Genomic DNA, 243853 nt, shown 5'->3' with positions numbered 1-243853 from the left:
ATTATTATAAATTAAAACAGCATACCTACATTAAATATTATTTATATCATATTGTTAAATTTTTAGTCAATACCGACTTGCGTTTTACCCAGTGACAGATTAAGAGTCAAAGACGTTGGGGGCAAAATTAATTTTCCAAATAATAGGTTATTGGTATTAAAAATAGTTGACGCCGTTCTTAACATAAAAATTATGACGCCGGTGCAGTTGCTCCATTTGCCCGCCGTTAGACACGGTTCTGGTCTTATCGTAGGATAGCGTAAATAGGTAATACCATAAAATTGATCTAAATGTTTTCTAAATTATTGTGTATTTAAAGTATAATAATATGCATAAAAGTAATATGTAATAAATGTAATTTTGTTTAAATTTGAACTTAAAATGTTATAATAAATTGTGTTTACTATACATTTTTTACATTTTTTGGTTTCAGTAAGAACTATTTATGAGGAGCTTTTTATTGTTTTTTTAAGTTTTTTGACTTAGCAAATATTTTTTTATCTACATTAATTTAAAAAAAGTTCAACTGTTTATAAATAGTAAAACAATCTTAAAATATTTTTAAAATTTTACTATGACGGCGACGTATATGAAGTGACAAGGTATATTTAGTGATCATTTAAAGTAACTATAGTAATTCGTTTTTTATTTACAAAAATACAATAAAACTGATTTTATCAAATCTAAATTTATGCACAATTTTTTTTTCAATTATTAAGATAACTACATGGAATTTTTACTTTTACCCTCCCCCTCTCATAAGTATAAACTATAGATTTGTGTCTCCAGGAAGAAAGGCACAAATCATTGTAAAGTCAATATTTTCATCAGTTTTATAGTTCCGCTCAAAATCTAAAATGTAGTTATTGTGTTGATACCTATCAGATCTCACCACCCATAACAAACTCTCTGTAAAACCCAAAAGCGCAAATAAATTTTGCATCAGTTTAAATTTAGTGCTCATTATATTTATTGATAAATTATATAGTATTTTTATATTTCAAAAACGTTTAATGTAGTAATTATTATTTTAATTATCGTAAAAAATTACGGTGACGGTTAATAATAATTTAAGATAACTAACAATACAAACATATTATATATATACTACTTATGTCTTATATACATTACTTATAAATTTATATCAAATGGTATTTGATAGCTCTAAAGATAACTCCAATATAAAAGCATAGAACTAATACATATTAAAAACATTTTCCAGATTAGACTACTTAAAAACTGTAGACTTCAAATTTCAAATTTAATTTTTAAGTACCTATTCATTTTAATTATACTAATTACTATTAATATGTATTTTTAATTTTAAATTGTTCAATTTATTTTAATACCACTGTAAAAGCTTAATTAATAATCATACGATTTTGATAAAATACACTTTATTTTTGTAAAATGTATTTGTGCTTATGGTTTGTTAAACAAATATATATTTTTTTTTGCTTATGGAATATTTATTATTGCGCTTTTGGGATACATTCGGGTTATATTTTGCGGTTATAGGCCACAGCCAAATTCTTGGGTTGTAAACAGTTAAATGTCATAAGATATTTATCAACACAGAATGAATAGTGCGTTGTGCAAAGCACGTACATTATATTGTTTGAATTGTAATTTTTTTTTTGCGTAGTAATCAATAACTTAATATTTGTAGCGTGGATCGTAAACAACCATCGAAGCGTATTAATTTTTTATACAATTAAACAATTTTTATTAGATGGTAGAAATTTTTTTTAATTTAAAATATAGCCCAATATTATACATTTTCGCACTTATTTGAAATAAATATTGACTCGCTTTTCCGTCTTATTCTTATCAAAATAGTTTTTAATATTTTAAATTGAAAAAATCGTCTCTAAATAAAACCAGATAATAATATTCTCTCGGGTTCGGAAGTATTTATTTTCTTCATTTATTCTGTACATTTTAATGTTATTTTTATTTTTTTTTTTTTAATCAAAGATAAGCCTTGAAAACTGAGTCATTGCTGATAGTCTTATACAATTTAAATTATATTCTGCATATCTAATATAATTATGGTTATTGGTTATAATTAATAATTATTGTTTATATACCATTTATCCGCATTTGTTACTGGACTTTGAATACACGGTTGAGTGGATACTGAATATTAACAATTAAATGTGTTTTAAGAACTTTCGATGCAAACCCATGTATTATTTTCTAGGAAAATGTTGTTATTACAAGTTCCAACTTCTAATTATTTGGACTGATGTTTTGATAAAGTAAATACCAAGGTTATCGTTATAAATTTATTAAATTGTTTACAATCTATACTCATTAAGCACAATATCATTGCAATATTGTATTTTTTATTTGTTAAGGTTTAATAATTTAATATTTATATATAAATTATTTGAGATTAAGTTATTAACTAGTTACATTTGTACAACTATTATAGGTGTAATTAATACTTCTATATACAATCTATGTTTGTCTCCATCATTAAATATATAGTTATATAGGTAATCGATAACTATGTTTTAACAGAATAGTGTTTTTAAAAATGTCATTGACAAAAGCTCATAGGAATACATAGGCATAATTATAAGTTAAATAAATTATATGTGATAATAATTGAAACTATTGCTTTAACAAATAACCTGTGTTATTATTTATAAAGGCTTGGAATGTTCCAGAACATTAATATATGTATATGTATTGTGAGTATATCGATATGAAAATGTTTGTAACTACTTAAGCATACTATTAAGTTATATGACTAAGTAAATTTTTGTTCAAACATATTGTAGAATTTTTAATATTATCTGAGTAAAACATATTTTTTATGGTGTATGTTGGTACACCGTACAGTTGGCTACAATACAACTAAAAATTATAAAAAATACAGAAATTTTTCTGTTTATTTTGATAAAATGTAACATAAAAATTATTTTCCATAATATGTTAAGATATTAGTTATTAGAATATCAATACATCATATACAATATACATAACTTAATATTTACTATTTAGAACACTTCTTTAATTATATATAATATCAAATATTATTAATTATTTGTAAATATGAATTTTTACAGTAGTATGTTTTAAAATGAAAATAACGTTATATTATACGTATGTGATTTCTTTAGTCTATTATCCTAATTTTATCAATGAATTTTGGACGCACTGAATAAGTTATTTTTATAAATGTATAATATATAAATAAACATTGCTTAGTTACATTAACCATACAACCTGTTAGAGTATTTTTATGTAAAATTATAATTTGTAGCTATAATATATACAGTTTTAGATTCTGAGCGGAAGGATGAATGTCGTATTGTTATCATAATTATGTGCAGTGTTATTTTTTTTTAAATTAAAATTGTTATTTTGTATTTTTATATCTGGTCAACACTTTTGGTGAAGAAAAATACTTCAATATTTAACTTTCTAGTAGAAAGTTTGATCCAGAGTTGACTTTGGATAGAGAAAAGTCTAAGACTCAAAAATAAAAGCTAACAATATTTTTCTTAATAATCGGAAAAAGTAACAAAAAACAGTATATATTTACCCAAGACCAGTTTTTAACTAAATTGATTTTGTTTTTAGTTGGAATATTTTCTGGACATAGTTTAATTTTAACTGTGTTTTGTTTCATTTTGAATAAATATAAAAACAAATAATTTTTTTAAATACATTGTGTATGAATAATAAATATTTGAAATATTCAAATTATACTTGAAATTTATGTTGATCGACTTTTGTATATACTTATATAAATGATGATCAGAGTTAAAAAGCTTGAAAATGTAATACAAATTAATTTTAAACAAATCATTGCTGTTACATTAAAAAGTGAATGTGCAGGATCCCTTAATAGCTGAGATATTTCGCACTAATTCTATTGTTAGACAGAATTATTAGAGTACCTATTCAAATTGTAAAACGTGTTCAGTGCGAAATTAATTTAAAGTATTAATTTCATAAAAAGTATTTTATTTGGTGAAATGGAAGAAATTACTATACACAGTGTTCACTAATTTAAAAACTGATTTTATGATAATTATATGCAAAATTAGAAAACTTATAAACTTTATTAAATGGTTTTTATTTTTTTAACACACAATTTACAGACGGGTGGCATCCACATTCTCTTAAATAATTACCTACTTTATACCTTCCATTATTCTTGCTTTCTGTTAAACTGTTAGAAGTATTACACATTACAGTATTACAGATTACACAATATACAGTTTTTAATTGGATGCTGTTTCAAAGGAAATGATTACTAAAAACTTTATTTAATTCCTTTTAAGCCATATATTCGTTTAAAAATACCTATTTATTTTAAAACATAAGTCAAACTCATTACAACATGGTAATAAATTATAATATAACTACGATAAATAGTTAATACCAACACTTATGGCTGGCTAATATATGGAGACACAAAATAATGAATTGGTATTTGCAATGAATATGAAACGAATGATTAGTAAGTATTAAAAAAATAAGTAGATGAAGAGAAAATTATACGGAAAGGATAGAATAGCGAGTATTACCTAATACCTATGATGATAATGAAATGAAAATCTTAGCCAATTTTGCACTTTTTCGATCATTTTAGGAGCAGTATACCAGTGGAATATAAATTTCAATATTTTTTTAAATCGTTGTGTAATCATTTAATTTGGTTAATATTTTATCCTTAATTACATTAATGTCATTAATTCAGATTTGGTTGATTAATTGTTTATAAGAAATAAAGTCTTTCATAGCTTATGTCTTTTATGATAATCATAAAACTTTTTTGAAGGTGAACACACAGATTAATAATAATGCTATAACTTATATAGTTTCAGTGTTATGGATTATATCAGAAGAATGCTGTATATTTTATAAAATTATATCAAATGCAATAATTTTGTATTCTAAAAATTGAGCATAGATTTAAATTATATTTAAATACATTTTAATTGTTAATAATAATGGTTATTATTAAAGAGTTTATGCAAAATTAACAATGTTTGGAATAATGACAAGTGATTAATACTGGTAAAAGCCAAAAGGTACAAATACCTTTAAATGTATGAAAATTAAACATTATTTTTAGTACCTGTATCTTGCGTATAACATATACTTTACTTTTTGAATGTTTCTTTATAGAAAAATTTATTTATGATCTGTCAACGGATATAATATGTGATTTATTGTACGTTGTACGTGAAACGTGCTTAGGGTCCGTTTTACGTCAAATATATACGTGTACGACGTACCTACGTAGGCATAGTTGAATATAAAGCTAAAGGGCCACTTAGCTTTTGTCATTATGAGAATAAAATTAACTGTATATAGGTCATAAAATATACACAATTAACTCAAATTGTTGGTATTTTTGTAATTGAAATTGAAATTATGTAGTTTTTAGTTGTTCAAAATATAATTTCATAAACCGATCTTGTTTAGATTAATTTTGAATAAAATATCGAGACTATTAATTATTAGATACCTGTTTTAAATATTTATGAGGTGTGCATAGGAAATACAATTTTATTGCTACCTCGTCATGTATTTAATATTTATATTATTTACTCAATGAACATTTTAACGAACTAAATAAATTGTATTATTATTATTATTTAAAGAAACATTCAGATTTCTACGACTATTGATAATGATCAAATACATATAGATTTACCATTTACGTGTAGATTACATAAAATGTACCGCTAACAAAATATATTTATGTCAGTGTATGCCTTCGTGATATAAACGTTCAATATCATTTAAGAAAAAGGTTGGATACAATAGTTTGTTTTGTAAATTAGCAGTCAAAAATTGACAAAATAAATCTGAAGTAAATGTTTATGTTATATTTTAGATTCTGAACGGAGTGATGAATGTATTGATTTTACAATGATGTGTGTTTTTTGTTTTTTATTTTTTTTTTATTTTTGTGTCTGTCATCACGTTTTGGAATAGTAATAATGCTTTGATTTTTGATTTCAGCCCCTCTTTGAATAAGAAAATTCATCTAGTTGGTACTTTGAGGGGGTCAAAAGTAAAAAATGTCCAGTAGTTTTCAAAAGCGTCGGGAAAAACGGAAATTTTTACGCATAACCACTTTTTAACAAAATTGAATTTTTGATTTTGCTGTAACTCAAAAACGAATCACTGTAAATACTTGAAATTTTCACCAAATGTTTATATTATGGTTATCTATTTACGATTAAATTTTCAAAATATTTTGACCTTTTTTAAGCTACTTATAGACAATTGAAATTTTTGACTTTTCTAAGTTTTTTTTCTTAAAATGCCGATAAAAAAAATTTGGCTATCCAAAAAATCTTTAAAATTTAATACAAGGTTTATTATTAGTCGTACTTATCGTAGTAAAAAAAAATCAAAAATCGTTGGTCACAATTGTCGTTTATAAGCATTTAAAGTTCAAATGTTTACAAAATATATCAAAATCGCGAAAATTTACTAGGAATTTTAAAGTTAAAAATTCATAAAATTTTTGTGATTTTTACTTAAGGCTCAAAAATCCAATACAAGGTTATCCATAAGTTTTCTTTCAAGTAACTGTAAAAAAAAATTCCAGCGCCAATATAGAAAACATTTTTTTTTTAAATTTAACACATCCATTATAGTGACCAGTGACCTATTCTCCATCTCTACTATACAGCAGAGCGATACCCACTCTTTTATGTTGACGTTGTTTAATTTTCAGTATTATCAGTAATAATATAAGTACATTATATTAATAATATAATAAATATAAAAAAAAAAATGAAATATTATTTTAGATCGTTTATAATATTATATATGAAATAATATTCGTGTTTCTGATGGTAATTTTGCAGTTAGTTGTAAATGTACAGAGATTTAATTAATCATAATTTATATAATGATTATAAATTATAATAGTTGGTTTATTTATACTTATGTTTGTAGCATAATACACTATCTACATTAGCACCTAAACTAGACACTAACTGTAGTATTATACAGTATACGGTACTGTATACATAAATAATTTATTTTGAATTTAATATTATGATAAATAGATTGTCGAAAAGTAGAACTATTTATTTTATTTTCTCATTTATGCTGTACTAATAGTGTTAAGTGAATGTATGTATATCATATTATAAATTTTATTCTGTTTTTTGATTTACCCATTATTTACTTTTAAAAAATTATCTTTTTTAAAAATTCAAAATTACAATAATATAAATCTTAAATTTAGTTGCATTCGATTAAAAAATTAAAATACAATCAATAAATTCATATCGTGTCGAAAAATGTAAATTTAAAGAATTTTTCGGAACAAAACTTACGAAACGACGAACACATATATTTGTACTGTTGTATAATAGTATTAAGTTACATACGTAGGTAATAATGACAATAATATCACGAGTAAATAATTGTAATACTTAATTTCTCTATTAAACAATGTATTATTGTAATGGTGTAATTAAAAATGTCGTGTATCAACATAGAATTATAATAACATTATTCTGATGTACATCTACAAAATATTTAAAAATAATTTCTTTTTACTACCCTTTTAAACGATCCCACGTGGTCACGTGAATGCGTATAATAGCATACTAGACACATTTTCGGTTTTCTATATAATAATATTATACCATAGCATCTGGCACAGTGTGGTACTGCAGTATAGACAGTATACTACACTATTATATATAATATAGTCGTTATGAATACACACATATACGTATTGATATTATAATGTTTACGTAGTTTTTGTCGATTTAAAATCAATTTTTCATCGTTGGCGTTTTTAGACGTCGTCGTATAGTGTCCCCGCTGTATATAACACTATGTTCATGCGTATATCGTAGCTCAGCGATGGTTTAAGATATATATAATTACGATATGATAATAATCATAATATTAAATATTAATTTATGTATTATAAAAGCGTATCATGGTGGCAAACGGCGAGGCGGCGGTGATAAAAAGAAATGAATAATATTCAAATTATTGTTTTTATTTAAAAAAAAAAAAAATAATAATAATAATAATTGTTGTGTTTACGTCCGGTTCGACGTGAAACAGTCGTCAAATGTGTGTTGTGTGCACACACATCATTTAATATAATAATAATAATAATAATAACAAATATATATATACACACACGGTCGTCACTGAACACCAAACCAATGGAAGGCCATCGAGGTGTGGCCACGCAGAGCTGTCAAAACGCCCAACCGTCGCCGCCGCCGCCAGTCTAGACTACGTACAGCTACGATTAAGTGAGTGTAGAACTGTAAAATATTATCGTTATACGCGTCAGCAACACGTGTGGTTTTCTATAAATGCTAGGTGAACTTTTTAATGTAGTACTAACCCTGCTCTTATCTTATGACTTTTGCTTCGAAAATAGAATTTGCCGGTGTTATTTAGCGTGCAGGTATATTAGAGGTTGTAGGGATGATGGGAAATAGTTACAAGTTACGTTAAGATTTTTTATCTGGTTACAAGGTACAAGAGCCACATACTTTTACAACAATATTATAAAATATTCTATAAAATAAAATAATTTACATGTAGCACCGTGGGCGCCCATTGGGGAAAGACGGCTCCCCCTCCGGAAAATAATATGAACTTATAATTTAATAAATACTACCATTATAGTGCTTGATAACCTAGATAGCATAAGACAAATTTTTTTTTTAATTCCATGAACTTGAACAAAAATAGTTTCATTCAAGATGTCATTTATATGTTTGGAATGAAACGAAGAAATTTCTTCCCGGACGATATGACAAGTAGGCGACGGATCGAGGCGTCGGCGGAAAAATTGAGGCTGGTGTTTGGCAGGATGGTGGAGACCTAACTCGGGCAGAAGGAGGTCGCAGAGCGCGCTAGGCAAACAACAGGAAGACTGGTAGATTGATTATGGTTTATTCTGTGGGCCGAAGGCCAGCTTTCCAGGGTGGTTAGAGGCCCCCATCTATGTATATATTTCTTTAATTGTTGGTGAATAAACGATACGGGACCGGGTGGCAGTATTTTGGTAAACAGTTCCCACCCGTTCTTTGTTTTTTTCGCCAAAAAGTTTATGAAACAGCAAAATGTATATCAGGGGTGGGCAACTGGCGGCCCGCGAACCTATTTTATCTGGGTCGCGCTATATTTTCAAATTACATCATACAATTTCAAAGTCATTCGTGTATACCAGTAGTTTTCAAACTTTTATTATACACGGCACACTGACCTTTTTTTAGATGAACAAAATTGTCTTGAATTAATTATAATTATATATACATTTAACAAGAAATGTGTGATTGATGGGCTAACAAATATTTTCGATTCTTGGACGAATAGTTGACACATACTCGCATTTCTTATATCACAATTCAATGCAATCAGTAATTTATGGAAAAACCGCGGCACACCCAGTTTGAAAACCATTGTTGTATACTCTATACTACGCCTGTGCTAAATTAAAATGCATATTTTGAATGACCTTTTTTTTGTTGCTCTATACACTCTGGCCCGCTAAATTTTAATTTTCTAAAAATCGGCCCTCTAATAACTTTTAGTTGCCCATCCCTGATGTATATGATCCAATGACCTCATTCAAATTTGAAATCAATCAGCAACGATTAAATTGATATTTTAAATTACCAATTTTCATATTTCATGTTTATAAACCGGCCATTAGGTAATCAATCCATATTTTATCTATACCTATAAACTATTCAATACTTAAAAACATAAATTATATTGATATTATCCAATTATTATTCAAATACAACTTAAGATAAATGTATCTTTCATTTAAAGTTACAATACAAATTGTAACGGTATACATTTTATGTTTACTTGTAAATTACTCAACTGATTCAAGTTACTAATGTTACACATTCGGTTACGTAACTTCGACAAAAGAATAACTGATTACGGTCAATTCCGATTGCTTTAAAGGTGTGATTATTAATTATTATTATTATTGTTATTATAGACAATGTCGTGAAAAAAAATTATGATTAACCAATAATAAATGTTTATAGGTCTAAAACTACATCTATAATTTAAATTTCATAAATAATTTTATGACCTATTTTAGAGTGTACACTTTAAACATTTATTATGTCTTTGAAAATATCATTTATTTTATATAATTTGATTGATGTCATAACTGCAAAACAATATTTTCGAAGAAATTGCATTTTTTTGTTGTTATTTGTAATAGAAACTTATACTTTTAATTTCATATTTTAAAGCAGAATATTTTTCAAAGTAGCTAACTCGATACATACATTTCGAACAAGTAGTTAATTAGTTGTAACTGTTATAAGTATTTAAAGCTTAGATGAGTGGAGTAGTCGAACAACATTTTTGCGGGGTAGGTACTCTACTCCAATCATATCAACTTTAAATACTTTTAATTAATTAACTACTCGCTATTTTGCAATGACATTAAATTATGTAAAATAATATTTTCAAAAAAGTTTTAATTACGAAAATAATGGGTTACACATTTGAATGGACCCCTTAAATGACAATAGAGTCGGGTCAATAATTATGTAATATTTATAAATTAAAAATGGATGATTAGATTTCATTGATTTCAATGATTGAATTATGATGTATTTATGATTAATTTAATTATGACTTGTTTTTTTCATGGTCAAATTTGACGTATTTTAACATACATTTTACATAATCTAATTATTGAAATTTATCAATTTTTAGTAATAAAATAATGTAAAATTCTTAAATTTTAATTATCTATTAGTAATAGAGTTTCTTTGCTAACGTTATACTGGTTACAGGTGCATTAAGAAAAATTATCAAACGTATACAAAATATTAAAAATTGTCATTTCTTTCTCGCAGCAGTTTAGTTATAAAAAAACTTTTAATTATTTATTAATATTAAGTTATTGTAAATTATATGATACATATTATGTTGTTGGAGAACATCGGCGTCTCGTGCTGAAAAAAAATTAATAGTCCATATAATATCAAGTAGGTATAGACTATAATATAGTATAAAAATAATAAATAATAATCTATTAATGTACTTTTTGCCGATCGAATATTATATAATAATATGACGCTAATCGAATATGATATACGCGCCGCACTGCCATGGATTTTGTATAATATACTTTTTTTAAGAATTATTGTTATATATATGTACGACCGATATGTCGTCGTCGTCATGATAATAATGTATAATATAAAACATCGTATAAGATAAATGTGTAGATGATATTTATATATATATATGTATATATATGTAGCTAGTTATATAGTATATACACTGCGGAGAGGATGCTGCGGGAGAAGACATCGATTTATTTTTTTTTACCACACGTCCGCACCCACCACCCGCCATTCGCATACCGAATGCCTTTGCCAGTCTGTGTGGGTCTTGACATTTTACCGTGACAGAGGGAGAAAAAAAATTGAAACAGCAGAAAAACATGAAGAGAAACGGGCCGCAGTGAGGGTTTTGATACTGCATATTGCATGAGCGATATAATGTTATGTTATATTGAATAAGTGTGTCTTTTATATAGGTATTATAAATTATTATATATGCCGCAAAAGGCGTATGATTTTCGGTCGATTTATTTCTATCACAATCAACATAATTATATAGATACACATAAAACAATTCCGGATATTCGATAGATTATACTTTTGCAACACTATATACGAAGAGATGGCAGCAGTACAAAAAGGCAGCGGTACCGTGGTTGTATTATACGCCATTTGTCAGTGGTTTTTTCTTTTTTTGCGTTATACTTAATATAACTCCGTACTTTAGCTCATTATATTACTATTATCGTGTAAAAGCGCCATGCACACACACATAGTTTGTATATTTTATATAAAAAACCGCATGGGGCAAAAAAATAACACTCGGTGAGAATTTGTTATCATCCAGATTGTTGTTTTTACCTCGGCGGGGTACGGTACATATTTTATATTTTATATGATAGCGAATAGCCAAACCGTGACGAGCTTATATAGAGAGCAATAAACGTGTTAAATTTTTTATGATTTATAGCTATTTTTAATGTATAAAAAACAAGTATGGAACTATATAATTGAGGATTCATAAACATGTTCACCCGTAAATTCATTCATTTAATAATGTATTTATTCAAATTCTGATTTTTGGAATTTTTAAGTATCTATATTTTTAAATTCTTATAGATTTTTTTTTATCGAGAGTGACTTTTTCAAAAGAGAATCATTTTTTCACACGAATTAAGTGTATATGATTATTATAGTAAATTATTAAACAGATAATTTTTTTTGTAAATTATGACTATAGTCATAATCATAGTTTATAGTAGGTATATATTATGACTTCTCAATAAAACTAAACAAGTAAACAAAATCATGTGTAAAATATTGAAAACCACATGGTTCATGAATATAATATAATGTAGACGTACCTACTTCCTAGTAGATATAATCAATAATATAATATTGATAAATAGTGTGTCTCATACTGATTCTCACCGCCAATAAATGTTTAATTAATATTGTTAAAATGTAATTTAGAAAACGATTATTGTATTATTTTTATTCAAGGCGCATCAGGATTATTATAATTTATTAATTTGGTTGTTTATTTGAAACCTAAAAATATTTTGCTTTGTACTTTTATAGTTTTATGTATCTTTGTGATTCAAAGTATAAAATGTACAGAAATAATTTATGTAAATACATTTAAATAAAGTTAAAATATTAATTTCTGTTAAGTATTTAAATTTGAAATCATAACTTTAAATGGAAGACTGGTAGAGACGAATATCAATAATATTAAGTGTTCTATAAAATATTGTAGACGGATGGCGGATAATATATATATAGTGTTAAGAAAAATACAGTTAAACACTATGAATGAATATAGTATAAATAATATATTCTTATTTTGATTACTGATGACTAGAATTAGTAAAAATATTATTATATTATTATTATTTTTTGATTTAATGTACACGAATATTTGATTTTTACTAACTTATGTACGTATTAGAAATATATGAGTGATGAATAAATTAATCGTTCATAGATACTACTATAGTGTCTATAGTTATTAGATATTAAAAGGAAATTTAATTGAATTTATGGTTTTTAATTAGAAACAAATGACTTCTTTAGTAAAACTCAGGTTACTACTATTTTCAAACTAGAAAAGAATATCCATTTGAAAAAATTTATTTTGTTCGTCTAGTTTGTATTGAAGAAAGCACTGAAATTCAATTAAGAAGGTTTTACTTTAAATTAATTTTTTTTTTTACTTCGAATATCTCTTATAGTTTTATCTGAGATTACTGCCGTAGTTTCGTAGGTAAACTAATTAAATTAAATATTATATTATTTCAAAGCAATGTTCGAAGTAAAATCGCTATTCTGAACCAAACCGGATATATGTAGTTGAGACCATATTGTAACAAACAATCCATTCAGTGGTGACAGCTGATATAAGCCTCCAACATCTGGTACGACGTTTTTTTAAAACCAAAATATTTTTTGTAAAAATTTAAAACTTAATCAGTATATCTCAGAAATATGATATTTCAATATTGGGGAATTTTAACCGGATAAGTTAATTTATTATTTAGTAGATACATTATACATAATATATTATGTATACAATTTATCAGAAATAAGCATATAAGTACTTTATTGAAATATTTCAAACTTTGCACATTTATTTATTTTTGTCAATAGATAAAAATTTATTATGTTAGTTGTTTATTTTTTTTTTTTTTTTAATTGAAAATGATTAGTTATGTTTCACTATAAAATACAGCCTTTATACAGACTTTCTAAAATATTTCTATAAAAACATACAATTTACGTTTATTGTATACTTTTACTATGTGGACATCGATTGCATAATCAAAATGTAATCATTGTAATTTCATTTCACTTGTCATTTAATATAGTTTTTAATGATAAATATAGTTATTAAATTTTATACCCGCATTGTGAATACGATTGGAATCAAAATTAATATCGAGAGTTTGTATCAAATGTACACTATTTTATCGCTATTGGATCTTATGACAATAATAAGATACCACGAAGAATATACAAAAAATAAAAACTTAATAATTTACATTTATAATGGTATTTGTTTTTATGTATTTTTTTCACTAGACGCACATGGATACAATTCTAAATCAATTTAAATACACTGTCCCTGAATTTGCTATGATAAGCACTTTTAATATTATTGTTACTACCTAAATATTTATATTATATAGTACCCTAATCGAGAATAATTCATTGAAATTTAACTTATTATAACATAATAACAATTTGGTTGAAGGTTAAAATTAATGTACGATAGTTAAATAAAATAAACAAACAAGCCTTATTACACTAAATATTTAGTATAAAATATATGACAAAATCAAAACCTTTATGTTCGCTGTACGTATTGTGAAATATTTTTAAAAAATTGGGTCAAATCCAATTTATGGCGTAGGGTTAGTTTTTATATTAATTTCTTTTTTATTGTGATTTCCATATTTTACCTTTATAATAAATAAGTTTACTTTTTTATAATATAATAATACACGTACATTTTAATAATTATTTTTCATTTTAGATGGTAGAAAGATAATATTTAAAAACCTTGTGTTTAGTTTTAAATTATCATATTTCATAATATTATAATGCATTATAAATATATTTTAAATTTAGGCATGTAAATAAATAATAATACGTGATAATACAAATTGTCCTAAATGTCTTAATTTATGTATTGAAAATATGTAGATAATATTTATTATAGGTATTATTATTGAATTATCATATATAAGTAATAAATATCTATTACAATAAACAATAGTAGGCTGTAAACTATACAAACACTTATAAAGTTTGTATTTTATTTATGTAAAAATATTCGATGTTTAAAAATTTAATCAGTCTTGATATTATATTAATATATAACTGTTAATATATTTAAATATATTTATTAAATAAATATTAATAGCATTTAATAATCAATGGTAAGATATTTTAATACATTATAATAAATTATTATAACCTTTTATTATTTCATTTTAATTTCGATATTCGTTCATTAAATAAATTATAATTTAAAAATAGTCCTTTAAAATCATTGGAGTATTTTATTTTTTATTTTAAAGACTAACTACAAGATTTTCGTAAGTTTGGAATAATAAATATGAATTTAATAGTTTTTTGTTTACGGAAGAATAATTTTTTGTTTAATTTTAATTTTGATTTAAAAAAAATTGACAAAAAACTTATTTCAGCATTAATTATAGTTTATATTTTAAACTGCCAGTGGAAAGTTTGGTTAATTAAGTGATTTCATATTTGTCGAGTGAAAATATTATAATATACATACAATGTTCATACTATACGCGTATAACCGCCGACTCCGATCGGGTTTAAATAAATCTATTTTCCTATTGTTTTATGTTTTGTTACAGTTGAAATATATAGTACAAACACAATTATAATGATTGATTTTATGATTTTACACTTTCTAATTCTTGATATATTTTCTATATAAGCACAGAAAATTGGAGATAAATTCAACGAATGCTTAAACCTTAAACCGACGTAAATATAATATTATTATATCAGATTGGTATTCGACATCATGTGCTTACATAAAAAATATAAACAGAATTAAGAAATCAAATCACGAAAATGTTTATTGTAATTGTGTTTATAAGTTGATATTTGATTTTTAGATTTGTTTTTTTTTTAAATATATTTCTAAATATTTTTATACGGCATTTTTCTACCATGCATAAGCCTTATACTTGATACCTTATATTTTTTTACCTTTAATTTATGATTTCTACTAATATTATATTATGCTTTATTAGTAATATTATCTGTAATCAATGGAAGCCATATAAATAATTCGATAAATATTTGATTCTCGTGAGCCAAAACTAAATTTATGTATGAACCATGACTATATAGAAACTAATAGGAAGTTGAAAAAATAAAATGTTAACAGCCTCCAAGTTTCAAGAAATCTATTGATATAACTTTTTTTGAAAACGGTCCAGTATAATTATTTAAGAGTATATAGAGGACAAACAGACAAACAGACAAACAGACATTTATTTATTTTATTTGTTTAGATTGATGATAATTTCAAAAGGAATGTTGTACTTCAAATAATTAGTTTGAGTAAGTATAACACTACGGGAAAGAAGTTAAATCAATTTTAAATAGTTATCGATTAAGGGTTTCAAATCATGAGTTTTGTTAAACAAACATACTAACATTAAGATTCAAGAATTTTAATTTACTTTTTAAATTTTAAAACGTGTTTGCTTAGTTATTTTTCTTCAAATTAAATGTCACATCATATACTATCTTTTAATCAATCAAGTAACCAAAAAATCATTAATAAATGAAAATATGTTGTAATAAAATACAAGGTATGATATTTTTACTAGATAGCTTTTTTTTTATTATTCATATTATAAAATGTATTGTAACTTTGTGTTCGATAAAAACCTATTTTTATCTATCTAAACCTAACTGTATTATGTATAAAGATTTATAAACATCCCGGTACATATTTTAGCTTATAATACATTAAATATTGTAATAATGTTTATTCGTGCAGTATAAAAGTTTGATATTTGTTTGAACTGTATTGTCATATTTAGTTATTACTGAATTATTGTAACTAGACAAATACGTTTTCGGTAAAGGTTGAAAAAAATACTTGATTATAATATATAATCGTGCATATTATGTTTATCACCAATTAAATCTATTTTAATGTATCACTGCGATAACAATATCGACTGTTATTAAAAATGTAAATTAAACTACAATCTAGAGTATTGTCAGTGTTTAGTAGTGTAACTTTTACTATTTTGTTTATGTCAGCAGTGGATGGTCGTTTAATCCTTATGCACACTTGCTACTTTGTGTTAGTTACTATTTTACTAATAATAATGTAGGTATACTTTAATTATATTATTCATAAATAAAATAATTAATGTGTGACCCTAAACACTGTATCATTGTCTGAAGAGGGTAGGTATACGAAAAATATAATTTGCATATAATGTATTATATTCGCATTGTTAATTTAGATGATCGTTAACTTCAAACATTTTGCATAAATGGGTATGTATAATACTAGTGGTATAATTTTGTAAAGTATAAATTTTTGAAAGTTAAATAGGTATATATAGTAGGAAATATTACCCGTTACTTAAGATATCTCTAATTATCATAATATTAGGCAACTGACCCATCATGGAATATATTTATGTATATACCGTCAAATCTGTTTAGTCATAACAAGTGAAATATTGAATCATACTCATTCATCTATGCAAATGACCACACAATATAATGGGGTTGTGCAAGGAGCAGCGAAGGTATAAAATCGAGATCGGTAAGACATATTAAGTTCCGTTAAAATAAAAATCATTTTTAAATTTAAATCAAAAAAAAATGTACATTGAATATAACCGAAGCAAGTCAAATTTTCGTATGCAATTTTGTTATTCTAAACGAAGCCGTCGGGTAAAATATTAAAAAAAAAAAAAAAAAAAAAAATTAATCAATTTAGTTTTAAAGTTCTATTTCTGTCATTTCTGATTTCTATTTGTAATTTTTACTTTGATTTTTCAGGAATTAAAATAAATATATATCAAATTAAGTGTTCCGTAAAAAAAGCAATGTACAATTAAGTGGGGGAAGGGGTCTGCGGGAGTTCTGTTACGCTCCGCCTGGTCTAGCGTAGTGGGAGAAAAGATCCACGATAAGATCTATACGAGACGAGCGGACAGGATCTTCGTCCAACAGTACACAGCCTCATCTAGCTTGTGTTAGTTCGACCGACTCAACGGATTATTTAATTATTTTCGATACTTCATTCGTCTATATTCGTGATATTTTGTGCATCCGACTAGCTTTTATATATATTTTATTATTATTATTTTTATATAACTATAATGAACTGTTTGGTAAAATCACCCGGTCCGTCCGGTAAACCAGTGGTCACTATTACGGCGAGTGCGGCAGCGAGCGTAACAGCCGCAGCCAAGGCGGCAATGAGCAATGCATTAAAAGACAACGAGCAAATAAACGACGCTGTTAGCAAAGTTTTGGGTGGGTACGATTGGACTCTAGTGCCGGTTCCTGCCAAGTAAGTTTTTTTGTCATTTAATCTCGATAGTCCAATGATAATACCATGTATTGTATATGTTGTCGTAAACGGTGTATTTACATCGAAAATACGGTTTATGGCCTTGCGAAACTTTTAAACTAAATATTCTTATTCCACGTGTATTGTAGTCGCAGTTAAATTGTTAATTATCTTGCTCGTGGTTAGTACGTATGTTCCTTCATAATTTATAAATAATATAATAGTAACGTTTCCGTTGAAATGAGTTCAGAAAACACGTATTATTTTAGGTACAATCTACCATCACACGTAGCATCGTGGTTTTATAAACTGTAAATTTTAATTTTTTTTAACTATGGAATTAACTAGCATTCGTAACGTATGTGAATTTAAAGAATGTTCCATAAATGTAGCGGGCTTAACACGATTGCGCACTTTTTACCTTTTTACTTGCAAATTAACAATACAATACAATAATTGTTATTGTTGTTTTTAAAAAAATTCTCAATTTTGTTCTATAAGTTATTAATTATAATTTCTTTAAAATGTACGTACACTGCTAATACTCAGTATATCATATTATATTGTATTATAATAATATGCATATTTTATACCTTTTATTATATAATTATATGCATTGAAGTATTAAACTATTTTTAATACCGTCTAATTGGCGTATAATTACCTATATTTAAATTATAGTTTAATTAATTTTTGCAATGCGGTAGAAATATAATAACCTATATGAGGGTACTACTTACTATTGGTGAAATATCCAAACTTAAATAATTTTAACCAACAAAAAAAATATTGTTGTGCACAATCGTGCTGTGTTTTTTAATAGGTATAAAGGTAAAACGTGCGTAATTGTAGTCACTGAAAATAAACAACAATCTACATATATATATATATTGGTTTTGTTAATAATCTAGATTATTGTAACTATAATATTAGGTTTTATTTCGTTTACTTATACAACCCTACACAATTAAAAAACACTTATGACAAATCATCTTCATCACAATAATATTATCTTGTATTTATTTAAATGCATTGTATTCTCTGTCAGCGTTTCCCAAATAGTGAGTCGCGATCCACTACCGGGCAACGAAAATATAATGCCGGGTCGCAGAATTTAATAGAATTCTCATATTGAATTTTATTATTTATCATTTAGTTTGATAATTTGATACAAATAGTAACTATATTATAATTATTACATCGTTGTTGCAAATCAACGCTTCAATTTTATTGTACAATTCTATGTGGACATTCAAATGTGTTTTATTTTGCCTTTTTTTACACAATGGTAAATGTAAAATATTTTGGTGGGTCACGAAGAGGAAAAATATTAATTACCGAGCCAGCCCAAACAAGAGTTTAGAAAACGCTGTCCTATGTAATATGAACTAAATATTTAGTATGTAATTGCATTCATAATTAATGATTGATTGGTCCTTAGTGAGTTTGACTAATTTATTTATATTAATTATATTTTAAAATAATTTATTATTTTAATGTTAACCATTTTATGAAGCTATTTAATTATTGTTTTGGTAAAATAATTATAATAATAATTGTTTAAATAAATTTAATAATTATTATTATTATACTAGAATTAATCATTTTGTATTAACTGTTAATTCTGTTATATTGGAAGGGAATGGGTTAAATGGTTAATCACAGTGAAAGGAATATAATTAGGAAACGGATATGTGTTCAACAATAATTTGGGATTGACTGAGATAACTTGGGAAATATATTTTCTTGAAAGCCGTGAAAGATAGTGTCAGCGCGTGAGTAGAAAAGTTGTTGTTGTCAAACTAACCTAACGACCTGACACGAAAATAGATCCATACCACTTATAAATCCATCCCTTGTCGAACACTTCTAACCCACCCCAGTAGTTTAAATAGATGATTCTCAATTTTTCTTCTCTTCGACTCATATGTTTACGTCAACATTTTTTAAAAATTATATCTTTTAAAAAATTACCTCTAGTTTGATTTTTATGTTATATTCACATATATATTTTTTCTATACCTACTTATAAATTATAATGCATTAAAGTATATTAAAATTCTTAATTTAATAGTAATAAAAATCATTACTATTATAATATATATTATAAGCCTATTAATCGCTATTTTTATTTAAGTAGAAAGTACCTTACTTGCTTGAGTTAATGGATATTAGAGGATTAAAAGGGTTCCCTAATCCCAGTTTCTCAGTAGATTGGTGGTACGTCGTAGTGTCATATAAGATTTTCATTAAATTTAAGCGCAAGTAATTTATACTTTATTACAAAATAGTCTAAGAGTTATCGAAAAGTTCATATTTCAACTTGCGATGACATTTTATACTCCGAGTGGTTAAAAAAGGGATCAAGGAGTGATACAATGGGCATTTTTCTTTTGAAATCACTTTTTTAGTCATTAAAAAATCCCAAAAAGTTTTATATAAAATCTCAATATATATTATATTGTACGCGTAGTTTTTTTTTAATTTCTTGCCGTTGAAGAAAATTGTAAAAAATATAATAAAACGTTGAATAAAATAAATGTAATCAAGCGCCCTTCCCTTAAAAAAAAGAAGACCTACCATTTTCACCTCCGAACTCTGTGCAGGATCGTTTGTGTTTAATACTATATTAATTTTTTGATGAAATTTAAAATAAAAACACTAATTTTTTAGTGCTGATATTTTAAATTGAAATATAAATCTACATAAATGATTCTGTTAATGTTCATAAAAAATAGAATATAGAAATGATTAATTGTTGATAATACTTTTATTATGATTTTGAATGGCTAGTACCTAGGTTGACTGTATATACATTTGACAGTATTCTATCAGTATTAGGTATAAGTAAAAAACTGAATTAAAACGGGTTTAAAATTGAGGAAAACAAAAATAATAATATTATCTAACTAAAAGATGTTTAAAGTATAATAGAATGTAACACTTCTTTTGTTATAAAATGGAAAATTATAATTTAAAACCTTAAAAAAAGTTATTATTATTTCAATTTTATTTAAAATAGCCTCGTAATAATAACTAAAACCACTAATCACAAGAACAATATTGTTTAATATATTTTTGATTAATTATAATACATTACAAAGTAATGCATCATCCTATTTTTTGTACACCGATTTATTTTCTATTTATTATGTACCTATCATGTATTCATTAATGTAATGTTGACGACAATTTAATAAATAATAATAGTATTTTTTTCAAATTTATGTATCTTTTACGGGAAAAATATTTATAATATTAATTTATTACAATTTTATCAATGTAATAATCGGAACATTTTTTTTTCAAAGATATCTGTTTACGGATACAGATATGTATTTAAAAATAAATAAATTATGCATATTTGCGATATGAAGACCTGCGTACACATAATATTTGATAAGTAAATATTATGCTCTAGATGAATTAATTAAGGAATGTTAACAGTTTCTGTCGACAACATTGGCGGTATTTTTTTTACGTCCATCCTACCGGAAGATAAGAGACGACCGGAAGTTCTTTAGTAAGACATTATACAACGTGGATGAAATCTAATTCGATAGGCTATTAGTTGTATATCTATGTGAAGTGTATGTTATAATAAAAATAATATCAGCATAACTATACTGATAGCGGTCTTTGTGATCCAACGCCTACGAGGTCCCAAACACAAATCTAAATCGAAAAAAAAAAAAATTATAAAAATATTTGTTAATTTTATCTGACGCCTAGTGTCATGTCATGATGATCAATATTCCAAACACTAGAATCAGCTAATTTTTGTTTAAACATCAAACACAAACCACGGTCGATCGTAAATAACCCTGTGGTAAAAAGGACGAAAGTGAATTTTCATTCAAACCACACGTGTCTGCCATTAAGTAAAAAAGGATGTACAATTGTTTTTTTTTAAATCGATAAAATATATTCTTTAAATAAACAAAGTTGTAGGGGTAATAAATACAATGTCTTAACAGTTTCAAAAAAATAAATTTAAGCAATCATTTTGGAGAAAATATACGAAAAATTATATTTTAGGTTTAGTCTAATATAATATTAAGTATTGTACCAAGTATTCAATAATAAAAAGTTAACTTTTTCTATTATTTTTTAACTACTCAATAAAAAAATATATGTATAATATTATACGTTTAGTTTCTTTTAAACATAATGCAAATAAGCAATTTGTGGAATTCTATTATAGTATTATGAAATAGTAATGTTACTTATATAGTATTATATGTTATCTATTATAGATATCAGGCTGAAATTAAAAACTCAAAAGAGTGTTTAAGGTATTCGTATTGAAAAATAAAGGGCAAGATGTCTCCGCAACGTAGTTTGTATTCATCTCATCTACACTGGCACGTGACAACTCATAACTATTCTTCGCATTTAAAATTTCATGATTACAAATACATTTAGCGTTTTATTAAGATAAACTTTAAATTTTAATACAAAAATTTATGAGAATAATAATATATTATAATGAATGCAATTTGAGGTATTACATTTACCTTAAGCTGAATAATATTAGATAAAAATCGTTCAATTAATACATATTTGAATAATTATGATAATTTAATTAAAATTTCAAATTATACTATCATGTACCTATTGTACCTATTATACTTATAGTAGGTATGTTATGTATAGGGATTTTAGTTGATTATATATTTCAAAATGAGTTCTTCAGAAAATTTTTAATTAACAGGTTAAACTAAAATGTTAAACATTCATTGATCTCAATAAATATCGAATGTGATATTAAATTAAAATTTGTCTCTTTATACTAAGCTGTCGACATTAAAGTTATAGAATATTCTTAAGCAAAACTATAGGGATAAAATGGGTAAAACAAAAGTAGTTTGTACGTATGTCTTTGAAACTTAGTGTCCAATTACCTAATTACCATATAGTTCCTAAAACATTTAATCGTGTTAATAATAGTATTTTAAGAAATATGTATTGTGATTTTGTTAAAATAAACTATAATGAAGCGTGAACTAATAAAACCACAATAGGTCGTAATTATAATATAATTATGTATTAAGCCCTCGCCGATCGCTGCTATAATTAATTTTATTGCATGTTTTGTGTAATTTATGAACGACACTTTTTTTACAGTTCGTAATTCCTTCGTTTACGAACCGTGGCAATCGCGTAGGTATACTTAATTATTGTAATGCTTATACAAATTACATACGTTTATATGTTTTGTCATATCTTTTCGGAAACATATGAGTTTTGGACATCTACCAATACGTATTTCGGTTGAAACTCGCAAGGGAAGATACTATCAGTCGCCTGTCTTCACTATTAATTTAACTAAACCGTTATAGCAGCTAACTTTGAGGTTTTTTATACGAAATTTATAATGCTGATATAAATAGTAAACGTTTTTATTTTGTACAATAAACTATACTAAACTAGAAACATGTAATTTGAGAATAGCATTTTAATTATAATATATATAATGCTTATAGCAGATACTCATATAGAACTCATATAGAAATATATTAATAATAATTAATATGTTTATATAAAATACGTCTGATGTAAAATTATGTTAGGTACCTCATCTATCTATTATGTTTATTTAAACTATACGTGTTTGACAATAAACACATCATATAAAAATCTATTTTTTTTTCAATACGAATTTTAATAACCTTACATTTTAGTTATTTGAAAATAGATATAAGTATTATTTTATTATCTTTGTTTTCGTATTTAATGATAGTATATATTATTATGTATTTTTATAATAATATACATTGATATTAATTTATAAAGTTTGTAAATCATTTTGTCGTTAAGGTACCTACTACCTGGTACTTAAGTTCATATTTTGGGTCATTATAATATTGTAATTATTTGTACAATTTACTAATGTACATCTTAATAAAAGATAAATTTTATTTTTTAGACCCCCTACAGAGAAGAAAAATTATCATGTAAAGAGACCAATGAATGCTTTTATGGTGTGGGCTCAAGCTGCGCGTCGTAAACTTGCTGATCAGTATCCACAGCTTCACAACGCCGAGCTCAGTAAAACGCTTGGACAACTGTGGAGGTAAACATTATACAATACATGACGTCTTTTCAGTATTCAATATGTAAAGATCCAATGATTTAATTTGATAATAGTATGTAATGTAGTGGTTAGCATATTATGGTTGAGTATAATACACTGTAAAATAATGAAATTATTCAAAAAATGTATCTACATAAAAAGAATGTTATAACACTTATAATTATTTTTTTTTGTTTCTAAAAACTAAATATCTGTTATTTTATGAATTAAGACATTTAAAACCATAAAATGTCATAAAAATTACATTTATTACCTATAGTGGTAGCAAAATATATGTTTTCCACAATTTGATAAGAAGATCGATATAGAATTTTTGTTAGTTGTGTATAGTTAATTTAATATATTAATTTTTATTTGTATTCATATACTATATTGTTTGATATATCAACGGTACGGTACATAATAAATCATGTTAAAATAAACAATTTTCAATTTTGGACTTGAAAACAGTGTAAAGGTTGTGTTCAGATACGTTATTGTTATAGTGTTTATAATATATTACTGTGTATAACTGTTTTGTTTCAGAAAATGGATAATAGGCATCTAATTAAATTTTAAAAGCCACAACAAATTTCAGCTTATAAATATTTTAATTCAAATTGTATAATTACATAGGATACCATAATATTACATAATACCTATAGTACCTGCTTATAAAGTATACAATATATGTAATATATCAGTTATATATTTTTGATAAATAACTTTCCTTTTAAAAATAATTGATTAAGTAAAAATTCTAATAAATAGGTAAATTATTATTTATATAGCTTTTACCTAACACGAATTACGTTTTTTTTACCATCCTATTTTATTGAAAACGTGGCTACGTCGTCACTCATCATACTTTAATAACGTAGATATTACGAAATATTCTATAGAATTTCATGTATTTGAAAAATGTCATTTAAAATTTTTTTAAACATAATAAATATAAAAATTTACATAATTTGAAGAAAGTTCAAATATATATTAATATTAATAAAATATATTTATATATACAAAGTGATTCAAAATTTATGTTAAAACTGTTTCATCATATAAATATTTAAAGTAGAGAAAATGTTTAATACAAAAGATTTTTTTATTTAGATTATTAAGAGATATCCTAAATTATATTTACATTTTATAATTTCATAGTTCTTATAATATTTTGGTGACCATTTTGGGGGTCAACTATATAAATGTTGTTGGAAACTTATACTTTTTTTTACAAACATAATGTGAAGACATTTTCTTGATAAATTTTGGTGATTTAACAACAATAATTAATGTAAAACTCTATGCTTTAGAGTGATTTAAAGTTTTTAGAAAATTACGTTTTGACCACATGTCACAAACTAGCTAATGTTGTGTGTGGTCAAAATGCAATTTAAAAAAAAACTTTAAATTACTTTCAAGCATAGAATTTCGCATTAATTAATATTGTTCAATTACAAACATTTATTAAAAAAATTCTTTAAATTGCGTTTACAAAAAAAGTAATAGGTTCCCACTTAGTCTTCTAAAATGTATAGGTAATGTTTGTGGTTTGTACCTATCCAAGATCAATAATAATAAACATAAAATATTTGTTTCATAGTTGATAGGTAGATAGATACCATAATAAAAATACAAAATTCTTTCATTGATTAGTTTTATATTTATATACCTATGGTTAAAATTTGAATCATGAAGTATTTTTACTTTTTTTATTTTTTGGTTTGGGCGGTATTAATTCAAAGAGGAGTTAAAACCTAAAATCAATGATTATATCTGAGTTCAGTTTAAAATGATGGTAAACACGCTTTACATATTAAAGTGCTGACAAATAATACTTCTATTAGTGAGCAATGCTAAGTGCTAAAAGTGATATTTTTAACCGATAAAATGCAAGTAAAGATAAATATAACAAATAAAATACCCTTTAATACATTGTATCTTCATTTTGTAACTAATAAATACAGCATAGATGTAGTATTATATACATATTAAATCTATATATAGCCATAATATTTCATATTATTGATTAAGCAAAATATATAATTAATATTTGTGTTGTGTAAGCATTTTATCTTATAAGATTCTGCTTATTCTTGTTTAAATATATATATATATATTTTCATTAAACATTATTTGTAATATATTGACTATTTGTCATGTTATTTTTTATTTATTTTATTTAGTATTAATGTTGATTTTATAACTTTAAGGAACAATTATTAAATTGTTGTTGCATAATTATACATATATTTGTATGACATTCATGATTAATAGGACTGTGAATCAAATGCACTAAAAAAGTGTTAAATATGCATGCATTTATGCATTACAAACAGGCAAAACATGCAATTTAAATTCAAAAAATTCCCTATAAAAATGTTGAAATGTAAAAATAATATCGAAAATTGATTTTAATAATAAAAAAAGTTCTTTATTTGTGTACTTAATCAAAGAAATATTTGATACATCATTCTTTAGATCTTTTGGGTTCTAGGTATTTAAACTATTAAATTTAAATTGCTCACTTTCAAAATAAGAACTGTATTGGATAATCAGCGATTTCTTTGTATTTCCGAACTTAAACAATCTTCTATATCGATGCAAATATATTTTTGTATACTAAAAATGAATTCAGACGTCATAGTGGTATAATTGAAGTATGCTAGTTACTACTTATTAATTACTCTAGTATATTTAAAATACTTATGTTTTCTTCTTCTCCTCTTAATATTTTTGATATATTATAAACAATTTGAACGCCTTCATTTAAAAAAAAAACTGTTTCTGGTTAATCATAGTTTCAGTTTGGCATTTCAAATCATTAACTAGGCTGAAATATCTTAAACAATTTGTATCGCTTCTAATATATGCTATGCCTTGATTTAAAGACAGGCTATCGCCAGAGGAAGACATTCAAAATTGGTTTTTATAAAATCTAAATTACTTTTATTCTACGAGGCTTTAAAATGTTACTGAGCACTCTTGATTGAACGAGCTTCATCTTAATCAAAACTTTCAACGATTTCTTTAACAATATGAAAGTTGTCACTATAATGTATAATACATTAAAGCAGAAGTCCACAATATAGGTTTATTAGAAAAATTATTTAGATCAAATATACCGAAAAAATAAAAATATTTTAAGAAAATAAGCATCAATACGAAGAAATCATAAAAATATGCGATCATATAATATGTCCTAGTCCGTAAATGCAAAATTATTGTTCGATGAGTTAGTTAGCATTTTTTAGATTCAATAATTTCATTTTTACAAATTATATTTCATTTTATATTTGATTCTTATACTAGATAGTTATTTAACATGTTAGAGAAATAAAACAATTTATTAATATATAGGTATACTTTAAATGTTTATAATATTTTAATAATCTTTGTTAACACTAAGCTTTTGGGTTTCAATAAATATTGGTTATTAATTATTTTTTTTTTATTTTAATAAAAATAACTTGGTTAAAATATTAACTAATGAGCAAGAATATATTTAATTATATACAGTAACCAGTAACTACTAACTCCCTTGTAAATATATTATACATTTATAACGTATATTTAAATATAATAAATAAAATATAACATTAGTGGTTTTAAAAAAAATATAAAATCCTTTAATTTTTCTTAAACTTAGGAAGTTATTAAAGATTACTTACTGTACTATGTATTACTTTTTCTAAATTTTTTCAATGATAATATAATAATTAAAAATATTAGTGACAATTTCATGTTATATAATAATACTCGTATAACATGTTTATAACCACATAATCTTGGTAAAAATAAAATAATGTTTAATATAATAATGTTAAAAAGTTAGTCCCATCGGTTTAGGAAAAAATCGTATATATTTATGAGATTAAAGTTTATGCACTAAATTCAGTTTAGCTGTTTTATTTAAGTGTGTACGAGTTTTTTATAACTTTTTATTTTTCAATTTTACAGTAAATACTTTTCAGAGGTTTTTTATTATGATGAATAATTCACATATTATGTAAAAATGGCTGTTGAGGGATAGGTATATTATGTAGATACACGCAAACGTGAAACGTGATGTAATAATGGCATATGCGCGTGGACAACTATATATTACTGTTTAAAGAAATTCACCTTTTTATTACAATACGTACTATAACTTTTCGTCATAATAATATCTCTGTTCTTCAATTTGTTTTTCTTTTTAACTCATCTACTTTGTAGTGGAGCGTAAAATATTAATATTAAAATGGGAAAGGTCATACTCCACAGAGAGACACTCCCGCATTTAATTAGTCTTTTTTAGAAATGGTAATATGACATAATACAGGGAGTGTCTAGGGACGGATATGCCAGCACACGAGCATCTGGGACAAATCGGACGTACGTTTAATTGTCCGTTTATTTTCAACCCTAAGCATGTTAACCCTTTGGGTACGTCAAATATTAAAAAAACATGAGGAATGCATTTTTCATCCCTTGGCTGGTTGACAACAGGTGCCTAAAACATAAGGATAAAACAATAAAAATAAAACGAATAGTTCCGGTATTCTATAATAATATTATATAATATTTGTGATTTTCGCACGTATTTTTTTTAAGGCGTTCATCAAAAATCACATAGAATAATAATATAATACGACATAGTATGTTAGTGAAGATATAATAATTTGAACTATGAAAAAGTCTTGTATATTCCGAGGAGAGGTCATATCTCATGTATTATGTACAAAGCTATACCGTAGTAAATTAAGAACGTTAAATTTATAATTTCCAAGGCCTAAAGTGTAATATTAACGGTTAGCATATCTAGTTTCGTACATTACAGAACCTAAATAGCAAATACATTACAACTTTATGAGATTATATGAGCTAAGCATTTAATTGTCTGTAACGATTAACGATGTATAACCATATTAAATTTAGTTTAGTATATTGAACGAAAGTATTTTAAAAAGTGTTTTGATAAACAAATGTTAATGCGCATTCGTAATATCTTATATTATACGAACTATTATATCCGACTATAGTGACTATTGTTTTTTTTAAAAATAATTTTTAGACTTTTGAGTGGAGACGATAAACAGCCGTTCATAGAAGAGGCTGAAAAACTGCGAGTGCTTCACAAGAACAGATATCCCGATTATAAATATCAACCACGTCGGCGCAATAAGGCGGCTAAAGGAATACCCAAAATACAGGACAAAACCAAACATGATAAATCTGAACCAATCGATTCTCAGTATCAACAGCATTTAAAACACGACATGTCAATGAACTGTAACAGGTAATAATAATTATTTAAAATTATCTTTGTGTATTATAAATTATTTATTTATATGAATGTACATTTATATTTTGTGTTTTTGCTGGTAATATTATAGACTATAATCTGTATATACATAGCAAACAATTTGGCCATAGTTTCATATTATTTTGTTTTCGTACGTACGTTAGTAAAACTTATAATTATTTATCAGATTGTATATGATAATCTCAATAATTTCATAATATTCAAAAAATATTAATATCAACTTTAATTATGTTACATTACTATGCGTGGAATTTAAAACGTTTACAGATAGATGCACACGTCATATTAAAGTATTAAACACACGATGATACATAACATTTTTGATGTATTAAAATATAAATAAAAAGTAGATAGATACAGATTTATAGGTGTTGCATTTAAATTAGTTTTAAGAAACCTAAATTCAGATAAACCAAAAATTTACATTTTGTATATTGAATTCCTTACTACATTATGTATAACATGTTTTAACTATATAAGCATACATTTTGATTAATTATCGATTAGGTTAAATATAGCTTCTGATTTGAATAATAAACATTTTCATTGTATGTGGATAGTTAGTTATAATTTATAATAACAATTATTATTTATGTTTATACTAGTTTATTTTATTTTTTAATAGCACCACTAGTACTCGCCCGATTAAACAAGAAATGATTCCTGCTAGCTCATCATCGACCAGTAGTAGTAGTCCATCCGGTTCACCACCAGAACCACTGACTCCTCCTACTACTCCAAACTATTACCCAGCCAAACCCAAAAATGGTTATTGCAATGCTACACACACTGTTTGTTATGGTAAGCATTGAACTACTTTAATACTATGCCATTCTATTTTAATTTAAAACACCTGGGAAATTGCTATGCACCTTATATGTATATTATACGAAAAACTATTCTGAGCGGAGACAATACGATATCCTTTAAGGATATTTTATAATTTATTAATATTAGGTACTCTATATGTATTACATTTTTCTTTAGTTTTACGATGGATTAGACTAATTTATGGAAAAATTTGAAAACATCTTCAGGGATTGTCGTATAAAAATTTAGAAAAATTGGTTAAGTAATTTCCTCGATTAGCGCTGGTAAACTAAAAACCACCTAGTACATTTTTTAATAGTATAGAACTATAGACTATAGATTATTATAAATATCATAAAAATCTATTTTGTCGATATTAATGTTGAGAAATAAACTCATTTTTCCATATTTTTTATTTTTTCCTATTTATTTCAAAAATAACATTAATAAAGTGTCTTGAAAAAACCCATATACATACATACATTGTGAAACCAATACTTTCATCGTCCTGCTCAGAGTCTTAAGACAATTTCATTTATTAATAATAATCAAAAAATACATAATAATTCCTATTCAAGGTGAATCGGGCGAATCTGCGATAGATTACAGCCTTGATTTTGGTCGTATGGACGATCTACCGGCGGTGGAGGCTATCGGAGCTGACATGGTGGACAGTTCGGAACTGGATCAGTACCTAACGATGGGTAACCAATACCCATCCATATCAAGCAGTTGTGTCGACCCTGCAGAACAATATTATTATCATGCCAGGTATCACGAAATGCAACCGAATACGGCCAAGCAACATTTTTCGGTACATCAAACGTCATACCAGCCGTCTTATCAGTACGTCGTCAACAACTATAATAACTAACTTATATATTTATAATATATATATATATAGACATATATATCATATTTTGTATTTATTATAATATGCCGGTACTATTTTATGTCTATTTTTTTCACATGTGAAATACTCAAAGAATACTTGTTAGATGTTAGGCGGTAAAAATTGTAAACGTTAAACATTATTACATTAAAATATAGTCACCACGGTGTATGGTATATATTATTTCCCCCCGTATTCACAATAACCGAATATTGGTATGACTGATATTATAGTAATGAGGAATTGAGGAATAATTTTTTAAACGTCTAAAAAAATAATAATATTAATCATTAAAACAATATTTTTATCTACTTGATAATATAATATATGAGTAAGTTGCGACTAAAACGTTTGTATTGAAACAGAATTTTAAATATTAATTAAATTATTTTTATATTTTATTTTCATAAATAATTAAATATTACCGATGTTCACACGGACAATTTCAATAATCTCATTAGTTCCAATAATGCGTCTCCTACGCATTAATTGTTTAGATAAGGGCGAAGTTTTGAAGTTATTCAAGGGCTGTGGGAGTTTTTATGTATGAGAAATTTTTTATATACAATGATCATTAATTACATTATACATGAGTTTCACTGTTGTCTAATGATAACATGCATTGACATATTATATTATTCATTGCTTGTAATAAGTGTTAATAATTTTTCACATTGATAAAATTGATTATTTTTGTATAATAGTATTTAGTTTGATTTTCATGGGAAATAAAAAAATAATACCAATTAATTTATCAAGTTTATTTTTAAACATTATACAATTAATTCATTCATTTACTGTATAACCAATATAACATTTAATATATAATACTATTATACTACGTATATATTATGAAAAATATTAATATATATTGTATTGTGCAGCGGTTCTCAATCTTTTATGTACCACCTACGTGTTTTGAAAATTTGCACGTACCACTAGATTACCATTAAGTATATAATGCTTAATAGATATTAATAATAATTCTAATTTTTTTCTTAAAGTCACGTATGATATCAGCTTTTCTGTGTAGTACGTACCACCGGTTGAGAAACGCTGGTATATATAAATATTATAGGCACGGTAAAAATTAACGATCAATACTAGGTCACTATACGTATATTATAAAACTTTAATAATAATAAATATAATACCTAACTTTATGTTTCAAATTCACTTGAGAAGAAAAATAATTTAAATCATATAATTAAGAACTGAAAGCTTATTGGGCGTGGTACCTAGTATTGTATTTGTGAAAATTATTATTATTCATTGTCTATGTTCAACTTAAATAAACGCGTCATACCTTAATTATATTTTAATGATTTTTATTTAAGAAATGCAGAATTTTGCGTCTTTAAGTAACTCACTTTAAGTAAACTCATTTCAAAATACAAACTCATCCCTTCCCCAATAAAGATAACAATTATTATATTATAAGGAGATAAACTAAACATAATTAATTAATTACAATCACTATTTTGAATTTCTATCAGACTAATAATCCAAAATTCTTTTAATATATACATTATATTCAAATAAATAGCATTTTTTTTACAATAATATTGTAAATATTGCGAAAATACAACCTTTATTTTTTTTTATTTGTTAAAAATTCATGATGTTTATTATGCATTTCTGTATACGGTCAATCTAAAATTCTAACTTGAGTTAGCATTTAAATTTACAATAAATATATATATATATATATTTAATGTATATTTTAATTTCATGTTTTAATTTAATAATCTTTTAAATACTTTAACTTATGATAGTTGTTTAATTATAATTTATATTGTGTTAAGTTAATATTTATTACTTAAGACATAGTTGGTTAGATTATTATTATTATTATTATTATTATTACATTTTTAATTTATTTAATACGCTTATAAAATAATATATATATATATATATATATATATATTATGTATTTAAATTTGTACTTTTTCAAAATTATATTTGAAATTTTTTTTTTTAAATTGTCCTTTTATAATTTATGTATTTTTAAGACTCAATAATTTTAAAAGTTTTAAGTTTACAAATGTTAACTTGGATTTTATTTTTTAGATATACATAACATTTAATAGATTAAAGATAACAGATACTTTTAGAACGAGACGTTTTACAAATAAGATAAAATATGAATAATATTTATTGGTTGAAATCCTTTAGTTTTCACAATTATAATTGTATTCATAGCTCTTATATTTTATACTTATTTAAATAAAGTGTAGATTTCTAATGAAATTATAATATTTTAATTCAATTATCGCTTTTATAATTTGTTTTCAATAATGTTACATTAATTAATTATATATTATGTATGTTACTATAAGATGTTTATAATTTAACCTATAATATTTAAATCATAAAATATTATACTTATTACTTCTTTATAGGTTATATAGGTTGTTTATGAATAATACAATATTAAAATGTATTGTTGACATTAAAATGTTCTTTTGTACTTTAATTGTATATAAGATTATTGTTGTTGTTTATTCTACATCTATAATGAGTAGAATTAGAATATTTGTATAATCATACAAGTTTTATAAAACTATACCTTTTATTACTTATATTCTACAAAAAAAAAATAATAATAATAATAATGTTCCCAGAAGAAAAAGATGAAAAAAAATAAAAATAATAACATTATTATAAGAATATATCTACAGGTTATTTTAATTACTATTATGTAATCAATTATAACAAGTTAATTTTTTTACTGAACAGTTTTTTTACGATAAACATTATATTTTAATTTGTAAAATATTCATTGATGTATACACAAGTTCCTAACACGAGCAACCCAGATAGGAATTTAGTATTAAGATTAAAAAACCATGATACATGATAGCAAATCATAATAAAAGAGGTGATTTATAATGTGTAGATATATTTTCACTTTATACAAGAATTTTGAAATTTTTCCCGAGTAATTCAGCTGATGATAATTTTGTGCGCGCGTTTAGGTGTGTAAGTATAATATTTTTATATTGAACGTATCCTTATATTATATATATTTGTGTGAATGTGTGTACGCCTACGTACGAATTATTTATACATTAACGAACATTGATCCCTTTAGAAAGGACTGCTTCTAGGTTCTACTGAAGTGTCCTTAGAGGATTTACCTATACGGCGGTTAACAGTGCATTCATACACACATCGTATAACGCAGGTATTTGCAAAATTTACGAACCATATATAATTTGATTAAGAGTTCATTACAAGGGATCATGACGTGTTTGATGGTTTACATAAATTAACATTGGACACAACTGTTAGCTAATTTAAACAAAACAATATGTATGCGCATATATAGACGACATATTATAAGTATAAGTTGGCCAATAAGCAAACGTGTATGTCAGAGTATGAGAACTAATACTGTGCATAGACCAAATTCTCATTAATTCATAATAAGAGGGTAAAATATAACTTTAAAGAATTCCAAACTATTTATATTATTATGTGAAAGAAAATAATTTTGTAATTTTAACATATTAGATTGAATAAAGTTACTTTTTATGTTGACTAAATCTTTTTTAATAGGCTTATATTTTAAAAAAAAAATTTAGTGTTGTTATGCACTCTAAATAGTATATTTGTGAACAAAACTGTAGTTATATAACTAGAATATACATTTGGAGGGAGGGCTAATCGATTAATTAAGGGGCTTTTTAGCTTCCCCCTCCCAAAAAAAAACATTGTTATGAATTTGTTTTTATTTTAAAATTATTATCAACCCGATTTTACAATAAAATTTCATAGAAATTTGATTATTATGTTATCAATGTACTGTTTGATACTTTTATGTATCGTTAAGAAATTATTATATCAATGATTTTTAATTCGATTTTTTAACATGTTTTTATTGCATAATATTAATTTATTATAATTGTATAATAATTTATTTTAGATGTCTCTGGAAAAAAAAAATATAAATGATACTCGTTAAATGCGACGATGACCCTTAAACACTTTTTATACCTTCAACCAAACGGCTGAATGGTATTTACGATATACCTATATATACTGGTATATCTATATATATTTATGTATACCGTAAATGTTATGTATTTTACGATTGACGATTATTTCTTAATCAATCATCGACGGAAGCCAATGCGCATTGTTGTATTTTTACGGCAGAACGAATTGGATTTTAGAAAAATTATTTTCGTCAAAACGAATATTGCTGGGAGCGTATATATATACTATATAGTCCCTCACTCCCCTACAGGCGTAGTCACCGTATTTTCCGAATGCGCTTGTGCGTGCGAGGGAACGGCGTCGGGAAAGAGGTCAACTCACCAGCGAAATCGTCTCGGTCGTTGGTATAATATGTTTTATACTGCGTACTATACTTACACTACGTACACGACTGGAATTTTATTCGTTTAGCCGTATATTATAATAAATAATAATGCTTGTATTCACGATATGAGCACTGGGCCGCATTTGGTGTGGGGGGGGGTGGTAGTTACAATTACCCTGAATGGCAGATTTAAGGGGCTGGTGGTATAAAAATGTTTTAAAAATTATTAAATTTCAATCCGATGACAATAATGAGTGCTATTGATAATTTTGTAGCTTGACAATCCCACGGCGTAAACATTAAACTAGAGAACACTATATATATTGTGCCGAAACGGCGCTACACAAATCAATTTTTTTTTTGTCAGAAAAATAATGAAATTATACAGAATAGATATAGTATATAATACTTTAAGACCTGAAAATGTTGTTATCGAATTAATTTTGCAGTTATTCTATAGAAATGTTCCACTATCTGAGGTAGCACGTAATTTATTTTTCGAAAAACGTCCTTACATATAGTTTTAAAGGTCAAACTTTAAGCTTTTCACTAAATCTGTCGCTAAATACTTCTCAATAATTAATTATAATATATAGAATTGTTATCGATAAACTTAATATATAATATGTAAAAGTGATTGCAAATATATGTAAATTTTATGCAAAAGAGAATCGTGGACGAAGGTGGGTAAAAAATTTCCCATGGGCGTAGAATTCACAAGTTCGGCTCTATAATCTGTATACCTTGTGTACCAATAATATATAGTATTAGTAAATTACTATACTTCATCGTGATCTATATAGGTGCTTGATTGTAGAACAGGCGTGAATCGTTATAGTTAAATCGGACGAGTAATATATTAAAATTTATAATGTATCTATTTATTATATTAAGTGGAATTCACAGGTCAGTTGTATGGAAGCGAATCCATAACGATTTTTGTTACTGCTGCGAGCGCATATAGGACATAGGTACGTGATATCGTACGCCCGAGTGGTCCATCAAAAACCCACAGTCTGTACAGAGTATATTATTATGAATTATAATTATCATCGCTGTGTTCATATGTAAACGTCATGCAGTGTAAAATAACATGAAACTGAATACTGATGCACTTATGTTTAGCGAGTAGGCTTATAGTAATAATATACGCCAGGGACTGTGAATTTAATGCACTACATAAAATACTGTTAAATATGCATGCACTTATATGCAGTATGCCAGTATATAAATATAATATGCTTAAAATCTCTAAATTATGCATTATAAAAATTCAGACATAAATTTATTTTTTTAAAGAATAAAATTAGAAAATATTACTAAAATAAAAATAAATGTTTGTCAAGATTACCATTTTTTTCTCGTATATTTATTTATTAACGTACACTTTCCATGATGTATTATTATTATTTTTGCACAAATGTATTATTTATAAAACACCTAAATGGCTAAATAGTAAATATATTTATTTTGTGTTTAAAGAAAATAATGAAAACCAGTAGGTGTATACGTATTTTTATTTTTAATTAGAATTGTATTGACATTGACAGCAGCATACTATGAATAATTGAAAATAACATAATAATATATTGATAAATATTTTTAGTGATTAAAGTTAAACTATTAATGGAATTGATATATAATGATTGAGTAGATTAACACTAGCTTTTTTTGCACAGTGGTATTAATTTCTCAATACATGTTATGCATAAAGTGTTCGTAAAGTGATTTTTTTCGATGCGTGGCGGTTTGATGCGAAAAAAATGTTAAGCTCCACATTATGCACGATAAAATTGTTTATATTATTCATAACCATCAGTCAGTTAACATAGCAATCAATACGTTCAACCTATCAGATTATAAAATGTACGAAATGCTAACTAAAATTATCGGTCGCTAAGAACGATTACTTGCTTAAAATTGTTCTATTATTTAGATGTTAATTAATAATTGAAGTCTACACCGTAAAATTTTTAAATCCTTGTACCATTTTATAAAATTTTATCAAAAAAAAAAAAAGATGAGTGAAAAAATTCAACTTAGTAAATTATGTAAATCGTTAAATGAAACTATTAAAACATATGATGTATTTTGTTCTTAAGTATAATGTCAAGAATGACATTCCTTGACATCTATACAATTATTATTATATAAATGTGATACCTATTCATCATAAAAATGCATTTAAATTTATCTGGTTTAGATATAATATAATTTAAACAATCTTAATATTCATGATAATGATAATTTATTTGCTATACCTATTTGTTTAATTATTTTCGTTTTCTACTTATATTAAATTAAGTATTATGTAATATATTTATAGAAAATTATAAAACCAAAATATTAGATATAATGTTTAAATGTAATAACCTTTTCAGAAAATGAATATATTTGTATATTATTCTATAAGTGTATTAAATTTATGAAAATATGCATACTTCTAATAAGAAACCTATTATATAATTTTTAACACGTAAATGAAGATATTTATATAATTTTTTTGTTATTTCATTGCAACAATAATAATTGTGTACTGATTTTTAAGAAATTGTTCTTGAATATATTTGGAATTGAATCGAACGTGTTAGTTTAAAATCATTATTCGCTTTTTATTTTAGATTTTTATGTTGACTCAATCGTAATTGAATTGTATTGTTCAAATATTATTTTATTAAATTTAATTTAGGAGAAAACGAAAATTATTTTTTAAAATTGATTCATATATCTGCGATAGAATTTATATTTCTGAATAAAAACGCATGAAAATTTAAAATAGGATTAATTTAATATTTTATGACATTATTATTTGAAAATATAAAAATGTTGTTATTTTTTCCATGACTGGGGCATAATTATTATTTAATTATGAACAAGTAAGTTATAGAATTTTGCTAAGTAATCCGATATTTTTGTTAATATTTATATTAATATTATTGATATAATCGTTTATAATTGGTTTTTAATATTTCTTGTGATTGTACTTTTTTCTTGTAATATCTTTAACTGATTATAAGTATACATATTAAGTGCCGTAATATAAATAAAATCTTATTATAGTTAATTATAAGTATTCTATTATAGTAGGAAAGAATAATTTTTTTAATATTTGCTTCAATATGGCTCAATTTGGTTTTGGTTCATATTATAAGATTTTTTAAATGTACAATGTAATATAATCAAAATAATTTTTCAACAGAAGCCTTACTTAATTTAATTTAATCTAACCAAAATGTTAAGCTAGAATTTATATCTTTTTTTAACTAATTTTTTAATATACAAAAATATTTATTTTTCTTTAGAAATATTATAACTTAATTGTATAAAAAACCAATAGATTATATATATTCATTTCAGTTTTATTTTAGGGCTGTTAAATGTAGCATATAAAGATATAACCGTTTGGGGCGCAATTCAGGTCTAGTATGTACGTATCTAGCTGATAGTAATCTGGGATGCAAGCAACCAATTCTGTTATAGTGTTTATGTTATTATTAGATACTTACTTTTATCTTTAGTTACGTTTTAATCTTTTTTTCTCATTTTTAGTTAGTATATCGTATATCGTATTTAATATTCATTATAGTGTTTTTCAGCTCTATTAGCGAGCGTATTAATGTAACAATTTTTTAGGCTCTTATAATTTCTTTTTATGATATTTGGGATTTATTATCAATTGTTTACCCCTATCAGTATTATCACTTCGCTGTGATTTACATAAATTATATCCTTATTCGTAATGTTTATTATATCGTTCATAATTATTGTAAAAAGTACAATAATAATAAATTATAAGTTGAGTTAATAAAAACAAATTACTAAATAAGAATTTACAGTAAAACTTTAGCTCTACTTTTAATTATTATTTAAATATTTAAATATTTGTAACATAATATAGATTCGTATTTTGTATTCATCAATATATAATTAAACTACAGTCGATATTCATAAATATTTTAATAATTAAATCTAATACAAATATAATATTACAAAAAATTAATTTAAAACCATAACTAATTTGTGAGGATTTATCAAAAAAAAATATATTATATACTACGTCGAGGGGCATGCAATTATTTTAACACGCTGGCTCATTAAATTTGTTTTAATAAAAACATAATTAAAAAATACTTAAATAATAATAAACGAATCTGGATTGTCTTAAATTGTATAAAAGGTATTCTATACGTACGTTTATTAATGGCTTGTATTAAAATCAATACTTTATGTTCTTTAAATTTCGCTTACATGAAAATTCTCAATAATGGTCTATTGAACATATACTATATAGGTAAAATAAACTGAAACAACAACGATACGTTTTAATCAACAATTAATGTATAATTTTTTTCTCAATCTTAAAAATATTCCTGACGATATATATTTAAAAGTAATGGAATTTTAAAATTATTTAAAAATAGATGACATGATTGAAAAAATCTATAAGCTCTACGCCATTCAGATAAAAAAAAAAAAACTATTAAAATGCTAACAATGTGCAAGGTGAGCATTTTTAAATTCCACAAACAGTAAATTATGACGATAACAGAACGGAATTCTTTAATAATATATAAACTTCAATTTTAATATTTAAAATATTGTCTACTCATTTGTATATATTTATATATATTTGTTATCAAATATTATTGAAATAATGGTACCTAAGTTCTTGTAGTTCAATGGATTATAAATATGTAATTAATGATTTAAAACTTATAGCATATCACGTCAGTATAAAGGGTAGTATAAAGGGGTTTGTAGTTTGTATTGATGAACGATAAATAATGAAAAATAAATCACATATTTGATTAAATGTATATTTTAATTTTACGACTTGTTTCTCTGTGATTAATATTAAGAGAAAATAAAATAAATTATAATTATCATTACATTTAAAAAATAATTTTAATTGTTGTAATTATAGATAGAAACCAATAGGTAGGTACAAATTAACAAATACTTTAAATTATAATTTGTACATGTTATTTTTAAAAATACCCATTTAAAAAAAAATCTAACATGATAATTTTTTGTACATTATACTCAGTAATTATTATTTATCGAAACTACATAAAAGGTAACCATAATATTGCATATATAATCTTAATTCATTATTATACAAAATATGTTTTCAACACTGAACTTCTCCCTTACCGCATTACCCACACACACATACACACACATACACACACACATACATACATACATACATACATACATACAAAACATACATACACCACCCGAAAACAATTCACGATGATTACGCCATTGGTTATGTTAACAACAGATGTACGGTGACAAATTTTGTCTTGTGCTGCACTGACGAGACATTATTGCAGTTCACTGCACTAATTCCCATTTAGTGTAGTGTGTAGACAAATTATAGCGGACGAACTACCCATACCTACAAACTGCAGTCAGATAAGTAAATCATAATAACTCTAGTGAGATTTTTTTTTCTATATCTACTATCAGGATTAACGATATTACTTTATTTAATTTATTAACTCTATATTGTTTACAATTATCTATAGTATTATAAGGAATAACATTCATAAAGGACGTAGTCATGTAGGCCTGATACTGAAATTATCGTATTTTGTTATTACTGTATTTAATTAATTAAATAATAACAATATCATGTTTATATAACTGTATATGAAAATATGATGAAGAAGACAATATCGTCTATTGAGTCCGATATGGTTTGAAAAATAAATACAAATTAAAAATATAAAAACAATTATTATATATAATAATATATAACCTATATAACCTATATATATATATATATATATGTCTTCCAAGACACGTAGCATCATAGATAACAAACAAAACATGCGTAGATAGGTATTCTTATTAGGGTCAGTTGTCGGTAACTATATTATGATGAACATTAAACAATGGCTATAATAATCGTTTTATATATACGTGTGCATTATGAATTCAAGCAATATTATATTTAGCTAAATCAATAACACGAACAAAAAGCAGATTTAAAATTAAACTATAAAATTATTCTTTAATTCTAAATGAATAAAATCATCAATAGTATATACATTTTGATAAATTTTATAAATATTTATCTACTCTGGTAAAGTAGTACAATAGTAATAGACAATAGTTTATAATCAACAATATAATGTACATAATATACATATTATACACATATAATATTTCTATAAAGAAAAATAAGCAATAATTTTCAAATAATTACATTTAGGCCATTTATTTACCATGCTGCGAGAACAAAGCCAAAGCAAGCAAAGAGTGTAAATTACTTTGAAACATATTAAATGAGAATATAATATTCCGCACAATGAAGTGAGTTCAAACAAAAGTAGAATGAAATAGTTTTACAATAAGTTAATGGAAAAAAAAAAAGACTGCGTATAGTATATAGTAATATTAGGCGCGAGCAGGCAACTACAGATATTGTTCAAATGAATTTCAAGGATAGTTCAATAATGGCAATTTTAGAATTCGAACGTGGGAAGAATAAAAGATTATATTATAGATAGTGACCAAAAAGGATTTTTGTTTTTCGAGCCTGCAACGAATATATATTAAGCTAAAAAGATAATCGGGAAAAAAATTGTCAAAGATTGTAAAGTGACCAATCGGTTGTAGAAGCCATTGAAAATAAACCATTATTTTCTTTTACGAATTTAAAATTTTTTTAATTTGCAATAAAATGAAAAATTATATAGTGTATCGTATAATAATGTATTATATTATGTTATTATTGTGTATCAAAATCACATGTAGTGTGAGATAGGGTTTAATTAGTTTCGTTTTGATCGTTTTCGTTACAGTTCTTCAATTCACAGCTTCGTATATTATAATTATTAGTTTGTTCGTACAGTTTTTGTTTTTGTTGTTGTTGTAGATTCGTGTAAGTATATCTATTGATTTTTATTCACAGTCGACTTCTGGTGGTTTATGGCTGTAACTTTTAAGTAATTATAGTATCGTGTAGTTGTGTATAAATTTATAATGTATATACATTATACATAGTGAACATTTTATGTTTAAATGATTTGAAATGTACTCGTATAATTATTATTCTTTAGTATATTTTAAATCATCATAAAACATATTGTTATTTGTTTAATCAACAAATCACTGTAAAATAGTACATTTAAGTTTTATAACAATGCACCTCGTCAATAAATATTAATATTTTTTTTTGTTTTGCGGGATTTTATGCACAATATTACCTAATAACGAGTTAAAAAATTAAACATTTAAAGTATTATTAAATATTTTAAGCTTAAAGGAGATAGTTTACAAATATTAACTTGTGATGATTATTAGTAATTTTAAATTAAAAGTATTTATACAAATCACCTCTATAATTACATACCTCGGATATAAAAAAAACATTAATTAATGTTTTTTATTTTTAGTTTAGGTAAGCCAAAAAACTTAAGTATAGATATAATTAAAAAAAATTTATTAAAGGGACACTAAAGGAACACGGTACGTCTGTAAGGTATTGATTGTGTTTTTGTGGACTTACACAATTGTTTATTTGTTTGTCTTTGTATTCATTATCTATATACATTATTAATCTTGTATTTATTTTTATTTTATTGAATTTTATAAGCCTCTTACTAAAGTCTGAAGAAAAAAAATCACTTAACTATTCAGTATTCCCGTTTATAATTTAAGTAAACATAGCAACTAATTTATAAAGTTCGTTACACTTAGGTCCTACATTAGAAATAATAATTAAGTACTATGCTTAGATTAATAAAAATTCAAATCAAATGACGTTATGTGGTTGTAGAAAATGAAAAAGAATACTATATAAGTACTGTTTTTATTCTAGGGGTGGATTCTTTTGAAAATAATATATTAGAAAGGTTTAAGTATAGACCGTAGGATATATATTATAAAAAGTTTTAAATGCCTCCTACCAACTGGAAATACTTCTAATCAAGCAGAAAAATCACGGTATTTAAAACTTTTAGAATTTTATAAAAATTATAAATCACAAAACGGCGTTAATGCTACAGACTCCAAGTTTGATTTGTGGTGTAAAATTTCCCATTGTCAAAATCATTCATTTCCACATAATATAAGTAATCAAATTATATATTAAATAATACATTTTCCTCACTATAGATACTTGACAATTAATTCATAATTTTCTAAACCTTAGAAGTCTTAAACGGCCTTAAACGTTATATATATTAAATCATCAATTCGAATTCGTCATTTAATTTACAGTAACATACAATATTAATACAATTACTTTATTATGTACACATACAGTACCTATTTAGAACGGATGTACATAAATTGCATATGTTAGTATTTTATGCGCGCGTGTGAGTGCATGCGTTTGTGTAAGTATATAGATTAACTCTGAAAAGGAATAGAATATATTTAAAATACAGGACGAAAACGTTTATTCGTATAGAAATGTAAACTCTCAATAGTAACCCTATAGTACCCTCGCGCGTTTGAGTTATACACACTATACATATTATATATTATACACATTACACACACGTTTATATATATACGCATGACCGATATTATGAACGAATTGAAGGATATTCGGAAAGACGTATGCCGCTAACCTCTCTAAACTCATATATATGTGTGTGTGTGTGTGCGTGTATATGCAGTATTATGTGTTCGGACGTTCCGATGAAAAATTTACATATTACGTATATTTTATTTATATAATATATATATATATCGGTCGTATACGTGGGCGGGCTTTAATTCGTTGTTACATATTAATACATTTTATTAGCTCACTCGATCGATATGTGATCGGGCATATAATACGGATACGAATACCTGCATACAAAATGAGAGAAAAAAAATTACAAACAGATCGCACAGGCTCTCCACGAACAAATCTATAAAACGTATAGGTATACACCGAAATCTTATGAGCAGCTGTGATCATTTTTCCTTCTGAACGATTCGTATTATTATTACGCACGTTCGCAAGCGCTGAGTAATATAATATTATTTATTTAAGTACGTTCATAGTGTAGATGTGTGGGTTAAAGATACAGAGTAATAATAATCCAGTAAAAATCCGACAAACTTTGATGTGGCTGACAAGACTATATATCGTACATTTACAAAACCACCAAAACTTCGGCTGATATTTGAAGTTATTTTTACACACACATACATATATGTATATATATATATATAAATATTAGTCTTTAAAAATGATTTTACAAAAACATAAATTATATGTATGTGATATTTAACATAATATTTATTATACTTGCACCATATTTTCAAATTGTCAAATTATAAGTGCTGATGAATTTGTATTAGTTATACTAAAACTTTCAAATCATCGTAACGTCCTTTATTATAGTCCCCATATTTTCCAAACTTGTATAACGGAACTATTATTCGTACACTACGTTAAATATCTTAAAAACTATCAGTTCAAATTTTGATTTTGATACTTCGTGATTTTCAGCAAAAATATCCACTAAATAATTTACAGTAAAAAAAAAGAGATTTCATTTTGAAATAAAAGCTTATATAGTATATCCAAAAGAAACTCCCGAAATAATACAAAAAAACCTTTAACATTTTAAAATGTTGAGTTTATAAGTATATTCAAAAACATCAAAAATCAAATTTTGAATAGTTGCACTATTAAAAAAATAAAAGAGGGTGAGGAATGAGCATACTTGGTGAGTTCGCGTTGTTTATGTATATAATTTCTATATGTTTATATTGTATAGACCCGTGCATTTTATTATTTTAACGTGACAATAGATACTTGTATAATATACAAACGTTTATTATAATACGTCAAAGAGAAAAAAAAATCCATTAACCGTACATTATTGTTTTTTACTGCATAGGGTTTTTTCTGTTATGAGTAAGCGTTTTATTTCGTTGATTTATATTTTAAAATACTGTTAAATATAACGTATATGTTCAAGAATAAAAAAGGCTGAAACCGTCTACTACGAATCGCAGCGGTTCATTATTTGGTGGTTTGTCGGGATATTACATTTGGGAGCATAGTAAATCGTAACATTCAAAAAACAATTTTAAGCGGAATCCGGTCAAAACTACGGGCCTGTTGACATTCATTCAAAAATTGTTGACGGACGGTATGTTTTCCATATTAATATTTTTCTATACGCATTGAGAAACTTAAAAGTTAACCCTTAAAAGTATATCGCTTGGACTCGATTTCGGAAGAGGTTATATGAAACTTTTCGAGCATTCTTTTCATTCGAAAAAAACAGTGATGGAAAAATATAATAAAAAGGATCCGCGATAAATGCGTATTACTCGCTTCACTCAATAATCTAAAACATATTCTGGGATACTAAGCTACCAGTTTAATAGTGATTAATTTATTGATTATATACATTTATAATAGCTAATCCAAATGTGGAAGGAAAGCAGACTTTGATGTGCTTTAAACATACAGTGAGAGATTATAATGATATGCGTAATATTATTATATAAACTGTACAGAGCAAAGATTGCCAAACGTTTGTCCAACATTAAAAAAAAAATCCCGACGACTACTATCGCCAATAGTTATACGTATTTTGATGGCTACTCAAATGAAAAAAATATACCGCAGTTGACCTTTATCAAAAAAAAAAAAACGTTTGATCTGATATACCGGAGTATTTTATATTCCTTATTAATTGAAAAATAAACGATCAGTTACTCTATGCACTATGCTTATATGCGGGGTTCGTTCTATAATTTATAGTAAGTACCTATATTTTTGAAATGATATTGACTAGAGGTACTCGTTGAAAAAAATTATCTTGCTGGATAACAACTGACGATAAAAAAGCAAGTCTGTTACCCTAAATTTTATCCTGTGATTTACCTTCGCCTGTCTTTAAGAAAATGTACGTTGCGTATACTTATTATACATTGCATTGTGTGAAGTCGAGAGATAATGATGATTGACGAAGTAGGTTTCACCGGGGCCATGCGATATGCATTTAGTAGTCTCGCTGTCCTAAAAAATTCCAGCTAACACTGACAACAATAGTCGTTTGTATTTTTATGATTCTTCAAAAGTAACATAATATTATATTCTCGGTGTAGATCATTATCAAAATAAATTTAGCCTCCCTCAATCTAGAGTGTAGTGTAATCGCACCTATTACTGCAGTTCGAGAAAAAAAATGATTAGCACTTGGGCGCGATGTATAATGTACACCTATATAATAAATCAGGTGTCGGGATGGTGTGCTATAATATTTATAGCATCTACAGGTGAAAAATATATAGACCGAATATTTTGGTTTTAAAAAAAAGAGTTCTACCGGATAGCAATTTACGGTGAAAAAGAAAGTCTGGCACCTATATAGCTCGTGTGATTTTCTTCTACCCTCTACTCCTCCTCCGAAAAAAAAAAGAAGAAAATGTTAATAATATTAATAAATTGATATGATATAGTGTAGGTATTTTGTGTGTGGGCGGTAGACGATGATGATGACGGTGATGATGATGATGATGATGATGATTCGACTGAGAAATATCTAGAGAGGTTTCAACGAGGCCGTGCGATGTAGGCGCGGCGGCGGTGGTGGCGTCGACGGTGGGTACACGCAGTGGCGGCGTCGGACGGGATCGAAAATACGGCGTCGGGCGCGCGCAAACGGTCGTCGTTTTTCCCAGGTCGCGCCGCGGAAAGTCCCCACGAGTCGACCGCCGCCACCGTGCCGGCAGCAGCAGCAGCAGCAGCAGCAGCAGCAGTGCCATTCGATCCGTGACCGTCACACGTGCGCCGCACCCGCCGTCATGTTCGGAATCAGTGCCCTAGGCCGGGGCCCGCATCGCGACCGTATGCACCGCCGCCACGGACTACGCGTCTCCGACCGCCGTCGTTAGCTGCGAAGGCAATCAGAGGGCGCATGGGACCTGCTGCACCGTTGCCGGCACTCCGCAGCGGTTACATTCGTTCGTCGGACATCTGCACCGGCTAGTGCAGCGTGTACGTATATTGTATTGCATTATTATCATAGTATATAATTGTTTACGAACACGCGCGACTATAAAATAAAATGATACATTATACGCGTTTTCTCGCACAAGATGATTTATCGTGACAAATTTGTTGTCGTAGCCGTGCCGCGATAACCTACATTTGTTCAGGGTCACGTTAATAACCAAAAGCATATTAAACATTTAAGTTTCGTGTCAAACTAACGTCCAACCCGGGCCCACGACGTGCGACTCACGTGGAGAGATGAAATCATCGCGGTATTTACTCGCGGAACGAGTTTGCACGGGGTACGACATTATCTCGTGCAGTATCCGATCACTGTGTAATACACTTAACACAATACCATATATTATTATAACGGTAATATACACGACGGCGTTTAAAGCTTTGGTTGAATTATAATATATACATTTCGGCGCAACGTCGCGAGCAGTATAAACGTGTTATGCGTGTATAATTGGTTCGTTATATTATATTATATTGGTATATCGTTTCATCCGGCAACATAATATCTATACATACATTATACAGGTAACGGCAATTACAGCGAACGTGCGTTTACGGGCGCGTGTGGTAATGCGGTATCAGTGGTATCACGTATAAAACCGAGCATCCCCGTCTCCCCCCCCGCCACCGTCCCCCGACATTGTATGGTATAGAGTGTACCACCGGGAAAACTCGGCATACGCGTGTTCGTTCACCGCAGTCGCACGGGGGTGTTATAATTATATTATCTCTGTACAGACGTATTACGTTATGGTTATGTGCTGGTGTGCGCTCGTAAGCCGATTTTTCTATATTTTCTATATTTTCCATTCTGTTACTATTAAATAGGATTAAACGAACCGACGACGGGAGGCTGTAAAATCGGACCTCCCTCGATCTCGATCGCGATTAGGGCAGCAGCGTGGCAGAGTGAATGCCACGCCGTTATCTGATTTGGCGGAAATCGGTCGGAGAGCACTCCCGCGGCCGCGACGACGGGCGCAATAATACAATATAATAATTACCGAAACATAATGCGATTTACTACGACGGCCGTCAGCGGTTTATTATTAAGCGCTCGCGGTCGTGTATGTTATTTCTATATAATAATATTGCACGTAGCGACGTATAAATAACAATATATACCATAAAATAACTAAAATATTGTACAGTATGATTGACGACCGCCGACCGGACATCGCCGTAATACACGTACATAGTCCGATTCGGTTAGATCCGCAGCATCCTATACCCGACGATTGCAGCTTGACAAAATATTTTATCACGTTTCAAACGACCCGGCGAACGCGAAAACACCACCGACGGACTCGTCGATGTGACTGCGTCACGTGTAACAATAATGCATACATTATTTCGCTTGTTATAAGTTATTGGAAATATTCGATATACTTTGTCACTAACGTTATTCTGTTATAATATTAATATATTATTGTTATGTTATGTAATACCTGTGGTGCCCTACACGTCTACACTCCTGCGCATCAGGGTAGCATAACGATATTTTATGTCATAATAATAAATAATAACAATGCTGTGCAACGTTTGCGCTTAAGTGTAACGATAATAATATTATACTATACGGCAACGAGCGCGCGGGCGGTCGGCGACGGGTCGGACGACGGCTGACGGAGGACGGTCGCGGCGGGCGCAGAGGGATGACGCGCGAACAGTCGGCAGATTTTCGTCGTCGCAAACACGCGGGTCCAGGTAGGTGCGGCGGGCGGCGGACAAGGGGATGGGGGTGTGGGGATTTTGTGTACATCGCACGGCGGCCGCGGGGCCTATGTATACGCGCGGAGCGACGGCGACGAGCCGAGCGCGCCCGCGGAATAAATGTGGGTCAAACGCTCGTGCGGGACGGGCGGCGTGAATTTACGCACACACAGTGTCGTGGACCGTCACTCTCTCTCGCCCGCAACACGAGCGCGCAAAAACACGAGCGCCCACACATTCCTATAACACACGCTGCGATAATGTTAATAATATACGCGCGCGCGCGCGTGTGCGTGTGTGCGTGTGTGTGTGTGTGTGAACGAACATGTGTCGCGTTCTCGTCTCGCCGAAATCGTCTTCTGCGGGCGGCGCGCGAATCGACGGAACAGCCGATTTACAATCGCTTTCCCCCCGCGATGTCATGTGCGGTACGGCGTCATCATCACCCGCGTCACACCCGCCGCCGCCGACTGCACCGGATCGCTATAAATTATACGCGCACAGCGACCCCGCGGGGCGCCGCATTGTCCGACGAGCTTTTATTATACAATACGTTAGGTACGAATACGATACGCATAGTGTACGCATACAGAGCGCGTTACCCCCGACGTCCGAGCGTGCACGACGACGATTCACCGACCGTATATACAGTTTCCTCAGACAATGGAGAATTTATTCGAATTCGGAGTTCCGGAATTTTTAAGCATATCGATGTAGGTGAGTGAGTACCAATAAGGACCCCTTTTTTCATTATTTTGTTCCATTTAAGAAGTGTCCTCGAACAGGTTAAACAAAATATTGTCATACAATGTTGATGGATTGACTCCTCTACAAGTAACTAAACTTTTCAAACCCATTATCCGTAGAATACAAAGTTAAATTGTAACTCAAAACGACTCGTTCGAATTTCTCTATAGATTCATAAACACATAGATGTATTTCGCAAAAATATCTATCTATAATTATAACGATTTACTGCGAGAGAAAAGCGGGATTCTCGTTGACAAAAAAAAAAAAAAAACTTGTTACCATTACCGGACACTGTTTAAACGATATGAAAAATGTAATTATTTTGAAAATATGATTCTTCGGTATTCAAATATCAAATACTTAAATATTCCAAAAATTATAATTTTAATAAATGCATTATTTAACGAAAAAATGGAGATGAGCATGCTTGGTGATTCGCTCTGTATAATATAATAATAATGAGTTATTATTATTGTATATACGCCAACGCACCACAATATAGCTTTCTATAGTATTATATTAAATATTAACGCGCGGAGTATCGCAACTGTGCGTACATGCGATACGTGTGTGTCACTGTTGGCATGATGAGGAAAAGTGATTCCGGGTGCGAGTTTCCCGGTGCAGAATTTCCCGCAGCGGTATTGTACTATTACAACGTCAATAAAAATTACAATAGTAATAATGACTACCTTTTGTCACGATGACAAATGCGTTTTTGACACCTGTACACTATGATATATAGGTAAGACTTGCGAGCATGCAACGTCTGGATGGAATACAAGAACCGACTTTTTTTTTTTTTATATAAAATTATAAAGGTTTTCGGAAGTGTACACAATATTTTTGTTTTGAATTTCGCTTGTGTATACTTTTAACGAAAAACCGTGAAGGAAATCGATCGCAGCAATTCGCGGTAAATCAATTGAACCAAAATATGCCAACCCGTTAAGAATTAATCGTTTTAATCGCGTGTCTCTGTGTTAAAACTTACAATTACTTGAAACAGCGGCAATCATTTTTCAAAACAGCAGTCTGAAAAAGATCCATTGAACGACACAGCGTATAACTGGATATATCATTTGTGCACCTCTAGTGTTTTACACGTGTATATTTCGTTCGAGCGTTTACCTATAGGCGAACGTTAATTTTTCCACCCTACCTAATTCTCCAGTCTCCACCACCGAGTACCTCTTACTGTAACATCCAAACAAATTAATGTTTTAATAATGTTTAATTAATTAATGTTCCTACGCTAATAGTTGTTGACACCACCTTTCAAGCTTATCCGTAATCATATACCTTTATTTTTTGCAGATAATTTTAGCATATCACCGAGTCGTCGTCGTCGTCGTCACTATCAGCACCTGCGACAGCGACAGTTATGACGACTTGCGCGGCGGCTATAATAAGTGGGCTGATGGTCGCGCTATTGATCAGCTGGACCGTCGTCAGGCCGACGCTGTCCTGCCGCATATCCGAATTCATGTGCAAGTCGACCGGCGGGTGCATTCAGTTGGATGAATACTGCGACGGCAAGTACGACTGTCCCGACAGGTCTGACGAACCGCCATCCTGTACTGGTAGGTACACGACCATACATCGTCGTTATAGTCTATACGAGTTAAGATACACGTGTATCTACACGAGATTTCGAAATTATTCTTAGCTTATCTTCCTGAATATGACCCTATCGGCTTTGAGAATAATTACAAAGAAGTGTCAAAATGTTTTTGTTTAACGTCTTTAAACACTTGAGTGACAATCACAATAATAATACTGCAGTTCTATAATGTATCAACTATCTTATTATTATATATTCACCTCTTTATACGCCTGGAATTTATAGCTGCGGGCCATCAAGAAGTTCTTACGACCTACAGCCTAACTTTACAATATCCTATTTAAGATCTGCAGCTATTATACGTATACACATATCCGATGCACTGCAATAACGACAACAAACACACATTAACGTGAGGTTTCGTGGGAAGTCGGAAGGCGCTGTATATATACAATGCCAAAAAGTTGAACAAACTACGGCACACAGAGACGTTATAATTGGGGCGGAATAGAATGGGAGGAGAAATCCAAAACGTATAATAATTATTAATTAGCATATATCTGCAAACTACGTGTAATATCCTATAATAATACTATATACAACATCATCGGACCGATGAAAGCACAGATAGGATTATGAGGAAGCAAAAGGATGAAGACGATATTATTATATTGTTGTATATAATTATACATAGGTATAGTAAAATGTGTTATATAATATCGAATTTATACAATTTATAGCCGTACGGCAGTAACTTCGTATATTTTTTCGCGTTACATTATAATGATCCGGAATTTAATAAGGTTTGATTAATTATTTATTATTATTTTGTGCAGACCCGCACCCCGTGGCGTATTATTATGCATTAATAATTATAACGTATTATATAAGTCCCTTAATAGCGGGTGCCGCTCCGTATAATACACGTACTTTTACACGAACGACTTCAGATCCGTGAAACACGACCCTCCTACAAAAATTCAAACTACATAGCAGGCAGAACATCACATAATATACGTATAATAATAATATAGGGGTGGGATGGGACTCCGTTCGGCCGCACGTATAAACGCATGTATAAACGCAAGGCTTGACGAAACGAATACGAGTACGTGCCGCTTTCGAAGGAGTAGGCCATAAAAATGTACGTTTTTCTATAGATTTTCATATTTTCCCTTCAAGTAAACATAAGTATTATCATATTTCAATACGCGCACACGTGACGATCATGCCGACGCGAAATAATTTACGAATGAAAAATAAAAGCTCGCACATGGTCGGTAGTCGGGTACACTTTGACAGAACCGTTTTTTTAAGAACAAAAAAAAAATTATTTCCTACCTTTATTTCAAATGCATATTATACTCTGCACATACGGAGACAATATACGTAATTGTATACGATGATCATCGCAATCCACCCATGAACAATTATACAGGTATAAGCGCGTAGCTAGAAAGGAACAAATTGCGTCGTTATTATTCTGGGGCCCTGCAGCGCGCCTGCCACGTGGGTACACGCATTTATATATATACATAAAGTTATTGTCTATGGCTTTCAATTGCGTAGTTGACTGAAAAAAAAATGTATATAACTAAATTAAAATTTATTTATCAAACTGCGCTACACCGTAACTGTTCACCGTTTGAAAATTCCGGGTTGAGTGAATTTTATAGTCGAACTTAATATGTAAATATTTAAATATCTTCATATATATGTATATACTCGACATTATAGTACCGATAACGATGTATAAAATATCTCGAGTGTTGATAAAAAGATACAATTAAATATTTGAATGTTAAAATCATTTTCTAAACCGCATAAATAAAACGCGTTTACGCGTATATATATATATATAAACACATGATTAATAAAAAAAATATATTACGCGTGGACGTGTAGTCATACGTATATTTTATGTATAAACCAGAATATATAAGCTATTAGATGTCAACACAACCCTCTGAGACGATTACTTCAATTCTTAATTCTTGTACGACGGGTCTGACATGCCGTATTAATATTTGAAAATCTACCCATCGGCGATAGGAGTTTTTTAAGGAAGGGTAAGTTAGGAACGAACTTTTAACCAGCCAATAAGAATAAATTGTGAATTGGAGTTTTTTTTTTGATAAAAAGTGCTCTCGAGATTACTGCAAAGGCTTTGTGGCTGAGTGCCTGAGTGTAAAGTTAACACCCATCAATCTTATTTTCTACGTCTACGCACTCCGTCTCCCATCCATCCCTTATATCCCTGCTGCAATAAGTACAATATACAACACAAACATATATATATATATATATATATAAACCGAACGCAGAAATGAACGCTCCAGTATACATAATATATAATAATATAGAATAATACGTATGCGACTGGCGCCCATCGCCCTAATTAGTCACTGTTGATTTCCCTCCCCCATCGTCATTAAAATGCACACTTTTTACACACACGAATAGGTATATTTTATAAAGCATATTCAGCATTCTAGCTCACTCACTGTGTTCCCTGCCGCTTTTTTTTTGTTCTGTTTATATTATTTCCACGCAACAAATATACGTCGGTTGAAATCAGATTTTTTTGGGTTTCTGACTAACTGTATATTTTTTCGTTTGTCTCGCCTAATTAACACTGAACATGTATATTGTATAATAATTGCTATAAAAAAGTATTTTACACGTGTATATACAAAAATGTTTTTTTAATTTTTAATGTTAAGCACACGTATTCTTGGTCAATTTTTAAAAATTGTCTTACATAATAATTTAAAGTATCTACACATATAAAGTCATATAAGGACACTACGTCACTACATCATAATATATGTTTGTAACAAAAAATGTATATCGTTTTTTGTCATTCGAGTGTTATTAACATAAATATTGTAATATATATTTTTTAAATACCATTATTATAATTATCATATTCTTGACTTATGCACGTCATCAAATTCTAATAAATGCTTTTAAATAACAACGACTAATATTTGTATAAGTTTAAGATTTGAATTTTGAACATCATCATTTTCAGGAAAATATTTATTCTATAAACTTGATAGTTATAAATTTATAATAAGAACAATGTTTGCATTCAAAAAATATAAAACTAAAAATCACACACAACACACAACTATAGACATATTTTATTATTTATTTATATAAGTTGTATGATCAATATTTAAGTCTTTTCATTACTTAATCTAAAAATTACAATAATTATATTATACAAATTTACTGAAAAAAACAAATCTTTCAAGTTAGAAAAAAAATTATGTACGCAATGTACAAATTATTTACAGTGTACTAGCTAATCATATTAAAAAGCTTCTATAACAGATCTTACGCGTTAGACAATTATTATTTCAAAAACCATTAATGTTTTTGAAATTTTTTTTTCTACATATGAAGTTATATTAAAATCTCATTTTTAAAACAAATCATTATCATTTTTTACTTTTTTGTAACTCCTTTTTAGTTAATTAATTAGTTTTAATTATTTAAAGTTTATATGAGTGGAATAATGGACCAACATTATAAGGAGTAAACCCTCTTGCCACTCTACGCGTCTAAACTTTAAAAATGTTTGAAAAATGAGTGTCTTATGTTAAAATAATTACCTGCTATGTATAAATATATAATATACACATTATCTAAAAATTCTAATAAAATCTAATGTACACTTTTCTGTATATTTTAGCGTGCAATAGGACTTATTATGGTGAAGTAGGAAAATCTTATAGACTGACTGTAAAGAAAATACAAAAGGAGAGACCATTCCTGTGTCACTTGAGTTTCACTGCAAGCGGACAAGAACATGGAGACTTTGTAGAAGTAAGTATTATACAATATAAGCACATTACTACTGCATATTATTATTATTATTATATTATACGAGTACGTATATATTATTATTCAAAAAACTACTTCATGACGTGGTCCTTTTTACTCGTTCATTAAACTTTTTTTCCCTCTTTAAATTATAACGCGTTTCAAGTCATTTTGATGTGGCTCAATATTACATAATAATAACGAAACTGCAAAATACATTTGTTTATGTAAAAATTGTTTACTAAAATTTTAATTTTATAATTACCTGTATCAAATGTTATATATTAGGTATTATTGGTTTTTTTTAGTCGAGTCTATAATATACTTATTAATAATAACTCTAGTTCTAAATTAGATATACATTTTTTCCTCTTTTTACACTTGTAATGCAATACAATGTTGTATTGCTAAACAAGTTTTATTTTAATATTATTTGTTTGATATTTTAAAAGCATATTTAATGTTTAGGTATAAGATATTTAAAAAAGTAAAAGTAAAAAACCTTGTGTATTTTAAAATATATATTAAGTATTTCAGTAATATTTTTAAGTCGTAGGAATCTTTTTATGACAGAATTTAATAACTTAATCATTTTTTTTTTTTTTTTGAACTTAATGGAGTACAACAATATTTTTTATAATTCAAAAGAGACAGTTATAAAACACGATTAGTTAAATTCATTCTTTGTTAAAATATCATCTAAATATTCTTATATAGACGTATAGTATTACTTTTTTGGATATCTTGAGCGACTATTTAAATGTTTTGAAATATATTTTATAACTTATCGAAACGTCCGCTGAACTAAACACCGTTAAAATAGACTGTAGAATATAAAGTGAAAGATATACAACTGTGGAAAATAAAAAGTAGCCCCATAATTTGTGCATTTTTTTCTCAGTAAATTGTTTTAATGCTAATTGTCTTGTCATGTTTAAAACATTATTGTATAGTAACTATAAAATAGAAATAAAAAGGACAAATATAAAATGTTTAAATGTAAGTAGTATAAAGTTTTTCATACAAGGGTTTTGGGTTTTTATACTCTGGTTTATACATACAATAAATTATTCATGAGAATTCTTTTCGCGGCGTAACTTTCATTGTCTGTGGAGAATATACGGCAGTTCTTTCTCGACAACGTATATCCGTTTGTTGTATACAAACAGGTCGGAATCGTAAAACGTGTGTATATGTGTGTAAATCATGTCATCTCAAAACTATTGCACTGTAGCCAAAGTTCTATGTGTAAATATATTTAGGCATTTTCAAAAATGGTTTAAGATTAACAGACGTACAATATAACAATATCTGGTAAATCATTAAAATATATTAAAATTCAATTAATTATAGCTACAGTGAACCATGTATGCAGTATTGTTTTAAAATGGCTCGTTTTTTATATTCACTATTGCTAAATTCCACGTAGATTGTGGGTAATTTACGCAACAAGAAATTAGTAATTACGTTTATAGTAGAAATAAAAAGCTAATATTAAATATAATTAATAGGGTCCTTTAATTTATTGGATTTATTTTAACAGGCCTGTAGTTCGTTATAAAACGAATATGATTGTCATATTTAGATATAACAGGTCTTAGACATTTTAAATGATATACTTCTTTTTCGCTATTATTTTATTTACACGTCCGATGGACGGTTTTGACTTTTTGAGATATATAACTAAATAGTTATATATTATTTGTAGATAGTAGTTACAAAATTTACAAGTGCAAAAACCAAACTACTAATTTTTAAGACAGTTTTAAAACCGATATAGATTTATGGTGTACAACTGTTAGGCGCGTCTAAAAAATTGTATCCAAATCAAATTCTAATTTACTAGAATATCATACTAGGTACGTAAAATTACAAACGCTACACTTTACATTTCTAATGAAACCCTTCGCAATGACTTGCATATTAAAACAATCGAAGAAGATTCTGCAGTATTTTACAAGTGATTTTTCTTACGTCTAGCAAACCATGAAAACCCACCCATCAGAAAATTAAATACCTTAAAGCTTCCTTGTTGGCGGCTAAAAAGGAAATTGTGACATTTTCCTTTAAGTCGTATTCGTTTTTCTTTTATTCTCTTTCTTCTTTCCTCCTATTCGCCTTTCAAGTTAAGCGTTACTATTGGATGACTTCTTAACCACGTAATCTAACTTATTTTTTTCATTCTTTTCACATATAGGTAGGTTATTGTGGTATTCTGTGTAAACTGTATATTATTTTCTCATTGCAACGATAAAAAAAAATAAAGCTAGTAGGCATGCGTATAGAACCAATTGATATTATATTTTGTTATATTTTCAATATAGGCAAGTACACTTATTAGTGACGATACTACATTTTATCGATGTATAATAATTAATAATTATTAATTGAACCTTTTACGTTAAAAATAACTGCGTCGGCTTGTTACGAGAAAGGGAGATCACACCGGTTTGAACAACAGCCCAAAAACTGAACAATACGTACCAGTCAGCACTAGTTACAACTAGATATATAATAATCTAAGACGTTTTCTGTTCACATTACACCGCGTACATAGAATAGAAAACAAAAGCCATGAAGGATTTTACGCAGCACCTGGGGACACGTCGGGGTAAATCGCTCGATAAAGTCACTATAATAATATGTAATACGAAACGCTCCCGCTTGTGTTTAAATTGGAAATATATATATATATATATGTATACATCTTGTCCTAATTGTTATGAAATCTTACCCGAAGGGAGTATAACAGCTGTATAATAAAAACTGTTTTTTTACACTTAAATCTTGTCTTTTGAGATACAATGAGATAAAAATTCAATATAAAATAATATGAGATTGGGGTTTTGTAAGAATATATCCATGTACAAAAACCGTGGTCTCGACGATATAAAAAAGGAGAAAAACGTTAAATTCTTATCTAAATCGAAAATTATCTTGTTCGATGCGCGTAAGACCACCGACGATAACGTCTAATATACGATGTAATGTCCGATCAAATGTAGATACATTATACAATATATACATATCACGTATAGCCATATTGGCTATAACTCAATAGCTGCAGTTTAGTGGTTGACAAGCTTGCACCCTGTTATGCATTCGATAATTTATCAGGTAGAAAAGTTCTCCGCGCGTTTCATGCGGCTCTTCTATAAATTTAAAATCAACCACAGATAGGGGTTTTATTTTTTTAGAGATAATTTATTATTTTTATCGTTTTATTGTTATTTTAATGTTATATACATCTATGTAGAGTATACTAAAATGCAATAAAAATCATTGTGAAATTAATTGCGAAGATTTTTAAACTTAAATTAATCGTTTTGAAAAAAGATTACTATTACAGATTTTAAAATACCTGTATTAATCTCAACAATATCACTCGATGTTCAAATTAATTATTTTATTAACCAGCTTTAATTTTCAAAAAGAAATATTTTTAGGATCTATTTATAGGCAGGTACATAGAATAAATTTGATTATTTGTTTTTGTTTACACTTATATGTATATTAAAATCCCAGTAATTTTTATTAAATAAACATAAATACTCGTATAATGTTTAGATAAAATTGTAATACTCAGTCTATATTTATAAAACAATTTTTATTAACTTGGACATTTTGAGTAGGTATACACAGATATTCGCACAAATTTACTTATATGTGTTGCTGTCGTCTGTCACCAACATATTTGATACGGCATGTCATGTGCATTTGTACATATTTTACTCATTATTTTAAACATTTTAATCATATATAGAAAAACTTTACATTGATAGTAAAATATTTATACAATCAATTGAATTCTCTACTCTAAATTTAAAAATTCAAAAACATCTCTTACACTCTAATGATTTTTTCGAATAATATATAAATTAAGGCTCGATGGGAGCGAATCAAGAACCTAGGGTTTTTTTTGAAAAAATCCAGTAAGACAAAATATTATATGACAACCGGCATCTAGTCCTTCTATACTTTTACATTTTATTATTTTATTATTTCATCGTAGTAAATAATGAAACAGACTATATTTACAACTACGGAATGAGTTGTGTTTGAGTAGTTTTAGACAACCATTTTGCATTGGGATTACGACTGGATTCTCGTGGGAATACAAGTTTTATACGTAAGTTTTAGTTATATCCATTGAAGCGGTAAAATTCATGTATTTCACTCCTATTTTGCTAGCCTCAAAATCAGCTGCTCCGCAGTACGATGTGGTCGACGTTAGATTAAACGTACATTCCGTTCCATATTCGCAAACGGCTTTCGGTAGTCAATATGATATATCAAAACTAACTATCTCAGTATTGAGAAAATTATCTATTTCAACTCAATTTAATTTTAAAAGCTACATTAAAATAAACAATGTTCCATAATGATTATGAAACCCTACATAATATTTGTTAAAGGCGTACTCTTATTTACACTATTGTTTAATATCGAATTGAGGCATATATCGTAGATTTTTAAGGTTTTTTCACACTAAAATACTAAATTACATTAACATTTCATAAACATTAGTTATAAGCATATGTCAAGTACCTTTGGGATTTTTTTCAGTAAATATAAAATATACAATATTTATTATTCTACGCATTAAGGGTACTTTACTGTGACAAATTAAAAATAAATTTACGATTAAAATGTAGATTATAATAAATAATAAAATCAGTCAATGTTTATATCACGTTTTGTTTGTTACATTTTATTGAAGCTGAAATTATGCTTATGCGGTTATAAAATTAAAAAAAACTAATTGAGAAAACCATAAATTTCTAGTTACATTAGCTGAACCAAACTTTTAACTTTATTAAAACCGTATTTAATGAAAACCAAAAGACATATTACAACCATAATTAGATTTAAAATTAGTGTATTTGTTATAATTAATGTGAAACTACACTATGTAACATTACTAACATTGTAACATGGTACCTATATAGGTGTATAAAAAGTTTATAAGGTTCTTGTAAACACCTAACGCCCACATTTAATTTATATTTTGAGAAATATTTTATGTTCTGAACTTTTTTAATACACGTTTATATTTTTAAATTAAAACTTTTTTTGGCTATACACTATTATATATTTATATTAATGAGACTTCAGTAGGCCAAAATCATTTTTTTTTTTAACTTTTACACCATTTATTTTATGATTAAGTTTTTTCTACAAATTTTGTTACACATTGCACCTACCAATTATGTTGTCAGATATTTAATCTTATTTCAATATGGCAAAGACACGGTCTCGCGCCTACATTTAATGTTTAACATCATACTGATAGAGTACAAAACATCACCTCGTGCCTATCTACTAATCGTAATTTTAAATGGTTTACGTATAATATACATATTTATATCAATATCACGCCCGTTTAAATATGTGATCTGCTTATAATGCACCTGTTATGTTTAACTGCGTTCAACCTTCGAGGCGTTAATAAAAGGGTTTAGTTTATATAAATATATAAGACCTTGGTCTGAACATTCTGAACGAGCGCCCCTTGCAATGGTTTTATGAATTATGATAGATTTGATTTTGAAAAAAAAAAAAAAAACATCTTTCAAAGCTGCTTTATTTTACGAGATGAATTATCCTGGCCCTAGATGAGTGAAGTAAGCAGAAAAGTGTCAATACAACGCAAGGTCTATATATACTTAGTTTCTTTTTTTATGTAGTCCGCTATAGTATTTTATATTAATTGAATTTCATACAAAATTCTAGACATATTTGGCAAAGAACATTGTAACAGAAACATAAGTGGTCTAAAAATAATATATAAACGGATACTGCGTACGTATTATTTAACTTTAAAATTGATTTTTAGTTGGTTTCACAATAATGTGTTTCATTTTTTTCCCTCGAAGCACTTCAAGTTAGTTTGAAAAACGAAATAAAACTCTATACGCAAGCAAACCAAGTTTCGATCAAAATGGCCTTTCTAACGCAATATAATAGTAGTTTTCAAATCTATTATACATGTACATACGAGTATATATTGACGTTTTGTATACAACAAATCGATCCTATCCGCGCTCTCGAAATCCGTCTAGAACAGGTGCCCATACCCGGGCGTTCAAAAAACAAAAAAACCGTATCGTCAAATACAGAATAGCAACCTCGAGATGAGGGAACGGAGTTTGAGTTATGGTTATTTGGCTTGAACATTTATATCGCACAAGTTAATTAACAATAATTTATTGCTAAACAAATTTAGTGACTACTAATACCAGTAATACCTACTAACGTACTATTATGATGAGTACCTATACAAACATGTTTATATTTAGGTATAATACTATGTACCTACCTAGGTATATAATTAAGACATATTGTTTATGTTTTAAAATCGTCTCAATAATCTTTCAGTATAAGATGCTATGCATGAGTATATAAGGCATTATAATTATTTAAATGAATTCAGTGTGTTCACTAGCTAACAACGTAGTATTAATATTTTTTAAAGTTACTTATACTTATTTCCAACATTGGTTTAGATTAAATACATTATGCGTCTTTTTAGATCAACATTTAAAAATTAGACAACTTGATCAAAATAATTTATAATTATTGAATATATTGTGTGTCCACTACCAATCAATGTGGTCTGATATAAAAAATTAAGCTATGGTAGTTATTTTGATAATTCGTTATTTAACAAGTTTTTTAAAAAAAAAAAAACCACATATATTATAAATACATTACTATAATCTCTGTATTTAGACGAAATAAAATTAAAAACATCAGTTCATAGGTGCAACGACTAAGAGAAAACGATAACCGTCTTGAAACCGCATACCTTCGTTTTAATATTCATTAATCGTAAACTGTAGTGGTAAAGATCATAGACAGAACAACGATAGACATCAAAATCGTTAAGCTAAAAATTAATAGTTATCAAACAATACATTGAACTTTAAAAGCTTTGATATGGAGAAAAATGTGGACTTGTTCGATTAAAAAGGAATTACTCATTTTGCTTTTTAATTACCGTCTGGGTCACGAATCAAGTGTAAACTTCAATTATTTTTTTAAATGATACCTAACTAAATGTTTCGTACAAAATGCATCGTGACGACATCCTGTACCACGGGTGAATTCTTTCTCGTGGCGCACCGTAGTGGCTTAAACAATATAATTACACGTATGTATCAAACGTATTTTAATTTTATCGAATGCGTGAGACATATAAATTCGTTAATTTGTATTTGAAACGAGGGAGTGGTGAGTGGCGCGGAGAGCGCGGACTGAAACACGGACGGCATCGGAGGTCGTCTCCGCCCGGTTTATAACGAAGCTCGCCCCATCGTAGTACCGTCTGGATGTAATGATATAATTACCGAATTCGATTATCTGTACAGAGATGTCAGTCTAGAGGCAATAGAACAATATATTATAGCCTATATTAGGACGGCACTGGACACGCACAAACATCGCCGTCGGAGTCCCGCGGACGACCGTAGACCAAACGTTGTCTGAACCTTGTCCGAGTAAAGCACTACTTCATTCGTAAGCAAGCGGTTGTAGGTACACCGAACAGCCCGACTACAGTACTGTTAGTATATGTATAACATACGCGAAATTGTTTATCGAACGTTTATAGTTAGTAGTATTGTTAAACCGCTGCAGCATATTATTATGTGTTTATATACGTATAACAATGTGTATTACAGTCGAGTAATTCAATACATAACCGTCACAGGGCATTTCGCCGCAGGACGCATTACGTTAAGATTTTCCCGGTTTTCGCGGTAACGCGGACGGAATATTTAGCCGATTATCGTTTGGAACAATCTTTATTGTACAGTCGTTTCCAAGCATTTTGCAGATGTCAGATGGTTATGACGTTTATGAGTTTATGTCGCTTATGACCTGATTCGTCGTTGCGACAACCATACACAAACTGAATAATTCAAAGAGGTATTCTTATTTTATTTTGTTTTATTTTTTTACCCGACTTAGACCAACTTTTTTGTTTTAAAGTTTAATGGCCTTATTATAGTGGACGCCTGCAAAAGCGGCAAGCTTTCAGCGTGGTGCATTTTTTATTAAAGGCAACATTTATTATTCATCGGGCCCCGTGATTATTTCGTCCTCGTGATCTCGATAAATATAATAGATGTATAAATATTAAATATACATTGTGACTGCTGACTATTGTAAATCATTTGATCTGACTCGTTGTTATTTTTATTTAACAATATTCCGAAATGCTGAACTACTGTAAATATTATACAAAATATAATATTTATATATGTACAATATTCCGAAATGTCGAATTACTGTAAACATATATTTAAATATTGGTAAAAAAATTGTTTTCCAGGAACGTCGAATTACATAAATAGCCTTAAGTCAAAGTAGTCAGACATCCGTGTCCCATTACAACAGTACCTATCGAATTATTTCAAAAATTGAATTAACCGCAACATAATACATAATATTATGCTGAATCAGGGGCGCCGGAACGACTTTTTTGCTGCGGGGGCAAAATATTTCAAGCTTTTTTCTGGAGGGCATAGGAGCAAAAATAGGGGTGTTTATTTTTTTGGTGCTTCATTTTCACCCCCTCCCCAATTTTTAAAACACCTATGCCGAGGAAATGTGTACATAGGTATAAAAATTATGGGCAAAACAAAATTTATTTTTCTGGAATGAGAAATAATAAATAATTATTAAAGTTAATATTATATATTTTTCCGCCAATTAATGTGATATTCAGTATTATAAATTACTGACAGATATAATACATTACTTGCTGAACAAAATTATAGAATACTGTTTAGGTATTGTGGGTTAAATGTAAATACAAAAAGGCCATGAAATCGTGGGGGCTCTGCCCCTACAGTATTTGATTTGTGGGGACAATTGCTCCCATTGCCCCCATTGTTCCGGCACCCCTGTGCTGAATGGATAATAAAACAATGTATTTTTCGATAACTATAACAGTAATTATACATATATCGGTACATATATATAATATATACCATATATATGGTATATATCGGCAGTATTCGATAATATAATAATTATTTTAAAATATAAACATATACTAGCTAAAAAACACATGCATGAATTAAAATAAAAAAGGCTCATGTATTTTTTTTTTTAATCTGATAAAATAAATAATATGCATTTGATAAGCTTTGATGTTTTTTTGATCACCACAACAATAATTTATCGGTTATGGACAATGGACTTATGGTCAAGTCTAAATGGTAATGCGGTATCCAATAATGTAAAAATATTACAACTTTCTACTATTTAAAAGCTTAAACTAAATTACGTACTGTGGTACAGATTAAAAATACGTGTATGAATTTAAATAAAAATTGTGAAATTATAAATGATACAAAACATGAAAAGAAATTTCCTGCAGGCGGTAGGGTTATAATATGTTATTCTATTTTTTAATTTACATTTATAACAAAAATAGTAATAGGTAGAAATAAGGTACCTTTATAACAATATAATAATACAATATATTATAATATTATTAACTGTTCTAAGTTTCCAACTCAAAATCGATTCGTATTCGAATTCTTTAAAATGTAATTTAAATACAATTTGGTTTTGATTTTCAAAATAATATCTTTTGGTGGTCTAAGGCTATATATATATATGCCTGTTAAATATAAAGGGCGGCACCGTTATCGGCCAAAATGAACCTTTTCCTTTTTGGCCAGTTCACTTTTCAGCCATTCTGGTAATGTTCGTTTTCGGCCAATACATTCGTTTGATCACCAATGAAATATTCATCACGTTTTTTTATATGTTAAACTACCAATTTATAAAACAATCATATGATATTAATAATTTACAATTTATATACATTTAAGAGTCAAGTAAAAAATTTAAAACAAAAGTTATATTATGATATTATAAATTTATACAAAAAACATAAAACTATATTTAATTATATCACATACGTTTAATAAATTCCATTTGTGTTATTTCTCCTCTCTCATATTTTGTTATATTGGTATGGTTTTTATCCTGACGAGTCCGAACTTTTTTATTTTTTGGGAATTTTGGAATATTCGCACTTCGTGTTTTTATATATGCTTCTGTTTGAATTTCATTTATTATGTTCAACCGATACATAATTGAATGAGACTCTGTAAAAACATTGGTTAAAATGAATGATTAGACTTTCGTGCATTTGTGGTTCTAGTTAAGTCAGAAGAGCCTGATGCTCAAATAATAGGAGGAAATATGCTTTCTTCGCTAACTTAAGTGTCTGTTAAATAATTACAGTATGATTTTGATTTATTTTCATCGGGACATATTGATATTAAATCTTCGACAAAACAATCTTCTACGTAGATATTCTATATACCTAATTATTAGTTATTACTTTTGTCGACCATAAGCGTATGTATGTTAGATTCTCCATAGTATTTTTATTTCAAATAAAAATAAAATATCTCTATAAATTTATGCTTTTTGTATAAATTGATATAATTATAATATAACTTTTGTTTTTATATCTTTATTTAATTCAATATATTAATTGGTAGTTGAACATAAAAAACGTGAAGAATATTTCATTGGTGACCAAAATAGTATACTGGCCAAAAACTGACTTTCCAGGATGGCCGAAAAATGTCCCGCCCGATATAAATACCCTTTTTGAATTGAATGATATCCTTTTAGTAGTCGGTTTGCAGGAAACTGCAATCGTTATCACATTAATCATTTAACGACGTAGCATCACGTTCCTGATTGACTTGAGGTAGTTGTGTGAAGATAGGTAGTTAAAAACAGAACACTTGTATTTCGAAGTACGAATAAATCACAGTAATTTATTAATATATGTAAACAATAAATCAAATAAATAGAGCTAACCGTTATGTAAAAGTTCCCAGTGCCGGAAATGACACCGGGTACTCACAGCGATTCGGCCGTGACGAAGTCCATGACAACTGAAATAGTCTTACAAAAAGAGTGAATAGCTAGTCCAGCACTGTGATTACTTTCCGCCTAATGCCCTAAATACCATAGATGATGCTCTACTCGTATTTATACGAGTTTTATCGATGACGTACGGTGGCGTGATGTTATTAATAATATGCCTACTATGGAAATAAAACGCAGTGTTCCGCTGTTAATGTAGAATGTACTATTCAGCGGAAATTAGAAAAACATGTTATGTTGTTTTTACCCTTTAACCTCCTCATTCCCGAAAATGCATATTCTACGACTATTCGCGAGTACCTACACCGTATGCTAATAATTATATAACTATATTCATCGTGCGTTGAAATAATGTATTAAGTATATTAACTGCATTTTAGGGTTGGATATAGGGTACTACATCCTTTTAATTTCACAAACCGTTTGCCACGTCTTCGACTATTTTAAGTACTCGTTACGATCGGGTAATGTTAATGGAATTTATTGGTAATAAACTAATAAGTAATAACAATTTAACGACCTGATTAATTTTACCGTGATCTGTGGACTACTGTTTTTTGAATAATTCAATATACGTACAAATATACAATGATATAATAATGGTAATTATTGGGGTGGATGCGCTGTGGCTGGTCGGCCTAGGGCTTTCGTCGGGCTGGCAGAGAATATTACAAAACAATAAATAAATAAAATAATAGCGATCGAAAACGCCGAGTCGATGGTAATGCGTACTGATGTCGATAACGGTGGCGGTTTACTGGAGTGATCGAAAATATGACTTCGGCGACGACTGGGAAACGGTGACAGGCTGACGGTGATAGGTCGACGGTAACAGTGCACGGCAGACAGAAAAAAAAAAATACAAAAGAAATAACGAAACGGATAAGATTTACGATATTGCGGTATGCGCCACGCCGTCGGCGAGAAGGAGACTGATCGGCAAGTGTCATGCGAGGCGAGGAATTCTCACTCAGTAAACACTTTGTTCTTTGAGACGTTTGATTGCTAGTGATTTGCTGTAAATCGAGTTGTCCTCCAATGATTGAAATTTCAATACCTATTTAGATTTTTTTTAGCCACAGCATCATTTCTGTCGAATAATTCAAATATACAATTTATAATTTTATAATGTGTGCAGTATTACGACACAGCAGTTAGTCATATGACCCAACGAGTAATAACAAATACTACGTGAGATGATGGTAAATAATAAATTAAAGTGGTTCAATTCTAAATGTTTTTCGGCTAAATTATGTAGGTACATGATGCACCAAGCGATGTACATAAATACTAAATAACGAGAACGACTTTTTTTATTTATTTACATTTTTAACTTTTTTATCATGTTTATTCAATCAGTTATTCACTTATATATATATTTACATATATGCCCGCGGGTAGTACATTTTTACACATAATTTAAGCCATTCAAAACAATTTTTTTTATTGTTACCATTTAATGATAACATACGTTTTATTAAATTTTAATATATATTTAATTTAATTTTGATCAAGTAGATTATGAAATAAGTATTTATAGTTCAGATGAACATTGTGGTACTGGTACATAGATACGATAATTTTGGTTTGCTATTTCGCTGATCTATACCCATCTATACCTCAAAAGAAGTATCTAAATACAAGATACAAGATACAAAATACTATATTTTTTAAAGATACTAGATACAAGACACATGTATCTGAGATACGTATAAGATACAACATACATAATATATTTATTTGTTATTATTAATTTCTTAATTTACCTTGGATACAATTTTCTCACGTTAAATTTTATCATACATCATTTATATTATATTATAGCTTATAAATGTATAATAATACGGTATGTATTGATCATTAACAATATAATTTCAAATGGCATTAGATACGCTTAAAATAATAATACTAATAATAGACAAACGAAATAATAGATAAAAAGATTTACAGTCCATAAAAAAAATTACGTACACAATAAGAAAACGTTATGAAAAAAAATATATGTTTATAGATTAGCAATGTTTGCTTATTATTTATTAAATGTTTAAATGTAGGTGTTTTATATAAATATTTAATTATATTATTTATATACCATGTTTTGAAATAAATTCCTGGTTACCTTTTAAAGAGACTAATTTTTTTAAAAGTTTCATCTGACATAATAGATCTACACGGAGAATGAATAAGCGACCGGTGATCAACGAAGTATTATCGCTGATACAATATTATCGTCACACACCAAAGTTACTCTAATCTAATTTTAAAACATATTATTACGCAACGGGCAATTAGGAAAACTGTTATATAAATTAAATATGAATCATATTTTTTAAATGTATCTAGTATCTTAATCATAAGAAGATACTAGATACAAGTCAATAAAGTATTCAAATACCCGATAGAAGATATATTCAAATTATGTATCTCGATATAAGATACGATTGTATCTAAGATTCTGCCCAGCCCTGTCTATACCTACTAATAAATGCTAATCGTATCTAACGTATAAAAAACTTGATCGAAATTGTAATTTAATAAACCAAAATGCTCCAAACAATACACATTGTGCTTAAAAAGTATGAAACTTAAAAATGTACCTATGGGTGATCATACAAAAGAATAAATAACTTAAAAACAGTCTAAAAAAAATTTTGTTTTGTAACTATGCTCGGAATTATGCGAAAGAAATATTTTCAATAATACGTCCAGTGTACGTCACGAGCTAAACGAATCACCCCATTTATATAAAATCGTATTTTCTGGCTAGTCCGTTAAATTAGAAAAATAAGATATGTATAAGCATGAATTATGAATAATAATATTATTCGTATTAATCAAGCGGTCGTTTTTCTGTGTTTTCAGCTGATTTTCGAGGAGTTCCGGTTGGGCACGTTGTACCTGGGCGAGTGCATAAGCGGCGAAATGCAAATACTCGAACTCGGCCGGCCCTACGTGGGCGGGTCGTGGTGCGGCCACGGGCCCACGGACGGCGCCGCGCCTGCCGTTTACTACAGCGAGGCGGGCACGGTGACGCTCACGCTGCGGATACCCGTGAGCGGGTTGTACACGACGCTGCCGTTCGCGTTCGGGCTGCGGTTCAAGTTCCTGGACAACAAACAGGCGTCGGTCAGGCTGGGCACGGCGTCCGAGCCCAAAGAACGCGGTGAGCTGGTGCCCGGCACGCACTGCAGTCGCAATTTCTACGAGTGCTACCGGAAGAGGTGCTCGCTGCAGTCGCCCAACTACCCGGGCATGTACCCGCGAAACGTGACGTGCCGGTACACGATCCGGCAGAAGATAGTGCCCAAGTGCAAGCACGCAATGGTGTCGGTGACCCAGGGCCGGGCGAGCTCGGTGCAAGCGGCTCACAGGTCCGGCGGCGGCAAGGCGCAGCAATCGGCGTCCATGGGCGCCGTCAACGGGACGGCCATCGTGCGCGTGAACGACATGTGCAGCGAGAACGAGGACAGGTTGGTGTTCCACGACGGGCCGTCCGAGGACGACCCCGTGCTGTTGCGGTACTGCGGCGGCCCGGCGCTGCCCCGGGTGGTGGCCAGCGGGCCCACCATGCTGGTCGTGTTCAAGTCGTGGGTGCACAACTCGCCGGCCACGTTCTCCTGGCCGCCGCCCGTGTCCCGGTTGCGGAGCTTCGAGCTGGACGTGCGCATAGCGTTCGTCGACTCGGACTCGCTGGACTACGCCAAAGGGTCGACGTGCGACTTCACCGTCAACGCGTCGGCCACGCCCAAGTCACGGCGCGGCGTGCTGGTCAGCCCCCGGCACGCGGTGCCGCCGAACAGCACGTGCACGTACCGGTTCCAGGGGCTACCCGACGACCGAGTGTGGATGTACTTCGAGAGCTACGGCCACCGGAGCACCGGTCACTTCCTCACGTTCAAGCCGTGCCCGACCCGGCTGCGGATATGGGACGGCGCCGGCACGCTGTTGGGCGACCACTGCGACACGCCCAGGCTGTGCGAGCACATCGCCGCGGCGTCGACTTCCGCGTCGCCGAACGCCACACGCCCCAAGCGGCCGTGCACGCTGGACGAGAGCTACCTGTCCAAGTCGCCCAGCGTCATATTGCAGGTGCACTCCGTGCTGGGCACTGTGCTGGAACCGTTCGGGTTTCGGCTGCACTACGAGTTCGTGGACAGCGGCGTGTACGACCGGGAGACCGACGGTGACGCGTGCGTCGTCGACCACAGGGTCCGCGAGTCGATGGACCTGACGGAACCGCGGAACGTGTTCCTGTACGGCCGGGGAGGCGCCAAGAGCCTGGACTGCGTGTACCGGTTACAAGCGGAACCAGGTTACCGGTTGCAGATCGTAATGCGCAACGCGTCGTTCGGGTCTCGCGAACGGGCACCGCTGGTGGCCATGGCCAGGACGGTGACCGGCAAGTACGCGTGCCCGTCCGCCGACGGCGGCCCCAGACTGGTGGTGCGCGAGGTGTTCTGGCGGACGGTGCGCGTGGAGCGCGGCTGCTTCTGTCAGAACTTCACGGAAGCCGCGCTCGGCACGCAACAGGTGACGTTCGACACGTCGTCGGACCGCGTGGAGATCCACTTCCGCGTGCCCGGGCTGGGCGTCACCGACGACTTCGCCAACACGTACTTCAACGCGCACGTCCGCGTGCTCCGGTGGCCGGCGTGCCCGCGCAAGCAGTGGGTCCGCGGTTCCGGTGGCGAGATCGAGCTCGCGTATCCGCCGGAATCGCGGGACGACCTGCACTGCCGCGACGTGCCGTGGCTGCTCGAGGCCCGGCCCGGCCACAGCATGTTCGTGCAGACGTGGGGCCGCTTTCTGCCGGTCAACTCGTCCGCGGCCCCGTGCCGGACCCGGAACCGGTTACTGCTGTACGCAGTCCGGCCGGAAGTCCGGTTGGTCGGCAACGTGTGCCCGGCGGAGTCGCGCGACGGCCGCCGGGACACGCTGTACATGTTCTCGGACGAGTGGACCGACTTCGTGCCCGACGAACAGCAGAACCCCAGCTTCATGGTGGAGTTCGTGGCCCAAGACGCCGGGTCCATGGCGTTCAAGTGGCTGGAGGTGTCCAAGCCGTCCGCCAAGCACGCGCAACCGACGCCGCCGGCCAAACGCAACCAGTCGGATGCGGGACCGCACGCGCACCGCGGGTTGGGTTGCGCGTACGGCTGTCCCGAGCTGGAGGCGTGCATCAGTCCCACGCTGTGGTGCGACGGTCACCGCAACTGTCCGTCCGGCGTGGACGAGGCCGACCTCGAGTGCCAGACCAAGTGGCCGTCGTTCAAGGTGCTCAAATCGTACGGGCTGCCGGTGGTCGGGCTGGGACTGGCCGGCGTCGTGTTCGCCGTGCTCGTGTGCGTCTACTGCCGGAGGGAACCCGAGTACAAACACTACGAAGAACCCGAACCGGCCACCGAGAACACCAACAGATCGTGTTCGACGATCGCCTCCTGACAACAGTCCTCGGTCGACACCGTTGACGTTATCGACCGAGAAACGTGCGTTTGAAAATTAATAATAAAAAAATTCGTTCTTGCTCAAGCTCTACGCCCCGCGGGGGGTGTTGTTTGATTTCTATGTGTTATTACACTCATTTGTATTATTATTATTATTTAATTGTTTATCGCTGTCATTTCATTCGTGTGCGTGTCGTACACGGGACGTGTTCTGTCCACAAACGTAGGTGCCTTATATTATGACGTTATATTATTGTAAAACTACATACCTACTTACCTATATGTATAGTCTGTGTTCAGCGGAACACGTGTCGTGTTGCAAATGATGAGGTTTTATAGATAGAATTCGATGATGGAAATCGGAGGGTGAAGGAGTGGTGCTCAGGAAGCCTCGAAAGTCTTTCACGCCTCCGTAAAAACGAATGAATAATAAAGAAAAAATTACTGTAGTAATACGTATATGTCGAAATGGCCATATACCTACCTACTATATATTATATATTATATATATATATATATATTAGGTATAGGTGTAGGGTGTAGAATATTATTTTCTTAACAATATCCTTATAGATATTTTTTGACTGAAAATGTTATTTATTTTCCTTGAAGCGCTTTGTGAACGGCAACCTGCAATTGTCGTTATTCATTTAAAAACAGATTACAACGAAACTTAGGAGAGTTCTGCTGCACGGTCGGTTTGAATTCAAATAAATCACTGTAATTTGTATGTACACGAAAAACCAATTCTGAACGAAGGAGATTGACAATATGAACTTAGACACTTGCAAATAAAATTGTGTACAGATTCGGAGGGACATTTTATCATGTTTCCAAACATTTGGTATATAGTTAATTATTGGATTGAATGTGATTTTAATGATTTGATAACCTCTTAAACAAAAAAAAAATAAAAAAATAAGCGAAAGTGTAAGTGTGAGATTATTTTTATTACATTTCTAACAACTAACTCACCCAAATTATAGTACCAGATATTCGTTTGCAAGATGAACACCAATTATAGTTTATTACAATAATAACACAATTGTCTACCAATAATGACATTATGATGTATTTAAAATAAAAAGATCCAACTGAGTGCTATAAATTCACGAGGGTGTTAAATGTTATACAAATACAATGTACACAGCAAGTTGACTGTATCCAAACAGAACCTCTTTTTTCTTTTTCACAAAGCCATTATTAAGATTGATACGATTGAACATAGATGGTTTAGATTTTTGTTGTGTTAAATGGGAATACACGTCATCAGTATAAGTTAATAAGAGCCCCCCAGAGTAATAATTTTGAAAAAAAAAGTATAAATATTTTAAAATAATTTTCAACCATTCGTCTTTTCGAATATAGACCAACATTTATGTATTTTAATAAGACAATTACAGTGTCCAATAGCAATTTCAGCACACTGTTTAGTAAATAAATAAAGATTTATTAAATTTGCGCCAAATTAATGTGATATCGCCTTAACATTTTTTTTCTTTTTTTTTTATATATATAAAATATTTTATTGATTATTATCTTTAAACAAATAGAATTTTATTGAATTTTTATCGAGCAGAAAAAAAATTATAAAAAAAGAGGGTTTTAATATTTAAAAACAAGTAATCCCTAACCTTATATGAATATTGTAAAAAGTATAATATACATACATGCACACATAATATTATACTATATTATTGTCATTTAACAATGTATACTAGTGTTACCATAGTATTTAAGAAAAAGCACAAGTGTAATGATGTATTCCTTTAGTTTTTAATAAATAATAATAATATGCACTGTTATAATAAATTTAAATATTTAGAAATAGATAGATTATATTATATTTCTATGAATATAAAGCAAAATATTAAATTATATTATATAAACTACCAAGTGTAATATTAAAAATGTAATGAGAAAATAAAGGTAAAACAATTATAAGCAATTAAATGTCTTAAATATAATAAGTACATCAAATTATTTCAATAACTGTGCCAGTTTACACACTTTATTATTGTTTTTCACCATATCGACTTTGGTTTCCCAAAGTATTTTGACTAGTTTCACATCATCTTTTTCGTCCATAGCTATATCTTCTGATAGTTGTGGGCAAAACCTAAATACCAAAAATTCAAATTTAAATATTCAGGATTATGAAATCATATTATGAATATATAAAAAAAAATAATTACCTGAAGAATTCAGTTTTTGTTTTGTAACACAACGATCTTGCTCTGTCCACAACACGACCATCAGACTGGGTAGCTTGGTCAATAAGTAACAGACCCAGTGCTGAGAATCCAAACACCAACCGCAAACTATCACTCACACTACTTGGTTTAAAAATGTCTAAATTTTTCACCTAAACCAAACACAAAATACCATAAATAGATTATTATTGTTCATGTTCAAATTATATTGTTACAATGAAAATAATAACAATTTAATACAATATTATTACTGAATATTTCATTGTAATTAAACAACAATATTCATTAAGACAGAACACTATATACAATGTACCTCAGTCACAGGTATACATCCAGTTCCAACAGAAACTACAAGACTTGGATCATGCATTTCGTGAGCTCTATTTGTTTTGTATAATGCTAAATTATATTCCTCGATTTCGGTCAAAGTATCTAAAGTAGGGTTATTTGAAATCAATCCTCCATCCAAAAAACGACCAAACATTCTAAAACATTTCAAATTGTCAATTAATATAACAATTCTGATTAAAAAAGTTATTGAAATAATAATAATTTAAAAATAAAAACATCACTGCTCTATGAAAAACAATACTGTATAAATGATTATTGTTTGTAATTTTAGTTAACATACAAATTATGTATTGGCATACAATAAAATCATGAAAAATATATATAGTTTCTGTAAGTTTAAATACTTTAGTTTCTTAAGGAAAGACATAAGTAATAAAGACAAATTAATATTACAAAACAATCAATATTATTGTTTATTTGAATAGTTTCTTCAACTTATATTTCTCAATACAATTACAATTTTAAATAATAAATACAAGATATATTTGTTTAATAGGTTAATTTATTGTTTTTATGAAATTTAGACAAATTACTGTTAATGGACTAATGTGCCTGCCAAACTACCATGTTTATCAAAAAATTAGATTTATTAAAAATTATTGTATGCATCCAAGTTAATAAAAATAATAGAAATTTATATAAAAATAATTACCTAAAATATGAAGGCGCTGCACCACTTGCCCTTGCTGCTTTCCATGCTAACTGTTCATGAGGTGGTGGTGGTGGTGGATAATCACATGGATGATCTAGATTAATCATATCACTTGGTGATGTATAATTACGAAAAATGTGCAAGTCTACGGGTTTTCTATCTGCTAACAAACCTGTGACTAAAATCCTGAAACAATTTTATTTTATTTTATAGTACAAACAAAATAGTAAAATTCATAAATACAATTAAGATATAAAATATTTCTTTTTTTTCTTTTTATCTCAAACATAAATTGCCAGGGGTTTCCATTAGTAAAAACATTAAACAACTATTTAGTCAATAGCAACCACTTACTTTGGATGTTTTATATCACTCATATATGTATTTGCGCCCAATGTTTCTTGTAACATATTTTCCAATACCTCACTTTGGTAAGGTTTACTACCTTGAAACACAAGTTGTTTAAGTCTAAAATATAAGCACAGACACTCGTGCAACGATTTACCTAAAATGTAATATATTAATAATTACATTAGTGCTATTATAGTAAAAAAACAAGAGATTCATCCAACTCATCCTAAATTAAAATATTTATATTATTTTATTGTTTAATAACAGATATTAGATTTTGAAGCAAAAATAAGTAAAATATATTTTAAATATGATAAAAAAACACAAATTTCTTATTTACGAGGTTTTCCACAATTTGCATTAGTTTTTCCCCCATTTTACACTAATAATTAAATTAATTTCACATCATATTTTAACTTTGCACAATCAAAATAACAAAATAATAAATAATTTATAAACTAAAATAATATAAAAGTGCAATTACCACATGCAAGTCCCAAAGCTAAAATTCCACCAGTACTTGTGCCAGCTAACCAATCAAAACAATGAATAATAGGAACTTTAGTGGCATTTTCTATATGAAGTAAGATAGATATCAACACCAATCCTCTAATTCCACCACCATCGAGGCATAAAACTCTGCCTCCTCTATGATTTCTGTTAATATCTATTCTTTCATCCATGAGTTCTTCCATCGCTGTCACAATACATCTAACCTGTAAAATAACAACTATATTAGTATTTAAAAACAATTTTATTTGTATATTAATAATTTAAATTTACATGATTTGATCAATTTTATTTATAAATATAAATGCATTTTAATTTCAAAAGTTAGAAAAAATATTTTTTTTTAAGAGTTAATATTATTATAATTTTGCTATATAATTTAAATATAATATGTATATATTATATCTATTGATGTAGATATATGCTAACCTCAAGACAATTAAGTTACAGTGTTCAGAAAAAAATAATAAATTTTCTTTTATTGGTACAATAGGCTCTTTGTACACATTTAAAAACTATCAATAGTATAAAAACCACCAACAACTATATCATAAAATCTACTTTGTGTAAATTTTGAAATGTAAATTATTTTAACTCGTTATTAACATATTATAGATGTACCATCCAATAAATAGAGGAACTTTGATAAAAAAATTCCTACTATGTCGCATAGAAATTGACATTTATCCAACTAACTGGGTTATACTGACCTAAATACACGCCAAATAAGTACTCTGGTATTTTAATTGCAGATACTTTAACATGAAAACAATGTGTATTCGTGTTTTTAAATCCATGTAAAATAAACATTCCTAGTTGGTACGTACTGGCATTGATATAGGTCTTTGAGGTGGTAAACCATTAAATTCTTTATCCCAAGCACATCCATTTGTACATTCCGTATCCAATAAAATATTTGGACACCGTTTTGCACCAACTGCATGCAAGATATAGACAATTTTATCAGAAATTTTATCTGGACCATTATTGGTAGCAGCAATATGTCTTGAAGATACACCTTTATTATTACTAAAAAAAAAATTATAAATATTTTCCAAGTTATTATCAATATGTATAAAACATTTTTTGCATTTATAAGATGCACAAAAAATATTTTAATGAATAAATCTTTTATTATTTTTTTTAATCTATTAATTATACAATCTGTAAATAAAGCTTTTTACTATAAGCATAAATAATACAGGACTTATAAAATATAGAAAATAAAAAAACTATTTAATCAAATTAGCTAAGTCTTAAGAAATAAGGAACTTGGACGTAGGAGCCATCTGGTGATGGAACTTAATGTATATGCAAATATAAAAATTTTAAATGTACATACATATAATCAATATCAGCTTCAAACGCAATAAGAGCATGAATTACTGGTACCAAATTGCTTTTGACTGCTAAATGAAGTGGTGTATTACCTTCTAGGTCAGGTATATTTACATTAGCTCCATTACATAATAGTCCCATAACACAATCAAATCTATTTCTCAAAACCTATAACAAAAATAGTTACTTATACAACAAAATCTATATAAATTATAAATACAATAGTATAGAAAATACAGTATACATTTTATATTATAATGTTACCATTATGTGAAGAGCAGTGCGCTTATCAAAATTCAATGCATTTATATCACAATTATTGGCAATTAAGCTATCGATTACTTCACGAGAACTTGACCAATGTAAAGGAGTTCCACCAAATTTCATATCCTAGAAAAAATCAATCAATCAATAAAAACTTATTTATATTTTTACTCACAACTTATATCTAATCACTTACAAAATAAAATTAAGATAATTACCAATTAAGAAATAAAAATAAAAATCAGTTTCAAGATAGTATGTACTTAGTTTTTATAAATAAATGAAATGCAATTTAAATTTTATAACTTTACAGTTATGGCTAATACAATTAAAGTTTAATAAACCAATACAACTTTTATGTTAAGCAAGCATAACCTTTTTTTTTCCTCTGTAAATCACTACATGGGGGCTGAACTGTTTTTACATTGCTTAGCCCCCATGCAATATCGTTTATTGAAATAAAAGTAACATTTAATTTATACAATTTGTTAAGTCCTAAAGGGTCCGGGAACTACCTTCCTCAGCGAACGCTGGTATGTATATGTAGAACACTACCCGAATGGGTCAGAAAGTATAACCTAATCTGTAGTATTACCAAAACAAAACTTAAATAGAATTAGGTAAGTTTAGTCTGTTAACCTTTAATTAATGTTTTAATGTACAGATAATATTTTGTCCTTACTTCAACAAATAATTTTTTATGATTATCCTGAAGATATTCTTTAACAATTCCAGGTAATTTATTTTCGGTTACATTATTAACAGGAACTCCAGCCGGAATATTTACATCAGCCCCACAAACTAACAATTCTTTAACACATTCTGGTTTATCCGCTTGACATGCCAAGTGAAGGGGAGTAAATCCATTTATGTTACGATAGTTTAAGCATTTTGTGCTCACTTTAGATAAAACCTACATAATTTTTAAATTATTAGACTATTATTTTATGTGATAATATACTTGAGTTTATGACTTCACCAAAATTATATCACTACTAGATTTAGCAGCATAATGAAAAACTGAATTGGCTTCATTATCCAAGTGTTCCAAAGAAACGTCCAAAGCAATTAATGCTTTTACAACAGCTAATGAATTATCATAAATGGCCAATTGTAATGATGATATACCACTTTCAACATCTGGTGTATTTAAGTACCTAATAAAATTAAAATAAGATAATTAGTAATTACAATATGTTTATGTTAACAATAATAGTTATTTGTAAATAAAAAACTTACATCACAACATTTGGGTTGGATAAAATGTCTAGCATTGCTAACCTCACAACTAAATGTGCAACATTCCATGTTGGGTGTTCGACAAGAGTATCACATAAATTTTGGATCACGGATAAACAATAACACTATATAACCAATATCATTTCATTAAATAATTGAATAGTTATTTTGTTAATATATTAATCTACTTACATCTTTGGATATACTCAGTATCTCTGGTAGTTTGTCCTTAAGTATACAAAATCTTATTTCTGAATCTTCTATACTTGATCCCCTGTACAAGCTATTGAACCATATGGTTATTAATAAGTATGTTAAATTAATATTTAATTAATTTAAATAACACCAGACCTGTAAGAAGTGGTTAAGCTCTCAGCACGAGACAAATGTAAGACAATTTCACTAACATTATTATTATCTACTGCATATAAAATAATCGGGTCATGACGACAGTGAACATTACGATTAGAATATTTTTCCGATTTTACTTCAATAACTTTATTGGGATTTTTATCGGGGGTAAAAAACACTTTTAACGAATTTAACCAAGACATAATGGTTAATAAATGATTAGTCAATACCGAATTATTTAGAAAACAATTATAGTACGTTCATATTTGAGGTACTCGAATTTTCATACAAAAAAGTATTAACAAAAGGCTATGCTTTTTAAGCAATTTCTAATGAACTTTGCATTAAGCCATTTAGCATTTTGATAACGCTACATCATGTTATCAATACACATAAAAACTTTTTATTTCTATCAATATGTGATAACGTTCATAAACATATAATGTGATAAGATATTGTTATTAATTTACTATTTTGTACTTTAAGTGTCTTGAATCGCAGTGAAATATTTTAAATCTCAAAAATCATGTTTCGTTCCAATTTTTGTCGGTTAACTTTTTTGGTAAAGAATAAAAGCGCTTTAAATGTTATTATAAACGCAGCGCAAAATTCATCAAAGATCACTACTTGCTCTCCATCAGTTTACCAAACTCGTTGTTATGCGTCATTGCCGTCTGTACAAAACAACTGTGAAAAACAACCCGAAAATGAACCTACTGGTAAAATGCAAATAAATTTTACTTGTACAGTGTGTAACACCAAGAACAGCAGAAGGTTTTCAAAACTTTCATACGAAAAAGGGATAGTAATCGTGGAATGCGATGGATGCAAGAACAACCACTTGATAGCTGATAACTTAGGATGGTTTCCAGATACAGGATGTAGAAATATTGAAGAAATACTATCTTCCAAAGGTGAAAAAGTCAAACGAATAAATGGATGTTGGGAATTAAGGTCAAAATGATGAGAAAATATACTAAAATAAAACTAACTTGTAAATAATAAATATGTTATGTAATCTTATACTCAAATGTAAACATATTAAATAATATTAAAAAATGTATTCTTTAAAAAAAAAAAATAAATAAAAAACTTTAATACTTAATGAACATTTTATAGTTTCTCTATAATTAGTAATTATTTTTTAGACTTTGCTTTTGTTTTACGTTTTGCAATGGGTTTGACTTCTTTTTTTTCAGACTCTGGGGTAAGTGGGAGATCATCAGCTAAATCTTCAGATTCAAGGTTTATCTCATGTTCGGCAGGCGGACTCTTCTGTAGTACTTCTTCATCTAAGTCCTCAACTTTAGCCTTACGACCACCTCGTTGTTTTGGTGCTTTAATTTCTTTAAATTCTTCATCCTTATTTTCAACATCAATTTGTTTAAATTTACGCTCACGTTTTGGTTTTATTTCAGGAGTTTTATTAGAATCATCAGACTCATTTATTTCACTGGACTCTTCAGACTTTTCTGGTGACTTAATGTTTTTTTTAGTCTTAGGTACACTTTTTTGTTTTTTTTCTACATCTTTTTCATTGTTTTGTTTAGCACTCACTTTTGGAGCTGCTCGGCTTCTACTTGAAGGTTTAGGTACTTTTTCTACTTCATCATCTTGATCAAGTTCCTGTAAAATAAAATTAACAACAAATACTTAAATTATTAGAAACTTATATGAAAATATAAATATATATTATCTAAGAATAACAGGTGAATTTTATAAATAGGAACAGTATGCTAACTACCAATACTTATTAATTAAATCTTAAACTTATACATGCTTCATTATTTTTCAACCAAGATTAGGCTTTTTACAACAAAAATATTAACCTAACCTGTTTTTAACTAACAAGTAATCATTATAATTGAATAATACACATACTAAAATTAAGATCGAAAATATATGTGATGGCAAAAAAAAAAGAAATTTTCAAAAAATAGTATAAAACGAGATTTAGAAGGAATTATTTTTAAAGGTCATATTTTTGAGATAAATACTTTGAAATACTTTACTACCAATTATTTTAAATTAGATATCAAAATATAATTATACATTCCAATAAATGATAGGAATCCTCAAATTTAAGACAGATTTATTCATAAAATGGTTTATCATAAGGAAAATTTCATTGACGAAATAACTGGGATCAACACTAAATATGTTTTAGAGAAATGTCAAAATTCAAATATATTAACAAAAGAAACCACTGATCCATTAGTATCCAAACTTCAGAAAGTGTAATATGGTGGTGCTCTGTACAATCACCTGCAGAAAATTTGATTAAATCATTTTTTAGACATATATTATATAATATTATATTACAATATATACAAGCATACACATATCCTACACAATATTAAAAAGAATCGCAAACAGTTAGTTATTTCTACCAAAATGTATTAATCGTTTACCAATCATACTGATGGTCTTAGTCACGCAATAATACTTTTGAAAATTGATATTGTTTATTTTGTCTAATTGAGATCAACAGGCCATTTAATCAAATTTTGTTTGAATATTTAAAATTTTTAGTTAATTATTTAACATTTAAATGGGGTCAAATCAATTTTAAGTAGGCATATTAAAGAATTCTAAGTTTTCAAAAATTTTAATACATTATTAGGTCCATCACATAGGATTGTTAAAAAGTTCATACAAATGAGTATATCATATTGTCATTATTCACCACCATGGTTGGTAGTGACATGAGGATGTGAAATTATAATTTATTACAAATACATTTAAAGATCCACATTTACACACATAGAAAAATATCAATAATTAACTCCTTAAAAATTGTCTATTTACAATCTTCTAATGAAAAAATTGATGAAGTAGAAATGTTGAATTATAAAGGTACAACAATGAACATTTGTAGATTGTATATTAAACAAACATAAAATTGTATTCTGTGATAAAACTATGGTAATTACGTTAATAGCATTTTGTATGAGAACCAACAAAGTCTTAGTTATTTTACAAGAAATTGAAATAAAGACTTTCTAAATGAATTTAATGTAACAATATTATTTAACTGTTGAAATTTTCATTGATAATCTGCATCATGAAGTTAAAAATTATTTTGGACCATTGATAAAACCACACAAAAACACTTCCAAATGCTGAACTAACACTAACTGAGGAGAAGCACAACTTGAATTTAAGAAAAAATCAACATAAACCTACAAAATTGTGTTATATCATTGGTACAAATTCTATGAAGATCATTTTTTCGTATAATATGTAAGAAATATTTGCATGAGCATTATTTTTTTTTTTTATTAGATTACATATTATGTAAAATTTATTTTATTTGTACTATTATTACATGTGATCTACCCACTACATGGCAGTGGTATTAAACAAAATATTGTTTTTTAAAATATATTTACGGGTATAGCATGATATGATTATTATTTATTATTGATAGAGTTAAGATAAATAAGCTGGAATAATTAGCTATATTATCATCATATATTATAATCAACAATATTTTATAATATTAAACATATTATAGGATATTTTTAAACTTATATGAACACTAAACTAACTTTAATGAACATGAAGCAAGACAATAACAGTCTAACATTTCGACAATGTGCATGTTTGAAATGAAACACAAATAATTCCACATTTCTTAAAAAATGTTTTGTTTTTATAAAACATTCTCTTCAATATTAACAATATACATGTACAATGTCATGTAACAACAAAAATCTATCGATAGATCACATATAACAATGAAAACATGTCGGTAGATCATATATAATAGTACCCGTACCCGTAGTTTTACTTATATTAAACATTACCAAATTGATATTTCAAAATTTTGCCTCTAAAATGATGAAACATATTTTTGATAGTTTTTCTTTAAAATATATACTAGAAAGTATTTGTTTTAGTAAAAATGATTTATCTTACATCTGTTTTGACCTTTTTAACGCCTCGCTTAGATTTTGGTTTTTCTTGACTGTCATTTAAAACTAATTCATCATCATTTTGTTCTGTTATTACAACATTTTCTTTTTCTTCAATTAATACTTTTTTTGTATTTTTTTTCCCCTTGGAAGTTTTTTCTAAAATTTTTATTTCATCATCTTTTGTTATCATTATTTTAGGTTGATCTTCTTTTTTTGTTCCTTTTTTTTGTTTTTTTAGTACATCATCTTCAGTTACAACTGCAGCTTTAGTAGATTTACTAGCAACTTTATTTTTTTTTTGTACCTTATCTAATGGATAATTTGAAGTTTCAGATGTTATAATGTCCACGCTAGCGGCTCTCCGATTTCTTTTTGGTAGTTCGTTTGATGGAGAAACAGGTTTTAGAGATTCTGGTAAATTTTTATCGACCGGTCTTTTTCGACTTTTGCTAACTACTTTTTCTACCACCTTCAATACCTGTCTATCTTCACTAGCAGCCCTTTTCCTAGTCCTTACAGCTTTGGAATCTTCTTCTAATGTTTGTTTTTTTGATTTAAGTTTTGATTTGGTAATTTTCTTTTGAACAGGTTTTTTAATCGTTTCCTCTTCATTTACAACAACTTCTAATTTAGATTCTAACTCTGTTGCTTTTTGCTGAAAATCAGGTATTTGTTCTAAAACCACTGTAGCATTCATGTCTGTATTATTTTCTGAAATTGGTATTTTAACATCTATTTCATCCTTTTGAATTATATCATCTTCAACCATATTATCTGTAATAATTTTAAGTAAAAATTAACTAAGTACACAGAACAATTTTATTTTTTTATCATAATTTAAGCAATCAGAATAACCAAAGACGAATGACTTATTAATTAAAAATAATAAATCTATAATGCATGAGAATTAAAAACAACTGTACTACATCAACCCAACACAACTGTAATTTACTTAGATTGTAGTTAAATAAATGTAACACTTTTTACAATTATTATAATTGTAGGGTTAAATTAAAATAAAGATAAACCGGTTAATTTAAAATGTCGGATCAGATACTTATTAACAGTTATATATTTTATACTCAGCAAGTATAAGTTAACATTTTTCAACAGATATTATTATTTATTTAGATACCTAGGTAGTTAAGGTATATATTAATCATTAATAATTATCTTAAAAATGGGGACAAGGACTAATAATCCCCCCTATTTTATATATATATATATATATTATAAGATATAAATCATCCTAAATTTTTTAAATGTAAATTGCATCATAAAATATACTAATATGTCAAATATGAAATAAAAATATATATTATAAGAAACTGGTATTTATAAATGGACCTCGAGCTTAATGTAAAAAATAATATTTAAATAAAGGAGATGGACAGTATTTTTACACAGTGCATTGAATTTTGTCTAATGACAAACAACCAACACTTAAGAATACCTACAATTATTAAACACAATTAACAGGTAAGTGAATCTATTTTAAATAATGTGACATTAAAATATTTTTTTTTTCTCAAGCAATTTATTTTAAGATCAATTACTTAGGTTAGATGTTAAGGACTTTTTGAGTTTTGAGTTACAAGGTAACTAATATGTGTAAAAAATTAAAGACAATTTTTTATTGATAGTTTATAGTAGGTAAAGGTAAATTTTAAAAATCCATTTTTAGTTTATATTCTATTTAGAATTAAATCATACTTTGATAGCCAATTTATGCATAGGAGCATAACTTCACTACACAGTTAAGACAAAGATTGTAGATTATAATAAACAAGTATTGTCCAACCACCACCAACAAAAATAGGTCTCTAGTCAGTATGTTTTTATTTTAAATAGAGTATAGTTTTTTAATTTTATTTTCATAGCTTACACAAGAATAAGACAAAACAATATACACCTTGGGGACTTGAAGCCAACAAATATATTAAAATAGTTTTAGTTTTGCAAAAGATTTTTGAAATATTAATTCTTGGCTTGGGCTTTGTAAATGTTATTAAGGTTCGGAAGTTATTGCATTTGCATATTTTTTTTTAATCATCAGATTTATTGCTAAGTGACATAGAAAAACCGTTAATTTTTATGATTAAAAATTAAAAATCAGAATTATTTTTATTGTTTTGCTTTTTCTGTGTTTATAATATTTTATAAAATATTTCTACAAATAATAATTTTGTGTAAAAAATAAAATATAAGTGCATATTTATACTTTTTTAAGGGCATTAAGTTTGGAGCCCAAGTTATTATTTTGCATAATAATAAATAATAGGCACTCATTATAAGCTTTGTAATTTATGAAATTGGCAAAATAAGTGATAGATATCAACAAATTATTCACATAAAAATTGTGGTGAATACCTATATTTCCATAAAATAAGCCAGCTTAGAAACCTATCAATAAAACTAATAGAGTGTATTTATAGCACAACATGAATGGTGTATTAGTAGATACCGTTTAATAGACTGGTAAAAGGTGTAACTTGTATTTATTTCTGTCCAATTTGTAGGTACTTGTGTTTGGGAATTAGTTAATCCTAACATTTTATTGATAATTAAAATACATTAATAGTAATTATTTACAAGAATATTAGTATATTTAACCTATATTATGTTCACATTAGATTATTAGAATAATGTAAAAATGGCTTTGCTTCAAAATTGATTACCAAAATTAAATCTGAATAAATAAAAACATAGTAATACAACTTGTGATAATATTACTATACAATAATATTATATTAGTGGATTATAAACAGTACCTATTGTAATTCTGTTTTCAAGCCATTACATATAAGCACGTAATATAATAACACTATATGGTAAACAAAAAGGATTTCATGGGTTTAAAACTTCAAGCTATGTATTTTGCTACGACACATATATTTGTAAGTTTAACAAAGCATCCTCTCGTTATCGCGACCACTGTGATATGAAATGGAATCCAACGTAACTGGTAATGGAGTACAATAGAACGTCAAAACAATCAACACGGGACAGTTTAAAAAACTGTTATTATGTCGAAAATTGGAATACCTGCGCTAACAATGAACTCTATTTACCTTTAATAACTGGACGTCTGACAGTGATGTGCGCCATATCCTCAATGATGACTATCGGCACATCCTCGACGGACGATTTGGTCGGCTTCTGAGCGGCTTTCCTCTTTGGCGCCATCGTGATGTGGTTGGTGATGTATTGAGCGTTAAGTTCAAAGTGGAGTGCGCGCTTAACTGTGATGGGCATAAGACAGAACAAAAAAATTAATGAACGCGTGTAACACACAGTCGACAAACGTTTGGTTGAGTACCTTCCAAGACAGCGTTGATCGTAGTTAGTTCACCACGGAACACGCGGGACTTGGACGTCGGCGAGATGGTGCCCGTACGGAACTGCGACAACACACGGCGTGGCCGGTTAAAAAACTGAAACGATTAACGGCCGGAGAAATGTCGCCTGTCACGCGAGCTTTAATCAACACGGACCTGCTGAACGACGGGGATAACTGAGGACAGAAGCCAACGTGGACGGCGTGCTCGAGCGTGGCGATAGGTGTATGCCGGACGAGCGGTGCGAAGTGCGTACGGTTTTTTCGCCGTCGGAAACTCGGAAGTTGGAATTGGAGCGAACCGCCGTGATACAACAAATTTTCGTGGTGTAATTTTACAGAGCTGCCACAACCCCGGCTTTCGCAGAACCGGTACGGATGTGTCGCGGCGGCGTGGTGCGTGAGCGTGTTGAGCGCGGGAAATGGATGAAAATATGCCAAACGGATCGCGATCGATACAATAAGTTGTTATACGGTATTCGCGAACCGAAAAGTCGTCAACCGACCTTTAAATATTATTATTATCCGCCGGGACGTACGATTTTTCGCTGTTTCTCTAACTTGCCGTTCGCCCCGACAACGACGGTGTCTCCTGTGTGGATTTCACTGTTATATTTTTATCTGTAACGGTCAACCTGCACGCGCAGCGTTTCGTACTTTTGTTGTCATTATCGTCGCGCGTTGTTTGTGGTGACGATATAAATAGAACTGTCGTTTTTTTCGCCACATCGGCCAAAGGAGAAGTCGTCGTGTCGTGAACGCTCACTGTTATCGTCCGCGCGAGAAGTGATTATTGCCTCTTGTTGTCAGGTCCCCCGGAATTTCCGATAAATCGAGATCGTACGCAATGTCGCGATTTTAACGAAAACGCCTCTTATTTCTATATAAATTTAGCCGGGTTTACAACTACGCCGTCTGTTATATGGTTGTGTCGTGTAGTTCCTATCGTATTCTGATTGGCCGTCGAAATCGTAGTATTATTAATCACTAACCACGAATTACCGGGAAATACCAGAGTTGGGCTGTGGCGCCGAGTACGACTTTTGGAAACGACTTGCGACGTGACCTTTACGCAATACGCAACTTCGTACCCACATCACCACGCCGAAATTCATTAATAATCATATTATATGTACATTATTATAAATAAAAAAAATAATACCTAACTTTAATTATTAATTCACCGTAAATGGTATATAAATTATGAGTGTGCTACTTTCAAAATTCGTTCTGTTAAGCACATCCAGCCACCCCTCCCCTAAATTAGCCTATGTTTATTCTAATAATGTGGGTACGCTAAAATATCGCGTTTGTCGAAATAAGTCTGCACATGGCACATTGCATTGATGTTTGTACTGTAGTTATATATTGTGTATTTACCACCGTATTTTTATTACGATCAAGTGCAACATTTGAATAAAAAAAAATGTTGTTAGAAATCTTTCATAAATAACTTATTTTTTTATAAATGTATCTCCTGTAGTCCTATTTGTGTGTAAAAATCATATTATTACACAACACTTGATTTTCATTAAAAAATGATGACCGTTGTACTCGTTCTCGTGGTAGAATTATTAAATCAAATTGTTTTATAGTTTCATTCGTTCTAAATTCACACTGCATACATACCTACATAATACTATGTGAAAGTGTATAATATATTGTTAAGAATCTTTGGCTCTCATTAGACAAGTACGGAAATTAAATGTATAAGTAATAATGTAAGCAATATAGGTACTAGGTAGGTATATCATTTTTTCGCAACTTCCGTTGTTGGACTGTGTGATAGTTGTTACACAGAAGTCAATCTTTCTATTGAAGTTTAGACAACAATTAGTTAACATATTATATACTGCGCAAACCTTTTAGAATAAATAATAGTTAATACTTATTGGCTATTATACCTATATACCTATAGGTATGTTTTAATTTTTAGATTTATAACATATAACACAAAAATTATTTTATTCAGATTTACGTTATGAGAACTGGTACCTACTGAATAACGAAGATAGCGATTACAGGTTCGTTTCTGTAATCCCCACTATATTATTGTATTACCTACTGACTATTTCTATAATGTACATTTAAATGACCCATTGGACATTACTGTCATTACAGCCGCTAGGTAGATATACAATAAACATTATGCTGTTAACACTACGTCTATAGATCACCTATTCATACTTATATTAATAACTGATTATACTTATATTATTGAACATCAATATAAATTAAATATTTTACTTAATTGTCTAGATTTCAGAAGTTAATACATATTTTTTTGAATTTTTTAATACAATAAAAAAAGGTAAGCATTTACAAATTGAACTTGTACAATTTAATTTAAACACAACTGAGTAGGTAGGTATTAACTTAATAAATAATAATATAAATTTGAGGTTATAGTAATTTTAATTTATCTGAAAATTGTTGATGACCTAACCTTTTATTAGTACATTTAAAAAGTAAAACTTTTTTTATTATTAATTATTTTTATTAATTATTAAAAATTATAATTACATTGTAGGGAATAAACTAATAACTATAGATGCAATATGTGGATGGACAAGGGAAAGGAAGTTCCCCTTGACATTTCTTAGTGGGGGTAACAATATCGTTTTATGATTCATCCACTCATATTTATTGTATATTACAACACACCTTTTTTTCTAAGCATTATGGTTGAGTTTGAATATTGTTTTTCTATGTATGTGTTATGTAAAATTATGTAATTATAGAAATTCAAATATTTATATTGTGTATATAAGTACAAGTCTTAAAATTATTCTCATTATAACAGAGCTTGCGCTAAAGAAATATTAGAGCTGCACAGTGCACACCCTGTTTGTTTTACAGAAGTAAAAAAATAAATAAAATAATAAATAACACATACTATCAGAAATATTATTTATATATATATGTATATACATTATTCATCATAATGTATAAATATTGACGGTTTAAATAACAAAATTCCTTAAATTATCACTATTTTCCATTTGGTTTTGGTTAATTTGAGCACAAATGCACAATTACAGTATTTGACGGCATAATACAATGGTGATGAGTTAGGGCTCGAAAGTTTAAGTATACCTTGATAACTTGAAGGATTGCTTTACATATTACATAATGTTTGCATATTGCATTAGTTATAAATTAAATATTAGTAAATTATTTGAAGGGTAAAATGGTGCCATCTGCCTATTCCTCTTTATACTTTTTTAGACACATTAAGTACGAAGTACCTAATAAGTATTTATATACTTTGAACATTCTCCCAAATAAAACTCCAAGCTATGTTAATGATAATTAACAAATAAGCAGTAATAATTAATGAACATACTTGTATTTTCTATTAATAATTTTAAACATTTAAATTTTTTCAAGGTGCATGTTAATGTAAGAACATACAAGTTTTTTTTTATTTTATCTAGCGTCCTATGATTTAAAGTATTCTTAGTAAAATGTAAAGACTATTTTTATTGATTTTACTGTGTTTTATATACAACTGATTAGTGTTTACTCTTAATAACTATAATAATGGTACCTAATTCTTAAAATAATTTATTAATAAACAATTCATCTAATATTAGTTTTATTTATTTATTAATATACCTACTAACATTATTTTGAATTTAAATTTTTTATTTCTCTAGGGAATGTATTATATTATTTATTTTAGGACATGCTATTAAGTAACTACGAATTACGATAGTGGGGTACCTACTTATTTATTTACATATTTTTTATTACTCATTATGTATCCAAATTATATTTTATTATGTGTAATTTTGAATAATTATATGTTATTTAATAATTTATATTTTTCTATTATCCAAAAACAATTATATTTCTATAAAGGTAGGTCTAAATATTACTATTACATGTACGCCCGATTTATCGTTATAAGTGGAAGGAATAGGTAATTTATCATATTTTGACCAGGTCAATTTGTAGACCTTAATATTAATTGATAATTTAGTAAATTTAGAAAATGTAGACTATATAGGTATGCACTATTATATGCATATTATATAAACATGTAGTTATTTATTACGATTTATGATAAGAAATTAATTACAGACATTTTAACTGTTCATTTAAGGAAAAAACAAAACGAGATTTAGATAAAGTACCAAAATACGATACATTGTTATTTATATAACTGATAATAATTAATATAAAACTCATATTCACATCTAGAAACATATCTGTTACTTTAATAGTTTAATCATTATTTTCCAACTAAGGGAATTTTATTTAATTTTTTTATCGTGAGATTACTATTAGTTGTAGAAAGAATAATATATGAATGTATTAAGCAGATTTATACATATAATTAATACATTAATTATTAATGTTTAATAAATCAAGCAAAATTATTAAAAGAATAAAATGTATTATTCATTTATACCTAATAAAGTAATAAATCCTAAATTTGGGTTAAAATAAGATGAATCTTAAAACAATATCGTTGTTTCCAATATATAACATCTTTAAAATATAATTAAGTAATGTAGTTGCTTATTGTTTTTAATTTAATATTAGAATACATTTTGACCATTTTGTAATGTCGTGCATTTCTGAATTAAATTAATCATTATATAATGTGAAAATGTAGTAAATAATTATGCTTAATAATCTAATATGGCCAATATGGGTTTAATATTCATAGTTATTAATGTGTATTATATTTATAAATTATTTTGCTATTAATTATTTTTATAATATGTAGAATTATTATAATGTACATAATATGATAACATAATTTATAGTCTAAGATTTAGGCTTAAAAGAAATGTAGTTAATCGAAAACAATTTATAAGAATAGTTCAGTTCTAAATGTTATGTTTATTTTTTACAATTTTATTAACTACAAATACGATATCCTGCCAATTGACGTTTGATAAGAAACTTTAGTGTTTATTATACTTAGTAAGAAGAAGGCATTATCATATCCCCATGTGTTATAGCCAGTTATAGGTATACTCGTATCTTACTTACATATACCTGACAAGGCTAATTTTAACTTCAAAAAATTCATTTTACTCAATTACTTTTCTTATGGTCGATATTTTTTAATATTTTATTTTTTTTCAAAAATTTAAAACACTAAACATTTACCTTAAAATTAGTATATCAAAAAATCCTTCATTGGGATTATTAATAATATTTCTAAACACACACATATATATATAAATACTTCGAATAGCAAATGTTATCATTAAATGTAATAATAAGTCTATTCAAACTTAAATTAAAAATGACAGAGTGAATGGATTCTTCTGATCTTATAATTTTCTGTTTTCTAATACCTAGTAAGACAGAGAAATACACTTAGGTACAGTGGCGATGTAACTACTCTTAATGTAAGTTATTAATTATTATATTAAATAGGTATAGGTAGGTACTAACTATTTAATTAATAGTTAATTAACAGTCGTTTCACGTCATCGTAAGTTTATCTGTATTGAATAAAAAGTTAATCTATAAAAATATAGATAAACTTTAAGTTTATAGATAAATATACTGAAATTATTAAATAGGTTACTGCATAAATAAACAATCTTTTTCCTAATTAGTATATTATAACACCGTGTCATTAATATTCATAATATAGCTTATAATTTATACTAATGAATATTATTTTTCACTAAAGAAATATTAATAAAAAATATTAGAAATTATATCTGATAAGTATAATGTAGGTATATAGCTATATTACCTAAAAGTGATTAGTAAAATCACGAGTAATAACTCATTATACTTATTAAAACAAATAACATTATCAGCATATCAACATTTGCCAATAATATAATATTAGCTAGGTATATCGTATAATCCTAATAAAGTTTAAAATGATAAATATATATTAATTATACATTAAGTATTAACACTCATGACATATTAAACTGTTAATTACTTTTATTTTTAATTTATTGTAGAACAAAAAAATCGTCAACATGCAGAGGACATATTGTGTGGCATTTGCGTTAATCATAAGTGTTTCCTTTGCATTTGCAGGTAAATTTATGTAGTTTAAAACCAATTAGGTGTACAAACTGTCTATAGCCTCGAAAATCATATGAAAAAAAATTTATAAATGTTTTCAGATAATTTATCAGCAAATTGGTCGTCTGATGATGACACCTTACCGGAATTACTACCAAAAAAGATGCGTGACAAAAGCGATGACGAGATTCAAAAAGCTGTTTTTCAAGCTTTTGAAAATCAACTCAAAGTGATTTCTGAGTACAATGGACACATGTTGGATCCAGAATCTCCTTACGGATTTTTTAAAGATGAAATGCCGATTTCGAATGCAAGAACGTCTAATCCACAATCTGATCTCATATTTTACAATAATGCTATTAGAGGGTTTATTGGGCATAACAAAAACAGTATTATCATTAAATGGGTCCCGAATCAGGTATTTTATTATTGCAGGATGCAGGCTTTTGAATTTGTTTGTCTGCAAAATTGAAATTGAATATGTGCATAGAAATATTAAATACTTGTCTGAAATATTTGAAATATTTATGTGGATACCTGCTATGTGTGTATGCTTAACTTAATTTTCTTAAATTATTATTAAAATAAGAATAAATAAATGCCACTACATTTTGTTCTTAAATATTTGTCTAGATAATATTATCAGTTCATCATCGTACATAAACTATAATTATAATTAGATAATAGTTATTAGATAAAAATAAATCTTTATAGACAATAATTTCAAGTATTTTTACCACATTCCAACTAACAGCTACATAAAATGAGTCAATTTTAAGACCAAACTACAAATATTAGTATAATTTTTGAAATTATTATCTCATAACCTTTAAGATTGAAGTAGAAAAATTAGTAATTGTCTAGTTTTGTTTACATTTACTGTTGTGCAATACATTAACAATAATTATTTTTCAATTTTTTATACAGTTTGATATCAAAATAAAAATAGCATTATTTATTGAACTAAATATACTTAAATATACTTATAATACACGAATAATCATTTATGCATACTTGCATGTTACAACTTACAAGCATAAATATTAACAATTAACATAAGTTTAAAAAAAACTTAATTCTTCTAAATGTATAATTCTATATTTTATCTTAAATTTATTTTAAATAAGCACATACAAAAATCAAGAGAAAAATGAATAGACTTTTTTTTAAAAGTTATTTTCGTAATATTTATTAAAATAGGTAGTATACACCATGGTGTATTTCAGGGCATCAGGCATATCGACTAAATTTATATTCATAGGAAAACAGTATATAATTTTATTATTAATAATATTCATAATCCACAATAAAACGATATAGAATTCTTTATAAATAACACAAAAATATTTCAAAAAATCAATTATGAAATAAGATTACAAAAATGGAAATATAAGATATATGATTACCGCCTATTCTAATATATTATACTTTTGTTTAGGTTGTTACAGAACTAGGATGGAAAGAAATGAGTGTTAGAGGAAGGTACACTTTCATGAATTCTTCGTATTTTGATCAAGGAAAGTACCACATCCAGTTACAAGATTTGAAGTACCTTGCTAGTACTACGCTTTCAGAAAACACCGAATCGTACCCATCGACAGTGCCAAAATCTAGTATTTCATACAAAAGTGTTAAGGTTTCATTTACTGGTGGTTTACCAGAAGTATTAAAAACTAGTGATTCTTCTAATGTCAAGTGAGTTTAAGGTAGATATTTATAGAAATAATACAAATATACTATTAGTAGAAAATACTAAAATAGTATATTTTAATTCTATTATTAAAATAAAAATTATTTCGCCTTTTTATTGATTTAACAATATGTCGATCAGTTTAAACTATAAATATTTTTCAATTAAATAAATTGCTTAAATAAATGTATGCATAAATTGAATATACTATTAGGTAATTATAAAATATAATACAAATTAGGATTTTATAGAAATTTAAAATTTTTTTCTATACTTGTATATTATATACGGATCTAAAATTCAGAATTTTAATCTACTGTAATCTTTAATAATTATAGACGACTATGCGAATATATTGAATTTCAACAATACAACTAAATTAGAAAGTCTAAAAATAGTTTATTAAAATTACAAAATACCAACTCTAGTTTAAACTTAAATGTATATTTATCAATATGCATGATATAACCAAACAAACTATAATTTGATACTCATACATGATTTCAGGTTTTACAAATATGTGTAACAAAAATGTATGTAGACTGTAGAGTATAGTAGTAGATAATACATATTACATCTCATTTAATTTAAATTAATTAATATTGTTTTTAAAGATAATAATTAATATATCAATAATCAATACGTAATTTAAAGAACAGCTATACGGTCAATGTGTTTATGTAATATCATATTATAATTATGTTGTGTGTATTTAATAGTATAAATACCACTTCTATTTCGTTGCTAAAAAGGAAAGATTATTTTCTCTATTATACAATTACACAATAATCTTCTGCCTATGCAGACTTGTTGACTTGATATTTCTTAGCGGGTTTCAAATTTTCAACTTCTGGTATTTCGATATATTGATGTAACAATCTTCTAGAGATTTCATTATTGCATTATGGAAAAGAGTTGTAGTTTGTACGTAATACTTATACGTATATGCCTATCAATTATCATCTAAAATCTTTAATACACATTGTTTATTGGTACCTTATATAATATACACTATATACATATAGTTAAAAATTTATAAATATGCAGTGCGCATAATATGACCGTATCTATGTTGTAATTTATATATTCAATTGAATATTAATTCATTTATTCCACAAAAAGATTTATAATTTATCTATTTTTAAAATAAATATATGTGTATTTTTTAATTTATAATAATAGACACTTCATTGAAGACATCGTTTTTCAACAAGTAGCCGATCGTGTGGTTAGAGACACGCACAATAACATCACTGTCGCCATACGCCAGGTCATCAAACCATACATCATATTCAAGAACGACACCGATCCTAACTTTCCCGGTACAAACGGAAAACTTCCCAGCGGTAGCGTTGGGTATAGCATCAGTAATACAGTCATTAGTGGTTTCGCTAATGCGGAACACAAATTGAAAAAGGTCACCACGAAAATGGCCACCAACACGGTCACAGCTGATTTACGTATATCGATCCATAGCTTAGACGGTAAATTTGACTTTAAACTCGAGGAGAGTAAGCCTACCATCGGAAAAGCAACATTCACTGTCAGCAGAATCGATGTCAACGTGTCGTTCAATATGCTTAAGCCCGTCGAATGCAAAGCTGAGGTCGTAGTGAACCAGCCGAATGTTAAATACGGTACAAAGCTGTCGGCCGACATTGAAAAAACATTGACCAACGCGTTTATTGACAATGTTAAAAGCCAGTTGAACACAAATATTTGCAAGGCTTTGGGCCAAATGATTAAGCCTGGAAAATAACAAAACCTATTTCATTAATTGAAATCCGCCGCAAAGCTTATTTTTGCTGTAAATTGTATGGTCAGGTCATCAGGATAAATATATATATTGAATTCCAGATATTATAAGTATTTTAATTTTTTTTTATTCTTGCCTGAATAACATATTTTAATTTACTTAACATATATGTATTACAAATTATTATATCTACAACAAATAAAAAAATTAATACATGTATAATATAATAAGTATATACATTCTGTACACGTCATACAGTGGCGTAAATTGGGTCCAATTTCTGGTGGTGCAGTTGTATATTCTCAACTTATAATTATTTCCAACACACCAATAATCCAACTCCCTAAGTAAAATCCTTCTCTATAAACTATAATATATTTCTTTAAATAATAAATACATTTTAAATTATTTTAGCAGTAAAACCTTTATTATTATAATACAATAAATTTCCGTTACAATGTGACTACAGAAGGTGAGTGACCTGATCAATATAATAGATAATTATTACATGTGATCGTATGTGCGTGCCGTCGCGACTTTTGTCCCGTGGATCCAAGTCCGCCGATCGACGACAGCATTTACCGGTGCGTCCGATGAAGCACACACGTCCCCCTCTAGCCCCTGTAAGATACGGCCTCACCCGAATTATCTTGTATATAGAATATCGGCCGAGTAATTACCATATTTATTGTTTTTCCTTCACTTTTCACCCAACCCGCTTTACGTACAGCAGCATGGAGGAGTAACAACTTTGTCGTTACGCCTGCGGGCGACATAGGAATACACCAAGTTGGTAATGTACTTTTAATTATAATATTTATTTTTCCAATCACCGTGGCCGGTATTCTGTTAGGTTTTTTACTATCTATTATTACTATATTTATTATTGTATACTCCCGGTAACCGTCCAGAGGAGCCGGTGGGATGTATTACAATACTTAAATATACAACCGTTTCCTTTTAACTTGTATTGTGATTTATTATTACCATTATTATTACATTATGCCCGAACGTGGGGAATAGTTATTTTTATTAGATTATAAGAAATCCACATCGCTCCGGCCTTATTGGGTCTCGGCTCGTGGTTGGCGACATTATAAATATAAAGGCGACCACATGACGTTCGATCCAGGAGAGTATCGGGAGCGAATTGTCACAACAACTAATACCAATATAACGAAAAATCCCATTATAACGAAATGCATAGTCCCCTGCCGAAAAACAGGGCTTATAAAGAGCTTATTCGAATTTTCGTTACAACGAAATTTCCGTTCGGTTTCCTGGAGTTCGTTGTACCGGGATTTTACTGTATTAATAAAAAAAACAGTCAAAAATGCTCTTTATTTATTTCAAGTTGAGACGACGTCCTCTTTCCACAGATCTCAAATTAAATTCATCAATTACTTGGTCAAAATTAATATTATTCTTTTTTTTTGAGCTGCAAAGTAGCTAAACTGCTAAACTACTAAGCTTTTCATGTTTCATAGTCGTTTTAAGGTAAGTTTTTAACCTCTTTAGACTAGAAAAAGATCTTTCGTAACCTGATGTATTAGTAGGTATTGTTCGGAATATTTTTTATGTCTCTATAATTAATGGAAACCTTTTTGAATGTAATTTTGTTTATATAGATAGAATAATAATTTAATTGATAATGCCTAATACATACACGAAAATTTTGTACCTGTTTATATATTATTATATTATATTTCAATGATTTTCTGATGGTGCAAAAACATATCTTTGCACCACCACATCTAAAATGTGGTGGTTCAAGTGCTGCATTTGCACCATCCAGTTTACGCCATTGACGTCATATACATATACATAATATATGAAATTAAATAAATAATTTGTTGAGTATGATACTGATAAATTGATGATATACATGACATAATATATCGTCATATACTCATATCGATAATATTATATCGGGAAATAATATGGTAATAATTAATATTAGTTAATCATAATTTAAGTTATCCAAATAATGGTTAGTCCAAATGTTTTGTTAAACATATATGGATGCACAATTGTGTAGTTAATTATACTACATTTTGTTTGTTTGAAAACACAAAAATATTATACGTTAAATATTTTAACACATTAAAATGCCGTTAAATAAATAAAATGCAAATTAATTGATACATAACTAATAATTCCTAATTCTATGTAGGGTCATAACTTATAAGTCAATTGTTTTTAAAAGTAACTAAATTACGTTAAAAATTACAAAATAAAATATAGTGAATATATTACTTATTTGTTAGTTAAATAGAAAAGTAACGCGTTACACTACTAACTTTTTCTAATCCAAAGTAACTTGCAACAATAACATTTACTTTTTATACACAAAGTAATTCACAAAGCAAGTACTAACATTGTATTCTTTAATAGGTAATATATTTATTAAATTTTTGATTTTTGAAAGTTTAAAAACTTATATAAAATATTATATTTTGAAATGCTTAGATTTTTTAGTGTCATCCGATACCAATTTCTTAAAAAAAAAAAAAAATTATAGGTTCTAATAAACCTTTCCCAAAATATTAAAGTGAACCGTAGTATTTTAGTTATTAAGATTGTGTTACAGATGTAATTTCCACGGACCAAACATTTTAACATGATTGTTTTTATGACACGTTTGAAGCATACATTTTCCAGATAATTATGTATATGAATTACTTATTTCGGAATTAACAAGATAACTATGTCTGACAATTCAAGGATATAGTAGAAGATGTAGCTAGGTAATTACTAATTAGTTAGATAGATATCACTATGTCAGACTATTACTTATTGTTATATAAGTGTTGTATTATTATTATATTGTTATTGTAATTTATATAGATCGTTGTATCTATAAAACAACTATTTTAGCAGTAGGTTTGGTTATCTACATATTATTTATATGATATTTTTAAATTTAAAATATGCTATATTTTCGTAATTAATTTAATAAAACAATAAATACTATATGAACAACCTACCTGTTTTAAAATTAAAAAAAAAATAATTATATACATACTGACTACGTTTAATTTGTAGAATTATTAAAACAATATGTTGAAATAGAACTAAAGTGTTACAATATGATAAAATATGCATCTAACAATTTATATTTACGATAAAATATTATTTGCCGTTGTTTTACTTGTTTCATTCGATTTTGTTTGATATTTGTCAATAAACAAATAGAATGAGACAATAATTCAATTAAATTTAATAGGTACCACGCCTACTGTAATTCTAGGGAAATATAATATTAGTTTATTGTATATATATTTAATCAATGGCCAAACGCAGTAAAAATAATAACTTTCAGTTGTCGCGAATTTGTTTCTATTCACTCCGTTTTTACAGTACTAGAAAATTATATTATTGAAATGACTGTATTTAAAAGTACCTTAAGGCCAATTTTAATCTTTAGCCAGTTTTTAGGATTAATCAACATTTCTTATACGTTGGAATCAACTACTGGGTTATTATTTCGTTATAAGTATTCAACCATATACTTATTACTTGAATTAGTGCGTACGTGCGTGTTAGTGACGTGTACCTACATAATTTGTGCATGGGAATTCTTCTATTTCTTTGAAACAATATTATTATTAAAATTTTGGTTTGTCATTATTGCAGCAAGATTATCAGAAAAATGGATTATAAAGTATGATAATATTGTACAGTAAATATTTATTTAAAAATTTAAAATATTATATTTATTACACTATAGTGGCTCTTCAATCAAACTGAAAGGTATGGACATTATTTGTGATCTCTCGTCAGTTTTTTACGGTAATAATATTTAAAAATACTCATAACTCGCTTAAAAATTGAAATACTGTAAAAAATCGATTAGTGAACATAGATAACGTTTTTACCTTTAAGTTTAATAATAGGTCGTTTAACTATAATATTTAAGCTAAACACATACAATTGAAAGTGTTAGACATATATTTTTATATGGTAAGCGTTAGTAAGACGGTGACAACATATAATAAGGATACAAGACGTCTTCTTAAGATTACAAACAATAAGTGCTTAATTTCGGTGTACAAAAAAGGACTGACATAAGGTATCATGTTTTGATATTTCAGAATATTGCGATTATAAACATTATGGCTTACATTAATAGACTGGCCTTAGACCTTCTGTAGGTACATTGAGATAGTGGCAAAAGATAGAGGGCACTACTCTTAATATGTGACTTGTGACTGACTGACTGCACGGTTATATCATTGATTAAGTATACTTAATAAATGGCAATATTTTTTACTGTGCATAATAAGATAGTATACCAGCTACCTAGCTACCTAATATTTATAGTACTGTAAAAATAATCTCGAAAACTTATACTGATATAATACTGTAATCTCGTGATATTCAGATATTGTAATATTTTCATTATTATAATTATTAATTTATATTACATAAAACTAACTAATATAAATATCATTTTAAAAATAAATAAGTTAGACGCAAAAGTAGGTACAATCTACACTAATTGGCAATTACTAATTAATCACAATATTAATATATTTTAAAATGGATTAATTGTATAAATGTATTATCTTTGATTAATTTAGTAGATATATAAATACATAATATTATTATATTTGTATAAAATATGATTTTACAAAAACAAAAATGTTGTTTGTTATAAAAGAACAAAGTGGTACAAGCGAAGACTGGCCCATTTGCAATGTTACTATATTAGTATAAAATTACTGTTGACTTATCACTTATTGACTACTGTACTCTCAATTCTGTATTACAGTAACTTTAAAGTTGTGTGGTTTTTGAGGTTTGTGTAAGACACTTACAGAGTCTTAGTCTCTTAGACTTTATTAATTATAAGTTTACTATTATAACTTTTAAGATGGATTTGGTAATAGGTAGGTACCTATAAATATTGAGCATAACAATAAAAAAAAAGACACTACTTGACAATACATATATTACCTAAGTTTTAAATAGTAGTTAGGTACCTACTATTACATGGTCAAATATTATAATACCCTAATATAATATCTATGTGCTATAAATACATAATAACTTTATTTATAAACCAAATTATATGAGAAACTTCCAAAACAAAAAGTATTAATTAAAGTATACACAATAATATTTTTGTCATTGTTTTTTTTAAGGCTGATCAATGGCATAATCGAATTTGATCAAAGAATTGTAGTACTTTCAACACATTTGTCGGTTCAACAGCATTCTTTGAGTAAACGATATTTCTATACGGTTTACATTTTATTATTGGTATACTTTATCGGATTTGAAATTTACCAGCTGTACTTGTGGCCTCCAAAAATCATAAATATTTATTCAACTATACACTTTTTGTTTAAAGCTCCGTTCATTATGGACTTTAATGTTTTAATTTCATCGTTTTTTTTTCTTCTTAATTTCAACAATCGATTTCAAACATTATTAGATTTTTTTAAATTTCTTCCGGTTGAATCTGATTTTCCTAATGATTGGACTCATTCTGAAATAGCAATGTCGTTGGAAAAAATACGGATATTACACGCTGAACTATCAGAACTATTAAAAATATTCAGTTTGAGTTACGGTCCATTGCTTTTAAGTTTCTTTGTGTTTAATTTTATAAATTTGTTGATTCAATTTTTTCTTTTGATTTGTATAACATTACCAACATCAAACGTATCATCTATGAAAGCGAGCTTGAGACCAACATTACCACACATATTAAATGTTCAAATTATAATCTTTACTATGAGCATTATTGTTGCTGTCTCATTGATACACGATAAGGTAAGCTACAAAAATTAATAAAATTATGTATCTAGTTACTTATATACTTGTTTAATAAATAATAATACATTTATAAGATAATAGAAATATGTGTGTAAGTAATTAATTGAAACAATAAACTTTCGTATGAGTTTTAAGTATTAGCCATTATTTCATTATTGATTTCATTAACTGATTATTTTAAACTAAGTATCTAATTACAATAATTATAGGAACATCTAAATCTAATGATGGAATAAAAAAAAATGGTACTGGTTTAGTTGACGCCCGCCAACTCGCGTATTTTCCCGTCACTCACGTTTAATTAACGCTCGTCACTATTATATTTTTATCATATTTTCGATGTGCTAATCATCTTTTACACAATTTTTTTTTTATACTGCAGATAAAAAAGTACGAATAACCGCGGTATTAAAAATAATACAATTTATACTCGGCATTTAAAAATAATAATAAATATAAAATTATGAACAATTATATTTATGAATAATATTATAAAATAAAAATAGATAAACTTATGCAGGTGGTCAAAATTCGGATACATCTTTCATTATTTCCTCAAACGGATCGCGTTCGTTTAATTTACTTCGCTACATAAACTGGATATATCATACTTTTGTATTTATTTTATTGAGTTGTATTTTTAGTGCCGTGGTTTTTCGTACCTTTTTATATGCAGTTTAAAGAAAAATTGTATAAAAGATAATTAGCACATCTAAAATACAATAAATTTAATATTATTGGCGGGCGATAGGCATCAACTAAAACCGAGTGGCGGGATAATACACGGGCTCGCGGGCGTCAACCAAACCCGTACTTAAAAACACAATATTAACATAAAAAAATACAAAAATATTATTCCAGAAAAGGAAGATGATATCATATTTAAGATTACATCGTATATCAAACTTACATGCTGACATAAAACGACAAGTAAAATATTATATTTAGATAAACACTACTTCATATCTTTTGAATACTCGAAATATTTATTTTTATTATTACATCATATCCTCTTAAATATTGGCGTATGTTTAGTATTCATACATAAATCTTAGTTACAATAATATAATTTGAGTAGCTACAAATACATTATATAACACATATTATAGTTATTCATTAATTAAAATTAATATTAGTTCATAACTTATATACAATAATCGTTTATAATCATTTTAATTATTATTAGAGATAGGATTATGTTGATGACTTGCATTTGTTTCATTTGATTTTATAAAATGTTATATAATTAGTTAAAAATTTGTTTCAATTCAGAATATACTAATTTTATTTTATTATTTTTTTTTTAATATTTTCATGTCATTGTCATTAATTCATATATTACAACGTTAACAATCATTATATATGTATCATAACTTAAAATACAGACAAACACGTATTCAGGTTCAATTTTCGACGGGGGTAAGAGGGTTAAAATATTTTTAATACATGAACTGTAATTGTACGATTATACATAAAGTTTGTAGTTAGTTTCTGTTTCTACTTTAAAAATTTTAGGAAGAGGATTTGAATCGTAAGACCCTTCCTACCCTATCTACGGACTTGAATACAAGTACTATACAAGAACCTATTATACTTATCGAGTACCTATTTTATTTATAAATATTACTTATTAATTTAACTTTAGGGTTTTTTCTGTTTTTAAGTTAATTTTTTTTAGTTTGTAGTTTTTAGGACATTTTCTAATTTTTTTAGGGAATTGTCTGTGATTTAGGCCATTAATATAAATCTTTAACCATTATGTAAGTATTACATTTAATAATTTTAAATTATAGGTAAAAATGTTTATGCTTCAATTATCATTTTTTGAAATGGATGAAATTAGCTCCTACGGATTTTTCAATATAAATTTGAATATTGTCTTGTCAGTAAGTATTTTTTAATTTTTTTTTATTAATAAAATATAGATTAATGCAATCCTCGTAATAGTTTTATTGGAAAACTATGCGAATAAATAAAATTACTATAGTAAATTATAAAATTGAACTACTTTAAATATTATATAATTATATATGTTTGAATAAGAAAATAATACATCAAATAATTACTCAAATAGACTATGATACTAAAAAAGTTTACTTGACGATTATTAAAACCAGTAGCAATGAGGCGTATTTAAGGGTTACCTTAAAATTAATTACTCAACTGTTTCAATGTACAAGATATTTTTTACAAAGTTATAAACTTACAATAAAAAAAAATACAAATAAACAAAAAAAATGTCTTCTTTATTAGTTATTGTCTTGACTCCTGGATTCCTGGTTGATGGTCTTTTAAGAAAATGTCTAGTGGTGCTTTTTAGTAGTGCCGATTTTGAAAAACTTCTTTAGTTTTATTTAAGTATTATTATACTGATAGGTAAGGAAATTTTGTGATATTGCGCAGTTGTACTTTTGGACTTTGAGTGCTACTCTAGAGAATTTATTTTGTAGGATTTTCAATTTTTAAAATTTTTGGAGAAGAAGCTATAATACGTTGAGCATGCGTACAAGTTAATAGCGGTTTTATTATTGTTGTATCTAGCATTATAATTAAATCATTTCATCTGCATGGTAATGTTTGCCGTTTGGTTTAATAGGGGTATATGATTTTTATTCTTGTGTATCCTTGATTTAGCTTTTTATTAATGTGAATTTTTCCAATTAGCTTTTTGTCTAGGTCTAAGTATTTGGCTGAGTCAACTTTGCTGTTCCATTAGATTTCTTAGTGATTAATTTTTAGTAAGGAAGGATTTATGTATTTTCTCAAGGTAAATATTTTGAATTAATTTTTGGTAGTATTTAAGGTAAGTTCATATTGAGAACTACAGGAATAATTCGTCAATGGAGTTTTGAGTAAATAATAATTTATGTAATGGCTGAATCTAAAAGTTTCGGAAAACGAAAAAAAAAATACAAATGGGTTGTACAACTGTAACACGTTACTATCACTATCTGCTCAAAACCTAAAACAAATGACCAACATTTTGTATTTTTAATAGATAATTGTTTAAATTTATCTATTCAAACCTTACATTCATTTAAAATTAAAATATATTATATTTTACTTTTGTTTTTAGACCATAGTGTTATTAATTACTGGATTAATAACATTGATACAAATGAAAAAACATACAATTATTTTGAATATGGTCAATAATATTTTAACCTTCGGAAGTGGTATGTATAATATTTAATCATTTATTACTCTTCCATGTATTCTTAAAAAATTGCGTAATATTATTCTTATTAAATTTAGTTTCATTATAATATTGTATAATTTTAGAACTTAAGAAGTAGTAGTTAATGTATTTTATTATTACCTATTTTATAGTATACAATGCCTATTATAGTATGTTAATATGAAAATAGTAATAAGTAGGTACACTTATTAAGACAATTAAAGCTATAAATGCCCGTATACAAGGGGGGGGGTTAGGGGTTCAACCTGGATACGTGTTTGAAACTATATGATTGAATTCTGCAGGTATATTATGTACAATTATATATTTATATAATTATGTGGGCAATGGAAAGTAATATGTAGTTATAGTAGTTCCCCTGACTTACGAAAAAAAAAAGGTTAGGTTAAATTCTTAAATATTAATTTTTTTTCATATTTATTTTATTTTTGGAATATATTATTATAGTTAATTACCTATTTAAAATAATAATAATTATTAAAATGTTAAAAATAAGATAGATTTATAAATAGTGACTAAAGGCTAGGCATGTATGTAAAAGCTAAAATTATTGTAATTATACCATTAAAGTATTAAAGTGTTTGATTTATTTTTTTTACTTGAGATTAAAAATAAGTTTAATTTAACAGATTCTCTATCTAATTGGATTCAATTAAAACTTTAAGATAAGTTTATATTGCAAGTATTGTAATATTATGTTGTTTGTAATATATTATTATAGCACCTTCATGTTACATATTTTTTTTATTTAATTTAGTTTTACGGTAAAGTTTTGTCATATAAGCATAATATTTAATAGTATATTATTTTTTTAACTAACATATCTGATATGAATGTACAAAATCCAAATTAGATTAATTATATTTTATTATTATCAAATGACTTTGAATGCTGTATTGCTTGTATATCGATATAATTTCAGAAAAATATATAATTTTTCTTAAGTCATTAAAACAGATCATTTATCTATACTTTGTCACTACTATTATTTCTCTCTATCTTGTTCTGTGTTTTTGTGTTCAGCGTGGCAATTTATAGCCATGTTCGAACTCTCTTTATCATGTAAAACTATCCCTGACGTAGCTTTATGGTGGCTCGTGGGGAAGTCGTAAATTTCTACTCGAGAGTAGCAGATAAAAAATGATATGCGTTAATTCCTACAAATGAGATATGCGAATTCCAACACGAATATGTAAAATAAGATAGGTGTGTCAGTTGCTACATAGCAAAAAAAAAAAACAAACTATATTAAATATTTATGTTAGTTTCTACACCAAACGTACACTAATCTTACACCAATCGTTTATCAGTGATTATTGGAATATAATATTGCGGAGTAGGTGTAACACTCGTTTCAATCGTTATATTGTAGTTCCTATATTTTATAGTTTATAACGATAGCTTATCGATAAAGCTAACATCTAAACTAGATATTTCAACACACAAAATATTTACGACTTTTCATTACTGATAAAAATATACAGAGATCTTTTTCAGTTTTGGTATGATAATAATTATAGCTGTATACAGAACAATGTACATAGCCACTTTAGGTAATCAATCCTATAACATATTTGTTAGGAATTTAGGATTGTTGGTAATATTCGTGTGTCTATACATATCCTAACCATCTACACTAATCAGTCGCGATTAATGAAAATTACCTACGCATTACCTTCATTTTTATTGATAAATGCAAAAAACTGCTAATTTAAACGATTTTAAATTTGTTAAACACCTACTTTACCTAACCTGTGAAAAAACGCAGAGATGTGTTATAAATAAGTGTAGTGTAAAAGTATATATACAGTCGATCAAAATGTTTAATTATTAAATAAGTATATTAAAAAAAAAAAAATAGTAATTCATCCAAAAGAAAAGCTTTAGACTCCGTAGTTGAAGGGCCATAAAAAATAATTAAAAAATAAGTATCTAAATATACTAATGAAGAAGATTTGATTTCTACCGATTTAAAACTAATTGCAAGAAATATTTAAAATTCAAGGACGCATTATTATCTCAAACAGCCAATATCAAGAAAATAAATTCACGAATTATTAAGTTTATTAAATATAATAACAAGTAGAAGTGAGTTATTTGTTAATGACAATGATACCATACATTAAATAATTATGTAAAACACCCATAGTTTTTTTTTTTTTTTAATATGATTTTGTATATCTACATGGATTATACTTTAAACTATTGTGAATAAATATTATACACAATTAAACATGATTCATTGTATTAAGAATGAAATGCATAGTCCATTAATGTTTTATTTATTAGTAAATAAAGAAAAAAGGCATACATTAGTTTATTTAAAAAAATCGAAATAGCGCAAATACCAAAAGAATTATTTTAGATTTTGAAACAACAATGCATCAAGCGGTTTTTGATTTTTTTCCGGAAACAGTGGTGTTTGGTTTTTGATTTCATTTTGGCCAAGCTTAGTATTTCTGGATTTATTTTTTTTAATTCAAAGGAAGTGGAATAATTTTTACCGACTGGCAGACAAACTTAAAGATTCAACAATAACAGAATTGTCTGATTATTTAATAGATAATTACATATATAAAGTTATAAAATTATAGTATTATTTATATTATTTTTTAATTTTTTTTAAGACAGTACCTATCATCAGTTTTATAACATATAATATATAAAGTATAATATATTTTTTACGATTATTAAATTATGAAATGTATTAAATTATATAAAATATATTATTTATTATAACAGATAAACGATTAGTGTAGGAACTTACATTCGCCCGGTCTGTGAACCTAATAAGTGACGATATTATAATCGAAATTTCTGGGAATAAAAATCACCCAAATTATTAACTACAAAATTAATAATGTAAATATTGAAAATGCTAATGAAATAATTCGATGAAAATTACTTGAGTTGGCAAATGTACTATATCGTTTAGTATTACTTATTTTTCTACCTCGTTATACCATATTTTTCGGATCCTCCTTGCTATTTAATATTTTTAATTTTAATTTTAGAGCTAACATTTATATCATGAATGTGATCGATTGTAATCAGTTTTTAATTAATTAACGAAAATTGAAAAATACTACAAGTTATTATGAACATTTTAAATAAAAAATAGTTTTTCAAATTTAAAGAAATATTATAAAAATAGAATTATATATAACATAAATAAAAATTATATAAAATACCTAAAATTGAAAAAGTCGTAGAAACAACTTAATAGAGCCATATTAAAAAAAAAAATGTCGAAATAAAGTTAATATAGATTGTTAGTGACAATTTTAAGATTTTTTCAAAAATTAATTTTGTGTGAATACATTACAGTTGTCTATATACATTTAATATATTAAGATATATTTTTTCCCCGATATTTTGAAAGTTACTGAAAATTGTCTTCGTTTGACTTATAAGATGCAATTTGCTGCCTATTAGAGATCACTAACTACATAGCGTTATAAGTTAAAACTAAAGGCAGTTATTCACAACACTAATGATAACGATAAAAAATAAAATACAACACAGTTATCGTTATAGATTAAGCTGTTTTTATAATATATTGATTATAGATTTTCTATGCGGAATACATAAAATTGTTTTGGGGGTCACGGTTTACCGATCTCTGATCTACTTAAATAATATATGCGCGAGCATAATATTATATTACATAGAGATTCAAATTGATCATTTGTCTATATATATATATATATATATATTTAGAATTGATAACGTAAATGTACGGCTTATGCAAATTGTATATACACATGTTAACTTGTATTGAGTAATTCTGAAATACATATTATTTTATCATTTTTATGCACTCAAATTGTCGGCCGATATGTCGTTATTTTATTTTTTTGTCTAATCTAACTTTTGAATGATAATATTCATGATAGTGAATATAATTAAGAGTTAATTAATAATAATAAACGGTTTTATTACAAAACTATTTATATAAAAGATAGAACTGTTTTACTAACTTAGAACACTTTTAAACTATTCGTAGTCAAGATGAAGTCGTCATTGGTTTTGATTTTGGCTGTTTGCTTTTCTTACTCTGTTGCAGGTAATATATGAATTGATAAATGTAAAATAAAATTATTTTTAATATTTCAACTATGAATATAGTATTATTTATTATATGTTTTCTATCTCATTTAAAAAAAAAAAAATAATGTTTAAAATATATGTAGCCAAAATTCTTTATCTACTTAATTTATAATAACTCTTTTAGTCGAAGTACCCAAATTAGTGAATTGGAAATATGACAATGATACGATACCCGAGATGTTGCCGAGAAATATGCGAGAAAAAAGTGACAAAGAAATTGAAAAAGCTGTTTTTAATGCGTACCAAAATCAAATTAGAGTAATTTCTGAGTACAGCGGTCATGTTTATGATCCCGAATTTCCGTTTGGATATTTCAAAAATGAAGTTCTCATACCGAATACACATTCATATGAATCAGACATTGATTTGGTATTCAACAATAACGTATTCAGAGGACTAACGGATTATAACGAAAACGTTATTATCGTTAAATGGGCACCTGATCAAGTACGTATACACTTGCCTATCATTAACTAATATTCTTTTATTTTTCTCATTTTCTATTCTGGCACACTATATAAAAATACATATTAATTTATTGTTCAACTTCAAATCAATACAATTTTTCATTGTAATCAATCATCATTTAATCTCGTTTTTATAGATCGAAACTAATGTCGAATGGAAAGAGGCAAATATTAGAGGAAACTATTATTATTCAAATAGCACATACTTTGATCAAGGAAACTATCACATTCAATTGGAAGATTTAAAATACCGGGCAAATACAACATTTACTGAAAACACCATGAAATACCCATCTTCAGTGCCAAGTTCAAGCATTTCATATAAGAGCGTTAAAGCTTCATTTTCAGGAAATATTCCAGCTGTATCAAATGTCGACAATTCATACAGCCTTAAGTAAGTAGCAAGATAACATAGTATTTTACTAAGTAAATCTTAATACAATAAAACAATGGACATCATTTTTTATAACTCGTATTTCAATGCAAGTTTAGCTGTAGGTTTATTAAAATATAGTTACTGTTAATTATAATAGTGAGTAAAATAACATAATATATTTATTTAAAAAGTGTTCAGGTTTAATTTTTTTACAATAATTTATATAATTTATGAAATTGACAAAATCGATATATGTCTTTTGATAATGTATCCGTATTTATTAAATACTAAAAACTAATAAGGATTTTATTTAGTATTCCCAAGTTTAATTATTCTTTATTTATTATAAATCGTGATTAAAAAATAAAGTTATAAGTTTTAAATATAAACATGTAATACCTACCTTTATTTTGCTAAATATTTTAATATTTCCTTATTTTTAATAGATACTTCCTGGAAGATGTTGCTTTCCAACACATCGCTGATAATGTAGTTAAGTCGATACAACCTAACATTTCTATCGCAATTAGACAAGCAGTTAGACCATACATTATATTCAAGAACGTATCGGACCCAAACTTCAAAGGATTTACTGCCAGTACACCTTCGGGTATACAACTCAAAGTCGATGAAGTTTTCACTAATGGTTTGAACCAAACTCATCAAAGAGTAAAAAATATGACTGTTGATATGGCTAATAAAAAATTGATCTCAAAAACCGAGATGGTTATGCATTATTTGAGCGGAACTTTCCGAGTGCAGCTTACCACCGCCAACAACAAAGAGTACGAGGATAAAGCTTACTTTGAAATCGAAAATATCAATATACATCCAGTTAGCAATATGTTCAACCGTGATGATTGCTATGCAAATACCACTATTACAAACACAAAAGTTGTGGTAAACCCTGAAAAGTTGAATTTGTCCAGAGATGAGGAGATTGAAGTAAATCATGTTTTAGTGGAAGAATATAATAACACCCTTAAGAAAAAATTTGATAAAACTATTTGCATAGCTTTGGCTGATATGCTTAACTCCAAAGCTGGAAACTTTTAATTATCAAAAATATTTTGAAAAGCAAATAATCCGTCAATTCAGCAGTTATGTAATACATATATAATATACAATATACATACATATATATAGACATTGGTGGTACATAAGGAAATGTCCTGAAGTTTTACTTTAGATATTTTTTTGTCTATTTTAGTTATTCTATTAAAAAAGTTATAGTTATATTTTATGTCTCTATACTCTCTACTCTCTAATAGTATAAATTACAAACAATAATTTATGAGCTTATGCATTTATTAGGTTATTAGTTTATTACTTTTTAAAGCAACGCCAGTGTTAAATTTATATTTTTCTGACTGACTGGTCTCATATACTCTGATAGAGGCTCATTTTTAATATATATATATATATTTTAAATAATTGCTTAGCAATATACAAATCACTTTTTCGTATAATTTTTTTAATGTGAGGCTATGTGATAAAAACAATATTTTATGTTAAAAATTGTATTTGTTTTATTTAGTATAATTGAAATTAAAATGTTCATTATTTTTTAAGCTACGGTAGTAATATTTATTTAATTTGTGTACTATACAATAAACAGTGGAATAATTTTGTCAAAAAATAATAATATCTGTTACTATTTTTATTATCCTTATTCTTTAGATATTTAGTATATTTTCCATTTTCTTAAGTATTTGTAAATACTATTATACTAAATGTGTATTAGAAACTGATCGAGTTTATTATGTGTTTAAGATGTCACGTGTCGTATTCAGTGTTATATAAAATAATAATAATACATGCGTCATTAAGTCAAATAGGTCAATGTATAAAATTATAAAAACAATAAAATAAATACTGAAATTAGTGATGAAAATTAAAAAAATACAGTATATTGACTATTTATTTTGTTATCTGAACATATGGAAAACATTTTTTTATTGTGGTTGCTTATTTAAATTTTTACCATAAAATATTTGTATATTTATTTAAATCATAGTTATAAACATATTCTAGTTTTATAAAAATAATAGAAAATAATTTCAACATAACATAAAAATTAAATTTAAAAAAAAACTCCCTAATACAATTATAACGAAGAAAAATATTTTTTTTTGTGTGAGCTTTAGGCTCCGCGGCCAGTGGCTACTATAAATCTAATTAGCTAACCCTAATTATACGTATTGTATAGATAGTTATTTTGTTTCTAGTCTTCTATGGACCCTGATGCAATTATATAGGTATAATATTATAAGTATATTAAAACTGTTTTGAAATTAATATCTGTAAGTATGTAAATAGATAATCGAAAAAAGGAGAATTTAAGTAGAAACCGTAGTATTCAGTCATCATTATATAATAGTTTATATTATATAGTATTCGTAGTATATGAATATATATTTATAAAAATATTAGGTAAAGAATTTTATAAAGTTATGAATTGATATGTTTATATTTAAAAAAAATGTGTAGTTACCTATTATTAATTTTATCTAAATATTAACGTATGATGAACCATTTGGTAAAGACAATTATAGTATATTATTATGCTAATTATCATACGATGATGACTAAAATATAATTAACATAACCTTTGTATTATATATTTTTTTTAATAAATAATAATGTGATAACTGGTTATACTATTATAATGCAATAAATATGTATATGTATATTTAAGTTTTAGATGCCTTAATACCTATACTCATTACAAATAGGTACAGAAAAGAACGTTGCATAACTACTAATTGAACCTTTTTTAGTTTATATTTTAAGGGTACTTTGGTATCACCATTACTGCGGTGTGTAGTTGATACATAAACAACAGCAGGAGACCGATTCTAGTGGTGTAGGTATATAGGTAGTGGGTACCTGTGAGCCGGTTACTTGATCAGTCGCAGTAAAAAACGAACCGTCAATGTGCTCGTTTAGTGTTAGTTATACATACCGGCGACTGAGCATGTGATGTTTTCATACACTAACAGTTATTATTAAAACAATATTTATTTAAAACGTTCAAAATGATTTGTCGGAATCTATTTTCTTTTGTTGTGTGTTCTGTTATAATAAGTTCATCGCTGTCGGCCTCCAGGATAATAAAAGGTATAATTTTATTCCAAATCTATTGGTATTATATAATTATATGAATATATTTTGACTGCATTAAAAATTAAATAGATATCTTTTTTTTTAAAGGATAAACAAAATATTTCTAATATTTGAATTTATAATATTTCATCTAAAAAATTGTAGATTTATACATTTTATAATGTCGAATCAATACTTTATTGGAATACAATGAAATGCATTTTTTTAAATTTGATTAATAATGCATTATGCAACAAAAAGTTTAAAATAGATTTTCTTATAATATATTTTTAGGTAGAATCACAGTATACCATATGATAACATGTTGATTATTATTATTTTATTTCAAAATCAAAAGTTTATTTTATTTTTGAATATTACTAAAAAATAATTCTATTTATAGGTATATTATTGTAATGTTTAGGTTATATTTATGCACAATATTACAATTGTAATTGTATTAAATTAATAAATACTTAAATTAACAATATATTAAGTAAACATTTATGAAAATTAACAAATATATTTAAGCTTATACATATAGTTACATAGTGAAAACACAAAATTTAAACCACAAAAATATTAAAGATTAAAGTTTAAGTTGTAAAATATCGTATTGTTAAACTCATTTCTAATTATTAAAAAGTTATTGGGACGTATAATCATGTTTGGTATTTTAGATTTTTATTAATTGATACGTACAGTTTGATACAATCATTAAATCCTGTAATGTTTATGGTATAATATACAATTATTGAATTATTATACGTGAATTATGGTAATTTAGTTAAGATTTTAAAAATTCAATAATTTAATATTTTTGTATTAAACGCATAAAAAAATATTCATTTTGGAAAAAATATTGTCTATTATGTTATACAATTTTTTGTATTGCTTAATTAATATAAAAACTTAGTTTTAAAGTTAATAAAATTTTAATATTACGTGAAATTAATTAAGAACAAATAAAATGTATCAGGTGTTCAATTTTTCAGGACGATGTCTGAAGCGATTGTTTAAATAAAGTGTAATCGAATAATAAACTTTTTTATTGTACACATGTATAATACCTGCTAATATTTAATTTTGTATTATATCACGAGTTAAATCACATTTATAGTCCTATCATTCATACTGCTATTACGTGTTTAAAAGCGTTTATATATTATAGATTTATACGTGTTTGTTTGTATTAAGACATTTTAATATTGGTATTCAGTGTTCACTCGAGACTGTAGGAAATGATTGAACGAGTTGACTTTTTCTTTTTAAACTTTCTATTTATCACTCTTATTATTGATACACGCAGAGATCGATGAACAAGCGACAATGTTATCGATAAAGTTTTTATACTTTCCTAATAATGAATAATAAAAAAAAATTGTATTCTAATGATTGACATTATAGGATATACTAATTATTCACGAGCTACATATAACTAATTCGTAATTTTAATTTTATCGAATGATAAAGTAATTGTAAACAATTGAACTTGACAACGATCCATTGCTATTAATGTGCCTGAACAACTTAGGGATTTGGTGCGATTTCCGGTACTATGGGTGCATTACGCAAGCAACCAGTTAGCCGCAGTTGACGGTGAAAGTTGGGCACATCTGCTTTGACCTGTACTCATGTAACTTGTCGAACTGTTTGTTTCTAAGTGAAAAAAAAAATGTAATAACAAATACCAAACGTGTTAGAAGAGAAAGTTTGAGAATTTTGAGATAGTCTACTGCAGGGTATACATCTATAAACTCGATATTCGGTGTAGTGAAAGTACGTTAATCAAGGTTACGATTCTTCTGTTCAAGACATCTCCACGGTCAAAGGTCTGTTGGATAGAGTCGTGAAAAGACGGCACATTTAAAACTTCATTGTAGGGTTAAACACGAAAAGAAATTAGAAAATACGATAGCAAATCCTGTGTTGTTTATAACATTATATTATATAACTATTAAAACGGCTGGTGTATTAAAAGTCTGTATAATATGTGGATATTACATATTATTATAATTAATCGGAATAAAAAGAATAATCGATGGAACATCCGAACAAGTTTAATGGAACTGTATAATTTGTAATACCATAAAAAAATTAAAAAATAAAGTCATCTATCATTATTGTATTATTAATATTTTTAAATGACGAATCTTGATGTAATAATGCTCACAAAAATAATTTTTGAACTATTAATAATATACTATAAATACGTATATATTAAATAGTAACAGATATTTTATTCCTTTAAGCCTGTGTAAATAATAATACCTATTTTTTGTTTGTAATACAGTAAGTGATGATTGATTATTTTAACTAAAAATCGTTTAATTTTGTTTGAAAGTATTTTATAGGTACCCCCATTTGATTGCTTTTTAAGGCAACCTTATAAATAGACTTACCTTGTACTATTTATATTATTTTTAAATATCACAAGATATCTTCATTCTTTTGAAGATATTTCAACAACATTAAGATGTCCTTCATAGACTATTCTTTGTACAAAGATTTTTTTGAACTCATGCAAATCATTATAATTGTATGACATAAAGCTTCTATGCATTTATTTGGTGTACGTAAAATAGATTTTTTCCAGTTAGTAGTTATCTTTATAAATTGAAAGTATAATGTTATTTGGATAACGATTTCATTGTTAATCCCGAGTATACCTAAATATTATTAAAAACTTTTGTTTTTGAAACGGCTAATTAGTAATTACAGCGATTACATATTTTATTAAGATTTTAGGCACCTAAATTAATTTAAAACTAAAGAATTTAGTCGTAATATCTCCTATAACGTAGTGTTTACCGCGCAAAACCGTTTGTACATTTATCTTAGTTATATCATTTTTATTATGCTTTAATTTGTACACGAATTAAACGACATTGAATATTGATTAGATACCCGATAATAAATAAAATAATACCTACTTAGAAATTTCACCCATATTATTCTATTCAAATGTAAATGCTCTCCATTACATAAATGTAGACTATATATTATTATTTCAAGATTATTTTTACCGATTAACAAAAAAAAAACTCAAAAATTTGACTTTCGTCTAATTAATTGGATTACTCTACAGATGTATTGTTTACATACAGTCTGTGTGTAACTTCTTCGCGCCGTTTTATTATTATGCAATGTAATCTAAAAGATTTTTTTGTTTGATTTGCAATAGTTGCTAAATAGTGGTGGTCGGTGCATAGTGGTTATGTATGTATAGGCGTATTTAACACGACTATATACTCAACGGAGCAAAATGTCATGGATATTAAACATTGGTCGACACAATTTCATTCTGTAGCCTAGGTTATTGGGCCAATTGTCACACTTCGTTAACACTTCCATTCTTTTTTTAACAAGTCTAAGTAACCATCGTTTTTGCAGACAATTATGTAATCGATGTTTAATAATACGGCTAATGCTCTACAGCAGAGACGTTAGGTCAGTTTATGTAAATACTACGAAAAGCGACACAATATCAAAACCGTTTTAGTGTATTCGTGTACCTAATTCAAATATAATTAATCATAACATCGTCGTGTGTGTCATGATCACAGACACTTTCATAATATAAGAACAATAATAGTGTATAATATTAGCATCGTTTTATGTTGCATACGTACAAAATAATATTGTATATCTTCGTGATCAGTCGTGTTTAGACAAAGGCAGACGGGCAGGGTCACCGGATAACCGTGAGAATACATGTAATTTCTTGTTAGGCCTCGGTTGAAACTTTGAAAACAATATTTCGTGTTGCATTGAAAATTATAATATTATAAGTATTGAGATTTTAAGTGGCTATACAAATTTAAATTTTCCCGGAATGAAGGTTTTTAATAATAAAATTAGCGTCAGAAAACTATGCTGTTAAAATGTATCGTTATATATATATGTTATACATGTTTCTAAACTTCAATGTTATTTTCATCATGAATATTCACACGATACACGCAATCTAATAACGGTTTGGAGACTAGTTGAGTGGCGACAACGCATAACAAATTGTAATACTTGTGAGCACAATTAATAATTTTGACAGAAAAAGGTAGCACATTATAATATTATGTTATTGAATATTACCATAACAATATAATTGTTTAAATTAATAAACAGTAGGTAGGAATAGTGTACACGAGTATTGTTTAGGCGCCTACCTACATGTATTGTAGTAACACATTCAAAGAACTTATTGTGTTATTGTTGAAACTAAAAACCGATATGGCTGAAAAAAAAAAATCACTTTACCAATTTGTCAAGCTATAAACATTAGTGTAGCAAATTCCTACTGTGGCAGTAGGTACACGTAATTCAAAAATACATTGAGTAGGTGACATATATTTACAAATAGCTAAAATGTTGCAGTATATCGCATATATGCGGTGTGTCGACAACGCGTTTACAATTTTCATTTTGTAGTTAATTTGTTTTGTATTTTACGTACTTTTCTCATGCGATCGGTAGTAAAATATATGTAGATATACACAATGTGGTACAACCCATCAGTCTATAACAGCAACGCATACAAATATATAAACATGATTCGCTAAACATTTACTCAGCCCCTATCTTATCCATTCGTAATAACTACTTTAAATCGAATTTTGATTCTTGGATTTTTTAAATATACCTAAGGACATACCATACTTTCATATACTTGAATTTTTTATTCGATTTAAGTAGTCTAGAAGACACTACTAAACCTTCTTTTTTTTTAAACGAGAACCACCCTTTTTTTACTATCAATCATGAATTAAAAATACTTTATTTTGAAAAATATTGATGCAACAGAATCAAAATTTAAAGAATAGTTTCAAAATCATCAAATTTTAGATATTTTAAGATGATAATCTTAAATAATGATTTCGCATGAAATATAAAATAGAAGTAACATTAATTGTATTAGTTACCTATTATTTATGGGCGATTTTACATATAACAAAATTTGTTTTATAGTGTTTATGGTAAAGTAATTAGAACCTTAGGATTTATTAAACGTAACCGATGAGATTTCTCAGATAGTCAGATATTAACTGTTTAAAAGTTGTTTACTTAGCATTAGTTTGTTCGTCATAAGTTAGATAACGTTAATAAACAAAATTATGAAAATCAGGAAAAGGATGGCTTATAAAATAGATATGCAAATTGTTGAAGTGGTTATTGTATATGGAATTGTGTCACTAGCAAATCGGCGCATAATGACTGATGTAAGATTTATATAATAATATAAGCTTATGAATACAATGGTTGAATGTTTGGAATTATTAAAAAACAATTAAGTGGAAAGTCGCGTCTTTTATTGATGCTGGACTGTTACCTTCCATCAGACTTAAACGCTCGAAATTATATACTCAATAGCACTATGTAATATATATTCTATAAATCGTATGTTGAAAAGTTAATAACTTTGATTTTAGAAATAATCCTTTCATCACACATTAAGTCTTAGTGATAATTAATAAAATAATATCATCTTAATATATTGTATCATTATTTAATTCAAAATGATGTAAAAATTAATTTGTATAATTTTAAATTGTAAGCCGACGATACTTTTATTCTACGAATTGTTTATGTATGTATAGTGTTTACAAGTGTAATTTTTAAATCATCGTAACCTCAAATTTATCAAACTTATTGGCTATTATTGTTTTATTAGTAAGGGCACTTAACAGTATTACCATTAATATTTAATACCATTAGCCTTTTGTACATAAAGTTTAATAAATTAATAACTAATCTTTCAAATTTTAAGTTAGATAACATATATGTTACGGGTAATGTTAACATTTGGATAATGTCGGCATTATCAGAATAACATTACCCGTAACATATACATCAAAAATTTCGTCTAAGAATCGTCTGCTTAATAATTTAGATTTAATTTGAAAACCAGAAGTTTGTATCATCACATAACACTATTTGAATGGTATAAAACATCTAAATATGTAAAAGTATAGCCGTTACAAGTATACTTCGAAATTCCAAAAATCGCAATTCAAATAAATGTAAGTGTAGTTAAAGTAAAAATAAAAAAAAAATGCGGGTTACCATGCTAGGTGATTCACCCGGTATCTATGTATTATTATAATTTGTAAATCCAGTAATTTTATATGGACATGCTCGTAAACGAAACCGTTTGTATACGTTTCAAAACGTTTGTGTATATTTTTTTAAACTCCCGAGACCGTATACAGCTACGGCGTTGAATTTGGCGTTGCGACACAACCTACAACCGTGTTGCTATTGTTATACATTTTATATTGACCGGATCAAAACCTGCGACAGTTGCTCAACGAAAGTCACCGTTGCCGCAGATACCTATATACATACACTATAGTGCCATTAGAATATAGTATCTATACCTATACATAATATTATTATACTGCAGTTTATAATGCGATAGAAAATCATATTGTGTTTGGATAACAACAATGCACGATAATATACGTATACTATTATATATTTATATATATATATAAGCCGCACGCTGCGCGGTACGTATACGCGAGAACGTTCCGTTTGACATAAAAATTACATATATAGCCCGATATAGGTACCTAATATTATATTATATACACACGGGCCTACTGTCTAGGTCAACCGGTACACGTTACGGGTGTAATGCATGTATTATTATTATATACACATAACGTATTTTGTATATAAGGTATATATATATATATATATAAGGTGGTGTCTAAAAGACAACCTGAGTATATGTGTAATGCGTATGTTTGTGTAGGTATTATTACGCGAGTAAAATTGCATCGTCTCTATAATTATCAGTGTTATACTAAAAAATAATAATATACCTAAATACTTATGTATCGTTATACAGTACATAGTTATGTATTGTTATAATATGCTGCGTTCGTAACAAGTGGGTACTGTAACAGTCTGTTACCGTTTTCATCGAGAACGTTTTTTTTTTTTTTTTTAGATTTCATCGTAATGCAAACAGATCGATTATAACTGTAGTGCAATAACACTACGATTGTTAGCATTCAATTTACGTTTCTAAAATATATTATATTGTTCCATTTTTCAAATCAAACCATATTTTTTTTACCTAATATTCAAAACATTCAATGCATTTTCCTGTATAGGTATGTGTATATAATATAGTTGGCCTGTTATTAGTTGAAAATAATAAAATATTAAAATGTGATAATATCATAGATTATAGGTTTATTATTTTTTATAAATATTGAACACTCTCATACTATGTTTAGTAAAAAGAATATGATATTATATTATTAGAATAATGTTTTAAAGTTCAGCGTTAACTGTAACATACTTGCTTAGTATACTCCAACAACAAATCGGCTGTCGGTACAGTAACCACGGACAATAAATGAACACCGTATTATCAAATAACAATCGTAATTATTATATGCATAGGTAACCATATAATGGGAGGACAGACACTGCCAGGATATAAGGTGTTCTTAAGGTAAATCGTGTAAAATTTAAAACAAATAAACGTCGTTTAAATACGACTTGAATTTTGGCAACAATGACGATGTTGTCATCATACTATATATATATATATATATATATATTATATATACACTATTACACTATACAGTCGTACATAAAGGCATATTGCATAGTAGTATACCTACAGTTATAATATCAGCGATGCGGATTGCCGTCATCGTTGAGATCTTTGTGTTCAGCTCCGTTGATGATGGCAACATTGTTAGGGCACTTATAAGAGGCCGCGTAGATTATTATTCGCGTACATCCGGTGGTTTTTTTCCAAGACGATATTTCGTGGATAGATCATTCGTTTTGGTTTGTTTTTTATGCTCAACGTGTTGTCGTAAACATTGAGACATTACCTGTATATGTATATCAGTCGGCAGTTCGGTGTAACGCGCAAATACCTATACATAATGGTAATGTATAATACTGCGCAATGACCTTGCAGATATTATTCGTCCAATCGTGGTAAAATACTATATCGACACACCGCAGTTTTATCTCATACATTATAATATTGTACGTATTATTCTATAGTATATTAATCTCCAAGAGTGAAAGTCGATGTTCCGCTTCTGTTTCAGTGTAGGCAGGCACTATTGCCTATCGCTTCCAGGCCACTGCTGCTAAGGAACTGCGGATTGTCGATGCACGTCGTATACCGCACGCGCGCGACGACGGATCATATATACTTATATTCGTATTCGTCATGTTCGCCCGACCTACGCCGCCGATTTACAGTGACCTTTCACGACTTGATGACTTCGGTCGACACATTATGCCGCGATGTTAGAATATAATTTCACCGACCGCTGCACCGCGGCCCGTTGTATACATTATATTATCCGCACAGTGTTATGTATATTACGCAATTATATCGTAATGATAATAGACTTATAAATATATAGGTCTACGATCGTAATGCACAACAACAATAATAATAATAATTATTATTATTATTGCCGTCTACAGCAGATGATCGAAACCGATTCGTGTAAATATAAATTATAATGATATACACCTTAACTACGATTAAAATGTCGCGTACCCGCATCAACACTGTACATAAAAAGTCAAATAACAATTATTCCACCTCGTGAATGTGATGTTATTAACAGATAGTTAGAGACGCAGAAGGCAGAATAGTTCTTAGGATTTGCGAGACCCGCTGAAAAAATAATTGTGAAACGAGATGAAAATTTATATTTTTAATTTTCTTTACACCTAATACTCAGTTTTTTTTTTATACTGCAAATCTTATCAATTTATTAAAAAACAACAAATTACAGAAAAATTGTCCAATTTTTGGTAGAAGCAGAAAAAATATTGTAGTCTGAATTATATCAATAATATCATATGACAGCTAAACAGGCTATACGGGCGCATCGTTGGACATAGCCTAGTAGCAAATAAAGGCTACACATTTTTGCAAATAAGCAAATAAAGGCTATAAGCAGTACGTTGTTAAAAAATGCTCTAGGAATTTCTAAAAGCATAATTAGAGGTACTCTTAAGTTTTGTCTTGTATACCATATTGGTTTCATTGTTTCAAACGAATTGTTTCGCAAACACGGAATAATTATCGTGTTCCTCGGTTTTTTTTTCAGATTACATGAGTTGAGTCCAGTAGATTTTTTTGAGGTAGACGAGTTTTGTATTGACCAAATCTGAAACATAAAACTTGAATATTTAAATTAATACAATTTTTTGAAACCAATCTTCCTAATGTTTTTTTTCAAACGTGAAACCCCAATATCCCAAATCTAAGTGAAAACTCTGATTAGACCGGGAACTCTGCTCCCCTCGTCCACCGCCTGAAGATAGCCCTGGATGGGCATACAACACGATGAGGTGGAGTAACGGTGTTTTAAAAATTGGAATTCGGGTAGTCCAATACTGTGGCGTACATATAAATATGTTATTAGACGACTTATTACTTACCTATTAATAATTATGATTTATGAATAATTATACTTTGGGTAGCAATCAATACACAGCGACAACGATATTCACTATTCACAATTCGTTATTTTTATGATCGTTGTTGTGAATTCTGCACTTATTAATATATGACTATATATACAAATTTTAAAGCTGAGATAGATACCATTAATTGAGTAATACCTAATGTATACAGATGTGCATTTATAGGCGACTACTAGTCTTTATGGATGACACGAGAATCCGAGATAATAGGAATATTATATACACATATTTTTTTGTAAACCAACTAAATTAATGATTTTATAAGTTTAAACATTTTATTATATTTCCAGTTAAGTCTTACATTTTATTATGGGTGTCGAACATAAATGATTTGAAAACATTATTACGAATGGATTTAAACATTTTGTGCAAAACGTAAAAATATTATAATTAATATTTAATTATGTAATATGTGTACATAAACAATGTTGTAACGAACAATAATTATCACTTATATATTTTAATATATAATTACAGAATCGCATAGAAATGCACGCTTGAAGAGAGTAAGTCCAGAAAATATGGCTGTGAGTATAATATTTTAAATAAAACTTTTTACAACAACCCAAATAGTTAATGGACGGTAATCTCGAATCACTCGAAGCATTGCCAATTTATTACCTTTTTTTTTTTATTGCGCGTAATTTTTTTGTAAACAGATTGTATGTCGGTGACTCAGTACTCGCATGTTTATTTGTTTATATAAATAATAAATATATAATAAATTAATAACAATAATAAAAGAAAAAATATTTATTATTTTTTTCTTTTCAAAAATTAACTCGGGGAAATCGAATTAGTATGATAGAAATTAGAAATGTTCACAGTGATCCGACGTCTATTCAATACAAATAATCATTGACAATGTTATTATGATGCATTTTTAAAAGGCGTACGGTTTCCGCACGCAGGACCGGAGGGACTCGTCCGCGGACAGCCAACACTTCTTGCCGGCGTTCGGACCGCTGTTCAGCCAACTCGGCCACCACTCCCGCCCGCCCCGACTTTACCAGGAGGCCGACTACCTACCCGAGCTGACGCCGTACCTGCAGACGGCCGCGGCGTCCAACCAGGAGAGCGCCATGTTGGGTTCCGGCAACTTCGGCGTCATACCCGGTGGCACGTATTACGCGGCCGGCGAGACAGCGGCCGCGTCCGACCCGTACCTGTACGACGGCAACAGTCACGGACGACCGCACCGGTACGTTCAGGGGCACCGAATAAATGGCAATAGGTATATGATATGCCTGTCATCAACTTTCGTCTCTGCCGTCTAGTTTTTCTTATAGAAAGTTGTATTTTTATGCTCGTAATAATAATCAAACCTTGTACCAAAAAAATCGATAAATTAAGAACTGAAGATCGACAAGTTAGAGTATTAAAGTGTCCTAAGTCTTGTTTTATCGCATATAAAACCATGGATTCCCAAACCGCATTGGGTTACATGTTGTATCGACACAGTGAAATTTACAAATGACACTTTTTGTGCACCGTGAAATAAAGAAATAGAAATGAGAGCATCGGATTACTGAGATTGTCTGATTAACGGTTGTCGGATTAGTGAGGTCGTACTATATAATATATAATAATAACATATTAAACAATTATAGATTTATCTATTAAAATTAGATTAATTATAAATCCTTACAACCGGCAAACTCACTGCAAAGGAAGTGGATTATCAAATAAATTTCAAGTGCAAGCAGCACCAAGTTAACAATATTAATATGATATAAAATATTTTAATTCAGTAGATATGTTTGAATTTAAAAAATTAAATTGTCCCATTTATGCTATAAATTAAATATCTATTAAAAAATGTGTAACATATATTATGTTTTATATTTTTTAATTGTATTGTCTTACGCAAATAGTATTTTATATTTTAAATCTCGTTAGTATTTAATTTAAAAAAAAATCTTGATATTTATTTTTCTATATTTATTTTGGAATAAAGCCAAAATCTAATTCATACTTTGAAGTTCTATAATATATTATGTACTGAAGTCAGAATTGATTTTAAAATTTTTTTATAACTGTACACTGTACAGGTAATAATTATGTAAAATCGATTTAAGTTCAGCTATGCAATTTTTAAATTTGTATTAAATAATTGTTTTACAGGTTTTCTGGAAATCCTAGACCATCAGCATTCCGTGACCCAGAAGACTTTTTCGCAGGGTTCCGAGACTTTGCGGATATCACAGCTCCGACCAAGTCATCATTCTCACAATACCATATGGTATATGCCCCTGTGGAGGATTTGCCGTCCAGCGAAGAAAAGGTTAAGTCAAAAACCAAGAGGAAATTAAACAAACATTTAGAGAACGAAAATGATAAAACAATTAAAGCTAAAAGGAAAATGCATGCGGGTGAAAAGGAATTATACGAACCTATGATTGCGCTAAGTTAGACAGTATAATATATATGAGTTGTTAAGATGTTATTATTGTTATTATTATTTCGAAGTACAAAATATGGGAATATTTTTTTATTGACTTTCATATAGTGGTAAAAAAAATAAGAGCTCTAACCAGCAAAGTTCGTGAGCTCGATATTTCCATCATATAATTTTGTCATTTAAAATGTTTTATTTTATGGACCCATCAAAAAAACATTGATTCCCAATATAATAATGTACTATACTATTATTATATACTATGTTAATGTTATTACTTATATTAATAAAATATAATATGAATTATTATGACGTGTTAATAATAGGTTATATTAAAATTAAAATAAATATTGTTTTTATACTTAGTTTTATTTTATTATTGTGTAAAAGTACCAAATACCTAGTTGTATACTGTTTTGTACTAATAATGTAAAATGTATAATGATTTGTAAATAAATATATATTTTTAAATAAATGCTTTTATGTTAAAAATTTATTTTTCGCTAAACGCACAACTCGATTTTACTAGATTTTAATTTTGGGTATTTATAAACATTTTATTTTTGTATACCTTTAGTTTGAAAAATTATAATACAAGGTGATTTATAAATTTTACAACCCATATAAAAATATTTTATCATTTACCTATATGATGATTGATATTAATTAATAACTAATAATTACCATGTAACCATAAAGACTTGATGGGAATTATTTAAAGAGTTAAATATTTATTAATTTATAGTTTAAAATGTATACAGTAAACAATAAAGTTACAATTAAATAATTTAATTTGATAAACACAATTAAATTATATATATTTTTAATTTTTGTAAAATACATGATATAAACGGTACAGTAAATTTAAACTTTAATATTCTAGCTATTTAAGTTTATTTATTTTTTATCATACAGTTACATATTAAAGTGTACCAAAAACATTTTGCAAATAATATATTTATCAACACTATGTTACCTTTTCTGTTTAAAACAAAGTAGAATGGTTAGGTTTTAAATGTATTTTCGGTTAGACTAGAAGTATTTTACTAATAGTTAAAATTAAAACAAATTTATATTATTTTTATTATTATTACAAAAAAAAAAAAAAATTATCTTTGAATTTTTATGACGAAAACAACTTCAAAATATGTAATATACATCATAGGCTTTGCTCATCGGGGTGGAGGGGAGGGTTACCACCAATGAGTTCAACTTAGTTTAATGTTTAGGTATAGAGTTAAACAATATTTCATGAATTAAAAAAATGTTAAATCTGTTTTTTAGTATTGTGCAATGTGCGCACCACCAGCAAACATTTTCTAGCACGCCTATGATATACAATATACATGTATTTATACTCTTAAACGATAAGCTATTAGTAGTCTTATACATTTAAAATGTATAAGATAACTTCATGATAACGTATAATATATTATATTATGTTGTCTTTGTTTTAAAAACATACAAAGTAATAATTTTTTTTTAATAGAACAAATTTTTTTTGTTAGTTGTAACAAAGTATAAAATATTATAATTAAAAATTGAAATATTGTATAAATTAACACTCAATCACAGATTATTTTCATACCTTTAAATTTTGTATTAGGTCAATTCACTTTAATATAGCTATCAAAAAAAAAATTAATTTTATTGTACGTTTGTAAGGCTGAGATAAAATACATCTGAATTTGCATGCTGAACAATTTTCAGACCTGAGGCAAATTACCATTTGACCACCCATGTATTCACAGCTTTTAAACATTTTTTTTTACTCAATAGTATCAAATCCATCTAAATCCATTGCTCAGTACCCTACATACTAATCCATTGTCCACATACCTATTTTGGACTTCAGACAATTGCCACAAGAAAGACTTCTTCGGCACACTACTGTAAATATGACATAGGTACTCTTCACAAAACTTTTTACTATTTGGTTTTTTTATAAAAGGTTTACAAAGTATTGTATTATGGTATTGTACTATTATAACCTGTATAGTAATATGGTATACAGTTAAAGAGTAGGAACTCTTTAACTATTTAAAAAAAAAAAATGTATAAAAGATTCTTGAGTATTTTATAATAAATTACAAAAATCAAATTTATTAAAAATCATCATAAATTATTATTGTTCCATAAAAAAAAAATTATCAAGTGTGTCATCAGTCATCGTGAATTGAAAATTGTATATCACGTTGATTTTTCGACTTTCACAATATTCACCTACATTGTAAACTGTTTTAAACATATTTTATTCGTTTTAAAACATATATATTAATAAATAACAACTACGACGTAGATCCTAAATATATTAAATAATAATTTACCTATTGATGTTTGAATGTTTCAGTTTCACATTTTACATATTATAGTGCAGCTCTGAGCATAAGTATGCAAACGCAAAGTTAACACAAAATCGAAAATTTTGCAAGCATGAGCAGTATGAACATTATCATTTATCAATGTATGCAATATAAAATACGTATTATAATTGTTATTCAATAGTATAGCACTATTCAATTAGGTTTATTTTTGGAAAACAATATAAGTACTATACGTCTTTCCAAAATAAGAAACAGAACACGCCATAGTGAAAACATTAAAATGTCGCTTTTGAATACAAAAATAAGTTATTACAATAAAATAATTCAAATTATTGACTTATATAAAAAGAATTAAAAAAATTATATTAGTGTATACAAATTATATAGTATAGTACTTCAGTAATGATATAAGTTATATTAGTTTTTTTAGTAGTAATTTTATTAAAGCCGAAATTGCACCAACGCAGTACGCCTTTAAAGGCTCAGATCCACCACTGATTATACATATCTGCCAAATCAATAGTATTGATTTAAAAATATCGATAACCCGAAGGGGATTATATAAAACAATTAGGATGAACATATACTTAATACGCATTTTAACGTTTAAATATATATTAAGATATAATACTATAGATTCTAGTCGCGTATAAATGTTTAATAAGTTTAGGCAGGTACCAAGTAATACTTGGCGTTTTAAAGCTCGAAAGCTGAAAAAGCGGATAAGCCAATAAACGGTGGCTTAGCGATATGGATGTTGTAACTGAACATTTTACTATGTGTACATCGACGATTGGTACAAACACTAAGACACTTGTACTATACAGAATATCAGAATATCATTAACTCCAAATCAGTGTACATTATAGCACTGTTAGTACCTAATGTCAAAGTGTGTATAGATACTCTACTTAAATGTATTCATCGTATTTTTTCTCGAACTGCACAATATTTATTTAATAAACCGAACTTCTAGTCTCGACATAATTCACAATATATCAACAATTTATCATAATAATAAATTATAAAAAATAAATCGTTGATTATAATTCAGCGGTGCCAAACTTTTAAAAATAAATTCTGGTCAAATGAAAACACAACGGCCAAAGTTACACTATTACTTCGTATATAAAAACATTTTGTAAAAGTTTAATTGGTTTAACTTTCAAAAGAAATATTAATAGCGCAATGCAATGAAATTGATACGCAATACATTAATATTTATTAGTTTACTATACATAATTAATTTTGAGTAGCGTACGAAGTGCTTAAGCTACCCAGTACTTATGTAATAATATGTGCGATATTGGTGCGGTGACGATGGCGATTACACGATAAGTGCTGCAGAATCGGTGGCCTCCGGTGCTGTGACTAGGCCACGGGTTTTCAAGACATATATAACATATATAAAAAAAAACACACACACACACACATATAATTTTGGGGAGGGGGTTTACAAAATATAGCAATACAAATTGTGCCGCAACATAACAAAACAATTTTTTCTTCGTTACTCGATATTATTTCGGGGGCGGTTTGAACCTACTAGATACCTACTGTATATGCCTGTGAATAAATTATCACCAGGTCGGTCATGTTTGGATCCGGTCGTCGCCGATGTCGCACAACTGCACAGCTCACCGAAATCTGGCAAAAAAAAAAAAAAGTGATGTATTAAATCGGAAACATGCGGTTACACACGAACAAAGACGGCGCACAGTCTCTTCCGGTCTAATATTATATTATCCGATGCGAATAAATTATTATTTATTCGTCAAAAATATGTATGCTAGATGTACGCTTGTTTATATATCTGTCCGAAAATCTATATCCTAATAATATCGTATGGTCGGTCGTGTCTGTGTCCGGTCTGTTTCGATGTCACACACGATTGCACCTCGGCCGTATCCGGAAACTTAGCATCCGACGATTTTATTCCGATCAACTCACCCGTACCATCTCCGCCGTGCCAATAAAAGTCTTCATCATCGTTGTCATTGCGACACCTGGCCGGGCCTGGGCCGCGTTGTCGCCCGCGCACGTACCGCTCTATCCGCTCTACCGCTGTCATCCGTCGCGCCCTGTTAACGCTATCACCGCTGTACCGTTCGCGTCGTGTCCCGCGTCCAAATATGCGACGAACCGGAAGCGCGTGTCACGTACATTTATGGTATTTTATAATACGACACCGATCACACACGATCATCCCGTTAGGTTAGTTTCTTTATTATTACAACGCGCAACCGAAAAGTTCACGCGATGGTATATCATTATACTAAATATACGTATTATATAGTGTCGCACCGGCGGCGTGAGATCGAAGCGTTTATCGTGTTCTTCCGTATCACCGTGATGTATTATGTATTTTGGTTCCTGTCGGCGATTATGGATGATTTGAATGCGTATTGCGTACACGAATTACTGAAGTATATACTGAGGGATGATGACGCGCACGATCATATTATTATCACAGATTAAATATGAATTTTATTTGATCTATGGTATTATGATGTCCGTTACGCGTTATTGTGGATACCGCGGACGCAAATAGAGTAAAATTATTTAATTCATATTCGTTTTCATCGCTGGCCGTAAATTTTCGAATGTAGGACTTGATCAAATATGATAGGTACCTACATATAAGATATAAATATGTATAATCACATCGTCTACTAGGGTTAGAAAGAATTAAACAAAGTTGGATTCTTTAATCCAAATCATTATCTCACAATAAAAGGTCCGGATATCAGTTAAGTACGATAAATGTAATCAGCTTTGAAATTTAAAATATTATGAATGTTATGATATTATCGTGTTTCCACTTCCAACTACAAACATTGTTACCCGCAGTGACTTGTAACGTAATCATTAGACGTCGGATACTAGCATACTTTAACGAAATAATTGTGTTCAATAATCGGTAGATTAACTATTTATTTCCTTTGTCTACGATCCATCGACTATCGACAGGCGACAAGTATCAATGGTCTTCATCCGAGCCATCACAGAGTTTCCACCTTTATAGTTTATACAGCTACATTTCGAACAAAATTCTATATTTTATATCTTATATTTTATAAATTCTTATTATGATATGAGTATATGACTGTGGTTCTTTTCTTCTGACCGTTCAGCCGTCCTGGCAGTATATTTGTTGTAAATAATCATAAATCGGTCAATAAACATTCAATTTGTTTTTGTATTTAATAATTGTTGATTTAATGATATTTTTGTAAAGATTTTTTTTATACGAATTATTAAAATCTTAATAATAGTCTCAAATTTTTAATCCACTATATAGGTATACTGTAAGACTTTATTATGATCTTATACAACTTTAAAAAAATCGTGTAAAAATTATACATCTTTCACTCGACACATTGGACAAAAAATTAAAAAACTGAATGAATCGCGCTCTCTAGCTCTGACGAGGTGAATCAAAAGAGCAGAAATAATTTACGACCACTTCACGTGAGTCGTTAGTATCGTTTTGCCTATCTGAGAAACCGGCCGGAATAAAGCGCCTTCAGTAAAGGTCATTTGGTGATCGGATACTATCGAATAGTATTCAATTGTCACTATTGTTAGCCCTTGGTATAAATTATCGAAAATTAGTTTACTTGTACCACAGATTATATGAATTATTTTGATTTTATATATAATATTTCATACAAATTCAATGATTTAAAATTATCAAACAATTTTCAATAAATTGAAGTATACAATATTTTATAATAATTTTGTACTGACCGATTATATTTTTTTTCAAAATCCATTCAAATTATGGTCATAAATCTTAAATAAATATATTTAAATTTTAGGGTAGATCATAAAGACGGGACTGAGACTTTTTAAGGCAGGTCCGGGCGTACCCTAGTCCGGTATTCTTAAACCGGTGGATCGCGACCCATTTTTGGGCCTAGTAAGCTTTAGAATTGGGTAATGATAAATCTTCTTTTTAAAATAAAAATAAAAATTATAAAATTATATAAGGTAAAAATAATTTTTAATTATTAAACTTAGAAAATTAATAAATGAAAATATCTACTAAAATTTAATTTTTATTTATTTAGTTTTAATAGTACTATAATTGCATTAAGCAATTTTAGCTTTTTTACAAAGCTTACGTGGGTCGTGAAAAATGTAGGCCTAAAAACGTAAGTCACTAGCCCAAAAAAGTTGAAGACCACTGCGGTCTAGTCCACTCTTAACGCCACCACTGCAGCTTATACGTGGCCGGATAGTTTTTAATTTGTACACAACAATTGTTATTTGAATAAATTCTATACTTCTGTACTCTGACTTTTTGAATATAAAACTATTTGAATAGATCAAATAAATGAACAATACTATCGATTATCGACTAGTTTGAATGTGTTGGACCATCGGATCATTCGATAGTAGCCATTGGTCATCACTATGGCATGGCATTGTTGTAATCCTCACATTCGTTTTTCCCTCTCCAATGGTTTATAGTATGCAGAACCACGCGCTCGACTGCGGTAGTCGTCCACTCGCTCAGTCCCGACTCACAGACCCGTTCGCACGTGTGTTTCTCTGCAACGCCTGTGGATTCTTAAGCCGTTTTTTCTGACCGTTACATATCAGTGTGCAGCTAATCGTTCATTCGATCGTCGTTCAACTGTATTTTTCACGTTCGTCTGATCTCCAGTAATGATCACTGGTTGTTGGTGTACTTTTGTATTGTTATTTTTCATTAGTGTAGTGGGGACAAATAATTGTGATCCAGGCACGACGAGTGAAATTTGATTCCTGCTACATGTATATGTATAGCAGATTTTGTTACATTCTGTACAACGTATAGATGCGTAATAGTGACAACGTGCGTTGGAATTTTTAAATTTTTTTTTTTTATCTTTCCCGCTCTAAAATATAATTTATATATATATACATTAATACTTATTATGATATCGACATAAGGTCGTCGCCAGAGGAATTGACATCTGGTAAGTATTAACACAGAAATACACGTTTACTGGCATTGACAGACAGTGTATGGCGTATTTGGTAGAATAAAATAATATTAAGTATATTAACATTATTAACGCAGAGCGAAACCAAAAATATGTGCATTATTTGCATGTATACAATACACAAATACGAAATGTTGAACATACATAACGCAATAATTAAATGGTAGAGATTATATTATGAAGTAACGTTATTAATATATTTTAATGTTATTTATCACTATATAAAAAAATCATTTAGAATGATCAAAATTCAATTCTGCTTAAATAAATATTTATGCTTCTAAGGTGATGATGTAGGAAGGAGTTAGAGATGAGCATTATTTTCATTAAATGCTTTTTGTATTTTAAAATTACTCAAAATACAAAATAAATCATTTAATTGTTGAGCTGTAATATTTTAATATTGAAAGCTAATAAATAAAAAAAAAAACTGATAATTACAATTTTTATGTTTAAATTTTAACCATGTTACGAAATAAAAACAAGCTAAAAATAAATAATAATAATAATAATAATATACTACTATCTGAATTAATCGTGGTTGCCGGGTTATAATAATGAATAAAAATAGCTGAATGATTATAAAAGATACATAAATATAAAAAATTAATTTTTATAATAATGCGATATTAATGTTTAGTGTTTAGATTTAGAATTAATATAAAATGTAAAGTGATTTGACTTTTATGGTTTTCATAGTACTTACAGGTATCGGGAACCTTGCAAATATTTCACTCAAAAATGTTAACAAACAAATTAAGATTTCAAATAATTTATTATAGATAACCCACGCTGACGACAACGACGCAACAGTATACGTATAGTGGGGGTTATGAAAATATTTTGTGTGTCTACACAGCAAGCAACGCACGTCGCTACGTAACTACACAAAAACATAATATTTCTAAAAATGATTTAAACTAATATAGTCAAATTCTCTTATAATGATCTTTAAGGGACCTATAGGGAATCTGATCGTTATAACCGAACTTCGTTATAATATCCGAATTATAAAAGGTTGTTTAATCCCATTGATACAATATAAAAATACATTTCCGAAATTGACGGTACTTTAAACACGATTTATTCGCTCTTTCCGTCAGCTCGTTCACTTTCATCATCATTTCTATTCAAAATAGACTCGACAATTTCTTCTTCATTGGGTTCTTCGTTGGTCAAAAGAGTATCACGAAATCAAATGTATTACATTTATTATTAATTGCTATTATAGACGATTATAAAAACATTCAAAATCAATTTTCGTCAAAAATAACATCGCTACGAATACGAATACTTTTATACGAATAAAAGTACTACACATAACGATAACATATAAAACCAACCAAATACATTGCTTGGAATCGTTTTACCCGAAATATCATTATACACGGCATCGTAATAAGCGAATTTGACAGTACATTTTTAATTTAATCTGTACACTAAGTACTCACGTCTAAAAATAAAATTATGCAAGTCGGTCTAGTGGAATTTCAAATGCAACTGTCCAAAGAAATCGCCTCATGTTTTAAAAAAATATGTATATTAAAATAAAGATAGGTACAGTATTGTTTAAAGATACCGTAGACAACCAGCGCTTTTTAGAAACAACTCCGTATATATTATATTATTATTTGGGAGCGCCAGATGTTCACAGGCATATGAAGTATTCATAATTTGTTACAATTAATTTGTAAAGTCTAAGCTATATGACGACATGACGTATGTTAATTTATGTACATAATATTATGTCCGGAAGTATATCTACCAACAAATTAAACACTCACTGCATAATATGTAAGCTAGGTCATTAGGATATTTTGATGGTCGGTTTTCAATACAATGATCACACAATAATAAATATATTAAATAATACATCACTATAACTAAAGGCTAGGGCAATAGATAGTTTCGAGAATTATCCTGTTTCAAATATTTAAACTTGTTTTGTCCGATAAAATATGAACAATATTATAATATTTATTATATAACTCTTGTCGTCTTTTGACAGTAGCTGTCTTACTTACTTATGTAAGTAGGCGGTTTCACAGTACGAGTCAGATAATTTAGCACTCCAACAACGATAGTTCGAATAAGGAAAACCTGCAGGAGTTATTATCAAACATATTCAGGGCCAGATTTAAGAATGAAGAAACCCTGGACCCGTTCTTAGACACTTAGCAATGGCTATTATTTTTAATTACTCATACTTAATATGAAGTACGAGTGAATTTAATATAATAATAATTATATTACAATTTACTAAAAAAATATTTTAATCAAAAGTGTAGTTGAAAAAATGTAATTACATTCAAATAATTAACACAAATATAATACAATAAAAATAGTTAACTATATATAATGTAATATTTTAAATTATACTTAGATTGTATTTGTTTTTGTTAAATTATATTTATAATTGTTATATATTTTATTCTTCGACATTTCTTTGCTGTAAATTGTTCAACTACTTAAGAAAAATGTATTGACTTACTTAAGTGCTTTCAAATTTCAATTCTTAAAAAGCAAGATCCGATAGTTGGATCTTTTTTTATCAATTTTATTGTTTTAAATTATCGTTTTCCATTACAGTCGGACAAACCGACAATTGTCATAAAACATTTTAAAACTGATATTGCATTATTAAATTAAAATCATATATTCTGCTTAAGACTTTTTTATAATAACATATATTATTATTAATTAATATGCAAAAAATAATTAATTATTAACCTGACGTAGCATGACCGCGAATCATTTTGTGACTAGTATCAGGCGTCTATAGTATGGACTGTGTTTATTATAACAAGTGCCGCTGTCGCCGTGCCAATTTATCTTACGTAGACTGTATAATAATATGATTTGACTTCTGAGAGATATGATGTAGTTGTAGTCTCCCTCTTTTACGTCGTATAATGTAGCTTATTATAAAATGTGCTGTGTGAAATATATTTAATGAATATTTTAGTCTATAGCCTCTCGTATAATGATAAATACCATGACTTATTAATGTTTGGCGATGCACGCTTGTTCCCTTCCTCTCCGGCCATATTATGTACATACATTTTTCCAAATAGCTAGTATTCAGTGTATAAATTAGTATAATATACATGTTTAAAATATACTAATTACTACTAGTTCGGGACTTGTTGCACTTAAAATTATAAAAGTATGCACTAAAAATCATCAATATATGTTTAAAAATATGCAGCTAATTTTTTATTTCGTTTTTAAAAACGCATAAAACATATTATAATTATAAAAACAAAAATTTAAAAATTAAGTAGGTACACAATAAAAATCGTGAAAAAAACAAATTTATAATTTATAAAAAATATTGGTACATATATTTTACAATTGTCGATATTGTCGATAAAAAGGTTGGTTCTCAAGCCACAAAGAAATTATCGTAAACAGACGAGTCAAAGTACGAGTAAGACACGATAGACTACGACCTTAACTTATTTAAAAATTATTTTTGAATGTTTTCCAATTATAATTTTTTTCGCCAATTTTACTTGCATAAAAATTTAAATAATGCATAATATGCACAAATATGCTAAATATATTTCAAATATGCATTTTTTCTAAAATATGACAAAATATACAAATATGTACAAAATTTAAACTTGGTATTTACAGGCCCGGATTAATATAATCGTAGGCCGTAGGCAAAGCCGTAGCTAAAAGAGAGTCCAGGGGTCCAGACCTCTCAAGATTTTTTTAAAAATAAAAATATTTTATAGTGAATTATAAAGTTAATTGACTATAATTTTCAGTATTTATATTTAAAAAAATTGTTGAACCCTCCCCTCTGAAATTTTTTTCAGTTGCAGCCTTGCCCCTAGGCACAGTGATTTAATTCCTATGCGCTTATATAACACTGCGATGTCCAGTATTTAAATGGGTATAAAACCTTCTGTTTAGGAGGGGAAGTGTTTAATTTCGATGTTAATCCTTTAAAAACAAAAAAAAAATCAAATCTATACTTTTATATGATAATAATTTTAATAAATCTTAAATCAGTCTACAAATATATGGAAAATTAAATTGATAAAACCATAAAAAAAACTTATTTTACACCAGTTTGAATATTTCTTTATCCCTCGTATTTAAGTAATAAACAAGATAATTGTAACAAAAAAAAAAAATAGTAGCCACACATTTTATTTTTGTAGGCCCCAAAAATGTACGTAGACCCTAGGCACACTGCTTATAGTGTAGCGCATACGGCCCTGAATATTTAATTTTGCCATTTTATAAAACAAATTTATAACTCACCTAGAATAATCTACAACCATTACAAAAAAAACACGCAAATACTAGAATTCTCCAACCCTAATAATTTATTACTCGTACTTATACGCTTTGTATTTTAAACAATAATATACAATAATTATAATTTTATATTTTATAAATATACACTGAAATATATATTTAAATATGTATTGTATTTTTGAAATATTTTGATTTTTAATTTTTCAATTTCATTTTTAATAAATACAATTGTATTAAATAATTATTTATTTTTATTTTTTCATGGTTATACGTACTTGACTGTTATTAAATACTTTTTGTTTCATAAAAGCATGAATCAAACTACAAATCGACATAATATATACGTTAGATAATCTGATTTAAATGTAATAACTAATAGGTAATACCTACCTAACTTAAAATTGTCAACAATACGATAATGTTATATGTAATTATATATCAGAGTACAATTTATATGTAAAAATTATTATTCATAGAAATATTTAATAAATAATATGATATGCGAGGGTAAATTGTGATGACATCTGGTAAATAGAAAATATATTTATTCTGAGAAAAATGCATTCTTTTAATTTTAATTCTTTATTCTTATAATTTGAGATTTTATCCGTTATTTAGTTGAAGATTGCATAATACATAATAATATTATTATGGTGGACCGACATCCTCTTTAATTTTAAATAGGTATTCAAACAAATTTATTAGAGTAGAGGAACATAATTTAATAAAAATTAGCCTAAATAATCTTAATAATATAAAGTAAACAATTGCAGATAACATTAGATTTCAAAATTATAATCGTATGACTAGGTACATCGAATGATAAAAGATTAGTATATTTTATATAACTCATCGTTTGCAATCCTCGTAATAACATCAACTGATAATGTAATATTACTATTATCTAAGCAAAAAAAATATAAATGAATGTAATTATTATTATTTTTTTTTTCAGAAAAACAGTATCTACAGTAATTATATTAACAATACGTTTTACAAGTTTACACCATGAACAGGTAAGTTCTAGAAAATATTAACAATATTTAGTACTTATAATTTTTCAGGTTTTTATTATTAATTATTATTTTAGGTGTACAACAGATGACAATAGTGAGATAAAACGGCCTTTAAATCCAAAATCTAATGCAAATATTTTTGAATTCATTACATACAGGTAAACAGATTTGATTATATTATATTTTGTTAAAGTGTTAAATTGAACTATTTAGTTTTAAAAAATGTATAAATTAATAGTGCGGTTCTCACTTGTACTAATAGCGTAAACATTCAATAAATAGTATGTTTTATGATGGAATCTATATGCAAAATATTTATGTTCAAGCTCAACTATTTATTTCGAAAAATAAATAAAAATAAATATTCATAATTTTGAAAAATATATATGTATAACTGAATATTATAGTCTTAATCAGGCACGTAGCCAGGAAGCGTTACAGGTGTAATAACACCCCCCCCCCCAGCTGTGGTATACTCATAGATTTACATTTTTTTTTTTTTATTAATAATAATATTTAAATTTTTTCTCTGAAACCATTATCTATTCACTTGTAATGTGTTTGTACGATAAATTATACGTAGTTATTAATTTTATGTGTATAATTTTGTCAATCAATTTTGAATAGCAGCTCTTTGAAATGTATAAAAAAATCACAATAATTCAAGGAAACTATTTGTTCTTAGGTATACACTATATATAATATAATTATAATATAATATAATATTATATTATTATTATTTATTATATTTATAATATTATGTATTGTCGTTATCGCTGTAGTATAATAATATTTCTATTATATGATATCGTAATTATTTACAATTTTCAAAGCACTAATTAATGTATTATTATTTAGAATACGTATTATATTGTTTAAAAATTGAAATCATTTGTTTCGAAATTATGGTTCTTGTTCGTTATCGCTCTTATGAATAAAATAAACAATACAATAAATAATTAAATTGTATATATTTAATTAAAATGTGAACACCGCATAGGTAGATGTAGGTATAGGTATTGTATACCTATATTATATTATCATTAAAATTAATTTTATCGTGTTAATTAAATTTTTTGTATTAGTTTGAACGGAGTAGGTAATAAAATAACAAAATCAGCAATGTACTAATATACGTATTATGATATACAATTTTAGGAACTATATTTTCGTGTTGTTGATTAACACGAATTAAAAAATATCCTTTTATCTTTTCGTATTACTCGAGTATATATAATCAAATTTTTATTGCACCTAAGTAGTTTTATCGACGCCTTATCCATATTATTCCCTGTGTATGTACTATGTACATATGTGTGCAATCTGGTTCGGTGCAATCGTTCTCGCGTTCATCAGACACCCATCACCGATTTCAGGTGACTAAAGTTTTATTTATAATAGTGGTCGATAGGTAGCGTTGTATGAATGAATTTTTAATAATATTATTATTATTATTATTACTATTATTAATGACAACAAACACAACATTTTCAACAGACAACAAGTCTAATCAACTAGAGTCTAGACCGGTTTGTGTCGGTTTGTGTCTGGAAATGACGATAAGCCAATATTTTCATAGCATCGCATTAACACTTCAATTTATTAATAAAAAAATAAAACGTAAATATATCGTGCCATACGCAACCAGAGAATAATGTTTTATTTTATTAAAAAAAATTAATTTACTTTTCAATGTTATGATTTAGTAAAAACTTTATTTGTGCTGGAGTATTTTATTTGACATTACACAGTAAATTTACCAAATTTCAAAAATAAATAGAGCAAATCTTTATCCATAAAATCGGTGAAATTATTAGAACATTAATATTTTGTCTTTTTAGAGTTATTACTGTACTTAATGATTAATAGTAATACATTATAGATTTTGGTTCATTTATAATTTGAAAATTGTTTTTATAGTTATAATTTTAATAATATAGTCATATAGACACAAGTTAATCTGAAGTTAACTATAATTATGTTTTGATTAGTTGGATGTTAAAGCTGTTCAAAACAGGACAAATCAGGGAATTAGATGAAACCGATTTGTACACGACATTGGACGATCAGCTAGCATCATCATTAGGTGATAAATTAGAAAAGTAAATTAATTACATAAATTATAAATAAATAAATAAATAATTATATTAATTCAATATTTTCTTTATTATTTTTAGGGAATGGCAAATAGAATACTCTGCAAATTGTAAACCTAGTCTACTGAAAGTATTGATTAAACTATATGGGTTTAAATATATATCAATTGGATTTGTATTTGCAATGAATGAGATTTTTTTAAAGTAAGAACTTTTTTATAAATAGAGATATACTCGTATTTTGACATAAATATTAGGTTTTAACAGACTGCTAGAATAAGTGGGACTTTGTACTGGCTGGAAAAATTCGATTGCCTGTTCATACCCCAAAGTGTAAGCCCATATATATAGGTACTTACTTAATATATTCTTTGAATTTGACAATCAGTATTGTTTTGATACAGTTTTGATTTCTGAGCGGAGCGATAAATGTTAAATGTATTGATGTTAAAATAATGTATTTTTTTTCTCCGTCATCACCTTTTAGGGCAGTAAAAATGTTCCGATTTTCAATTTTCTGAATACTCGAGAAAATAAAACAGATTATTAAGGTAAAATAGAAATTCATACGCCAAACCAGTGTTTGAAAAAATCGATTTCTTTTTTTTTTTCAAAACAAATAATATAGCAATTTAATAGAAATTATTTTGACTATTCTTGAACTATTTATACTCAATTGAATTATTTGATTTTTAGTTGTAGTAGTCGTTGGAACAGTTTACGATCTTCATTCTTTTTAACACTATAAGTAAATGTGGTGAATGGTGATGATAGTAGTGATAGTACAATAGATAATATACATAAAAAAAAAAATACACGATGAAGGAAGTCTTATAATGATAAAACTTGCTGTTCTAAAAAAAAATATTAAAAATACATAGCCACAATGTTTTTTAAATGCATTTGATATTAAAATTTACAAAAATAAATATTTTAATGATAAATAACTGTTTTAATTTATTATTTTCTTATAATTCAAAAACTTTAATCGTATATAAAATACGAATACTATACACGCAATCAATTTTTTAAATATGTAGATTGATTTTAAGATATTCTCTATTTTTATAGTTTTATATCATGAACCTATTCACATTGTTTTTGGTAAGGTGTTATATTGTTCAAATGTTAATATTATAATAATATAGGTACTATGGTATACCGTATACACTGCACTATTATAATTTATAAATATTAAATAACAATAACATAATAAATGCAATGTTTTTGGGAAAAAATAAATCAACATACTTTAATATCAATTTTTAGAATTTTGAATTAAAAATATCAATGAACATAATATTATGTCTCCGCTCATAATTGTTTTTTGTTTTCGACAATGATATATCATTGAATTCAAATTAAACACGTCTATTTCAGTGACCCTAATTCATTTATTTCATTCGACACCTAATACTGTATAGCAAAGAGTTACGTATATTTTGTGCTTGTTATGTTGTAAAAGATTAAACTCAATATTTTTATGACGTTTACGTATGACATACTAATGTTCTGTTATATAGAGCATCTCGGCCCCTATTAATTGGCGGGTTGTTAGCATACTTTAATCCCGATGGTTTCTACACTACTGACTTGAAATATGCATATATTTATGCATCTGGTATTATATTAACATTGTTTATGACAATGATATTGCAACATTCAGGTTTGGAAAAAAACTTAGAACTTGGAATGAAGATGCGAGTTGCTTGCTGTTCTATCATATTTAGAAAGGTAATCATCTATAAAACATTATTTAAGTATAAGTGCTAAGTGCCTAAGTGGTTTTGAAAAAGTGATTAAAACATTGATCAAAAATACAGAATGCGACAGGAAATATCGCTAATTTGATATGATTATAGTTTGGATTCGGGTGGAGATAAATGAATGGAATTTACATGATAGAAAGCTTTATCCATGTCATTTATCATAGCTTGATCGGGAGTAGGTACATCATGTGTTTTTTGTTGTTTACCTGTGGTATCTTCCTATGGGGTTATCTCAATAGTCAAGTGTACGAATAGTCAAGTGTACGAACATCGTTCCCAAACTTTAGAAGCCCTGAAGTAGATAATAACCCTAGAAGTTGCTATTATACCACCCGAAATTAAGGTAGGGTTATGACGACTATTGATAAAAGTTTTAATCAGTGTATCGCATTGAGGGCCACTATACTTAAATGATATGTAATATTAAAAAAAGTTAAGATAAAATGACATTATATGTATATTTTATAAGCAAAACATATTTTTTTAATACTGGTTTGGTATTTATAAGTTTCACCAATTAGGGAGGTTTTCCTGTCGTACTTTGCACTTAAAGTTTTAATTAGGATAACAGTTATAGTCTAAATAGTGTGTTAATAAATTAATTTTTGATTTGTCGATAAATTATCTATTATTATTATATTTATATATATATATATTAAAATGTTTCTTTAATGTTTACATTTTGGCAAAACTAAGAAATTTCATGATTTTTATTGTTATGATTGATTTTGGTATTAGATTGATATTAGATATCAAATATGTTTGTAAGAATACAGTAAAGCAAAGGATATACATATATAAACATGGACATTAATAATTGAAGTATAAACTATAAAACTATTCAATATATTTGCAATCGAGATAAAATATTTTACATTAGACCATGACCTATTTTTTAGAAGTTTTTTCCATTATTGAACAGTTTAATTACATCATATCTACCACGAAAAATGTAACTGTATCCTAATATGCCTAATCTACTTTTTAAAAGAAAACGATACATATACGTTTATTGTTGCACTTTTGTAAAAATAACAAAATTTAAAATAATTAATTTTTTTATCTACTATATTATGTCTACATTTATTTTATCCAGGCGTTGCGTTTAAGTCAAAAATCTCTTAATGAGACTACCGTCGGTCAAGTAATAAATTTGATATCGAATGATGTTAGTCGATTCGACCTAGCAGTGACTACAATGCATTTTATATGGATTGGTCCCTTGTTAACAATTGTGATCACATATTTTTTGTGGCAGGAAATTGGAGTGTCGTCATTAATTGGAGTATCTGTGTTTTTATTTTTTATTCCATTACAATGTGAGTTAACAAAACTTGTAAAAATAATCGCATTATATTAAACTACTTGTTTTATTTTCAGATTGGTTGGGGGAAAAAATGTCTGAATGTCGATTGAAGACGGCCAAAATTACCGATGAAAGAATACGCTTAATGAACGAAATAATTTCAGGAGTACAAGTAATCAAAATGTATACCTGGGAAAAACCTTTTGCCAAACTTTTAGAACACACCAGAAAGTTTGTAATATTATTTAAAATATCAATGATTATTTTATCGTTCGCTATAATAATGTGTATATTTATTATTATATTTATTGCTATTGTTATAGGAAAGAAATTAAACAAATTGGAAGCACTTTATTTCTTGGAATTCTTAGTTATTCGTTTCAAGCAGTTCAATCTAGATTTCAACTGTTTATCAGTATAATAACATTCATATTACTTGGAAACGATATCTCAATCAGAAAAGTAAAGTTAACCAAAAGTTTCACTTTTACCAATTATAATACTTTATAATTATATTAAAAAATAGATTAATAAAATAAAGGTTTTATTTACATTTAGGTTTTTGTCATAACTGCATTTTACTCTGTATTGCATCAACCAATGACAAAGTCTTTCGTTCGAGGTGTATCGAATTTAGCTGAACTTAAAATATGTTTGAAACGCATAGAGGTACATACATAAATAAATATAAATTGTTATATAATTAGAGTAAATATTTTAACTTTTATTATGTATGTATACGTATATTTTTTATATTTTATTTTTATGAAATTTGTGAATAGAATTTTATGTTGCTCGAAGAAAAAGATAGTGATATTCCAAATCTTTCGAAATCTGTCAAACCATTAACAATTGGAGTTTTAGAATCACCAAAATCCGACGTTATTACAGACAATATTGATGTTGAAAAAAACGCTATATATTTAAATAATTTTAGTATATTTATTTCGAACGCTACTGCAAAGTGGACAGATAATAAAACCTGTAACACTTTAGAAAACATTAATGTAAATATAATGCCAGGAAGTTTGGTGGCAATTATCGGACCCGTAGGAGCCGGAAAAGTACATACAATTTATGTAAATAATTATTTATTGTATAAACTATCATTATAAAATAAACAATTACAGAGCTCATTGATACAAATGATTTTACGTGAATTACCACTCTTCGAAGGCACAATATCCGTGCGTGGTACGGTATCTTATGCATCACAAGAACCATGGTTATTTGCCGGCTCTGTTCAACAGAATATACTTTTTGGTTCACCGATGGATAAAGAGCGTTACAAACAAGTAAGAATTGCAAATCATATAATATAAAATGTCCACAATGATATATCTTTCAAGTTGGCTATAAATTAGGTTCTAAGTGTATGTGCATTAAACACTGATTTAAAAAAATTTCCACATGGCGATAGAACTCTGGTGGGAGAAAGAGGAATTACCTTAAGTGGTGGTCAGAGAGCGAGAATAAATTTAGCTAGGTGAGTAACAGTTTGAAAATAAATATTTTAAATGATGCCTTTAATGTGCTCGATTTTAGAGCGATATACAAACAAACCGATATATATTTACTGGACGATCCTTTGTCAGCAGTTGATACTAGAGTTGGCAGGCATTTGTTTGAAAAATGCATCAGAGGTATAAAATACTGATTTTCATTTTTTAATTAATATTTATCATCATTTTATTTCTGTTTAATAGATTACCTCAGAGAAAAAACATGTGTTATTATTACTCATCAAGTACAATATTTAACTGACGTCAATCAAGTTATTCTAATAGATAATGTTAGTATAAATGAAAGGTGTGCGATTCTATTGGAAAATCTTAAATTATAAATCAATCACGCTGGTGAATATTTATTGATAAAAATACTTTAATACAGTATACGAACTTACATTCACGAGATTCTCAATCTTCTATATTTATATTAGATTGATTTTTCTGATTTTCATATTACAATTCAATCGATTATCTGTTTAATTTTAATTGAAAAACAATCCCGTCAGTATAATATGTTATGTTTACAAATTAAGTATTAGTTTAACGGTTTTAAATAGTTGTTTCAGAGTGATTTTATTTCGATAAATAAATAAAATGATTTTATTTTGATAATACCAAACTTTCCTAAAATGTTTACTGTCTTACTGGCACAATCGATACATACAATTTAGTACCAATATAATTCGCGCGTAAAAACAATATATAATTTTTGGATTTTTGAACAACAAAATGCTATTCCAATAACATTTGTATTTTTTCTCGTTTTAGGGTAGTATAATAGCTAAAGGTTCTTTTCAAGAACTACAAGCTTCCGATTTGGACTTTGCAAAATTACTCGAATCTTCAGATGATACAGAAATAAATGAACCAGAAAATGATACCAACAACAGCTTAAACGTAAATTTAGCCTCAAATTTGCTCGGTTCTAACAAGAGTATTTCATCATCTCATAATGATGTTAATATTAATGAAGTTCTAGCTGTAAAATCGAAAAATGTAAACAAAAGTCGGTCGTCTGGTCGCGTTTCGATAAATGTTTATCTATCATATTTATCTGCCAACGGGAGTGTCTTTAAAATATTTTTTGTATTTTTTTGTTTTATTTTAATCCAAGTATTGACTACTGGCGGTGATTATTGGATTAGTTTTTGGTATGCAAGGATTAAAGAATGAAAACGTACTAATTAATAGCTGATATAAACATGCGTAAATATTTTAGGGTTACTGGCGAAAATAAGAAGACAATAAATTATAATAATATATCAAATGATAACAGTACATTATCGTCTAGTGATACAATCAATACATTATTGTTTACGTCAAATTTCCGACAAATCTGTATGATCGTGTACACGGTTATAATCATTTTTTCGATCATAATCGTTATCTTCAGGTGTGTGGTATACGTATCGTTCTGTAAGAATGCTTCTATACATTTGCATGATCAAATGTTCGATAGTTTTGTTAAAGCCACTATGTCTTTTTTCAATACCAACTCTTCTGGTAATCATTTAATTTTACCTAATTTAACTATAATTGAAATGATTTAAAATATAATACTGTCCGATATTTACATTTGTTTAGGTGACATGTTGAACCGTTTTTCAAAGGATATCGGAGTTATTGACGAATTATTGCCATATATTTTTATGGATTGTTTACAAGTAAGTGTAAAATATTTTATTTAAGATGATACGATATCGAATTTTTTATGGGTTTAATTGAAGAAGTCATGTGAGCACTCACGGGGGAGTTCATGGAAATTAACCCTCTCCCCACCATTGGCCGTTTTTTTTTTTTTTTTGGCTCAATGGTCTTACAATGTTAGCTATTCATAAACACACTCCACACTCCCTTCCCTATTGAAAATTCTTGAGAACGTCATTGGAAGGAGTTCAATATAGGCAATATCATGTCTTGCGAGTGTATCGTTTAAACGAGTGTGTGTGGTAAATCAATTATCAATCAATGTAGGTGTGTACAACATAATATAATTTAACGACTGCATTACCTTTAACGCGATTACACGAAATTCACTTACTTTTTGTCGACAAATAACAATTTAAATGCATATTAAATAAATAAAAAAAAAAATTAGGGTCGAAATATGGTATGATTAATGAATATATGATAAATCGCGAGTAAAATTCATATACGAATACTTTTTTAGATTTCTTACATATTATTGCTTTGTATTGTACCTATGAATCAAGTATGCAAATATACTAAAGTTTTTAAACGGGTATGTGTCCCTTCAATAATCTCTGTATTAAATATTTATAAAAAAAAATAATGAAAATAGAATACATTATTTAATAATCATTTATCTGATAAAAATATTTATAATTATTGACATTAAAATGATGTTTTCGGCAATAAGTGATAAAAAAAAGAAACCACGAACTAAGATCTTACATTTTTTAAGTTCAAAGTCCGTCATTCTAAAAAAATAGTCTCATCAGCTGTTCCCCCTCTCACAACCACGATAAAATGATTTATCTGTTACTAAAAAGTTTTCGTTTAAAAAAATGGATGGTATTGAATCCCTTTAATACTACTCTAATCTTATTCACACTATAGAAATGGTTTATTCGATAATGATAAAGTGCCATATAATACATGAAACATACTTAATTTATCCTGATTGTTTGTTTTGAATATTTTAAATGTCTAGCTATCAATGTTACTTTTGGGAATTATATCTATTGTTGGATTTGTTAATATTTATCTCATGATACCGACATCTATCATGCTGGTAATATTCTATTATATTAGAGTTTTCTATTTGCCTACATCAAGAGGTATCAAACGATTAGAAGGAGTTAGTAAGTATATTTTGCGAATCATTAATAACCAACACTATTTAAAATGACAAAATACAATTTGAGTTTACATTATTATAAATAGAACGAAGTCCTATATTTGCACATATGAAAGAAACACTACAAGGTATAACAACAATAAGGGTATGCAAAGTAGAACAAATTTTAATCAATGAATTTGATAAGTATCAAGTGAGTCGAAATTAATGATACTATAGTTGCTAAGTATAGTTTGTATATTATATATAGTTCACTATGTTCATAAATAATAGGTATTTAATATATTTTAGATTCAGAGATGAACGACGATTGTGTATTGGTGTTACAATATTGTGCGTTTTATATCTATTGTTAAGCATTTTTTCTTTTTTTTTTTTTTTTGTCTAAATACTTTTTGTAGTAGAAAAATGCTTTGAACTTCAACTTCAAGAGCGTTTTTTTTTTTATAGAAAATTTGATGTAGTTTGCTTTGAAAAGTTAAATTTTAAGCTAGTTGATCTAGATTATAGGTATTTAAAATGTTCAATTTTTTTATTTATACATTTTTATTTTATTTAAAAACGCTTGAAAATCTAATACAAGATTCCTCATAAGTTGTTTCTAAAGCAATATGATCTTATGATATTTTTTATAGATATTTCATGCTGAAATTTAAAAAAATTGTGTATTTTAACGAAACTAACGATTTTACCGATTTTAGTTAATTTTTTATAATTCAAAAAACAAAAAACATTATTTGTAGGTTCTTGAAACTTTTTACCATTATCATATAATTATATATACTATACATAATTAAATGTATAAATACCTTAACGTCCTTAACATATTTATTACAGTGATCTACTCAGTATAGAGTTACACTTAACACTACTAATCGGTTACTATATACAGCGAAATAACTACCCCTGTTCTTAATAAAATGTATAGGACTTACATTCTTCGGCTTGGGATATGTTCATTTGTGCGAATCAAGCGTTTGGTTTCTGGTTGGATCTAGTCTGCATTATTTATATAGGTATTGTAATATTCAGTTTCTTCGCTATTGGAAATGGTAAGTTTGAAATGTTTGAATAAATTAATTCAATTTATAACTATTGTTACTTATACAAATTGTACTATATACATTTAGATAATTATGGAGGAAATATTGGTCTAACTATTACTCAAATAATTACATTGATCGGAATAGTCCAATGGGGAATAAGACAATTTTCAGTCTTAGAAAATCAAATGACTTCTGTCGAAAGAATCCTCGAGTACAAAGATTTACCACATGAAGCTGATTTTCGATCTCCCTTTGGTAATAAAAATATTGTAAAATAATACACCAATTTATTCATAAGTTACATTATTAAAATATACATTTATATTGATGATTAATCTTTTTACAGAAAAAACACCTCCCAAAGGATGGCCTTTTTTGGGAAAAATCGAATTTCGGAATTTTAATCTTCGTTATAGTCTAGATTTGCCATATGTCTTAAAAAATCTCAATGTTCAAATACAGCCGATGGAAAAAGTAATTTTAGTGATATAAGTAAATTTTTAACTCCTTATAACAATTATGTTACATTTATTTAGGTCGGAATCGTTGGTAGGACAGGTGCAGGTAAATCGTCCTTTATCGGGGCAATGTTTAGATTCGCTCTAAATGAAGGATCTATCTTAATCGATAATATAGAAATACATGATTTGGGATTACATGACCTGAGATCTAAGTTTTCCATCATTCCTCAAGAACCAGTTTTGTTTTCAGGAACAATGCGAACAAATTTAGATCCATTTGATGAATACCCTGACCTGGTTCTTTGGAATGCTTTAGATGAAGTAACCTTACAGTTTATTCTTAATATTTATTTCTACGTTTTTTTTTTCAATTTAATTTTTGAACGATTTAATTTTAATATGAATAAAAATTGTTATGATTATTATTTCAGGTAGAACTTAAAAGTGTCGTTGAAAGTTTGTCTAATGGCTTAAATTCAAAAGTGTCTGCTTTTGGTTCTAATTTCAGTGTCGGCCAAAGACAGTTGTTATGCTTAGCCAGGGCTATAGTTCGAAGCAATAAAATTATAATATTGGATGAAGCTACTGCCAACGTCGATCCACAGTAATAAATATTTCGATTAGTTTATCTGTTGTTTATTTTATAGTCTTAAGTATTATTGTATTTATCGTTCGTCATTTTTTGTCTCACAGTACCGATGCGTTGATTCAAAATACAATTAGAAATAAATTCAAATCGTGCACAGTATTAACAATTGCTCACAGATTGAATACTATTATGGATTCCGAACGGGTACTTGTTATGGACGCGGGCACAGTAGTCGAATTTGATCATCCATATAATTTATTGAAAAACGAGGATGGGTTTTTATACAAAATGGTAGAACAAACGGGAAAGGTTACATCAGAATTATTGCATAGCATGGCCTCTAAGGTACTGTATAATTCGTTATTTTTTTTTCTAACTGCGTTTTTATTATTTTTATCATATTCGTTTAGAGCTTTGATGTTCAGACGAAATGAAAATCTGGAATTGATGTAACTGTCAACGATGTATAGGTTCAGCCGTTCAGAATTCAGTCTTAAATAAAAATATTTTATTTTTTTGTACGTGTACATGTTATATATATATGTGTGTATTGTGTGGAACTATGGTAAATCTGTGATGATAATATATAAATTTGTATTTTATTAGGTGAATTAAAATCGGTCTTAATTTATCGTCTCAATAATCTATACCATTCAATGAACCCATGAAACTTCGTTTAAATACTATTTTATTTCAACTATGAATTTTTTCCATATCCCTCTCCGGAAGGTTGCTGATAAGTGATTACAGAAGTAAAATAATTATTGTGTACATTTAGTTTAATTTAATAATTGAAAAAAAAAACCATTGTACAGGCATAACATGTCTAACGCCGTCGTCGCGTCGTTGAGTGTGCTTTCGTGACGTTATTGATCTATAAACAATATAAATGCATTACGGTGCAGATTCACAACCGATATACAATATATATATACTTTTTGGGAAATTCACCGCGATTGCTGGCTGTATTCCAAGACGTCGATTCACGTCGATCGCTTGTAGGCGACCGGTGAACCGGCGATCGGACGGACGACACGAGTCTCGCCTGCAGCCTCCGGGCCGCCGAATGTGAGCTATATTTTAATTTTATAACTTAATATACTATACTGTGTGTAATGTACTAATGTAATACGATAACGTTATTATTATCATAACGGTATCTGGTATAGGAAATCCGTTTCGTGGGAGGTGCTCGGACGGCGATATCGGTCTGCGCGCGTCTTCATTAAGGGCTTGCGATATAATTATTCGCCGGCGGCCCTGCCGTATTAACCACAATAATTATAATAATAATAATAATATTGTTATTATTATTATACACACATTGTACACAGCCAGCTCGGGCACGCGTGTGTTTTTATTATTATTTTTAACGTACACGAAACGGAGAGTTTCGCTTGCTGTTTATTGTACTACGACTATTGGTAGGTACAGCCGCCGGGGTCACGCGCGCGCGCCTATACGTAAATGTACCAACCTATATAATATAAAGTTACGGAGAGGACGTTACACCGGACGTTGTTTACCGTCTCCATCTCGGGGGCAGGTCTACGGTGTCGACCTGCGGCTACGTATTTCCGTCACGACGAAACTCCGATTATGAAATTAGAGTAAAATCGACTATTGCCAGATCGGGAGAGGAAAAATAAGCAATCCTCTATCCCGCGTACTATGGCGTATTATAATACATGATAAAGGATTCACCTGGTATACTGCTGGCTGTCAAGATGATTATTTAAACACTAATAGTATCCAAAAAGTATTAATTTCTTTAAATACATTATAGAATCTATATTTTTTTTAATCTATTTGTCGTCATTTTAAAGTCTCGAGATTTGTATTTCACATTTCGAACCAGCATAGTTTTTAAATGATTTTGACGTAAGTTTAAAAACGGATAATCCGGAAGGTATGATTGATTTTTAGTTGTAGTGCACCGCGGAATCCGCGGATGTTGTTCGATCGTTGGTCACTTTTTTACTATTGTTCTGAATTGTTGCAAAGCAAGTTATACATTTACTTCGGGTAAGTACGAATTAAAATGTTAAATTTTTAATGTGACTTATTTCCGGCTTTAATTTTTTTTGCAATTTAATAGATTTCCTCATATATAAAATAACTGCTTTAAATTTTTTCCTGTATAATTTAAATATTAAGAAAAAAAGATAAAAATAAATTTCAAATATTAAATATTTATTTAAAGTATAATTTAAATAAAAAAATTAAAAAATATAATGATAATAATTAACAATTATAATGAAACTCCTTGTTATTGTATTTTTGGGTTTTTTAATACAATACTGAAATCAAATTTGCTATTTTTTAGTACTACAAGTCTACAACATCCTTGTTTTAGTTTTAAATAAATACTTAACTCTTAACTACGTACAAAACTATTTTTGGATATTATTTTGTTTGTAATATAATTTTATTTAGAAAAACTTCGTGATGTTGCCATGCAAATATGAAACATAGAAAATAAAATTGATCGATGCGAGTTTTTTTTTTATCAATAATCATAATTTATATTATTATCGGATTGGACGTTAAAATAATATGATATATCGTTTTCGTGAGCGCTATAGAGCGTATAGACACATATTAACATGTAATAATTAATTTAATATGAGCCAATAAATTAGGATCAAACGATAAGAAAGCAAAATATACGACATTATTGTGGATTGCGTTCGATATCGTTTCAGAATAATTTATTAATAATAATAAAATAATTATATCTATGTAATCTCATACTTCCGTTGCGCGGCCCATCCGTGTTACAGGTAAGTATACTTTCCGTACGGTGTGCTTGCGGCGATTTGTGGTCAGGAAACCAATACGGATTACAAACCGCACGAACAGCGTGCACAGATACCGTGCAGCATAAAATCATCATAAGTCATGACGTGCATTTTAAAATGTAATTTTACCTAGTGCCTTTATGACTGTATATCATTTTGTCTGTAGACCATTTACCCACCTTTAACAACTTACAACTTTTGAAAAATTAAAAATTTTAAGATGACATAATTTATACGAGTTGGTTGACTTGTCCGTTTTGAGTCACGACGTATAGAAAAAACCTTAACCTCAAACCTTAACCTAACCTTAACCCTAACCTCAATAAGGAACTTTTATTCGGTAAAGCGAAACGAAATCGTACTAGTGCGCACACACTGCACAGTGCAGCAGACAAGGTAAGAAAAGTGCGTATTATTACGATAACCCTGTTAAAGAGTTCAATAATAGCTAGTGTGCACATGTGACGTGCCCAGTTTAAAAGTATATAAAACATAGTTTTTGACCAATAAATATGACCACAATGATAATTTGTAGTTGAAAAGCAAAACATTTAAAATACCATAGTATATAATATATGTTTAATGTCTTTGCTAGGTTTTGTGCTTTGCCCAGCGACTTGGTTGTTCACGTTTATTTCTAAAAGGATAATATTTTTGTCGTTTATACTATTATTATTACAATATATTTTATTAGTAATTCGTTATAATATGTCGAATCATTTTATTTCACAAAAATAATATTTATTATACGAGAAATAAATAATAATAATATAGTTAAAGTATTTTTTTTTTAAATTTATATGTAATACCGACGTAATTATTATAAAACGGTGTAAATATAGGATCGTAATGTAAATAACTTAGGATTGCATTATGTATACAAAATAATACGAGTAATAACAATTTAAAAGTTTAAATTACAATAATGTAATAAACATAACTGAAATCGTCAAAGAAAAATCGTCATGTTTTGTTTAAATATACAAAACTTTGTCAAAATTTGAACATCAAATATTTATACAGAAAAATTATACATAATAATATGTTCTTATTATCAATATTTTTTTGAATAATTGTAAGAAAAAAATTACGAGGAACATATAACTTCTATTATATTTTCAAGTCTCATAGCCTCACGATACTATACTTCAAACGTTATTATAAAAAAGTATTGAGCCTCCAACGGTTTTTCTATGTTTAAAGGTGCTCTAAAGACAATTGATAAGTAACTTTATATCAAATGCATAAGCATTTTAAATGAGTAAAAGAATGTTATTGAAAATGTTAATTAAAAAAGAACAAATTATAGTTTACGATTTCAAATTTCTATAAATACCTTATAAAAACTCAAATAAAAAAAATATATTATATCACGTTCCAATAAACTAATATAAATATTTATCGAACATTTTAAGTTTTCACATTGATTATTATAATTATTATTTTTTTTTTTTTGAACACTGTTGTAGAGTAATATTCCTGTTTTTTTTACTATTTCTTAGTCGTTTATTTTGATAAAAGTACTGGAAAGACAAAAAGTGATAACCATCTTTTGACTTTTGACGCGCTCCAAAGTATTAACTAAACCCACTTCGTTACGAAAAACAGAAAAACCACCGAAATCGTCCTAAAAATTGATGCTTTAAGACATAAAGACAGACATAAACAAAATATCATTGTTAAACTAATACATTTTTAAAATCTAAAACTATGCGTTCTTTATGTAATATTTGTACGAAACTTATTTTAGTTAATCAAAATTAACCTTATATACTTAGTGTATGGATTGCAATTATTTAAAATTAAAAAAGAATCTGTATCTTTAATTCAAAAATGTAGTGCGAGTCCGTAAAACAATTTGTCTTTCAACACTTTAGAGTTCAGACGTCGACTAAGGCAAGTGTAAGGCCTTAGAATAATCAAAAATAAGTTAATAATCAAATATTTAAAGCTCATATTATATTAACAAAATAATAATATCAATAGATCTTTAATAACAATCAAAATCGTAATAACAAAAACATCGAATTAAAACTCGACTTGTCCGCCTCCGTTTATCTTAAGGCATGAATAATATAATTAATGATAAGCAATAACAAATATCGCAAGAGTAATAGATATGCAGTACCCATACAATATAATATTCATTTCAAAGGGTTGATTTCTCACAATATATACACCTACCTTTTGACGGTTTCTCCGGCAAAATTAGCTATATGGTTTTAAATTACATGGAAAACGATAGCCACGGTGATCTTCACGTCAGTAACAATAACGTGAAAAGTCTATTCAATTATAATGCGCGATGTTTTTTGTTTATAATGTGGGCATCGTGTTTTACTCCTAACGATCACCAAGTAGGCAATTCAATAGCCACACTTTTAAAAACGTATTTTCCCAACTATTTCGAGTTATTTTATTGGATTCATCGGTCTAGTTATTATAACATACTTATTATTTTACGTACATCGTTTACGATTACATTGGCATTTACTCTACGTTTATCTTATGTATTTTATAATTTTTATAGTTTACAATACGTTAGATATACACTACTAAAGAGTGTAAATATTGTTTATCTATAAAGGTATTGGTTTGTCGCGAGATAAATCAACCGTCTTGTAAATATATTGAATTAATTAATAATTATATTGAATTTGGTGAGAACTGAAAAGTCGGGAAGTGAACATTTTCGAAGGTTAAACATAATAGTATAATTCAACGTACGTGTAAATAATATAATACCTGTAACTGTTGTATGAATAAAAACAAATGTTTTATAATTATAATTCGATTTTTAATGTTTTTAATTTGATTCTCAAACAGAAACTCAAAACAGTATAATAATATTATGTCATTTATATTCATGCAATTTATAGCCAATATAGTGGTATCAAAACTACATTAAAGTTAAAATAAAGTTGAAAGATTATAGAAAAAAAAATAACAGTTCTAACAGTTCTTCACTCGTAAATTACGTATAATGAAAAATACACGGGAACTGCCCGCAACAGGTATCACTAGCCGAACTAGCCCCAATCAGTCTTCAAAATTAACTTCTTTATAATTCTTATTATACCAAAAAAAGTATGTTCACAAACACGAAAACTTTGTTTTGAAATTCGAAAGATATTCTTTTCCCTCGTAAATTCAAAACCACACAAAGTGACTAAGAAAATAAAATACGAAATACGACTTTCTAGCCCTATTCTAGTAAAGTATAAATGTTTAAAATTTTTTTTTTAAGATTATAATGTACGCCATACTAATGAATATTCAAGCTTAGTTTTGAAATTTACATGACAATTTTTCCCTGTAGAATAGCGCATAATATAATTAAAAATACGTTGTTCGAACTTTGCTCTTGACAATATAATACCTAGTAATAATTTAGATGTATCACCGAACTTCAAAATTAAATCCTCGATTTTATCAATACCATTAGCCATTTTGATTTATTTGCTCTATTATAGAAGACGAGCGAATTATAGATTTTGATAGTACAAACCACTAAAAATTTAAGTTCTGATCAGTTAAATATTATATTTTGTCGTTCATACAATTATTAATTTATATCCATTACTACGACCATACATTGGAAATACGTTTGAAGTATATCATTTCATCGAATATACATTTATTTCTATGATATTATTAAAAAAGCAAATAATTAATAAATAGGAAACTCGTCAAATGTATAATAATATGTTTTGGCGTGTATCAAGTTATTGTAAAACTAAGCTACGAATTTCACCTAAATAATGATATTATCATTTACATTATGATACACGAAACTTCAATATCATAAGTACCATATCGTATCGTATTAAGAGGACGTCAGCTAACTATTTTTCTATCTTCCTCTCCAACCCACGCGCACGTAACCTGAAATTACGTTAATCAGAACTTATTGTATATTGTTAGCTTTAATATTTATAATATTTGAGTGAATAGGTGATATAATTAAACTTAAAATTAAGAACATTATCAGTGTTTGATCAATGGCTTGTTAATTTTTAAATTTAATAAAATTATTGATATGATTATACTTATAACTTGAATCCTTGAGGAGCTTAATAATTATTTAAAACAATAACTTTTGATAATAATAAAAAAAAAAAAATCGAGGGTTACTTCATTTTACTATGTTTTATTTTATTTGGTAACTTATAACAATATGCATCATGTACCTATATACCTACTTAATATTATTATTGTCTACCTACGTTTATTTATTTATTTATTTTTTTTTTTATATATAAATGCAATAACCGTGTAAACTACACACACACAGCTCGATGCAAAGTATGAACGCGAGAATTATTTTTTTGTCTTTTCTATCGCCGTTCTCATTGTCGTCTCAACGATAGCTCATATAAAAACTAATAAGTATAATATAATAATAATAATAATAATGACTAATAATGTTTTTCGATTATCATCGCGCGTCCGACATCGTGTAATAATATTATAACAACGTACCAACAACAGCATACAGCACGGCGCGCGTCGTATAATAATAATAATATTATTAAGTATGTGATTGGGGCAGAAATGTCTGGTCATAATGATCGTGTGTGGTATACACGATGGACTTCCAGATATCGAAAACGGATGTATGTGCGTATATATATTTAGTTTAATGTTTAAACGATCATTTATTATATTAATACGATCTTATCGCGTGTTGCGCGGGCCAAGATTATTAGCCGGTCCCGCCGAGGTGGATTGATCTCTCTCTCTCCTTCTCTCCATATTTATATATAAATATATTTATTTCCCTCTCACTCATCATAATATTATGTCTATAGATGTACTTGTCCGTCTCTCTCGGTTCACGATATCAGGTGTTGTGGGCGGTGACGATGCGGGGACGAGAATGGTGTTGGAAGGAATACATGAGAAAAAAAAATCATAACATCCAAGTCACCGGAAACATATTTTGTTATAAATCAAAAACGGACACGATAACGATAAGTGCGCGTGTAAACCCTGACGTAGTAGTGTTGTACTGTTGGGTAAATCGTATTAAACTGGATTCGTATAGGTATTATTACGAACCACAGCGACGTTCGAATATTATTGTATAAAATTACCTATAGCCACGCGAAATAAATTTATAAAATAGCCTATAGGCACGTGTGAAATTCGAATATAATATTATTATAATGTGTCCTTTTTTTGATTTTCAAACTTAATATACGAGTTATTGCTTTCTCTTTGCGGGCCACATCCTTTGGGGGGTCGCCATAGTATTTTACGTGATTAAAATGTGCCGTTGCACTATGCCAATTTTTCTCTCCCTTTTTTAACAAATTGCTGAATGAGCTACTTCAGACATATTGCATAATATGTCCAAATGTAAATATATTTATATGAAAAAAAAAAATGGTTTTAGTGAGTTCAAAAAAAATATTATAAACGTTTAATAGTCACGCATTTAATTAGTATATATTTTTCTTAAGTGAAATGTAACCCAAATAGTTTCCGTTTTAGAAAAAAAAAAATGACAAAACGTCGACTATTCTACTATTCAACGAGGCGTGATCGTTTTTTCTTAAAAATAATCTTGGATCATTTACGACACGCGACATAACTAGAAATTTCATGACCGATTTAGTGCTGTTGGATTTTAAAGTGAGTACTGATCTGGGTAATTTTTTAATTTAAAAGCAAGATCTATGTTTGAGCTTTGTATTTTTATGATGTTAGAATTTTTAACCGATTTATATTTTTAATTGATAGCATAGTTGATAATTAAATTTAAATCAGTGACACATTCGTGTGTCACAGCTTCATTAAGTTGTTTTTAAATTTTGATGTATATCCGTGTATAAATTATTATTTTTATTTTTTTCTTAAAGTATTAATTTTAAAATAGTAAATTTTACTCACAGTCGACACTTGAATTTTTAAACGATTCATGTACATTGTGCAAGAGTTTGGTTTCTACGCGAGATTTAATTAAAACGGTGGTTTTGGACTGAACCATGAATAATAATAATAAAATAAAAATATAACACTATAGCTGCGTTGATGTCGTACATCTGTAATATAGGACTATAAAGGAGTATACAGGACAACACAGTAATATAAAATATTAATATAACATAAAACGATGAAAAATAAAATGTTTCAATGTGCGATTTTAATGTATAATTAATATTTACGTACTACAAAATTCAATATAAAAAAAATACACATATTATACATATTACACTGAATAACGGAATAAAATATAATTACAACACATGCGAATATAACGTATACACACAATAGTATATAGCCAACAAATACGAGCATGGTAAAAACAGTATACAAAATATAATCAATACAACCGAAAATTGTTAATATGTTTATGCAGAAATAAGGTACATAGAAATAAATATACTCATCGATATTTATTGTGACACGATTCCTGTATAATTTATTATACGACTTTAAAAAATGTTGTTCGTTCGTAGGAAGACTGTGGTTGAAAAACGGAATTTAAAATTAACCCATTCGTAAAGAGATATGTTCGTATGTACAATATTAATAATAATTTATAAAATATATATTTAGTCACAAAATGATCTATTTCATATACATATAACAAACCCTGTAATAATAATTGATAGCAATAATAATACGTTAACTCTAATTAATAATAATATAATATAGTTTATGATAACACGTTTTTTGTCGCTTATTGCAAAACGTATAGGTCCTCTTACATAATGATAACATATGTATATATATATAATATTACATAAACACGGATAAATAATAATAATAAAACAGTGTCGCCCAAGATAAAGCGAATCATCACAGAACCTATGTGGTTATCGAATATATACAAAAACAATTACACATTAATAAAATATGTGTCATTACACACGACGTTATATGTACAACCTCTTGCGCGGTGCACGAGTTTACGAAAATAAATAAAATATTAATAATAGAAAACTATGACAAAAATCGCAACGAGAAGAACGCAATAACTTTACAACGCGAAAGGTTTGATTTCGAACGCGTTTCCGGAGAGCGGTCTCCAGGACCAAAACCGCAAATCGCTTCGGCTTTCCTTTTTCCGTTACGTTCGCCAACCAGATCATTAGACGACTTCAACTGCTATAGCAAGTTTTCCGGACGTCCGCGAGTATGACGCTGAACTCCTCGTCCGGTTTTCCACCACCACCGGCGGCCAACACTTGGCCCGCGGCGGCTGCAGCCGCTGCGGCCACGCTCTGCATGTTGGCTGTAGCCGGAACGTTCTGAACGTCGGGATAGTGCTGTGGCGGTAGGCAGTCCAGAGACGAGTAACCACCGAACTCGCTTTTTATACCGCAGTTGTTGAGCAGATACGATGGACTGTGGTGCTGTTGGTGGTGATGATGGACGTCCTGATGCACGGCGTGTTGCACCACCGCCGGCGCATAGTAAGAACTATACTGTTGCTGTTGTTGTTGCTGCTGTTGATGCTGCTGCTGCTGCTGCTGTTGCTGCTGCTGGAGATGATGGTGGTGGTGGTGGTGGTGTTGTTGTGGTTGGTTGTGCGATTGTTGTATTCCGGCAAACATGATATTGTGTTGTTGCTGCTGCTGCTGCTGCTGCTGTTGATAGTTGTGATTATTGTCTGGCTGTTGGGCCATATACTTTAAGTACCGATCGAGTTCGGAGCTGGCTCCGACAGACGACGATGCGTCCACCGCCGCGACGTCGGACTGCTGAGATCTGGGCCGCTGCAGGTTGGCCAACAGCATTTCCGAGGGCGTTTGATGATGTTCGAAGCTCATCTCGATGATTTCGCCGCCATTACCTCTGCCCGTACCGCCACCGTGGTAATCGTTACCCGTCGACTGTTGTCTGTGCTGTTGCAAGCCCTGTAAGTTATGGTGATGGTCTTCTTGTTGCTGTTGCAATATACTTCCAGCGGCTGTAAAATGAAAAACGAAAAACGTGAGAAATACTGACTACGAGTACTGATTGGAGCACCTGTGGACTCCATGAGAAGTCCGCGCACACTTACCGTGGTATCCGTCAGACGGAGGTCTTCCGGCCGCGATGGCCGTGGCCGACGATAGGCTGCTCGTATAGACGGCGGTGCCGGCAGCGTGAAGTCCACTAGTCGAATAGAACGGCCTGTTGGCGTAATGAGGTTGTTGCTGCTGTTGCTGTTGCTGCTGCTGTTGCTGTTGTTGCTGTTGTTGATGGTGTTGTGAGTTTGGTCCTAGAACCTGCTGGTCTTGGGACGTGGCTATCGGCGGGTAAAACGTACCGGTCACTATATTATTGTGTTCGTACGCCAATCGCTGATTGGTGCACATCATCACCATGCCCTTGGCCACTCCCATGGCCGCTATCGAACCGGGAGCCGGTTGATAAGACGACGTCTGACTGTTGTTGTTGTTGTTGTTGAATTGTCGATGGTGGTTGTTGTTGTTGTTCAGCAGTTTCTGTCCACTGCCGCTTCCGTAATAGCCGCCAAAGTCGTCGAGTTCGTACTTGACAACGTCGGACCGGTGGTATGGGTGGTGCAAGTGTTGGTGACCGTGGTGCTGATGGTGATGCGAGTGGTGGTGTGGGTCTTTGCCTGCGCCCGTGGCTGGTTCCATGGGCGACAGTTCGGGCGTGGGGAGCGTGGGCGTCTTGCTAGCTGACCGCTGCTGCAGCATCCCGCCGTCCGGGGCCTGTCCACCGCCGCCGGTCTCGTCGGTAGCCTTAGCCGGGCCGGCGGGTTTGTCCGGATCGGGACTACACGTGGGCGAAGACTCTGGAGTGATGACCTCGGACACACGGACAGGCGAGTACGGGCTCTCGCTGTTCGGGTAGTAAGGCGACGTCGTCTTGGACGGGCTGTACGGCTGGTACGCGTACGGTTGCTGCTGATGGACGGCCGGTGACGAATACGACGACGAGCTCTGGTACGGTGAGCTGGACGGGTACTGGACCAACTTGACTTGTCCCGCCGAGTTCGGGCGACGAGATGTTGGCGATTGTCCGGAGCCGCCTTGCGCCGCCGCCGACACGCCGACCACGGAAGTCGGCGAGCCCGCGCGCTGCTTGTTGTGCTTCCTGCGCCGGGGCCTGTACTTGTAGTTGGGGTGTTCTTGCATGTGGATTACCCGCAGCCGTTCAGCTTCCTCCACGTACGGCCGACGGTCCTGCGGCGTCAAACTTCGCCATTTTTTTCCTGAAACATTCGTCAAGTCACGTTATAGAGATCGTTCAATTCGCGTAAAATCAGATTATATAGTTATGGTATTATCGTTTTAGACAAGATGTTTCCAGAGGGCAGTGGTTATTTTTTAATGAGACGCATACGGATTAGCGGTTTATACGCACGTTTAAAGGTAAACGATAACAACAATTATTTCAGGTGTTCGCGGTTCCGCTGAATACATACGACAAAGATGAAAATCACATATATGTATAACACACGTTGTATATAGATAATATTATTATATTTTAGTATTAATTTCGTTTCCTAGTTATAAATGTAAATCAATAAGTCTTGACCGCAAGAGATGCACCATTAGATGTATATTATTATACCTAACGCGATAATTGAAATTAATGACGAACGTTGATGCCAATGCCGTAACGTAGGCTACACTTAAATTATATTATTTAAAAATACTGTTGTCTCTTGTAGTTTAAAGTAAGGAAAATTACATTTAGTATTATTAAGGCTCGCCGAGAAGTATTTTTTTCAGGTGGGGCTTAGCATCCCGATACTCTTCTCCACACAGTTATCCCAACCCGATTTGCGGCATTGGCCGCTACTGAAGCAACCGTCATTAAAATACGAATCGAAAGTAATAAAAAAAAAAAACTCCATTTCGAATAAATCTCAAAGGTCATTGTAATAATCGCCTTATCGGAGAAATCGGATCCGGAGCGGTGGCATTAGACTGATGGATAACTGCTATATAGAGGCTGCTGCTGGGTCTCGGCGCTGATGATACATTATAATATTGTTATTACGGTAGTCCGGCCGGGCGCACCGGTATAGGCGCACCACTCGTTTGTCATATTATATTGTGACCACCTCCACTCTAATCGGCTGCCGATCGGAAAACCGAATCCAGAAGCACCGGACGGATTACCTACGTATCATTATCGTCGGTGATATCTATCGTCGTCCCGTCGCTGCCCGGTCCGCAGTCTCCACGCGCGCATTTACCATAATAAAATAATAATAACAATAATACGATTATCGTGCGCGACCGCTGTCGCGGACGAGTGTGAAGAACGACAGAAAACAGAAACATTCAGCCGAGGGGATCGGTTTAAGCGTATATATATATATACAGTATGGGTATTAAATGTACATTGTATATCACGTTAATATGTACAAGGCGCGTATGATAATAATATTATATTTGTTACAACAAGGTACACTGCAATCTCCGGTGGCGTGTGGGACTATAAGAGGGGCTAAATAATATACGTTATGTGAAGTGTCTCCCGCGATGTCGTATCGTAGTCTCGTAAGACGATTTCGTGGGCGTTCCGATTGAAAGACACTTGCGTGTGACATTTATTTTTCAATATTAATTTTTTTTTATTCGTCTAAGTTAAACGCATTATTCGAAATGGAAAAATTAGTATGATTTTAGTTACTTATTATAACACAGTTTAAACAAATAGAAGAGTAAAGTAAAATAAAATGTATTTAAATAACACCTATAAAATAATAAATAATAAGATAGAAATATGTATACAGCAATTAATTAAAGTGTATTCTAGCCGAACGATTTGTATAGGTAGATACCGTAATAGATATATAATGCCTCGTAAAAGTAATTCACCTAGAAACCATAATCGAGATTTCAATAAATAATCCTATCGACATTTAATTGCTTTTCGTTTTTAATGCCGCGAACAGATTATAAAATAAAAACCTTAATAAAAAAAAGACCACGGGGTACCGTGGATCCCTTATGGACTCGCGCCGCTTTCATCGCCGCGCATGACGCGCGTTAAACCGCCGTATGAGCCTCCCGATAATTATCACAAACGGTAACTGACAAAGATTTCGAAATGAGTTTTCATTTTTTTTTTTTCTATGGATAGACCATAATAATTATTGTCTATCTGTACAGCTTAATCAAAATCTTGTGCGGCGTGTATTCAGTTTTCAGATTCAACGAATATTATATAATGCACGTAGAGTTCATCGGAATATATTTGTCCCCGGGACACGTGAATTCTAATAAATACAAGTGTGCTGACGTGTTGTGCGTATATAATGCGTGTATGAATCGCCTATTTTAGAAAACTTAAATGCAAATCCGATGACACAAATATTCTTACGCATATATTATAATACAAGTAGGTACTTCCTACGTTATTTATAATTCACGTAACGCGCATAATATTATAAAAACGCGGAAATCAAAAAGAAAACGAATGCTATGTAGAGCACTCAGAGGACAAACACATAGGTACATATTGTTGTCCTACTAAATTATGTTATATTGTATAAATAAAGTTTGTTCGGGTAAAATTATCTAGGATTTTACATTATTTATTATAGTCCACATTGATTTGAAACCTGTTTTATTCTGAACAGAAGTAAGTGGTGTACGTCATTTTTTATGTGATATTATTAAATAATAGGTGCAGCCGCCAAAAGTGTTGCCCATGCCTGCGCACACACGTTTAACCGTTTGCCCGACAACAGATAATCATAATAACATTATACCGAATCGTGTTTTTATAAACAATCTACAATAACACAATAATAATATGTATATGCCTAACCTGAAGCTTATGTGAGAAACCAGAACATAAAAACAAGAACGGACAAAAATAATGGTCATCGTCCGACAGAGAGATGCGAATTTGGTGCCGAAAGTGTGGCAAATGAGTCACATGGTCGGACACGCGTTGACGGCCGCGGCGAGCATGGCCAGCGGCGTCATGTTTTATTTGGCCATAGCTAAGTCGAATTACCACTGTTACCCGTACAACGAGGTAGTTATCATGCAGGACTTTTCCAGGGAAATTAACCAGACGTTCCTAGTCGACGAGCAGATCTGGTACTGGAACACGAATTGTTACGTCCCGTTCAAATTATCATTGGAATTGTTCATGAACTCGATCGTGTGGACGAGTCTTTTCTTGGTTTTCGGCCGCGGCGGATCTTCCATCTCCGACGAGTCCGATCAGAGCAAGTACTTCAGGTCCGTAGTCGTTCATTTACTTTTTTTTGCAAACCGCGAGCTGGTCGCTAACCGACCCGACCTGACAATGTTTTTTGGTATGCGGTTCAAATGGTTCAATATACGTATTGTGTCATAGTGCGTTTTTGAAATAATTTGTTGTCAAACTCGCGCGAGAGACGTATGCTATTTAAGTTGTGATTGTTCGTTAGTTTCTTTGTATACTGGCATTGTTATAGTAAACTTTGAGATTTCTTCTTATCTTTACACGCACGCAGTTGCAAGTGTGCAACTTTCCGTTCATCAGTATGAAAAATTAAATTTTAAGTATTTCGTACATCTTTTGCTTTTATCTATGTTTTATGTATCCGTGGCCTCTTAGTGACCATATAATGTTGCCGTGTCAAAACAGTTTTTATACTCGTTTGTATAGTGTTATTATTTTGTATTTTTTTCCTATTAAAACAGTGACATGCTTGGACAGTGGCATGTGGTCTTTTACGCTGCTTGTTTCAATTGTTGGTATTTTTTACAATCGACTATAATCTCTGTACACTTCACTAACGGCTATCTACTGTTTGTCGCAACCCTATCATTTGTACCACCGGACAACTATTTTCACAATCAATTGTAAGTATATGATAGAAATTAACTTCAACCCTGTTATGTCAATGACTGCGCTATATGTATAGGTTTAAATATCTGATATTTGGTATTTTGTTCCAGTGAACGTTTTGAGAAAATATACTACATCAAAACTATAGTAAGTATTAGAGGTCTACACAAGCCAACAATTTAGAGCCAATAAAGAATGCAAATAGTTTTAATTTACAGTCCAGTTAGTAGGTTATGTAATTATGTAATTTGATCAGGGATTTCTGTCATGTATAAAAAAACCCAATGTGTATATATTACATTCATCAAAATAAAGAATTTTAATCCAACAATAAATTAGAAAACAAAAATATTATAAGTAATTGATAATTATTATTTTATAAAGAAACGCGGAAAAATTTTGGAAAACATAAGGGGACGATCAGAACAATTCAATAATGGCTATTTTGAAAAATAAATAATAATAAACTTTATAAAAAATAATACAAAAATTATAAAATATAAATAATTAAATATTTAATGAAAATAATTGTCACCATATTGTTTTTTATTCTTTTTGACCCACGTGCATTAAATACATTCATATGGTTTTGAGCTATTGTTGAGAAAAATAATAACCTATCACAAAAAATATGGTATAAAGAATAATATTTTGGAGGGTTTTAAATATCATTTCGTTTAAATATTGTCTCAAAATAGGTTAGGTAAAGGTACATTTAAATGTGCAACTTATTTTTTAAATTTATATAGTGAAACGATTTGTAAAATAAATTCTAAATTATTTTCTTATAACAGTGTTAATTTCTGTGTCATGATTAAATAATTTCCAAAAAGTTACATCGCTACATGTATCACGAGGATATCGCTAGACGAAATGAATTTTTTAATATTAATATGTTTTTTAAATTTATTTTTACTAACATTTGTATTTAATTAAAAGTTGTATAATAATATAATATACTACATCATAGGTATTATTGTGGTGTCAAAGTTCTTTGTGTACGTTTAATTTTCTATTGACTGTTTACCGCTGCGCCATGGGTGTGGACTTCGAAGTGGATTTAGACTTACAGACCGTGGTCGAGTACGAAGACATCGCACTAGAATAATATGTCGGCACGATGACACCATGAAAAATTTGAAGCCGGAAAACTTGCAGAATTTATAAAATTATAATTTATATAAAAATAATGATTTAGGATTCGATCTGTATCGAATCAATACTTCAAAACGTGTTTACAAATATATTATTATAATATTATAATGTATAATTTATAAAATTTAGGCATTTATTATTTTTATTCATCAATACCATCGTCGGACTGGTAACATAATATTATATGGTACCACAATCAGGAAAACAAAGATAAAAAGTAAATAACTGCTATGTAAATAATTATCAATAATATTTAATCTAACCATAGTTCGTTGACTTGATCCTATACAATTGTAAATATTAAATATAAACAAGTATAATATAATTTTTCTACTTAATAGTTCATGTGTTAAGTGTTAAATTTAAATGAATGTGAAAATGTGAAAATATAAAACAGCGAAATTATTGTTTTTTTTTTTTACCTTTAAGGGTAGATTATTTTATTTCATTTTGTAGACTATATTCAAAATAATATACAGCGAGCAAATTCAATTTTTTTTCAATACATAATATATTGTGATGTAAAAACACCGTAGTATAGCATGAACTTTATTAGTGCGTGGTTATTTGGTACATCGATAATATTGGCGTAAAATAAAAATAAATAACGGGCAAACGAGCAGAACGAAACACTAAGATAAAAAATGAAATATACCGTTTGCAACACGTTGCGAATTTCTGTGGGTCGTCGGAGTGTGGGTACATTTTTTTTTCGCCATCATCGACTACACGAAAAACAAAACTGTTGCGGCGGTTTCGGTTGTCGCTGTGAATTAGTATGGTAAAACAAGACGAGAGGAAAAAAATATCATATAAAAGGAACAAGCCGGTCACAGGTCACTAACGGGGTTAGACGAGCGTTGTGGGTGTCGGCCGGGACGCGGCGTTATAATATTATACTGTTGCGGCGATGATCGATACGAATTCCTCGATAATTATTATTGAACAAATTGATTTGGGAGATCGAAACGGGCGAAGAAAAAAAAATTCTACTTTATTGGTATATATAATAATACTGTATAAAGAACTAATATTTCGTATACCTAACATTTATAACGATATAATATATGATATAACGTCTACAATATTATACCGTATATTACCTATATATGTGCCCACCGGGCCGCTCGGAAGATGGGTTTAATGACTGGCGTATATTATATACTTACAGACGACCACGATGATGGCGGATAGGTGTGAAGTGTATGCGCGTGTGTGATATGTGACGGACGCCCGGCGCGGATCATTAATAATGGACACCGTGGGATGCCTATATAAATATATATATATATATATATATGATCGAACCGACCAAACAAGGCGTTTATCGTCCTCGCGTCACGCGGTGTATTTGGATACTCCTCTCGAGTTGCGATAGGTATAGGCAATAATATATATTATACGTGTTATGAGGCCGAAGCTTAACATTATTACACGACGATGACTCGGCGGCGCCCGCGAGTAAAGTCCGACGGTCGTCTGCATGTGCAAGTGCCGCCCGCGGAGGCTGTACTCTGTTGTGAGTCGGGTGCCGTAGGGGTTGAATGTAGTAAGATTTGCCTACCCGACGACGGATTTCTCGTCGTTATTTCGTCCAAATAATATCCTCGTAAATATAATAAAACGCTCTGCATTATACTGCATATGAATAGTATTACGTCGCGCGTAGCGTACACGTGTGTTGCCGGACGTTTGCGCTGCAGTAGCAGCCCAGGCGACAAGCATAGACGTCAAAAAGTCATCTTCCTTCTATCGTTTCGCGCGGCGGTTTCGGCGAACACAATATGCGCTCTGAATAGTCTGAACACGATATGATATTATGTACGGGCTGTAACGCGTGTAGCTGTAAGTCGTATCAGTGAGTCTATGTAGGTATTATTGAACGGCAGCTCACCGCGAGCGCACTGTGTGGCCCTGGAACGCCGGTCGTTTGTTTCTGAAATTATTGCTCGACCGGCCAAGGACGACGTAGTTGCGTGCGTGTATACATATATATATATTTGCAAACGATATTTCGCCGACGAACAACAATAATAATAATATCGAATAATTGGACGTCGTCGTCGTCGCACAGTCATCGTTTAACCTATACGTGACGTGCTCGTTTAATTGGACTCCGTTGAGCGTTTGATTGGTCGTTGCCGCGTCGTCGGGGTAAATAAAATCGATGCGTGTGCGGTACGCGTAAATCGCGAAAAATCGGAACAGACGACGCGCCGGAACAGATGGTTTTAATGAGCCGAGGAGAGCGTCGCTCGTCAAATCTGCGTTTCCGCCGGACTCATAAATTGCATACAAGACTGTTTGATGTTATAATATGAGAATATTGTTTATACTCGATTAGAACGCGTTTAATAATATATTTAAATTATATAATATTACACCGGACCAAATAATAGCAGAAATGCCTACTCTGAAATCGTTATTATAATGTCATTACTCATTATACACGAGTTTGAGGACGCAAATTACATAATCTTGTACCATTTCAAATTTAAGTTTTGGCTTATTACCTGTGAAATCATCAAAGTTTTTATAGATATCTGACCTCATTTACTGTGAGTCCGAAATCTCATATACCACACGGCGCCTCTACACGAGTTTTCGTCGATCTACGTCTACCGGGTGAGAAATTATAAAATAACGCGTTCAAGTTCAACTATAGGTAGGTTATAGGTTTACAATAAGACGCGTACAACGTTTATATTATTATATATTATTATTGTTGTTATTGTTGTTGTACGGCGTTTGCAAACAACATAACGATTTATGATAATAATATTATGTAATACCCATTACAATCTTATAATTTTTATTATGATTGTACGCGTCTTCGGTGAGAACAAAAAAAAATGTTGTTTAAACACAATGCGGCGGCGTTTAATGGTATAAAAGAAAAAAAGCCCATCATCGACGAAATGGTTTTCGGGCTAGAGCCGCGTGTCAATACCCATTACATACACATAGACACATACACACATACACCTCACCTGTTTTATATATATTAATATATTATTATATTGTGTGTGTGATGTAGGGACCGACCACCCGGCGCGGAGGACGCATGCTGAGCGCCGCGTTGTCGTCGAGTCCGTCCGACGGCGTACACCGTTCAAGCGCGTATCACATGATATCGCGGAGACCAGAACGACTGACGAAAAGCAATCACGGTACGTCGGTACGTCATATTTTCCTACGCGCGAAAGATTCATATGTAAACGATACGTATCGCGTTATTATTATGAAGGAAGGTTGTCGCACACTACGTAGCCGATTCGGATTGAAGCAGAATCGACATTTTGTCAATCGTGGAACTGTCGAAACCGAAACAAATTTTATCCGGACAATATCTGATAATCGAAACGATTCGAAGTCACATGACCAAAATTATAAAACTTGTTAATTGAACGTAGGTATTTACTAGGATGTTTTAATTTTCTGTCGGTTGCTATACGTGTATTAGTTATAAAGTGTCGTAAATTGTAACTATTTTAAATGTTATTTAAAAATACAAGATCACACGAAATATTATACCACTTGACACTTGGATAAGTATAAATAGTATAGCTGTTATAATAATAACATTCATTTTAAAGATGTATAATAATATCATAAATATCCTTGTTCATAGATCGATCGAATCTCCCAAACGTGCGTAAGTGGTAAAAAAATAACAGTGATACTGATTTGTTTAAAAAAAAAAAAACGCATCATAACACGTCCACTCTCACATTTTTTTTTTATCATCAACGTATATTATACGTGGTCAAATTCTCCGGAATTATATTATTATGTTACAACAATCGAGACTGCGCGTGTCTACACCTTATAGCCTTAGGATTGTTAATCATTTCGAAGAATAAACAAATCCCGACGAATGCATATAAACCGCTGCCGTTGATAATGTGACGCATTATTATTATTGTTATTACACGGACACCTCATCACCTTATCAATCACGATAACCTACTTGCAGGACCCTTTTCGGTTATTAACTGTTTTCGCCAAATACACTGTTTTGGCCACCAATGAAAAAAATTTAAATAATAAAAAAAACAAAATATGTGATAAATACAATTTAATTATGTTTCTTTTGTTTCAAATTCATAATGTTTATAATAAAAAAAAAAAAAAAAAAAACGAGATAAACTTAAAATATAATAGATTCAATATTTTATAGATCAGTATGAGAATAAGAGTCAATTTTATTTTCATTAATAATCAATTAATTTATATATGAAACATTTTAACTTAATAAAGTATAGTATAATAGATATATTTAATTTTTTTATTGTTATAGCTCATGCGTTTAATAGATTTTATACTCGTATCGTAATTTTAACATTTTATAATATTGATGATAGAGTTTTTGTTTCGACGATTCTGAATTTTTAAATCTCACTTTATAACTTTACAATAATTGTTACTACAGATTGGTCGAAAAAGAAAAGGTTCGTTTCAAAAACGATTCCACCTCTTATGTCTATGCGAGTATGCGACACATAAAGTATTTGGATTTTTTTTAACATTTTTTTTTTTAAATTCACAAGTATATTTAAGTGAAAGATGGTTACATCCTACATTCTACAAAAAATATGTCAAACCTCTTTCATAAGTCTTATTCTATCATTGTAACAATAAACACTCGAAATAGCAAGTAGCAAAAAAAAAACCTTAATCACATCAATTACATATAATTTGTCAGTCTGTATATGTCTACGATTAAGGTAGGAAGTGAATTTGCTTGTAAAATATTTTACGTACCTAATTTATTATTTTCTCTGGTAATCAGTAAGAACTTGTGTGTATTTACATTTATTTTTAATTTTGTGAAGGAAGTCACAATTTTATATTACCGTTTATATAATATGTTTAGTGTAGTAGTATTATAGGAATTTGCTACATAACGACATAACGTACATTTGCTAATTTATAAATTTATCTCACTCGGAAACGCACCACAGGTGATTTCGCCAGAAACGTTGGTCGTGTAACAGTCACTAAATAGTGGACTATGGATGGATTATTTTTTTAGTTTGTTTTTTTCTTCGATTCAACTTGCACATTAAATTTTGATAGCATTTATTTTGAAAACTTCCTAAACTTTTAAAGAGGTCTCCAAAAAATATTAATTGGTAACCTCTGTGGCCTTGCGTCGTGTATAATGTAATACTCGATAATAAAACATACAATACAACAGAATAAAAAAGAAAACGAAATATTATTACTATGTATACTATGCTTTGATTGAATCTCTCGAGGACTATATTAAACGTTATAACGACGGTCAGGACGAAAAATATTATGTTGTTCGTACGATGGATTTGAATTGACTGTATTATAATCGTAATTATATTGTACAATACCATCCCTTTTAGAATAATCAAATCTCTACGGTTTATACACTTTCGAGTCATTTAAATATGTAAATCATAATAATATATAATATAATATTCTATAAACTCTACACAATGCAATCCTACGCATAAAGTTTATCTATATCATCCAGTAAAAAAAGAAAAAATAATAAATAAATAACCCAATTAAATAAACGCCTGTTTATATAGTTACTACTTACTATAATATATCGTTTTTGTATTTTTCGTTTTATAAGCGTTATAAATCATATTTTTATAAAACATACTATGGTCACTATGTGGTATATTTGAAAATTATATGAAGTGAATTTAAAATATTAAAAACAATATGTACCTACAACATACCGGGTGCATTCAAATAATAATTTAAATAGCAATAATTTATAATATTGTAGATTGTCAAATGGTTTAATAAGCAATAAAAATAGTTTTCTTTGCACGTCGATTTAATTTTTTTTCGATGATAAATTATAAGTTATTATATATTTGCTGTTGTTATAATTTGTCGAACTACTAAACTAATATTGATTAGTTTTATTTCAACATAGAATAATGAATAAAATATTATAGATACTTTAAATTATATACTTATAAGTTATATTTAATTAATATGTTTAATGTTATTATTATTTATTATATTTTATAATATTTGCTATAAAAAGAATTAGTTTTGAATAATTATTTGTATTTTTTTACTTTGAAAGATCACGTATAATACATTATTACATAAAAATGTATTTATGATATTCAAATGCAGTTTAAGTTTTACCTAGAAGTCGTTCAATTTTTGCGTTGCCATTGCATGGTGGAGATCGAATTATTGAAGTCACAGTATGAAGTCTCCAGGAAAAATGCCCGTATAAATACTTATACAATGCAATATTTAATGATATCTGATAATACGTATACAAGCATACCATAGATAACTGTTCTTAAAGTCCGTACTCGCGTAATATATTATAATATAAAATGGCGTTAAGTATCCACAAACGCTACCGCTTCACGGATATAGTATAAGAACGATGAGGTGCTCGCGGTATAATCGCAATAGTGTGTGATCTTAAGAAATCGCACCGCGCGCGTCGGCTGTCGGCCTGCAATAAATTGGACTAAATATTTTACGACCTCGAGCCACGATATACGTATTATATCATGATCGAAGGGGACTGCAAAGTTGTGATGTACACAGTTCTGTCCCGATAATAACATAATATATTATACAGACTCGGAAACACAATGCGACCGCGGGATTTGCATATATTGCACATAAACGTATATACTACGCTGCAGCGCAGACTGATGAATTTAATATGTATATATTTTTTTGTAGATTCATTCCTCGACGCCAGTCCGAACACTCTGAACGCGATGTGTTTATTTTTTTTTCAAACTTTTCCCGTCCGTCCGCTCGATATACGAGTAATTGTCGACTGAATCATTATATATCGTTTCACCCCGACACAAGAGTCGGCCGCGGCGAGCCTTATTGTGTGCCGCACAGACTATAATATTATTATTATTATATTACACTCTCTCTCTTTCCCGCGCGAGAGCACGTGCATTTTTCGCCGATCACACGATCCCGGTCACCACTCACCGCCGTTTTATAAAAATAATAAAAAATAGGAGAAAAAAATCCAATTTTAATTGACAACCCCGTCGTACGGCGGTGGCGGCGGCGGCGTCTGCGCATTATATTATTATCGTGTGCGCGCCTATATCACACACACACACACTCATACATATATACAAACATACACACTGACACACGCGTAGATATATAAGTACCGATATACAATAATAATATATATAACGCGGTGGCGGCGTTGTGAGCGCGTAACACGGCCCCGCGCAGATCTGTATCTCCGGCGGCGTGGCCAAACGTCGGTATAATTACGTGCCGGCGGCGGCGTCCGTATACACTCGAACTTTAGTGTACACTTTCAGTGCCGCGCACAGACCGTAATAATAATAATAAGGATAGTATATATTATCGTAAAATTCTCGCGGAGATGTAGAACTCGCGCCCTCGGAGTCGTACGGCGTCCCGAGGACGGTAATATACGGCAGAGAGTCGTGCGAGGACGAGCAAGGAGAAATATTTATTTGCGGTTTTTTTTTTTTTTAATGATTTTAATACACGACGTGCATGGAGGACCAAAGATGCAATTACTGAGTCCACCATCGCCGCCACCGCCACCGCCGCCGCCGATTTGCGTTCGGAGTTATTTTTATTATTATTATTGCTTTTATATATTATATTATTATATCTTGCGACGATCGTCGTTTAAAACGGCTTTTAGTTTTCATCCAGACGTGTAGTTAAATCGCGTAGCTTAACTGCAGTTACTGCACACGCTGCACCCGCACGCGAACAAAATCTAATGATATTTTATTGAAACGCATTATTTCGTATACTCATGCAGTAAGCACCTATGCTGCAATTATACCGCGGTATAATATACGAGTATTTTACGAATGTCGTACTAAATTCTCGTACGAATTTTTTTGTTTTTAACATTGATCATCAGTTGAAACGATTAAAAAAAAACCTGTAGTATCGTGCAGTTAGAATAATTATGCATCATGACGATAACAATTAATAAATTATATTATTGCAGCAGTTACAGTGTAATACTATACATCATTCTATGTACTCGTACAGCCGACTTTATCGTCGTCAGCCGTTTTCTTTGTCGACACTCATTGCCGTAATATGGTAATTAAAACGAATATGATAATATTATAATATGCGTTCTATCGTCTATACATAACAAACGATTTACAATATGTATTCAATTGCAATTATTGCACTAATTGCAATTTGTATACTGAACACAATTAATAAACTATATATTGTAAACACGCTTCCTAATCATACACGTTTATAATTAATTTTTTTTAAATATAAATACAAAATGTATTAATTTTCGAAACAATATGTTATATTATTAATGGTTACGACCTATAACACGCACATAAATATAGTAAAATATTTCAAAAAGTTAATAAATAGTCTTATATCTGCCTCAAATTATGTTGTTCACATCATGTCGATTTAAATTTTACTAAACACCACTATATTGTATGAGGTTGGACAAAAAAATAAAACGTGCACTTTTCCAGGCACACGCATAAAACAATAAACATACATAATTATTGTTAAGTATATACCAGCCGTTCATAAAAGTCTTCTATTCGAATAACTGCTTGCAATCAGATTATATACATATGATTATAATATTATACATGTATACTGCACGAATGCCGCAATCAGATTAGATGTCTGCAAACAACACGAAATAATTTATCTATTGTCTAGCAATAATGAATTCAGTCGATTATTACACCGATCGTGTTCATTGAGTTTTATGACGATGATTTATAATATATTACAAGCTTGTGGACCGTTTAAGATCATCGCGACGACATCTTGCGGCGGCGTTGTACCGAAAAAGCGAAATGCAATATTATATTGCTTGTCCCGTTATCAAGACGAAATGTTTAAACATACGCATAGATCACGCACAGGGAGTAAAAATATTATTACCTACAATAATTATACAATTACAATTTTTATTTTATAGAATTATGCCGTACTTGTTTGCGGGCGTTTAGCATAAAGCGCTGTTTTTTCCTTTCCGTTTCGGGTGCGTAGCTTTAATGGTTTACGTTTTAAATACCGTAAATCGACCGGATGTATACGTATATATATTACTGCACGACAAGCCGGATAATCCGCAGCTGTTATTTTAATAGCGATGATAGGTGTTTCATGTTTTTTTTTTTTTATAAGTACATCTTCGTGTAAAACATTTGGCCGCGAATCCGTTTCGGAAAAATCATGCGCGCCACTGCCCCTGTACGCAGTATGTAATTATATTGAACGACAAATGAACCGTGAAATAGAGCTGATCCCCATAAAAACAAAAAATACAATTATAAACGGTATTTAAAATAATATTATGATAATTTAGTTATATTCAGGGCTGTAAATTTAATGTAATAAAATAAAAATAACATAAAATAAAATAAAAATAAAATTGTTAAACATGCAAAAATTAGTAAAATTAATTTTTTTATTGATAAAATAATCGGAAATTTGTCAAAACTATCGGTTGAGGTCATTTTAATTAATATATAGTATTGAATTATAAAAGTATTTTTTTGTCTTTAAAATAATAATAATGACAGTGCGTATTACTATACGGGTACTTACTGTTATCTATGTAGGTACGCGTAATATTTTTTATGAGCATTTTTATTCAGCAACAAGCGTATTATTTTGATAGTAATTGCCAATAACTAACATTTGTCTTCGGAGATAAAATCGAATTTGAATCAACGTCAAGAAAAAAAAATTAAAACTAGTGGCCAAACCTAAAGTATTACGAGTTACGACTTCCAATTAGTTCAAAAATGCCATAAAAATATGTAAGAAGATTTGAAGAAAATATCATACAGTATACAATAATAAGACATGCAAAGATATGTAAAAATATGCAAACCTAATGATAAGAAATAATTTTTGATCAAACAATTTGTGTCTACAAATGGTTTAATAAAAATACACCAGAAGAATCTTATGACTTTCGTGGATAACCTACGATTCTAACGTCCAACATAATGGTTTATATATTATTATATGCAGCTGAGTAAGTCGCATATAATTTTATTTGTTTATATAAAAAATAAAAATAAAACAAAACATTTCATAGCAATTTAACGCAGAAAAATTTGATATACGTGCAAACGCGTAAAATTTGAATGAGAATTCATCGTGAAATCGCGGAAACTCTTGTTTGGCATGTACGGCGTAATAGTAGCCACGGGTAATAATACCTTTTGAAAGTACAATAATAACATTGTACCCGTCGTGTCGAATCCGGCGGAGAATCGCGGTTAGATTATTATAGACTTATAGTCGTAAAATATATCCTAGTCAACGTTCGCTAAACTCACGGAAATATACGAATCGTAGTACTTACATCATGTGTATATATTGTATTATGATACATGGAAAAAAGTTGCAGCCCGTTCAGAGTGCGCGCCCCCCAGGGGTGACGTCGACGACTACGATAGGAAATGTGACCGGAAGCGGTGGTGGTCGGCCGTGTTTGTGGGCCGTTATACGACGAGTCGACGACGATTTCCCGCGATTATTGTTTAGAAATCAGGAAACCTCCCCTCCGCCCCTCCTGTCACCACCCAAGCGTTTATCATGACCCGAAGAAGATGGTCTGTACGATGACAACAACAATGGATATACGTATATATAGCATAATGTATATATAAAATATATATTATTATATATAGGCGCACACGATGAGCCGCGACCGCGTGGGCAGCCGCTGTCGCCACCGCTAGCTGTGTCCCGTGTGCGGCGCACTCCTTTTATTAAAAAATATTGTTATTATTATTTCTGTACGCATATTATTATTATTATGATGCATATATATATATGATATGCTATGTATATATTTTACGTCCTTATAACCTTTTCGTTTACTATTATCATCATTACACACACACACACACACAACGCTGTAACGTCTATGATAAATTATATTTAACCTCACCGGGAGAGATATCATTTATGCGTACTGTAATATATAGTAATATTATTATTATAAAAGGTACGACGACACTCGCGCCCAACCCGGCACACCGATCTGCTGTCCGTTGATTATTGTAATATTCTGACATTTATTCAAATCACAGCCCATGCGTGTGTCGACGTGTAGTTGTGTTCGTTATTAATATCGTTTGCCGGCCGACACCGGAAAACCGCTCCACGACGACACCGCGGCGGTATACACGGGGATATTAGTCTCCGTCAACAAGTCCTCCGGTGTGTCACAACACTCGCAACAACGATGATGACGACGACGACAATAATTATAATACACAGCGCGTGGCTCATCGAGTATCGTACTTAGGAGCTACTGCCGCTATAATATCACTATACGCGCGAAGACGATTCTTTTACGAAACATTAACGATATTTAATGTTTTTGCGGTGCGTATACCAGAGATTTGGATACCGAGATCGAGATTTAATGGTGTAAGTTTATGGTCGCCGCTGCAGGCGGTCATTTCATATGGACATATGGATGCAAACGCTGTGCATGACCTTATTATAAGTGTACAAACTATATACGTGATCGTTATGCCCAACCCGGTAGTCGTCGACGATTTTACACCAAATGAAAATGTATTTTGTGTTTTCATAACAATATAAAATATGCAGAAGCAGATTTATGTGAGAAGCAATCTCAAGTATAAAACCTAAAGATTATAAGACTAACTGCAAGACCTCTCCCCATTGATTGATATCTCATTTAATTATTTTAATATATTTCAACAGAGTTACTGCAAAACAAATCGTCCGGTATTGGCGGTATTTTTTTTTTAATTTTAATAACTGGGGCTAATACTGAATATGTCAACATTTATTATCAAGATTAATTAAGCATGAAAAAAAATGTATTCGTTTAAAGACTATATTCTATTGAATAGTGGTTTTCTTTAATAGTTTATATATGTTTTATAAAAAATTAAGAATACAATTTTTTTGTTTATGACAGTTTTTTTATCTTATAGTTAAATACAATTTTATTTATCAATTATCATACTATATACCAGAAAGAAATCTACTATATAGAACCGTGAATCCAACTTGAATGCAGCGACTTTTTGACCGCGAGCGTGACACAATCATAAGACCGTAGACGATTCGAATGATTTTAAATTTCTACGGCATATACTTTCGTTACATCCACGATTTCGTAGTTCAAAAGAATACTCATGATACCTCGGTCGATGTTTTATCATAGCATATAATATGCACCCAGTATTACGCGCGTCAAAATCTACAACTATTTTATTTTACACGTTGTATCCCTGCATAGTGTTGCACGCTGTTTATTCTTATTTTCTACATAATAATGTATAGGTACAGCCATTACGTATACCCAGGACCAGTGTACCTACGTTATAATATATGACGTATTAAACACTTCGATTTCATTTGATAAACATAAATTTAAATTTCAAATTCAAAATAGGAATTTTTAATGAATGCATATAATAAATACGTATGTGCAAAACCTATAAATCCTTTATGTTCTTGAAAATATGTTAATGAATATTATTGCGGTTAACTTAGAAAAAATGTCGCATCATATATGTACACAATATATATGTGTATAATTTAGTATATATTCATAATACATTATACCACGAGTATACATAAAATAAACGCATACACGCATACCTTTATCGGTGTATAATAGTGTACAATTGTTGTGCAGCTATTTTATATTATAAAAATATATGAAAATGTAGGCATTATTTTAATTCAAATAACAGTTTCAACAATGACTGGAATACATTTAATTAAAATACCATATTATTTTATATCACTAGTAACTACATTGCTATAAATATATATAACATTAAATTATAGTGTAATAAATTAATACGTGATCTTGTGTTCGCACATCGGTTAATTTTAAATTGTCGAATATATTAACATAATTAATATAACACAGCTATAACTATAGTTATAAACAAGCAATAATAAATCATTAAATAAGTCATTCTTCACTTCTATGTACATTTTGTAATATTATAATATTGCCATATTGGCATTTGCAAGCAACGCGATTACAATTATCGCGAACACGAATTGTTATTTCTAATTTAGAATACTCGTTCAATTAATTTGCGTTCAATAATTATTCGTTATACCACGTAATAATAATAATTGCGTATATTATATTCTAAATTATAATTTATTTAAATATACCGTGCAAAAAATACTATTATTTTAAACATAATTTCACATGACGTATGCATATTAATTGTATAATTAGTCGGCATATGCGGGCACCTATACGGTTTCGTTGTTCAATGTCACAATAATAAATAATATCAAACCGGGATCGATAAAAGCATAAAACCTGCAACGGACGTCCTTAGGCGAAATTTACTTTCGTTCAATAAAAAATAAAATTTAATAATAGACACTCATGAAACAACAGAGGTGAACGCATACGAATGATCTATCAGTCATCCCAGTGTAACATTATTGTCGTATACAGAATAATAATAATCTATCTCTACACCAGTTAGGTATATTATAGATCATATAATACATTTTATTATTTCATATTATTTCGGTACAAAACCTACGCCACACAGCAGTGTACTTCGCCTGAAAATAAAATATATAAGAAACAAATCAAGTTCGGTGACCGAATTTTGTAGGTTTTCTTGCTATGGTGCAGTCAACAGGTAAAAATTAATATTGCAAATAATATCGGTGTAGTGTACTACTGAAAAATTAATTGTACCGAATAAATATAGACATTTTATAAAATTAATTGTATCCGAATATGTTTTAATAATGAGCGAATTCCCATCGTGCTATATTCAATTCAAAATTGGTGGATGACTAAGTATAACAGATATTTTTGCATTATTGTTATTTCATGTTTAAAAAAAAAAATATTTATTTTCAATTTCAATTAAAAATTGTTATGGAGGTTAAATATTATACCAATAGCAAATAAAATACACATACATTATTATGGTAACGTTGATTACAAAATTATAGGAAAATTGTCCGGTTATTGTAATTTGTATTATTATACAATAAATATATAAATTACGCTTAAAATATAAACAGTGTATACATCATTGCAGAAGTCAGAAACTTGAATCGTTTGAAATATTGTAATTGGAACCCTTATTGACCTTATTCAAATAAATCGAATATTTTAAATAAATAGGAATCGATATTGAGTACAAAAGGTATTATTCCACATTAATAGTTTTTTGTGGTTCTATCAATTTGATTTGTTATTCATCGTTATTTTTGGTTATTGGGCCATGTATAAATTAAAATGAAACTAGTTAACAGCAGTATTAATTGAAACTGAAAATTAAAGTAACGGGGATTAAATTTTTTAATTTTGAAAAATCAGAATCGAGTATGAAATTTTTCAAAACCATACTGCACCTGGAATAGAGATTTTCATTCTTCTTGGATTCAAACACTAAAAACTATAATTCATTGGAATTCCCTGATTGTTTAAGCTTAGATTATACTTACACGAGTAACTTTTACCGATTTCCGCAACAGCGGCAGTATAGATAATGAATATAAATATTATATAGATACTATTGTACTCTGAAAGTCGAGTTTTCTATAATATTATAAATTATCACAGTAGGTATAATTGTATTATAGACAATGAATGAATAGGACAGAGAGGGAGAGAAACTCATCGACCACGCATTTAAGACTTTCTAACCGGGTAGAAAAACGCGCGAGTTAGCACCAGTATCGCAATATATTATGACGTGCACGTGGTTCGTCCGGCCTTTGTCTAGGATAACACAATATTTACAAGCAACGTGTGTGACAAATGCCACCGCCTACCCGCGATTCGAATATGTGCCGAGAAATGATGAGGTGGACTCGTCGGACGAGACCTATGCGACTTGCGAGTGTGTTATCACCGGTCTTGGATTTCAAAAGGAGATGACACATCCGTCGGATGACGAAGAAAAGACAATGAACACATACGTTTATATATGTATATTATGTGTATACAAGCACCTCCCCCGCGGTCCGATGTGCAATGTAGGCGATGTCCCGGTTTACAAAATGCCTTTTATCATCTTATATCATACATATATATATATATATATATAAACATAAATGTATGTATGTGTGTGTGTGCATATTATGTTATATAGTCGAAGCGTATTTATAATAAACAGATCTTTCGAAGCCCACGCCACGCCATTTACTCAATGGAAGACCGCTAGGCCGTACGGTCGTACGAGTGCGACGTTTCCAAAACGAAAATAAAACCTACTGCATACAAGAATATTTTATTTATGCCATATTAAGTGTAATTTATTGTTTACTTGAAATTCCTAGTAAAGAGGTGAAGGGATATCACCGTATAATCACCATCTCCGCCGCCTATATACATGCACGTTAGCAAAAACGCAAAACTACCTAGGTGGCGATTTTATACATCATTTTAATATATATTTTTTTATCCATCGGGTCAGAATTTATTGTAATTTTTTTTCCCTTTCATTGTTTAAATAATATCAAAACCAAAAAAGTGCTAATATAATTATTAACAATCTGGAATCGCCATTTTTTTTCTTCTAGGAATGGTGTAGCAAATGTTTATACTTATTATATATATTATTTTGCATTCAATACGCCGTTTCACAATACTTACATAGTCACATTATATAAACATAATGCGGATCGCGCACTAATGTTTAACTAAATTATATTTTAATATTAAACTACGCACAGAGTTTAAGTGTATCAGCAAACTGTCTTATTTATGTAGTGTAGTATTGCTGTTTTCTGAGACAAGCTCTCCCCGATCGACCTAATATGTAAATATGAATTTTTAAAACAAAAAACAATTAGACATGTTGTAGTTTTTAATAATATGTTCGCATTTAAATTTAAATTTAAAGTGTTCTACTTTACTAAATATAACTCTTTTTAGACTATCAGAGTATTAAGTTTATTTTTCTTTTCGTAACCTATCATACAGCATTTTGTAGTTCTACTACAACAAATGTTCATAATATGTTCGTTAATATTTTATGTTTGACGTATAAACAATTTAATATAATTTTTTTACTTCCACGTGTACTTTTCAATCACTATTCAATAAATGTACCTAGATACATACATGCGTCGAACTAAAATACTATACGATAGCACACTGATACAGTGATACTATAATGCTACAACTCAATATAATAAAAGGTAATATCTTATTATTCTTATTTTCACAATTCAATTCTAAGTTAAGTATACCAGCCACAAAATGCCAATAAAAAATATCAACCACGGTTAGAGATTATTACAAATATTAATTTTTTAGTATTTTATTCATGATAAGAGGGAGCGGGAAATCTACCTTGGTGCGTCAATTATCCACTATACCTATATAAAAACATAGGGTGTAAAATTTATGACGAATTCCTACTAGTTATCAAACACATCAATATATCAACAATATTTTTTTTTATTAATTAATTAAATAATATAGCTTTAATTCATAACATTAAACAAATTAATATTTGTTACTATTCATGTACAATATGTACATCCTTCTTCTTTTACTCCACAGAGTCCATCAACCATTAGACCATCTCGTCACACACTCACACATTCAATCCCAATAACTTCCTTATCAACCGCTCGTATTTATTCAATATCAAAAAAAAACGTCTTATGTGATAATACTATTTCCGTGTAGTAAAACAGCTGATCAGGAGCTTAAACAGTTTACTCTGTAAGATTATATGAAAAGTACATGAAAAATATGACTGCTAATGAAAATTTGACCTTACTCGGTGTACGACTAGTATTCACAACTCATGAAGACTTTTGCGGGTAAAATGCAATGGTACTATTATAATAATAATAATTTTAAACTTTTGTAAGTGTCTAAATGCAGTCTTCGCACTTCGATACGCTAGAAAAAACACCGTTCACCAGTGTATATAATATTTTTCGACGTGACAGCCGTTTTGATATAAGAGTGTCACCGAAACAATAGTTTTGAAATCGTACTAAAAAAAAAAAAAAAAAAACTAATCGAGTTGCTCCTCAAGAAAAAAAAGCTCGACCCACGCGGACGAAACCGTATAACGAGGACGGTGACCCGAAGAGTTCGCTAGATACAATGCGAACGAATTAATTAAAAACATACACAGATATACAAGATATTAGATCTTACTTTTATAATAATATTATTGTTATCGTCATCGTAATAATAAAATATGGAGAAAATAAACGCAAACAAACACGCTCGTGCGGATTGTAACAATATGTGAGTATACTTGCGAAGGAGACATCATGTTAAATTCGCGACACGGCCTAAGTATATTTTCATTATTATTACGTCTCGACCGGGCGGTATATTATTTATATATATATGTAAATACGATATATAGGTAGGCAGGTACCAGCTGTCGCGTCTCGCATTATGTCGCGTGCACATTTTTCGACCCGTTGAAAAACAATACAATACCTATAACGATAGCCCCCACGTGCCACAGTCGGTCGTCAAAAAGACTGCACGGCGATTAAAACCGATGACTGAAATCGTCGTCGACGGCGTGCGCTTTTTTTCTTCTTTTCCGTCCCCTCGCGACCTCACCACTTACCGGACGTCGTGTTCAACGATCCACACCCATCGTCGTCGTATGACTTGCGCAAAACGATTTGACACGTCACGCCGTGGGGAAACGCGATACTTCTTTCGTTTTGTCACCGAGTATTTCTTGTTTTGCGACCCGCGCAGCCTCTCCAACATCGGACCGAGTCTTTTCGTCGTGAGTCGTTGCCGCAGTATTTCGGTATAAAACTGACATTCGATCTCGATGCACGGGTGGGCGTGACTTGGTAAATTAATCACGGCGAGGGGGAGGTACTCAAATTATTGTAATGATAAATAATAAACGTTTTCGTATGTTTTGAAAAAGTGTTTAACACAAAACACGAATCAATTAGATTATTTTTTAGTAGGCAGATTGATACAATCGATTCAGCATTGAGTATATTTTTCTGAATAAAATTTTACCATTATAAAATGCTCTTCTGGTATATTTCATTCATTTATACGATATCAAGTAATATATTGTAGGCATTGCATAACTAATAATGATAACATATTTTGTTTCTTTGCCAAAATCCTAATCGATATGGTGTTATATCTAAGTTAATATTATAATATTGTAATATAATTTAATAGTAATGAAAAATAACCACTTTTTTGTAAAAATGTGCGCAAACGAGGTACACCGCTACCGAGGCCGAGCGTAGGCCAGCCTCCTCCCTCGAACGCACGTGAACCGAAATTAATCTCCAATGTAATAAGCGTTTGTATATTATTATTATTCTTTATACGCGTGCGTAAGCCAAAGAAAAATATTATGTTTTCGATATTGTATTCAGGCGCGTTCGCCCATTTAATTGAACCGGTTTTTGTTGCCAAAAGAAACGTTCCAGCATGCTCTCTTCACAAGATTGCCAACATATATTAATATCCGATCGCCATTCACTGCCACTCAAAATGTCGGTATGCAACTACGAAATATTTCGTTATATCGACTTTTAGGATTTATAAATCGCAAAATATTCGGCCAGGCCGTTACTATTATAATACATCACACTATAGAGTATCAGATCAATATAATTATAAATATAATCTGTAAGGTAAAAATGTGAATAATAATAATAATAATAATAATGATTTGATAACGTCTTGTACGTGTAGGTATTTAAAGAATAAGTATATTAAATTAATCTGATTATTTATTATTTTTATTTCCAGATAATATATTTTTAATGCGAAGAAATGACTGATATAACAAGCTACATAAAAAGTAAAACAAAAAATATTTATAGTGACAATTCATCGCATAATACATATATAATATATACAAACATGTTATTATACAGTTAATAATTATAATATAAACGTTTAAATATAAAACGTTCTAAACTTTTAATGTACGGTGTTTACAATTATAATAGGTATAGTACCTATATAATGTTTTTGTATATAATTAAGTTTCATAAATTAAGATAAACAAATTGCGGTGTCTAAACGAATGAACATTTCGAGGATATACCGACGTTTTTATTGTAATTAATTTATACAATATTTACGCGTGGGACAGACATAAACAATAACGGTATGATGTGCGGCTTGTATTAAAATGATAAATTATATGTTAAATTTAAAAACTTATTACATAATATGAATTAATAATTTACTTTATTATGAATTTCAAATATTAAAAGTCGTTTGAATGTCTGGCGAAGATCACTTGAAAAATGTAGTGATGCTTCACAATTTGATACAGAAAAAGAAAATTAACAGATGAAAATCGATTTCCATGACCATCGTCATAACTGTTGTCGTTTGTTCGAAGGTCAAAATTAAGATTTGCCGCATCACGGGATATATTATACGTGGTTATTGCGGTTGTTATTTGGTTTTATAAAGAGTTCGATTTTTAACATAATTAAATGGAGTCCGTTATGGATGGACAAATCCGGATGCGGACGACGGGATAAGTAAAAAAAAAAATAATACATAATATGATATATAGTACTATTAGTAATAATAATATGATAAAACTAACATCTGCGCGGGTATGTATAAAAAGTGTATAATGGGTTTCCTAGGGGAAGATAGAATGCGACATACCACATATGTATACACTTAGATATATAGGTGTAGGTATAGTGTACCTGGTACACTTTGCGAGTAGAGGTATATACTCGTAATATAAGTACTTACGACGGTCGCGCGGCAATATTATAATATTATAGCAAACAGTCGTGCAGCGCATTATATTATTATATTGTCGGTGGTATATTATAATACGTTGTACATAACATTATATAAATAATATACGCGCATTATATATACGGCGGCACACGCGCGTCAGACACCACACAGCCGGACAGAATCGAAGGCAATAATATAGACGTCGATAAGTGAATAGGTACAGGTAAATATCGATGGAATAATATTATAATAATATGTATATATGATATTATGCTATGTAAATGGTAACTGTATAGGGTGTTTACTCACGATTTTGCACAGACTACGTGAATCCCAAGTGTGGTGTGATACTTTGACGGAAGCTAGTGAACAACTGAAAAGAAATTCGCCGGTTTTGAAAGAAAGCTGCGGTGGTTCTACCGTGAGCGAACACCACACACACACACACACACATATATATATATATTATATGTATATTACTATTCTTTTTTTAATGGTGTAATAATAATAATAATAATAACAATAATATAATAACGGACGAATATACATTTTATGATAATAATTCCGTCTTATTACGTTTTGCACAACCCGGGAATTTCGAATAGTTTATACAGTAGGTATTAGGTACCGAAAGAGTTCCCACAAGAAAACTCCCACGACTTATAAATTATACGCGTTCCCTTATTGTTACGGCCGCCGCTCGGAGAATAATTACCCGCAAAACAAGGAGGATGTGTTCGTTAGTGCTCTTTTTATTTTTTTCCTACTGAATTTATTTAGGTTATACTTATATAAATATATACATTACTCTACATACACCATAGACGGTAATAATTATCATATTTTTTTTCGTGTGTTCTAGTTAAACCTCGGATTTTTATTATTTTTTATCAGATTTTACACACGATTTCTAACACCGCCGAGCATATGATTTTGCGTATTAATTTGGCGAGCAAATGGGAAAGGACGGAAGGTGTATGTGATGGATAAAACCACGCGACGAGCCAATGAACTCTGCCAATTTACGCCATACAATATTATACTATATGTATACCTATAACTATTTATACGGCTATACAACACATAAGCGGGATAAAAACGATTGATTCCTACATGTCAGTACGTCACTATAATTGCAGCTTGCGAGAGTACAGCGGTGGTGAATATCTTTTTATATATTTTCATAAGACGAGAATTATTGTGTCGTAGCATATTATATAATATTTTATCAAGTAAGATTAATCGAACATTGTTATTTTACATAATTTAAAAACATAAAAGACCATTTTGCGAAGAGATGCGACAATAATGTACGATTAATGTTGTGTTTTGAATTATTAGCGCATAACCATATGAGAAATAGAAAAAAATTGTGACTGTGAATTGTGTGATTAAAAATACTATTTTAAGATTTTTGGACGAATTAAAGAAAAAAAGCCAATTTGATAGTTTTGATAAAAGATCTCATATTTAAAGAAATTATTATTTGCTGACTGCTGTACACGTATGCGTGTAATATTATAATTTGCACTATCGCGCAGATGCTTATTAATAACCGGAAATGTCTGTAATAATTATATAGGTACAGTTATTAACTAAATAAATGATTTCGACCACATGATTATGTAATAATTATGGAGCTCAGTAAAAAATAACTACTCGATCATGAATATCTTTTTCTTTTTTTTTTCTTGAATCACGGACTATGCTGACGTTTGTCTAATTGTTATATATAAATACGTTTTCAATATTTTCCTTATATGATAATCAGCAATCGCTTATCATCAACACGAATCGAAATAATAACTGTTTAATGCTTCCGAATTCAATGTTGATACAATAATATGATGAGCATGCCCATTATTAAAATAATTTATTACAATATATAGTATGAGACGATTATATTCCGTTGAAAACTGGACACGCACGCGAAATCACCGATATTATTATCAACGCGCAATCAGCCAGACGTTTTGAATGAAAAACAACTCTCCATTGATCGCCAGGTAAGTGGATATTAATCGGACGGCGATAATGAAATTACGATTAGACTTGCGGCAAGGTTTAACGTTACAAGTAAAAAAAAACTGCATTGCGTTAAAAAAAAATCACGGTGTCAATTTAATATAATTTTTTTAGATCACGTCATGAAAAAAAATCTTAAGTCTACCGTCAACTGTTTGTACATATTGGTAGGTATATAATATACCTTATTTCTACGCCCCGGTATATCTTGTAAGATATATGCACCAGCGGGTCGCGACAACCAAATTATGTGTCTCCTACCTCACCGATAGTGCATCATCGTTTATGATGTATTACAATAATACAGTATCGTCTCGTAACACAATAAATTATTATCATTAAGCGGTGAATGATAATAATAATCACCACGCCCAAGGACACTTGAAAAGCAAACACGCGTCGTAAACGTGCAGTTTTTATTTTGTTTTTTACATATAATAATTGATACGGCATAAAGGTATATATTATAACGGTTGAGTGTTTCACCTCTGCCCCTAGTCAATCCCCCCGCAACCAACAGTCGCGCCACCCGAGGTGTCGGCGATAAATCTTTTACGAAAATAATAATAATAATAATAACAAAATATAAAACTGGGTCGGCGGCGTTTCCCGTACACGAATGTATCATAATCGACGGCGCGATCATATTGTTTTTTTTTCTAAATTTTTTTTCTTTACTCGGCGATCGATCGTCGGTCATCGGTCGCGTTTCCATCATCGTCACGATGATGAGAACTCGGCGCGGACGGGTACATAAACGGTATTATGTGGAATATAATATAAATATATATGTATATATACCTATACACAGCCGGCGCATTCGACCGGCGTCCAGTATTGTTCGAATCCGGGAGGAGCCGTGTCCGATGCGTATTACGTAGGTATATATATATATATTATATATATCATGATATGCATCATCCGAAACGCACCGTGAGTGTGAAAATCGCGTCTTCGCGGGGTACGCGCGGCGTCTTCGGGCGGAAGAATAAAAATATTCGTTTAGAAACAACCACGACGACGACGACGACGACGACGACGACGACGAGAACGACGATGATAGAGAAAATAGAAAAAAAGACTTGGCGCGCGTAAATGAGAACGCGACAGAGGCGTCCACGAGAGAAAAAAAAGCGCTCCGCAGAAAATTCTTTTACGTTTATAATTTGAAAAAGTCATCCCGTTAAAATGTCCGGTGTCATTGTCTGCGGGCCGTCCGGTCATCGTCTAAATATAATAATACAAATTGTATTATATACAACTATATCATATTATATATAGGTAGTGTGCAGGTCGGTCATTCTTCGATTTTACGGTTTGCGATTGCACACATTTATATATAAATAAAGTAGGTACGTATAGATACGCTGTGTAAGTATATATAGCAATGCGAACTCCCAGCGATAGGAAAATCGCACGTACCAGACGCCGAGGTGGGCTTTGTGTGATCTTTGAGCCGGACAATTATTGTTATTATTATTTATTATGATTGTTGTTGCCGTTGTCGTAGTCGTAGTTGACTGTGTCGCAGACTCACGTATCTAGATCATCGCGTTTTATATGATATACTAAGTATCTGTATAGATGTATTAAGAAAAATCATACTATTATAATGTGACAAACGTGCCCGCATTTCGAAAAATAGAATGAAAAAATAATAATACGAGAATAATATTATATTATTATAATTTTTAAGATATTAATATTATGTATGGAAATTGAAGTTTGATTGATTGTATGCGGTCTGTCATTGACTACGGTTATTTATTTTTTTTTCAATAATCATAACACGTGCACTTAGAAAAATTGTAAGTAGTAATTGACACTTAATAATACGGAAATTTTATGTTTTCGACTAAATGAAATCTAAAACCAAAAAGTAGATACACGTGGGAGTAATAAATTAAAAGAAATATATTAATTTATGTCTCCCGTATGATTCGGATTATTTTTTTGTTTTAAATATTATAATGTAGTCGAAGATATTGAATTGACCTCGTGAAAACAACGATGAATCGTTAATAAGCTTCCTGGAGTTTATTTCCAATAAGGGGAAAAATAATAAAAATATAGGTGTCTGCCTGCAGGACACATAAATATTACAATAGACATTTGTATTTGTACATAACATGACGTGTAGTGTTATTCACAATTTAAATGTTCATTCAGATGTGATTCGCGATATGAGATAACGTTGATAAGATATTCGTCCTCGATGTAAAAATAAAACCAAGTTGAGTTTATAACTTCGTTCTAAGAATGGCTTCTTCAAGGAAAGAATTCATTACTTATATTTTTATTAAAAAATTTTTTTGTGTATTTTCCTTAATTTTAGTCCAGTAACAATACTTTCGATCGTTATTTTATTTATCTGTTGTTTGTCAGCAAATATGATCTATTATAGTTTTACAAGTACAATTACATCTTACACCTTGTTCAACATTGCTTAAGAATGTAACCAGCTAAGGACCTAAATGATCATTAATTGTTTTTTATACATATATTTTAGAACATGAGCTCTGCATAATTGGGTTTTTGGTTTTTATCTTCTTTTCTTTATTAACATATTATTAAATTACGGGAAAGGGACTTATTGTTTTAGAATTTCAAAATAATCAAAATAATATTCCTCCAAGGTTAAAGTTCCATACTGAGCGTTTAGTTGACATCATCCGTATTCTAATGAATTGTTTTGATAAATGAAATAGTATACAATTTATCATATATTTGATAAATCGTGTACTTAATTTTAAAATGAAAAATTGTGAGACAAAATAATACATTATCATGTCAGTACGTGTTTGTACATACCGTAATATTTTTGAACTAACAATATGTGTATGAAAATATTGTTATGAAAATATTTGGTATTTAGAGTTTAAGTTTATTATTGTTTTTATTTCCGTTTAATCGTTATGGTTATGTTTATATCTACTTACGGATTGATTTTAATTCGTTTAAAAAAATATAGAATAACTTAACATTAAAAAAATATTGCAACTGTATACTATAGAATACATTTTGATTATTTCAATTTGATGACATTTCAGATATTTATTTATATTTCTTGTGACTTTTATATCCCTGGGTCATTATTTATTTTTCTTTTTAATATTTTTATATAAATATAAAAAAATGCTTTTAAATAGATTTGTTGACCCCGGTGTGCGCAATTTCTCCGACCAAGTACTGTTATTATATATCATATTATTATATACCGCTGCAACAGTGGCTTATGTGACGATGTATATATAATATAGCTACACGGTCGAAACAGCCTGCGTGTTTCCTGTGTGCATAAAAGTTCTCACACGCGGCGATGAGGAGCAATTGCGAAAATGAACATGAAAAAAGTAGCTCGCTGGTTTCTAATTTATTATTAATGTGTGGCGGTCTGTATACATATTATAGACGCCCCCCCCCTCCCTAGCTGTTGTTAATTGCGGTTAAGACTCAAAAATGTATGCGTGCACGGCGGTGGCGGAAGGGAAATGAGACATAATAACGGAAGATCCATTCTGTTTTTCCCATGAAAGAAAGTCGAATAATGACAACCCTCGTGCCCGAGTACATATTATATTTCTAAATAAGAGCCATTACTAGCCGAACAGGTACAAAAAAGTGTGATAATGAATATATATTATAATATGGAAAAAAATTATTGTGTGTAATATTGGTGTTTAGATCGTCGGCAAAGGGACGTTGAGCGGTGAAAAATCTGACCCGTTTATAGCTGCAGTCTAATGACCGTCATAAACAACCACGTTGTCGAGAATGTGGGAAACCATCTTGACAATTGCGCCATTAAAATAGCGCTGCAAATAATAATAACAATAATAATTAAGTATTGCAAACCAGTTTATGTAATAATATGCATAGTACATATTATTATTCATTATATACATATATATATGTGTGTATATATGTATCAAGCATGTGTAGTGTGTAAGCAGTACATATTTGCACAAAAAAAAAAATGTAAAAAAAATTTATTTAATTTATTTCAATTGCTTTATTATTAATTAACCAGCGGATCACCGATTAATAAGTTAATAGTTTAAATAATTCTTAATTTCAACGTATTTATATAATATAAATACCCAGGAAATACTGCGCTCATCCTGATTTTTTGACACCTGTTATCAGATGTTTAGTATTTGTATTAGTTGTGAAATGTTTATATATATATACAATAAATGTGTGTGTGTGTGTGTGCGCGCGCGTGTATGTGTACAAACACAGAAGGTCGGCGGCGGCGGTATTATGCAGTGAAGGGGAATCAAGGTGATGTAGAAGAGTCCGGATCAAATTTGTCGACATGAAAGAATTTTTACTATATAGATACGCTCGCGCGCACAGAAGACGATTAAAAGGAGAGAAAAAAAATCTTCCGACAAGGACGTCTTCTCGAAGTGGAAGACTTGCGTACAACTATCGGAAATTAACCGCCTTGATTTTTTTTCTATATTTATCGTAAACGTTGACGAACTTCTATATTTACCTGATGTACATTATGACGTCGTCGCGGATGATAATAATTCAATAATAATTATAATAAAATAATCATTCTTCGGTCAACATCGTCGTCCAGATTCACATAAATCTGATGAGTTACTTGAAAGTATATGAGTGAATTCACTGCTGTGAACGATGGCGGGGTGGCACCAAGGGGGAAATAACTATACCGTTTATACATTTCAATAATGTTATAATAATTATAATATACATCATATTATAACATAATATGAACACAAATAAATCATCGCCTATAACGTATATAAAATTATTGATAGCGTGTGACTGCGTCATTTACGCAACGCCGTTGACTAAGCCATAACGATAAAATTTTCATATATTTTTATCGCGGGTACGCGGTAATTAATAATCCTTTTATCTCATGGGTATTTCTCGCCACCGATAACACACAACAATTGCGGCGGCGTAATCGTGTAATTTATCATCTATAAAAATGTATTATCACAGAAGGATTTATTTTTTTGTTCTACTTAAAGAGGGTAATCGGTAAAAAAGACATCATTATAAATTTAGAGGTATGCTTACAGAAAGACAAAAATTGTAATTAATTATAGCATTATATTAAATTTCAATTTCAATTCTAATTTAAAGGTTTTATTACCAATAATAGTAAATTATGTCAAAGTTATAAAATTATCATGATAATAATTTTCATATGTTAAACTATTTTTTTTTCTATTTTAATTTGATTATTGACTTAAAATGATGTTTATGATTTTTATAAATTTTAATTATTTTAACAGCTACCTATAGATAATAGGTATGCATTATACTAGAGAATATATGATATTTAAGGTTTCTTATTTATTTATTTATATACTTAATATTTTTATTTGAAAATATTGATTTAAAAATAAGACATTTGACGTTTTAAACTTTGTTGTTTTTACCCTTGACTTTTTTTTCTTGTCATTTTGGACCTAATATAAATAGTTTTTAAAAATATCCTTAGTATACAAAGTTAAATAATTCAAAAAATACTTATTCAAATTTCGATTTTTATTCGTCAAGATTTTCAGAAAAATAATTTGCTAAATAATTTACATTAAATAAGGGTTTTCATTTGAAAAACAAAAGTTTTAATTCTACATCTATACGACACTTCTTAAACAATTTAAAAAGGTATAAAAAATTTTAAAATACGATCTTAAATGATATGTTTGAAAATACCAAAAATCATATTTTAAATAACTTATTCAAATAAATACTTCAATAAATATAGAAGAAAAATGAAATAAACAAGCAAGGTGAATCACTGTTTACGTTTTATATCTTAGAAGCTACGTGACTGTAACAATAATAAATAGGTATAATATTATAAATAAATATTATATAGATACGTTTACAGATGATATTGGACTATATACCATATATGTATTACATAATTTGTTTGTGTTCCTTACATAAAATATTATTATTTGATTAGATATTTAACGAAAACTATTCTATTACGTTTGTTACTTTAGGAATTCAAAAATGATGTATGGTTTCGATTTTAATTTTTTTAATCTACGTTTCGATGCATTTTCAACGTCACTTGTATATTATACAAAAACGGAAGTATAATTTGTCTCTTCACGAGTCTCGATGACCAATGTAGCTCCTATATGAGATGGTCAAAATGCGGACGACGGTGCGATTAGTAATTATCGCAGGTGCGTCATGACTCACGGACCCGAAAAGGTGCGCCTGAGGGCTTATTCCTCCTTACTGTCCTCTCTACAGAGTACTATCCTTAACGGTCTGCAGCTCTACATAATAACATCCGCGCACGCTCACACATCATAGACTAGTTCTTTATTGCATACGTTAATGCATTTAAAAAATATCTAGCAATCAATTCCCTCCATAAAGACATATATATATGTATATATATCTATATTCTATATATACGTGTTTGAATTACATAATAAACTTACCACGTTAGGTGGACCTAACCACAGGAACTACCCATATAATATCGCTGCTACTACAGGTAAGGTATACGAGATTATACATTTATATTATTCGTGGCTTTATTATTAACAGTGTGCTTCAATTTCCTCTTTAATATTGAGTACATATATGGTATATATGGTATGCGTATTACCTATATGTATACACAGGTGTTTGTTATTAATTGTTTGTACTACCTCCGTTGCAATTAAACGACGTCTTTCGATCGGTCATGGGTTTTCTTACCGGATATTGAACTGTGAGGGGAGATACCGTTGGGCGTAGTCTGCCTATATGGCTGTATTACGCGCATGTCGTTTCCCGTTATAATAAGTATCGTTAAAACTGTATCGATCGATCGTTTGCACCCTAAAAACCCTAACCCGTGTGGTGAACCAGTTTCATGATAATAATTTTATCATTTATTTATTTACACCAAGTAAAAGAAGACCAAACTCAAATATTATTTTAATGGAACGTGTACTTCTTGTGATTATTGCTTATATAATATAGCTAATAAGTGCTTATAAAAATGATAGGTACAATAGGTACATTAAAACGAAAAAAAATACAAATTTATTTCAAATAAACCATCCATCATAATTAAACTGTAGGGAATGATATTAAAAACTTCATATTATAATAATGTATTTTAATACTTGATACAAATGTTTCATAAAATATATATTACACGTAGTGGTACCTACTAAAAATATACCGGTAGAACGGTACATATTTTATTTCAAATGAGTAGATATCTAAAATGTCAATCGTGATTTTTGTTTCGATCGTTGTGTCGTAGAATAGCCTACAGTATGCGCCTGTAAAGTATATCAAACACCGTTGGGTTTCTTGTGCACCATTAACAAAACTGATTGTCTATTTAATGTGCTATTTTCGAGAAAAAAGAGGTCACATGGACGATGTCGGTGTAACTTATCGGTTTAATTACATCAAAATAAGTGTCTAATTAAAAAAGCACATGTCACTATATATATCTATTGGAGCCTCTAATCGATTCTCTGCATGATTTCACGCGACATGAAAGTCAAACGGCTTTTGTAACAACGATTAATTCCACTTCGGTCATATTAAATGTAATCTGAATTACAGATTAAATAGGACAATAAAAAAAAATCACATACACACCAAACACAAACTCGAACACACGTCGAGGAAGCGGAAATTATGTTATAAATCAATGTATGTTTATTTTTTATTTTTTTTCGGTCAACGTCATTCTGAAATTTTTTGAACCCGTTTCGGCATCGTAGTTAAGACGAATGTAAAAAAAAACCAGCAACATATTGCATAATAATTCTATTTCAAAGAGGCAAGATGAGTTAAAAACCGTCGTATTATATTCCTTCTCCCCGAGTTTGGCATAATTAAATTTATTGCGATCTGTCCGTCCGCGCGATGGAAACATGCAGACGGCAGAGGAGAGTATAGGAGAAGAATAAAATAATAATAATAAAAAGAGGTAAAAAATCCTAGTCACTTTTGTATACGACCGTTGAAGTCTCCACTCCAGCGACGACGACGACGAGACGCGCGGTATTTGGTCTTCAATCCCGGGAGTCGGTATTGCTGATTCTTTTTTTTCTGTTATTTTTTTTTCCATTTTATTTATTTTTATACACACTCGTACACACAGTATATACACACACACACACACACACTCGTGTATACATTTTTTCTTCTTCGTTTCTCTTCTTATGTGTATGCGACGACTTCTGGGATCGATACTGGTCGGAATGCGAGCGGGGAGTTTCCTTTATGCCGGCCAATGCCAATAAATCGTTGCGTGCTGCAGATGCCCGATTGTCTCTCTCTCTGCCGTGTGCCGAACAATATTTAAATTTGCCGAAGGTCGGCGGCGGCGTTTATTTGTCGTCTACTATATATACATAAATACACACGCGCGCGCGCGCGCGCGCGCGACTACTACGCGATATGCATCGGGTACTGGGCGAAATAAAAGGGAGAAAAAAAATAAGATAAATAACGCTTTGATAAATGTCACGTTCGACCGGCCGATATTATGTAGAGGTACCCATATTATATTATAGTGATTGCGGTGTGAGCGTCAGTCGACGAAGAATTATGTGTAAGTGCGTGTATACGCTCGAGAAATCGTATTTGGTTTAATATGTAAAAAATAAAACCATATATATATAATATTATAATGCGGATAAAAATAACGAAAACCGATTGAATGGTTAGGAGACGCACCGGAAATGAGTATATTATATTATATGCTTTTATTTATACGTATAGATTCGGAGCGACAAGGAAGTATCTACGGTGAAAAATGAGACACGATTTGGGAGTGGCATCGATTAAAACGAAGGAAAGGAGATTGAAGAGGCGTGGACGACGGGACATGACAAGATTATAAGTAGTCAACCCCTATTGTACGCGAGAGAAATCTGAAAAAAATATTTCAGAGTTGAATAATTTTGATCTGTTTTGTCTAGTTTTCGATTTAGAAGACATAATATTATATACTTGACACATTAGGCGCGTATATACATAATGCATATTATAGTCTATCATTTATAATAAATATATCTATAGTCTATATATAAAATATAATGTATGTATATATGTAATGTGTAAATACCTTTACACATTTTCTTTTTAAAATTTGACTTAATTATACATTTTCATGACGATCTTACGTTATAATACAAAGCCATGAATTAATTTCTCATTAAAATATACGTTTATTAACATATTATAATATTATGTTGTACGCATACGTTGCTGGATTTCATAATACCATATATATACAAATAATTATCTCTGGTACATTTATAAGTTAACTGGAATTTTTCATTTTGTAATACCTTTTTCGTTACATCACTATTCACCGGTACTTATACATATTATACAGGTATATAAAGTATTCCCAATTTAAAAAAAAAAAAATTTGAGATTATGATAATCATAATAATACACACATATTGTATATTATATACGTGGTGCATCTTAACCCGATGTAATTATAACGCGGACAACAATATATGAATGTGGTTTGATATCTTATTGAACTTTTTTATATATAAAAGGTTAAGTAACTTTGATTCAATCGTATCTTTATAACGTGTGTGTGAATGTGGATGTTGGATAGAACAGTATTTAGGTATTAACGTTGCGCAATACTTGATGGGCAGACGCAGTGGCGGCGGACATCCGATATAACAGCCGTGCGCTACGCCCACGTCGAGTGTACTACTTTGGTTTGTCGGCCGCTATCGATAGTTTTCGATTCGATTTGTTGTAAAAATTTAAGATTCACATACATTTTCTACAGAGTGTTTCTCGCGAAAAACATCATACCTAACATCACTATTATCACGTATCGACAGCCGTCACTCATTTAAACAGTTCCGCCACCCATTCTGCAGCATACTGTATAAAAGACTGAAGTTCTGTCTGGTATAAAAATATAAAATAGTACCTATAATCTTTTATAGGTAGTAATAAATATTATTATTAATTATTAATATTATTATTGAACTAGACGAGCGTCTAGTCCGTTGAATTCATTAATATTATTTACACACACGACGCACGTACAACTACATGCAAATTTATGAGTGCGCGCACGCGCATAACATCTAATCATAATTCATTGGTACTTCTACTGTACACAACATAAATATTATAAAATATATTATAATACTATATTTTTAATAAATATGTAGGTACGCTACACTAAGTTCACGAATTTCGTTCCTAGACGATTAGAATAATAATGCATTAATGTTTATAATATTTATATTATATGTCTAACCGTATTCTATTTATGTATAATTTACGCATTCGCACTCTTTAGTATAAAAGATACGCATATTGTATAACCACTAAACCACATTATAGCAAAAAATTCCATGGCAACAACAACGTCATACTTCGTTGGGAAAAACGTTAATTATCCATGTGACCATAAAACGAGTCTACTGCAGTCAAATAAATATTTATTCAATATTTAATAAAAACGATTGATTTATACTGTTCACTACTTTAATATCATAATATATACGTTATGTATAGAATCATATTTTATTTTATTTATATTCACAGAGATGATAAAGTCAAATTTTTACAAATATATTTATAGTTTAATTCATAAGATAGTGTTTATTACATGCGGGTGTTATAATAGTACAAATAATATTAAATACATATTGTGTAGAGTAACATTATGACAATAATTGAATAATGTAATAATTTTGTAATTTGAAAATAACATTTGCCATATCCAGAATGGCTCGACATTACCAATATTTAAGGAAGAAATAATTATTTAAATTAATGTAAATATTTTAATTATAATAATTTCTAAAAGTGATTAGTAAAAAAATTAATGGCTATGCTCGTCCCATACTCTTATAAGAATAATAATTTAAAAAATATATATACATAAATACATATCATTATAAGTTAAGAGTTATGAGTTATATAACTAATATTATAAAATATTATACTTGCATTCCTTTTAAATGAGTACAGTCCAAAAAAAAAAAAAAAAATAACAGATAAGTTTATTTTTGTTAAATTTAGTTAAACTAAGCTCATGAAAATTTTGAAATTAAAAAGTAAAAACACTTATTAATATAAATTATTTAACGTGTAACATAGTATTATAAACAATAAATTACACCGTGTTTTAGAGAATAACTTATAAAATTACTATTATAAAAAGTATTTTGAATTTATTGAAAAATATGTTTTAAAATTAATATTCTTATAACTCTATAAGTAAATTTCTATGAAAATAAATGTCAATTAATATGCTAAGAGTTGCTGACAGAACTACAGAAGGTAACTTATTATTTATTATTATTTATATTTTACGCAACGGAAACCGATTTTCGACTGCCCTTGAGAAAATAGATGTAACTCTTCATGGCATTAATTTTTATTAAACGAACAATTTTGTAACCTCGTTTTGTACTTAAAAGGAAATTAGTGTCATGTGGTGAAATCATCAAGGAAAATATTTGCCGTTGAAATTCGTATTACAAATGCCTATATTATTATTTAAATTCTATAAAAAGAATGACACTATTATAAAAAATACTTTAATATTACATAAACCCTAAATTATTTTTTATTATTTAAATTAATTAAGAAGGCGTCACATCACACTGCAAAGTTTGCTATTATGTATTATATTTGTCTTTCAAATATATGTCATTATATGTGACATAGCAAAATTTACATTCACACAAATCGTTCATTGACAGGAAACTAGATGTGATTTTAGCATGAATAACATTAAGGTTTTAAAATTTAAAAATATAGATGAAAATAACTTTCAATATTAGATATTTGAATAGTAATATTTATATTTTATGAACAATGAATTCGTATAAGACGAGAAGGCCAAACGTACAGCATCTTTTCCGCAAAAAACTAATAACTATAGTGTTTTGGTACAAATTTGTTAACCAAAAAGTCGATATTTGCATCCATCATATCGGTGTGTTCATATAGAACAAATAATTTCAACAGTATACACCAATGACTGCAGGTATACCAAACACGAATAGGTCATGATTTTTATTATTCAATGATAAAACACGAACCGCACAAATTATTATTTTTATTTTTTTACACAATTAGTATAGACTATGTCGAACGCCGGTATGTCCATTAATTAAAATATTTATTCGCTTATAAAACGAGCGCAGTACTCTGTGACAGGTACCTATAGAGTTTGGTGTCACCGAACAGTAACCATTAACCATATACTATAGGTACGACAAATCGCTGGCTATACATTATTATATCATACAGCGTGCCTAAAATAAAATGCGCACTATTGCCGGTCACATACACCTACTATTTTATGTTGCAGTATTACACGATTAATGACAGTAATAATGTACCTATCGATATACACTGCACTATAATCGGCTATTTATTTTATTTGTTTCATTCACCTATACAGCCATGAACATTACCTACACGAATATATTAAGATAATGATATTTCTGTGAGAAACAATAATATTATTGTGTTCGAGACTCGTCAGAGGTGGCATATATAATGTCACCTATACAAACAACTCGATTCGCGCGCACGCGACAGCTCGCAAACCGTCTCGAGTCCGAAGTTTGGCAACGGTGCTCGCGTTATAATAATAATAATAGAGCACTGCCGTCGGGCGGTGCCCCTCGCCCCCCCCCCTGAAAAATCACGCGGACATAATATTATAATAATAATATTATTTTTTCTTCTCTATAACGGCCTATTGTCTCGAGGAGAGTCATCCGACGACTACGGGGTCGCCCCGACAATAATTATTATTATCCTCGTCTTCGATGTAACGTACATTATGTGTATACATTCATGTATAGCTATTATAGGTACAGTGTCGGTCCTCCTACACGATTTCGTTTCCTACCTTTCGCGGGATACGCTTCTCGGCTGGTGTGTATATTTATTTATTATTATTATTATTATTATTATTATAAGTTTTTTTTAATACTTCCCATTCATGACTCCGAGAGTGAGAGGAAGGCGAGAGGTAAGCGAGAAAGAGACACAGCGAGAGAACACGCGCACGCGTGTGTTAATGGACGTCGTATTATTATTATAGTCGTCTCGCGCGCCGATCGTTTCCCCACGTGCCTGGGCTACCGGTTTCCGAAATACGACGTATATATACTAATAATATAATACACGCACACCAAAATTGTATGGGTATATAATATCATTATGATTGATAACGACAATTATTGGGCCAGTACGAGACGCCCGTCCGCCGCCGTCGACTACTTGTATTACGCACTGCGATACTAAAACGATATCATAGCCTAAAGCTTTATTGTATGTAGGTGCATACTATAAACCTAACGATAATAAATAATAAAGTATTAAAGTACATATTATATGTATTTAAGGCCACGATAACATGGATGAGGTGAACTAACAAAATAACAATCATAATATTCCCGTCGTGAAATACAATCTAAATAATAACTGTCGACTGTCGAAACTTCGAGTATCTATATTATATGTACAATTAAAAAATATCTAGAAAAGCATACAGTCTGGTGGTCTTGTATAATTTAATTTTATATTAATTGTAGGTATACTTAAATAGGTAGTATTTTATTTTTCAATCGTTTGTCCAATTATTAATTAAATAAAATTCTTGTCGGTTTTATTAATTCCTAAAAATATTTATTTATATTTTTATAAAATGTATTCAACGTTTAATTAATAATAAACATGCGATCATGTAGTGTCATTATATGTTGAATTATGCAATGTAAAATACATATGTCATAAACTGTTCAAAATAATATTTTTTATTTTATATTTCATGTTATGCACCCGGATCAAATTTTATTCGAGTTTTTGGTTATCGCTTATAATAATGACTTTAAATAATTTCTTGGGTTGTTCAATCAAACCATAAAAAGAATTAAGATTTGCGATAAAAAATAATAAAAGGGTCCATAAAATAGGTTATATATTTTTATTATAAAAAAAAAAAATATTTAATGATACAAGTATATACTATTTAGTTATCTACACTAATTGTAAAATCATATTACTACAGGTTAACCTGAATTATCACTGTCATCTGTACTTATAATTAAATCAATTGGCCAATTCGCTTTTGGTAATTCGTAGATATATTTAGGTACACATTTTACATTATATTTTATATTTCTGATAAGAAGAAAAAATTAAATAAATGGAATATAATAGTTTAACAATAAATAATACTAATTTATAGAATTGCAAACGCCTTTTTAGCTTTACATACTTATTACTGCACAATGTATGATGAAAATGTTAGTAAATTACAATTTGTATTAATCATATTATTAATTTACAATTTACACCCTAATTCCATACATTTTTATATTATTAATATTTTTCGTAAATTTTTTATAATATTATTATATTGTGATTATAATGATAATTTATATGTATTAAATTATTATGATATATTATATCATTATATATTATATGAAGTTTGATCTGTATTCTATGAATATTATTTTGTATAAAATATATAAAACATTTTCACTAATTAATTAACTGTTTTTAAGTATGAAGCAAAGTGTAAAACGGATATGATAATTGAAAAGATTAAACAATTAAGAAATTATCATAACGCAAATTCCATCATAAATGCATTTGTACTATGATCACAAGCATGACGGAGCCATTATAATAACTCTTAATTTTGGATGATTCATCAAATTCAATCACGTTAGGTTAAAAAATAAAACTGGGTACGTTAATAATCTAACTTGAAAGCATTGCAGTTACTTTACATACGAACTAAAATATTTATTTATTTAAAGTCAAGTAAATATGATAAATAAAATGTTAGCTCTCTTTTTCTTCAAAATCGTATCCTTTTTTTTCAAGCAAAAGGGAAGCTATACGATTTTGGTCGAAAACGGTTATGTCCAAATAAAAGTAATGATAAAAAATATATAAAATCATCAAGGTTCGTAATAATGTAACCATTATTACGTAGCTACGATATACCAACAGACTAAAATTATAAATTATAGATATTTAAAAAAATACATATAGATCGGTTTTAAGACGCACATCGTGGATAATTAGGAATATAAATTTTTGAAAACAAAAAAAAAAAACATTCTGATCGTTCGTCACTTGTTCCACACGTAAGGTAAGTAACAAACGTGTGGTGGAAGCGCGGCGACGGCGCTACAGAGGAATTTTTTTTTCTTATCCGCAGGACAAATTTCCACTGGAACGGCGGCGGCAACGGCAGAATTCCTGGTCGTTCGTATATGACAGATAGAGTGAGACAGAATGAGAGGATACACGTAGTATATATATACATGTATATATTATACACAGTGACGCGGCCTCGGGCTTATGTGACGTTGAGTCACGTATAGTGGACGCGTATACGCTGTGTTTATTAAATATAAAGTACCCAGTAGCCTGCAAGTCGGTATTTTTATCATTAATATTATTTTTTTATTGTTATTATTTTTCATCGGATACAAATAAAAGGAATTAAAATTACATTATATAAGTTTATATTATGTGTGTATAATTATCAATTTAATTACGAACACCTAAAATACAGAACAATGCCAAATCGCGTGTTTAAAATGTATGTAAATCATTTATTGTATAATACATTGTATAGTACATAGTATACATATAGCCATTTAAATATTAAAAACAGTTATCTGTAACAGATATATAAGTAGAAATATCGACAGATTCTCATAGGTCGGTATGGAATTTCAAAACAAAAACATAAAATTAAAATTAAACTACTAATTATGTAGATAGAAAATGTTTCTGATATGACGTGTTATTGTGTTAATATTCCAGCATATTTAAAAAATGATCAACTACTTATTACGTTGCGACATTATAAAATAAAATTAAATGTCATATCTCATAGGTATTACCTATATTATTATATCGTATAAAGACGATAAATTTAATTTAAAAAAAAAACTCATGACACCATTAATAATAGTAAATAATATATATATACATATGTCTACTACTATAATAATAAGTGTATATAATGACGACTATCGGTAAGATGTCTAATGAATTTCCATAAAGTCCAGCCGAGTAAACTAGTACATCGTGAAGGCCCATTGATCGTGGAACGGGGTTTCGATTTATTTTTATTTTTTTATCCCCCATTATAGGAACAGATAAGTGTCTAAATCATTTTCCATGCCAATAAATTCAATACGACATTCCACCTATACGGTAATACACTAATACGCACACTATTACTACGCACACACATTTCAGGTATAATATATATACTGTATTATATATTCTCTCTTGATTTACCGCCGCCATAACGTATAATACATGGCATATGTGCGAGAATTACAAAATTAATTTTACGTTAGAAAAATTATATGAAATATCAATAAAACTATATATTTAAAAAAAAAAGAACGATAGGCATACATAATAACGATGTACGTAATGATATACGATATTAATAAAACATAAATATATATAATATTCGGTCGAACTCGCTATATAGATGTATATATACATATACTCGTATGTGTATTATAATTTATTCTGTAGATATAATATTATTGTATATTGCTCATGATGCGCTCGTCGCCGCCGCCGCCACTGCCGTCACAGAGAGCTTGCTGGGCGCGACGGAAGGCGTTTCCTGTCGGATTCGTGGTCGGAATGACGAAATCACTAATATCGGGATAGCGGCTAGCGACCCATTATATTATAAATATATAAACACACACGCGCGCTTGAAACATAAAGGGTAAAAAATATATGTATATGCCAGCCGAGTGGGTTAAGGAGCGCGCCTCGTCCTGCAAGTTAAAAAATATATACGTATAGCATATTATAATACGACTATAGTGCGCGCGTGTGTATAATAAACGTATATATAAATCGATTATTATTATAATATAGTGTATTAAATTTTTTATTTTCGTTATTCCACGACTCCCTTAATACTATACATATGCGCGTGTATACATACAACACGGAGTCGTGATCCATGCGGCTCTAAACGGACGTTTAAACAGCTAATTGCGATCGTCTATTGTTCTCGGGACCTATGTGTTTTTTTCGGGATTCGTGATGATTACAATTATTATTATTTTACTATATAATAGATATTTGTGTGTGTGTGTGTGTGTGTGTGTGTGTGTGTGTGTGTGTGTGTGTGTAACGTGTGTATTATGCACCCACAGTTTTGCATACAAATCGTCCGGGTCGTATTTGTCACGTGCTCTGCACCGCGCGCGCGATCTTCGGCGTTGTAGTTATTACACGCACTCACCTTTATACCCCACGCCAATAATTATCGGGGTAATTTCAACCGTTACGAATTTTTCCTTTTTTCCTCTCTTATTAATCTCGTCCGTTGTCTGCAGCTCGTGTACGTCCGACCCCGCTTCTCCCTTCCTCACGTTCACACCTTTATGACATTTTTATACCGTCGTAATTCATAATGACCGCTGCCGCCACACCGCCCCGTTAGGCTATACTACGTATAATAATATGTATGAGTGTATATAACTATATAATGTAATGTCATCGCGCGCGACGAACGTTTGACACGTACGTGGTCAGCTGAACGGAAAACGCGATGAACACGATGAAAGAAGTTTAAAAAAAAGAAATCGGTACGTGGATCTCTGTATTATCTTCGAAATTTTAGACAACATACAAAAAAATACCAATTTGAGGTGTTTGAAGAAAAACAAAAAAAATTAATTTAAATTAAAAAAAGGGGGAATAATAATATACAAATCTGGATAAATACCGTGTATACTACCGTTTGTTAAATTAACTTAATTATGGGCTGCCTACTTTTTTTTTCCCAGAAAAGCTTGCGTATAAATTACAGTTTAATCAACCAAATCGTCAATTAAAGGTAATTTAAAAACAATTTTATATTTTTATTTGAATAAAATACGCTATATAAATAATACTTTTGTGTAAAAATATAATATAATACGCACATGTAACAGCCATATAACATATATAGTTAAAGCGTATTGCTTTTATACCTATAAACTATTTTAGTGATTATAATATATGTGAAAAACAAATAAATCGACAAATATAGAAATAACTTTTAGTTTGTAAATATTAACAAAAATAAAGTGACGTAAATTCATTTAAAATACCTTTTTGCTTTTAAACTTTACGTGATCACAGAAATTAAATACATTTTAAGAGCGATACTATATACTATAGATACAACATATATATAATATAGTATCATCTATAGAATATTCGAGGAAAATGTTTAAATAACTTAAGTTATAGGTAAATAATATGTACACAATATAACAGAAGGCAAGTATTTAGAAAAACGAATAATCAATAAACTACGTAATTCTCATTTATAAACCTTAAAATATAATAAACAATTTTTAGTTATAAATCGTTTAAATTAAATAATATATTATTCTATACCATTTCAATATTTTACATGATTCTTCTAAATAAGTATAGTTGTGTCATTATTATTGTTTGTAACTTTGTTAAGTTGATACATACATTATTACTAGATACTATAAAAAAAAGCAATAACATAAAACCATAAATAGTATCATCTACTATTTATATCTTACAAACTACAACAATTTATACAATTTCACAATAATCATGAAAAGACAAAATTTACTAGAATTATTAAATATCAATCATTATGTTATACTCTAATATTGAAAAAAAACGTGTAAAGGGTAAACTTAAAAGAAATATATAGTGATAATGAATTGTACACTTAACCAACATATACATTTTTACAGGAGCAGTAAATTATATGGACACATATTATATAACCATATTGCTTTAAAACGCACTGAATAGGTCCGAAGGTTATGGGTAAAGCAATTTTATACTATACGGTCAGCTGCACACGGTTATTAACAAAATATAATTTACATATACACACATACACATGCGATTGCGGGAATTACGTCGAAAATGAATATAATATAGATACAACACTGCTTTTTATAAGTAGAAAATAGGTGCGTACAAAGATATATGGATAAACGCGAGTACCTATATTATGTATATGACATAGTTAGTAGTTACAAATGTCTGAAATATATTTTAATAAAATGGTAAAATAGTCATCAATATTCGCTAAAAAATCGTGGGCGAAATACAGTTTTAAGTTTTTCAACATGGAAAAAATAAATTGATTACTCCTTATTCCCACAGACAATATTTTACGTACTTATAAAACATTCGATACGGAAGTATTATACATTCTAAAAAAAAGTTCTGAATATAATTTAATATTATACATATATAGTTGATAAATACACTGTACAGTGTACACAATACACTTTAACATAGCGCAGGTATACAACTTAATAATAAAAGTCACAATGAACATTGAATTGTGACAACTGATAAACGGTTTATCATAATATTATAATAATATGTTATAAAAAAAATCATCAACGGACAAAATAAATATCAATTCCTATTCTCGATATTGGTAGGTACCTATATAATATTTTAGGACGATATTTAAGACGTATCGATATTCGGACTGAATATCTTACACTGAAGAATAGAAGACAAGTAATAGCGATGATATTTGAAAGATTCGGAGGCTGCTGCAGCAGGGTGCGTATGAGATAAATAATATATAATTTATTAAACATATAGGTATTAATACCCACATAAATAAAATCAGATAATATCTATATAAGATACATCTGTCCTCTGCCCAATGTAATATTATAATTATGTATTAATAATAATAATAATATCGGTTTGGCGGTGTGCACGTGCGCTGGCGGTGAGATTTCGTACGCCGCGGAGACGACAGCCGCCACTGTCGGAGAGGAGGTAGTCCAACGAGTCGGGTAGGGGAAAAACGGTGCGCATAACCCGTCCCCCAAGCTCCGCCTATACGGAATCACGCACAAATATCGGCGGCGGCTACGTCCGTGTAACCGGTTACGCGGCGGAGTCTGTCGACGGGTCCGGTGGATACCATTCGAGTGGAGAACTCGAGGAGAAAAAAATTATAATAAAAAAATAATAAATAAATGCAAGCCCAGTAAACTGGCGGCGCGACGTATTATTATTATTATTATAATCTGCGCGCTTGGTGCACGCTGTATAGGGCTGACTGCAGCAGGCGACCTGAAGAGAAGCAGTGGCGGCGGCGGTGGTGGCAGCGACGTCGGTAAGGTGAAATAAATTGAGAACGGAAAAAAAATAGTGTACTGTGGAAATTTTATTCAAATGACCAATCGCAACCAAGGACAGATGGACGGTTACTTTTTTTTTCAAACGTATAATATGCAAATCGTAATATATCCCTTATAAATATTCATTGCGCGCGCAGTGCCGCAGTATACGCACACGCACACACACACATTAAACGTCTACACGCACGTCGTATATATAATATATAATAGTTGCTCGAGTCTAAGTATGGAACGACGACGGCGGCGGCAGAGCATCGAGCTGATATTATATAAAAGCGTTAAATTATTATTATCAACGACACCGCCGCGTCGCTGCCATCACCTTGGGGTTTGTATTATTATATTATATATATATAGGCGATTCGACGGAAAAGAGTCAATTCGTTGCCTTTATAGGTACATCGGCTATGGTGATATAATATAGCGGAAAATATTATAGGATGGTATAGGTATTAATACATTATATAATATATATATATAAGCCTATATATTATATAGGTATATAATGGCTTTATATGGAAATCAACACAATTAAAATAATTAATATATTATATTAAATACTATTTACAGCATACCACATACAATAATATATTATTATAAACACCCGCCGACGAGTTACAAACGCGCGAATGACCACAAACGTCCCTTCCTTTGTCGGCAAACGATTTACGTAAATATATATTATGAGTATAATGTACATATATAGTTATATACACTCGTATATAATATGCTGTAAAAATCACCACGCAGACGACACTTGTTGATTTTTTTTTTAACACAAGTATATTTATCCGATGAATGTAAATTTGTGTTGGTGGAAATACGTGTATAATATATATTATATATGTACATAATATCCGTAATATCGAGATTTAGTATTAAACCATCGTAATTTTTATGTTATATTTTATTTTGACCTAAGTACCAATTCCATACTTCCTAATAAAAATGTATAGAAATTACATCACTAAGTATCATTTATGAATAATATACGAAGTGAAGAAAATGTATAATTACACAATGATACTTAGTATTTTATGCCTGCATTTATATTTCTTTTATAATTATTTATAACTTTTTCATCAAGGTCTTACTTGCAGGATTTTGCAAACATTTACAATAATATATACTCATTATTATATGTAATATATACAATTACATAAATTTACAATACATTTTAAATACTCGCTATTCGCAATAATTATCCCTATTTCTACCACGAGGAACTAGTGTATATTTTTAATATTATATAAGCGTATATAGACCGCAGTAATGTGCATGTTTCTTTTTATTTTTTTTACCTCGGGGAATGAGTGACATGTTTCATGGTTTCGTCGGTCTGTAAGTGATATAGAGTTTGTTCAAAAATAGATTCACTAACATTTCCTCGCAATCAGCAACACCATAATATATTATTCGCTCACTCATAGACAGCGTTCCCAAAAGCATTCAAGGGTTCGATCGAATGTCTTTGTTGATCGGCGGCGTCAAAACTTATGGCAATGATCGTTGTCGCAACATTTTGACAACTAACGAAAAATAATGCAAAACAGACTTGTGCCAGTATATCGTTTATAATGATTTGGACAGCAGTCGCCTCAGCGGTTTGACCGATCTTAATGTGATTATCTGCAGCGCATCAAAGACCGCGGGATTATACATAAAACTTCACCATACAATCCATGAAATGAAACAAACGGAAAGTCCCACTGAAATCGAACATTTAAATATACCCGACTCAACTGTTATAAGACGGCTGAGATGACTACCAACCTTAATACGTTTCTAGAACTTATAGAGATAGAATATTTTCGATATTTTCCGTTGATCAGCAGGTTTATAAAACAGCCGTCGTGATAGTGTTTTCCCCACGCCGTCTCAGTTGCCCAATTTTCACGTTTTTGAGTTTTCACGTTTTTCATTATTTATAAATGCATATCATATAGTTTTGTATAGTGGTGAAACAAGTGTTGATCGGCCTGATAACGTAATATACTCAGTTATTTCACGAGGATTTTAATCTCCTAGGTTTATGATGCAATGTATCTTGTAAACAATTTTAAAAGCCTCAACGCTTCTATGTGTTATTACGAAATTAGAATTTATTTTGCTCACATATTATAACTTTTAATTTTAACGATAGATATTTCAATTTTTTTTCCTCAAACGGGTCACCAATATTGATCTAAATAGGTAGTGGTTTTATTAGTCCAAACACTCCAAACGAATACTTAGCTCAATAAAAGTATACATTCGTAGATAAAATAGTGCAACAACGATGAAAGTAAATAAATTTAATTTATGTAATATATATATATATATATATAGGTATTTATACCACATATACTTCTTATTTATTGATTTTGTTTCTATTTTTTTTTTCATTTATACTTCTTATCGATGCACAACGCTCCCAAAAACGAATCATCTTAAATATTTTCCTGATAAATTTTTAATTTTAATAACTAATATGTCATATATATAGTTCATATATACAGCTAACTTTATTTTATTTATTTTAAAGACCAGTTCAATTCAACACTTTTTAAATCGTATTTAATACTTTAGGATTACCAAATTATTTAAAGGAAATTATTAAAAGGTACTTTTTAATTGTTATAATATATTATTTAAATTTCATACATTTTAATTATAACTATATAATACAATTTTTACTTTTTTCAAATTTTGATACTCTAAAGAATAATTTTCAGTTGCAGTTTCTCAAGAAAAATAATTTTATAAAGTATTTATCGAAAATAATTATAAACAAATTTGTATAAATTTGTATTTAAATGTGTATATATTTATAAGGATATTCAGGTAAGTTTGTTAACTGTAATAAATATTTAAATACTTTAAATAATAATTAAACTCAAAAAAATAATTTCTATATATTTATAATGATATAACTTTAGTTGACTTCATATTTTATGTGACGTCCGTGATCTATAATAATTATATATTACAAATTATACTATATTATTGTCGACTGCCAAGTACTTTGAGGTTTATAAGAGATCTATAAAAATAATTTTCACTAAATCTTTACCACAAAATATTTTAGTAGGTGTAAGAGAATAATGGTTAATATTATTATATACAATATAATTTAAATCTCTCGAAAACAATACACATAATCTCAATTCACCTACACACACTCGCGCACTCAAAGCTTTACAATATAATATATATAAATTTACATCTCACAACATGCGAAAACCTTGACAGTAATGATTTTAAGCAAGACAATACGTAAATGTAAATTGTTTTTTGTTTTGCCCTCGTTAAATGGTGTAAAGGTACTCTTAAAGTCGTAAACGTTAATGTAGTCATGTTTTCGGATTAATTTGTTAGTCTGTCGCCAATGTGCGATATTACTCAATTGTCGTTGCACTGCACCGAGTTTATATTATAATAACACCCACTCATATTCGTTGACAACGACGACAATAAAAACACAAAAGCCGTTGAGTATTTACGAATTTTAAATTTTGTATGATATAATAAAAGTATTCACCGTTTTGCGTACTATGTAGCGACTAGCGGTACAGTATTTACTGCATTGACGACACGTGGATTTATTTTAATTAGTGATGGGAAAATAAAATAAAATCAGCGTGAAACGTGAAATGTACAGACAGAGTTAGGTACGTTATATAGTAAAGGAATTTATGGAAGAAGAGAGATTAAAAGAGGGGCAGAAGTCGAAGCTCGTAAAAGAGGCGCTTGCGGTCGGATTTCGCTTTGAACCACTCTCCGAGAGGTGTTATTCCATATACATATAATCGTAAATCACCAGTCGATAATATGATGCCTAATCCACCGTCCCCATTGCCGTCACCGCATATTTCGTATTTATTATAATGATCAAATAAGTAATAATGAAGAATCTGAAAGGAGTTTGTAAAAAAGAACGTTGTGATTGCTGCGGTGCTCTCGGCGTCAATCACAATAAACATGACGTGTATAATATATAGAGTTGTAAAGGCGCAGGTGGCGCGCAACAAGTGGAGTGCCCGGCGGCAAATCGTCTGTGAGGGAAATTCGTACGCGCGTGCTATAGACTTTTTTTATTATTTTTTTTATGCATTTTAAAACGATCAGTTCTGCTTATAAATAAACTGTTAAACATTTTTTTATTCTATAAAAAATTGTCCTGCTGCATTTCACATATAGAATTTAAATTTAAAAAAAATAAATAAACAACAAATATCAACTGTAAGCGATTGACTCTGAAATCGATTTAAAAAAAAATTAAGTCATAATTAATATTATATACTATACAATTATTATCTATTATTGTAAGAAATCGAATCAAACTTTTGGAATTTTTATCCTATTGACGGTAACAAAAATAATATATTATTATATTGTACATGAATATTGCAATGGTTATTTTTTTTTTAACCTGTGAACCGAAGAATATATAAGAACGTTGTAGTCAGTACATAGGTATATAGCTATTCTGTATTCAAAACAAGTGCATGCATATCCTTTTAAACATAATATATGTTGTTTAATTTTGCAATGATTATTCGATTTTTAATTTATTATCCACTACTCAATGCCCTAATTTAATTAACATCATTCAAATTAATGTAAATACATTTTTGTATATCTAGACAGTTTGAGCGTTATGTACTGAATTTAATCTGGGTCAATTAATATTTTATTCATTATATATATATATAATATACATGTATTATATTCATTATTTATAATCAATATAATATCAATATAATCAAATTGGATAATTGGTTTTGGCTGCAAGTGAAATCCTGAGTACTATAATACTAGTTTTATAATACATTAGTATTCGTAAAATGCAATAAACATGTTTATATTAAATTATATTAGACATAAATAAGGTGAGTGAATATTGTATTGTATTATAATCGAAACTTCACCATTTTATTTATTTAAATATTGATTGCTTCTTCTATTTGCTATCGTATACCTAATCCTAATATTATAGCCGTATATAGGTAACCTATATTGATATGTGTTCAAATTGTTCAATGTCCGGTTATTAGGAAATAATAGTTTGATAAGTCCACATACATGTATTATTTGAAGAACCGTTAGAAATGTTAAATATAATTAAAAGCACGATGAGTATGGTTATATGAGAGATAAAACACATATTAAACATAATATAGACAATACGAACATAAAATAAAAACAGAATAAAGTATAAAAGGTATAGGTACCCGCAATAATACACACACATATTTTTATACAAATACGTTTACGATTAATCGAATAACAAGAGACGACCGTTTATTATTTATATCATACAAACAGAATAGGAAAAAACGCACGCGCACAAACACATATTATTATACATACACAATGTACACGATCGGCGAACAAATGGCCAGCGACTGTCATACATTGACATTTTTATTCCAGCGAGACTATCTTTCTTTCGATACTACTGCTGCGCGGCGAGAGGGTTCAACGTATACATAGCTGGTATATATACGTATATGTGAAATAGTGTGTATACCCATATTGTTATTTATTTATTTTTTTCTTTGCGCACACAAACCAGAACTTTATACTATAATGCTGATTTAAATTACAAATAATATTATCATATACATGGAAAGAAAACCGTATACATATAATATGCCGCCGCCGCGACCGCTGCCGCCGAATCCATGCCTCTGGCGGTCTGTCAGCGATATTGTCATGTTATATAGTAAGTATATATACACACACACACACACGCGCGCGCGCGCGCGCGCGAACACAGCTGGCGGCAAACGGTACCTTATTCTGGTTCAGTTTTTTTACGCGTGTGAGTGTGTATCTGTAGGTATATGTATATATCATCTCACATATTATATACCGGCTTCTAGAGAGAACCCATTTTAAAACCATAAATTACGCAGTGGCTTCGGACACAATAGCGGTTTCTTTGTATACATTATCGTCACCGGTAAATCTTAAGTTATTACATACACCAGACTTACTAATAGATTATTAGTACACACATTCGTCGGTGTTTATGCCTGGGACAGGAGCCGTACGCGCTGGTCCTCAAGGCGGCGGCGGTGGCAATATTATCATCGCATATAGTCCACTACGACTACGGGCACGATAATAGATACTTATATAATATAATAATAATATATATCGGCAGTTCTTAACCATAAGGTCGTGACCCAATTTTGGGTCGTCAATAATTTTAAACGGGTCGGCTAAAATTTAAACCACCATTGAACATTATTTATAAAAAGGTCACATTAAAAATTTGGTAAATATCTTGGGTCGCCACTACACAAAGGTTAAGGACCGCTGATATTTATCATATTATAATTGTTGTAAAAATTTTAATTAAACCTATTAATAACTAGAATAACGTCGACGATAATAAACACACACATCCCAACGATCGTCGCACCATCGTCGGGATTTAAAAAAACATTTTTTTTTTTTCAAATCTTTCGTTTCAATTTTCGACGTGAAAGAGAAGAAAAAATACATAGGTATGTATATAAATCCATACGACAGCGCGGATCCATATATTATTATGGTTATGCAACTCGTCTATAACCTTGCGCTATCCAACCGAACCGATCCGGCCGGGTGTCTTAATTAATCTCGGACCTTGAGAGTATATTTCCTTCAGTTTCCGATGAGCTATATATCTGCAGACATTATTGGGTATGCGCGATAGTGCTATGCATTATTTTATTACATAGCGAAAAAAATCGCAATACTGTTGCGCATAGCTAAACAACAGTATAAGTAAAGTAGAAAAGTACTCTATTTCGGTTTTATAACACATTAAATGAAATTATACATTTTTATAATATATTTTGTATATATATAATGTATATGACAACAACAGCCGTGTGTAATACCTATGCTGTGCGCATGTGAGCCTTATTTTAAGAATATAAATTCTAAATAAATTTAATGATACTTTCTTATCAACATCGCCGACGACAGATATTTACAGAAAAAAAAATGAGTTATTTTATGTATAATATAGGTATGAGATCTATACGCGTCTGTAAGTCGATGCGAGATGGGTATCTCGACCGCGTGTCGTTTTAAATATTTGTGATCTGAACTTTTTGTTGTCGCATTTGAGGTACGAGATTTAATAAACCACACGAACTCCGTGATTTTATTTTAGAAAAATTGATAAAAATTCGAGAAAAACAAGTTTGGACAAAATTATTATGTTGTTGGCTGAACTTATGTACGACGGATTTTCAAGACGGTTAAATATGTTCCGATTCGAACTGCGATAATATTGGGAAAAAAAAAGAAGAAATAAAATGAAATAAAAAATATACCGAAAATATAAAAAGAAATAACAACTATTTTCGAGCCATAAAATAAAGGACATGCCGGAAGGCTTGTTGTCACCAGCAGGAGCCGCGCCCACAGATCCTTTATGCCCCACGGGGGGCTATAGCGGCGGCGTTTAGTAGTCAAGTGAGAAGCGCGAACATTCAAATTGAAAAAAATAAATAAAAACTCACTCCGGGGAAGCCACAGCCGAGAATACTTGTGTGTGTGTGTGTAAATGTGTTCGTCGAATGATGGTAGTGGGAGCGAAAGCAAAATACGCGTTTAAATGTATATAGTATATACCTAATAACATCACCAGGGTTGCGGTTAGAGTGCGCGCGAAAAAGGATTAAGATAAAAAAAACGCAAAATGTAACCAGAACCATAAAACATAACGAGTCGAGGTGACCTATGAACTCTAATGTCGGTCTGTTGGTGTGTACGCACCGTGTGCAGTGCTTCGACCAACGCCTCTTACGATATATATATGTATGTATTATATACCTATATTATGCACTATAATATATAAATATGTATATGGTAAGAAACTGCTCAACCGCCTTCTCATTTTTTTATGTGGTGGCGGCAATAGACTTTTAGACGTCTCTCGAGTTCGGAAAGCGTTCTTTTCATTTTTATTTATTATTTTCACAGCTGGCCGAAATAATATAATATAGGTATATTACTCGTATAGGTATTACGCTTGCGTACATATATAGATACGATATTATTACGAGGTTTTTATGAGTTTTCACTGTGTGTCGAAAATTAAAATTACATTTTGGCCGAAACGATTATACTGGATAAGGGAGGGGGAGAGAAAAAAATAACGAAAACATGAGACTGCGGTGCTGTTGACGAGTGGATTGACATTTCAGTGCGTTTTGGACGTTCGTTTTTTCTATATTAATATATGGTATATATATAGTCTGCCCGTAAACGGTAAAACAATAATGTACACGTCATTACACGATCATTGTCCGGCTGCGTTGATGGTTACCTATAAACGAGGACGCTGAACGTGATGAATCGCGTCAAATAAAATAATTAGTGAAAAAAAGCCTCTTTTTGTTAACGCGTCACATTCTGCACAATAATATTGGATCTAATTAGTGTCCGAAATCAAATTGAGATACACAAAATGCATCTTATTATAAACAGTATACACTATCGCTTCAATGCAAAGAGCGTTTCGATTGTTCAAATTAAAATCTTCGACATATAAGTCTTCTACTATATACTTAATATCACTATAGGTACTTCACTTTTCTGTACTTAACTATACTTTTTTAACGAATGAAATAATTGACTTGCTTAATAATTAGAACTATAAGATTAGAAAAAAGTATATTAAGTGTAAGCACATATCTATACCTAAGTAAAGTGAAGTTTCAATTACGTTTAATCCTTTTGTAAATTCTATTATTGTTATTTATTACCTATATATAAATATATCCTTCGCGTATATATGGTATATCACCTTATTATAAAATTAAATAAGAAAATAAACTTACTAATGTAAAAAGTTCATTATTTAAAAGCATATTAATGTTAGCCGGCATTTACATATAATTATAATTTATATTATTTTGTAAAATCGAATTTCAGATCGCATAATCTATTGAAAGTGAACTCTATTACATCCAGGTACATTTCAAAGTCAATCGCTTAAATGACAGAATAAAAAATAAAAACCGTATTATAAACTATACCTATATCAATGAATATATCACTTTTTATTTTATACGGTAGTGTGTTTTTTATGTTACGGGACAACGATTACTGTTGAAGATTTTATCAATATTATTAATGTGTATAGTTTTTAATTGAAACGAGCGAATAACAGCCGAACAAGAGATATTTTGATTACCATCTATTGTGTTATTAAACATCCGTTTGGTTTTTAAAATATTCTGAATATTTACCAGACATGAAATAATAAAATAGTTTTACTTTCGATAGTTATATATTATTACAAGTATTAGCTGATGTAGTAAGACACAGTTATTATACAGTTTAAAATTGCAAATCGAATCACGTGGTAGGCAATAGAACAATATACATTTGTGTCAGACACATTTCAATAAAAAAAAATAACGATTGTGTACATTATGTTCGCAGAGTGTAATCGTAAAATGTGTTTGTTTTTATTATTATTTTTTTTTTTATACTTATAATTATACTCATAAACAACGATGTTTTATCATCGTGCGTGATATATATATATATATATATATGTGCAAGGGTGATTATATATAGATATTGCGTTAAAGTATAAAAACGACTTTGCGTCTTTGCGCAAGGATTAGATATGAGGACGACAACGTCGGTGGCGGTGCGATGTATCGAATTTTCTAAGGTAACTAACCGGTTTGATTGTGTATGTAAATAATATTGCAGCGACTAAGCGAATTTCCGCACGTTTAATTGACATCGGCAAAGACGTCTTACGACCCGTTCTAATATATAAGACTGAATGTATATATGATATTACGTTTAAACAAACAGTACAGACGTGGCGGTGGGTGACGCAGGCCGAAGAGGAGTTCGGCGCGAGTGAAGGGCGAGCGAGAGAGAAATAATAAGTGAAGTTAAATAAGAGAAAAAAATAATATAATAATAATAAAGAAAAAGGGATACGCGATTTAAATACAAACAGGGGCGTTTTGTTCTATTTGTTCCGCCGTCGTCGCGAGGTTAATGCATTTGGCCCTTATATGGATAAGTCAGGTTTGGCGCGCGCAATAAGATACCGAGCTCGTGGTGCTCGGTAAAAATTTACGTACCTATATATATATTTATATATTATGTATATATTTTCATCTCGCCTTTGTACAAATAGAGGACAAAGACAATGTATAATACGCACTATATAAAACGCATGCGCACGCATGTATTTGTACGCGTGCGCGCTATGTGTCTTACTTATATAATATGAGCATGTGAGTGTTTGTTATTATATTAATTTTATTTTTTATTTGCGCAACTTTCAGCCACTTACTACCCTATTGTTTTGGCTGCGCGCGTATAGCACGCGGTCATATACTGTGCGGCTATCCCCAGTTAAGCATTATGATTATCCACCGGCGAAAAATGTTGTAACAGGTGTGCGTCGATGTTATCTGCGCGCGTATATATAGCGCCGTCGAGGCCGAAGACAGCTGCGACGGAGTACTGTTGTAGGTATAATAATATAATATAGGTACATGGGTTGCAATAGTTATAGATACCTACCTATATAGATTCCGTGTGGGGGCGAAGTGAATTTTAGGAAAAAAATTATCATCGCGCGAAGCAGGTGAACGAATTTCCAATATAAAATACATATATACATAGGTATATGCTGCAGTTGATTGATGACGACCGGATGCAATCGAAATATTGTATATAGTCGTACATAAACGACGAACATTTAAATTGCATATAAATATGTCAGATCTACGATGAGAGACACCCTGTATAAGCGCATCTTAAACATGCACCTTTTCACTTTTTAATTTATTGTAAATATACGCTGTTTATAATAGCCTCTCGTTATAGCAAGATATATGACTTGAATTTCGTATGCAAAGTACCGTAAACAGACGTTAGTTTATCTGAACGACATATATATTATATTATGATTAAGTATATATGTTTATATTTCGAATATAATATAACGCAAACGATAAAATAAAAAATAAAAATACATACACATGCTAAAATCGCGATGATAAGAATTCGAGATAGTTACAGAACCCACCCGTTTTTAATATTATGCTCGGCGTAATTAATTAATATCCGAAGACGGAAGACGTTTCACTGCAGTAGTAAGATACAATATATTGTACTATATTATGTATGATAATATATTTTCCAATAATTTACTAGCTTAATCTAACGACGTATTCGTAAAGAATTTATAGCGGTTTGTCAGACATCTATCTGCGGCAAATATATAATTACATCATATAATAAGATGACCGTCCAGACGTTAAGACGATTATTTTGCGTCATGACATACTGTCAGTAGGTAGACGTAATATTTACCTACTACTATTAAACAGTCAACATTAAATGTATAGATTTATACTTAAATTCACGACTTTACCTAACATAACTATGTTGTGCCAATAGAACACGGTATACATTATAACATCACTAACACGTGCAGTCCAAAATAATAATAGACGAACAAATAAACTCTCTCTGTTATCATATAAATTATAAATATTATAAATTAGGCAATTAAGTAATTTAAACTGTTGAAAACATTAGCGCACATTGCACATGATATATTAACTAAAAAAAAACTACGAAAAAAATTTACTTAAACCAGTTAAATATTAAAGGGATAACGAAAAAGTGCATTACCAACCATTTCAAACTGGTGACATAATTTTCTTATACTCGACGAGCTTTCTATTTTTGTACAGACTGATAATTCGAATACTATGGAAGATGATTGTTTATATTAATAGTTTTAAAATAGGCATAATTTTATTTTTTAATTAATTAAAAGCAACATAATCTGGATTGATAATCATCGTATAAATTATTTGACCACACAAATAATGTATATTATAATATAACAAGGTGTTGTAGAAGCAAAATGTAAAGGTGGTAAACGAGTAAATCCTCTGGAAATGTGTTATCGATAATAAGAGTATACCTTCGTAAACGTATGTGGATGACACGCCATCATTCTCTATATAGTATATATATACGAGTAAGATTGTTATCAATGGTACCGGACCTACACACAAACTGAAACGAACGCACTTCGTTATAAATCAATAGATTTAGGTAAAATTATAATCCCTGTTGGTAGTTACTAAAAGTCAATAAACGTGTTTCGGGTTTATAATTATTTTATTTTTATGATCTCAGCGCCACCGAAGATAACTTTAGGTAAACGATACAATAGTATATCATATTATATTACCCATAACAATAGTACTATCGTTTAACATAATATTATAATATATTATATTTTAAGGTACTCACCGAGCATTTTGCTAAGGTCAGCGTTGTGCAAGTCAGGATTTTCGTCAGCCAACTTTTTCCGCTCCACCTTGGCCCATACCATGAACGCGTTCATAGGTCTTCGGATCCGCTGCTCCTTGACCGCTTTCTGTTGCTGTTGCTGTGTCATCTTGGCCGTCTGCTGTTGCTGCTGCTGTTGGACGCCTCCGGTCATGCCGTTGTTGTCTTGTTGCCTCTGCTGGTGATGTGACTGATAGGCTGACGACAGCTGCTGTTGGTGGTGCAGGTGGTGTTCGAAAGCCGATCCACCGCCGTTATGCTGCAACCAACACGCCGCTGCCGCATCGTCCGAGGATTTTTGCGCTGACAGCGGAGGTGGTACTACCATTTGGGTCACTGGTATCTGCTGCTGCTGCTGTTGAATTTCGGCGGCCGTCGATTGATGGAACTGACCTGCGCCGTAGTTCCGGTGGTACGGCTGGTAAGCGTATACGGAACAAGGTGAACCAGAAGTGGGCGAGTGACCTAGGCCACCGTACAATCCCTGGTGGTGTGGAGAGTCCAGACCATGAGTTTGTAACTTAAAATCTTCGGTTATCCTGCAGAAAGACAAACATTTAAACATACGGTTTACTGATTATAGCTTTATTATAGCTAGTTACATCTAGACTTATTATTTATAGTAATTTATAGTATAATTTAACGCGCAAGCACCATCAATGAATACCAATTGGCAATTGATATGTTATAGTATACCTAATATACTTTAGTCAGAGCAATAAGCCAATAATTATGTTTCGTAACACCATATCCGAGCTATAATTTTAAGGAAACTAGGTTTCGAAATTTTTTTGTTTTAATTTTATATTCAAAACAAAATAAATTTGTAGACATTTTGATAAAATGTTCAAAATATTATTTTGAATCCCGGTAACAATTAAAATATATGTTACCGTTTAAAATAAAACACTATTTATTTTTAAAAACATATACATTTCAAGATTTAGATATTATGTCATATATGACTAAGAACCTTAAAAATGTAATTTACCTATATTTTGCTAATGATTCATCATTTCAAAAATAAAATCTTTCTAATTAAGTGAACAAGTTAAAGAAATCGTAGCAAGTATACCTCTTCTTTTTTTTCGTGAGCAAACTATAAAATATGAGAGAACAATAATTGACAGTCACATACGAATGTATATTTATACATAAATATATTATTTTATGTTATTTCTGCGATAAATGTGTATTATAAAATATTTTGATTAGGCTAATAATATTAATGGACCGATATTGTGACAATGTAAAAAATTATTTCTTGCGTTTTGGTTAATTTGGACTCCCACTATTTATGTACTTACGACCTACCTATTATTAATTACTAATCAGCCAAATGACGCACGATACTATATAATATTATGACCGCTACTATAAATCCGTTCCACATATTTTATTATATAGGTACGCGAGATAAACGTATTCTATTTGTCATTTGACAAAATAGTGTTTGATTGCAAAATAATATGTTTCAATATTATATAGGTATATATATTTTAAACTATCATGAAAATTGTATAATAATGAATGCAATGCATGTAACGATTAATTTTTTTAGCTGTCATTTGGCTAGAGCATCATACCAATGTAAGGCAAATGCAATTAGACACAATAAAATAAACAGATACATTTATATAGTTTATATAGAGTTATTGTTGAACAGAAATTTTGAAAATAACGTCTTGTTTAAGCATCAAAAATATATAGACATATAGTATAAAAGCATGATGTACCTATTGTGTACACTGTAAGAGTATAAGACATAACGTTTTCATGATCATAGTGAATTCAGTACGGTCGGATAAGTAATAAGTAAGTTATTATTGATAATAAAAATAAGTATTAAATAAAAATTGGAATGTCAAAGATGCGCGTACATTGAACTTCTGTTTATCAACGCACTATTGATAAGTTAATGTCGTGGACGTGAAAAACAACCAACCACTTTAAAAGTGTAACGATAAACAGACACTTATATGTACATAATATTAACGTGGTAAGCTGGAATAGCAGCGGACACGTCAGAACGCACGAGTTGATGTAAAACAATTTCTTCATTACCTAGCTATACTGGTTTTTGATAATTATTTATTGTTTAAATAAAATTCTTGAATTCGATCAATTGTAGATCAATTGGCATGTACACGAGATATAAAAGCATACATATAATACTTAAATATAATTTAATGAATATAATATATTTATACACAAGAGTGGGTTTCGAAATGTTTCTAATAATTACAAACGCATTGTTAAGCGTGATTTAATGTTAAAAAAAATTATGAGTCACGTGCAATAATTTAGCTTATATAACAATATTGGGGATAATAATATTATACGAGTAATAACGTACGTTATGTATATTGTATACCACAGAACAACGTTCTATTAAAAACCGATAATATATTTTATATGCAACGAGTACCTATTACAACCAATATGTGTATTATAATTTACGCAATGTACATATATTTATATATATATATATGTGTGCGTGTGTGTGCGTGTGTGTTTGTGTGCATGTGTGTTATATATATAACTACCCAACGTCCTATTATCGATGGGGCCTCCTATATAATATTATACCACGCGGTATATACCAAAAACTACTTTCTTATCAGTTAAATTAACCTCTACCATTGTTAAGCGTGTCAAATTATTTCATTATTATTTTCTGTATACCACCGCACAGGCTGTTATTATATAGGTAGGTACGTCGTACATATATTATTGGCATCTCATTAATATTGCATAAATACCCGTAGACAAAGCGCGTTCCCATTTGTTCTAAATAGTAAATAATAATAATGCTGTCCCCGCACTCAACACGGGTGCAATATCGTTGCTACCGCGTGTATCATATAAATATAAATTGGCATACACTTATATGAAAATATGAAAAAATAGGGCAATAATATGCTCATGTGTACGCATAGTATACCTACATCACACACGTTATTAGATGGGTATTTAAATCTACATCGTATTGATATTTTCTACGTGAAGCGTATATAATCACAATTTAAATAATAGTAATAACGCGCCAAGGACAAATGATAAATTATTATTCTTAAAGTCCAAATAATAAATATTTAGCGCATTATACGTCCTCATATACAAAACGTTTGCTCATTATATTATATATAATTGCCCCTTAAAGAAATGAAAATATTTTATCCTTACATTATATTGTCACTCGACACGAATTCAAAAACGTTAACTATAATATAAAGTACCATTATAATATATAGGTATACGCCCCAGACTTCAGTGCATACGACTGAAATCTAGCGTATTACGTTTAATTAAATAATTACTAAAGAAAAATAATTTTTGATAAGTCATATATAATATAAATTATGGTGTCGACAAATTTTCGAATATTGTACTTATTAAAGTATCCGTAAATTATAATTGATCATGAACAAAATTAAGTGCTAAAAAAATGAAAATATACTAAATTTTCCGAAACTAAATTCCGCAGTTTGTATAAAAACTATTCGTTATGTACAAACGGACTATCGAAGTCACGAAAAATGAGACGTTATCTTTTTAAACAAATTTCGTGTTTTGTTAGTATATATATAATATTTAGGTATAATAATACGAACATATGCACAGCTATATATACGTATATAACCAATGCTGCTACATGTATACCTACATTATATAGCAGTTGATTATTATTTGACGAGATCGAAATTGTTTTGTAATCGCCGTGTTCTCGATTACCACTCCTGCACCAGTAATAGTAACCGTCATTCTCGAAATGTTATGAAAAAAATTTGTCTCGATAGTAGTTCTTTTCGCATGCTTATATTATCATATAACACGTATATATAACAATGACGGTGTGAGGGAAGGTAAATTAATTAAATGTCATTATTTAGGTATTATAAAATTCAGCGCGAAAATCTAGAAATTCCATAGACGGCACATACTAAACGCCTATCAAAATATTATATAGAAAGAACGTATATGGGTAAGAAGCAGAACCGTTCGGATTGACTGAGAAGATTCTAATAACCTTTAAAAATAACCTTTATACAACATTTTACCCATTCTCAAAGTTGTAAAAGAAAATCACGATAAACCTAAATATCATATGAGTACAGATTAACATTATTTCTAAAATCTGTATTTCGTGGACTTTGTACTTCCTTCAAGTATTTTATTTTAACCTTTTGTCTATGTTTTTTATATTTTAATTGTATAACCCCGTTAAAATAACATCTACGTCACTATATAAAATGTATCTATACGCACTGCTTCACGAAAACACAAAAACGCAGTAGAGGTCGAATTTTTCGTCGTCTCACGTCTCTTAAATCAATGAACACAAATATTATTATGTTATTATTATTTTGTACATTACCACACTTGTGCGGGCCATTTTAGCCCATTGATTTCGACTGATTTTCACCGTTTACGCGATGTTTGTCCAATAGTGTCCGGATAACGACACACAACGAACGGACTGGCCAATGCGAACGGTGCGGAACGCAGCCATTTATTATTTGTCACGCCGACGACTTGGGTAAAAATTTTAGACACAAAATAATAAATATAAAGAGAGAGAGAAAGAGAGAGGTAACCTGTGGTGTACGATTACGCGAAATCGATGTTTTTTATTTACCATTATTGTTGCGACAAAAATTTCCAGCGCGTAAGAAGTGTGCACGTGTCGTTGTGCTGTATTATAATACAATACAGGTGCTGTATAATAAGGTACGTATTAGTTCAATTTTTACCTATATACAGCTGATGGTGAAATTATAGAAAATACTTTGTAACATAAAGTATGATGGACAATTATAAAGTTAAACTTCAATCAACAATTAAAATATAAGGTATAAAACATCGGAGAAGACCCAATTTTAAATTGGCAATCAAATAGATGATCGTAGAATGGTAACACAGTTTATTACGTATATATATGTATACATAGGTATGCACGTTTAAAGCTTTCTTATATAATGGGATATTTAAGTAGCTTTTTTTACTAATTGTTTAATAACATAAACAAAAATTAGTGACAGTCAATTCGCCGGTATGATAATATAATTATAATGATAATTACTTAATTAAGATTGATTATTATTTTCAAATTATTTAAATTGTTAAATATATAGTAACATAGATGACTTTACATTAAATAACACTTTTAATTATTATAAATTATTAAAAGAAAAACAATATATTATATTGAACTCCCTAAACGAACAACCTCGCGGGTGCGCCAGTACCCCTTTATCCATTTTAGTTAGATTAACTGCAAATAAATTACACATAATAACAATGAATACGAGTAAAAACTAAATACCTACATAACTGTAAAAAACGATTAATCGAGACAATTCAGCTCATTAATATTTGATAGGTATATAGTATATTATTATACATACCTATAATATGGACCCGTTGGCCATTACACTTGTCGACAAACCGATTTCGTGAATTTTGTCAGAATTCGCTATTTTATATCGTGTATATAGAAAGATGTTTATGTATTACATACGTAAATAGCAGCATATATTTTTTTAAACAACGTATTTTTCGTCCACAAATTTCGTCCTAATAAAAAACGATAACAATAATAATGCTTTTTTTCTTTCTTTTCTTATCGCCAACGCTTCCGACGGGTCACGTTTGACATTCAATCCTCGAAAAAAAAGCTTATCATATAATAATTATTATTTTAGCGATAAACTCGTTTCGCTCATGGTGCACTTTACGATTTACACACGACCGTCTTATCTACAAGAGCATACACACGCTCACACGCGTGCGCGAGCCTTTACAAATACACACACACACGCAACACTATAATATTATGTTATATTATTATTAGTTATATAATATATTATATGTAAAAAATTACACCTGCTGCACGTGGTCATTGTGATGAAAACGGTTTCCTGAATCGGACTCGAAAAACAGTCTTGTCATTAAAAAAAGTTTCATATTAAACTTATAAACAAAGAAATAATATAGGATATATTTTTTATTTAATTCGACAAAAATAATAAAAATACCCAAGAAATCATTAAAACGTGCTTGCTGAAATAACTAATACATATTTAATTAATTACATTATACATATAATTAAATACATATTATATTAATACATGCGTGGCGGCAAAACCAATGGCGTAAGATTACGTTATTTATTATGATCTATCCTCCGCGATTGACAAATATCCAAAATTATGTGTTTTCTTCTCGAGAATATTATTTTTACCTTTTCATCATCATCTGTTACGGCACACAGACACATATAATATTTACACGCGAAGGGTTTTACGGTTACGTTTTTTTTTTATCTGTTATTTTGTTATTATTTTTTTTAAACATATATACACGCGTTATAATAATACGTTTATCCGGTTGGGCTATCGCGTACCTATTGTTATCTTTTACAGTTTACATGCGCGTTACGCCGATTACGAGCGTATATATTAACACAGTGCAAAATATGGACAATTAAAAACAATACTAATAATAATATTATTAATATTATTATGTTTGTATTATCGCAATAGCATATTATTTTAATATATATGTATAATATTGTTTTTACGGCTTGTTGCTTTTGTTGTTCACGTACATTTTACCTACGTCTCTTCTTTTCCTTCTTTTCGCGTATGTAATACATATATATATATATATGCATGAGATACGATAATAGTATATTACGTCTACGTGCATCGTCTATAATATATTATTTTATATGTGTTTAGGAATTCCAAATAAAAATCATCTCAAATGCGTGCTATATGACTTTTACATCTGGACATGTTAAGGATTTTAGTCGTATCTATCCCGACAACACGTTATTGCAGATTTTGTGTTCTATCTAGAATCATATTGAATATAATATAATATAATATCCATAATATCATATATTATTCATTCTTAAGATAGATATTATACATTTTAATATATTTATGTACAACTTTTAGATATCATTTATAAGAACATATAGGTATAATGTATATATATTTTTTATTTTCGGTATGAGTATAAAATATATATTATTTATGAAGCATTAATAGTTAATACTAAATTATAAACAATATAACTATTTTTTTCAATATTATATTATGTATTTTATTTACGAATAAACATGTATTTACAAATATTTATTGCACTGCAGCGTTAATATATTATTAATTTAATTAAACAAAAATTAAAAAACTACAAATTCTCCGAAATAAATTCCTGAGAATACCAAGCCTCTTGGTTCATACTAAATAAATATCTTCATAACATTTTACGACACGGAATTATTCAATAGCTATTAACATTCATCATGGATTACAAATACATGTTACAATTTTAACGATAGATTGATTAATAAAACTAAAGCAGCTCTTCACTTCAAAATCAGCGAAAAAACTCCAAATCCAGGTTAAAACCACACCTACCTCAATAGATATGCTCCTATACGACCACTAAGACTATAACTAGACAACTAATAAAGAAAATATTTCTCTAAGTATATTATTTGTGATATTTTTATTGTAACATTGTTAAATCATTGAGTATATTGACACTCCTAATTAAAAAATATTAATAAAACAAATTCACTACGATGATTACAGAAGTGTGCCATCATAATAAAATAAAAAAATAACACGTGCAACAAATCCCATATAATACTGCAGTATCAATAAGAATTATAGGATATAGGTAATTGATAGAACACAATATTGTTATAAAATATAAATAAACGATTAAAGAGTATTATATGGATACCAACTATAGGTGTTAGTAGTTAGCTATTATATTGGTATACATATATAATCATATTTTTACAACCAGTTATTACCCTAATCCAAATAAATTAACTGCAACCGTAAGTATTTAATCTAACGCAATAAAAATGTCTATTAAACACGTATAATATAGATAGATCATTAATTGATTGCTGTATGCTTGTATGAATTAACAAACTATAAAATTTAAAAATGTTCGAATAAAACACTTGATTAAAAAAATCATTTAAATAAATGATTAAATATTTTTAACAATTACATTTAACATTACAAATAGTAACAGCTAGGGTGTAGGTACAAATTTACAATTATTCTACCTAATTTAATAACTAGTATTTTGTATTGTCTGTGTACAGAAATAACAATACAAGAATAAGTTAACAGATATTGATAAAAATTAAGTGTATGAGTTTTCAAGTGTTTATACATTTATATATATATATATATATATCGCTCTCTTTCTCTCTCTCTCTATATACATATAATTCAAGTACCTACCTACTTAAATGTATTATTTTTATAATTCATAATGAATAAGCTACGAATAATAATAATAATAAAAAAAAATCATATATTCCTCCTCAATACCGATTGATTATAATAAAGCTTATAATTTTTTTGTTCTGTTATTTAGTGTTTAATATTTATACCCATTTCTTGATTAATCTTATGAATTATGACGGAAGAATATATGCCGTCATATCGTCAATACAATTTAAATTTTATCAAAATACATACAAAAATGTATTGGTCATATCATACGCAATTCTGACGCATTTGAGGTCACTTATAAGAGATTCATCGCGCCACATCGACCTTCAATTTTTATCACTTTTTTGCGATATGGGTTTATTGTTTAGTTGACATGTTCCATTAATAACTAATATAGACACCTATAATTGTAAAATATTAAGAATTAAATTCTTAGTTATAATAAAGTATACAGGTATTTTAATAATATCAATACACCGTAAAAATAATTTTCAATCGAAATTTCAACATTATCCTTTCCCGAAGATTTTTAAATTTTTTCTAGAATATTTTCTGGTGTCATTCCATATTATAGCGTCCATATGTGCGAATCGTGCATTATGTTATATATACACATGTGATGTACACGGTAAAATGTATATCTGCGTACCATGGACTATTGACTTTACTCCACGTAAGTCTTGTCGTCCCCAATCGCGAGAAATCTAAAATACATTTTTCCGGTCTAGTTCGATTTTTTATCGCTCTACCGGCGCGAAAAAAAATACTAAATGACACAATTAAACCATTAAATTTAGATGAAAATCCATTGAAAAACATCATATTATAAATATTTTTAATATTAATTGTAAATTTTGTTATAAAATAGACCAAGTGTAAAATCGTTAAAACGATACTATAACATCATATAATATAGTACTCAGTGTTTTAAATATCCCTTATTATTACTAATAATAAAAGGCATTTAAAACACACAAAAACTGTATAATTGCATACGTAAAAAATTTCAATTAAAAATGCAAAATTTGTACAAAAAAATTTTAATTTCTCTAATAGTCTAATATAATAAAAATAATACAAAATAACAAATAGATTTTTTTGTACACATTTTTTAAGCTTTTCAACACTAATAGCATATAGTCTTTTAAACTTTCAACCATATTTTCAAATTTTTAAAAATTAAATACATATAAAAGTGCCATATTTAACCAAGCTATCTTGTAATAATATAATTTATAGGTATAGCGTTCTTACCGATAAATTATAAAATTATGTGACTGTTTATTATTTACTAAATTTTAAAACATTTTAAACAACTCGTTGTATACTTATTCTGCGTATTTTATGTAAAATAATAATTCCAGTAGTTAAAGTATGATGGTGTAACTCGCGTGTAATGTTATTGTGTTTCAAAAGTTAAAAAAGTTAAAACTCAGCGGTGAACGGTGTATTTACCGCAATTTTTTGTAAATTGCATTACCTATATGATAATTAACAATATATATGTATAGGTATAATGGTATAAACTATGCATAATTAACTGATATCATTACGATGGTACAAATACTAAATAATATATATTATCTATTATCTTCTGATGAAAACATAACGATTTTTACAAGTACTCATGCATAATTTTTAGATTCTTAGCGGAGCTCTATATTTATTATACTTTTATTATATTTTTGTAAAAAAAATTTCTGTTATTGTTGCTAAAAAATTTCCAAAACCAAATAAATGAAAGGGAAAATAGGAAAAGAAAAATGAAGACTTTCACACAAAGCCGCATTATTCAATAAAAGAATTATGGTCAAATTCATCATAATTGCGAAACACTACAAATTATATAGTTAAACGTAATTTTTGAAATATTCAATTTTGTAGCTTTGAATTAAAAATTTAACGAAAAGTTTCTCAAAAATAGTTTAAAATGTACCCAAAAAATCTAAAGATAATTATAGATATTTTAAGTACAAATATTATCTCAGTCTAAAATATGTATTCTGTTCGCTATAATAATTTATTTTAATTGGAAAGATTATCCACCAATCCCATGGAACTTAAACGTTATTTTTTGTAAATTTGTAATTTTTTTTTATCGCAATCGAACGACTGTCACTGCGGCTATATCGAAAGCAAATAGAATTCGACTTACGACACAAATGATTCGATTCGATTAAAGTCAAAAAGTTATTGTCTACTTATAATCGATTTTAAAAATGGAATCATGTCGCATGTCTATAACGCTCGTATCCACACTCAGATTACCAGCAAACGGTCAAACGGGTGACAGGTTGTGAGGGGGGGATAGTTATGAGCGGAGGAACGAAGAGGGTGTCATTTTTACGGTTCGTGCGTAATGGTTCTGCATGGTTACACACAGTATGGTATATATATATATATATACACTTATGTGTGTGTGTGTGTGTGTGTGTGTGTGTGTGTGTGTGTGTGTGTGTGTGTGTGTGTGTGTGTGTGTGTGTGTGTGTGTTGGTACGATGACCACCGAGAGAACACGTCCGCTTGTGTTACATGGTAGCTGTCATCGTCATATACGCGCGACACACACACACGCGCGCGTGGTGCTTATTTTAGTTTATGCACTGCAGAGTGTATGTATGAGTATATGTATATGTGTATGTGTGAGTACAGTCATGTGCGTGTCCTAGACGATATTATTACTGTCGTACGGCCTATACCTTATTTTGTTATTTTTTTTCTATCAGCACAGCTCGTGTACCTATACGTACCTACGTATAACATAATATAATATAAATATACGAGTGTGTTATACACGAGTTCCCAAACGATATTATATCTTAGTAATATTTGATTAAAGTTCCAACACGCATAATACACGGTATTCACTATATAATATACAGTTTATAATTTACGATTAATAAGTTAGTGCCTATACGTATACGTTATAAGTTACAGAAATTGTGAATTTTGTTCGTAAAGGTGAAGTTTTAATATAGTTATCGTAACTATATATATATATATATATATATATTATAACCACACAGAATAGATAAACTAAGTCATGTGATACTCTAGTACTTGACGTTTACACCGTACGGCTGTCGTTATCGATGATAAAAATAACATGATTATCTCCTAATACTATTATATGTATATATATATATATATATATCGTATATCATCCTACAAAGATGACCACCGCCTGGCCGTGTGCTACGCTCGAGTATACACCGAGCACGCCTGAAGGGCATCGCGAAATCATGCAGGTACTCATCTACACCTGTCGCACCAGCGCATAACATAATACGTGCAGTACTTCGTGTTTTATAGTTGTCGTCGACCATAGTATAATAATAATATAATATGTGTTATTATGCGACACTTGAGAAGTTGTGCAATGTTCAAGAGGATATATTAATATATACACATGAGATGTGTATGTATGTGCGCGTGCGCGTGCGAATATATTTATTGCAAGCCGTCGATAATCTTGACTATGTGGTCGACACGTGCGACACGTCTCTCCACAACGCGTCCGAAACGAAAATTGGACCGAAATCCACCGTGAACGGGGTCGCAAAATACGAATAATAATCAAATTCGATTTATCATTGTCGCGTGGTTTTACATTCATCATCGCCGTCGGCGTTTCTGCTGCCTGCGCAATGAAAAGTCTACGATTTTGGTCAATACAATTTTACTATATGTTATATTATTTTGTGCTGAGATTTTCTTCTATTGCTGCCAGTGATTTCTGGCAATATATAATGTAATAAGTAATAATTACAGAAACCGGATTCACATATTGTATTTTAATAAAATATATAGACCTTTTTTTGTTGCATATCCTTATCAATATGAGACATTTTATGTGTATTTGCGATTTTATTACATACTTCAATTTTTGAACATCTTATAAGATCATTTGGGTTTATATGTTCTGAAAGTAATCTCACAACTTAAATACTGATTTAAGAATTAAGACTTATAATATTTATTTACTTCTGTATGTGATATGAGCAATATTGAAATAATTAACCCCACGTGAGATACAAATTAATGGCACACCTAGATGTAAGTGTTCACACATATAACGCATTACAAAATCTAAACGATGTATATTATTATTATTTATTATATAATCAAACAATTATCATATAATGTATTTTTATCGAAAAAGCACACTGTAAATATTGACGTTAAATTTATGCACGTGTAAACCACCTAAATTAGTCTGCACTACAGTCTACAACATTCAATATAATATAATTATTCTTCGATCAATCCACAGATACGTACAATTTCCAAGTATTTTTTTTCTTCCTAGATTTGCATTTTTTATTTTTGTCTCGTTGGATTAACGGAAGGTGAAAACGTGTTTTTTCAAAATGATTGAAATTAATGAAAGATTCAGATGATTAGATCAGGAAGAATGAAAAGAAAAAAAAATCCACATTACTTTAACGAAGCGTTTTACATTGGAGCCACTTTCTTTAGACACGGGATCCCGATGGTAATTAACGTTAATTTAAGTCACAACGAGATTTAAATTTTTACTCGTTTTATTTATATTTTTTCAGTTTAATTTTTATACATTTCGTTTTACTTTGTACGCTCGACAGCGCGTAACAGATAGTCGAATCGTGTGTTACATACATCTATATGGGTACACACCGGCGATGACTGTAGCATACACATATTGTGACAAAATGTTTTTTATTTTTCATTGACGTATTATTATTATAAAATATAATAACACGTGAGTATATGGTTTTTTCAACATTTTTACGATTATTTTCATTTATTATTATTTTTATTTGAAATCAGCATGGACTGCGAAAAACACCATAAACTGAATGTTAAAATGCGTGGAAATATGTACTTCGTGTCCGTGAACAAAATGCAATTATCGTGCATTTACATAATTTAATAAGCAATAAAAATTACATATTTTCGGTTCAATATGTATAGTATTGCGACTTATTCATAATTATTATTGCCGAAATTAGCACATATTCATTAAATGAAAATCAACTTACAAAGCTAAGCTTGTAAAAAACTAAAAAAGTACACACGACTATTAAAACATTTCTTTAAATATCACGAATATTCCAAAGTTATTTTATTATAAGATATCATATTATCCGTGTTTCAATATTTCGCTGGGTAAAATTTTAACACGCGTACCTAGGTATATGTTTAAAATTTGACGTTTTCAAAATGTATTGTAAAATTACTAAAATGAAACATTGAACATTGAAGACTTTTATAACAAAAAAGAAAAAAAACAAAGTACAGACTTTATTCCATCTAATTGCTTTATAATGTTGTATACTATGATATAATTTAATAGTGAGTGTTAGATTAAATGAGCTTTTCGAATAATGACTATTTAAATAAAATAGTTGATTATCAATTAAGTGATATCAAAATCAAATACATCATAATAATATACTGTTGTGACAATATTGTTTATAAAATTTTTTACTTGCGTACGCGATCTTATTTATATTTTGTATTCATTCAGTTCAATAGTTTAAAAAGTTATTATAGTAAATAATTTATTAACAATCATTACTATTTACAATTATAATGACTAAATTATATAGTAACATTTTCTTGTCTACAAAAATAATAAGAATGTAAATTTAAATTACAAATGGAATTGTCCATGTAATTAATTATATTAAGTAATAAGTATACTCATATAGTGGCATAATAAATTAAGTAACACATATGAAAAAAATAAAAACATAAAAAGATCGTCAACAAAATTATCAACACTAAATATAATGACGAATAATTGTACTTTATTTTTTTAAATATTTTAATACAAATAAAAAATATAATACAAAAATTGTTTTTTCTTATACAAGAAAGTAATTTTGGTAGGAACATAATAAAAATATAAAATATACATTATATTATTTTTCCTGACTATTTCTCATAAACATTTCGCTCACGCGTCACGCCCTCAGATCACAATCCACATACTTCTTTGATTATTGAATATGGATAAGAAGAACAACTATTTTATTATTTTGTTTTATTATTTTAATAAAAAAATAAAAGTAAATAATATTAGGAAGAAAAATTCTGTGGGAACTCGTTTACTTAAATTGTTACAACAAATTAAAATAGAAGAACCTAACCAATGAATCTTAATTACATTAAGTTGCTCAAATTTTACAATTCTGTTGGATCCGTTTCCTATTAGAATGCGGTTAATTTTACTTAAAAGTATAATGGTTTATTTTCCCAATGACGCATCGCGATGCGTAGATAACAACTGCACGGGATCGAGTGAAAGAAAGGGTATAATATATGATAAAAGGCCTACGTAGGATAATACGGCCTAATTATCAGATACTTATCGGGTTTTTTTTCTCGAGATTAATAATAACAGAGGTCAAGAGTCAGGCCAATACTCTTGTTGTATTTACTCTTATTATAAGATTAACAAAAATAAGAAAAGCGTATAGTATATACATATGTGGTGGTTGGGCAATTTATATGGAAGACAATACCTATATATATATATATATATATATACCTATATATTATAATAAGTACTGTTAATATGTATAGGTGCACCACACACTTTTTTGTTGTCGCCTGATAGACACACTGTTATTTAGTTCGACCGTGATTTATTTATAGGATATGATATTATATCGCGCAATTCAGTAGCGTTATTATATTATTATACGTACATAATATCATGTTCTATGAAAACACGGTCAATAAAGTATTAACCAAAGATAATTAAAGTCTATGAAAATACATAGACGCATGTTTACAGGAAGTGCGATATTGTTTGTTTTTATAGTTCTTACTCGAAAATGTGATAACGCTTTACCTATGCGTTCTCGCCGTCTCGAGAGAACGTATTGCTTTCGATGACGAAAGTGCATGTGGCGGCATTGTGTTAATGATAAAAGAATAAAAAACATCGAATGTGTATTTAAAGTGAAATTTAGATTACGCGCAGTGGTTGCATTATATTATGTGTAAAAACTCTGTATATAAAGTATAGAGTAAAGACGATATGGCTATACACGTACGCATATGAATTATTATTATTGTATAAGAATTGAGAAATATCGAAATCATCCCAATCGTATGCCTACATGGCTAAAAATAACTATCACTATGTGCAAAAATGTTTTTTTTTACACGCGTGATGAAAATCGTAAAGGAAATTACATGTTTGTAGGTACCTACTGTTGTCTGTACTCGTTTAAATATGGGATGGAACTAATGATATCGAACAATCTACGTGTACATGGAGGTGTATATACAGAAGGCATACTAATATACTGTATACACATAATATCATTACATACTACACCATTTGACAATTACTGATAGTGACTTTGCGAATAGTTTCAATTCCGAAAAAGAACTTGTGAGTGTGTTTAATAATAATAATAATAATAATATGTTAACAACAATATATGTAAATAAGAATAAAACATTTTTTTTCAAACAAAACTATACTTGAGCACCTGTTTTCGTCCGACCAAACAATTACGCATCAATCAAGACGAGTATATTTTCACAAGTTTTGATTAAATTATACGACACGGGCCAATGGAAGCTGCGTCGTGTGACGATTGGCTGGTGGCGGGTTTTATGATTCCGAATAAAATTATCTTTACGGCGGCAATAAAAAAAAACTAACACCTTATAGTCGTTCCCGTGGAATATTTTACGTTGAAAAAACCGCACTTTTAACAGCGTTACAAGATAAAAGTTTCATGTGAGGTCAATTAGTTCTGGTGTAAACTCGGCCTTGGCGAATATGCTTAAAAATAGTTTCGTGACAAAATTTTCAGTTAAAAGGATTTACTACACACCGAGTTGAGATAAAATTTATAAATTTACGTTTTGAGTGTTACACAAATTATGGGAGACAAGAATGGTAATAGCATGCACATAATTACTTACTATAATTTTCGTATTTTATTACCAGAATTAAAATACACAACGATATTTTATTGATCAATATAATATGTATTTATATTGATGTAATGAACCTATCATAAATATTCCATTGGCATTACAATACTGACCCAGAAAAAAAGTATTTGTAACTAGTACCTACTACGTTTCAACGGAAATCATAGGTCATCGGGATTTTCGTTCTCGAAGAGAACAGGTACACAAATGCCACATATTATATACGACACATTAGCACTCTTCCTTTCACCGAGTTCCTTAATCTGTGATAAATGCTTGTTTCATTCTGTTATTTTTATTTATTATGATTATGGATGATAGTATCTTGTATGTAATTATAAATGTTTCGTCGGTGTTGTGTTTTTGATGAATGTAACGACTTAAACGTTAGCGCACACGAATAAAGAAAAAATAACTTCATCGTTGGATTAAATTGGTCATCATTAAGATCTACAGGAATTTTACAGCACCGACCCAACCTTAGGTATTGGTTGTTGGTACCGTTTAATCATTTAAATCGATCAGCAAATCAATTTCAGCGACAAAATTAAAAATAAATTCAACATCATACTTATTTTTGTAAAATATAACTACAAGTAGGTATGTTTAAATATTAAGTGTTGAGCACAATTAGTATATTGAGTATATCTATATTTTTATGGGGATAAATTGATTATAGCTGTAGTGGAAAAAAATAAAATTTGATCGCCTAAAAATCATGCGATATCCGATGATGACCATCATAAATAGAAATCCGTAGACACTTATATTATTTTTTTAAATTAACAATTATAATTTTAAAATTTTTATTAAAATTACGACGGTAACGGTATGGTGGTTTTTAAAAAACGTGGAAGGGAAAGGGTGAAGCGTTGATTTTTTAAAAGCTTAGCGACAATGTTCCAATTTTATTTTATTACGTAAAAATCTATAATTTTGTCTTAATGTGAAGATATTTATGTTACTTATGATGAAGTGTGAGAGTATGGCTTATTGGTAACAGTCATAAAAGACGAAATAAAAATGATTTGATAATTATTAATGATAGTCAACTTACGAGTAACCGGACGGCGCATACGCCGCAGCGATATTGTCCTGTATCATAGTGTCCGGTTCGGGATCGGCGACACCAGACGAAGAAGACATTGTTGTTGGCGGCGACCTGGTGGGAACGCGGTCATGTCAACGACATGTCTTACGCGAAAACGGTGAGAAAAAATTCAAAAAGAAAAACCCGGGAATCGAAATTGAAACTGACCCGACGTTAGCCGGAAAACCGCGGGAACGGTCTTTAGAATGTTCCGGCTGCTGCTGATAATAGGAGTCGGAAGTGCTTACGATAATACAATTGTTATCTCTTCCAAAACGATCTGGCGACGACACGACAAAATTCGGTTGAAAAAAATTGAAATTTATTACTAATACGTCCATACGACCGCAATTGAGAGCAAATTAGCGCACTAGGGATTTTTTGGCCGACGAGTCGATAACTTTTTTTCACTTTTTATTTGATAAAATAATGGAGCTTTGAAACAACAAAATAGAAAAATTAAAAAAAAAAAAACCGATGATCGAACGACGTTTCGTGTGCGCGGGTGAGCAGATCCGACGTGTGTGCGTATACGTTTGCCCGCGCGAGAGCGAACCACTAGAACAGCCGAACGAGTTATGGCGTACTGAATCGGTTTCGGCCGGCGCGCGGTGTGCGCAGGACGGCCAAACGGGATAACCGGCACCTATGCGTGTTACCTGGCTTTCGTGCGCCGCGCGCCGCGCTAGTGATGTGCCGCCGCCGTCGTACATACGTATATTACAATAATAATATAGGTAGCGTATGGTATATACCAAATGTATACTTGTATTACGGTTGCGTGGTATCTCTCGGTTATAATAATAGTAATAATACTATGCACTGAAACGACCGTGGCCAATCGGGGCAGAATTACGACTTACGAGCGCAAAAAAATCGTATACATTTATAATACGTATAACTTACTACTACGCGTATGCTGTATGTATAGGTATTCGGCGAAGACTGCATGTCGGAAAATTAAAATAAAAACCAATATCGACTCCGTTTAGTAGCAGATACTGTTTTTGAGCTCATCCTTTATTATACCGATACCCCGGTTACTATATAATATCTATTGACTTTGGAATAATCTACGTTCCACGTTTATTCTAAAAGTCTTCTGCCATTGGTGGTTGTATATTATAACATTACATATATAGGATGTTAGATACTAATATTGTACCTGCACAAAATATTTAAACAGTATTGCATTAATTTAGTTGCAATTGTTTTATTATTATGCCGTGGCCGATGGTTGAAATAACAAGTTCAATTTTTTTTAAAACCACTAGAACTATTTGTTTTTTTTCAATCCAAAACCACAATTTTCGTTATCATTTTTACAAACTTATAAAGTTATATGTGATTTGTGATTAACTTTTTACACTGAACGTAGAATATTTTATAAACCATACAATTAATAAATGGATGTGTAGCGTGTTGTAGGATGTAGGTAATGCATTATATGATAAACATATTAATTAAAATATTTTAAATGATATCTTTAGAATTGAATTTATTATTGGAATTGTATAACTGATAATAAACCTTTAAGCATTTTAAGAAAACCATAATAATCATTAATACTATTTTTAAGGTTTAATTTATATGGTTGTATAGTTATGATTTTTCTTTGTTCAATCATTTTAGATTTCATGCGTTACTGCGTTACGGTACGAAATTCAGTCAATAAATTAAAATATTAGTTTATTACTATAGTATTCCAAAAAGTAACTTTGAGCTATAACCATTTAAATATTTTTCTACATCTAAAAACACAATTTATGTAACGATAAAATTTAAAAATGTTTAGTTGATGTAGGATAATATTAATATTATAATTTACAATAAGAAATACCTATATAAAAGGAAATAATGAATTTTTTATTAAAATATATTTGGTTAAAATTCGATCCAACTATTACTATCCAACATTCTGTTCTTGACTTTGTAAATGATTTATTTTTATTAGTGATGTAGAAAGTAAATCATTTTTAATATATATGTATACATTGTTTATTAATAGAAAATAAAACATAATGTGCAATTTATGGTAGTGTATACTTTGACTATTGTATGAATAGTTCTCAAGCTCTCGAAATTTACTGTGCATTATTTAGTTTAATACAATATGTAGGTGTAACTTTTATTTTAAAGACAATTTTAGTATTAAACCAACTCTTACTTACATTTTTATGTTTATAAGGATGATAAAATAAATTCCATTACTATATAACATTTTTTATGAAATTTATTATTAATTTAAGTTATATATACATATAAGAGCTAGTATAATATTTTCTATAATATATTTTAGATATATTATAATATTTTTATTATTTTTTATAATTGAGTTAAGATAGTTTTACTCGAAAAAAGTAAAAAAAAAAAATCAATACATTTTTGATATTTATTCATAAATCGTTAATTTTAAAATACATAATAATATGTAGGAGACTTTAATTGCCTTTTGTACGGCTTTTCACACAGCTAAGCCTATAGAGAATTTTGAATTTATGGGGAATTGCTGGTCGAATAAGTTTATGTAAGTACATAATATATTATAATGTATATCTAGTAGTATTAACTATTAATAAGTTGTTATGAAACAGACTGCATAACGTGATCCATAATGAAGACGATATGCACCTTCGCCGTAAACAATGGATTACGACTTTCAGCGAGGGAAGTGAAGATTTCCGGGAACACAAATATACTATTACTATAGGTATATAACTCATGGTCGAATGGGCTTGATTATGAAGTTATCAAACTATGAGATTATTGGATTGATAAAGCTTTTGAAATGCAGTAGATTGAATACAAAATGCGTTTCCTCATCATGAAAAAATAGCAATTAGTGCAATATTACAGTGAGAACATTTCAACGATACATTTATTTTATACGTGGCTGATGTCCGATGGCCTCAATCAATTATTAATTTATATAATAACAATTTATATTTGAATTAATACCCTTAAACCATTAAATTATTTAAAATAGGTAGTTAATAATTTAATATATTAATTAACCAATTATAAATATATTAATAAATGACTAATTATTATTATTAAAAATTAAGTGCGTGGGAATAAGTTGATATAATTTAAATGTGACACTATCAATACTGCAATTAAAACAAATATAGGACAAAAATTAAAGTAAAAATGAAAAAATAGTTTTTGATGAGAAAATAATGGTAATAGTCGAATTAAATATGATGCAGAATTAACTTTATTTTTATTGTATATTTGCAAAATGAGTTGAATAAAAAATTTATAATTCAAATCAACTTTGAAAATATATTTTGATGAATTAATACATTTTAAACAAAATCATTATTTTCTATTTAAAAAAAAATCGTATCTTACTATTAGAGTATTATACAGAAAATATATACAAAGACATTTCTGTCAGGTATGTCAGTCATGATCAAAAAAATGTTCATCTTATATCATTATATCATTACAACTATGGTTATCTACACTAATATAATATATATATATATATATATATATATATATATATATATATATATATACTGTATAGATAGTGTAGTAGATAACTATGATCATGACTCGTGGTGTAATATAAATTGTTTATCAAAAAAATAAGTATTTAAACTGATAAACAGATACTAACATTAAAATATATTATATAATCGAATTAAATTACAGTTTTAAGTAGAAAAATATGACGAATTTCTGCTAATAAAAGTAGGTTTAATGAATAATATTTAAAATATCACATAAAGAATTCAAATTATAATATTATATATAATTATAACTGTATATACCTAGGTATAATTATGTAGTTCATCATAAATAAAGTATTTATAGTTTTCATAGAACACTCGTCGTCAGTAAAATTATAAGGAATTGCTAATGTTTTTATAAGAGATCGAGTTAATCGGGCATTTGTTTGTTTATTATAAATATTAACCTAGATTTATACCTCATCATGCTATGATTTTAGGAACATCTATGGATCATAGATATAAACATTTGAAGTCAGCGTGACAGTGATATCTATTAACGATGTCTCTGATTCAGAGACTCTAAAAATATGGAAGTTAAAATATATATATGACTAGCTAGACACTAAAAATAAACCTGACCAAGTAATTCACAGTATACTCATAAATTAGATAAATAGAGAGAGTTAGTTGAAAACTGATTGAAAATATTGTTTTACATATATGTAATTTATGGCAAAATAGATGGGATGTGTTAGTTAAAAGAGAACGACGATAATTCGTAATAATATTTACAGGAAATACTGATCTAGTTGTCTCTTTACTCTTTTTTACGAGCTGTGTAAAAATGTTTTCACAAATCACTATTAAAAATAGGGTTATTTATTAATTTTTCAACAGTCGTTGTTTTTTACGAACTCGACATAACCCGTAAAATTGTCTGTTGAATTCTTGTCCGAATACACGACTTACGGCGGCTATAATAATATATTGTACAACATAAATCATATTACGACGTACACATAACGATTACCAATAATAAATAGCCCCCGAAAATGTGGTGACATAAAAACGGTGGACACATTAAATTTCTTTTTTTTAAATTTTTTTTTAATGTATTTTTACTATTAGCGTTGTAGTAATAACACTTAGGTCAGGATGGGAAGAATATTAGAGAAGGAGATCATGTTTCAAATTTATTTATTATTTTTTACAATTTATTGATTTGATGCTGAAAAAAAAATCTTCAAAAGCAATAACAACAAAATATAGGTTAAAAAATGTAAAGTCACCTGATATAAGCTGTCTTAAAATTATTACTATTGTCTATTACGATCGTATACAGTACAAGACAAAACATACAATATAAATATCCCATGTTAGCCATTGATTACTATAAAAAAAAATACTGCTTAATAGTTAATACGTTATATTACATAAAATATTTTAAGTTGATCGTTTTTACATTTCAGTTATTATTTATCTCTTAAGTTTACACCAATATTATAGATGCATGAAAATGGAAACGTACAATACGATTATTACGATTACCTATGTGAATTATTATGTTATTATGATTTTATTTTTTACAGGTTTAACCTTTAATAATTTAATTGTTTTTATCGAGTGGGTACTTGAAAATAATGGCTACTGTTAAATTAATGTCATTTGGATATTGCCGAGAATATCAACTTTTTCAAGTGCAATTATGTTGTAATCGTAAAGTGATATATTATAATGAAATTTGTGTTAATCATATGTAATACCTGTACGCAAGTCGCGACGCGTTAGTACACCAATAAAACATAATCACTAATCAATAATTAATTAGTTTATCATTTATCTTCCAATGTTTAAATAAAATAAATCTTTATTTATTCTCTAAATAATTTCTTTGAATTTTTTAATCGTTATCTTTATTTTATCATATAATGCTTATTGATTAAAGTAAAAATTGAAACAACGTTAATTTTATATTAGAGTAAAAACTGTATAACTCAATAATCCTTTGAACGCTTTCATCCAGACGGTACATTTATTCATTATACATACTAGATGATTTTTAATCTATCTTATCCTTGAATACAATCAACAAATGAAACAAATTTATCTGCAGTGATTTTTTTATCCTCTATCCTCTTTACCTAAGTGGTAAATATTGTATTTATATATTCCAAGTTCTTTCAGATTTTAAAGCACTAGAAACAATAAGGTATTGATTTTTTCACAAATATAGAGAATTAAATTAATTTGCCCTTATTGGATACATAGTCATATATATAGTCCTATAATTAAATACTTTTGTTATTTTTTATTTTGTTATATTTTACAAAAATTCTAAAAAGGATGGTAAAACAAAATATATTGATTATTTGAATATTTTTGATAAAACTCCAGTAGTCCGATCGAAACGCTAATACGGACAAAGAATTTTATTTTGAGTTCAACCAGACTACCAAGGGTTTACTATATACTTTGATCCAGTTTGGTAACAATTGGCTATGCGTCTATAAAATAAACAAATTACTTTAACTAAAATAAAAAAATACACTTAATACCAAAATTAATTTTTATTTTTTGAAATAGTATAAGTTTATATGTATTAAAACTAAATATTAGCATTTGTTATTATAACAAAAATTATAATAATAGAAATTAGAATAACCGTTAATTCGTTAATATTTTTATATTAATGTTGTGCTTTGAAGATAAAAATATAAAATTACTTTGAATTCAAGTCGATTTGCTTTAGATTATTCATTCGGTATAGTAATTTTTCATTTCTTTTAGAATATTGAAGTTTTGCAAGACAGTCTCCATTTTATCAAACATCCTATTGGTTAACATAACTATGAAATAAAACAAACAGTCTATAAACGCTAAGAACTATTACCATTGATAAATTATCAAGTTATTTATTACTTAATCGATGATATTAGTTTATTTCCTATTTTAATTAACTTTACCATCCTAACTATTACAATTTTTGGACATTCAATTTATCAAATAAAACTGAAACACAATAAATGATAAATGATATACCTATATGCACCTAATTCAAATTGCCTTATATGAATTGTTTGATAAATATTATACAACGTAATTTTAGTTACCAGTTCTTTCTAACTATG

General features: G+C 29.4%; 11 protein-coding genes across 20 annotated transcripts; 7 read left to right on the top strand and 4 right to left on the bottom strand.

Moving 5' to 3' along the window:
- Nucleotides 1-17850: 17850 nt before the first annotated feature.
- Nucleotides 17851-31872, top strand: LOC113548819 (transcription factor Sox-9-B-like). The gene is made up of 5 exons (XM_026949895.1): nt 17851-18174; nt 24104-24250; nt 29304-29528; nt 30181-30356; nt 30944-31872. Exons 1-5 carry the CDS (start codon nt 17981-17983, stop codon nt 31237-31239), a joined length of 1038 nt encoding a protein of 345 aa, XP_026805696.1. The 5' UTR covers nt 17851-17980; the 3' UTR covers nt 31240-31872.
- A 15473-nt stretch (nt 31873-47345) lies between these two features.
- Nucleotides 47346-72715, top strand: LOC113558625. Its single transcript, XM_026964124.1, has 4 exons — nt 47346-47558; nt 51357-51622; nt 55304-55437; nt 69223-72715. Exons 2-4 carry the CDS (start codon nt 51424-51426, stop codon nt 71800-71802), a joined length of 2913 nt encoding a protein of 970 aa, XP_026819925.1. The 5' UTR covers nt 47346-47558; nt 51357-51423; the 3' UTR covers nt 71803-72715.
- Nucleotides 72716-73706: 991 nt separating this feature from the next.
- On the bottom strand, nt 73707-79417 carry LOC113560473 (85/88 kDa calcium-independent phospholipase A2). The gene is made up of 14 exons (XM_026966361.1): nt 79074-79417; nt 78915-79005; nt 78723-78847; nt 78463-78640; nt 78166-78396; nt 77484-77609; nt 77224-77387; nt 76709-76910; nt 75856-76087; nt 75375-75525; nt 75021-75206; nt 74331-74502; nt 74000-74169; nt 73707-73923 (listed from the first exon to the last, which is right to left on the bottom strand). Exons 1-14 carry the CDS (start codon nt 79274-79276, stop codon nt 73785-73787), a joined length of 2370 nt encoding a protein of 789 aa, XP_026822162.1. The 5' UTR covers nt 79277-79417; the 3' UTR covers nt 73707-73784.
- Nucleotides 79418-79538: 121 nt separating this feature from the next.
- Nucleotides 79539-80151, top strand: LOC113547760 (DNL-type zinc finger protein-like). The gene has a single exon (XM_026948241.1). It carries the CDS (start codon nt 79600-79602, stop codon nt 80035-80037), a length of 438 nt encoding a protein of 145 aa, XP_026804042.1. The 5' UTR covers nt 79539-79599; the 3' UTR covers nt 80038-80151.
- On the bottom strand, nt 80133-86906 carry LOC113547758 (DNA ligase 1-like). The gene is made up of 4 exons (XM_026948237.1): nt 86313-86906; nt 86065-86235; nt 82995-83767; nt 80133-80699 (listed from the first exon to the last, which is right to left on the bottom strand). The coding sequence occupies exons 2-4, from the start codon at nt 86177-86179 to the stop codon at nt 80211-80213; spliced, it is 1377 nt and encodes a 458-aa protein (XP_026804038.1). The 5' UTR covers nt 86180-86235; nt 86313-86906; the 3' UTR covers nt 80133-80210.
- LOC113547759 lies at nt 84400-95893 on the top strand. Of its 2 annotated transcripts, none has more exons than XM_026948239.1 (5): nt 84400-84472; nt 92279-92357; nt 92447-92763; nt 93784-94040; nt 95218-95893. In XM_026948239.1, the coding sequence occupies exons 2-5, from the start codon at nt 92297-92299 to the stop codon at nt 95792-95794; spliced, it is 1212 nt and encodes a 403-aa protein (XP_026804040.1). In that variant the 5' UTR covers nt 84400-84472; nt 92279-92296; the 3' UTR covers nt 95795-95893. The 2 variants fall into 2 exon arrangements, with proteins under 2 accessions (XP_026804040.1, XP_026804041.1); XM_026948240.1 differs by lacking the exon at nt 84400-84472 and adding an exon at nt 88503-88641.
- Nucleotides 95894-108679: 12786 nt separating this feature from the next.
- On the top strand, nt 108680-111281 carry LOC113548110. The gene is made up of 4 exons (XM_026948790.1): nt 108680-108840; nt 109009-109331; nt 109489-109745; nt 110174-111281. Exons 1-4 carry the CDS (start codon nt 108786-108788, stop codon nt 110781-110783), a joined length of 1245 nt encoding a protein of 414 aa, XP_026804591.1. The 5' UTR covers nt 108680-108785; the 3' UTR covers nt 110784-111281.
- Nucleotides 111282-112651: 1370 nt separating this feature from the next.
- LOC113560349 lies at nt 112652-124979 on the top strand. Of its 3 annotated transcripts, none has more exons than XM_026966174.1 (4): nt 112652-112847; nt 122793-122842; nt 123227-123549; nt 124440-124979. In XM_026966174.1, the coding sequence occupies exons 1-4, from the start codon at nt 112766-112768 to the stop codon at nt 124726-124728; spliced, it is 744 nt and encodes a 247-aa protein (XP_026821975.1). In that variant the 5' UTR covers nt 112652-112765; the 3' UTR covers nt 124729-124979. The 3 variants fall into 3 exon arrangements, with proteins under 3 accessions (XP_026821975.1, XP_026821974.1, XP_026821976.1); XM_026966173.1 differs by having other exon boundaries at nt 123206-123549; nt 124440-124978; XM_026966175.1 differs by having other exon boundaries at nt 123206-123516; nt 124440-124977.
- On the bottom strand, nt 121239-128678 carry LOC113560350. Its single transcript, XM_026966176.1, has 2 exons — nt 128595-128678; nt 121239-121996 (listed from the first exon to the last, which is right to left on the bottom strand). The coding sequence occupies exons 1-2, from the start codon at nt 128631-128633 to the stop codon at nt 121682-121684; spliced, it is 354 nt and encodes a 117-aa protein (XP_026821977.1). The 5' UTR covers nt 128634-128678; the 3' UTR covers nt 121239-121681.
- Nucleotides 128679-131556: 2878 nt separating this feature from the next.
- On the top strand, nt 131557-149531 carry LOC113550113 (probable multidrug resistance-associated protein lethal(2)03659). 7 transcript variants are annotated; one of them, XM_026951763.1, is made up of 28 exons: nt 131557-131880; nt 131979-132004; nt 137262-137322; nt 137397-137480; nt 139314-139424; nt 139500-139622; nt 140942-141152; nt 142284-142506; nt 142568-142724; nt 142817-142955; nt 143052-143162; nt 143276-143557; nt 143624-143788; nt 143858-143979; nt 144039-144136; nt 144200-144285; nt 144770-145152; nt 145221-145504; nt 145586-145665; nt 146676-146826; nt 146909-147015; nt 147751-147874; nt 147953-148123; nt 148215-148342; nt 148405-148650; nt 148761-148933; nt 149023-149263; nt 149329-149352. In XM_026951763.1, the coding sequence occupies exons 3-28, from the start codon at nt 137315-137317 to the stop codon at nt 149350-149352; spliced, it is 4032 nt and encodes a 1343-aa protein (XP_026807564.1). In that variant the 5' UTR covers nt 131557-131880; nt 131979-132004; nt 137262-137314. The 7 variants fall into 7 exon arrangements, with proteins under 7 accessions (XP_026807564.1, XP_026807566.1, XP_026807565.1 ...); XM_026951765.1 differs by having other exon boundaries at nt 131557-132004; nt 149329-149531; XM_026951764.1 differs by lacking the exon at nt 131979-132004.
- An 8375-nt stretch (nt 149532-157906) lies between these two features.
- Nucleotides 157907-237814, bottom strand: LOC113549441 (putative transcription factor SOX-15). The gene is made up of 4 exons (XM_026950739.1): nt 237232-237814; nt 219919-220496; nt 159734-160897; nt 157907-159640 (listed from the first exon to the last, which is right to left on the bottom strand). Exons 1-4 carry the CDS (start codon nt 237318-237320, stop codon nt 158829-158831), a joined length of 2643 nt encoding a protein of 880 aa, XP_026806540.1. The 5' UTR covers nt 237321-237814; the 3' UTR covers nt 157907-158828.
- Nucleotides 237815-243853: the final 6039 nt, after the last annotated feature.

This window comes from Rhopalosiphum maidis, chromosome 4 (genome assembly GCF_003676215.2).
Source record: "Rhopalosiphum maidis isolate BTI-1 chromosome 4, ASM367621v3, whole genome shotgun sequence".
Taxonomy (NCBI): Eukaryota; Metazoa; Arthropoda; class Insecta; order Hemiptera; family Aphididae; genus Rhopalosiphum; species Rhopalosiphum maidis.
Note: the sequence above shows the minus strand (reverse complement) of the source record. Positions and strands in the feature narration are given on the sequence as shown.

Excerpts from the sequence above, each read along its gene's own strand:
- LOC113547759 (XM_026948239.1), top strand. The coding sequence starts at position 92,297 with ATGCAGAGGACATATTGTGTGGCATTTGCGTTAATCATAAGTGTTTCC. Across the intron at positions 92,358-92,446 it reads TGTTTCCTTTGCATTTGCAG|ATAATTTATCAGCAAATTGG; the intron begins GTAAATTTATGT and ends AAATGTTTTCAG. Across the intron at positions 92,764-93,783 it reads TTAAATGGGTCCCGAATCAG|GTTGTTACAGAACTAGGATG; the intron begins GTATTTTATTAT and ends ACTTTTGTTTAG.
- LOC113558625 (XM_026964124.1), top strand. The coding sequence starts at position 51,424 with ATGACGACTTGCGCGGCGGCTATAATAAGTGGGCTGATGGTCGCGCTA. Across the intron at positions 51,623-55,303 it reads CGAACCGCCATCCTGTACTG|CGTGCAATAGGACTTATTAT; the intron begins GTAGGTACACGA and ends TGTATATTTTAG. Across the intron at positions 55,438-69,222 it reads AACATGGAGACTTTGTAGAA|CTGATTTTCGAGGAGTTCCG; the intron begins GTAAGTATTATA and ends CTGTGTTTTCAG.
- LOC113550113 (XM_026951765.1), top strand. Across the intron at positions 144,286-144,769 it reads AAGTTATTCTAATAGATAAT|GGTAGTATAATAGCTAAAGG; the intron begins GTTAGTATAAAT and ends TTCTCGTTTTAG. Across the intron at positions 145,505-145,585 it reads TTTCAATACCAACTCTTCTG|GTGACATGTTGAACCGTTTT; the intron begins GTAATCATTTAA and ends ACATTTGTTTAG.
- LOC113560350 (XM_026966176.1), bottom strand. The coding sequence starts at position 128,633 with ATGACCGACCTGGTGATAATTTATTCACAGGCATATACA. Across the intron at positions 121,997-128,594 it reads TTTATTCACAGGCATATACA|ATTTGGTCAATACAAAACTC; the intron begins GTAGGTATCTAG and ends TTTATGTTTCAG.
- LOC113560349 (XM_026966173.1), top strand. The coding sequence starts at position 112,766 with ATGATTTGTCGGAATCTATTTTCTTTTGTTGTGTGTTCTGTTATAATA. Across the intron at positions 122,843-123,205 it reads TAAGTCCAGAAAATATGGCT|GCGTACGGTTTCCGCACGCA; the intron begins GTGAGTATAATA and ends CATTTTTAAAAG. Across the intron at positions 123,550-124,439 it reads CACCGAATAAATGGCAATAG|GTTTTCTGGAAATCCTAGAC; the intron begins GTATATGATATG and ends ATTGTTTTACAG.
- LOC113547758 (XM_026948237.1), bottom strand. The coding sequence starts at position 86,179 with ATGGCGCCAAAGAGGAAAGCCGCTCAGAAGCCGACCAAATCGTCCGTC. Across the intron at positions 83,768-86,064 it reads CAGACGTCCAGTTATTAAAG|ATAATATGGTTGAAGATGAT; the intron begins GTAAATAGAGTT and ends AAATTATTACAG. Across the intron at positions 80,700-82,994 it reads TTAAAAAGGTCAAAACAGAT|GAACTTGATCAAGATGATGA; the intron begins GTAAGATAAATC and ends TTTATTTTACAG.
- LOC113547760 (XM_026948241.1), top strand. The coding sequence starts at position 79,600 with ATGTTTCGTTCCAATTTTTGTCGGTTAACTTTTTTGGTAAAGAATAAA.
- LOC113560473 (XM_026966361.1), bottom strand. The coding sequence starts at position 79,276 with ATGTCTTGGTTAAATTCGTTAAAAGTGTTTTTTACCCCCGATAAAAAT. Across the intron at positions 76,911-77,223 it reads GAAGCTGATATTGATTATAT|TAATAATAAAGGTGTATCTT; the intron begins GTATGTACATTT and ends TTTTTTTTTTAG. Across the intron at positions 74,503-75,020 it reads GCAGCGCCTTCATATTTTAG|AATGTTTGGTCGTTTTTTGG; the intron begins GTAATTATTTTT and ends GAAATGTTTTAG.
- LOC113549441 (XM_026950739.1), bottom strand. The coding sequence starts at position 237,320 with ATGTCTTCTTCGTCTGGTGTCGCCGATCCCGAACCGGACACTATGATA. Across the intron at positions 220,497-237,231 it reads TATGCGCCGTCCGGTTACTC|GATAACCGAAGATTTTAAGT; the intron begins GTAAGTTGACTA and ends GTCTTTCTGCAG. Across the intron at positions 160,898-219,918 it reads TGACCTTAGCAAAATGCTCG|GAAAAAAATGGCGAAGTTTG; the intron begins GTGAGTACCTTA and ends CGAATGTTTCAG.
- LOC113548110 (XM_026948790.1), top strand. The coding sequence starts at position 108,786 with ATGAAGTCGTCATTGGTTTTGATTTTGGCTGTTTGCTTTTCTTACTCT. Across the intron at positions 109,332-109,488 it reads TTAAATGGGCACCTGATCAA|ATCGAAACTAATGTCGAATG; the intron begins GTACGTATACAC and ends TCGTTTTTATAG. Across the intron at positions 109,746-110,173 it reads GACAATTCATACAGCCTTAA|ATACTTCCTGGAAGATGTTG; the intron begins GTAAGTAGCAAG and ends TATTTTTAATAG.
- LOC113548819 (XM_026949895.1), top strand. The coding sequence starts at position 17,981 with ATGAACTGTTTGGTAAAATCACCCGGTCCGTCCGGTAAACCAGTGGTC. Across the intron at positions 18,175-24,103 it reads CTAGTGCCGGTTCCTGCCAA|ACCCCCTACAGAGAAGAAAA; the intron begins GTAAGTTTTTTT and ends TTTATTTTTTAG. Across the intron at positions 30,357-30,943 it reads TACACACACTGTTTGTTATG|GTGAATCGGGCGAATCTGCG; the intron begins GTAAGCATTGAA and ends TTCCTATTCAAG.